The 288,358-nt window shown below is 38.1% G+C and overlaps 1 protein-coding gene across 1 annotated transcript; it reads left to right on the top strand.

Moving 5' to 3' along the window:
- The first annotated feature begins 51,373 nt into the window (after positions 1–51,373).
- Positions 51,374–205,169, top strand: LOC122738427 (thrombospondin type-1 domain-containing protein 4-like). The gene is given in 13 exon segments (XM_043980470.1): positions 51,374–51,424; positions 52,355–52,477; positions 52,479–52,560; positions 131,003–131,178; positions 134,383–134,479; positions 135,746–136,006; positions 147,253–147,382; positions 151,047–151,251; positions 155,280–155,453; positions 171,078–171,251; positions 193,594–193,773; positions 197,694–197,838; positions 199,688–205,169. Coding segments are annotated over 13 exon segments (1,941 nt in total). The 3' UTR covers positions 199,831–205,169.
- Positions 205,170–288,358: the final 83,189 nt, after the last annotated feature.

Raw genomic sequence — 288,358 nt, forward strand, 5'->3', positions numbered from 1 at the left:
CAGATGTTTGGAGGGCTGTCATGTTGAAAGAATTCTCTATAACTCCGGAGGACAAAATTGTGACCCAAGAATAGAAGTTACAGGGTGATAGATTTCTGTTCAACTGTTATGAAGAATTTTCTAATAATTAGAACTGTTCAATGATGGAATTGGGGCACTCTATGAAATAATGAGCTCTTAGTCACAGAAAACATTTGAAGACGATGCTAAATATCCATCTGTCTGGGCTCTTATAGAAATAGCTTTGACAGGTGGAAGGTTAAACTAAATGATTGTTGAGGTCCTTCTCTACTTGGAGATTCTATGAATCTATTAATTCACAGAGAGTTTGTGAAGCACATATTTTTGGAAATAAAGAACTTGATATAGCTCAGCTACCTCCAGACCTGCAAATTGATATTTGACTTAGTATTCTTATCAACAGTTTGGTGTCTGATGACTGAATTGTCACCTCTTCAATGCAGTGACAAGTCAATGGTTCCTCCACTGAGGAACAAGTTTCTTGCCATGCCAGAGGTGAACTCTCTTAATTTTAGTTCTTGGCAAAAAGAATCCATTGATCCATTCATTTAACAAACATCAATGAAATGCCTATTATATACTAAGTTGCAGATACTGCAGGAGATAAAAAAGACTCTATCTAAGCAATGGGCAGCTAGGTTGCACAGTGGATAGAGCAGCTTGGAGTCAGGAAGACATGAGTACAAATATGGCCACACAATTACTAGCTGTGTGACTCTGGGCAAGTCACTTAACCCTGTTTACTGCAGTTTTCTCATCTGTAAAATGAACTGGTGAAGGAAATGACAAACCACTCCAGTATCTCTGCCAAGAAAAGTCCAATAGGATCACTAAGAGTTGGCCATATTGATCAATAACATCTAAGCAATATTGGGAATTTTCATAGTTTTGTCAAAGACCCAAAATCTTTGTTTGGACAATTGAGAAGGAAATAAATATTGGGCTGCAAAATAGCCTGCATACAAAGAGAAAATATTTTGCAAGTGGCCAGTTCCCCTAGGATAGAAGTGATTTGAGTTCTTTTTTTAAAAAAACTCTAAGGTCTTAAAGAAGTTAGGTGAGGGCAGCTGGGTGGTGCAGTGGATAAAGCACCAGCTCTGGATTCAAGAGGATTCAAATCTGGCCTCAGACACTTGAAACTTACTAGCTGTGTGACCCTGGGCAAGTCTCTTAACCCTCCTTGCCCCCACAAAAACAAAAAAACAAAAAAACTGAGCTCAAGAAGTTAGGTGATCAGAGGCAAATGACCTCCAGATATGCAAAATGCAAATGGAAGAAGAGAGTTGGAAGGCCACTTTTTGGTGCTGCATTGCTACTTGTGCTTCTGAGGCATTTGCCAGTTCTTTAAACAGCTTCCTAGGAAATGAATCAGCTTCCTATCATGCACAGAGATTCCTATGATGCTCATGAGTAGCTCCTATACTTTGTCTGTGTAAGGTAGTGAAACTCAGTCTTAAAAAAATATAAAAAAGAAGGAATGATTATTGAGAACTTCCTGAGTGGAAGTGAGGTTAAGGGACAGAATGACAGTGATGGTCTGTCAGATGTAAGCCTGAAATTTCCTGACTCCAAGGCTGACCTTCTGTCCACTCTGTCACACATAAATAGCAGTAAAGAATAATATATTCTAGAGAATATGCACATTTAGAGCAATGTTTAAAATAAAATGAACCTAAGGTACAATTTGGTGAGATCAATTTATTTCAAACCTCATTTTATGCAAAAGCATTAATTATGATGTGCCTTCATAATTCTGCTATAAATTAGGATCATAATAGATCTAGCATGAGAAGATACCTTAGAGGCTACTTAATCTGATCCCCTTATTTTGTTGAAGAGGAGCTGAAGTCCAGGGAAGTTAAATGAATTCATTCACACTGGTCATAAGCACCAGAGCCAGCATTTGAATTCAGATTCCCCTAACTCCAGAGCCAGTGTTCTTTCTACTGTACTGCACCTGTTTGCAGCTCTAGGACCCTTCCTCATAGCGACCACTCTATCACATACAGAAGCAGAATCATCAAGAAATGTAACATCTCTGAGCATCTTTATGCCTTTATTAATTTACCATGGTATTGACAAGGATCCATAAGTGGCATTCACAGTCTTAGTGCATCCCAATTCTAATCTAGAATATGGGACATTCTATTCATTAAGTCTCAGCTTTTTAAACTGTGGGTTGAGACTCCATATGGGGGTCACGTAACTGAATGTCAGGGTCACGAAAAATTTGGCAGCAGTTAAATGTTATGTATCCCTATTTTATTTATCTACATACCTGGGGCCATGCAAAAATTTCTTGGTTGAAAAGGGGTTGTGAATAGAAAGAGTTTAGGAAGCCCTGAATTAAGTCATATTCCATCTTCCTCCCATCCCTATGACATATGCAGGTGTCATTCTTCTACTTTTTCCCATGTGTCGCTCAAGAAGCAATCCTGGATCACCTGCCTTAATTGCTGTTTACCCTCATTCTAAACATACACACACACACACACACAGGCACATATACATATACATATCATTATCATCATCATTACTCCTGCCCTTAGGTAAAACATAGTTCCACAAAGTCATAGATTTTAAATTTTAGAGGGATTTTAGAAGTCTTCAAGTCCATACCCCTCATTTTACAGATGAGGAAACTGAGATTAAATGATTTACCCAAGGTCACAAACTGGTTGGGTGTTTGTGATAGGACTCTAACAGTTCTTTGTGACTCTAAGATATTACTGTTTCCCTTCCACCTTCTCTAGTTTATCCCAAATCCCAGGTAACCAATCCTCTGAGTCCTAAGGACACAGTCCAAATAGCTACTTCTCCTACTGAGCAAGTGTTAGGGACAACAGAGCAATGTTCAAAAATGTTCTTAAACTTTCAAACAAATTATCAGACTTTACGTCCTTGAACCTGAGCTGATCCTGCCTAGTTAGTCAAATAGTATTTATTTAGTACCTACTAAGTGCAAGCCACTGTGTTAAATGTTAGGCCAACTAAACTCACTATTTTAAATCCACTGCCACCATAAAACTCTTCAGGGAATTCTTCCACAGATCCTGGGGCATATCGATGTTAAAAAATAAAATACAAAAGCCTTACCAGTATTTTTTTTTCTGAAAATGGAAGCTGATCCCTAAAGGGAATCATTTATATACATATTTTAATGTTTAACTTGATAGTAATGTATAACCTATATCAAATTGCTTGCTGGCCTCCGGAGTTGGGAGGGAAGGGAGAGTGGGAGAAAAATGTGGAACTCAAAAATATCTTTACATGTAATTGAGAAAAGTTTTTAAATTAAATTTTAAAAATAAATATTTTAGATTTTTTTTTCTTTAAATACCTTATTGTGTGTGTCACAGACTCCTTTGGAAGTCTACTGAGGGCTATGGACCTTTCTTAGAAGCAGGCTTTTAAATGCATAAAATAAAACAAAGGATTGAAAAGGAAACTATATTGATATTGAAATGTTTATTGAAATATATTTTTTAAAAACAGAAATTCACAAACTCCAAGCTAAGAATCCATGATTTAGAGTGTCCTCTCTCCCTAATATGATCTATTTCATACAAGAGGGTAGAATGTTTCATATAAGAGGATAGAATCTCATGATGTCTTCTACTTTCGAAATATTAAGTATGGGTCTTTTAGCTTGGCTTTCAATTGATTTTTTAAAACTATATAATTTGTGCTATTTAATCACTTTTGAGAATTCCTCTCCCCATCTTAAAAAAAATATCCTCAACCCTTTTGATCAGTACTTCTGTCTGATCATTAATTCTGAGAAGCACGTCTTCAGCAAATGGATACACACATGGATGTTTCCAGAGTGGAGCTGTTGAATTGGCACCGAACACAGCTCAGCCTCGGCACGGCATTGCCTTTGATCCTTAATTTGAGCCATTCTAGGCAGACCTCAGTGTGCTCTGAAAACACACTTTGGGATTAAAAATGTTTAGTGCATCAGCCAAAACATTTGTTTATGTTTTACCCCAAATTTCAATGATCTTGTTTCCTGTCATGCTTTGCTTGAGATGTAGTATTTATCTAATTAAGGGGGTGCAAAAGCTCTAGGCATAAATGTACTCCTAGGCTGGGTATGGCACAGTTCCCCATTTGCAGACAGAGATGTCTTTCTTCCAGCCTTTTTGCCCATGTACTGTGGCTCTGCATGACTATTTTTAAACCTTTCTGTTCCTTAGGCAGTGTGGCACAAAAGGCAGACATAGAAGTCCCTTAAGAATATAGCAATAGTCTTTTATTGCAATACCTTGGGAACTAAAGTTACTACCAAGCCAACTTTGCACTTCAAGGAAGAGGAGATATGAGCAGATGAGGCCACTGTGGGCTTCAAAGACCTCTATTTTGACACTTCTGATTCTTCATTCTCTTCTACCACCTGCATTTAAATCATTCACAAAGTTATGTTGTAGATGGAGCATTACATTTGGAGTCAGGAAGAATTGGGTTCAAATCCCACCTCTGATACTTAATAGCTGGGTAAAAATGAAATGGGTGTTGTATTTTTATCAAAAACATTTTTCTACATCTATTTATATAATCATATGACTTTAGTTATTTTGTTATTTATTTGATCAATTAATACTGATAGTTTTCCTAATGTTGAACCAGACCTACATTCCTGGTATAAATCCTAGCTGGTCATAGTCTATGATCTTGATAATTCATTGGTGTAATCTCCTGGTTTGTATTTGAAATTTTTACATCAAAATTCATTAAGGAAATTGACCTGTAATTTTCTTTCTCTGTTTTTGTTCACCCTGGTTTAGGTATCAAAAATGTGTCATAAAAGGAATTTGGCAGGACACTTTCTTAACCAATTCTTTCAAATAATTTGTATAGTATTTGTATTAATGGTTCCTTAAGTTTTTGGTAGAATTCACTTGTAAATCCATCTGATCCTGGTGGTGGTGGATTCTCTCAGGGCGTTCGTTTATAGGTTGTTAATTTTTTTTTTATAAAATAGGGTTAATTAAGTATTCTAGTTCCTCTTCTGTTAGTTAATCTGGGAAGTTTATATTTTTGTAAATATTAATCCATTTCACTCAGATTATCAGTTTTGCTGGCATGTAGTTGGGCAAAATAACCTAATTATTGCTTTAATTTCATCTTAATTGGTAGTGCAATCAACCTTTTCATTTTTTGTTTTGGTAACTTGGTTTTCTTATTTCTTTTTTAAAAAATAAAATTAACCAATGCTTTATCAATTTTATTTTTTCCCATAAATCCAGGTTCTAGTCTTACATATTAGTCTAATGATTATTTTTTTTACTTCTAATTTTATTAATTTTTCTTTTGATTCTTAGAATTTCCATTTTGGTGTTTTGTGGGGGATTTTTAATTTGATATTTTTCTAGGTTTTTTAGTTGTATACCTAATTCATTGTTCTGCTCTTTCTTTTATTGCTGTACAAGTATGGAGATAAAATTTTTTCCCTAACTACTGCTATAGCAATATCAAACAAGTTTTGACATGTTGTCTCATTGCTGTCATTTTCTTTAATGAAATTATTGGTTGCTTCTATTTGTTCTTTGACACACTCATTCTTTAGGATTAGATTATTTAGCATCCAATTAATATTTAATCTTTGTTTCTATGGTCATTTATTGAATGTAATTTTTTATCACATTATGGTCTGGAAAGGGTTGCCTTTAATATTTCTGCTTTTCTGCATTTAGTTGTGAGATGTTTATGCCCTAATACACAGTCAAAGTTATTTGTAGGGGAATGTTTGGGAGAGGTCATCTGAGTACTTCTTCTTGGCTCTGCTCCCAAGAAGTCCCAGTTTATTTTTTTTTACTCAGCAAAAATTCACCTTCTCACTCTCCCGCCCCAAACCCTGCCCCCCACAAATGAGAATAAAAGAAAGATAAAACCTCTATAACAAATGTGTATGTTTAAACAAAACCAATTTTCACATTGGCCATGTCCATAAAAACCAAAACTGACTCATTCTGCAGTCTCCATTTTGCACTTCTCTCTCAGGAGGTAGACAGCCTATTTCATCATTAGTCCTCTGAATTGTGTTTGGTCATTGTTCTGATCAGAGTTCCTAATTCTTTCATAGTTGTTCATTGTTACCATATTGTTATCATTATACAAATTATCTTGGTTCACTTCACTCTGCATTAGTTCATATAAGTCTTCTTATGTTTCTCTGAAAATATCCCCTTAATCATGTCTTCCACTACAGTAGTATTCTATCACATTCACATACCATAACTACTTTATCCATTCCCCCTATATATGAATACTCTTACAAATTCCATTTTTTGTCACTTCAAAAAGAGCTGTAAATATTTTTGTACATCTTTAGAGATTATTTTCTTTAGGAGTAATCTCTCCTTTGATCTACTCTCCTTCTAATCCTCCCTTTCTTCTAATCCACTTTCCTTATTTCCCTGTTAAGTAAAATGTATTTCTACATATAATTCTGTGTGTTTATTCTCACTTCTTTTGACCAGTTTAGATGAAAGTGAGGTTCAAGTATCAGCTGCTTTTCTATCCTCTCTACCTTATTTGTATAGATGTCTACTTTTGTGCCTTGATTTTGTGTGATAATTTTCCCTGACCATCCTATCCCTCCCTGTCCCCTCTCCCCCACCTCCAACCAACCTACAACCTCTTCCTTACAGAATTGAAGTACTTTCTAGATTTTTCTAATTATATGCCCTTTTTGACCCCTGATAGAGGTCAGGGAGGACATGTACCATTTCCCCTATTTGACTTTAAGCAGTTTGTCTTTATTTAGTCCTTATGATTATTTGTACATGCTTACTTTTTTTGTGTGAGGCAATTGGGGTTAAGTGACTTGCCCAGGGTCACACAGCTAGTAATTGTTAAGTCTCTGGGACCGGATTTGAACTCAGGTCCTCCTGAATCCAGGGCTAGTGCTCTATCTACTGTGCCACCTAACTGCCCCTACATGCTTACTTTTTAATGTTTCTATTTACTCCTGTGTTTGAATGTCAGAGTTTCTACTCAGCTCTGGTCTTTTTTTATCAGGTATGCTTAGAAATTCTCTATTTCATTAAAGATCCATTTCCCCTCTCCACCCTCCCAATAAGCTTATAATCCATTTTGCTGTAAGTTTACTGTAATTTTGTATAAGTTACTTGGGGCTATCAGCCTATATTCTTTGCCTTCTGGAATACTGTAGTCCAGGTTCTCCAATCCTTCATAATGGTGGCTACTAAAATAGGTGTAATTCTTACTATGGCTCCTTGATACTTAAATTCTTCCTTTCTGGCTGCTTACAGTATTTTTTTACTTTGACTTGTAAGCTCTAGATTTTGGCTATGATGCTTTTGAGGGTTTTCATTGGGAGCTTTTTCAGGAGGTGATTAGTGAATTCTATTTCTCCTTTTCCTCTGGTTTTAAGAGGTCTGAGCAATTTTCTTTTGGCATTACTTGAAAAAATGATGTTTAGATTATTTTTTTGATCATGGATTTCAAGTGGTCTAATAATTCTTAAAGTATCTCTTCTTGATTAGGCTTCTAGGTCAGTTAATTTTGCCAAGTGATACCTTACATTTTCTTCTATTTTTCCATCTTTTGACTTTATTTTTTCTGTTTCTCATTGTCTCATAGATTCATTGACTTCTATTTGATCCATTTTCATTTTCAGGAAGTTAGATGATTGACCAAGGTTTTGTACCTCTTGTAGGATTCCTTTTTGCTTGTTTGTTCGCTCATTTTCCCATTCTACTTATTCACTTTAGTTTTGTTAGGGTTAAGCTCTGCACACTTCAGGAGAAAAGGTATGGGCTGCTGATATTGCTATTTTCATGAAATTTTGGGTATTATATCAGTGATCTGCACTGAGGCAAAGTCTGATTGCTGCCCCTTGATCTAAGCTCTGCAAATTTTTGACATGGGCTTTTTGTTGTGGGCTTTGGGTCTAAGAAACAGTTTCTGGAATCAGCTACTATCAGCTACTTGGGGAATTCTGCTGGTTCAGAGTAATAGAACCGAAGGGTCCCCTTTGGTTTGGAATTGCTGGCATTGTTATCCATTTGTAGGCCTCAGACTGGGCTAGAAGTTGAAACTGGTATGCTGTCCTGCTCATTGGTTCTTAGACAGACCACTGCTTCTTGCTTCTGAATTAGTCTATGACCAATGACCACCAAAAAATGATACCCTTGAGTACAATTCTTATTTTCAATCCAGCATGGAATTGTGACCTGGAACTGAGTAGTATAAAACAAATCTGCGGACAGCTAGGTGGCACAGTGGATAAAACACTGGCCTTGGATTCAGGAGGACCTGAGTTCAAATCTGGCTTCAGAAACTTGACACTTACTGGATATGTGACCCTGGACAAGTCACTTAACCCTCATTGTCCCACAAAAAATAATAAATTAAAACAAATCTGCCAGTCATTAAAGTTGCATATGGTACCTGGAAGAGACCTGGAACCTTCTCTTGACCTGGTATACAGCCTCTGTCTATATGTCAAAGTGCTCCCCACCATCAGGCACTGTCCCCAGTGTTCACAGACCTTTGTCTCCCCATGCACACATGGGCTAGACAAATGATTGTCTGTGACTTTTTCTTGGATTTACCCATCAGGATTTAGTTTGCTACATTTTCGTTATTATCTATTTGGAGGATTTTTGTTATGGTCTGATTTGGAACAGTCTTTGCTCCCCAAAATTTATCCTCTTAATCCAGTGGTCTCATAACCATTCAGTCACTCTCCAGCAATGAGATCACAGAATTTCTGTGGGAAAGAATTTTCAAAGGTCTGAACAACCTATACCATTAAAAAGATCCCCTCTACAACAACTGACAACTAGTTATCTACTTTTTGGTTGAAGACTTCCACTGAAGAGATGAGGAATTTAGAGAAACATGGAAGACTTGTATGAATTGATGCAAAATGAAGTGAGCATAATTAGGAAGTCAGTGTTTGTAATGACTACAATCATGGAAATGAAGAGAATAATGAAGTGAAGATGAATTCTGTATTATTATAATGACCAATGTTGGCTTGGAAAAAAGCTCGAAATGTACCTTCTCCCTTTTGTTTTAATAGGGGGGCTATCAGTGAAAAAAAGAATTGCATATATTGTAACACATGGTCAATGTATAAGTTGGTTTTGCCTACTTGCTTAACTGGTTTTTGTTAACTGAGTTACAAAGTGAGGGTCACTAGGTGTGGTGTATATTTATAAATGATGATATAAACACAAAAGGCATCAACTTGGAAAATAAATTAAGTAAAATCAAGCACTGAGAGGGTGAAAAGTTCTCAAATAATGGGAAACCCACTATCTCCAATGGCAGACCAATCTACTTTTAAGTAGCATTAATTGCTAAGAAATATTTCCTTACCTTAAACCTAAATTTCCTCTGTAATTTTCATCTATTGCTGATAGTTCTGCCTCTAGTGCAAAGAAAATTAAGCATAATCACTCTTTTGATCATAGCCCTTCAAACATTTGAAGTCTCCATGTTTGACCAAATCAAGGGCATGAACTGGAAGACAGGTACCATCCCTACCCCTATCTCCTGTCCTTTAAGCCTATGTCCTTTAACTGATCCTCATAGAATAAGGTCAAGAGTCTTCACTGTCTTAGTTGACTTTCTCTTGTTGTGTTCCAGTATATGAAGAATCTCCCTAAAATGTGTCATCTCAAGGTATGATCTGAGCAGAATAAAATATGGTGGGAATATAACCTCCCTAGTTCTGGACTCTGTCTTTCCAAATGCAGCACAAAATGATTAGTTTTTTGGCTACCATGATAGATGTCATTTTTGGAGCTTCTTCTCTACTACAGTCTCAGAGAAGAGAAACAGTGAAGTATAGAAAGAAGAAATAATATTCACAGTGACCAACTATCATAGAGAAGGGTGCAATTAGAACTCTCTATTATTGATTGACTTGCTGCAGGAAAATGTTTCTGGAATTGATTTCTTCATTGCTTCAATTGGGACCACTTGTTCCTTCAGACTTTTGTTATGAATAAATCTTAACCTTTTATACAGTTATTTGGAGATATTTATTTTATCTTAAAAAAAATAACAAACTCCACCTTAACTGCTTTAATCACAGTATTTACCTTGATCCATAAAATTGTATTGAGGGTCACTTTGATATTCATACATAATGATTATATGTTTTTAAACTTGATCTCATGCGGCCATGCTGCTTTCTCTATTGCAATTATAACTCCAATCGCATATTTATCTTTATTGAAAAACATCAATTTAACAGTTGTTGGAGATTACTAAGATTCAATTATGGATTCCTCAGGGATTCAATTAAATTCACTTAAACCTTGGCAAGTCACTTAAATTCTCCAGGAATCTCCCTGCGTGAGACTTTAGTTGCTAAAATGATTAGGTTAGGCTAGATGAACTCTAAGGTTCTCTCCATCTTTAAAATTCTATGATTCTATGTTTAGAGTTTCCCCTTGTTAGTCCCCTGTTTTTTTTGAAGTGGAAGAAACCAAGGAAAATAGGCCTTTTAATGATAATTGACTCTTGGGCCTTTTCCTTCCACCTTCATAATCCTGGAGCAACCTCCCCCAACATCTCATTTGATTCTCATAATTTTAAGTTAAAGAAATTGAAGTTCAGAAAGTTTATGTGATTTGCTATTGAATGACAGCATTGGCACTTGAATCTAGACCTTCTGATTCTGAGATTAGACTTTCTACTACATCATGTTAAAATTATTTAGCATTCATGGCAGCATGGATTTTGAACAATTTCAATCCTGGTCTAGTAACCTATGTAGAGGCTTATTCTTTGAACATAGCCTCTTAGGCTGCCCAATGGAGCTGTCCAGCAATGATAATGCAAACTGGCAAAATCCACAGTTGTACTATAAGTGACTCAACCATGTCCTAACCTTGATATGTCTAGGGTTAAGCATCTATTCTGAATCAAGCTCTTATTTTAAAAATTGAGGAAGGGATTCTTTCCCAGTCACCAGGACAGAAAGTAAAGTCTCATACCTTTTTCCCAGCCTGATAACCCTATATACAAGAGAAAATAGGGTCACTTACTTGGCACATGGCAATATTCTATGTGCCATTTAAAGAAAAGGAAGAATTATAACATGGACAAAGCTATGAGGAAGCAGAGAAGAGATAAAGGACAAAAAGCATTTGATGATGAGAATTTTTCCCCCAATATGAGTGTTGTTAAGACTACTCTTGATAGTTTCATAGGCTTTAGGGATCAACTAATTCCCTTCTTTTTTACAGATCATCAAAAAAATAGTAGTCAAGGAAATATTGAGAATGCAAAGAAGAAAACAGTGTTTGTTGAAGGCGAATGGACAAAGGGTGAGAGGAAGAGAAAGATTAATGAACTGAGACAGAATGGAAGTGAGTTTACAAGAGTACAAAGCCCAGAAGGAAGAAGGTCAGTTGGGAGCTGCCATTTAAAGGAATCTCACAAGACTCCTTCCTCTGAAAAATACTGGCTGGGTGACAAGAGGATACCAGTGCTTGGACAATGTACTTAACTTCCCAGTGCTCCCCAGTCAACTCACTAAGTATGTGAGTTGCAGAGTAAGGGCTAATTTGACTTGGTAAAGGGAATTTTCACATAAGGATTTGCCTAATATAGTGAAATCTCTGGTCAAATACAAAACAACAATAACTAGATAGGATAATTTATAGGAAACCTTTTATTTCCTTACAAGAAATATGGTCAATGATTTTCAGTATTTAAGAAATGATTATCATAAATATAAATTCCTCACAGTCTGTGTTTCATAGTTTATTCATTTTTAGTCATGTCCAACTCTTCATGACCTCATTTGGAGTTTTCTTGGCAGAGATACTAGAGTGATTTGCCACTTCCTTCTCCATCTCATCTTACAGTGGAAGAAACTGAAACAAATCGGGTCAAGTGACTTGCCCAGAGTCACAGAGCTAGTTAATGTCTGAGGACAGATTTGAACTCAAGAAAGAAAGAAGGGAAACAAATTCTTTTTTTTTTAATCATAAGAAGGGAAAACAATTTCAAAGAATAATAGCTCACTTCAGCAAATGCCTACTGGGTACCCACTATGTGCAAAACTCTATGGTAGATGATTAAGAGATGAATATATTTTGAGATTTTAATCTCATTGGAACCAAAACAAAGTTTGTAGCCATCAAAGGAAGTAATGCCAGAGAAATGATCCAAGTATTCTGTCTTGGGGAATGCTAGATTTTAGGGTACAGAAAGAAGAAGAGGAGCCAATGAAGGAAACCAAGAAGGAGTTCTTAAAAAAGGTAAGAGGAGAATCAGAATACTAAAGTGGCCACAGGCCTGGGGAGGAGAGAATTCCTAAAGGAGATAGTAATCAGCCATGCCACAGACAGCAGAGAGATCACCTGATAAAGGCTTGAGTTCCATTGACCCATCTGCCAGAAACAAGTTACTGAATTTTGAATATCTTGTATACCCCAAAAGTTGACCAGTAGTTTCAAATGGAAGAATCCACCTAGCAAAAAGAACCAACTGCTTAACTGATCAGAACAGCAACATTCAAGGATTTGGTAACTAAGATGATACTGGGGAGCTAGAAGGGTCTGGCTTCCAGTAGATTTATGGAGCAGAAAGTTCTGCAGTATTTTTCATTTTTCTAAGACTTAACAGTGCTGATAGTTTACTGGAAATTCTGACTTCTTAATAGAAAAAAAATTATACATTCAACATTGTCTTTTGGAACCTGATTGATCACAGACTCTTCACCTACCTTTTGCACTTAAGTTTGTTTTTGTAGTGGCCTCTCACCCTTCATTCATTTTGCCACCCCCCACCCGCCATTTTGATTAGGGACTATTCAAGAGAGAATTTAAACACCACCACAACTAATAAACTGTATTTTAATGATTCTCAGCTGGGTCATGGTTAGATAGTTATTGTTTTTACACAAAAGCCTGATCCTATTAAGGCCCTCAGATATTTCCTGCTGCCTATGGACCTCATGCTTACAAACATTTGATGCTATTTAAAGTCCTCAGCAAATATGTCTTGGTCACATGTGTGCAGTACCATGAATTAATTACAGATTCGAAGCTCTCTCAACTGTCACTACCATTAGCTACAGTGAATACAAATCTGTATTTTTCCAAGAGATAATTTGGACATCAGAGAAAAGCCAAGTGGTGCTGGAATCCCTCTGGCATTTACCTAGACTTCCAGCAGTGTAATGAAAACAAAACTTAGACAAAAAGGGACAAAAAGACCCTTTCACAGAAGCTATCAACACTTTTTCCCCAGACAAGAGATTTATTGGGTGGGGACACATATCCACACACATGAACACACACACACACACATACACATGAACACACACACACAGGCTTTATTTGAGGCACATGGGAAAATGAAAATCTAGCTGGGAAAACTAATCATGTGCAAAGATGCCCTTAAAGATAGCAGCTTGTTTTTTCTGCAAGGAAAAATGAACTGATTTGCAACTGTAAATCCACAAAGGAGATTGAAAATAAGTATAGCATAATTTCTCTAGTATTCATTTATTCTTAGTTTATTAGAGAAAGAACATTGTTCATGAGTACAGTAACCTCTTTGCTATCTAGAGAGAAGACAGTATCTGCTGATTTAACAATCCTGGCTAACAGAGGCACCAAACTTAGCTTACCTAGATTGACAATTGTGACAAAATAGAGCCAGCAAAATCCACTTACCAACTCTTTGGGGGATTTTACATAATTCTGGTACTTTTCGCCTTCCCCTCTCTTTTTTCCCTCTACTCTTCAGCTTTTCTCCTTCAATTTCTTCCCTCTTTGTTGTAATAGATGGATGGGCAGGAATAGAAGAGAGAGCCTGGGTTGGATTCCCATCTCTGTCACTTTAAAACTGTGTGACCTTGAGTCACATGACCTTCACTAGCTTCCATTTTCTCATCTGTAAAATGATATGGTTGTACTAGATGGCTTCTGTGGTCCTTCCCAGTTCCTGAATAGCCTTTTCATCTCTTTTCTCCTCTTCTATGCTCTTTGGAAAGGTAAATTCAACATGGGGACTTCCATTTATGTGTCTGGCTCTTTTCAGGGGTTCCAGCTGATCTCTCTTGTCTCTAACTTTTTTCTTCCCTACTTCCCCATACACACTTGGAATTCTTGCACAAGGAAAGAATAGAAGTGCCAAGGAATAGAGTGCTCTTATTGTTTGCATAATAGGGAGCATTTCTCTATTTAAGATTATCTCATCTGACCTCAGAGATTAGCTATGGGTTAGCCAAGATTAGCCATGGGTTGGTTTACAGAGCAGTTAACACAAGGTTTAAAATATCACTACATCCCCCTGTCTCCTCTTAAATATCACACCCATGTTTGTTACTGACCACTGGGACCTTAGAAACTTCAGTGCCATATATGTAACTTATTTCACAGTTTTATATATATATATATCCCATAAAGAAAAGATTCCTGCCATGAAAATGCACTAATTCATTAAAAGTAATATATAAAGTATGGCCCTTGTAGCATTTCCCTAAATGTTATTCATGCCTTGGGCCAGTGTCATACCTTTTCTATTCCTGGTTCCCATTACTGACTGCATCTAAAATGGATCCAATCTACTTTAGAACAACTGGTTCTAAAGTGAAGAACTGAAGATGTCACATTGCATGTATCTCCTGCTATTTATCTGGCTGAGAACTACTTTTAAGATTTTAATTTGTGGCTTCAAGTAACCTGGATATGCCAGTCCTTGAACATTCTTTTGGGTTCTTGGAGAATGACTGACTCAAAGGAGGGAAAATGTAATAACCACACATTGGTCAATCATTTAATGAGTATTTAAGTCCCTATTAGGGCCCACACTGCTTTGCAAGATGGTATAAAAAGACAAAGCTGAAATAGTCCCCGCCCTTAAATTACTTAAATAAGAGGCACATCCTACCTGCTAATAACTCCACACAAAATAAACATGAAGTGATTTCAGGGGTGTGAAGTATGGCAGCTGAAGAATAGGAAAGGCTTCATACACATGGTGAGTTTGATCTGAACTTGGAAGTAAACAAGAGAGTTTAAGTGGTAGAGAAGAATATTGTATCCCAGGATGAGTAGGGGGGACCTGCCTATGCAAAAGCATAGAGGAAGAAAAAGTAGGATTGTATGTGAGGAACACCAAGAAGTTCAGACTATAGAATAGGGCTTCTTAAACTTTTTCCACTCATGACCCTTTTTCACCTAAGAAATTTTTATGTGACTTCAGGTATATAGGTATATAAAATTGGTATACATAACCATTTTCTGTTGCCAAATTTTTCATAACCTCCACATTCAGTTATGTGACCCCATGTGAGGTCATGACTGACTGTTTAAGAAGCTAGGCTATAGAGTGCCTGGAAAGAAAGGTTGGAGCCTGGCTGTGAACAATTTTCAGTGCTCAACAGAGGAGATGATATTTGGTCCTAGAGGTTTGGGGAATCCCTGAGATTTATTGAGCAAGGGAGAGAGGTGGTCAGACATACTTTAATAATGTCACTTTTAGGGGCCGCTAGGTGGTGAAGTAGATAGATGAAGATATTAGAAATAAGATAAGTGAACCAATAAATGCATTCAAGCATTTGAATAGCTGTCATGTGAAACAATTATTAGACTTCAAAGAATTATAGATTTAGGGCCGACAATGGACATATGAGGGTCATGGAGTCCAACTCCCTCATTTTACAGATAAGGAAACTGACCCAGAGAGGTTAAATAACTGGCCAAAAATCACCCAAGTTGTAAATGTCCGAATACTCCCACCCCCTCTGGTGACTCCTTGGTAGTACCTCCTGGCAGGAAGTAGATTTAGTGCTAGACTTAATCAGCAAAACTTAGGTTTGAATCCCACTTCAGATAGAGCTTCCATTGCTACATTCATAGCCCCTGCAGTAGCCCTGATGAAAAAGCTTATTACTTTTTTTGTCCATTGTTATGGTGATGAACCTTTCCAAACCTTGGTAAGCTGGTCCTTAGATGAAGGAAATTGACTCAAGGCTTTTCTACCTTGGTCAGACCTACTAGAGCTGGTCAGGACCTGCCCAGAACTTGTCATAGCTTTTGAGATATTCTGGGGCTCCTTCACACCACCTCTGATATTAGTATTATCTGCAAATTCTTTAAATGACATATGGTCCACATCTTAAGTGAAACTTTTCTAGTGTCTTCAGCCTAACGTACTTAACAGTTATGCCACAAGCAATTTTGTACTTGTTTCAGGCCATATTCTCTTAGAATCATATTTCTCCCTCAATCCTAACAAATTAGAATGTAAGTTCCTTAAATTTTGGGACCATTTTTTATATATGAGCCCAGCTCTCTATTTTGTACCTAGGCATGGAGTTGGATATAGTTCAGTGTTGGGGAGATCCTTCTTCTGAGAGGGTTGGGCTCCCTTTCTCACATTCCTTCATTTATTACATTTCCTATCTCAATACCCTTGGGATGACTTTACTTATACCTTGTTCTGCTTGTCTCAAGAAGACAAAAATTAGGAGTAATGGATGGTTGTTTAAGAGAAGCAAATTTATGTTTGATATCAAGGGGAAAAGTTCTAAGAATTAGAGCTATCCAGAAGTGAAATGGACTCTCTTGGGGAAAGTAATGGAGTCTTCCTCATTGGAGATCTCACAGAATCAGTTAGTCACATAAATATTTCATTAAGCACCTACTATGTTCCAGGCAATATGCTAAGCTCTGAGCATACAAAGAAAGACAAAAGACTATCCTCCACTCCCAAGGAGCTCACAGTCTAATAGGGAAAACAATATGAAACAATTATTCAAATCGATACACACACACGTGTGTGTCTATAAACATACCTATAATATATGCCAATTATACATACATATATATCTGTTATATGTATATATGCCATATATAATGTTATGTGTTTATATATATATGTGTATGTATACATGCATGCATATATTAATTGGGACATAATTAGCATAGGAAAGGTGCCAGAATTTAAGAGGGATCAGAAAGAATTCCTATAGAAAATGCAGTTTTAGCCAAGACTTTGAGGAAGCCAGGAGGCCTAAATACAGATGGAAAGAATTCAAGGCATGGGCGAATATAAATTGAAATAATCAAATATTCATGACAGTGAAAAAACCCAAAATTGGTGAGATGAAGTGTCTGTTTGAGGAAAAGCAAAGAAGACTAGTGTCCCTGGATCATAATATATGATGAGCTATAAGATCTAAGTAAGTATGGATAGGGAACAGATTATGAAGGTCTTTGATTGCCAAACAAGAATTTAGATTTAACCAGGAGGTGATAGGTAGATGCTGGAGTTTAATGAGTACGTCAGTTATCACTTTATTTGTTTGTTTTGTTTTTTTGTTTTTGTTTTGGCTTTGGTTTTGGTTTTTTTTGGGGGACTTTTTTGGTGAGGCATTTGGGGGTTAAGTGACTTGCCCAGGGTCTCACAGCCAGTAAATGTTAAGTGTCCAAGGCCAGATTTGAACTCACGTCCTCCTGACTCTAGGGCTGGTTCTCTATCCACTGCACCCACCTAGATGCCTCTTGAACTCAAGAATTCTAATTCCAAACCCAGCTGACTTTCCAAAGAGTCACTATATTATCTTGGCCATAAACTCATAGGTATCTTAAGTAGTATGTGAATACAATAACACAAATTCTATTTGTGTGTCCTAGGAGAATAATTTCACTGATGTGAAGTACAGGGTTTGAAAACATTTGCAGGACGGGAAAGCAAGAATAATGGTTTGTAGGGGCAGCCTAGGGTGCACAATGGATAGAGCACCGGCCTTGGAGTCAGGAGGACCTGAGTTCAAATCTGGCCTCAGACACTTAACACTTACTAGCTGTGTGACCCTGGGCAAGTCACTTAACCCCAATTGCCTCACTAAAAAAAAAATAATGGTTTGTACATGTGCAATTATGTAAAACATTTCCATATTAGTCATTTTGTAGAAGAGGAATTGAATAAAAGAAAAAAAATGAAGGTAAAAAAATAGCATACTTCAGACAATATATTCAACATATTCAGACAATATCAATTCTTTTTCTGGAGGCAGATAATATGCTTCATCACTAGTCCTTTGGGATTATCATAGATCATTGTATTGTTTGAATAGCTAAGTCATTCACAATTCTTCAATTCAACAATATTACTGTTGCTATGTACAATGTTTTCCTGGTTCTGTTCACTTCACTATGCATCAGTTCATGTAAGTCTTTCCAGGTTTTTTCTGATATCTGCCTGCTGGTCATTTCTTATAGCACCATATATTCCATCACCATCATTTACCATAGCTCGTTTAGCCATTCTCTAATTGATGGGCATCCTTTCAATTTCTAATTCTTAGCCACCACAAAGAGAGCTGCTATAAATATTTGTGTACAATGGGTCCTTTCCCCCCTTCTTTTGGATATGAGAATGATGTTTGACTTAGACATAGAATAAAATCTTCCTGACTTTTGCTTTGAAATTTCACACTTCTGTGGAAATCTAGGATGTTTATATTGCCTTAACTTGGATATTTGAAGAACAAATAATTTGTTCAGTGTAGATATCACTTCTAACACTGCAGTTCAGAGGTCTTTTGGATTGTGATAGACACTCTATCTTTGTGAGTGGCCATAACTGAAAAGTTTCTTAGTTCTTGGCCATCCTTGGGGTGATGAAGCTTCCTTACCTAGCTAGGCTGGTACTTAGATGAAAGATATTGATTGATGGGCCCATAGTCAAGGCTTTTCTGCACTGATAGGACTTGCTGGAGCTTGTCATGTCCTTTGAGAAATCTAGAGGTATCTCCATGCCACCTCTGATCCCTTTGTTGAATTTACAAAATTTTTTAATTCCATATGTTCCCATCTTCCATGAAAAACTTCATGATGACTTCTGCCTAATGTAATTCAGATTTATACCATACAAGTTTGTATTTGTTTCAGACCTTATCCTCCTAGTATTTTGCATTCCCCCCCTCCCACACACACACCTTCTAATAATTGGTATGTAAGTTCTTTGAAGATTGGGACTTTGCCTTTTACTCCTTTTGTACCTTTTCTTGAATCTAGCCCAAGCTGTGTACCAAATTGATAATGAATATTCATTGATTATAAATGTTTTAATGTTTATTTTACTCTGAAAAGTCTTTGAAAATGAATTTATATGCAAATTATATTCTGTCCATCCCACTGAACTACCACAAAATAACCTTTCTTCATAAACATGAGTAGTCCAGCAAAAATTTCCCCACATTTGCTGTGCCCCTAAATTATGTTTTTGCCTACTTTTAAGTTCAGCTCTAGTAGGTGGTAAGCAGCAAATTTTAACCTCAGTTTCTGAACTTGTGGTTTGTCACTGCATTGTTCTGGGCTCTAAAGTCTTGAAAGTTGTTTCCCTTCATAATGTTGTGATTGTATAAATTGTTCTTTCCAGTTTTGTTCACTCTACTCTGTGTTGCTTCACAGAGATGTCAGTTTTCTCTGAAGCTGTCCATTTCATCATTTCTTATGGCATCATAATATTTCATTACATCCATTTTATCAAAGTTGTTTAGCCACCTCTTTAGTTTCCAACTTGAGGCTATTATGGAAAAAAGCAATTATAAATATTTTTGTTTATTGTTTAATTTAAATGGATCTATTAAGTTATACTTTTTTTTAAGACTTCTTTTTTTTTTTTTGGTGAGGCAATTGGGGTTAAGTGACTTGCCCAGGGTCACACAGCTAGTAAGTGTTAAGTGTCTGAGGCTGGATTTGAACTCAGGTACTCCTGAATCCAGGGCCGAGTGCTTTATCCACTGCGCCATCTAGCTGCCCCCTTAAGTTATACTTTTTTGTCCATGTTGTTTTGTTTTGTTCATCGCAATACCATGATAGCGCTTAGGATACAAAGAAAAATTAAATTAAATTAAAAAACAAAATAACCAGTCATCCTCAACGAGTTTATAGTCTACAAGAATGACATAGATGTATGTAATGTATGTATATAATCTGAGGGGTAGATTAGAACACTATGAAGGTGGCTGAAGGAGGGTTGCCATCGAAGTACTTATAGCTTGATCAGACACTGACAATGCCAAGGTCATGCTCTTGTAAGGTCATCTGGGGGCATAGCAGCCATCCTGACTTTTATCTTGTTACTGGATTTCAGTGACTCTGGAAGAGAGAGTGAGGCTAAGGACTTTGTACAACTCTGCCTCACTTAAATCCAATTCACATGCAAGTCAAGACATCACTTGATGTCACTGGTCCTCTTCAAAAATGAAGGACAAATAACAAAAACAATGTACGTAATATATACCCATTGAATACAAGATATATTACAAATCAATACAATGTAATTTCAGGGGTAATTAGCTCTTGGTATCATTAGAAAAGGTCTTTTGAAGGATGAGATACTTGAAGTGAATCTTGAGGAGAGAGAGGGTTTCCAAGAGGTGAAGGGAGAGAATTGTATGTATGAGGAACAGCTTGTCCCCAGGCAAGGCATTAAGAGCTAGAGTTATGTCCAGAAAATAGCAAGTAAGCCATTGGGTTGGAATATACAGTGCTGTGAAGGGATAATATTTAATTACCCTGAAAAGATAGGTGGAAGCCAGCCTGTAAAAGTCATTATAAAAGCCAAATAGAGGAATTGCAATTTATCTTTGAGATAATTAGGGAGTCACTGAAGCTTCCTTGAATGAAGTCGCATTCATCTAATAAATACTTACTATATTCCAGATCCTATGCTAAGTGCTTTACTTGGTAAAAGTAAAATGATTGGACCTGTGCTTTCGGAATATAGTTTTGTTTGTGGAGGATAAGTGGGACAAGACAGAAGCATGGACGCTAAGGAGGAAATGGAAGTATTTCACTAAAAGGCGATGAGCTCCTGAGCTAAGGTGGTTGTGGTGTGATGAGATAATGAAATGGATAGGAGATGTGTGGGAGAGGTAAAAATCAACAAGTCTTTTAAAAAAATAAAAAAGTCTTGATGACAGGACATAGGGATGAGGGACCACTTCTGGATTATAAACCTGGGTGACTGAAATATAGAAGTTAGGAGGAGGAAAAGATTTGGTGGGGAAGGTACATTTCTCTTTGCATTTTTTGGTTTGAAGATGCCTATGAGAATTCTTGGAAAGTAGGCAGTGGTACAATAGATATGGGACTGGAGCTCAGGAGAAAGACTAGGGCTGGAAAGTAGGTTTTGGAGTTATTCACACAGAGATGATGAAATCATCAAGAAAGAGTAGAGGAAAATTAGAGGATAGACTTGCCATAGATCCATGGGGAATACCTCCAAACAGGGTAAGGAGACATGATTGACCTTGGGCAATCACTTAACCTTTCTGATACTTAGTTTCTTCATGTGTCTAATAAGGGGATTGGGAAAAAATTATTTCTGAGGTCTGTTCTAGTTCAAAGGAGATTGAAAAGGAAATATCCCTCAGATAGAGGAAGAACTGGAACAATATCCCAACAACCCAAGGAACAGTGAACATCCCAAAAGTCAAGTAGTGTCAACACCTGAACAGAGATCAAGAAGGAAGTAGAATGAGACAGACATTTGGATTTAGTGACCTTGGGAAGACAGTTTTTGTCAGTGATGAGGTTAGAAAGTCAGGTACCAAGGGGCTGAGAATTCAGTAGAACATGGAAAATGTAGTAGATAGAGTATTGTATTTGAAGTCAGGAAGTCCTGGATTTGAATCCCACCTCATATACTTGCTTACTAGCAGTGTGATCCTGACAAGTTTCTTAATCTCTCTTGGCATCAGTTTCCCTATCCTGTAAAATGAGTCAGAAAGACTCATCTTCATGAGTTCAAATCTAGCCTAGACACTTACTATCCTGTGTGATCCTGGACAAGTCACTTAACTCTGTTTGCCTCAGTTTCCTTATCTGTCAATGAGCTGGCACACAACTGTAGTATCTTTGCTAAGAAAAACCCAAATGCTGTCACAAGGAGTTGGACATGACTGAAACAACTTAGCAACAACAAACAAAAATGAGGCAGTTTAATTCAATGATTTCTAAGGAAGGCAATTTGTGTACTCTAAAACTATGATCTATGAGTGTAAAGTAGAAAAAAAGGGGGGGAGGGAGCATTAGCAGCTTTTCTAGGATTTGGCTGTAAAAGGAGAGTAGCTTGAGGTGATGGTACATTAAAGTGAAGGGGTTTGGGCGTGGGTTTTTTGTTTGTTTTTAGGATATCAAAGATCTAGGCATGTTTTGTCAGTAACAGGGAAAACACCACTGGATAATGATAGCTAAAAATTAAATGAGACATTGGAATGATTGAAGGGGCAAACTTTTCCCACTGCTACCCAAAGGGATGAAATAAAAAATACCCTGAAGAAAAGCCCATCCACTTCCAAAGACTGACTTTTACCACTCGTGTGCCCTTTGAATACTTCACATGTTAAGCTTTCTATGTTGTAGTAATTTAGTCTTTTTTTTAACCTTGCAGTATTTTTTGTTACATTAGAGTAATTCAATCTCTTTAAATAAGATGAGTGTGGTAAAGACTTTAAGAGGCCTTTTTTTAAGCCACGATTATCATGGAAAAACCTGACTGAAGCAGTAGACCAGTTCAACTGAGAAACATTTGTTTTGGTTTAAGCTCCCTGGTGCAGCAGTGAAGTGAATCCAGATACCTTAGCATTCAATGCAGAATCCTGGGGATGTACCTCCTCCAGAATGATTGCACCTCATAAACCTGACAGAGGAGGTATAAAAGTAGGAATGATGGGACCAAGAAGAAAGATGGGAAGGGGCTGTTTCTGGCAAATATTTCAAACCAGATGGAAAGTATTGAGGAGGAAGTGATGCAGATCAATCCAAGATGCTTAAGAGCAGGATGGGAATCTCTGGTTTTTTTAAGTTACAGGGCAACAGACTGTTGCTTAATAGAAACTAGGATCTCTATGGCTGTGGACAATATAGGACTAAGGCTTCATAAGGTAGTGAGCTTCCTTATCACTTGAACTATTCAAATAGGGGTTGTATGACCATTTAAGTGGTATGGTGTAGAGAGCTAAGAGTATTATGTCCTAGTTAGCAAACATATTCATTTTTAAGTCAGGAAATCGTGTTTTGTATCCTAGCTCTAACACTTAATAATTGTATGACCCTAGACAAATCCATCCCCCTCTGAGTTTCCATATCTTCATACTTACCTTACTGGTTGCTATGAGAAGATGATTCATAAACAATAGAGTCTTACATAAACGTGATTGTTGTTATTTTTATAATTATCTCATCCTTCTCATTTGCATTCAATGAAGTTACGATAGATAGGGTCTTGGGAGAAGTTGCTATCTTGCCATTATTCCTTCATCTTTAATGTCAAGTGGACTATTGCTCCTTTTATTCATGAATAAAGTGACTTCACTCTTTGTAATTGAACAAAAGCATTGAGTCAGTGAGTAATAAATACTTATTAGTCCTAGGCACTGTGCTAAACTCTGGGCATCCAAAAGGGGTAAAAGACAGTCCCTGCCATCAAAGAACTCACAGTCTAAAGGCATTGAGATGAAAATTCACTGGAATTCTCTTCAGAATAACTCTAGATGGGATGACAGGGATGATATATGCTACATTCTGTTCTGACAAGACTTTGTTTTGTTTTGTTTTTCCCATTAGATCTCTATATTTTGAAGGTTTTTCATTCCACATAGGTTGGAGATAATGAATATTTAGCAGGAGCTCATCAACAAGCATTTCCTTTGTGCAAGCTGCTTTCTGGGCTAAGTGCCAGGGATACAAAGCAAGGCAAAAAACAGTCCCTGCTCTCAAGAAGCTCACAATCTGATAGAGACAGCATGCAGACAACTATGAGTAGACAAGATCTATGCATAGGCTAAAAGGGAGATGGTCTTGGAGGAATAAATTATTAAATAAATCATTAAGAATGTTGTTCTTATATTTTTGTAGATCACTGTTATGTCTAGGTGATTGTGAGCAACAGTTCTATCTGGGATAATGCTCCAATTCCACTACAATTTTTTTGGTCAAATTGTCAAGGATATTTTTAGGTCTTTATCTATAGTACAAAAATTTATTTGTTGTTTTCTCAAAATAGTAAGTTTCAGAGGCTTAGTTTTGGCCACCTGGCTGTATCTTTCTAGGAATTTGTAGGTGCTAAATTTTTGCAACCTACAGTAATGTGCAATCAACACATGGTTATTATATCATTTCATTTATCTAAGGTTTTTTTTTGATGGAATTCAGATGGAGTGAGGACAAAGTGCTATGTTGTTTTCCATACGGTTGCATGTGTAGAGAAAGTGTCTGTTTTTTTGTCATTGAAAGAGTATTGATATAGAAACTCATCTTCTGAAAGCACAGTAGGGAACAGGACAAGACAAGGGGAATGACATGTCCCTTGTTCTATTCCCATCTGGTTTTAATGTCTTCTGCTAGGCTATTGTTGTTGTTGTTTTTATAGAGAGGAAGTTTGACTAGATGAGTTTTCTAGATTCCCTTTTAACACTAACATTATATTATTTTGTGATGCTATGTCTAGTGGAAAGACATGGGAGCCAACATAATTTTATTATGGAAAGCATTCCATTTGTTATATAATTTACTTATAAGAAACACAAACCAAACCTATCTTTGTGGGATAAAATTCCATAGAGAAGACAGCATACTTGTAAATCTGAAAGATCACTGTGCTTTGGCCAAGTCTTCTTCATTCCAACAATTGCAGTTTCCAGTGACTGTATGTAATGGGAAAATTGGATCTCTGACATCAAGAATATACATTAGTCTTTATTTAACCTTCGAGGTAAGGGATTGATGCAATTTACCAGCAGAATTGAAAGTCATTCGTGTGGAAACTTTCATCTCCCTGTCTTCCAGCCACAAAATGCTACTTTGGGTCCATGTACTCCATCAGTAAACAACATAGCAGGAATCTTCCAGATGAACCAGCAGGCCACAAGAAGACACTAGGATAAGCCATTGTAACATCTGTCTTGCAGGCTTATGTGATCAATCTAGAGATGAGTTTAGTTGTAGGATATTAATTTTCACAAGTCAATTATAATATTTTTGGTGTGTTTTTGTTTTTATCTTACTTTGGTTTTTTGCCTTTGAGCACAACTATACAATAATACAGGTCAGCCTAGTGAACTTCCTATAGATTCCAAACCCACAGAATGTTTGAATATAGTTGCCTGAGGTACATGGAAGTTAACTTACTTGTCAAGGTCATGAAGCTAGTTGGCATCTAAAGCTGAACTTGAATGAAGTTCTCCCTGCCTCCTAAATCCAGCTTTTTGTGTACTGACTCCTCTCTACCTATGGGAATTAGTCCCGGTGAATTTCCATTTCTAATCCTCCTTTTTAATTAAATTATGGTTTTGTGAAAGTCCCTGTATTTTTTTTGTCTTCCACACAGGAATTGAAAAATAATTTTTCTGTTAATTTTAAACAAATACCTCATAGAACAGATACCCATAGGTAGTTAATTGAGGGAGTGTTTGCAGGTAGGAATATCTATATGAGGAGAGATCAGCCTAAAGTGGAAGGATAGGAGAAAGGAGGCTATTATTAATTTTTAACTGAAGAAATATTAGGGAGGACTAAAATCTTCCAGTCAGGGTGTGGGTAACTGGGTATTCATTAAATTTTAGCTGGAGAAACATGAGTAAAATTAGAGAACAGACTTAGGAAGCTTAGTTTTATAAAACAAGGAAAAACATGAGTTATAAAGACAGTCATGTCATTTTAGTTGTTTATTTACATCTGTAATAAGGACAGGGGAAATTTTGATGGTAGAAAACTGAGAGAGAACTGTTATTTTATTTTTAATCCTGACTTCCTTTTTCTTCTTCTTCCTGGGGGGAAGGACAGAAGAAGAAAACAAGTTGGAACACAAAGGTAGAAATGAAGGAAGACTATCTATGAAAGTCAGACAACTTCCAGAAATAGGTGAGATTAGGAGTAGGAATACAGAAATTAGACCTTTCAGAAAATCAGATTCTTGGAATAGGAGAAATTGGCTCACTAAAATAAGAACTATGATAAATCAGTAAGAGATGGCCTCATGAACTGCTTTTCTCTTGCATAAATCTAGTATTCTTATATACCTTCAAAAGTTTTACACTGCTAAGAAGATACTACCTCAATCTTAATCATATCTCCAGTTTATTATACTAAAGACTTTGGGGGATTTCCCCTTGGGTAAGATTTGGGACTTTTTCTCTTTGAGCTGAGATATGTCACTCAGTGGGAGAGCTTATCCACTCTATTTACTCTCTGATATATTGTCATCTGTAAGCTTTTCTCTGATTTGCATTTGCTCTTGGTTTGGATAATGGGTTTATTGGCTATTTTCTAAATGTGATCTTTGTTGTAGCAAGCATTGGTGGAAAAGTCTTCTCTGTATCCTTTGGGGCATTCCTTCCCTATTATGGGACAGCAATCAAGGGTAGAGTTTGAAACAAAGCTTCCCTTAGATACCCACATCTGGGGAGGGAAGATGAATAAAGAAAAGTTCTTGCCTGATATGCCTCAGGAGAAACTGAGGAGAACAGACTACTCAACCTCTGGCTCCTATCTCCTTCTTCCCCTCCTAGAGGATTCAAAGTGTCTCTGGAAAAGAATAGGAAGAGGAGACACTAGAGATATCTATTCAAGCTTCTCTGAGAGCCACATGTAGCAGAGATTCATGTGAACACATCTAAACTATCTAGACAATACACAAACACACACACACACACCACACACACACTACACTTTTAGGGAACCTTGAGAAATGGGTTGAAGACCATGTTGAATGATCAGTTGTCAGGTATGATATAGAGGGGATTCTTCTGGCATATGAGTTGGACTAGATAACCTTTGGGGTCCCTTCCAACTCTGAAAATTTTATATTTTGTTGATTTGGGGATCAGTGCTATGAGTCAAGAAACCTGAAATTCAGTTATAGCTCTTCACGTCTAAATCAAGGAATAAAATAGGTCTAATTTAGAGAAATATTTATAACTCTAAGTGCTGAATAAAGTGGGTGACAAGACTATTGGGAGAATTTTGTGAGGTTTGAAGGAAGATTAAAGGTTCTATGAAGTATCTGTAAATAGTGGATAGCTGACAGTTTGATTTAGTTAATTTTTTTGTTATTTTAAACAGTTCTGGGGAACATGATAGGTGAGTTAGAAATACTGAATGTAAAGTGTAAACATGAAGGGAGATAGTGTTGCATAGCAGAAATAATTCTGTATTTGGTGTCAAAAAACCTAGAAGTAAATCCTAGATCTGTTATTTATTACCTATGTGGTATGATAGGCAATGTCACTTAACCTCTCTGGGCCTCAGTTTCCCCATGTGTAAAATGGAGAGGGGGCAGGTGAGCATTGTGTTCTATAAGGTCCTTAGAAGATAAAAACATATGTAAATAGAAACTAGGATATGGAAAGGCATTGAGGTCAACAACCTATCAAGATATTTTTACATATGAAGACTTACAGCTGATTCAAGAAATAATATTCAAATAATCTTTCAAAACAGTGGAATGATTTTGATTCTGACTTCAGCTATGAACAAAGATGTAGAATAGAAGTCATATGAGTGCTAAATAGTCATCCAAAGTTCCAACCAACCTATGTATAGTAAATTGTATTTAAATTAATGTTACTGGTTTATCATGCTATTAAGAATTGAAGGGAATTTCAGAGGTCATCTCGGATGATTCAGTTTCTTTGCATGGGTCTTCATCCTACCCTTCACTAGAGAAAACTCCAAAAATTGTCTACTTGAGGCAGCTAGCTTGTACCATTTGGGGATAGTATTAATTTTTTTTCAGGGCAAGGTTAAGTGACTTGCCCAGGGTCACACAACTAGAATGTGTCAAATGTCTGAGACTGGATTTGAAGTCAGGTACTCCTGAATCCAGGGCCAGTGCTTTATCCACTGTGCCACCTAGCTGCCCTGGATAGTGTTAATTGTTAGGAAACTTTTTCCTTATATGGAGCCTAAATCTGCCTGTCTTCATTTTTTTTTACCAGTTCTTTCTGGGCAGTTAGGTGGTGCATGGATAGAGCACTGGCCCTGGATTCAGGAGTACCTGACTTCAAATCTCACCCTAGATACTTACTAGCTATGTGACCCTGGGCAAGTAACTTAACCCAAATTGCCTTAAACATCTAGAGCTATGTCCAGCCGTCCTGATATATATTTTGCCACTGGACTCAGATGTGTCTGGAGGACAGAATAAGGTTGGTGACCTTTCACAACCCTCCCTCACTTAAGTCCAATTCAGTACAACTCATGACATCACCCCAATGTCATCTCCCTCTTCAAGAATAAAGGACAGCCATTTCTCTGTGGTTGAGACCCAGTCCCTGCTGGCACCATGGGCCGTCATACACCCGCTGTTATATGCACTGTAAAAATAAGCCATACCCAAAGTCCCATTTCTGCAGGGGAGTACCTGATGCCAAGATCTGGATCTTCGTTTCAGTAGAAAGAAAGCCAAAAACAAATGAATGAATGAATGAATAAAAATTTAATTTAATTAATTTTTTTAAAAAGGAAAAAAAGTACATGCCAAAGTGGATGAATTTCCACAGTGCGGGCCATATGGTGTTCAGATGAATATGAGCAGCTGTCATCAGAAGCCCTGGAGGCTGCTTGGATCTGTGCTAACAAGTACATGGTGAAGAGTTGTGGCAAGGATGGCTTTCATATCCATGAGCACTGCATCCTTTCATGTCATCTGCATCAATAAGATGGTATCATGTGCTGGGGCTGATAGGCTCCAGACTGGCAGTAGGGAACCTTGGGAAGCCCCAGGGCACTATAGTCCTTGCACACATTGGTCAAGTTATCATGTCAATGCAGAAACCTCTTGTTATACATCTCCCTTCAATCATGTCTTTCAAGGCTTAACATGCGATTTCCTCCAAATAATTATTTTATCTCGTGGTATCCCAGTATTTTCTCATCGTAGTTACTTTCTTCTGGATCCCTTCCATTTGTTAATGTTCCCTTGCTAATATGTAGCATTGATAAAGAACATAGTAAACCAGATTTGGTCTCTGAAAGGGCAGGTTGTAAGGAGGCTATCACTTCTCTTACTGGAAGAATCTTCTTCCATTATGAGAGCCTAAGGTTTTACCACATCACTTTCATTGAAACAAGATCTTTTTGCACATGAACGCCCACACCACTGTCCATCTGCTACATATGCAGATGACTTTTTAATCCTATGTTGATTTTTTTATATAACTTCTATTGCATTTCATTCTTAGATTCTCTTTGTATCCAATCAACCAACATCTTAGCTATCTTTTCCAACTTTATGTTGTCCACAAATTTAATAAGCATGTATAGCATATACACTGGGTTCATTCTCCCAATTCCACATTTGCACTAGAAGTTTGGGTCATCAGAAAGGATCTAGGTACTTCTCCTTTCAGGATTTTACTAGACTAAATGTGACGGGATTCTTAATGCAGTAGCTCACAAGCCCACTGGTATGCTTCTTCCATAAATTATTAGTTAATATCAGTTGAGCAGTTAGAATTAATTAGCTTTTAAAAAATGGGGATTTTCTGACATGGTGGCATAGGAAGAAACTAGAGCTGTACTCTCCTATAAGTACATATTAAGTCCAGGGGAATGTGGGCTCAAGTTTGGAGTATATGTGGAAAATGGGGTAACTCACAGATCCTGGAAGCCCTTTTTTCTCCTATTCGTGGGACTTTCATGTCAATTCCATTAGTCAGGGTATAGATTCTTCTGTTCTTCCTGTGTAGTACTAAAGCTTCATTAGGGAATCTAGTTTTTCTTCAGCTCCCAATACAGATACTCATTCTAGGGATGCTGCTAAGGTGCTGATGAAAAGTCCAAATCCTTTCAACTTTTTGAAGTTCACAAATTCATACTCTGGTCTAGGGGAAGGGAGGAGTATAATTCTTCCTGTCTCTTCCCCCAGTAGTTTAGTTGGAACCACCCTCTCCCTTAGGCTGGCCAGTCATTCAGATCCTAGGTTCCAAATTGGCTTGCTATTTTATACAAGCCTCACAGGGCATAATGTTGTCTCTTCAAGCAATCCCCATAAATTTTCTCTATTGTATCATTTCATTTCATCCAATGGTCTTTAATCCTTTGAAATTGACTAAAAACTTTTAACACCTAGATTAATGACATTGATTGATCTAACAGAGGTGTTCTCTAGTAAAGGCATTTAGGTATAGTATCTTTTTAGTTATTTTAAGTGTGGTGGTTATGATTTTATTTTCTATGAAGAATAGACCCTAGGATTCTAGCTGAGCAACTGGCCCAGAAGGGCTGATATGCTGGGAATAATTGGTGAGTGGAGCATTGTGAAGAATCCACAGGAGAAAAAAAAATATTTCAAAGCTTAGCACTACTGAAAATAAGAGTAGCTTTGGCTGCACATATTAATTTCATGTGTGCCTCACTGCTATTGTAGACTAAGTTTAATCCCACCTTCTAATATGTGCTATTTGCATTAGTGAGAGTATACTGCAGGTTTATGGAGAAAATGTAGGTACTGTTTTTACTATGCCACCTTAGTAATGTCTTTGCTAAGAACTTAGTGTGTCTACTGGTTGACTATTAAAGGGAAATACATCAGTGGGACCTTATAGGCTACAGTGTTACAAGTGGGTACCCATAGGGTACCCTAAAATCAAGAAGTAGCAGCAGCCCTCTGGGGATCTGACCTTATGAGTATGGGGACAAATTGGGGAAATAGTCCAGATTAGATGATAAATAAGAAAGAATAGAGGTTATAACACATAAAATAAAATATCTAGGCAGAACACCTTAGGAACACTCAACTTAGAAATGACCTGTTCAGACATATTCTACTTAATATGTTTGTTTGTTGGAAATTATCTTATTAGGGAAAATTATAGGGAACAATTTGTTCTGTAGGAGCAGTGTTATAAAAGTTATAAATAAGGAGGCAGCTAGGTGGTGCAGTGAATAAAGCACCGGGCTTGGATTCATGAGGACCTGAGTTTGAATTTGACCTGGACACTTGACACTTACTAGCTGTGTGACCCTGGGCAAGTCATTTAACCCTCATTTTCCCACCAAAAAAAATTATAAATAAGCAGAGAGCTATACAATGCTATAGCAAGATTTTGTGCCTTGAAGGAAGGGTGTGTGTGTGTGTGTATGTATATATATATATATAATATATGTGTGTGTATGTATATATATACACACATATACAAACATGTATATATTTTTTTAAAACTTTATTTTTCAAAAATAGTAAGGAAGGACAACTTTAAAAGGAGTTGGCCTGTACATAAGAAAAGCCCCTATATAATTATAAAATGTTATTGCAAAAAGAGACCTTTGAGATCAGTCTAATCCAGTGTTTTCCAAATGAATCTCTCCCAAAGATTGTAAAATATAAAAATTCCCTATTACAGACCACTCTGCCCTCCACAGCCTCTGTGTTCAAGGTGCAGAGACTGGGGAACATGGACACCAGAGGTGGAAAGAGCAGAGCACAAGGAGAACACAAAAGAGGAGTCCATTTTTGAAATCTATAGATTTTCTTTGGTAGTCAATGTCTTGCAGATGTGTAACCATTTGGACCTAACTAGCATTTGGTAGATACTAATCTAGTCCATCCCTACTCTAATCCAGTGTGGTTGGAGCTCTCTCCACCCCTGCTGTGGAAGTTGTCACCACAGCTTCTAGAGACCTTGACCCCAAAGCTTCTCATTCTTGCTTTAGGAACTGCAACAGATGTGTTCTTGGCATGCTAAGCTGGGACTGAGATGGCTTTTTCCCATGAAAACAATGCTGCACATAGTTCTTTGGTTCTATACCACTTGAAGTACTATAGTTCAGCTACAATATGAGTTAATAGGCTTTTGTGGGCTGACCTGGGAACTAAAGCACAATTTATGACCTTGTTTCTATGGGGAAAAATGCATTGTGAATTCCAAACAACCAACTTGCAAATGACCTTCTGGAACACAACCCATCAGTAAGTTGGGAACTGACTGCACTGTCTTTTCAGCTCATGTAGTGGTAAGAGCTGAAATAAATTTCTCAAAAGCTGTGAAATTTGACTGAGAAATATAGAGGCTGAGCAAATTCATGACAGAAGAAGGGGGAAAATTAAATGAGTTAAGAGGCATAGTCAAGGGCAGAGAAAATTTTCTTCTCTCCCAAGATGCCTATGAGTAGAAGGACATATAAATAGTGATTTGAGAAGGCTTTTAAGATCCAGGGAGTCTAATCCCAGTGAATACAGTGGTTAGTAGAAAATATAAATGGAAAAAGAAGGGTGAAAAAGTTGAAAGACTGTGAAATTAAAGGAGCAAATGAATGAAGTCTGTAAAAGAATCAAGGTGACAAGGAGGAAAGTGGAGACTCTTCGGAGACATGAGTATGTATGTAATGAGTATATACGGTGAGTACATATGTAATGAGCTCATCTTCCTAAAATCAGACTGGCAACATCTCCTTTCAGGGTTCTAGAGATAACCCTTAGGAGTTGGAGTGTCTCTTCTCTAATGTTTTTGACTGATACCCTCTTTTTGTGCCTCCTATTCCAATGATAGCCACGAATGCCTAAGGTCCTAGTTTAATTTAACTAAGTAACATCAATGAGTTTCTGCAAAGTGATATCAACATTGAAGATACAACAATAATGAAACAAAGATATTCTTCCCTAGGCTCACATTCCCATATCACCTTGGTCCCTGAAGAGACTAAGCTCATGTCTTAGCCAGGATTTATGTAGTATTGATCATACCAAGCTCACATCAAAATGTGCACTGATGAAGGATGAGTCCCTCATTTTGGCGTACTTCCACTGTCCTACAAGGTAGAGTACAAATGCTGTCCTCTAATGACATAGCTGGATATAGACTATATAGCTTCTATCAAAAGAGAACCTGGTATTTTCTTATCATTTACGTGGGAGGCATCCATGGAGGAGAACTATTTACTTCACCTTACCGAGTCAAATGCCATCCTGACCCTTTTTAACAAGCAAACAATAAAAATAAAGGGAATCTTGTTTTACTCTTGTTTTGACCCTTCTGGTATCTGTGTGTGCTCTATAGTAGAAAGAGCAGAATTCCAAAGGTCACTCCTCACTCCTTGGGCATAAATGCTGGAGGTAAAAAATCTGGCATGAACTGAACTAGGTTTGCAGACTTCAAGTGGCTTGTTCTCCTGACCTTTCAAAACTTAGAAGGTTGCATACTCCAGTCCTTTTATCTACAATGAAAGAGCAAACATTGAATCAGGCCAAGAGCTGAAGTCCTTATTCACAGTGACACATGTTGCCCACAGATGAGACAAAAATGCAAGGCCTCTCCCCTTTTAGTATCTGCTCTTATGATAGGTTGTCAACCAGAAAAAAAAGTTGGCTAAAGAAAAGAGACCAAGAAAGAGACTGAGTGTGGGCCATCTAAAGTCCTTTGAATGCCTCCAAATCTAGTCAAAGAAGCTCCTATTCACCTTGTGGTTAGTTAACCATAACCAATTATAGAATGAATGTCTACATAAACTCCCAAGCTTCTCCAAGGCATTTACATGACATGACACATGATAATGATTCTCCCAGACACAGACTTCCCCAAACTTTTTCACATAAAGAATTACATCAAGGGCACACTAAATGCAAGGGGCAGCTAGGTGGTGCAGTGGATAAAGTACTGGCCCTGGATTCAGGAGTTCCTGAGTTCAAATTCAGCCTCAGACACTTGACACTTACTCGCTGTGTGACCTTGGGCAAGTCATTTAACCCCCATTGCCCTGCAAAAAAAAAAATGCTCCTAGCAACTGTGACGTTTAAAATCTAAATTGTGGTCGCCTTAAATCAGAAGCTTCAGCTCCAGTCTAGCCTAGAGTTCCAGCCTGGTTGGGTTCTTCCTGAAGTCCTCCTCCAGGAGCCTGCTTTAATCAGGAACTCACTGGCAAGCTGTTTGTAGAGTGAGTGCCAATTTGTGGAAGCTTTTTATAGGTTTGGAACAGAGGTGGTCCTTAAACACTGCTTCAAGGTGATTGGTTGGCGTCATCCAAATCCATTGGCTTTGAAGGTGTTCTCAAATTGAGTTCACAGTCTAGTTTCTGAGAACAATACCTTCTTAAGGGATAGGCAGGTGTGATTACAATCCAATTAACTTGAAGTAGGCTTAATCAGCAGTCAATCACTCTCACTTGATTCAATCAGTATAGATTAATCTCCAGGTGGGTCTTTGAGTGTCTGCTAAATCCCATTATTTCATCACACAACTGAGTTCCTTGGGCAGTTACTTGTAAAAAGACAAAAAGATGGAGGAGAAGTATGACAAGGACTTGGAATCCTAAAGGAATAATATTGTAGACACATACTATAAGTTACCTTAGATACAATTTAACCCAACTTCCTTATTTTATGTATGAAGAAACTGAGGCTCTAAGAAGTTAAGTGACTTACCCAAGGTAATCCACATTGTAATAGAGGAGGGATTTGGACATAGAACATTAGATTCCATCCCAGTGGCTTTCCACACCCTGGTTCACACTGCTAACTGAATGAACATGGATAAGAAATAAAATATAAAAATAGATAAGATAATATGGTACCACAAAAGACCCTTGAAGAGAAGCTAAGGAAGCGTTAATATGTACTTCCCCTTCCAGAAATCTTCTTGTTGTTTAATGGTTTCAGTCATGTCCAATTCTTTATGACCCCATCTAGGATTTTCTTGGCAAATACTGAAGTGGTTTGCCATTTCCTTCTGCAGCTCATTTTACAGATGAAGAAACTGAGACAAATGGGGTTAAATTACTTGCCCAGGGTCACTCAACTACTAAGTGTCTGAGGCCAGATTTGAACTCAGGAAGATGAGTCTTCCTGACTTCAGGCCTGGCACTCTATCCACTGTGCCGCCTAGCTTCCCTCCAGAAACCTAGAAAGTTGCAAATTGAAGGGATAAAAAGTTATAGAATCATTGAACCTGAATCAGAAGGAACTCATAGGTCATACACCTATTTGACTAAGATTCTCTCTATAGCTTGCCTGGTAATGGTCATCTCAACTTCACAGGAAGACCTAAAGTGAAGGGGAACTTGTTACCAGTTTGGCAGAAATCTCATTCCACTCATCATTAGGAAGCTATTCTTTACATACAGCTATATGTCCCTCTACAGTTTCCACCCAGATTTCCCGGTTCTACCTTCCTAAACACAACAGATGTCAGATGAGTCTTCCTTAAAGGGCTTTTCAATGGCTACCTGTTGATGATCATGTTGTCTAAAAAACTGCTTGGCATTCAGAACTTTCTATCACCTTCCACTACCTTCTCCCTCACTTTTTTCCAATATGCAAACTCTCTTCTTACCAGACCATCTCTTCTGTCCCCCTATGATAGTCAATGACCTGTTAAGATGCTTCTAGTCCCAGGATTTTAACCCACTGATGCAGTTTTGAAGTCCTGCCTTGAAATTATGACAATAAAATATTTCAGATTCTTCATAGAATAGAAGAAAAAATGCATTCACCAACAAAATGCATAATCTAAAGAAATGATAATGACGTTAAGGTTCTTTAGTCTAGGGCTTAATGGGAAGTCCTTAAATGTAAGACTTTTTACTCTAAGAGTATACAATCTGTGAATCAAATCCTGAAACATTTATTTCTAATTGTCTTCAGGCATCTTTACTGCTCTTCCCAAAACAGTTGCTTAGCTGTTTGATTACCCCACTGATATAGAGTTTATAAGTGCCATCTTGTGAGAAACATATAAAGTCAGGGAGGTAGGGTGTGAGGAATTCTGGCATCTCTGGCAAGGCCTCTGCCAGGGGCTAGGATTCACCTCTAATCCTGTCACTTCCTCCTGGATGCAATTGCAGCTGTTAGGCCCTGGGCTATTCGGCATCCAAAAGACTGGATTAAACAAAGCAGAGAGCTAACAATTTCTGCCCTAGGATAAGAATTCAAATCTGCTTTTGAGAATCATTCCTTCTTGCTAACTTCCAGAACTCCCAGACTCTGCTGCCTTCTGGTCCTCCATGTACACATATAACCCTATTAGATCTACAATCTGGGTCTGTTCCTTACTGTTGAGATGCCCTACACAGACGTTTGCCTCTTACTGACTTAAACCTTTGGTAAAAAATGAGAGAATTGCTCACATATGGCAGTGTGCTATACTGGTATACTGCCTCTGATACTTGTCATTTCGCATATTAGAACCTAGATTTCTTCACCTGCAGTACTTGTAGCAACTTATCTCCTTGGGATCATTGTGAAAGTTAAAGGGGGGTAATAGATGTTGTTCAGTTGTTTTCAGTTGTGTTCAACTCTTCAAGACCCCATTTGGGGTTTTCTTGACAAAGATCTTGGAGTGGTTTGCCATTTCCTTCTCCAGTTCATTTTACAGATGAGGAAACTGAGGCAAAGAGGGTAAATTGACTTGCCCAAGGTCATACAGCTAGTAAGTATATGAAGCCAGATTTGAACTCATCCTGACTCCAAGGTCAGCACTCTATCCACTGCATCACCTCATTGTTGTGGGGACCAATTTTTAATTGGGGAATGTTAGCTAAGCAGCTCACCACAATATTGGGGCAAGGAAGGAGACAGTCTCCCTAAAAACAGAGCAGGATTTATTTAACAAGAATGAACTTAAAAAAAAACACAAACAGGATCAGTAGGATCAAGGGAAAGGAAATAAAATAGGGAAAGGGAAATTATACAACCTGAACAACACTTACCGCCCCAGGAATCAGCTGAGAACACACATCAACATCCTGTTGCCTTCCAGCTTCAAGCTAGAATGGCGGAAAACCCTCCCTTCTTCCCGGCAGAGCCCAGGCTGACCACACACAGCCCCCAGCCAATTGGCTGGCCACTCTGACAGTCACATGACTGCCCTCACTAGGTTTCCAATCATTTTAAGTTGTGCCAGGCTCATGTAGGCGTTGTCGAGTGGTGATAACGTGAGGTGCCAGCGCCATAGCAATTGCTACAACCAGTGGGTGGTGCACTGTGCGTGTTGCAGAGCCCCAGAGGCCAGTGCATAAGCAGAGGGTTTTTTTTTTTAATTCTAACCAAAGATGGGGTCATAAAACCTCAAATAACAATTCTTTCCACGGCCCTTAAGATCTATCTAGCTATCTATCTATCTATCTATCTATCTATCTATCTATCTAATCTACTCATCCATCCATCCATCTATCTAATATATAGAAATATTTACACACTGTTATGTCACATATTTTGTTACACTATGAGAAGAGCACAAATGCTGTACCCTACTGTCACAGCTAACATAGCTGACCATATAGCCTTTGTCAAAGAGAACCTGGTATGATCTTATCATTTTCTTGGGGGACACCAATGGAGGAGAAGCTATGATCTTGCTCTATCAAGTCAAATGTCATCCCCTCCCCCTTTTAATCAGCAAGTAATTAACATAAGGGAATCTCGTATTCCGATTGTGTGATATTTCTTTCATCTGCTATGCTCTACTGGTAGAAAGAGCATTGGATTTGGAGTAAAAGGACTTTTTTTCAAATCCCAGTTCTGCCTCTTTATATCTTAGTGACCTTGGACCCATCTCTTCTACCATGGGCCTCATTGTCATCATCTGTAAAATGAGGGTGGACTGGATAGTCTACAAAATCCCTTCTGGCCCCTCTGTAGTCCTATGTATGGTCCTAAAAAGTAGTTTTCTGGGGAAAATCACCTCTGAAAGCCTGCCTGGTTTATTCTCATCTTTTCTCTATGTTCTTTGACTCATCATCCCCATAAAGATTTTATAGAGATGAGAAAATAGCACATGGATCAGGCCAGTAACACCAACACAGAAAGTGAATATATTTAGTAAATTCCCTAAGGACTGATCAAGTCTCTTGATCTCCAGAAAGGAAATAAGTTTTTTGCCTGCTGGCCAATATATCAGTTCTTTTCCCGCTATGTATATAGCACAGTTCCTGGAACACAGTATAGTGCTTAATGATCTGTCTTATATCCTCTCTTCTTTCTATAAAACATTGGTGATTTTTTTGGTTTGGGTTTTTTTTTTTCCCTTTTTTCTGGACTAGGTGTCATTCATGTATATATAATATATTCCCCTCTCACCTTTCCTTTTCTTTTTTTTCAGCAGGGAAACCCACTCCTCTCCAGCTATTATAAAATTAATCTCACTTTCCTTAAGAAATTGTTATTAGTGTATTCATACATTCATTGGGGCTAGCTCTCCCCATCTCAGGAAAGCTAGAAGGAGAGCAGTCATTCTCAGGCCAGGTTCCAGTTCTAGGCTGGTTAACCACTCCTTAGGCATCCTGATGGCCTCCTGTTAGCTCACCTTATTGGTAGGAAACTTAGTGTGGACACCTGATTAGCTTTAACTTAACTTGGATTTAGAACCCATAAATTCAAGGGACCCACCAATCTCAGCTTCCCCCCAGCCACATGGATAACAGGTACATGCTGCCATTCCTGGTTCTCAGATTTATTTATAATGAATTTGAAAAATTCCCATTTCATAGGATTATGGAACTTTAGAGTTGGAAGGAACATTAGAGGCCATAGGATCACAGATTCATCATAGCTTTTTAGCCAGAAGGGATGTTAAGTCATCTTCTCCATCTCCCTCATTTTACAAATGAGGAAACTGAGGCCCATAGAGATTGAGTGACTTGCCAGAAGTTGCACAGGTGGCATGGAGCAGAGTTAAGACTCAAAGTCACATTCCATGACCTGAAATTCATTCTTCTTTCCATTGCATCACTTTTAAGGCCATCATTGGTAGATATTAATTATGCTTCATCATGATTGTTAGAACATTAGTTGAGTAGAGTGATTATTTGGCTTTTAGCATTTCTTCTATTTGGGGCAAAGGGGGAAGAGGCTGACACAAGAGTGTATTTGTGTGAAGAGAATGATGCTTAGTATAGGGAAAGATACAGGGACTTGATAAGACATTGGTTCCGGCCTGGGGGGAACTTAAAGTGTGTGGGGGTGTGAGTGTCACACATACAATTAAGTAATGCAAAGTAATACAGCATAAGTTCATAATATATAGTAACCAGAATGATACATGTAGTTCAAGTCAGGGAAATGTCATCATCTACTAGGAAATGGGGGTATTAGGGAAAACTTTTTGCTGAGCAGATGTTTACCTTGGACTTTTCAGGATGGATGGGAATTCAGTAGAGATCTGGATTAAGGAGTGAAAAGAGATTTGTACATAACTGTCTCCCAGGTTTGCAGCTAGCCAAGTTAAAGATCTTTTTGACTGTCTTGGATATTACATTCCCTTATCCTCTCTTTTTTCAGGGGTTTACAATACACACATCTATTTAAAAGTAACCCTCATTGATTTTTATTTACTCAAATGCTTGATTTCTAGTACAATTTCCAATGCTTAAGATCCCAATATCCAAGTAAAAGTGGAAACTTTGGCCCCCTGGCCTGAAATGGGCATCCTTGATTCATAATCCCTACTTTGGGAGATGAAGCTACCCTCTCCCTATACTATAAATGAAAAGTGTTTCTCTCCAAGGCCTTATTTGGTCAGATTTATCAACATTGCTGGAACAGTCTCACAGTCACAAGCTTTGGTTCTCACCCAACTTTATCCACATACAAAGGGCAACATTTTTCCAACAACCAAGTCATATAGCAAAGTGGCTTTCTCTCATGAAACAGAATGAGGTTTTGAGACCTCATTTGCGTAACTTGATTAAAACCAGACTGCTCGTTTTTATAGTTGCCTTCATTAAGGAACCAAACTTCTCTTCATCCTGTAGATCAGTTTTGTTCCTTAGATCAATAACTTTGTCACTTTAGTTCTCTTGGAGTGCTGTTTTCAATTTCATTTGTTGTAAGAAAAGCAAATCTTGGTGATTAACACAGATTTGTCTCCCACAAGATTCTTTATTCTAGGACTGTTGTGGTATGTACAAGCTGCATTTGAGTTCAAAGAATGCCTGCGGATCATTTTATAGATGGAAGATACTGGGGCACAGAGTGGCAAAGTGACTCATCACAAGTCACATAACCACTTAGCAGCAAAGCCAATCACTTGAGCCTCTATGTTTTGATTCTTTGCTTTATACAAGGCAACTCAACTTACATAGCAAATGTACCCATCAGTGCTATTTATTCAGACTGTAGTCAGATCTGTAGTCCCTGAGAAAGTTAATCTACTTAGCTTTGGAACTCCTACCCAAGGGCCGAGATGTCGTTTGGTCACTGAGTGAGTGCCAATTTGCCAGATCACTATATCAAGCCAATTCCACACCAGACCGTACTCTATTTTACATTCCATCCAGGTCATCTTAACATCTTCCTTACCACCATCGACATATCCTCTCCCTTTATCCACCTTTTGCTCAGGGTACAGGAATCAAACCAACAACATACATTTTAGAATGGGCATGCCAATTTACTGTCCTATAGATCAAGTCGTCCTCCCTGCGACTTCCTGAAACATAACTTCCTTCCCTAGCCATAATTTTCTTTTATCCCCCCCCCCGCCCGTCCCATTAGAACATAACTTCCTTAAGAGCAGAGATCATCTTACCTTTTGTATTTGTATCCCAGGGATTAGTACAATGATTGACCCTGGCTAGTACTTCATATTTTTTTAATTTATTCATTGCCAGTGGTGTCAGTTATTATTATATTCTACTTCATATAGTATAGAATAGGGCAGATATGAATAGATAAGAGTTCTTATAAAAAAGATTTGGAGATTCAGGGTAACTACAATTTCATTATGAATCTATAGTGTAATGTGGTAGTCAAAATGCTAATGTATAAATATGATCTCAATCTGCATTAGACAGTGTTCAGAATGAAGGAGGCGATAGTTTTCCTGACCCTCTACACTGTTCAGATCATATCCAGAATACTAATGCCTTCTGGGTACCATATTGTATATGACATTTATCATAATGGGGAGATGGAGTCTATACTATATAGGGATTAATTTAAGTTTCCTAATTTAATTAGTCTGGAGAAGATGTTGAAAGGAGCTATAGGGTCATAGATTTAGTGAGAAAAGAACATGCAGAAGCCATTTGGTCCAACTTTCTCATTCTATGAATGAAGAAATAGTGGCCCAGGCTGTTTGACTATCTGCTGTTAAGTTGTGGTTAGGTTGTTGTTACCTGTTAGTTTACTATCTATGGTCACACTTATAGTAAATATTAAGGGTGGAATTTGAACTCATGTCTTGTAACTCTAGAACCAGTGCTCTTTCTATTGTACTGTACTTTGGGGCTGTTATGCAGATCAGATTAAAATACCTCCCTTTCTTTATGGGCCAGTTGAGGGGCCATCTCTTCCAAGACAGCTTGTTCTGATTTCCCTATCTCAGTCTGATCTCTCCCTCCTCATATTTCTCACAGAATTTCATCCGGATGTTTCTTTCATCCTTTCCCCACTTTGCCTAGCTGTCTAGTTACTTGTTCAGATGTCTAACATAGCATGTATGAATGTCCCCATTAGACTGTAATCTCTTTGAGGGAAAGTGTTGTATATGACTTCATATTAGCATAATGCTTTTTACATAAGTTGATTAATGTATGTATCTATGTACGTGTGTATACACAAATACATAACTAATATATAATAGCTATGTTAGCATATATAATAGCTGTTAACAATAACATGTAATTATTAAGTATTGTGTATGAATTATTAATATAAGCTATTACATAAATTAATGTAAACTCTAATAAACTAACACTTACTGTGTGCCAAGCACTTTACAATTATTATCTTTCATTTGGTCCTCACAACAAGGGAGGTAGGTGCTATTATTATCCTCATTTTATAGTTGAAGAAACCGAGGCAAACAGGGATCATATAACTTGCCCAAGGCCACAGAGCTGGTAAGTATCTGAGGCTGGATCTGAATTCAGATCTTCCTGACTCTAGACTCCATCCACAGGGCCACCTAGCTGAACTTTCATGGATATTTTAAAGTTTTTTGCTTTGTTACTGTGGGAGGTTTCAGGGGAAATTATTTTATTTTTTTATTCTTGATTCAACTGTCTTAATAGAAACATTAGGGGGGAAAACATTACATTTTTAGCTCTAGTGGCTTATCTGGTTACTAGGTGAAAGATTTTAGTTTGGAATAATGCTGTAATTCTCAACATACCTGGTTGATAGATCAAAGGATTGTGGATTCAGAACCAGGATGAGCCTTAGAAGACATCTAGTCCAATTTCTGCATTTGACAGATGTGAAAACTAATACCCAGAGAATAAGGTGGTCCAGGATCACACAGGTGGTAAGTGACCAAGCTGGACTGTGAGCCCATGTCCAAATCCAGGAAGATCAAGGGTTTTAATATAGGGCCTATGCCAGCACGACCCAGTAGAAAGAATGCTGGAAATGCCAACAAATTACCTGGGGATTCAGATTCTAACTCTGCCCCTTACTACCTATGTGACCTGAAGCAAGTCTCTTTAGCTCTTGGGATAAAGTGGGCCTGTTTCTTCAACTCTAAAACAAGGGTATAGACTAGAACATCTCTGAAGTCCCCCAGCCAGCAATAGGTCTATGAGCCTATAATCTTTATGACCTGGAGAAATTTCATAGCATACATTAGATAACACTCAGTTGACTAGTTATCTCAGTAAAATTCAGAACCCCATTTTCCTAAGGTCTGATTCTGTACTTGTGAGTTTTTTTTTTTTTTTTCTTGTTTGTTTGTTTGGGGTTTTTTGTTTTAGATAACTGAATCTTATCACTCCAAGTATCAAGCTTTTTTTTTCTGCTTTTGGTGGAAATCTAAAATATATACTTCATGTTCTTCTCAAAGAAGATACAAAAAAAAAAATCTCACAAACATCCATTCTCTTTACTATAACAAACAACATTGTTGTATGGCTGCTTTGGGGGAGTTTTGTTTTGTTTTACTTTTTCTCTTTCACTTTCATGTGTCAGCTAAGAGTTCTGCTGTCCTTGAGTCTACCTCCAATAGGTTGTATCCCAGGAAAGAGAACCTAGTTATGAATTCTCATGGGTAGACTGCCAGGAAGCAGGCTTACGGGCTCTTTGCACCCTGCCTTCTGACAATTCCTTCATATTTGTTGCTTCTAATTTTCTGTGATCAGAGAAAACTGAAAACCCAACCAAAATCCTTAAGACTTTGAGTAAGAACCAAAGGACCTGCACATGTGTTAAATCTTTGGAACAGTTATTTATAAGGGGATGGGTGGTGGTGGCCACAGGGTTTTTTGCACTTGCCTCCAGGTTTCTCTGGAATCCTTTTCCAGAGGACTGAGCTTCCCAGAAATAAGACCTCCTGAATCATAGTTTCTTGTTATTCATAGAATCAAACATCAGATGATCAAATAGTATTTAGTTATTCCTCTTGTTGGAATTATCCTCGTAATTATCATCATTATGATAATGAGAATTATTCTTATTATTGTGTTCAATGAAGCACAAATAGAAATATTTCTGGTATAGCTATTCTGTATTCTTTTATGTTTAGAGATTGGTGAACCATTGCACTGGGTAAAGTGGATTTTGTAATTGTCTTCAGGACAATCTTATTAGTAGACAGGAACCACAGGGATGGTATGTGCGTCTTCCTGTTCACACATGGTTTTGATTTCTTCTGCTCAGTTTCGGTAGTTAACGAGCTTTTGCTCTACATAGTTTGGAGGTCATGAGCATTTGCTATGGCAACATCTATTAAAAATGCTGTTCTTAAATTCTTGTAAGTCAATATCGTCTCTGGTCAATTATGGGCAGTACTTTTATCTATGACTGGAGTCAGAGGACCTGGGTTCAAGACCTGCCTTTAGTGAAATTTTAAACTCAGTGCCTTCAGAAACATTACATATCCTCCCTTGGACTCTGTTTCCTCTTCTATAAAATGAAGTCGTTTGGACAAGACAGCCTCTATGGTATGTTCTTGGTCCTCTGACTCCATGGTTCCTGTAAAACATATTTGTTGGATTTATAAGGATATCTTGAAGTTTGTGTTTGTAGCATTGGGATTTGTCTATTGGTTAATGAAAAATAGCTTCTTGTGTATAACCATGGCCACTTGATCACAGTTTTCTAGATCTACTGTAGGACAATACAGTATATTGTCATCTGCAACAATATGTTGCATAATTTTTTTCCTTTTCAAATTTTGCACCTGTCCAAGCTCCAGAAGAATGGGTTCTATATTCTGACAGCAGAAATTAAAAGACCAGATTTGGCTATCTTGATGCCCTTAGTTTCTGTAAATAAATTAGCCTTACCTAGACATTTATTCACTGATTCTTTGTCAATATATTCTTTTTGTTTTGTTTTGTTTTGTTTTGTTTTTAGCAGGGCAATGAGGGGTTAAATGATTTGCCTAGGATCACACAGCTAGTAAGTGCCAAGTGTCTGAGCCCGGATTTGAACTCAGGTCCTCCTGAATCCACGGCCAGTGCTCTATCCACTGCACCACCTAGCTGCCTGCCCTGCCCTGCCCTGCCCTGCCCCCCCCCCTCCCCGTCAATATATTCTTAGTTGAGAATATGAGATCACCCACGGAGGCCATTTGGGTTCTATTCTTGAGTCTAAATGTTTCATATGTTCCATCAGGTAGTAATGCAATAAAAGTTGTGTTTGACAAGTCAAGGGATATAGATAGATAGACAGACAAATATATGCACATAAACACATATACATATAATAAGCCTTTAATATTGCTCTGAGATGTGATGATTATAATAACAAAATTATCATTACTGTTGTTGTTATTGTTGCTATTGAAGCCTTTGCCCACAAGCCCTATGTTCATCCCACTATTTCATGACATAGAGGCAGTATTAATTGCCCCCATTATAACTCTTACTCTTCCTTTACTTCTTTATACTTGGATAATCTCTCCAAAATGAAAGGATTGCTTTGGAGGGAATATTTAGGGCTAGTAGAGGGTGGCCTATGTTTGAGGTACTATAGATGGTTTAATTCCAAATGAAATTAAGATAATACATTTAGAAGAGATGCCAAGATCAGCCTTGTGAAATAAAAACTAAAGACTCTTATTATTATCATTATTATCATCAGTCATGATTTTCATCTTCTTCTTCATCATCATCGTCATATGTCATAGGTCCTAGACCTGTGATTTCACTAATAGAGGGAGCTCCTGGTGAGGAAATTCCCTTTGTAAGTGAAGATTCACAACTGTTTTGCAACTTACAGTCTTAGGGAGATGATTGGGGTAGACTAACAGGGTAAATGACTTATGTGGGATCACACAGCCAGCATATGTCAGAGACAGAATTTGAACTCAAGTCTTCTGATTCACAAAGTTGGCTCTCTATCTCTATGACATATTGCCTTTCTTTTTACTATTATTGCTATCAATACTCAGAGTCCTACCATACTCTTAGAAGAATTGTTCATATAAAATTTGTTAGGTTTCTTCCTGTTGTAATAGTAGCAGCAGCAGGCAGCAGTAGTAGTGGTGGTAGTGTTAGTAGTAGTGGTAGTAATAGTAGTAGTGGGTGGTGACGAGGTAGTAGTAGTAATAATATTTCTATGATGCTTTATAATAATCAAATACTATATGTAATTTTTTCATTTGGTCCAGGTAATTCTGTCAACTAGATAGCATGATTTTATTTTCCCTTTCATGCATATGAGAAAACTAAGTCTCAGAAAATAGAAATAATTTGCCACAGCTGCAGAACCAGATCATTTGACTCTAAACCCAGTGTTCTTCTTATTGGGCCATGTTGTTTCAGGCTGCCACAAATAAAATTTTCTGTATCTTTCCATAGTTCAACCAGTTAGGTACTAAAACATTTCAAAAGATCTGAATTTAATGAAAGGTGGGAAGGTATGTCCATTTATCTTGAGTAAAGAAAGTAGACACAGAAGAATAATATACACAATAATGTAAATGAAAACAACATTTTTTTAAAGGCAGCTATACTTAAATTAATTGTAACAAGCAGTCTTGGTCCTAGAAGACATATGATGAAATTGTCCTTTTCTCTCCTCACTAGTGAAGTGGGAGACCATAAAGGTAGGAGGTTGCATATGAGTTCAGGTATGGTAGCTATGTTGGTCAGTTTTGCTTAGTAGTTTTTTTTTTGTTTTAAGGTAGGGAAAGATATTGAGAAATCATTATGAGAAATTAATAAAGACCTTGATAAATATTTTTTAATTGCATTTCCTTGCTATGATTGCTACGATCATGTGGTATCAAAGATAAATTCCTTTACCTGTTTAGCCCATCACTCCTCTTGACTGGAGATTCTGAGTCTCATGTGTTTGTTTCAGCACTGAAACATTGACATCTGCTTTCCATTTGACTATTCATTGCTCTCCAAGCCTGGCATTGGACCCATTCTGCTGTATATACAGCTCTGAGTTCCTGCAAAGCTCACCACTGTATATTTCATCCAGATTGCTTCTCACTTCTCTCTGGAGAATTCATGGAAGTTAATTTTGGCACACAATTGGGTGTAATTCTTGCTCAATTTCTCCAGTGTTAACTTGCAACTTGTAAAGTTTTTCCCAAAGCATGTTGCAAAAATTATTGGAAGAATACTAAAGATCACTGGCTGATAGCCAGGCCTAGTCTGATAGACTTTATTTCAGACAGAAATTATTCTTTTGAACTGCTGTTGCATGATGATACCTGGGAAAGATGTTTTTCCTCTTTTTTTTTAACTGGGTATCTTAGAACTCTGGGGAAGGTAAGAATATGCAAGAGAATTTACCTGCAACTTTGCTGTGATAATAATAATAGCTTACATATGTGTTGAAAACTTCCCAGTATATGAAAGGCTTTTACACACATTGCATATGGTCCTCAGAACCATCCAGTGAGGTAGGAAGGGAAAGTATTCTATCCCTTCTAAGTATAATTGAAATAACTTACTCAAGGTGTCATAGTCGATACCAGAGCCAAGACTGGAACCTGTAGCTTTTCACTCCAAACTCAATATTCTTTCCACTACCTCATGATGGATAGGCAAGATTGCTTTCCTCCACTGTAACTTTTATCTTTTCTTTATTTCTATACATTTTGAGAATCTCTGCAAGATGGAAGAATCATTGCTGAGGAGAGGATAATTGGGGCAAGAGGAGAGTGGGTCGTGTTTGGAAGTATTATAAATAAATGGTTCAATTCCAAATTAAATTAATATACTTGGAAGTGATGCTAAGACCAGCCTCATGGAGTCAAATGAATCATTGCCTAACTTCTGGAATCTAAATCTATAAGTCAGGTATTCTAGAATCTGTGCCCAACTTGGCTCTACATAATTTGGTTAGAAATGACTTTAGGTTTGTTTTCAGATCCAGCCTTTGTTTCCCACTTTGAAATTATGAATAAGATTTTATAATGCATGCTATCTTGCCATCAAAGCTCCTGTGATGTTTAAAATCTAACTGTGATGTCTAAAAAATCTAATGTGTGGTCACCTTAAATTAGAAGCTTTAACACCAGTCTTTGGGCATTAAGCATTTATTAAAACATACTAGGTATTAGAAAAAAGAGAACAGTGGAGTTAAGAACATTAAGATAAGGGCTATCTAGCCTAGAGTTCCAAGCCTGGACTAGTTCTTCCTCAAATCCTCCACCACGAACCTGTTTCAATCATGAAGTCCCCAGCAAACTGAGTGTGGAAGCTTTTTATAGGTCCAGAGCATGGGTGGTCCTTACACACTACTTTAAGCTGGATTGGTTAATGTCATCCAAATCCATTGGTTCACTGGACTTGAAGGTGATCTCGAGTTGAGTTCAAAGGCCTTAGCTTCTGAGAACAATACCTTCTTAAGGGCTAGCCAGGTGTGGTTACAATCTAATTAACTTGAAGTAAGCTAATCAGCAGTCAATCATTCTCACTTAATTCAATCAGTTTAGATTAATCTCCAGGTGAGCCTTTGAGTATCTTCCAAATCCCATTATTTTCTCCCACTCCACAAGGTTGTGGTGGTGATGGTTTTCTCTGGTCTTTTTAGAGCTATTCAGTGACAGAACTGAGATAAGAATGAGGGTCTTCTGATGCCCAGTCCTGTGCTCTTAGCACTCTGCCTCACTGCTTCTCCTATCAGTTATTAGTTTTGCTGACCATATAAAGGATAAAGCTGCTTCTCAGGCATGGGGTAAATGGGTATAACTTGATTGAATAGACTATCTAAAAATAATATGTGAGAAGCACACACTTTTTTCTAATTTGTTATTATGTTGGGAAAAAGAAAGAAAACAAGCATTTATTAAGTGCCTATTATATGCTAGTCACTGTGCTAAGTGCTTTTACATTTGATCCTCACAACTACTCCGGGTGACAAGTGCTATTGTTATCCCCATTTTACAGTTGAAGAAACTTGGATAAACTGAAGTTAAGTGACTTACTCTCAGGGTTTAGTAAATACTTAGTAGAAAATAACATGTTAAAAAACAGAACTGGCCAAGTGGAAAAAGAGGTACAAAAGGGGCAGCTAGGTGGCCCAGTGGATAAAGCACCGGTCCTGGATTCAGGAGGACCTGAATTCAAATCAGGTCTCAAATACTTGACACTAACTAGCTGTGTGACCCTGGGCAAGTCACTTAACACTCATTGCCCTTCCCCTCTCCCCCCAAAAAAAGCTACAAAAGCTCATTGAAGAAAATAATTCCTTCAAAATTAGAATTGGGTGAGTAGAAGGTAAATGACTCCATGAGACATCAAGAAACAATAAAACAAAGTCAAAAGAATGAACAAAAAGAAGAAAATATGAAATATCTCATCAGAAAGGCTATTTGATAGTTGTTCAATTGATCAGTCATATCTGACTCTTCATAACCCCATATGGGGTTTTCTTGGCAAAGATACTAGAGTGCCATTTCCTTCTCCAGTGGATTAGGCAGAGATGAAGTGACTTGCCCAGGGACACACAGCTAGTGAGTGTCTGATAATAGATTTGAATTAAGGTCTTCTTGACTACTGGCCCAGCATTCTATCCATTAAGCCACCTAGATGACTCCATATGATAGTAGGAATTATGAATATGGACTCCGGAGTCAGAGGTCAGGGTTAAAATCCTACCTCTGACATCTGTTACCATGAACAAGTCACTTAGCCTCTCTGAGTCTCACTTTCTCATCTGGAAGATGAAGGGTTTGGACTAGATGATATCCGAGGTGCCTTCCAATTCTAGATGTATGATACTCTGATACCATGTGCACAGAAAGTCAACATGATGTTATGGGAAGAACACTTCCTTAGAACCTTAAGATCTTGGTTTAAATCCTTGGTCTCGCAATTAGTAAAATTGTATGAGCTTTTACTCTCTGAGCCCCTATTTCCATACCTATAAAATAGAGGTATGAGACTAGATGATTTCTCCTTTTCAACCTTCACCTTCTTTTAAATCCTAATTCCAGGGGCAGCTAGGTGGCACAGTGGATAGAGCACCGGGCCTAGATTCAGGTGTACCTGAGTTCAAATCCGGCCTCAGACACTTACCACTTACTAGCTGTGTGACCCTGGTCAAGTCACTTAACCCCAATTGCCTCAAAAAAACAATCCCAATCCCATGCTTGCTACCTACAACCTGGATTGACCATAGGTAAATCATGTAACCAATCTAATTCTCAATTTCCTTCTCTAGAAAATGTAATAATAATACTTGTACCACCTCTGCCTGTGGGGTTATTGAGAAGAAAGTGTATGCTGTAAAGCAGTTTCTAAACATGATTTATTGTTCTCAAGAGAAAGCAAAAGATCATAGGCTTTAAGCTGGAAGGGACTTTAGAATTCTTTTAATCTTCTCCTTTGATAGTGAAGCCATGAGTGGTTAAGTGACCTTCCTGTGGTCACAATGTTAGGAAGGCAGAACTTTCATTTGAACCACTGATTCCCAACTTATTAAACATTCTGTCCCCACCACATCATGTGATGGTAAAACATGTTCTCTCACTGACACTGTGATAATATTATGTAATGAACTTGGTGTTTATGGATTGAAAGCCAGTCTTTTTTGTTTCATACCTTCAGCTCACGAATTACCAAAGGATATCTTCTTGGTGTTATATGTCTCAGTTGTATCTTGTGCATAGGATGGAATAACCTGATTTTGGATCCTGAGATCCCATGCAACAGTAGAGATATTTACTTATCAATGAAGTATGCCTCATTCTGCATCACGAAGGAATCAACTTGGTTCTACTTCTACCTTGTACCACTCAGTGTTCGATTTCTTCTTCTGTTAGATTCTGAGACAGCACAGCATAGTAGGTTGATGAACTTGGGGTCAGGAAGACCTGGATTCCAATCCTGTGTCTGATTCTTACTGGCTAGGTAACCCTGGAAAAGTCATAGAACCTTGTCTAGCCTCAATTTCCTCCACTGTAAAATGGGTAACAATAATGCCTGGCAGTACTTCGTAAGGCTGTTGTGAATTTGAAATGAAATAATCTGTGTGAGTCGCTTAGCAAATCTTAAAGAGCAAGCAGTGCTTAAAATGATGAGAAAAGCATGAAGGTTGACACTTATTTACAGAAAATATCATTGCTTGTCTTCTCAAAATGTGCAGGGAGAAAGGGAGAAATATTTGAGAGAAAGGAAATACACAAGTAAATGTGTTCTTGTGGAAGAAAAAGTGAATGTGGGATGAACATATTGGTATGGAATGGTGGTGTTTCTATTTCTGTCAAAAATAATATTTTGCAGAGAGATTGTTAGGAAAGCTATCCTCGTTATCACTCGTGGACAAATGTCTGTTCACAAATGTGGAAGCAATAAGGATAGATGTGTTGGGCATATAAAAAATAAAGTAAATGAAACATTAGGCATGGAATAAAATACTGGATGCCTTTCTGCATGATGAAGCGGGAATTGCAGCCTCTGACACCTGAAACTCGAGATCCTCTATTGTTTAGTGGAATCAGAGAGCTCAGTTAGTTTGCTGAGTGCATTGCTGCTGAAATTTGATTTGAGAATGTTCTCAGACTTTGAAAAAGAGAGTACTTTATATGGTATTAGGCCAAGTCCCTGAAAAATGATTGATTTGAACAAAGGTCAGTGGGTTCTGATTCCAGAGCATAATGCTCTTGGTGTGGGATTATTTTTGGCCTGCTAAAATTGCATGAAAAGCAAGAGGGATGTGAAGGATAGAGAAAAGAAAAAAATATCTCTTTACCAGAATTAAGTGGCTAGAAATTTCATTAGGAAGGAGATGCAGGAAACTTCATGATTCTTCTTAAGTGCTAATTACAAGTCAGTACAGACTCAATTATTTAGGGCAGACAACTCTTTGTTTATTCAGAAACTGACTTTAGTCTATAGATTTATTCAAGTGGCCTGAAGGCATCTTGCTGTAGAAAGACCACTAGCTTTGGAATCAGATTACCTGGGTTTCCAATCTTGGCCCAAACCATAACTATGCTTCAGTGGGGGGGCTTTTCCTCCAGGAGTCAAAATTTATAGGGGTGTGACATACCATGGATCCTTCTGCAGGCCTAAGAACCAGAGTTATCACCTACTTATCAGTGGTGAGTAGTTAAAATTGAAATGCTAGGAATTACCTCTCAAGTGACCAGTCAACACTTAGCTGACCTCCTCCTTGGCCCAATTTTACCTTACCTCATGATTTCAGGACATTTATTGGGGATACATAAACTTCTAGTTTTAAATTCTGATCCTCCCTTTGCCACTTAGTTTTGGGTGTGACGCTAGCCAAGTCATTCATCTTTGTAAAATACAAATCAGACTAGCTGACCTTGTGTGTTATTTTGAGCTGTACACCTTTGTTTTCTATGCTTTTCTTTATTTACCCTCTTTCTTTGGAAAAGTGACTTGAACTTTTGTGTGGGCTGATCTTAGACATAAGAAGATCAGCTCTACAGACCAAACAGTTGCCAGAGTAATTCAAACCTCAAAACTTGATTGACTTTAATACTTTGAACAAGTAGAACCTAGCCTTTGTGAATGCCTTCGTCATTGTGTTTTCCTTAATACAATTAATTTATATGTATATATACATCCACATATACATGGATATATGTGTATACCTATGTCTATATATGTATTTTATTCACATACATATGTGTGTATACATACATATATATCAAAAATGTTCATATGTTAAATGTTCATTGCAAGGGGTTTGTTTTTAATAAAATTTAAAAAATTACCCACATTCCAATTCATTCCAGGGCTCATATCTGGTCCTATGGCAACCTGTGGTGAGAGGCAAATAAGAAGAGGCTTGAGAGAGATTGCCCACCGGGGATGCTGAAATGGATTGAGAGGATGATGGAGATTAAGGAGCACTGAGATTTAGCTGCCAATGAGAACTTTCCAATTCATTGGGTTTTCCAAGCCACATAATCTCCTTTCCTCCTCCCTCAATGACGAACTTGATATTGTGGGAAAGTATATACAATGACTATAGGTATCTTTCTTTCCCTTCCTCTTTGCAGACTATTGGCTGTGATGACTACCTAGGCTCTGACAAAGTCGTAGATAAATGCGGTATCTGTGGCGGAGACAACACAGGCTGTCAGATTGTGTCAGGAGTGTTTAAACACACCCTCACCAGCCTGGGGCTATCACCGTGTTGTTGAAATCCCACAAGGGGCCACAAAAATTAACATCACTGAGATGTACAAAAGCAACAATTACTTGGGTAAGTTTATTCTTTTTTTTTTTTTTCCCTCCAGGGGAAATGCTCTATTGCCTGATGTTTGTACCTATCCCAGAAGCACGAGAGGTATATAGTAGTATTCAAAGGAGACATGAGAAACACACTCATCTGTCTCAAATTCAGATGGATACTTTTTTCTTCCTGGGCAGCAAGCAGTAGCTTAGGAACTGTCACTTAACCATCTCCATCCTAAATCCTCCTCCTTAGAATTATACATTTGGATGGATGATGTTAAAAAAAAAAAAAGGAAGGAAAAAACTCATGTAGCAAGCATATGTGAAACATCTATATATTAAACCAGCCCTTCTTTGTTTTGAAAGACATAGTTAAGGCAATGAGTATCTGCATAAATCATTTCCCCACCCTGAGTAAGTAAGGGAAGCTGAAAAAACTAAGGAAACTTCTAGCCTGTTGGGTTTTGGGGTTGCGGGAGAACAGCTAATGGTCTTTTCCTTCATATCCTTGGGATCTGGAGAATGGATTGATTTTCTTCTTGTTATTTTCCTGCTTTGACTGCCTGTGACATCAGATCTTTGGGCAGAAGTCAACAAAACCACTGTAGAGCAAGTTTGGGAAATACCTCAAATGGTGAGAGGGTTACACTCACAGAATTACCTACAGATAAGATTTTTGCCTAATACTTCAGGGCATATGGACTAAAGAGTTTGAATGCAAACAAAGCAAAGCATACCCATAACAGAAAATATTTATCTGATTAACCATTCATGGGAATTTGTACATAATTATGAGCATAAATTATGAAATGCAACAACTCTCAAGCAACATCCTTAGAACTACTGGACAATCCTGTACACATAGCCCCTCTCTAATGGCTACTGGCTCATTTACTTATTCATCCTTTCATCAAAGATTCCAAGGCCAATCCAGGAATATGTTCTCCTTTTTATTAATAAAACTTTAAACATCACTCTCATTAATCAGTTAGTTAGCTTTGCACCCCCACTCAGTGTATTTCATATTACTTAAAAGTACTTATCTGAAGCAAGACATAATGGAAAGAGCAGTGGTTGAGAATTAGAAGATTTGACAAAAGCAACAAATGAAGGAAGGAATATCTGGATGAAAAGGTATTCATGCCCTTAGTTACTTTCTCTCCTCTGATGGGAGGGAGAAGCAATACATTTCTCCCAAAAGCCTTCCCTTGCAGAAGGCTTGGGATTTTTCCAAGTAGCATTCCATTTCCCATCAGCTGCTTTGATTGTTTTTGATTCTACTAACGTCAAGAACAGTTACCCCATGGTGTCTTCTTTGCCCCACGTTTCAGATTCCTTTCACATATTGTCGTCAACCATTAGATTGTAAGCTTCTTGAAGACAAGGACTATCTTTTTCTTATTTTTATCCCCAGCTCTTAGCACAGTGTGTGATACATAGTAGATACTTAATAAATATTTATTGACTGACTGACTGACAGTATAGTGTGGTAATAGTTGAGAAGATAACTAGGGTAAAAGTTCATGGTTTGTCTGAATCCAGGTAGATTAATGTGTTCTCACCTATCATGACAGTTTGGCCACAGAGTTTGGGGTTCCATAGGTCCTTCCTGTGGACCCAATCTATTCCTCTAGTGGAGGCTAAAACAGCTGTTTTTGGATACTTAGTAAATGACCAATCTGGCTCTGATACTTCCTAGGACTAACCAAATCTTTTGGCCTCAGGTATTTCTATCTATTAGATCAGGAAGTTGGAACAGCTAGGTCACATAGTAGATAGAGCACTGGGCTTGGAATCATGAAAAATTCATCTTCATGAGTTCAAATCTGGCCTCAGACACGTACTATCTCTGTAACCCTGGGCAAGTCACTTAACCCTGTTTGCCTCAGTTCCTCATCTATAAAAATGAGCTGGAGTGGGAATGGCAAAACCATCCAGTATATCTGCTAAGAAAAATGCCAAGGGCAGCTAGGTGTCACAGTGGATAAAGCACCTGCCCTGGATTCAGGGGGGACCTGAGTTCAAATCTGGCCTCAGATACTTGCCACTTAACCCTCATTGCCCCACCAAAAAAAAAAAAAAAGGCCAAAATGCAGTCATAAAGAGTCAAAACATGAGTAAAATTACTGAACAACAATAACAATAAATCTCTAGCATATCTTCCAACTCCATTATTTTGGGATTTTTGTGATAAAATGCTCATGTACTCTTTGATCATACTGAGTGTCACATTGAGACCTCCAAAAGCTCAGCAGTCACCCAAAGGAAACTAAGGCCCAGCAACAACTGGAGAGTCAGAGATGCTGCATCTCTAGGTGCCAGGGACCCATCAATATTTAATCCCTAGTCATGCTCAGTAGGCCTTGAGAGGCAGTGTGGATCAAGCACTAAACATGAAATCAGAAAGATATAGGTTCAAATCCTACCTCTGACATTATGTGCATGAATTAACAACTCTATGCCTCAACTTTTCCTTCACCTGTGAGAATGATGGGATTGTACCAGATAATCTCTAAATTCTCTTCTGGCTCTAAATCTGTGATATATACCATACCAGACAAAGAACCAGAAAAGATCTCATTTTCTCACATCAAAGGGGGTGGAAACCCTCATATGTTCCTGGGGAACAAATGGTCAGATTAAAATGGTGGGGTTCAACTTATTTTTGTTAACTTACAGGGCAACAAGTCTATTTTTCCTGGTTTGAATGTGATAACTGATTAAAGAAAATGTGTTTTTTTCCCTTTTTCTAAAAATATCTTCTTCCAATCCCCAAAATATATGTGATGATACATGATCAAATATTTATGAACATCCCATCTTCTGAGGAGGAAAATAAGTGGAGTGTAATTGTTTATAAAGATTTCACAAAACTAAGCAACCTCTTGGTAGGTTTGTGTAATTTTGGGGCAACATTTCCCTGGCAAGAAAGATTGGTTCTACCCTTTTATCAACTTCTAGCATTCATCGTCGTTTGAAAGCCAGAATTAATATTATGAGGTATCCATCTGGAGTAACATTTATTACAAGGTATGGTTCCCAAAAGAAACAGCCTTCCTTTCTCCTCTACCCCCTACTTTAAATTATTGTTTTGTTTTGTTTTTCCCCTGTATAACTGTTGCTACTTTCCTGAGTCTTGAAATGTCAGTGAGGGAAACGCTTAGTCCAACTACCCTTTTATCAGGTCTTAAGATATTTACCTTTAATGCTGTAAAGTCCCTGTAGATTTTAGGGTCATCACACATATTACTTATACTTGAAAGCTAATTTGGTCCCTTACTCATTCACACTATGGAGGATGATCAGGAAGCCAAAACCAAGTGGGCACTCTACTTCCTCCTCCTCCACTCAAGAAAGGATTCCCATTATATTCTGGGGGGTCTAAGAAAGTCCACTCACAACTTCTTTGGCCTCGTAGGAGTCTATCCATATAAGCTTTGTGTATACAAGAGTAGTGTAGACCTCTAGAGTTGCTCCTGAATGAGACATGGCTTCATTGATTTCCAAGGTTCATTTTCCTTAGTATATGAATATCATATGTTTTTCTCACTCTCCTTTTGATGTCCTGTTAGATTGTTCACTTATTACCTCAGCTCCTGAAGTGAACTAATCTTAAAAAAAAAAAAAACAACCAAGGGGGAAGCAGTGTGATACAGCAGAAAAAACCTAGATATCAAATGAGAGAACTGGATTTGAATTACTCAGGTCACTGATGACCTTGAACAAAGTCAATTCTCCTTTCTGGGTCTCAGTTTCCACAAAATCACAGTGTAATTTCTATTTACCTCTAAATCTCTGATCCTTTCTAAATATAGTGATAGGAGTGGTCTACACTAGAAAATCTTTAAGGGCAAGCTCAAGAATCTGAAAAACTCAGAAACTACTTTAGATGTTTACAAAGTTAGTACAAACCGGGTACAAATGAGGGGGGAACAAGGCTGCACAAGTCTATGGGAGCTTATTTGGTTTTATTATGCATATTGTCCAAGGTTTTTCTTTTTCCTTTATTGTTGTTGGGGATTTTTCCCTCCCAATGTGGGTGTGAAATGGATAGAGGGAGAGAAAATCAATGTTGTTATTATTTTTAAAAATTTAATCATGCCAACACCCCCACCAAGGCATTCAACTTCTCTTGGCCTCAGTTTCCACAATTGTAAAATTAGGATTGGTGAACTGGATGACCTTTAAGGTCCCTCTACCTCAAGATCTAGTGATCCTGTGATTGGCAGCCTGGTTGAGCCAGCTAGAAATGTTTAAGAAAATGCTATATTTTCACAAGCAATTTTGCTAGAAGATTGGTTTAGTTGTTTACATCCATAGGTAAAATAGCGCTTGCTATAATGAAAGCTTATCAGAAAAGCAATTGCAAGATTAGCACATCTTTCTTCCTCTTAAAATGTACCTCCTCAGAAATGAAGTTGAGATCGAATCCCATGACCTTCCAATAGCATTACTAGCTGTCCTTTTTCCTTAAGCAGGTTTAGTAACATTGCAGCAATGTATTTGACAGCATGAATTGGATTTACATCAAACACAATTTAAACCAGTAGTCAGAAGAGCTGCTTTAATCATTTTTGTTCCCTATAAAATGTTCATTCTTGCTCCTTGTTGTAAGCTATCTGCCTTTCTTCATACCTCAGGTTGAGTACATTTTATTTTTGTGAGGTGTAGACATGATCTGTTTTAGAACAGGGATTTATTTTGATGGAGGGGGAGGAGATTTTTTTAAAATCTGAACAATAATTTGCTTATTTAGTTATCAGTGCTTAATGGAGTCAGATTATCTCTGGAGAAGTAACATGACAGAATATAGCAATACACAGTTTCCTTTGTTGCCCAGGGCTATCAATCTTTGCAGTTGGGAAATCACAAGTAGAACTAGGTGATTTACATGTGCATGTGTGATTGTAGGTCCATACAATTTAGGACTAGAAGTTCCATACAGTTCATAGGATACCTTGCCTAGTGTGACCCAGCATATGCTTTGAGAGCCACTGTTAGTATGGATAGAGCACTGGACTCTCAGTTAGAAAGATGTGGGTTCGAGTCAAGTGTTTGACCCATACCTACTTTGACTAGTAGACAAGGCATGTGACTTTTCAGTATCTTCAGGAAACTTTCTAAAACTATAAATTTGTAGGTAGAAGTTACCTCTTAACAGGATTCTCTATTCCAATGCAGTTTAATTTGACAATCATTCATTAAGTTCCTCCTGAGTGCTAAGCATGTGTTATACTCTAGGGAATCAAAGATTCCCATGCCTTCAAGAAGTTTACAGGTTTGCACTTCCACCTAATTCAGTCCCCATGCCCCCAAAATCCTCCTCTAATAACCATTATGTCAAATCAGTAGGATCAAAAGAAAAAAATGAACCAGATACTTGTGAAGTCAGTAGGGAGATAGCCATTCTCGAAGTTTAAAAAATGCCCTCAAGGGTACGTAAATTTTTTCATTTTGTTTTGCATGCATGCACATCGATTTTACTTCTGTAGACAGACTTTATCAGAATAAGTTAGCACATCAGTTATCAGTAAGCATAGTGACCTTGGTACTCCTATAATCGGCCCTGCTATGACTAACCCCCAGTCACAAGCAGAAGTCAGGAAGGAGTATACTAAGAAGAGTAGCTATATATTCAAAGGCTGCCTATCGGAGATCTTTGGGCAAAGACAAAGATTCAAAAAGTCACTTTTTGAAGCAGATATGATAATTACAGTGTCATCAGCAGACACAGAGCAGGAGGTAGGAAAACACTGAACTAGTGAAGTCTACAGAAGTACAATAGAATCTTTATCTAAGAGATTCAGGTTGAGTTACTAAGTTAAATTTAACCCATTTACCTGTCATGCCTTGATGTGTGCCACCACTTTAGAGATGCAGTTATAAGGAAAGTATTTCAGTCTGTTTCCTGGAAGACACTATACCTACAATTAAGAGAATAGTACCTGTCTATGGCCTCATGGGCCAAATGACACAGACATAGATAAGTGAATCAAAGATCAGGTAGTCCAAGTTTTTTTGTAGTAGTTACCAAGCCCAACCTAACTCAGCTTCTGAGATCAGATGCAATTGAGGTACATTTAAATTGGTATAGTCATCTATCATTTTTGGGTTTTTTTATGAAAATATTTTTAATAGAATGAGAAGAAGAGATGTTAGTTAATGTTTAATTACAATTCTTTGACAAAAAGTATACACAAGTTAGAGTGTGATTTAAGGAAATAAAAACCCCCAAGTATTGTTAGGTATCTGTCCATATTCAATTTCAACTTTTAGGACGTCATTGTTTAATTCTAAGCTACCTTTCTCTACCAAAGATTTTTTTTTAAAAATCTTCAATCTTCCCTAAATCTTTATTGAGATTTGGAAGCCTTTTTAATATTATATATGACTCCAGCTCTGTAATTTTGGTGGACTTCAGATCATTGTTGGCATCAAAAGCACTTAACTACCTGCTTTTAAAATTTCACTGAGAAGCCATTAATTTTCCCTTTGAACACTTCCCATTTAGTCTTGACCGTCCTTATCATTGCTTCTTTCTCATTTTCTTTGCACAGAAAGAATTGTTGTTGTGTTTCTGGCAGTTTTTCATATAGTGCCATTTCAGCTAGAAGAAAAAGGTTACAGTGTTCATGATCAGCATCTCTCTCCTATGTAATGGCTTTTTTCTAGCCGGGAGATTTTACTCTACATATGCTATTCTTCTTAATTCTTTGCCCTTTGAAGCCAGTGTTTATATAAAAGTTAATTTGCATCAAAATTTCTTAAATTACTGATTAACTACCTTAACTTGCTTCCAGCAATTTCAGATCCTCTTTTCTATCAGAGTTGTCTTAAAAAAGCTATTTCTTTTTTCCCCCTTCCAAAATGTATATTTAAAACATGGTTCAACTGAATGCTTATCAAAAATATATCATCACAGCTTCTGTTATAGCCACATTCTGATTCCCTAAGGAACCTAATCATATCCCATCAGGCCAAAAGGAAAAAGTCTAAAGGACTTATCCACTAAGTCATAGAGAGGTTTCCGTTGGCCATTTTCCTTGAATTCTGTGAAATGTTTTCTTACAGCTACTGGTAATTGTGGTTATCTTTTCATTTATTATTTCCCCAAGCCTTCACTTGTGTTAGGTTGTGAGCATGGTTGCAAAAATACAGGGGAAGTTTAATAAAAAATAGTGCAGGTCTCAACTTGTTGGAAGCCCATGGTCATAAGAGTTCTTATTGTGGAAGAGCTATTGATAATCTGGACATTGTAAGTTTAATCAAGACTGCAGCTGAAAATGCAAACTAAGTTTACCAGAATATTCATTATACTCTAGAGTTACCATGAGTATCTCTAGAAAGAACAAACTTATTTTCATTTTTTCAATACAAGTGGTCAGAATGTGCTGCCTGGTAGAGGGAGAGGGGAGCACAATTATAGATGTTTAATAAAATTGCGTTATGGTCATTCCAGCGAGGGGAATCTTTCCAATATTCAGGGCCTATAATCTTAGTCATTTCTTCCTAGTCTCAGTTAAGTTATCATCCCCCCAAAAGGAAAACCTTAAACATGGGTTGTTGTTCAGTTGGATCCAACTCTCCATGAGCCCATTTGGGATTTTCTTGCAAAACTGCTCGATTGGTTTGCCATTTTCCTTCTCCAGCTTATTTTAGAGATAGTAAACTGTGGCAAACAGGGTTAAGTGATTTGTCCAGGGTCACACAGTTTGTGAATATCTTAGTCTGGATTTGAATTCAGGAAGATGAGTTTTCCTGACTCCAGGTCTGGCACTCTAGCTGCTTTGCCACCTAGCTGCCCCAAGCATGGGTACTTAGCTCTCACTTAGCGAAATTGTTCTTATCTTAGAGCTAGAAGTTTATTATCTCCTTAGAAATGTTTAGAGATCCTGGACCCTTCTAGAGTCCACTTAAAGAGGTATTAATCTCCTGACTAAGTTAATTCCTTATTCATAAGATTAACACAGATTTGGCCCTCCCTAACATTGCTGTTTCCCTCCTTGAAGTCAGGAAGAACTGACTTCAAATCCTGCCTTGGACAGGTATGACCATAGGCAGTCACTTCCATTCTCTCAGATGAAGGGATTGGATTCCTCAGCCTATGAGGTCCCATCCAATTCTAAATCTGCGATCCTATGATTTAGGGGACTTGTGGCAAAGCAAAGGATCTTGCTCTGCTTCAGTTTTCTAATCTGTAAAATGAAGGAGCTGGATTACATGACATCTAAGGCTTCTTTGAACCTGAGTCATTGATCCTATCAGTCTTTCAATTATACTGCTTGCAATTTAAAGGTCTTATCCCCTTCCCAGTTATCCCCACAGAACAAGGATAGACAATATAAGGACTTAAACTCAAATGCCATTTTGCAAAGATCTCATGTTAAAAAACTTGACCCAATAGTTTCTTCAATTTCCCAATAAGTAATGAATGTTTTTGAATATCTAACCTTGTGCTTTCCACTTAGAGAAATTTTTGATCTGAGTTCATCTTGGTTTATCTGCTTAAAAAAAATACAGAAGCAATTGAAGTTTTAATTAAAACCAGGATTGCTTTAATAGGTAGTTTCCAATTAAGATCCACATCTAGCTTCAGAGGCTTCTAAACAAACTTTATTTTTAAAAACTGCTGTGTTTCTCATCAAGTTCTCAATCTTCTTGTGTTCTAACTTTATCTGGGAGAATCAATCCTTTATTCAGGAAATTAACAAGTGGTTGTGTATTCAGAGGCTATGCTGGACCACAAAGTAGTATAAAAATGTTCCTGCTTCATAGAAATTAAAATCACAGTTTAAAAAGATAGTATTAATATGCATGGAACAATGATACTTGACATGAAAGTATATTCAGACTAAAAAAAAAATCACTGTAATAATATAGAGAGAGACCTCAATGTAGATTCAAGGAGTGAGGGAAGGTTTAGGGTGCTGAGTCTTAAAGATTGGGTAGGATTTGGACAAGCAAAGGGGCAATGAGGTATACTCTTTGTGGGAGGAATATTGTGAGTAAAGGCACAAAAGTGGAAATTAAGCTTGCATTGCTCACAAGAAATGTGAGAAGGCGGGGTCTGACTAGAACAGGGTTGGAGCACTGGGAAGCAATAGAAAATAGGAGTGGGTGTATAATGGTCTAGATATGGAGTGCTTTGAAAGCCAGGCAAGGGAATGTTGACTTGATGGGATAATTGAAAAGTGAGTCATTGAAGATATTTGAGAAAAAAGTGGACTTAGAGGAAAGCAGTGTTATGGAAGATCAGTCTGATAGCAGTATAGATTGCCAGTGTAGAAAGACTTGAATCAAGGAAGAAGTAGGAAGCTGTTGTAATTCAGCAATTCAATACAACAAGTGTTTACTAAGAATTACTATGAAATGAACAAGGCACAATGTCACAATCTTTTCTTGAGGAAACACACAGGTAAGATACAAACAAATCAATATTATATAAGATATAATAATAAAAAATATAAGGAAAGATCAACTGGAAATGTGAGGTTTCTGGGGTTCCATAATTCCTCTAGGTTGGGTTTCATATAAAAAAATGATTAAGGTTGAGTAGAATTTTGGCTGTGGACAAATAGAGGAAGGAATATGTGTGAAGAATATATTTTGAAAGAAATTTAATGTAGGACATTTAGTAAAACATGAAAGAGGGATAGAGACGGATGAATCAAAGATGAATTCAAGTCTTTCAAGTGTAGAAGTATAGAGATCCCATTGATCAAGACAAGGAAATTGAGAGGGTAAAACTTTATTTTGAAGGGAAGTTGATGAATTCTTTTCAGACATATTGAATTTTAGGTGCCAAGGTATACAAGTTGGGCTGTTTAGTAGAAAAGTAAACGGGATGTAGTCCAGGAACTTTTTCTATTTTCTAAAAGTCTAGTGCAAGAATTCCTCCACCTATCAATAAACTCCTCTGTTATTCTGTCTCTGCCACTCAAATATGTTAGCTTGAATCACTTTTGGGGGGGGTGTGTAGATTTTAATGGATTTAATTAATCAAATTGATCATAAGGTGTCCCAAAGAATTACAAGACTCAGTGACTCGGTTTCTCAAGTTTTATTGAAAGACTGCTGACCACAGGGAGAACACCATGGTGTCTCAAATAGGGGGAAGAAAGATGGTTATAGTTATAGTGAGAAAAAGTAGGTTCTCACTTCATTATTTTAACCTCCTCCTTAGGAGAGGTTCATGGGAGGTCTTATCCTAATTTGGACTTCCTGGGATACGAAGACAAACTCTGAGGCAGTTGCCTTTTCCCTTGGAGGTGTGTTTTTGGGGTTTACACATTATAATGTGAACCTAAGGACAAATTTGGTCCTTTCTGTACATGTTCCTAAAGACATGCTTAACTTGTCAGACCCAGAGGGTCCTCTGTGTTAATGGTATCTCTTTACTTAAGATCTAGTTTCTAGGTGTCCTGTCATCTAGGAATATTAATGACTATTCATGGTTAATGGTCCCTAGTTACTGTCTTCTGGTGAGAGTAAGGGTCGATAGGGACTGAACCCTCTTGGTTACTGTAAGAACACAAACTTCAGTTTCTCTATTAACCCTTTTAGCTACTATTGATAGGTTATCTGTTAACCTTTTTTTAGCCTCCTCCATCAACTGACAGTTCTCATTGTGACCTGTATACTCATTGTGTACTCATTGGATGTTGGATATCAAATCCCTCTGGCAACTCCTTTGCAGCGGCACTGGATGCCAAACTGTATTGGCTCTGCCTCTCCTTTGGGTCTACCAATGTTGCAGAGAGGGAAAGAGCCTCTGCATGGACAACAGCCTTGTTTTCCATATTGATCAGCCCAAGCCAGCGCCTAACCCCCATGTCATTAACTATTAAGGTTTACAAGGCATTTTACATAATGTTATCTTATTTGTTTTCCACCCTATCAAGCAGGTGCTATTTTTAACTCCATTTCACAAATAAGGAAATTGAGCCTAAGAGTCTTTAAGTAAGTTGCCCATAGTTCTATGTGTCTGAGTTGGGATTCAATCTGAAATTTTCTTACTTCAAGTCAAGTTTTCTACAGATTACATCATGCTACTTTCTTAGGGAATGTTTTAAGGCCCCCTTTTTAAAAAGAGGTTTATATGTTTAACTTGATTATATTAACAGAATCTGAGCAGTTAGAATGATCATTCCAGATTAAATATTGAATTTTGCTTTAATGTTGTCAATTGAATTGCTTAACTTTACAGTATAACTAAAAAAAAAAGGAGGCATAAAACATACTTAGCAATGATTACCTCATATTTGCCACTTATCAGTCAACACTTCACTTCAAAAGATCTAGGAGTTCACTGATAAAGTATAAATTAGCAACAACACTTTCCCTTTGGGCATGCATTATCCTTAAAGTGTTTTTTTAAGAAGGAAAATGATAATGATCAGTTATTTAAAAGGTCAAATAACAGAGATTATAATTTGCAAGGCTTTTACATTAATGTTCTTCTAATTTTCTTTCTTGGGAAGATTATAATCTTCAAGATTGGAGGCTTCTTGGTATCAGGTACTCCTTGAGTATTTTTCATTATGATTACCACCCTGCCAGGCACATTTAAATTAAGCAGAAAGAGACAATGATTCTAGGAAAACATTTCGTGCTGTGACCCCAAAATACAATATTGAAGTATACAAAATTTATAATTACAAGGCATTGTACTCCGTAATTTTATTTTGATCTTCACAATAGTCCTGTGAGCTTGGAAGTGCAAATATAATTTCTATTAGAAGAGAAGACTCATGCAATACACATAGGCAAGCTGTACCTTTTACAATCCCCAAAACAGCTGTGAAAATAACTTTTTCATTTCTAATATTGTCTTTAGGTTTCATCTTAATCTCCTTATTTTTTACTCATTTAACCCAATATTACATCTCAGTTTTATCAGAGTCTAAGACAAAGCTGTCAAACAAATACCCCACAATACACCAGAATGACCCCACTCAACAGATTTAAAATATAATTGTGAAATATTTAAGAAAATAAATAGAAATACAGTAAAACACTTAGGACCATCATCATGTTCGTTGATAGACTTGATATTTAGGTCAAAGTTTCTCAACTATGGGAAACACTTGTACTTGAGCCCTTAGAGGCATGACTGACCTCACTTGAAGTTTCTAAGAGTATTTCCTTAATCATTTTCCTCATTAATGGAATTCATTGATATATTAATTCATAATTTTTGGTACATTTTTAAAGTTTACCATCAATATTCAGTCACTTAATGTGGTACAATGGAAAGGCTATAGAGTTAGGAAACTACGTTCACAATCCCATCCTTAACTACTTTCCATTGATGTGGCCCTAGGTTCCCTGAACCCTCAGTTTCTCATCTGTAAAAGTTAGGAGTTTGGATAAATGACCTCTGAATATCTTCTAGTTCTGGATCAATTATGCTATTTTTAAAGCTTCCATGTGGCCTACGAGGATAGTTACAAAAGTTAGAGGCAGTTTAGGTGACATAGTGGATATGGGGAGGCCTGATGAACTATGATACTCATCCTCACTGAGCAGATTTAGGTTTGTAAAGATAGCTAATAGACAGGAGGCATGCTGGAGCAGCTCATAACTGGCTCTCAAAAAAACAAATTGTTTAATTGTCATTGTGAGCATTTACACCTTGGAATCAGCATATGCTGCTGATCAAGGCTTGAATTATTGTTTTCTTCATTATCTAGACTTAGAAAAGTGATGGAGAAAAAAAGAAATAATGCAGAATAAACTTAAAAGTGTCATATATATTCTTTCTTTCTTTCTTTCTTTGGTGAGCCAGTTTTCAAATATTTTACCAGCACGCCCTGTCTATAGCTGCCAATTAATTCTCCTATGAATTATTGGTAGGGTATCCCAAGCATTTGCCAGGTATGACTAGTCAAGTACTCAAAGCATTCAGCATGTTACCTAGACAAGAAATAATAATTTGGGGTCATAGAGGCAGCTAGTGGACATAGTGCTGCACCAAAATCAAAAAGACCTGAACTTTACTGCTAGCTGTGGTGATATTGGGCAAGTCATGTAACGTCTCCATGGCACAGTTTTCTCATTTGTAACGTGGGAATAATAGGACCTACCTCATAGGATTCCAGTGAGGACCAAATGATATATACTATATGTAAAGTACTTTGGGTACCCCTAAAGAACTATTCAAATGCCAGCTGTGAGATTTAGAAGATGCTCTGGAGGTCATCTAGTTCATCCACTAAAATAGTCCCAAATAATTGGCCAAGCCTCTGCTTGAAGACCTACAAGAATATGAAACTTGCTAACTCCCAGAGTCAGGTTATTCTACTTTAAAAAAAAAAAAAAAAGCTCCAATTGTTTTAATTCAGTTAAACAAGCGTTTTTTTACAGTGCCACTACATGCAGGGCCACTATGCTGAGTAGTAGAGGCTTGAAAAAGACAAAACGAAACAAAATAACCCCCTCCCTTAAGAAGCTTATATTATGCGTGCAGGCTAGGTGATGCAGTGGGATTAGAGCACCAGCCCTGGATTCAGGAGGACCTGAGTTCAAATACACTTGACACTTATTAGCTGTGTGACCCTGGGCACGTCACTTAGCCCTCAGTGCCCTGCCCCCCCCCAATTTTTTTTAATTGACTGGATTGATGTTTGACAGAACAGAGGTAAAAAACGAGAGTCTGTGACTTTTCTAACCATGCAGTTGTAAGGGAAAAATGGATTTCTTTGAGCAGGGAAATTAGGTCAAAAAATGTAACCTAAGTCAAATCACATTTGGGTGGAAGACAAGACAAAAGGGATGTCTGAGGGGGAAAGGAGCCCTGTTTCCCCAGAGTATGAAAAGGACTTTTAAGAAGGAACTTGAAACAAACTTTCACAGAAGGAAAGGAGCAGTGGTAAGGGTTTGAAGAGTAGAATGGATGTGCAGAGTGAAGAGCCCACTAATAGGAAACATGGATAGGAGAAATAATAAACAAGGAAGCAGACAGCCACAGGGCAAGAATCCTGGCTGTACCACTACTTATTTGTGTGCCTTTTCAGCAAGTCACATGACCTTCCTAAAACTCACTTCACTAATCTTGTAGACTGAGAGGGTTGTAATCAATGATTTTTCAGATTCCTTCCAGCACCAAAGATCTATAACTCTTCCTCTAAATCCATCTAAATGAGTAAAGTATTCACTAGTAAAATTAAGAAATGAGGGGAAAATAATAAAAAATGATGATGAGGATAGTACTTAACACTTTAGGTTTGCAAAGAACTCTACAAATAACTCTTTTTATCCTCATAATAACTATATTGGTAGGTGCTATTATCATTCCTATTTTACAAATGAGGAAAGTGAGATAGAAGTTAAGTGACTTGCCTAGGGTCAGTCACACAGGAAGTAAGTATCTGAGGCAGGATTTGAGCTCAGGTTTGCCTGACTCAGGGTACTTGCTATATATGCACTGTCCCACCCTCTCCAGTGCCTTTAGCACTAGGTTGAAGATGTTAGCCAACTGATGGAAAGGAATCTCCTAGAGGCCTTAGGGCCATGGTATCAAATTCAAATAGAAAAGGGGGTCCAATAAATTATACACAAGCATTTCCTTTGTCCATAGGTTGACTTAGAGAAAACCACACGTTAACATTATATATGTTTTACTGTATTTCTATTTATTTTCTTAAATATTTCACAATTATATTTTAATCTGTTGAGTGGGGTCATTCAGGAGTATTGTGGGGTATTTGTTTGACAGCTTTGTCTTAGACTATGTAAAACTGAGATGGTAATATTGGGTTTAATGAGTAAAAAATAAGGAGATTAAGATGAAACCTAAAGACAATTTAGAAATGAAAAAGTTATTTTCAAAGCTGTTTTGGGGATTGTAAAAGGTACAGCTTGCCTATGTGTATGTGCATGATACTTTAATACTCCACAAATCTTCTTCTGGTCCCTCATTGGGTTCCCAAAAGATCTTGGAGTATCAGCTCTACTGAGTTCTGCCAAACTGGACAGGCTTTTAAAGTCCTATACCACTTACAGACTGTCTGCTATCTGAGAATCAGCCTAGCAAGGTCAAGAGAGGATAATTACCAAGGTGGCTCCCGGTCATGATTTTCTTGGAGTGGGGTGGAGCCAGGGAGGGGGTACAGTCAAATACCCACGAAACAAAATAAGATGCAATTTGTGGTTAAAGGGCATCTAGGTGGCTCAGTGGATAGAGTGCCAGGCCTGGAGTCAGGAAGACCTGAGTTCAAATATGACCTCAGATGCTTACTAGCTGTGATGACCCTGGTGCAAGTCATTTAACTCCATTTGCCTCAGTTTCTTGGAGAAAGAAATGGCAAACCAAACATGTATCTTTGCAACAACAATATGAGATCCACAAAGAGTTGGACAAGGCTGAAAACAACTGGAACATGGGTGTAGTATAAACAGCATGGTGTCCTGTGGGATGCTGGATTTAGTGTGATAGGACTCTTATTTGAATCCCAGTTTTGCTCCTTAGCAACTACAGGACCTTAACCAAAATAATTTCCTCTCTCTAGGTCTGTTTCCTCTTCTGTAGAAATGAGGTCTTTGACCTAGATCAAGGGTTCTTAATTTGGGATTCATATGGACTTAAAAAAAAAATTGGTAACTATTTCAATACAGTTGTTTTCTTTGTAATCCTGTGTCTCACATTTTGTGCATTTAAAGAGAATTATTCTGAGAAGGAGCCAAAAGGGTCTGTGACCCAAGAACCCCTAAACTAAGTGACCTTAAAGGTGGTTTCCAGCTGAGTTCCTAGAAGGATGACTTTCCATAGAGTATCTCATTTGATCCCCGAAGCATCCACATAAGGTAGGCAGGACAGGCTTGCTAATTTTCATCTGGTAAATTTACAAACTCAGAAAAATGAAGGGACTTGTTGGGGTGCACACTTTCCACCACATTACCCTTCCTTAATAATAAGTATTCAACAAATATTTTTTGATGGATTATTTCATTGATTGATGAGAAGTGCTTCTTAGTTCAGTGGTCTTTAACTTGATTCCAGTATTTAAGGATTACTTGAGCAGTAGGTGCTTGTGTAAATAGATAAAATTCCAGATGACATGGAGATGGAAAATTGTGTGGGGTGGGGAAGAGTTGGTACTTTGAGGAATTTGAGAAAGTATAGAACACTAACAGAATAGGCCTAGGAAAGAATAGCTTATAAGCTTAGATCATAAAGCTTAGGAAAGTATAGATCATGTGTGTGTTTTTTTAAGATTAATATAAAGTGCTAAATGTCAGGCATAGTGCTCAAATATAAGGATATCAGAAATATCTTCTCTCTTTGACAACCAGACTTATTGGGATAGAGTAAGCAAAGGGGTCAAGGTTTTCTAGAGTGTGGATGTGCTGGGTTAATTTTCACAATTCAGATTCTGAGGCTCTAGATATGAATGGTGAATAATCTAGAAGGTCTGAGTAGAAGGGGCATCCAAGGTTATCTAGTCCAGAATCCTACTGGAAACAGGAATCCTTTCTACAAAAATCCCTGGTAATAGCATTCAGCCTTTACTTGGGTTTTCTCTTGTTACCCCTGAGCTCTTAGAGTGATAGAGCTGGAAGTGAATAGGAAGGAGGGAAGGGGGGAAGAGAGATCAGAAATGAGGGCAGGTAGGGCTATCTTTTAAAGGACTTTGATGACCACAATAACAATAGCAAACAATAACAATAGTAATTGACATTTGAATGCAGAGTTCTTTATACACCTGATTCAAAACCTCATTTGAATTGCACACAACCAGATTGTGAGTTAGGTCATACTCTAGGTATTATCACCTCCATTTCTCAGATGAGGAAATTGAGATTCAGAGAAGTTAAATACCTTACCAGTGGTCACACATCTAAGAAGGCTGAATTTGAACTCAAGTCTCCCAGACTCTAAATCTAACACTCTATCCACTTTCTACTCTGGCTTTCCAATCACAGAATTATAGAATTCAAGAGTTGAAATGGATCTCCATAGCCACCTACTCTGTTTTACAAATGAAGGGAATTCCTGCCTTATCCTATGTACTCAAAGGCCCCATGGTACAATGAGGAGATCTGTGACTCAGGAGTCAGAGGACCTGGGTTCCAATTCTAACTTTGAAGCTTATCATCTTAATGTGAACTTGGGCAAGTCATTTTAACTCCGTAGGTCTTAATTTTAGTTGTAAAATGAGGGGATTGGACTAGATAGCCTTTGATGTCCTCTCCATTCTAATTCTTATTCTATGATCCTATGAAATACTTAATCTTTACAAAAACCAAACCTAAAATTCCCTCCTCCCCTATGCCCTTCGTGACTGCAAAACCAAACACCCAGGGAAAGAATACAGCTACACATCCTCTCCACTGGTGGTCTAAATTCTCTTAGGCAGAAGTTCTTAACCAGGGTTGCATGAGCTGTTTGTAAAAATATTTTGATACTTAAATTTCATTATAATTGGTTTCTTTCATCATTCTGTGCATTTCATTTTATGCACTGAAAAACATTCTGAGGAATCTATAAGCTTCACTGGCCTGCCAAAGGGGTCCACATCACAAAAGAGGCCTCAGCCTCTTGTCTTAGGGAGACTTGGCTAAGTTAGCAGTGCCTTCCCCATCCTCACTCTGCCACCTAGCTGCCCTCAATGTGTGATTTTAGTTGAGACTTAAAGGAAGCAAGGAAGGTCAGTATAGCATGCTAGATTTGTATTAGGAAAACCTGAGTTCAAATTTTCCGGAAGGTATTGATGTTTCAGGATGTTAGCTATAATCTAGCTTCCAGCTTCTTAAACTACAGGTAACTGAATGTGGGAATCTCAAAAAATTGGTAAAAGTAAAAGGTTATGTATTCTTCTTTTATATACCCTATATGTCCTAGATCTTGTAAAAATTGCTTGAGCAAAAAGGGGTCCGAGTGTGAGAAATTTTAAGAAGCCCCTGGTCTAGCTTCACTATCAAGACCTATATTATATTTCTATGTGTTTGTTGTTGTTTAGTCATTTTTTTTGGGCATATCTGACTCTTCATGACTCCATTGAGGATTTTCTTGGCACAGATGCTCAAGTAATGTACCATTTCCTCTCCAGCTCATTTTATTAGATGAAGAAACTGAGGCAAACAGGTCAGACTATGTAAAACTGAGATAGTAATATTGGGTTTTAATGAGTAAAAAATAAGGAAATTAGATGAAACCTAAAGACAATTTAGAAACTTGCCCAGGGTCACATGGCTACTAACTCAGGAAGATGAGTTTTCCTGGTTTCCACCCCATGTGCCACCAACATTTAAGAACAGATATAATACTGCTGGCCTCTTGCTGCACTCGCTACAGTGAAGAGATGACATTGAAGACCAAATTTGTGGATAAGAACTATACAATCCAACACTTGATTTAGCAGCACTCTACCCCCTCTACCACCTAGTGATGTGTAAGTCATTCCCAAATCTTTATCTCCATCCATGAGCTCTATTCTGCATTCCCAATTACCCATTGCTCACTTCTACCTGGATGGCCCACTATCAACAAAAGCAAAACTCAGCAACTTCTCCCCTCTTCAAACTAGCCTTCCTCTGTAGTTCTTTACCATTAAGTGCTATGATTTCTGTCAGCCCTTCTATCTTACTAACCTAGGAAGTTTAAGGCAATACCTTGCAAGCACTCACAATGTTTTTAGGGATGGTGTTAGTGTTTGCTTTACAGCTCCTGGACTTAATTTTGTATTACATAATTTCCACCTGGTGTCTGACAGTATGTTTTCTTTCTACTTAGAAAAGCTCTAAGATGTCCTTAAATCTGTTTACACTGGTTTTGCCTTTTCTTTAATATCCACTCTGGCTGCTCCAAAAAGCTTTTAGATACACTGGAGCTAAATAAAATTAACTCCCCCTCCTTATTGTTTTAAACTGTTCATGTATATGGTTTAGTGCTAGTTACGGTGGAAAATGTGAACTGTAGCACAGATTGTCTAAATGTTTGTCCATTTTTAATAACTTTTTTGTTTTTGAGGAAATATATAACCTGTGGCTTTAAAATAAAGTTATATAATCCAGTTTAGATAAATGTCAAACATTCAGAGCTTTTGTGAAAGTTGGAATTTTCAATTTTCTTTAATAGGATGTTTCTCTGAAATTTGGGAAACCAGTGTGGAACTAGTTAGGCATTAGTGTTTTATAAAAGTCACTTCATTTGTCACTGAAATAGTTTGTAAATCACCTTTATCACTTTATAAGTTTATTTCTGTATTGATTTGTTGTCACTTGGTAGTGATAGGTGATAAACCACCAGGCTTAAGTCACAGTCATAACTAAGAGGGAGATTAGCAAAGCTTTTTACTCACTATTCTTTATTTTTTTCTATTTCTCCTGTTATTTGATTTCGATGACATTCTTTATTCATTTCCCCCTAAATATTCATAGTGAAGAATGTGGCTTTTTGTTTAAATTTTACAAAAATCAATGTATGAAAAAACAATTTCACCTGATTCTCTGATTTTTATGGTGTAGGAAATTACCACCATTAATGCAGCTCAATAACCATGCTAGTTACTTTGTGATCTGTAGAGTTGCATTTCTGAAAATAATTATTATAAATATTATTATTGAATTTTTATAATTTATAAATAAAACATCTATTTTATAAATTGAATATTTAAACTATTATTATTGAATAATAACAAACAATTACATAGCTCTTTAATGTTTACAAAGCTTTTTTACATGCTATCTGACTTGATTTTGATGACAACTTTCTTATGTAGGTGCTAACTGTTATCCCTATTTTACTAATGAGGAAACTGAGGCTGGGAGAGGTGAGTGACTGGTCAGGGTCACACAACTAGTAAGTGTCTGAGGTAGGCTTTTGAACTCAGGTCTTTCTGACTCTAAGTCTAAGCAATTGTATTGAACATAAGTAGACGCTACTCTATATGAGTTTAAAAGATAAGGAAAACTGTAAACTTTTAAAGGAAGCAAAGGCTAAGGTGTGAATTTGGGACTTTTCTAATTATTAATTCAATATTCAATACGTCATTTCTTAATCTTAACAAGTGTTAGCCCAGACTTCATCATTAGTAACAACAACAACAACAACAAAACCATTTATTGAGTAGCTACTTTATGGAGACACCTATGGTAGCCCTTGGAGAAACAAGTCACTCTGGTGTAGTAGAAAGAATACTGGGTTTTGTGTTCAGAGAGATTTGGATTCAATCCCAGAGCTATAGAAATTGTGTGTCTTTGTGCTTCTCTTTGCCTTATAAACCCAAGGGAATGGGACTAGGTGTTAATATAACAAGCTACGATTTCAATAGACTCTCTCAAGATTGCCAAAGCACTTTACATGCACTATTTCATTTGATCTTCACAACAACCCTGTGAGGGATGGTACTACAGGTATAATTATCCCTCTTTTATAGATGAATAGGCTGAGTCTCAGAGAAGTTAAGTGATTTACCTATAGCCACATGGCTAGTAAGTGTTAGAGGGAGAGTTCAACCTAGGTCTGACTCCTAGTTCAATAGGATTCACCTGTATTGAATTGAAATGATTATAATGGAGAAAGACCGCAAGGAAAGAGAGAAGTTGGAAAAAGCTAATCACAATGATCTAGCTATGAGATGATGAGGATAAAGATTGGAATTATGGCAAGTACTAGTGGAAAGGAAAAAAGGAATGGAAGTGATATCACAATGGAAGAAAAAAAACAGTGTTTGATGACTGATTGGATCAGAGGTTAGGGTGAGAGAGGAGTCAAAATGACTCTGTGATAATGAGCCTAAGTGATTAGAAAAATGAAGTCATCTTTGATAGAAATATGGAGGCCGTATGTGGAAGGCATTGGAGAAGGGAAGTGATGTTTGGTTTTAGACATGTGGAGCTTGAGGAGATAGTGACATATACAAGTGGAAATGGTCATGGCATGGTTGCAGGTATAATATTGGAGTTTGAGACAGAACAAAACTAAATATAACACTTTGGAAACCATCTGCAAGGAGGTAATAGCTTACACTATACATGAACATGAGACCTCTAGGAGAATGTCAAGAGAAAAGAGGAAAAGTGCTAATGGTGGGACTTAAGAGTACATTCAAATCTAGGAAAAAGGAGAAGAAAATGAAGTCAATTAAGAAAACAAGCAATCTGAAGGGTAGAGGTCAAATAATAGAAGGACTCAAAATAGCCATGTGATCTGGCAATCTATAAGTAGAAAAAAACTTTGAATAAAGAGTTTTAATTGAATGGTGAGAAGGGAAGATAGAAGCAACGACTAAGCAGTACATAGGTCAGTCAATCAGTCAATAAGCATTTATTAGGCATCTACTATACTCCAGGCACTGTGTTAAGTCCTGAAATACAAAAAGGAAGCTTAAAAGTGGAAAGAGAGAGAAAGGGTACATCGATGGAGAGGGAAGAGGGAGAAAAAGGAGGATGCTGAGGCTGGGGAGGGGGCATGATGAAGCCCTGCAAACATTTGGGAAATAATGGAGGTGTGAGTTTCAGACTAAATTTGATCTTGCAGGAAGTTGAATTTCTGGAGACAATGGACAAGTCCAATGAAAGAGTCATGTGGGAGGTGATGAAGTATCTGTCTGGATCCCTTCCTTAAAGAGGGGATCTGGAAGGTGCTCTCTCATGATATCCACCATCTACCCTCTCTAATCCGAAAGAGGGAAGGGTTGGAGAGGCAGGGGATACTGAAGAAGTATAAGTTTCAGAGCTGATTTGATCTTGCAGGTGGATGAAAAAAGTATGACAGAGGGGACAAACTACTTTTTGGACAATTCTGGATTCTGAAGGAGAGAAAGAGATAAGATGGCAGCAAATAGAAGATTTAGGGCAAATGGAGGCTTTTTGTTGTTATTTTTAGTCATGACACATAGGCATTGTCTATAGATTAAGTAGAAGTCAAGATTCCAAAAGAGAGAATGATGGAGGAATTATATTGTAGCTTATCTATAAAAAGGTGACGGCCAATTTAAGTGCCAGAAGTAGACTTGTCATGTATGTTTATTAAGGAGAGATTAGAATAACATTTGGAATAGGCTAAGAGTAGAATTAAGCCATTAACTGAGGAATTATGTGCCCTGAGTTCATTCTTGAATATCCTAATAAAAACTGACAGTCATTTGCCTTCCCAAAATAGACTAAAGTATGTTTCTTTATTGTGTGTTTTAATATAGTCACAACCCTTTTTAATGATGCTTTTGGGGAATAAAATAGACATTTGCCTTAAATAGCAACCAATGTATCAACAAATTAGATTTTCAACTCTATGTAGCTTTCTTTTCAAGAGATCTGTGATGTAAAATGTCAATTAGAAGATGTGATTTCAATTCTCACCTCCCACAAAAATTAGTGTGTAAATCTGGGAAATGTATTTAGTCTCTCAGCCTCATTTTCTTCATCTGATGATAATATATGAGCCAGTTATCTCACAGTGTTATTGTGACAAAAACAGTTTCTAAAACTTAGAGAATTATAAATATTTTTTTATTATTTTATCTAGACATATGATTCTATAGGTGTAGGGAACTCCACCCATTAATGCAGATCAGCAATTTGTCAGTAACTTTATTAGAGCACCCAAGTGGCTCCGTGGCAAGGAAGCAGAGAGTATATGTCAGAAGCATGACCTGAACCCAGTTTTTCCCAACTCTAGTGGAAACTCTCCATCCATTTATCCATACCGCTTCTCTGTGTAATGATTTGACATGTGTCAGTAGTGTGCTAAAATTTGCCTGGATCATCTGTGTTTGTCAAGCCCTGAATATGGGATCTATGGGATCTATATTTCTAGTAATGTAGCTTAGTTTTGCCTTACCTTTTCTTTCTTTTTCTCTTAAGCAGATATTTCATATGGTTGGCTTATTGTGAACCAGTGGTTAACAAGCCCTGTTTCTATGTCACCTGCATACAAACTTCTGTTAAATCCAGTTTTCTTCCATCCTGCACTTGTGCAAATGATTTTTTTAGGCATCTATTTCCATTTAATTTCAAACTTATCTGAAATCCTAGAACTTTGTGAACAAGTCTAAGGAGTGTTCTGATACTGTGATAAGGATTTGAGGTGACTGGGGGAAAAAATTCTATTCAGGGTTGTTTTAAAACAAAAAACAAACAAAAACAATTGAAGCAACACAAAAGGCCCATGTCTTCTAGGAAAAGTTACAATCATTCTCATGTTTCTGACCTGGATTATAGCTCAGAATCTAAGAGTTTAAATTATTTTTGCCCAAACACATTATCTTATAGCTTGTCTACCCTGAGGCTCATTTGGACATTCCGTCTTCCAAATCAACAAACTCCTTCTGGAGATGTGTTGTATTATTGAACTACTAAATCGAATTAAATTTAGCCCCAGAGGGAAGCATCTAAAATTTTTAAAAGAACATTAAATAAATACAGTTAACTGACTAAAGGAAAATGGAACCTGAGCCACAAACATCAACCTGTTCCAAGACTATCTAAAGCAGCCAAGAGCAGAAAATCATAGGCAGAAATTTGATATCAGCTCAAGTGCCCCATGCCCAAATCATATAGACTTTCTGAAAGATTGTATATACTTTTTGAAAATCTGTTTCACTACCTGTAATAAAGTAGATCTATAGAAACAAGAGATGTCACCCCTTAATCATCCCCTTCTTTTTGCATTTATCTTCTAGGTTGAAAACTTATTTGTTGTCTGCCCTCCTTTTACCCCTTGACCCAAATCCAAGTAGTATTTCCCTTCCAGAGTATTCTCAAATTTTAACTTTCACCAGATAAATCCCCAAATATGTGTTTTGAATGTTAACTTTAGTAGAAGAATGTAGGGATGCTTTAAATCTGGGTTGCTTTTCCCCATCTGTTTTAGAAAGGCAATAACATCTCTTTGTTTAGGCAACAATTCTTAGAACAGATGTCAGCATCTCTGAAGTCTGCAACCCCCTCATCCTCACCCCAATGCTGCTCTTCTGATTACTGACAATGTCAGAAGGGCCAATGTACCCTTTTCTGGCTGAATTCTAAGACTTTTAGAAGCTGGATTCTTCTTCCTTGGAAAAACGGAAAATAATGTTGCCAAAAAAAAAAAAAAGGAAGAAGAAAAGAAACAAAGAGGGTTACTGAAGCATTTTTTTCAATTCTGAGAAAAAAAAGAAGTTTCCAGGGAAACGCAGATATACAGGACAGCTTTGAAAGTAACATGTTTATGTGATAGACTAGATTCTTCTCACTAATACAATGGTACAAGAAAGTCCCAAAGGACTCATGATGGAAAAGGCTCTCCAAATCCAGAAGAAAAAAAATAAGAACTGTGGAATATGGATGCTGATTGAACCATATTATTTCTTTTGTTTTGGGTGTTGGTGTTTTTCTTTTTTGAGGTTTTTCTTTTTTATTCTGATTCTTCTCTTATAACATGACTAATGCAGAAATATGTTTATATATATATATATCCTATATCAAATTACCTGCTGTCTAGGGGAGGGAGGAAGGGAGGGGAGGGAGGGAGAAAAATTTGAAATTTGAAATCTTATAAAAGCAAATGTTGAAAACTCTCTCTACATGTAACTGGAAAATAATAAAATACTTTTATTTTTAAAAAAGAAAGTAACATGTTTAGTATATTGAATACTTTTAGAAAAGCAAAATATATGTGACAGATACTTGAAGTTTCACATGTAATCTTATTTCCTGTTATACTTTGTAAGTTGAATTTTGCTTAGTGTTTCCTAACTTGACAATTTTAAAATATTTTAAAATACTCATGGATTAATTTGGTTGATTTACCTGGGGTAAGGAAGGGGGGAAGTGGTTGAAGATACTAAGAAACTCTGAGGAGTCAAAAAAAAAAAGTTGAGAAATCTTTTGCGGGGTGGTTTTAGTCTTAATAAAGGAGGAATAGGGGTGGGTGGGGATGGGAGTGTATTTGGGAGCTGGAAGAAACAAGCTTGGATGGCATAGTGGAGAGGTTGTCTCAGTTCTCACCTTTGCCACTATTTAGTCTTGCATCCTTAGTCTTAATCTCTTTGATTTTCATTTTCCTCATCTGTAAAATGAGGGGTTGGAATTCAGATAGAAGGTATTAGAGTTTAGCTATAGTCAATTCTAGCTGTGGCATGAGTATAACAGAAGTTTAGAATTAAGCTTCAAAATATAGCCTTAAGTATGGATTTCAGAGAAACCTGGAAGGACTTAAATGAACTGATGAGTTGAGTGAGATGAGCAGGACCAGGAGAACATTGTACATGGTATCATCAACATTGTGTGTCGATCAACTGTGATAGACTTGACTCTCCTCAGCAATACAATGGCCTAAGATAGTGCCAAAGGACTCATGATGAAAATGTTCTCTAAATCCAGAAAAAAATAACTGTGGAATCTAGATGCAGATTGAACCATACTATTTCTACTTTTTTTTGTTTTGTTTTGTTTTTTGAGGTTTTTCCCTTTTGTTCTGATTCTTCTTTCACAGCATGACTAATGCAGAAATATGTTTAATGTGATTGTACATATATAACATAATGGTTTACTTGCTGTCTTGGGGAGGGGGGAGGAAGTGAAGGGAGGGAGAAAAATTTGGAACTAAAAATCTTATAGAAACAAATGTTGAAAACTATCTCTACATGTAACTAGAAAATTAAAAAATACTTTCATGATTCTAAATAAATAAACAAATAAATGAATGAATGGATAAATTAATTGATTAATTAATTAATTAATAGACTAATAAGCAAACAAATAAGTTGAACTTAGCAAAGTATAGCCTAAATGAAATGATCAACCCTCCTCTCCCTAGCTCATTTTTCTTGCCCATTATTATCCCATGTTCTAAGGAAATCAAGGGGAATCCTTTAATATTTCCTTATTAATTACTAAACTTTTTTACCCTAATCAATTACTCTGAACCACAGAGATGTTTATTTCCATAAGGTTTTGCTCATCACCCTCTAATTTCCTAAGCTTAAAAAAAATCAAAGTTGCTGACTATGCACTTTATTAATAATGTAAGCAATAATAAAATAAAGAAAAAATTATAATAACCATTTTATCAATTATGGGAACAATCATAAAAACTTCTGTCTTTTCCTTAGTTTTGAAAACACAGTTCTACCATTCAATTCTTTTTTTTGTTTTGTTTTGGTTTTTTGGGGGGGTTTTGGGGGGTTTATTTTGGTGGGGCAATGGGGGTTAAGTGACTTGCCCAGGGTCACACAGCTAGTAAGTGTCAAGTGTCTGAGGCCAGATTTGAACTCAGGTACTCCTGAATCCAGGGCCGGTGCTTTATCCACTGTGTTATCTAGCTGCCCCCCTACCATTCAATTCTATAAAAAGTTCTCTTCATGTTTTTCACAGTGTTCTATCAGGAAATGAGTTCTCTTAGTCCATTTTCCTTGTTGTCTTTTAAGTTACCACAACTAACAGTTTCTCCAGAACAACCATTAAGTTTCCAGTCCCCTCACAGACTCCTATAGAATGACAATTAAATCATAACTGTCCAACATTCCATTCCTCCTTAAAGTTGGAGTAAGAGTAGCTATTTCACCTGTGGGAAATATTATTGAGGGTCTTATTCCATGTGGATGAAAACGTAAAGTAATATGAGTCTCCTTCTCAAATGACCCTAAGGCTAGACCTTGAGAGAAATGAGAGGAGAGAGTATAGGATTCCTTGATGGGTGCTACCATATGTATTAGAAAGTTAAATGGGATCATCTAACTAGGGACCTTAGTATGCATCTGGTTCAACTCCTACATTTTGCGAATGAGGAAACCAGGTCCCAGAGATATGAAGTAACTTCCTTAAATCACGCAAGTGGTAAGTGCTAGAGCTAAGAGTTCAAGACAAATTTGTTTATTCCACGTCAACTGCTCTCTCCGCTTAGTATAAAAACCTCACTGCCTGTTCTGTTTAAATGTTGCTTTAAAATGGTAGGCACTTTTGGCAAGTCATTTCAGAAATCCTAAGCAGGCCTATGATTTTTGTAACCTCAAGGTTGTTACACAAAACAGTTTATGTCAGAATGTAGGGCTGTGAAGGTAGCTGTTGCTATAGGAACATAAAATGCACATGCCAATTCATTCCAGGCCCATCTAAATGGATTGTGGGGGGAGGTGGAAAGGTGAAATCTAAATAGATTACCCTTAATAGAGATTAAATGCAGAAAGGTATTTAAGTGGAAAGTTGTTGTTTTTGTTTTGCTTCCCCTGCCCCCACCTTTTCCCCCCTGATAGGACATGTTTCTCTCTGGCAAATATAGAAATTCAGGTAGGTTGGTGGAGGGTGTGAAAAGATCAGGGAACATTTTTAAATACAAAATCACAGATGTTAGAAATCTTACAGCTGGAAGAACAGTAAGAAGGGGGCGGGGGTGGGAGAGATGCCTACCCTTTGTAAATAGCCAAGTTACAGACTTTTGCAAGAGAAATAATCCAAGGCAGAGGCTTTTGATGACATTAGAGCCTTAGATATACTAGGTAAGGTACTTTGATGCTAAAATGTAGATTCAAAGTTAAAGGAAGACATATTCAAGTTTGGGGAAACAACTGGGATCATACAAAGCAATGGTCTATAATGGTTGAGTAAATAAGGTACCTAATTATAGGAAGGTGTTTGATTCACTTAAAAATTTGTTCTTTAGGATTTTGTTATCCTAACTGCCTTAACAGAGATTGTTTTTCTGTCTTTAACAAAGAAAACTGAGTGGAAATGCCTAGAAATCTGTCTCTGCTATCCAAGGGAAGACTGGTTCCTTGAGCAATCAGACTACAATCTGATGGCAGAGCATCCTAAATCTAGGCAAAATACTTTAGAAGAAATATATAATCTCTTGAGTGCTCATCCTATGAAATGAACACTCTAAAACACAGGGATGTCACAAAGTTCAATCAGTTAATGAACATTTATTAAGCACCTTCTATGTGTCAGGCACTGTGCTAAGCACCAGGACTACAAAGAAAAGTAGAAGACACCCCCTGCTCTAAGAGAACTCATGGTCTAATGTGGGGAGAGGGGCAGCACAAAGCATGCAAAAATTATGTACAAACAATATATTCAGGATAAATTTGAAATAAATGGAGTAAAGGCACTCGACTTAATAAACAAGTTTTTGTTAAGCTTCTCCTATGGTCTGGACATAATGGTTATCAATGTTTCCAACACGTCAATATGTATAAGACATACTGGTATTTCTTAGGTTTTTCTTATTATGCTATAATCTCTTCGAGAACATGAAATGTACTTCCTCATTCCTATATATGTCCCCATAAGTGCAAATATATAGCACTTGATGGAGAATATTCAAATAACACATGCTATTTATTTACCATAGAATTGAATGCCCTTCACTGGCAGACTCTCTGCCTTAACCCTTTCCAAAATTCCTTATCTTAATCTGACAATTCCCATAAATTAAGTAGTCATGATACCTTTACTGTGTTTAAGGTTTTTTGTAGGGTTACTGGCCCTAGAACCCAGACTTTACCTTAACAATGACTGTATTTCCATGTCTAAATGAAGTAATCATGTCATAATAATCCTAATTTTTAAATAGTAACTTTTAAAACTCTGAACTGCCTTTAATTCATAAGATTGAAAGGTGAAATGCTAATGTAACAAAATGTTGTTTCAGATAATGGAATATTTTAAAATAATTTCCAAGGTTTTCATAATCAGTTCCAGCTCAGTTGACAAGCCCATTAAACAGAAATAATTGAGAAAAAGAAGAAAAAAGGTCATAATTGAGAAGATTAACTCTCCTGTTAAGAGTTCCCAACTTAATAACCTTAGGGATTTTTTTTTATGAGTTGATTTGTAACTTTTTTAACCGATTTTTTTTTCTCGGAAAATGTTAACATCTTGAAATAATCTCCTGCTTCAAGCTCTATTCTTTTCAGTTTTTCATTTTGACATTTCTATTCCTAATTGGAAGAATTATTACATCTATCCCAGAAGATTTGTGCACACTTACTCTTCTGTAGACTCTTGTAAAGAGAAAGAGAATATTTAACATCTCTCTCCCTGTCCTATCCATGAAAAGGTAGCACATTAGAAATCTTTCCCCCTTTATTTTCCCATTGGTCAGATTTTGATATTGGTGCAATTATTTTTCAAATAAGGAATGGTGCCACTTGGAAGAATTTCATGCAGCCAAGAAGCAAAGGAACCAGGGGAATAGCAAGAATAACCACAGTTGATTGGGTTCTTGATTTGGGTAGGGCTTAAACAAGATTTTCCTAAATTTCTTCTAGCTCTAAAGTTATTATTCTCTAAGTTCCATATATTAATCTTATACATTTTGATTGAACCTTTCTAGGTATATTGATTTTTTTCTAGGTATATTTAAATGGACTTAATTTGTTTTTCTTCATTCCTGCTTGCTACAATTTAATGCAATACATATTCATTTAGAGCATGCTACATTCAACCTGTTTTCATAAAGTTCCTATTATGTATTTAACAATGTGTTAGTTGCTATTGATCTTTTCTCATGGTGGGGGAGGGAAGAGCTTCCATCAGATCCTGTGCATTCTGATTTCAGTTATGTTTTAAATTCACTTGGTTACCTGGATTTTTGGGCTGCAGAAAAAGAGAAGGGAACGAGGGTGCTAGAGGCAGACACAAGGACATGGCATAAGATTTGGCATCCTTGCATATGGTATCTGACAGCCTACTATTGATGGAGAAAAAGTTATTTTTTTAAAAGGCCTATGGAGCCATTTGTTCTAGGGACAGGAGGAAATCCAAGTGTCCAGTTTGGTGTAGTTAAAAGACCTCCTCTGGATTTGGAGTAAAAAGCCCCTGGGTTCAAATCCTGCTTCTGTTGTTTGTATGAAGTAGGGTGAGTCACCACCTTTAGAGACCATTTCCCCCATCTGCTAAATGAGAAGATTCTACTAAATGATGAGTCTTTTGAAGTTCTTTTCCAACTCTAAACTATGATCTTATGATCCTGTTATTAACAATAAGACCCACTGACCTAGGCAGGTTAGGATTACCCTCTCCAAATAAAAGACACTTTATCTCTGTGCCCATACTGCTATCAAGTTTAGTCCTAGGGGAACCTGACCTCTAAGAAAGGTTCTTTAACTTTCTGGCTCTTTGAGTCTTCAACCTAGAGGCCTGGGGAAAAAATCACTTAAAGCTAAACTATCATTCATCTCTAGGATCTTCCCAAAAGATAGTTGAGGTCCTCAATGTTTTTCAGGTATGGGACAGCTACTTACTTCCTCCATACAAAAGACATTCGTCAAACAAAAGACTCATGTGTCCATTGACAAAGACATGGCAAACATGAACTAGTAGTCTATGACTCCTCTTAATACTCTCCTGGGAACTTAAAACATCAAACGCATGAAACAATACATAGGACTGCTGAATAGGTACTTCACTTTTACCTTGGCTTCACATTGTCCAATCAAATCGCCTCAAAGTCTGTGGCTTCTGTCAAGACAAGTCAGGGATTGAGCTCATCTTTCTGTCATTGCTCATCTCCAAAGAGTGTGTAGCTTTAGAAAACTGTTGCCAATGAGCTCTGACTGAGAGATTCAGGAGCTCTAGGTAGAGATAACTTATGCGTTTACCCCCCAAGTTTGAAGATGTCCATATTGGGATACCTTTTTGGCCAAAATGAAGGAAACATCAAGCAAAAGAGATAGCCAGAGTTGTAGGATCACAACTCAGGCTCACATAGGTGAGCTGCCATGGGTAATCAGTTGCCATAGATGCAGGGATGGGAGGAGACATGCCCCTCTGTCCCCATTTGAAGTCCATGAGAGAGCCTTACAGAATCCATTCTCAGAAACTTGAAAGAGAGAACAAAAGTAGATGTTACCTCACCCCTTAAAGTCAGTTCACCAAGTAGGTAGCTGGCTATTCCTTGATCTTTTGATACATCTAACTCTCCTTGCTGCTGTCACAAGGAGAAGATGACTGCATCAACTCAAACTACCAAGTCCTTCAGCACTGAGCAAGAGTATATCCAGACCTCCAGAGGGTCAGCTCCACACATGCTCCATCATAGGGTGGAAGTTGTTTCATAACTACTTTCCTTATATTGGGAATCACTAGACAAGGGTTAGTCATAGAATTTTATAGCCAGAATGGAGCTAGATAGGTAAAAGGCTTGAGAAAGCCACAGTAAATCTATGTAGGACAGCTAGGTGTCTCAATTGATAGAGTTATGACCCTGGAGTCAGCAGGACCTGAGTTCAAATGCAACTTCCAATAATTACTAGTTGTGTGACCCTGGACAAGTCATTCAACTGTTTGCTTCAGTTCCTCATCCGTAAAATGAGCTAGAGAAAGGAAATGGCAAACCATTCTAGTATCTTTACCAAGAAAACCTCAAATGGAATCATGAAGAGTCAGACACAACTGAAGTGATTCAATAATAATAACAACAACAAAATCTATGATTTGGGTACCCATACATTATCTGTCTATGCAAAAAGTTTTACTCCTCTGGACCTCATTTTCTCTATCTGAAGATCTTGCCAGGGTAGAATGATAGGCCAAATCTAATAAGATAGAATTTAATGGACAAAAGAGCAAAATCCAACACTTTGGTTCACAATAACAACAAACAGAAAATGAGGGAGGTATAATAACAACAATTCACATGAAAATGAGCTGGATGGGTTGTGAATCAGCAGTGTGAAATGACATCTACAAAGATTAGTGTGGTATTAGTATTCATTAAGAGAAGCATAGTATCCAAAACAAGGTAAGGTGTTGGTTTCACTATTAGAAAACTGTCTTCAGTTCTAGGCATAACATTCTAGGAAGGATATTCAAAAGCTGGCAAAGATCTAGATGAAGGCAACCAGGATCATCACTGGGACCTTGAGACAGGTACTATACAAGGATAGGTCAAAGCACCTGGGGTTATTTATTCTGGAGAAGAGAAGATTTGGGGGAAGATGAGAGCTGTCTTTCAAGTATTTAAAGGGTGAGCATGTAGAAAGACAAATTAGGTGTATTTTACATGGCTCCAAAGGGCCAAACTAAGAATGGGTTAATAGCTACAAAGAGGCAGATTTAGGTTTGATATAAGAGTGGAAAGTTCCTAACTTTTAGACTTGTCCTAAAATGGATTGGGCTGCCGTGGAAGACAATGAGTTACCTTTCACTAAGTGTTAAGTGAAGACTGGGAGAGCACTTCTGAGTATATTGTTGATGAGATTCTTGGTCAGGTCTCAATTGATCTAGATAACCTCTGTGATCTCTTCTGAGAACAATGTTTTGTGATTCTGTGACTCGGCAGCCATCCAATTTCTGATACCATAATCCCATGATTTTCTGATTTGAGTCAGTGTTCTTTCCAGTGTACCACGCTAGAATTCAGTGCCTCCTCAAGGCAGCCCATTCTACCTTTGGGTGACTGTGATTGTTAGGAAGTCTTTTCCTAATTCGAGTTAAATTTCTCTCTGTAACTTTCCCTCATTGTCCCCAGCTCTGCTTGTAATGGGCTATTGAGGAAAGGGAAAGGGATTTAGAGTCAGATGACTTTGTTCAAAAATTTTCCTCTATTACTGCCTGCGTGATCTTGGTCAAGTCACCTAACTTCTCTCAACCTGTTTTCTCATCTGTAAAATGAAATGGTTGGACCCCCTATGGCTATAAATATGTGATTCTATGATCCTGTTTTCTATGGTCCTAAATAAAATATCCACAGTCGCATGGCTACCTAGTGGAAGAACTTCAATCTGAGCACAGGTCTTCTACCTACAATGCCTATGTTCTTACCACTACAGTGTACTGCCTCCTAATTGTGGGAACTTCAACATATCACTTTGTTCCTCAGTTTCCTCACCTGTCCAATGTTAGAATGGAACTAAATACTCTGTAAGATCCCTTCCAACTTTAATAATTTGGGATGTTGGTCTAATTACTCTATGCTAAATTAAAATTAATCATTTAAGTATTGGATGATTATGGCTTAATGTATGATTCTTACCAAAGATGATTATTTTTTTAAAAAGGACATGGGGATGATTCACTATTCCCTTTCTTGAGGGGAGGATTCACCTGGGTATCCCCAGCTAGAGCCATTGATGATGAGCTCTGATCATCTCCCTACCCAGGAAGAATAAGTGAAAGTCAATTATACCATTTCTGAAAGGTTTCTAATCCCGGGTCAGACACAGAACTAGGTTCCTTAACTATCCGGAATAATGAACCATTAGCACACAATACAGTGTGGCAATTCTGATATTTTCTACTATGGGAGAAAGTATAAGTATCAAAATCCTAGCTAGGAAAAAAAAACAACTCCTAAACTTACAAGGAAATGGTTGGGTGTATACCATGTTCAAGGAACCATAACAGTATCTGAGATCAGCCAGTTTCCCAACTAATTAGTTTAAGGGTCTGCCTGTGATCAAATTCCAGGACAAGAAATATTCACACAAGGGTGTTCCAAAACATTAAAGTCTCGATTGACAAAGGATACGTGGGTGTGGGTATAAGTGAACATTTGAGTTTAATTTCTATTATTCTGTTCTATTCTATTACTTGGTGTCTGTTATTCTAACTTAATAGTTACTGTGCATTTCATCTGTGGAGACCGTAAGGTCATTTTATTGGAATTCTGGTTCTAGTCCATCCTTCAAAACATTTCAGGACATTCTTTGTCTTATATGGAAAAAACGGGACCATATTAAAAACTGCATTGCCCAGCACCTGACAACCAAAAAATATTTTAGATATCAGAATTCTAGGTATTCTTGGAAGACAATCTTCCTTGCTTGGGGTCAATAATTCAGCTAGAAGAACCAAAACTAGAGCTTTCCAGAATCTACAAGGATCCACCTCATCCTAATGGAAAGAGTATTGGAACGGGTCTCAGTTTGAGCACTGCCATTTAATAGATGCATCACATTTGACAAATTTTATCACTCAGTGATCTCTGAGGTTCCTTATATAATATACAGGGCAGCTAGGTAGCCCAGTAGATGGAATGTTGGAGACCCAGGGAAGCCTGAGTTCAAATCCTAATTAAAACTCTTATTAGCTGTTTGACTCTGGGCAAATCATTTAACTTCTCTAAGGCCAGTTTCTGAGGATAATAGCGACTACCTGATTGTTGTGAAAGTTAAACAAGATAATATAGGGTATCCTGAAAATCTTAGCATTTTTAAACTGTAGCTTAAAAAAAAGTTCAACTTTAAGCTGCAGCTTAAACATTTACTAAGTTTTTGGGGATACCCTATATATGTAAAGTGCTTTGCAAACCTTAAAGTACTACATAAAGGGTTTGGGGGAGGCTGAAGGGAACAAGCATTTATTAAGCGACACACTGTGCCAAATGTTTTACAAATTTGCTTTCATTTGACAAATGTTCTTATCATCATCATCATCATTGTTAAAGTTGCAGATAGTAGGGGAGGGAGTTAATTTGGAGTTACAATAACTAGGTTCAAATTCTACGTTTGTCAATTATTACCCGTGTGGCCCTGTGTAAGTGATTGCACCTCTCTAGCCTCAGTCTAATAATTTGTAAAATGCAGAAGCTTGGACTAAATGGACTGAGGTCCCAGCTCTAAGTATAAGATCCTATTATTCTGTCAGGATGACAAAAGGATAGTATCCCCAAAAGAAAGATAGGAATGCTTACAACAAGGGATGCCCACTTGAGACAAATATCTTCAACAGTCTATTTCTCCTTTCGGCCAGAATTTGAGGCAGGCACAAAATTCTCAGCCAAGGGAAAGTCTACTTTTTATGGGCCCAGATCCAGTTTATCTCAGAAATGGTGCTTGAAACATGATATTTAGGTGGGATCTGCCCCAGGGATCTGTTTTTGTCCCTGTGATATTTAACATTTTTAATCAATGATTTGGGGGAGGGTAAAAATGGCATGCTTATCATGTTTGCAGATGATGCAAAATGGAGAGAAAAAGAAAGCAAACATGCTATATGACAGAATCTGTCTCCAAAAAAAAAAGATATTGGTAGTCCAGAATAAGAAGTCAAATCTAATGAAATAAAATTGAATAGAGAAAAATGCAGTCTTAAGCTTAGGTTCAAAAATCAATGTTACAAGTTTAAGACAGTGGAGGCGAGGTAGATAGCAGCATATCTGAAAGATATTTGGAGATTGTCACAGACTGCAAGCTCAGTTGGAGTTTAGTTTGAGTGTGGTATGATCATCAAAAAAGCTAATACAGTCTTTGGTTATGTTAAGAGAGGAACATATAGCATCCAGATCTAGGGAGATGATGACCCTACTGTGCTGTATGCTAGTCAGACCACATTGGGAATACTGTGTTCAGTTCTGAACACCTCAGATTAAGGAGGGCACTGTTAGGCTAAAGAGTGTCCAGTGGAAGACAACCAGGAAGATGAAAGGCTTTACCATCTGCAGATCATTTGAGGGAACCAGGGATGTTTATCCTGGAGAAGAGGGGACTCAAGTGTGACATGATAGCTGCCTTTAAATATCTGAAGGGCTATCGAGGAGAAGAGGGATTCGATTAATTCTGTTTAGCCCCAGAGAAAAGAACCAGGAACAGTGGGAAGAAGCTGCAAAGTGGCCGGTTTAGGTTTGACATAAGAAATGTTTCTAAATATCAGAGCCTTCCAGAAATAGAAGGGGTTACCTGAGGTAGGAGTGGTTGTTGTTCCCCCCCCCAACTCCTCAGGTATCTACAAGCAGAGGATGGATGACCATTTACTGGGCACGTTGTAGGGAGAAATCTTTTTCAGATATAGGTTGGACTGACAGCCTCTTAGTTTCCCTCTAACTTGGAGATTCTGTGATTCTGGGGCCTTAATGTACCTTGTCTTTAGGCTTCTGGGGCTTTAGGACCCTTGTTGCTGCTGCTTCTTTTTTTTTTTTTTTGGTGGGGAAATGAGGGTTAAGTGACTTGCCCAGGGTCACACAGCTAGTAAGTGTCAAGTGTCTGAGGTTGGATTTGAACTCAGGTCTCCCTGAATCCAGGACTGGTGCTCTATCCACTGTGTCACCTAGCTGCCCCTGACCCTAGTTACTTCTAGACAGTGTCAATAATACCTAACTACAGCCACTATTACTTTTTTTCTTTGTTCTGCCAGGAAAACACTAGGCCATCTCAGGATGAGGTAACTCCTGAAGAAGGAGGTGATATAAGTAGCTTCCTGGTCCCCCCCCACTTTTTGGTTCAGCCAGTACATCTACTGGTTTCATTTCCTCCTCCATCTCAGTTGGAGGTACAGGTAATAGTGGTAGCCAAGGAGGAAAAGGTGGCCCCCAAATCAGAACAAAATGCCTTAGAAAGATATCCTATGACAAGTGCTCAATGAATTGCTAATCCCTTCCCTAGGCGAAGCTTTCACAGAACACTATGGGAGGCCAGAGCTGACACAGTTTTCCTTTTGATTTCATAAGAGAGATGTATCATTTCTTAATCCTTTGCTTTAAATTAAAAAGTGAAAGATTTAATTTATTTCCTGGGGGAAGGAGACATTTATTATTCCTATACTTAAAAAAAAAAAATTGTACCTGATGTCTTTGGAACACTATGCCTGTGATGCATTTAAAAAAAAAATCATTCTCATTGAAATGAATATCAAATCCACTCCTTGTATGTAGTGCACCTGGAACACCCAACAGCAATATAAATGGAGAAAAGTTACTGCGCTGCCTATGAATTTATGATAGCAACGAGCAGGCATTCCTCTAAACTGTTTGGCCTACATATGTGAAAGATGAGTGAAAATACAAAAGGAAAAAAATCTTGTGAAGGAAACACCTGATTACCATTTGAAAGTATGACTGGAATAATACATAATTGCATTTTCAGCTACAGCCTACTAGATATTGTAAAAAATCCCTTCAGCAACCTAGAGCTACCCTTCCATTCCGTAGTGAATGTGTGCCTTTCTACTACCTGAAAGTATGACTTCTTTGTAGGCAGATTCCATATATGTGAGAAGGGGCCACTTTTGGAGGAATGACTACATATTAGATGGATCCCTTCCTACAGACTAGCCTTTTGCTCCCATTTGTATTGGCTAGCAGGTGGACAATGTTGGGAGGTCTCATTTGCCCTCTTGAGAGAGAGGCAAAGAAAAAGAGTGTATTTTTCAAAACCAGTTTCTTATTTGACAGATTTTAGAATAGCAGCAGTGGTTCCAAGGGTCCCAGACTGAAATATTGTTATTTGTCCTTTGTTCTCAAAAAGGACATGATATCAGGGTTATGTCATGATTTGTGCTGAATTGGATTTAAGGGAGGGAGGAGGGCTGTGCAAGGTTACCAATCTCACTGTCTCCTCCAGAACCATCTGAGTCCAATGGCAAGATATGTATCAGAATGACTGGAGATGGCCCTGGATGTTTAAGGCAATTGGAGTTAAGTGACTTGCCCAAGGTCACAGAGCTAGTAAGTATCTGAGGTGAGATTTGAACTCAGGGCCTCTTGACTCCAGGGCCAGTGCTCTATCCACTGTGCCATCTAGTTGCCCCTGGAGTAGCACCTGTGCTAAAATCCTCTCCAGGGCATGGAGATGAAAAGGGGATGAAATCTCCAATTGCCGGGACTTTTATGAAAAACTGGGGAAGTGATCTCCTGCCTCTGGGGCGCGTGCTTTTCATTACACTCATTACTAATTTTAGTGCTATTAGGAATTTTGCACAGGCAATATAAAATGGTTTTTCTTCAGTTGGAATCACTTCAGTGCCTTGATGAACATAAAAGGGCGATTCCCATTTTCATCATCATTAAAAGCAATGTCTGCATATTGTAGGGCAGAATAAATGAATTAGATGGCAGCTTTAGTCTCTAGGAGTTTCTGGTCTATGAATTCACATAACATGAAGTCCTTGGACTTTTGGGGCAGCTGTGCCTTCTCTCTCCTTTCATCTTCATCCTGGAATCCCCACTTTCATTGAAGGCTCTGATCCAATTTTATTTCCAATAGGAAGCCTTTCTGAGTCCTCCTAGTACAGTAGTTCCCAACTTTGTTTCATTCAAAAAAATGAAATAATAACAATAATTGACATTTATATAGCACCTTAGGGTATGCAAAGCACTTTACAAATATTTTATTATTTTATCCTCACAACAACTCAGTGAGGTAGGTCCTAATGTTATCCCCCTTTTTGTTTTTTTGTTTTTTGGGGATTTTTTTGCAAGTCAATGAGGGTTAAGTGACTTGCCCAGGGTAACACTGAGACTGACTGAATTTGAAATCAGATCTTCTTGACTCCAGGTCCAGTGCTGTATCCACTGCAACACATAGTTGTCTCACATACTTAAAGTTGAGAACTCAAAACATCCAGAGAAAGTAATATGGAATCGGAATACAGATTGAGGCATACTACTTTCACTTTGTTTTTTGGGTTTTTTTCTTTCTCATGGTTTTTCCCTTTTCTTCTAATTCTTCTTTTAAAACATGACTAATGTGGAAATATGTTTAACATTATTACACATGTATAAACTATATCAGATTGCCTACTGTGTTGGGAAAGGGGAGGGAAAAAGAGAAGGGAGGGATGAAAATTTGGAGCTCAAAATAATACAAAAAAAATTTCAGAAACTATCTTTTCATGTAATTGCAAAAAAATACTATTAAGTGCAAAAAAAGAAAATTAAAGAAAAAATAAACAATGTTGAAAAATCCATTAAATTAATAAAAAAAAGTTGAGAATTCCTGGGATAATTTTATATAGTACTCATAATATTCTTTAGAATTATTTACTGCTTAAAGTGCCATCATAGAATTTTTAGGATGAACCCCTTGGGTCAGTTTTATGAACCTCCAAAGGGTTCAAGAAGCACTAAATAGAACCATTGCTCCAGTGGTTAGCATTCTCTTTATCCAAAATAATTACTATGTATTTGCTTTGTATATATTGACATATGTACATTTACAAAGACTATGCATGTTGTATCTTCCCAATAGAATGTAAGCTACTTGAGGGTATGGACTGTTACATTTTTATCTGTATTCCCCATACTTAGCCCAATATCTGGTACCTAGGAGGTGCTAATTGGCAAATTGAATTAAGTATAATATCGATGTTCAGATGAGGGAACTACGGCACAGAAATAAATGACTTATTTATATCCACAAAAAAGTGGAATTGGACCCCATCAAAAAGAAAAATAAAGTAGAATTAGACTTTAAAACCTGCCTGATTTCCAAGCTCTGGTTTAATCACTGGTCAAAATATGACCTTTGGATACTGATAATTTGTCCTTACTTCTTGGGGTAGAGAACTCTATTTTGCAGGTAATATCCAGGTCTACTTTCCACAGTACCCTATATAAGACACAGCCATAATACTAACTTTTACCTCCAAATCACTGTTTAAACAACTGGTATCCCTCATGCTTGTTTATTGACAATCATAATCGTATCCTCCCTTCGCTTCCTACCAAGAACCCAAGGGTCTAATGATGCAAGACTGAGTCAAAATATACTTGTATTTCCCCTACTTCTTGACATGTCATAGGATTAAAGAATTTAGAGCTGGAAGGAACCTTGGAGATCATCTAGCCCATTAATTTATCATTGTCCAGACTGAGTTCTATAGAGGTGAAATCACCTACTCAAGATTATATAGGTAGCTAGAAGCAGAGGCAGAACTTCAAATCTAAGACATCTGATTTCAAATCCATTTCTCTTTGCCCATGTAATTCATCTCATCTCCCATGTTTAAAATAGTGGTGGTATCACCTCCCTTTTGATGTAGTTTGAGATCAGAATTAAAATTAGTCAAGAAATTTCAAATTGTCTTTGGGACCATTGCCTAATAATGACTCCTTAGGGAAAATGTAAGCAAAATATATTTTCAGATTATCCAAAAACAGAACAGAATTTTGTGGGCTACTGAGGCTTTTTAATTTCCTAAAATATTACTTTCTAAGATGCTATTACATGTAAGTTGATTCATTCAATTTTTTTTTAGTATTATCAGACTTCAACTCTTGGATCAACCCCACTGAAATAACAACTATACATACACAAACCCCCACCCCATTTCTATACCATTGTTTTCAAGAAAATTAGTTCACTTCACTGCTACCTACTAGAGTTACAAAATCCACTGGGGCAAAGGAGTTGTTTATTTAGATGAAGGGAGAGTCCTTTCACTTCTAATTTCTTTCCTTTGTTTTCAGTGTAAGGGTGTTCACTTGGAACTGAGACCCAAAGGATAATATTTACTCCATTCTGTTCCATAAATTTGGCCTTGGGATGAAATAGTTCTGTCCATATAGCAATCTGTTAAGAGAGCGTCTTATGTTCTGCATCCTTCTTTCCTGTGACAACCCATTGCAGGCTGCCAGGAATTGAGCTTCTTGCAGAAGCCTTGATATATGGATCAATCGAATCACCCCATCATGAGAAAGTATATTCCTTTTCTTTGCCTGCAGCCAAATACTAGGGAGTATCTCTAAAAATTTAAACATTTAAAGACAAAGCCCCATTTTTCTGCATTTGTTTTTCTTTTCTCGAAATGAAGGACAGGTGAAAAAGCTTTTGGGTAATGGAAAAAGTTAGTCTAAGTTGAATTTCTTTTCTTTTTTTTTTCTTATGTAGTAGAAAGTCATTGAGTTGACTGACCAAGCTCAGGTTGCTTGGTTCTAAAGTGAATAATACATTTTAGAAACATCTTTTAATCTGCTACATAAAAAGCTCTATGGAGATGTAGTTAGTATTCATTTGAGGCCAGACAAGCCAAGGAGAGTGGAAGAAACATAGGGTTTCACATTTCTTAAATATGTGATAGAAGTAAAAAAAAAAAAAAAAACTCCACCTATTCCACAGACACATGATATATCCCATTTCTTTCAATAGAAGAACTGACAATTACCCACATTCCTCAAATAATTCTATCTATATTAATTCTTCTCCCTGCCTTTTATGTTTGAATGTCTTACTCACTGCCTCCATTTCCTCTTCTTTCCTTCACTCCTCAACCCTTTGAAATCTGACTTCTGACCTCATCAGTCAAATAAAACTGCTCTCTCCAAAAGTTACTAAGGATTTCTTAATTGGCAAATCTGATGGTCTTCTCTTAGTCTTCAGCCTTCTTGACATCTGTTACATTTGATACTGCTGACCACTCTTCCCTCCCGACTATTGTCCCCTTTCTCCATTTTCATGATATTATACTCTCCAGGTTCTCTTCCGAGCTGTGTGACCACACTTCTGTCTCCTTTGATGGCTCTTTCTGGCTTCAGCCATATCATGCCCTCTCTCACTAGCTAATTTGTATTTATCAATTAACAAGAATTTCACATGAAGAGCTTGATATGTGCCAGACACTATTCTAAGTACTGAGATTACAAAGAAAAAGCAACACTACTCCTTGACCACAAGGAGCTTACATTCCAGTGGGGAAGACAACATATATAAATCAGAACAGAACACTTCTCTAAGGTTCCCTCACATCTACTCTATACTTATTTGACTCTGTAGGAGAGAATTAGGCTGATGACTTTGTACAACCCTGCCTCACTTAAATCTAATTCACATATAAGTCAAGACATCATTCTCCTGATGTCACTGGTCTTTGAGAATGAAGGACGAACAACAACAAAAACTTGTCTCTCATTAAAATATAAATTTTTTGAGAATAGGATTTTTTAATTCTTTGTAATTATACCTTCAACACAGTGCCTGGCACATAGTAGGTACTTCATAAATGCTTGTTGGTTCACTGATGGATAACATCACCTGGATTCAACGTATCCAAAACTTAATTTATTATCATTGCCATGAAAACAAGCACTTTCTCAATTCCTCACTTCTCTTCATGGCACCACCATTTTCTTACTTTTTCAAGCTTGAGACCCTGACATTATCTCTAATTCCCCAGTCAATCAGTAAGAATTTATGCTCTTAGCACCTTAAGAGACAGGAGAAGCAGATGTGCCTCGAGTTGATGACTGTCCTTCACTGTTCAAATCCAATCCATTGCCAAGTCCCTAAGATTCTGCCTTTGCAGTGTCTCTCCATTGATTTTTCTCTTCCTATTCCCATTACCCTTGCTGCTGCTTCCCCTTAGCTACTTCCACCCAGAGAAGACAATCACCTGGCTAGAACATCGTAACATTTTTTCTGAAATCCAAAATATGTAACATAAGATCAGTGAAGAGACACAGTCGATTTTCTCATCTCTTATTTCAGAAGGACTTTTCATGTTCTGGGGTCTGGCTGACTATGTAATCCCAGCTATGTTAAGATCCTTAACAAAGAATGATTAACATGTCTATAATCCAAAACAGAAGTGAGCACCAAGAGACTACCATCTCTCTTCTTTCAGATGTCTGAAAGATAACATATTCAGCACTAGTACCATGTCTCTAATATTATGGCACCCTTGTTGTTTTTGTTTTTGTTTTTGTGGGGTAGTTTGGGTCACATAGCTAGTGTCAATTGTCTGAGGCTGGATTTGAACTCAGGTCCTCCTGAATCCAGGGCAGGTGCTTTATCCACTGCACCACCTTGCTGCCCCCCCTTGTTGTTCTTAATTAAAACAAGTGTTATGGGTTTTTTTTTTGCAAGTCTTACAACCTAGGTATGTAATTATTACTTTATAAATATGGCCTTCGTTCTTACTATCCCTTCTCCCAAACTGAGACCTTTGCCGACATTCATCAACTTAGATAAATTATAAAGATTTATTTTTGTTTCAGAGGTGAAAAATGTGCCTTCTCATGCATCTTCAGCTCTTCTTCTAGAAGGTTTAGTTACTCAATGTTGCCTAGGATTCTCCCTCCAGCACCTTTCTGATACCCAGTGCCAGCCCAAGGCAAAGTCTGCATGAATGATTACTTGTAAGGAGAGGGACAGGAACACCCTAGAGCCATTCTTCCCAACTGACCCCCTGTAAAGTTACTTTGTATCTGCAGTGGCAATTTCATTCATAAATAAATACATACATACATACACAAACATATATATGTATATTTATACATATGTGTGTGTAATTGCTGTACACAAGTTAATAGGGTTTGGGGTTTTTTTTGTTTTGGGGTTTTTTTTTGGGGGGGGGTATGAAGCTTACTGCCTTTACAGTAAGACTTATAAAAATTGTTAACTTTATTTAGTAATTTCAGTGGCTGTCAGTTTCTAATATCTTTTTTTCCTTTTAAATATCACTAATACCCCCTTTTTTTTATTATAACAATCACTTTACTTTCCTCCAAAAGGTCATCAAAAACAGTTTCTCAGGGGCACCTAGGTGGCACAGTGGATAGAGCACTGGTCCTGGAGTCAGGAGGACCTGAGTTCAAATTTGGCCTCAGACACTTGACACTTACTTGCTGTGTGACCTTGGGCAAGTCACTTAACCCTCATTGCCCAACCAAAAACCAAGAAAAAAATACCAAACAAACAAACAACAACAACAACAACAAAACCCAGTTTCTCACAAGAAAACCTTGGAAGCCCTGGAAAACTTAGCAATGACACCTACTGCCCCCAGATTGCTTCCTCTTTTCAGTAACATGACTCATTGCTCACTTCTCAAGAGATGAGGTGTGCTCCTAAATCATCCAATTCTTTATCCCTTCACGGGAATCCTGGCAGTTGCTCACGTCCTCACTTCTCATTCTGTCTCTCTCCTGGCCCCTGAGACACTTCTGTTATCTCTAGCTACTCATTCCATACAGTCTTATTCTAGGTATTTTTGGCTCTTAAGCCTGACACCTTCTTTTCTCATTGCACATTCTAAGATGTCTTTAGGCTAGGACTTTCTGTCTTACATAATCTTCTTTTTCTTCACTTATCATCTTGAATCTATTCATCTACACAGCCTTCATTTGGCTTTTTCCTCTCACTGTTTCTGCCCCAATGTCTTTCCTTATGGATTTTCTACTTAGGCTTTGTTTGGATGTTGCGCATCTACAGATGGGAACATTTATGTTGCATCTCTTATGTTCGCTTCTTCCCTCAAGACATTTGTCTTAAAGACATTTTTTTGTATGCCCTACTACTTACTTACTGGCCGGCATCTTAAAAGAGAAGGACTTCCTTACTCCCTTGATAATTCTTCTTACCATATTTTATTGTCTTCCTGTTCTAACAGCTATTTGCTCAATTCCACATGCCTCCACCACATTTCCTGGATTTGGGGAAATTAATGTCAGCTCTTCCTATCTTTTCCCATTCTACAAATAGTTATCTCCTACACTATGTCACTACCTCTCATCACTGAGCATTCAGAAAATCAGTCCACCTAGTTCAATGAGTATATAACCTGCATTAGTGAGGAGCAGACTGGGAGTTCAAATAAGCATCTTTCAGCACTGTACTATGTCAGCTGCCAGCTCTAAATCTTTCACTTTATGGGCCATTTTGTGTACTATCTTCTTTTCCTGAAACATGATTGACTACTCTCTGAGTTCTAATGCCCTCGTTCTGCAACCCTGCCCTCCATGGCTCCTCCTGGTTTACCCCCAGCCCCACCTCATGGCCACCATCGTTTTTTTCTATTGTACAAGGGGGAGGTATCATGTCTTTAAATTATTTTCACTTATGTATATCTTTGGGGAGAACATTCATTCATTCATTAATTCCTTAAATATCTACCATGTGCCAGGCAATGTGCTAACTGCTAAGAATACAAAACAGCCCTTATCCTCAAGCAGTCTACTACTGAGCATTCTATTGAGGGAAGCAGCACATATGCAGATGAGTAAATATAAAATATAAAACAAAATGGGCAGCTGGGTGGCACAGTAGAGTGCTGGGCCTAGAGTCAGGAAGGTGTGAGTTCAAATCTGGCCTCAGACGCTATCTGTGTGACCCTGGGCAAGTCACTTCACTGTGTTTGCCTCAGTCTCCTCATCTGTAAAATGAGCCGGAGAAGTAAATGACAAACCAGTCCAGTACCTTTACCAAGAAAACCCCAAATGGAGTCACAAAGACTCAGATAGGACTAAAACGATCAACAACAACAAAAGGGTTTGGTATTTGGGGTTGGTAGAAGGCACTAGCAACCGGTGAAAATTTGTATAAGACTCATGTGGGCTCTAACACTGGGGCTAAACCTTAAAGAAAGTACATCTATGAGGTAAAGGTAAAAAAGAAGTGCTTTCCAAGTACAAGAGATATTTTTCCTTATGCATGTACTTGGGGAGAGCATAAAGGTTCAGAAAGCTTATCTTTTCTTTCCCTTGTCTCTCATCTATGTACATCATTCCTTCTAGATATATTTATGTATATGTAAATATGTATGTATATGTGGATGTATCCATACATATATATTAGAATATCCTCACTGTTTTTTTAAATTGAATAGAATTTTATTTTTCAAAACATATGTAAAAACAGATTTTAACATCAATTTTTTAAAAACTTCGTGTTCCAACTTCTCTTCCTCCTCCATTCCTACCCCCCACCCACTAAAATTCAAGCATTTCAAAATAAGTTATACATGAGTAGTCATGGAAAACATTCCTACATTAGCTAGGTTGTGAGAGAAAACAGTCAAAAAAACCCCCAAACTTCAGATTGAGGAATTGTCAAAGAGGAGGAAAAAAAAAATGTGTTTCCATCTGTTTTCAGATACTATCAGTTCTTTCTCTCTAGATGGGTTGCCATTTTCATAAGTCCTTCAGGGTTATATTGGATCATTGCCTTGCTGAAAATAACCACATGCTTCCCAGCAGATCATCTTATACTATTGCTCTTATTTTGTATACAGTACATTTCACTCTGCTTCAGTTCATGTAGGTCTTTCCAGGTTTTTCTGATAGTATCCTGTTCATCATAACCTGTATATAGTACCTTAAACTTGACAGAGAATTTTCTTCATAATAGCCCAGCAAGGTAGTTTCCATATGTTTTGCCATTATAATCAATCATCATAACGGATTTCCCTCTAACCTATTCCCTTCCCATGATATTTACTCTATTTTCTATCTTCTTTTAACCTATTCCCCCTCAAAATTGTTTTACTTCTAACTGTCCCCTCCCCCACTCTTCACTCCCTTTTTGTCACCCTTCCTTCCTTATCCTCTTCCCCTCCTACTTTCCTGTAGGGTTAAATAGATTACTCCTCCCAATTGGGTGTGAATGTTATTCCCTCCATGAGCCCACTCTGATGAGATTAATCCCTTCTACCTCAACATAACTGCTGATCAGAAGGAGATTTAGTCTCTTCACATCCATAATGCTTCTCTTTGTGTTTAGCCTCAGTTCTTGGATGAAAATCTTGCTGATTTGTCCTTTCCTTAAGGTCCTGGTGGCTAAATAGCTAGCTTTTGGTGTTTTCAGGTTACTTGTATTACACATTCCAACATCCATCTGTGCTTTGCCTGTTTTTGTTTGTTTCTTTATTTGTTTGGGGGGGAGGTCCCACTTTGGTTCAGACCTGTGATTTCATTGTAGGAAACATCCATTGAAGGAACTCTCCCAATGCAGATCTGCAGCTGCTTTTCTGCTTATAGTCTTAGAACATGTTGCTTGGGACACTGAGAAGTTAAACAGCCTGCCTAGGGTCACATGATGAATTGTATCAGAGGCAGGATGGGAACTGGGGTCTACCCTACTCTAAGATAGGTTTCTTTATGCACCATACCATACTACCTCAATTATCTACTATACTGGTCCAAACATAGACAGCCATTATCCCCCAGATCCAAAGGTTGAATGTGGGCTGAATTTTTAAGAGTGGTGAGTGACTTCTTCAGTGTTATTGTTCCCCCCACCAACTCAGATCACAGAAGCCCTTCCACACTTTAATAGATGACATCAAGGGTACACATAGCAAATTAGATAGATAGATGGATGGATGGATGGATGGAGAGATGGATGAGAGATAGATAATATATAATTATAATTTAATCAATAATATACAATAACATATAGTTAGTTATACGTAATACTATATAATTATATTACATAATATCTTTCTACCTACCTGCCTACCTATGTATCTATCTATCTATCTATCTAAAGTCTGATTGCCTTTCTATGATGAGACACCTTGCAATTAGGTATGCTGCTACTTTTATTATAGTCAATTTCTGGGTCCATACTCAGAGTCTTTATACTTTAGTAGGACATGTCAGACATACTTTTCTGCGTGTAGAGTCCTTCACACCATGGTGACACAGATTATGAGGACAGCCTGTAATTGGGATTCGTCTCGTAGTGTATACCCATTATACATTTTACCAATCAAAGAGAGTTGATTTTAGTAGTGTAGCCTCTCTTCAGATTAGCCTATTTTTAGGGGCCCAACTATTTTTATAACTGTTACACTCACTTCAATGAATCAACGTAACTTCTTTCAAACTATCCTCCCCTGCCCCCACTCCCCTGCTTTGAAGAATATTCATAGGTTCTCCATGTGTCCCAGGCCAGGATCTCACAGTCCAACCCATCACACCCTCATCAACACTTGGAGTGGTAGTAACATGGAACCTCGTAAAGGGTGGGCATGGAGAGAGCTAACATTTCCAACCTTTCTTAATTTGACTGAAGTTCCCCTGGTGGTGCAATCTCTCCTCTCTCTCACTCTCTCTCTCTCTCTCTCTCTCTCTCTCTCTCTCTCTCCTCTCTCTCTCTTCTCGGTTGTTTGTTTTTTAAATTCCCTATGGCCCATTTCTGACTTCATAAAAAGGTTTGCTGAAGGAAAGGAAGGAGGGAGAGTCCTCATTGCAGCTGATCCTTGAGAAAGGCAGCAGCTGCCCTGACTAGAAACACATGGAAAATAAGACCTGACAAAGATCACAAAGTGCTATGGCCCCTAAGTCAAATATGGAAATTATCTTCAGATCAGCTGCAGCTCTGCCAAGCTGCTCAGAATCCCCATCTGGGCTAATCAGGCCCCTTTCTACTCAAATACTCCTTGTCCTCAAATTGCTCATGATATGCTCATTCATTTTGTTTTTTGTGGTTGGGCCTTGCTATTAGATAGCTTTTCATGCTGCTCTGAATTCTGATACCTTCTGGAGCCCTTACTCTCACAGAAATGTAGCATTGGAAAGGGGACCTCAGAGGTCATCTAGTCCAACCTCCTGCCTCATTGGTGAACCTCCTCCAACAGTATCAATGACAAGTGGCCATCCAGTCTCTTCTAAATACCTCCAGTGACAGAGAAACTTGCTGCTTCCTAAGATATCCCTATTGAATTTGGCATTTGGGGTGCAGTGGCATCTATAATTGTTAAGAAATTCTCCATTATGCATTATCAGAATCTGTCTCTTCTCTAATGTCTAGTCCATTGGTCCTAGTTTTTCCATCTGAAGCAAAGTAGGATATATCTAATTCCTCTTCCATATGTCAAGCATTCAAATACTTAAAGATGGTGATCATGCCCCTCCCAAGTATTCACTTATTCAAGCTAAATAGCCTTAGTTCCTTCAGCCAATCTGTATGCTGTTTTAAGTCCCCCATCAACCTATATATACCATTCACTTAGTTGCTTATTACTTATATAATGCCTTATGCCATCATTTTATTGCTTTTTGAATTGGTATCCTAGATCTCCAACTAGATTGTAGCCTGTTGAAGGCAATTCATGTATTTTATACTCCTTTTGTACTTCTATGCAACAATCAATACTGTGCTGAGCACATTGTAACTATCAAATACCAGAAAAAGGCAGTCACCTAGAAGGAAAAGAAATAGAGCCAGCTGAACTAAACATTCTTTGGCATTTGTAATATTGATTAGCACCCCCTGGTAATAGGAGCAGACATGACAGGATTACTGTCATCCCAGAATGACACTTCATGATTGTGTATCCCTGATGTCAATTTCTCTGGAAAATGTGGATTCCTCATAGGGTTACAGTGCAGAAAATGCTTTGTAAACCATAATGTGCTACATAAATGTGAGTTATTATAATTACCAATTCACAATAATAGCTCTATTCTGAAATGACCTCAAACCAACATATCATACCCCAGTCTTGATGGGATGTTCCAAGGACCTGTTGTCAGGAATGAGGAAGATCATTCTTCAAATCAAAGACATAGGTACTTTTAAAAAACAGACATTGACATGACAATCTAGAAAGTTAAAATGAAGGTGAGTTGAGCTAAAATCAAAAAGAGGACATAGCCTTTCTGTATGGAAATTATGGTAATGTATGAAATGTAAATTTTTCATAAAGGTTGTACTTATTGCATAAATTAGTTTTTTGATCCACTAAGATAAATGACCAGACCTGAATTATAAGGAAATAGCACTCCTCAAGTCATAGTAGAAAACTATATCAACTTCTTCACTAGTTATCATCACCTCATATAAGCCTTCTTATGAGAGAAGCCATCACAAATAAATCCACAAATTCTTTTACATTATAGGGTCTGATGTTTAGCTTTAGGGAAAGCCTATTATGCATCACTGGGAAACTTCTGAGAACACTTGATTAAATTGTTTCAAGTCACTTTTTTTTTTGGAGGGGCAATGAGGGTTAAGTGACTTGTCAGGATCACACAGCTAGTAAGTGTCAAGTGTCTGAGGTCAGATTTGAACTCAGGTCCTCCTGAGTCTAGGGCACTGCTTTATTCACTGCGCTACTTAGCTGCCCCCCAAGTCCCTTTAAAAACAACACTAGCGGTGTCACAGAGCAAAGAAATTGTGATTTGTCTATTTACAGGTTCTGCCATAATTTTTGCCTTTTTTAAAAAAATTGTTCTTTTCCTAATCCAAATCCATACGAGGAAACGGATCTTTTCAACTTTTCCTAACACAAATCCTTCCTGATCATTTGTGTAAAAGGACTTACCATAAATAATAGTTGAAAGAAGACGTTTTCTGTTATTTAAATATCCAGGGTGTCCTTATATATAGGTATTTGTTGTTGAAGAGGGGTACAAAAGAAGTATAAGATATAGTATGTGCCTTCAAGAAGCTTACAGTCTACTTGGAGAGATCACAGATTACCTATTCAAGAAGAATTTATTAACTATTGTTATATGCCAGATTGGTAATAACATTGAGTTCAAAATCAAGATCTTAATTCTGTTTTTTGAAGATTAAATACATATAAAACACTATAATAGCACAAGGTATTATTTATTATTAGTCATAAAAATATTAAATTGTGGCCTATAGAACTACTATTTCCTTCTTGGAACTTAAATACCAGTTAGATCTTTTTTTTTTAAACAGGGCAATGGAGGTTCAGTGACTTGCCTAGGGTCACACAGCTAGTAAGTGTCAAGCATCTGAGATCGGATTTGAACTCAGGTCCTCCTGAATCCAGGGCCAGTGCTTATCCACTGCACAACCTAGGTGCCCCCTTGGTTAGCATCATTTTAAGAATGACCATCCAGGGCTGCTAGGTGGCACAGTGGATGGCCCTGGAGTCAGGAGGATCTGAGTTCAAATCTGCCTTCAGACCCTTGACACTTACTAGATGTGTGACCCTGGGGAAGTCACTTAACCCCAATTGCCTCACCAAAAAAAAAAAAAAAAGAATGACTACCCCAACTTGTAGCCTATGTGGGGAGATTGTGCCTCACTTTAACTGCTATTGGCTCAATAAATATTTTAATATTCCTCTATTATATAAATCTGAAAGTATTTAATTCTTCTCCCTCTAAAATGGGAGCTAAATGTAAACTTTGTCCCTCTGTTAATTATATAAGAAAGGGATTGAGGTTTAGTCTTATGGGTCTATAGTACTGCAGAAACTTTCTGTTCAATGGCATGGTTTTACATTAATCAAGAATAATTACCAGCTGCTATGCAGCTCCTATTCTATCAATTATTATTTTAATCCTCTTCAAATCATGTGTAGGTAACTTTGAAGCCTAGTACAAAAGTCCTTGCCTGTATTGCTTTTTAAAAACTTGGATCTTACCTAAGCCCAGGTATCATTGAAGGTGGTACTGTAGGGTAGCTAAAATCCCTGGCAACCAATCTTCACTGCTTTTCCAGGATAAAGGTGACTATTAATTAGGTTCAATTCCCCTTCTGATTTACATGCTAGGATTCATAAATATCATTAGGATTCCTTGGACAATTTAGTGAATACATATATTTTTAAAAGTCTGTTCTTAAGGCAGGTTACAGATGCAAAATTGACTGACATATATAGTGCTTTTCGGTTATAAAGCATTTCATATGTATCATTTCTTTGATCCTCTCACAACAACTTTGTTTATTATCATCCTGTTTCACAGATAAGAAAACTGAAGTTCAGTGAGGTCTCTTCATCTCTGAAATGAAGAGAACTAGATTAGGTGACTTCTAAGGTCATTTCCCACCTGTTTTCTGCTCGTCTAACTTGTCTGTATTAAATTTCAGAGATGAAATTTAAACAAAGGTGTAGGCTGACTGCAAATCAAGAGCTTTTCCCACTGTATCATACTAGAGATATACCAGAATTTGGAACTAAAATAATTTGAGAGATTCAGTTTCATTTATGGAGGTGCCATCCCTTTAGAGCTCTGAGTTTTTTTCAGTGAGCTCAGATCCAAGTACAAAGACCCATTACCATCATCAAGTCTGTAAGGGAACAGATCAAAACTGATTTACCAAAAATGTCTATGAAAAAAATCATTTCGTGTATTTATGTGTTATATCCCAGAAAGAGGCCCTGACATATAGTTTGGAATTTGCATTAAAAAGAGAGTTAATATGTAACATATCAGAACTGAGAAATTTAAAACACAACAATAAGGAGACAAATTACATCAAACTGATTTAGGGATGCTCATATTGAGATTGCAGTGAGGGAAGGGGGACCATCAGATTATATTCCAATTGTGCACAGCCTGCATTGTCTCCATTGAAAAGTGAGAGATAATGCTTTCACAGAACAGAGTTATTCAGGATTCAAATCACATATTATCATTCATAATTCCAGTACAAGGTCATGTTGACAGAGGCATTAAAAAGTATTCAGAGAGAAAAGAGAAATAAATAAACTGCAAAGGCCCACTTTTTTATTGCATCGCATGTAGGCAGGGAGGGTTTAATAAATGTTGAATTGTAAAACAATTAGTAGCTTTCAAACATACCTAGAGGAGATTTGTTCAGTCAAATATTTAGTAAGTGTTTATTAGATATATAGTAATGTAAGATAAAATGATCTGTAAGATATGATCTCAGGCTTCATGACACTTATGTTGTTCTCAAAGTAATTTGACTAATAGTCTATTATTTAGTATTCTTTCCCTTAATGCCACACAATAATTTTTTAAGCATTCCCGGAATTTTACATTGAAAGTTCCAAAATACCTCCATTTTTTTTTCTGGGCAATGAGGGTTAAGTGACTTGCCCAGGGTCACACAGGTAGTAAGTGTCAAGTGTCTGAGGTTGGATTTGAACTCAGATCCTCCTGAATCCAGGACCAGTGCTTTATCCACTGCGCCACCTAGCTGCCTTAATACATCCATATTTTCAAATTTATTTATATTATATTAAAAATACCTTGCTCATATGATGCTTTATCATTTCCAATGTTCTTTCATTTATATAACCTTCAAAACTGTAGTTTACATCTTAATTTTGAACTCATGCTCATTTTAACTCCCAAGACAGTACTGGAACACAAGAATTTCTATAACAATTTCATCAGTAACTATTTACTGGGGGTGTTGTTTTTCTATCACTGTAGGGTAAATATATTAAGTACCTACCAGGGATACAAAGAAAGACAAAAACAAAACAGTCCCAGCTCTCAAAGAGATCCAGCTAATGGAGGAGATAGCTTACAAACAATTATGTACCAACCAGCTATATGCAGGATCAATTGGAGATAACCAGAAAAAGGCCTTTTGTAGAAGATAGAATTTTAGCTGAAACATCAGGGACATCAGAGGGTGGAGATGAGGAGGACAAATATTCCAGTCATGAGACAAGAGCCAGTCAAGATACATTGAGTCTGGAGATGAATTGTCTTGTATAAAGAACAGCAAGGAGCACAATGGCACTTGAATAAAGTATACTTGGGGAATGGGAATGTAAGGTATAAGAAGACTGGAGAAGTAGAAGTGGGGTGGTTTATTCAGTTATATTTATACTTGTTTAGAGGAAAAAAATCTTACTTTTAGTCATTTGATCTAAAAAGCTAGACATGTCAGAGTTGGGTGAACTGCCAAAGAAAATAAGCCCTGCTTTCCTATTCAATTATACTTTTTTACAACAATAAAAGTATGAAAATGACTTAGCAGAGCAAGACAAGGTAGAGATAAAGGGCAAGATTTTTCAAGAAAACACTAAGGTATGATTTGTTACCTTTTCCACTCCTTCCCTCAGTACTTCAGGAATCTCTAATTTAAATTGGCTTGTAGATTCTCTCCTCCAATGTAGATGAGAGTAACTAACATTATTGCAATCATTATATAACAACCTACCATTTATTAATTCTATAGACTTCATAAGTTGCTGTGGCCAGAAATATTCATAGCTTGGTAACTAGCCTTCTGGCAGGTACCTTTCAAAATATATCAAGATTGCTAGGTGTGGTGGCATAGATATATGCTCTCAGGTACCAAGAAGGCCAAGAATGGCAGGGATCTTGTAGTCTGAAGTTCTCAACTATGGTGGGCTAAGCCAATAGAAGTGCCCTTACCTAACTTTGGCATTAATATGATAAGCCCCTGAGAATCTGAGGAAAAGTAGTGAAATTGACCTGTGAGTAGTCCTTATGCTTTCAGCTAGGGCAGGAAACCCAGTCTTTATTTTATTTTTTTAAAGTATTTTATTATTTTCCAGTTACATATGAGGATAGTTTTCAAAATTTGTTTTCATGAACCCAGTCTTCAACATCTAGGCTTATCCTTAAACAAATGAGATACTGTCCATTGTTACACCTATTTGAAAAACTTCCAAAATTTTGTCAGCCCTGCCCAAATGTGCTCTACGCTGGCGTAGTCCAAAGACCCAGAGTCATCACACCATAATAAGTCTTTGGATCAGGATTTTAATGGAGGCTTGCTAATCCTTTACTGTTATCAATTTATTACAATTTGTAATCTTATTCACATATTTTAGTGAATACTCTAGGATTTCAAGGTAGCTTAGAAAAGCCTTTTCAATTTTGCTATCTACATCTGCCAAATGCTTCCTTCAGTCACAAACTGTCAACGGTCTGTTTACTTTGTTTGACCATTGGAGTTAATTGAAAGAATGGCCTTGCAATCCCCCTCTGGCTTTCCACTTTTGTTTCTTTCCCTGGAAAACAGGAAAGACAGTAAGAGAAATATTACAGTCCCATGGTGTTTTTTACCAACTACATGAAGCCTTTAATGTTTATTTTTTTTCCAATCAGAAAGGAGTATTTTTTTCTTATTCAAAGAGAGAGGAATTCTCCTCTTTTCCTACACCACCCATTGCCCAAGAGAAATCTCTACACAATTATTGTGTATGCTGATTCAATGAAATATAGCTACCCCCTTAAGCAACCAGCAATCTTATAATTTGCCTGATAGGGATCAAGAAATCTCAGCTCATACTAAAAACTCTTTTCTAAAAGTGCTCTCTCAGGAAACAGGCACACGCACACATTTTGTTCTATTCTGAATGGGAAAAACAGCCCGAGACATTGGGGACCAGAGAGATGTTCACTCAGTCCAAATCAGAGTGGGTAATAGTTGCAGCCAGAATTTAAAAGAGAAACTTGCTTGGACAATTAGGAGTAAAAACAGTGTGAATTAAATAACCAGAATTAGGCTAAGAATTTGGTTATTTCATGGGTTTTTATTGTTTGATTTTTGAGTCATGGACTCCTTTGGCAGCATGGTGAATCCTATGGAAGCCATCTCAGAATATTCTTCTTAATTATAATTGAAGGATATTATAAATTTCAGTAGAGGTTGGTGAAAATAAAGATGTAATTTTCCCCTGTCCCAGTTTATATCCCTGTCCCTGAAATATATTCATGGACCCGAGGTTAATAATCTTTAGATTAAAGGGACAGAATTGAGGATGTGATCAAGAAGAAAAAGGAGCTGGGGGTAGGGTGGTGGGGAGTAACCAGGGTGGGAGGGTGTAAGTCAGCACCAAGGAGAGCTCTCAGTGACTTAGTTAATGATGCAAATGTTGCTCTTGTATTCCTGGCAACTCAAATTTTATCCTCTTAACCTAGCTCCTAAAATGGATCCTTCAATGGCCTCAAAAGTGTCCTGTATCTGTTAGCACACATACTAATCCCTGATGTGAGAGGTTAAGTCCTTTTCCACCTAGGACCTTTGGATGTTTTCCTGATAGCAGGACTATCTGTTCTGAATGGATTTGTGTTTCAAATGTGAGATTTAAAATTGGATATTAGATCATAAATCTCTCCTACTTAACCTTTCCCTTAATTTATCTCCCAGACTAGTAAATGGAAGAAGCTTTTGGTTTTCTAGATAGACCTTTTATTGTTATGGTAGTCACAAGGTGATGTTGATTAGAAGGATAGGAAAGTAGAAACACAATACAAATCGTCTTAAGTCTAAGCTTAGTCTATATTCCTTATAAAAACTCACCAAAACCGAAGGCCACCTTTGGAGAGAGAGAGACCGTCTGTGCAGCGTAGTCAGGAGACCTGCAGAGCAGGAAAAAGCCTCACTTCCGTTCTCTCCTTGTCTTTTAAGCTCGCACCCCGGAAGTCGAGTGCATAGCAGGCAGTCTGACATGCGCAGCAGGCGCACTGGCGTGCGTAGCTCATGCCATTGGTCTCCTCCCCGAAAGGGTGGTCCTTCAAAAAAACTGGTGTCTTTCAGTTATCCTAACTGACTGTTAAAAACTTTCATTTTTTTTTTTACCACATTTCCCCCCTTTGCTTCCTCAAGAAACGGAATGTTTCCTTGAAACTACACCATTTGGATGTTTCTCACAAATGAGGCTTTCTGGTATTTCATGTCCTTGACAGGGAAATGTTCCTTGGGGAACTCAAGTTTTTGTGCCTCAAAGATCCTTTTGTTCCATGACCCAGCCCTTCCTTAGAGCTTGGACAAAGGTCCTAGCAGTGGGATGGAGAAACATATAAGGTGGAGGATAGAGGCCTATATTAATATTTACACATTTAAAAACTTTGATAGAGTTTTAAAGTAGAGTTATAAAGTGACTACCACAATGAGAGTACAGTCATGATCAACATAGTGAAGACTGACATGAGTCAGTATGTATGTAATTCAGTGATAAATTATGTGATTAAGTGTAATGGAACCTGTGAAGGGAAGGATCCGTGTAAACTAGAATAGTTAGACAAGACTTTGTTGGGAAGGTGGGATTTGAGCTGGGCTTTAAGGAATGCAGTAGGACATGATAGACATTGAATGACAAGAAAAGGGAAGGCATTCCAGGTAGAGGGACTAGCATTAGCAAAGACAATGGGAACATGTAATGTTAGGAAAATAAGGGTACTGACCTGACTAGAACAGAAAATTTGTGTTTAAAAGTATGAAGTAATGAGGAAGTACCAAATTGTGGAAGAGCTAAATGCCAGGATCACAACAGGACCTGATTCCCTAAACAAGAAGAGGCCATCCCATGTTAAGCAAGAGAGTGAACAGAGTTGAAAGGGCTTTGAAATCATCAAGCCTGATCTACATCTAACCATATTTCCCCATATTTCCTGGTATGTTTAAAGTGATATTTTGTTAATAGCCATCTGGCATTATGGTATAGTAGGAATAGAAATTAATTTGGAGCCAAAGGACTTGGGTTTGAATTCTGGGTGTGTTACTTAATACTTGTGTGAACTTTTGTCAGTCATTTCATCAGAAGCATTTGTTGCACATCTGTGATGTGCCAGACACTGCACTCTATGCATAAGAGCAACAAAGACAAAGATGAAGTGTTATTTGCTTTCAAGAAGCTTTCATTCTTCCATGGAAACCCCATGATCACATAGTGAGCCTCATTTTCCTCATCTATAAAATGGAGGGGTTGGATTAGATGATCTTTATGGGTCCCTTCCTACTTTAAAATTGATGGGTTTTTTGTTTGTTTGTTTGGATGTTTTTTTTTGTTTTTTGGGGTTTTTTTGTGGGGCAATGAGGGTTAAGAGACTTGCCCAGGGTCACACAGCTAGTAAGTGTCAAGTGTCTGAGGCTAGATTTGAACTCAGGTCCTCCTGAATCCAGGGCTGGTGCTTTATCCACTGAACCACCTAGCTGCCCCCAAAATTGATGGTTGTTTTTTTTTTTTCATGCAGGGTAGATTAGAGGGAGAAACTGGAAGCATGGGAACAAACTAATTGGTTATTGCAGTAAACTGGGCATTGAGGGACTGGACTGAAATGGTGGCAGCAAAAATTAAGAAGAAGAGATAGATTCTGTAGACATGTTAAAGGAAGACTCAGCAGTTCATGTTGAATGAACTGAGAAATGAAGAAATGGAGATGTCAAAGATAATTGTGGATTCCAGTCCAGAGGACTGTGGGAATAATAGTGGAACTGACAGAAATGGGGATGTGAGTAATGAACCTGTTATGGGGAAAGATCATGAGTTCAGTTTAGACATACATCAGCTCAACAATTAATAAGTGTGTACTGAGTACAGAGGACTGTTCTAGGTCCTGGAGAAATAAACATTTCAGATAACCATGGTTCTTCTCCTCATAGAATTTACAGTCTAGCAGGATGGAAAACATATGCAGAAACTACATTACAAAATATTACATGAAAGTTGTATATATATTGAATATGTTGTATTTGAGGTGAGAGATCTCTATCAAAGGAGAGACTTTTAAGTATTCAGAAGGAATAATTCTGAAGTATAAGTGATGTCCTGAAGTGATTATTTCACCCAGTCTATATGTAGAGAAAACAATGGAGAGACTAGGTCTAGGACTTTGTAGCTACCTGAAATTACATGAAGGGAGGAAAATGAGGATCCATGATAGGGACAGAGAAGGAATAGTTAAAGAGGGACTTAAAGGGGTGAGTTAGTGAGTACCAAGAGAGAAGTAAAAGAGAGAGCAAAAGCAAAGAAAGAACATCAACAAAACATTTAGAAGATATATGGAAGGAAACAAAAGCAAATGGCAATTTAGTTACCGTATTCAATTTAATAAATTCTTATAAAAGCTATATAATGGAATTTCATAGTTTCATATGTAACCTTACATTTATATACTGAAATGTTTGTGTTTATTGATGACTAAGTTCATAACAAGAAAGAATTTTTTTTTTTTATAGAAAGGTAATAGGAAATCAAGAAGGAGAGCAAAATCACCAAAGTCATGAGACAGAGGAGTGGTTAACAATGTCCAAAACTGAACAGAGGTCAAGGAAAATGAGGACAGAGAAAAGCTTTTGAGTTTCAGTCAAAGCCAGAAAGATAAAGTATCAGTTGAATCGCACATCACATTAGTAACTACACTGTTTGCTTCATAGCTTACTTTTTAATTTTTTATTGAATCAATATGTAGCTATTGAGAACTTCAAAAGTACAAGTTGTGTGATTCCATGCAACTAAGAGCTTTTTTTTTCCCCCTTTGGAGCAAGTCCTCATTATCCCCCAATCTAAGTATAAGCATTACCAGAACTGTACCATCAGGATCCTGGATTTAAAACCACAACTTTTTTCTCAAGGCTTTGCTTCTTATCTTTTAGGCTGTTTTGAAAGGAACAGTTATCAGATTAACCTTCAGTTCACTGGCCCAACATTGAATAGTAATCCCCCCCCCTGAATCAAACTTGCAAGAGTGTTCGAGCCAAAATACCAGGCTGGGTTTAAGCAATAAATACTATAATTGTCTTCTAACTAAGCAAGCTAACTATTTGCTTGGAGAAAGCAGCATTTTACCCAAACAAATGTCTCTCAAATAAAAACAATTTCATGCCCTCATGTTCCAGCATGATATTTTCCAGTCCTCGGGATAAGCCAACACATCTTACAAAAGTAGATTCTTGGAATCGGTCTTTATAGAATTGTTCTCTCATTTTCAGGTACTGGCATAGTAAACTGCACCTTCATTTTAGAATTAGAGAATATCAGGGTTGGAGGGGAACTCATACATCATTGAATCCCAGGGTTCTTAACTTTAAAAAAAAACAGTTAGCCATGAGAATAAGGTTTTTAAATCAGTAAAACAAAATACAAAGGAAACTTTTGTAAAACAAAATACATGGGAATACAAAGGGATATAATTATATTGAAACACAATTGCTGCTTTTTTTAAACCAAGTTCATGGCCCTTGGGTTGAAAATCCCTGATTTCAACCATCTTCCTCATTTGGTACATTAAACAATTGCAGCCCAGGAAAGGAAATGATTTACCCAGCATCACATAGTACTTAATGACAAAACTGGGGTCATAACCCCAGTATCCTGCCTCTTAGTCTATAGCTTCTCCCACATATCAAATAGATGTCATGATATATTATTTCTGCCACACCCTACATGATTAATGTGTTAAGGAATTTGGGGGCAATTATGCCTGATTTTCAATCTCTGGTACTGTGTGCAATTTCCCCTCCACTAAAGCAGATCACAATCCAGCTGTAATTAATTGTTTTTAAAGAGTTCCTTGTGATTGCAGTTACACAGCCAGTAAGTGTCTGGGATGGGATTTGAACAGGAATCTTCCTGACTCTTAAGTCCAGGACTCTATTTATTACAACAGGCTGTCTATCAAATTATGGTTATTGAAACAGTAACTGTAGTAGGTTTACATAACTTAGCAAGCTTTCTCTTCTCCTTTCCTTCAGTGAACATGTAGGCAGAGAGAGCAAGGGGCCTGCAAGCACCAGACATAGTCCTGTCCTTTGTGAAAATGTCATCTGTTTGGAATGTTCACAATTATTTCCGTTTTCTCCATGTTAAGAGGAAGAAAGGCTTTGTCAGTGGTGAAATGTTATATAGGTGGGAGACCACAGAGAAAGCGAGGTCTGTTTTATTTTTTGTCCACGGTGCCTGACACATAGTAAGTGCTTAATAAATGCTTGTTTGATTGATTGGGCATAGATTTAGAGCTAGCAGGGTCCTTAAAGATCAATTTATCCAACTCACATTCTTTATATATGAGAAAACCTAGGGCCAGAGAGGAAGTGACTTGCCTGAGGTTATACCAGGTTGTCTAACTTCAAATTCATGATTATTATTTTTTAATAATACAAAGTAATTAAGAATTTAAAGAAAGGAAAGTGGCAATTCTCCAGGTCTGAATTCTATATTCATTAATTATGACCACTGATATTATAATGAATAGATTAATATTAATAATAGCTTTAAATAATGCTTAAAGTTACAAAGTGCTTTATAGATATTATCTCATTTTATCCTTACAACAACCTGGGAGGTAGATACTATTATTATTTTCATTCTTTTTACAGTTGAGAAACCTGAGGCCTAGAGAGAGATTAAGTGACTTGCCCAGGGTCACATAGCTAATAAGTATCTGAGGTCCCCTTGGAACTCAAGAAGTCCTTTACTCCAGACCCAGCACTTAATTCATTGTGCCACCTAGCTTTCTTTTAGGAAGAGGAGTGCTTTTCATCCAGTATGCCCACAGGTTCTACCTTATCAGGTACCATGTTCATCCTGCGTTTCTACTCTTCCCCTAATGGCCTGGAAACCTCTGAAATACATGACTCCCATACCAATGTGAAGTGAGAAAGAGAGTTGTCAAGGTCTTTTGGCATATAATTAATGCCAGTTGACACGAGCAAATTAGTAATATACTTTTCTTGACACATCTATTCTGAATCTTAGGGTTAGTCTGTTAATTAGGGTTGCTGTCTCTCTTTTAAAACTATCCCATCAAAAGGGTATGAAACTACACAGCACTACTTGAGAACAAAAGAATGTTTACACTGCAGTAATTACAGCTTTGTCAGGCTCAATAAACACAGTTTTGTTGTACACACCAGCCTCTGAAGAAGACAGCAGCCATCCCTTAAGGGAAAAAACCATTCCGTTGAAAGCAAAAGTGCCAGTGCTGACAGCTGCAACATTTTAAAAGTACAGTCATTATTCTGAAAAATAGAAATAAGCCTGAGTAGGTGAGTAGTGATTATAGCCCATGTTCTTGGAATACAGAGGATACCTTAGAGTGAGAATATGTATATAAGTTCAGAATCCTTCCTGCCCTTTGCTTAATAGAAAACTGAGTTGAGGTTTTCAGTCTTGTTTTCTCACTAGGTCAGAGTTATTTCCAAGTGCTTGTTGCCAAGTCCTGGAGAGAGAAAATGAGCCAGCTCTTTAATCCAGCTCTCATATCTCTCCTGAGCTCTAGTCCCACATTTCCAGCTGCCTGTTAGTCATCTGTACTTCGATGTCCTGTAGGATTTCAAACTCAACAGGTCCCAAACAGAGTTCATTTCTCTTTCCTTCTAAACCCACCCTTCCTCCTAACTTCCCTATTTCTTTGCAGCTTTACAACCTAAGAGCCATTCTTAATTCCTCACTGTCACATAATAGCTCTGCCCCAAATCTAATCAGTTACCAATCCTATTGATTCCATATCAGCTTTTTCTAATAGAACTCTTTCTTACCACCATAATCACCCTAATTTAGGCCCTTGTCACCTCTTACCTGGATTATTGCAATAAATATTCCTCTGATTTTCTCCTTGCTTGCAGTCTGCCCTTTCTAATTCATACTTCACAAAGGTACCAAATTTATATTTCTCTTAAAAAATAAACATTTATTGATATGTTTTGATTTTTTATTACCCTATTTTTTCCCTATGTTCCTACTCTTCCCCCCTCCCAGAGGGCCATCTTAAATAATAAATAATATTTTAAGAAAAAGAAGAGAAAATAATAGTAAAACCAAACAATACATGAAAGGGATTGGGTTTTTTTTTAATACTATATTTCACACTCATGGACCTCCCCCCCTGCAAAGGAGAAGAGTGGGGGTGCCTTATCATCTATTCTTTGGCATATTCTTGGTTTTTATAATAATGAGACATTCACTTTCCCTTTTTTTGTAGTTGTCCTTTTTATTTACATTGTTGGGGTCATTGTATATATTGTTTTCTCGGCTCTGCTTACTTCCCTCTACATCAGACTATGTAAGTCTTGCCATGCTTCTCTATATTCACCATATTTGTCATTTCCTGGTACACAATTGCATTGTATTACATATATGCATGACAGTTTATTTAAATTTTCCCCAAACAATGAGCATCTATTTTGTTCCCAGTTCTAAGATATCACAAAAAGTACTGCCATAAATATGTTAGTGTGTATCAGGACTTCCCTTTATCAATGAGCTCTCTAAGGCATAACCCTAGTAATTGGATCTGTGGGTCAAAAGGCCTGGATATCTTAGTTACTTTATGTGCATGGTTCCAAATTGTTTTCAAAAGTGGTTATACTGATTCTCAGCTATACCAACAATGCACTAGTGTGCTTATCTTCCCTCAACTTCTCAAACCTTGACTATCCCCATATTTTGTCATCTTTGTAAATTTCTTGGGTATGATATGAAACCTCAGAGGTTTTTTATTTGCATTTCTCTTATTAGTAGATTTGGAACATTCTTTCATATGTTGTTAACAGTTTGCAGTTCTTTTGAAAATAGTTTGTTCATATCCTTTGGTCAATTATCTACTGAGGAATGGTTCTTGCCAAATTGCACAGGTCACACCACATCACTCCCTTGCTCAAGAAGCTGGAGTAACCTCTTGATGCTTTTAAGATAAAATACAGAGTTCTATGGCATTTAAAAAGCTTCACAATCTGTCTCAAATATCTCTATTTTCAGGTTAATTACATGTTACTTCCCTTTATGCACTCTACATGCCAACCAAACTGGCCCACAATATTTCATTTCATGCCTTTATGCCTTTCTGCAGGCTGTCTCCAATTCATGGGATCCCACACACACACCTTGGTGCCTCTCCTATGAACACTCTAGTTCCCTTGGAAGTTTGGTGCGAACTTTTTCAGTTGTAGCACCTCCCCAAACCAAGCACTATGTTTTATTGCATATTTCTTTATTATTTACTTCTCTGTTAACCTGTTGCCTGCCCCAATAGCAAATATGTTACCTGAGAACAGGAACCATTTTGCTTTTGTCTTTTAGTTTTTCCTCTTACTCTCTTCCCTTTTCTCCTCAGTGCCTGAACAACATAGGCACTTACTAAATGTTTATTGATTGACTGACCTCCTGGAGGTAGGTTTAAAAAGACTAAAGATTATACATTAGGATTCCATTGGGAATGTTAATGTTTTCCTAACCAGTTAAAGAATTAACATAAGAATCATTTGAAAACCTAATACACCTTACACATTATAATCTACAACCTGTAAGATTGTTGTTACTGTGCTTCTGAGAAGACCGATGACATCAAGAGTTTGACTTGCTGATGAATTGGATTTAAGGAGATTTAGAATTGGAAGGAACCTCGAAGACCAAAAAAGGGTGAGGGAACTGAGGCCCAGATAATCTTCCTTCCAGAATCTGCTAGTTGATCCCTCATGCCACCATCCTCCACCCCCACATACTCCTCAGCTCAGCAAGCAGATGCCATTTTCCTAGTCTCACATGCATGGGCAAAGCTAGCCATGGGAACAGATTTATTCCTGCTTCTGCAAGATCTAGATTTGAGGCAGACAGTTAAGAGTGTTTTTCAAGGCCATTTTCCCCAATGGCCTCTTGGATCTTTCCTCCTGCCTCTGCTTTGATCCTTCTCCTTGGTCATAGCTGTGGTGCATCTAAACTGGCCCCTACTAATGCTGCAGAGAGATGTGTGAAGAGAATGCCAGGAGCAAACTGAGGGAAGTGGCTTTGTCATCCAGCAGGGATGGCCTGGGAAACCTCAGAATTTTCCCCTCCATATGCATCTGTGTACTACTAGTCATATTATTTCTGGAAGAGGCAACCAGGAATTCTAGAGGTGCTTGTGTTCTTTGAGTTATCTAGAGAAAATGGTGACTGTGCAGAATCTATCAATCATATCCTTGTATGTGTGTTCCTTAATAATAACCTCAGATTCAGCAGAGTTTTATATCTGAATATATTAGTTAATATTCTTCCCCTGTCCCTAGGAAATGTGGCTGAGGCACAGAGTCATGATCTTGCCATCCTTTTCCCTGCAATACAAGCATCCCCTGATGAATGCTCAGAGCCTCACTATTCTTCTCATCTACTCACCTAGGTTGCTATATGATTTGGTGAATAGGGCACTGTACTTGGAGTCAGGAAGACCTGAGTCTGAACTTGACCTTGGATACTTGCTGGCTTTAAGACTTTGAGCAAGTCACTTACCCTTTCGCAGTCTTAGTCCCCTCATCTTTAAAATGTATAATGTATAGGACCTACCTCACAGGATTGTTGTGAGGGTCAAATAAGATGAAGTGTGGTATAATGGAAAGATCACTGGCTCTAGAATCAGATGATCCGAGTTCAAATTCTGCTACCTGTGTGACCTCGGACAAGTCACATAACCTCCTAGACCTCAGTTTCCTCAAGTCTAAAATGAGAAGGCTGGATTAGACAACTCCTAAAGTCCCTTCCATCTCCACATCTATAATCCAATGAGCCTTTATAAAGCAGTTTGAAAACCTTAAAATACTAAATGAACATCAGTTACTGAATTAGTTATTATTACCTGTGTTGTGACTTTGCCTTGCCTACTTTATGGTGACTGATTTACAGCACCTACACACACACACACACACATACACACATAGTTCATCTTTTGTGGGACTTCCTTCTTTGACTATTATGCCTCCCCCACTCATAAATAAAGTCCCTTTCCTGCAGTCCCAGTCCCTGCTTTCAGAATTCCTGGCTCTTTTCTTAACTATCTGAAATTAACCTCTTTTTATATTTTGCTGCTAGGGTTCAGCCATAAAATGATTCTCAAGAAAACTCTCTTAGACATCACACCACCCATGTGGTATTCTAAGAAACTGCAAATGTTTCTGGGCTTAACAACAAGATGGGAATAATATGTGCATAGAAGTAAGGGTGTGATAATTATATTTACATTAACTATCAAGATCACTGACTTCTCCTCCTTCTGAAACCATTGCCCATATTGGACACTAAGTAAATATTTACTGAAAAAAGAAAGAGATGAGAAAATGGGTAAGGTCTTCTTTTGAGTTTAGGGCAGCTGTGAAAATAAGCTAATCACTTCATCCAGATAGGTAAACCCTGTCAAATCCAAGGTTGTATTAAGTACATAGAGGAAAAGTGAGGAAAAATGGAATGGGTAAATCTTTGCCACTCAATCTCTTAGCAAATGTTAGGGAGATTTTCTTTGCCTCTGTACTCTGAGGTACACACTGTGTCAGCACAGGTGGATACTGCATACCAAATACTGACAATGGCCCTTGCAACCCCTGCCAACTTGAGCTGAGGCTTCTACACAGGTGTGGAATTTGAGTTCAGCCAAGCCCCCAGGAATCTAATCCTCACTATGTTTTTTTTTTTAATTTTGTTTTGCATTGTTTCTTCCAGCAGTTGAGCTCATAACTATGAGATCCTGAGTATCTCTGGGCAAAGACAGGAAGGGCTGGTCCTGATTCCATAGTTAGTTAATGAAGGACTCCAATAGATGGGCACACCCATCAGCTAGCCATTTCCCATTCCATGAAGGAATTTCATGATTCTCTGCTCCTATTTCCCCTTCCCCATGATTCAGAATCAGTATCTAATGAGGCAGAAATCTTCTCCCCCTTTCCATCTCTCCTAGTCATCTCGTCCCTATCCCCAGCAGCCCTGCACAGCTCCTCCCTTTTCCATTGAATCCTCTGGGACCTTAGATTGTTGTTATATTCCCCTTTAATCTCTTCATGTCATACTTTATATCTTCTCGCCATAATCAAAACACAATTCTTCCCAAAAGGTATTGCAAGGAAGGCCACCATCTCCAGTACCTAATGCACCATTTTTCACATCCCCCTACAGGAATGGGCTAAGAATAGTAATACTCCTTGTTTTTCATTCCCACTTCCAGACTGCCCTACTACAAGCAACCCTCAGCAACCTGTCTTCTCTTGACGTTCATTCACTTCATACATAATCATCAACTGGTCCAATTCTATGTTGCAGTCATCTATCTATAGACCTTCATATCATTTCCCCTCCTTTTTGACAAGGAGCTCAGTACCTAGATACAGTTTCCCTTCTACTCCAAAGCCTGCTCTTAGACTAAGAACTTAAATATGCACATCCATGTCCCTTGGATGCCCTGGCCTCCCAGTTCATTAGCTTCCTGAAACCACATGGCATTTATCCTTACTCTGTATCAGTCACACATAGGGATGGTCATAAGCTTGATCTGATCATCACTCCTAATCGCTTCTTGTCCATGATCCAGAATGATGAAATTCCTCTCTGACTATAATCACCTGTCTTTCAATATTTCCCTCAATTTCCTTCCTCCTAAACCTATTCTTTGTCCTCACTGTGATCTCTAGTCCCTCTAGGGTTCTTTGATTTCCCAGTCTATAGTCTATCACCCCTGATACTTCCTCATTTCTATTTTGTTGGTCTTGACCTTGTGATTAATGAGGTTTACTGTATATTGTCCTCTACCCTGAAATTCCTTGACCCCTTGTCTTCAATAGTGCTTTGGCTAAAACCCAGTCTTTGGTTATCCCCCCATCTGCCTTTTCTTTTCCTACTCACTAGCTACTGAATGATCTTGGAGCTGTCATGCAATTGTGGTGAGTGGGTTCACTACAAATTTGTTCTCTAATCTCAGCTGGGCCCTCAGTGATGCATGACAATCCTTTTCTTTTTTTTGCCTTATTGATTTCGTATCACATTCTCCACAGTGGCTATTCCAACCTTTCCTCTCTTCCAACAACTCCTGCCCACTTTTTAGCAAAGGACTTTACTTCTATTTTACCGAGAGCCTTTCTTTTTTCTCACCTTTAGTGTCTCTGTCTCTTCTTCCCTGCTACCTAAAAATATGACCAGGTCTCTTTCATATTTCAAATACCTTCATATGATTCTCCGAACTTTTTAAGCTCTCATTTTATGTCTCTTCCCTCTTTCAAATTAAACTCCTAGAAAGGGGTATTTATACTTCTTACCTCCATTGCCTCACTTCCCAATCGTTTGCAAGCTCCCTTCTGTGTCTTTGCACAGGAAGTTTCTCATGTCTGGAAACTGGAAGAAACTCCCTTCTCACCTGCCTCTTGAAATTCCAAGTTCCCTTCATGACACAACTCAGGAGCTACTTTCTATGAAGTTTTCCATAATCTCCCATTGCTTACCTCAATTTCTCTTGGCCTGTTTCTTCATCTGTGTAATGACAACCACCTAACACAAGAGGGTGCTATGAATATGAGCCAAGCTACCTGTTCCTTTGTATTGGGCTCTTGGGATCGATGATTGCCATTCATCCTCTTAGTTTCACCCTTTGCATGGGTTATGTTGTATTCTTACATCTGTGTCTACACTATGTTTGTGCATCAGCTAAACAAATCATTCAGTTTGGGTCCCCAACAACTAGCTCTTCCCCTTCCAGTCCTTTAATTTGTGTCCAATTGAATCAGTTTTCACAAGGGTCGTTACTTTGTAAAGTATTTAATCAATTATAAAGAAACACACAAAGATGTTTATATCGAAGTATTAACTACTGGAACTTTCATCCAATTGCCATGACAATCCCCAAGTGGGCAAAAAAACCCCAAAAAAACAAAAAACAATTGGCTATGATGCATTTCTCTACCCCCACACAGAGCCTCCTAGATCAAAGTTTCAGTAATGGAATGGTAGGAATTCATATTTGGTTATAAACATTCCAGCTTCCAGTAAAATTGGAAATGTATACTCATATTTAACCTATGTCTCATTTAGAAAGCACCATAGAATCATAGATGTCTCTCTTGCTCACAATTGTATGAGCAAACAAGACTATACAATGTTCTAAGTTCTCAAGAATACCCTTTTCTAGTATCCAAGATTTTGCAGGGCTTAAGTATATCTTTGAAACTCCTGTACTGAAACAGGATGCTAATGTAATGCTACAGGGCCACACCCACATAGCATAGCCTGATATAGCTCTAGTATCCTTAGAGGCAAGCAGAGAGGCATCATTCTGGGTACCATCAAGTCACTGTCTCATCTTCCAAAGACTTGGAGACCACCTTGCCATCTACCCTGCCACAGCACCCTTAGGACTTCCAGAATTATCCACCAGCCCTGTCGTTGAATTCTTTTATGTTTTGTCTCCCCCAATCAGAGTGTAAGCTCTTTGAGAGCAAAAATGGACCTTTTTCTCTTTCTGTTTCTACCCCATTGCTTAGCAAAATTCTTGGCACATGGTAAGCACTTAATAGATAGTTGTTTTTTTCTTTCCTTCAGCTTCTATCAGCTGTCCCTCCAAAGACCATGTCTCTTGAATCTTGGGAGGCAAATTGGGCAATTAAAGCCATATCAGAATATTAGTGTCCTGGGAGGGGTCTAAATGCCCATTTACATCTATAAATAAGGTTGGATTAGACCAAGGTCTTTTAAACTTTTAGGGGTCATGTTCCTCTCTGAAGCCCATGGATTCCTTCTCAGAATAATATTTTTCAATGGATCAAATGAGATTACAAATGAAACTAATTATATTGAAATACAGAGACAATTTTTTGGGGGTGGGGCAATGAGGGTTAAATGACTTGCCCAGGGTCACACAGCTAGTAAGTGTCAAGGGTCTGAGGCTGGATCTGAACTCAGGTCCTCCTGACTCCAGGGCTGGTACTCTATCCACTGCACCACCTAGCTGCCCCACATAGACAAATTTTTTAAAATAAGTTCACAAACTCCAGTTTAAGAAGGTGTTTACTAGATGATCTATGAAGTCCCTTCCAACTTTAAACCCAAGATCCTAATTACCTCGTGCTTTAGACAAGCTGATCATCCTCACTGTTCTCCACACCCACCATATTCTCATTTCTTCCACATGCCCTTTACTCCCATTGTATGTCCTATGTGAAATGTTGTTCATCACCCCAATCCCCAACAGCTCTTCTACAAATCCTGCCTGTGCATCAAGGGGCCATTGCTTGCCTGTTCTTGTCTTCCTTCCCTGCCCAGCCCACTATAGTTTATTCTTCCTCTGAAAACCCATGGAACTTGCCTTTTCTACTCATTTGGCAGTCTACGTTGCTTTACATTCCTTCTTACCTTTTCAAATGGCTATGTCTTGTATCCCCACCCTAGACTGCTACTTCCTAGAGGGCCCTCATGTGATATTTCTTCATCTATGCCACACGGCTTAGCACAATATATGCTCGATAAATATTTGTTGAGTTAATAAGGGAAATGAAAATCAGAAAGAACAAGAAAGTTGGAATGAATACTTTTTGTTTAATAAAAAATGTGAGACTTAAAGTAGGGGAAGCCTTTGATCTGATTACTAAAAAAAACTCAAAAGGATTTTTTTCATACACAGCCTTATAAGTTACAAGTCTTTTATTTCTTTATTAATATATTCCCCAGTGAATGAAATGAAAGCAACTGGGATAAGGACAAAGTGTAGGAAGGGGGAAATTATGGCTTTTAAAAATGTAGGTTATTCACCATATAACTATGGTATTAATTAGCTTTTTCAAGAGAGCAAGTAAGAAAAAGAGCCAGCTTGGCATAGTGGATAGAGAGCTGACATTTTAGAAACAAGAAAAATCTGGGTTCAAGTCTTGCCTTTAGCTGCATGACCAGAGGCAAGCCCCTTAACCTCAGCCTCTCAGGTAACTCACCAAGTCTGTAAGCTAAAGAGGAATTGCTGTTCTGTATCCATGGAGGAAATTTCCACATCAGGAATTCCCCTGCACTGATGATAGCATTGGTCCAAAACAAACAACAAAAGTGAAAACTCAGCAAGGAACTCCTGTCTACTCTAGGTCAGAACATGAATAATTTAAATTGATACATAATGCAAAAAGCTCACTTTAGTCTTGCATTTTTTTAGCTCTCCTACAAAACCTTGGTATGCCATTTAGCACTTTGTTCTATAACTAATAAACTCATTATCTATTGTTGTGTATCATATGTACCTGGATGTGTTTCCATACTAGACTGCAATGTCCATGAGGGCAGGAATTATATCTCATCTAAAATGTCTTTCTTTCCCCAAGACATCAAAGCATTAGTTCATATATTAGGTGTCTAATCTATTCCTTAGATAAGCATTTATCAAGACCACATGATATGGTAGATGGTGTACTATTCCCTGGGGAAATAAAGAAAAAAAAATCAAACATTCCCCACCCTCAAAACACATTCTATTGAATGTTAAATTAACTAAATATAAGCCTAGAGATTTTTGGTTAATCTAATCAATGTTTGTTGAATTGAAATCTTTTTAATCAAAGCTATTTCCTGAAGCTACCTAATGGTGGTATAATTTCAAGAGTTCAGGACTTGGAATCATGACCTGGATTTAAACGCTTGAGCCAGAATTTGTTGGCACAGTGGACAGAATAACAGACTGGGATTCAGGAAGATTCATCTTCCTGAGTTCAAATCGAACCTTAGACCCTTACTCCCTGTGTGACCCTCGGCAAAATCCTTAACCTTGTTTGCCTCGATTTGCTCATCTGTAAAATGAGCCAGAGAAGGAAATGACAAACCCCTCCAGTCTCTTTGCCAAAAACAAAATGCATATAGGGTCAGGAAGAGTCAGACATAACTTAAAAACAACTGAACAACAACAACCAGAACTTGTTTGCTGTGAGACCATGGATGGGCAAGCTATTTTACTTTTCCAAGTCTCTTCAATCTTCTATAAAATGGCATAAGTATTGCTTGTACCAACCATCTTTTAGGCTTGTTGTTAGTACACAGCCATATAAATCTTAAAGCTCTATGTAAATGAAAGCTATTAGTCATTTTACTTCCCAAGCTTTCTTCTATAAACTGGTGGCCAGTAGTAAAGTAATCAAAGATAGCAGAAGGAAAGAAGACTAAAAGGAGGAAGACAAGGAAAAAGAGGAGGAACAAACCAAAAATAAAATCCACACAATAGTGTTATAGCATAAGGGCAAGAAAACTGGATTGAATTTAAACATCTGGTTCTAACATTGACTACCTATATGATGCTGAAAAAGTTATTTCATCTTCCCAGGTTTGTGTCCTCAATCTGACAAATAAGGGGTGTAAAAAATATTAACTAGCTGCTTCTTAATTTGTTAACTCAAATTAGCTGGCTATCTGACTGCTTTTAATTTAATATGGGAAGAGCCAATTGGGAGGCTCCCCTCCCCCACTGCCTCCCAGACTGATAAGCAAAAGCCTTTTTTTCAATATCACAAAACAGGATTTATTTATGAAAATAAATTTAAAGATAAGGATAAATCAAGAAATATGACCTGTGAACTTCAGTACCCAGACTCTGCTGCCACCTATCCCGCTATGGGTCTCTCTCCTGCTGCCATGAACTCTCAGTTGCTCCCTCTCTGTGGATGTGGCTGGCCTACTGCCACCTATGCTCCCCTTCACTCTAGCTCCCTCTTGCTCTGTAGCTGCTTGCCCTGTAGCTGCCTCTTTTCTTTATCCTCTCCCCAGTCCTTCCTAGCTGTCTCCTTTCTCCATAGCATCTCCTCTCCTTTCATTGCTCTGCTCCTTTCTCCATCTGTCTCTGTAGCATCCCCCTCCCTGTCTAACTTCCCTGGTATATAAAAGACCTCTCTCATTAGGAACCTTGAGCCAACCCCCCACACACACACACCAAGCTAATTGGCTGGCACCCCCAGGCCTCACAGAGCCCTTGTGTAGGGTGCGCCCAGAGCAGGGCTCCACAGAGGAAGCTGGGGCATTCCTGAGGCCCTTAGTGAACATCCCTGCTGAGCAGGGCATGGGCTGGGTGTGGCATTTGAGGCTTCTTAGGTACCTGGGGTGGTTTCAGGGAGAGCAGACCTGCTGAGGGAGGGGAAGCCCATTGGGGCACCCGAGGCTAATTTTAGCATCTTAACAGTGGGTTGGACCAGATTGATGAATCTCTAAGGTCCTTTCAAACTTTAGTAATCCTTCATTACTTTGGCCTATAGAACCTACACTGTTTCGTACTCAGTCCAATGCTAAGTCAGTCTGGTTAGGTTGTAGCCAAGGTGGAGTGATACAGAGGTAACCAGAATTTTGTGATGTCCTTCTTGCAGTACTTTTTAATTCCTGAGCATTTCTTGAAACTAGGATATAGTCCGAACCTAGAGTGGCTCATCAAATATGGATCCTGGAAAGTCTTAGAGTCCTATGGGCTCAAAAGGTTTCTTGAGCTCCAAGCTGTGCACTGGGTAACAGAAGGAGTTGTGGGAAATAAATGACTATTCAAGAGTTGGTGGGTATTTGCAGAACATTCCTTCTTCTCTGAAATCATGATTCCATCATTGAGGCCAAACCGTTGGGCTGTCAGAGCAGACAAGCAGTAGCAGATACCAATAGCCTAAATATGTCTAAAATTTATTAGTTCTTTAAGGTTTTCAAGATGTTTTAAATACATTTTTAAAGAAAGATTACTGATAGCTGTTGTTTTTATATTACCTTCATTCCCCCAAATATCCTCTTTTTCCCACACCAAAGAAATTACAAGGGGGGAGGGTGAAAAGCAGTTCAGTTCCTCAATTGATAAATGGTCAAAGGATTTGAACAGACAGTTTTCAGACAAAGAAATCAAAGCTATCAATAATCATATGAAAAAATGCTCTAGATCATTATTGATTAGAGAAATGCAAATTTAAAAAACTCTGAGGCATCACCTTACACCTTTCAGAGTGGAAAATATAACCAAAAAAAAAAGAAAATGAAAATATTGGTTGTTGAAGGGGATGTGGGAAAGTTGGGACACTATTCCAATTTTGGTGGAGTTGTGAAAAGATCCAATCATTCTGGAGAGCAAATTTTGGAATTATGCTCAAAGGGCTATAGAATTGTGCATACCCTTTGATCCAGCAGTACCACTACTAGGTTTATATCCCAAAGACATCCTGATAAGGAGAAAAAGACCTATTTGTACAATAATATTTATAGCAGCTTTTTTGTGGTGGCTGAGAATTAGAAATCAAAAGAATGCCCAACAACTGGGGAATGGCTAAACAAACTGTGGTATATGATGGTGATGGAATACTATTGTGCAATAAGAAATGACAAGCAGGATGACTACCCTATTTTGGCAAACAAAATTCTGGGTTAAGAACTGGGAGGATTGGGGCAGCTAGGTGGCACAGTGGATAGAGTACCAGCCCTGGAGTCAGTAGTACCTGAGTTCAAATATGGCCTCGGACACTTAACACTTACTAGCTGTGTGACCCTGGGCAAGTCACTTAATCCCAATTGCCTCACTAAAAAAAATAGTAAAAAAGTTTGAAATATTGAAAGAATTACCAAAACATGACACAGAGATATGATGTAAGCACATGCTGTTGGAAAAAATGGAGCTGATAGACATGCTTGATGCAGGGTTTCCACAAACTTTTCATTTGCAAAAAATGCAATATCTATGAAGTGCAATAAAGCTATATATGACTATATTTGAGAGAGGAGAAGAAATATAATAGAGAGGATAGCAATAAGTGGTAGCACCCCATTTGGAAAGGAAATCTTTGCCTTATTATTCCTTTTCTTTTCCCACTCTGCAATAAATTGAAACTGGTCAAGGAGGGAGGGTGAGGTAGGAAGAAGAAAGCAAAGGCTTAGGTGGAGATAATTATTTTCTGATACCCAGCTTTTCACCTTTTAACCTAATTTAGTGATGAATGAGTCAAATAAGGTTAAATGTATTGTATTTTTAGAGGCTGAGTTGAGAGAATAAGGCTAGAAGAAAAGAGAGATCATCAGTTACAAGAGAAATAAAATCTATCATTTCAGCAGGTAATGTTGATTAAAAAAAGATCAATAGAAAACCAGGAGGCAACAATAGGATGTAACCTGGGCTCTTATAAGCAGAGGAACCTGGCCAAGTTGGAGGTGGGAAGTTGAAAATAAAGTTAGAGATGTTTAGAGCAAAGACTGAAAATGTGTCCCCTTTTCCACATTATAGAAACATGTCAGCCTATGTCTATGAATCTCTTGAGCGTATACATTGAACTGAAAATGTTAATGATGTTAGACTATTTTTCTTAGAACAGGGCATTTCTTGGCAAATACTACAACTGCTGAACATTTGCTCCAAGCTAAGATCAGGGAAGTCAAAAGCTCACAGTCCTTTTTCTGAAAGGGAAAAATCACTCTTTTCCAGTTCCCACTCTGCTTATACCTCAACTAAGTATTATTTGCCTGTCTCTAGTTTCAATCCTCCCTTCTTCCTCTCCCTTTGTTTTGTTCCCCTCTCATCCTTCTCTTTTTTTCTCTCTCCTTCCCTTCTTTCTTTCCTTCTCCTCTGCCCTTCCCTTATTTTCAAGGTATTCCAAAACTTTTGGATTGTACACACTTACCATTTTCATCCATATTTAGCCTCATATTTCAGATTCAGGATTCATCCCCTCTGATCCTCAAAAATGAGATGTAAATAGTAAATTATTGTGTCCATTTGATAGGTAAACAACAACAACAACAACAACAACAAAGGCTCTAAGAGGTCAGGAAGAGCTGAGTTCCAATCCAGCCTTAGTACTGTACTTAGTATTTATTTAGTAGCTGTACAACCCTGGGCAAGTCACTTAACCTCTGCCTTCCTCAGTTTCTTCAACTGGAAGATGGAGATGATAATAGCACCTACCTCCCAGAATTGTTGTGAGGATCCAATGAGAGAATATTTGTAAAGTTCTTACTTAGCACAATGCCTGGCACATAGTAGGTGTTTAGTAAATACTTGTTCTCTTCCCCCTACCCAATGTCACACAGCTAGTAAGTGGTAAAACCAGGACTCAAATCCAGGTAATTTGGCTCAAAATTCAGTAGGTTGTTGTTTGGTTATTTTAAGCCAATCCTGTGTTACCTTCCTAATGAAGGCACTGCACTAGAATAGAGCAAAGGTCTTTTCTAGCTCTGAAATTCTATGATTCATACTGAGTTTGTGGGAAACATTTGGTCATTTGTCAATCTACATCCACTTGACTTTCATTGTACTGAAGCATGCAACACACTTGAAGTAATAGATGGGAAAGGGAATTTTCAAAATAGTAAAAACCTTGCAAATGTAAGGTGGTGTATCATGAACCCAAATTGCATGTACGTTTAGTCATACAGAATTATAGGTCAACTGCCCTGCACAATGTAGGATAATAAAGTGTGTATGACTCACTGTTGAAAAAAGTATGTTTTATATTTATAAAGAATGTTGTTAGGGAGGCCGTTTTTTTAAAATACTTAACCAAATTTAGGAAGGTACATGTTTCTTTAAAAGCCTTACCAAATATAGCGTGGAGGGGCTCAGGACCAATTTGTGTATTGTTAGCGTCACCAGACATGGTTAGCAGCTAAAGGATACACAAAATTGGAGGATGGGTAAAGGTGTCATATTTATCCTTTGCACAAATATATCTTCTAATAGGTTTCCGGTACCCATACAGAATCCCTCAGTTCCAGTCCTATTGTTGAGCCAGTGAGTTTATTAACATATCAAGTGGGAACAAGGAATGGATCACAGAAGCATTGAGTATAAGGGCAGTGTTCCTGGACTGATTATTTTCCTTCATCCTTATTTTGTCTCCTGGTCTATTGTTGCCTAAATTACCAGACTGAGTGTTTCCTATTTGTATTGAAGAATAATAGTTATGGTATTAACATAAATTTTTATTTTCATTTATTGATACCTTAAGGTTTACAAAGTGATTTCTATTTGTAATACCATTTGAGCCTCATGGCAATCTATAAGCTAGGATATACAAATACTATTATCTTTCTATTACAGATGAGGAAACTGAGACCCTAAGAGGTCTTAGCTATGGTTTTGCAACTTATAAATATCAGAGGCAGGATTTGAATCCAGGTATCTCTTAGGGGCAAGTCTAATACTCTCCCTACTACAAAAGAGACATGTTCATTGGTTTTACATAAAATTCTTAATAGCATCCATAATGATTTCCAAGTTAGGCTCTTTCTAACGATGATATAATAAAAGATTTCTGAGACTGATCATGTAAGAAATGGACCATTATCATAAGCAACAGAATAACAGAATGTATCATTCCATTGAGTTTGGGATTGTTCTGCTGTTTTTGTTTTGTTTTGTTTTTCCCCAATCATACTGGGATCATCTCAGAGTAGACTCAAAGTAGGACTCTGCTAGAATGGAGAGGCAAGTACAATGTCCCCTTCTCCAGCACCATAGCTTTGAGAGACCACTTACATTTTGTGCCAGCCAGTCTTTAGCTATTGCTACCACTACTTCTCTTAGCTTTCTGGTGTTCCCTAAATTCTAAGATGATGGCTTATGGCAGTGCAGAGAAGTGAGTTAGGGCTTGTGGTTAGTACACCTACACTTTAAAAGAATGCTGCTCTACATAAATAAATCACATGAGACAAAAACCATTATCTCACCAATATCCACTGTTTTCCCTTATAGGGTGTTCACCCTAAAAGATCCTGTCTTGAGACCTCTCCATCATGTCAACCCATTCTCTTTCTACTAAATATTGCCCCAGTCTTCTACCTACCTGCTCTATTCCTGGTTGAAATAATGTGTCCCCTAGCTGTTTCTGTCCCCATAATGTCCCATGTGCCTAGAATATAAATTATAGCCATAAAAAATCTCCACTTGAGGAGCAGTCAGGTGGTGCAGTGGATAAAACACCGGCCCTGGAGTCAGGAGTACCTGAGTTCAAATCCGGCCTCAAACCCTTAACACTTACTAGCTGCGTGGCCCTGGGCAAGTCACTTAACACCAATTGCCTCACCAAAAAAAAAAAAAAATCTCCCCTTGAATGTATATAATTTCATCATGAATCTCATGCATAAAAGCAATATGTCTAAAAAATTTTGTTGTTGCTGACATTGCAGCTCTTTTTATTTTCCCCAAAATGAGGCTTCCTCTGGCAAATAGACAGACAGACAGATAGATGCTGGCACTACGGATAAGGACTTTGCCCAGGGGATATTGTCTAGGCACAATAAATTTCCTTTTTATAGAGGTGTTGAGGTGTAGAATGAAGGAAGAAATCAAAAGCATAGTGAATATCTTATTTGTCAGGAAGTTTAGGCATCTGAGAGGGGTCAGGGGTCTTCCATTTCAAAATACCCACATAACATTGCATATTCTTTTAAACTTGGTTGCAGTGTCACAGTTTGCTGGACTATTTTTCTTCTTTATTATGAAAGATGACTCTCTTGGGAGGGGAGAGAAGGAGGAATAAATTTGTAAATATAAGTGATGTAAAAACAAAAGATAACAATACTTTCTAAGGATAAAAAGTACCACATCTCAGAGTGTATGACATCCAAAGCAGCCTTTTTCTATTGATATTTTGCCCCAAGGTCCCTATACCTCTACATAAAAGGATAGCTGGACACCGAGAGATTAAGAACATAGTCTTTTTTTTTTTTCTTTTTGCGGGGCAATGAGGGTTAAGTGACTTGCCCAGGGTCACACAGCTAGTAAGTGTTAAGTGTCTGAGGCCATATTTAAACTCAGGTATTCCTGAATCCAGGGCTGGTGCTTTATCAACTGTGCCACCTAGCTGCCCCCCAGGACATAGTCTTTTAGCCATTTAGAATCACACACAATCTGGTTTTGAACAGTTTTAGGGTTTGTTTTTGGTTTTCTTTTTTGTTTTTTTTGTTTTTTGGTGAGGCAATTCGGGTTAAGTAACTTGCCCAGGGTCACACAGCTAGTAATTGTTAAGTGTCTGAGGCCAGATTTGAACTCAGGTCCTCCTGAATCCAGGGCCGGTGCTCTATCCACTGCACCACCTAGCTGCCCTTGAAGGGTTTTTATGAATAAATTTCCTGTCTGGGATCTATTTCAAGCCAATCTCATTTGAGTCCTCTCTCTGCTTAGTCTGTAGCTGAAATAAATTGCCTAGGAGGTGATTCAACCACTAAAAACACATGGCCTTTTTAATTTTAAAAATTAATAAGTACTTAGAGGTATCTTTTTAATAAAAAAGGAAAGAAATGTTCTAATTAAAACATATAATGAGAATTATCCATACTTAATTGGATATAATTTGGCACAGAAGAAAAAAATAGAATATTGCCATTTTCTTTGCACTGTGAATGTCTCTCCAGGAGCTGGGATCACATAGTCCTAGAGGGAAAGCCAGTCAATCTCCTTTCTCTGATGTTCTCCTATTCCCAGTCCAGATCTATTACATCATATTTGAGAAATTTAAACAAGTTTGAGTTCATCCAGATCCAGGATGCCAGACAGAACCTGAGCTATAAACTTGCCTTGACTCTTATGGATGAGTGTGCGAGTGTGTGTGTGTGTGTGTGTGTGTGTGTGTGTGTGTGAGTGGTTTCAAACAGATATTTCTTGATGTAAAGCCTTCCTAACAAACAGTCCTGATTAGTAATAAACAAACAATATGATGTATTTCCTGAGGAGGTGGTGGGTTCCTCAATTATCAGATATCTTCAGGGAGAGGTTAGGGGCAAGGCGATGACTTTCTGGGATGAAATAAAAGGGATTTCTGAATTCCACAATTCACCATGGGTTTATTAAGGACCTACTATGTAAAAGGCACCGTACTAAGAATAAAGATGAAAAACAATGAGAGATTCAAATAACTGTTTCCTTTTGTTTCTCTTTTCCTTTTTCCCTTTTGTCCTGCCCAACTGCAGAGAAGAATCATTGTGGTTTTTTACTGGAGCACTAGACTTACATCTGTGTACCCTCTCTCTCTCTTTAACAGCCCTTCGAAGCCGATCGGGTCGTTCCATCATCAATGGAAACTGGGCAATTGATCGGCCTGGTAAATATGAAGGCGGAGGGACAATGTTCACCTACAAGCGCCCAAACGAAATCTCTAGCACAGCAGGAGAGTCGTTCTTAGCTGAGGGTCCCACTAATGAGATCCTAGATGTCTATGTGAGTTTGGACCACTTCTTTCTATCACATTCTTTGTTTTCCAGCATGATGAAAAATGCCACCATCTACTTTCTCTTTTAACCATAGCCTCTTTAAGGTGCCCATTTAAGTACCCATATACTTTTGGCCATTTACCTCTGAATTTGCCAAACTTACAAGAACTCTAAACTGTACCAGATGCTTATTACCCTCCAAGTTTATGGGCCCAGTAAAACCAATTTTACTTGTTGAACCAAATGAGAGGTAAAACCCTAGCCTTTATTTCATGGGAGCTGGATTTCCTCCAAGTCCTTTCCTCCTCATTCTAATTTGGCATGTTCTAGTTTTATAGCAGACCAAAGCAAATGTCCTGGGCAAGGCAAGCCTTCTCATAGCTTTGAGCCTTCTTGATACCATATTAAAGTGAGGGCAGAAATCAAAGCCCCAGTGTGCACCAGATGAACCAATAAACTTCCTTGTTACAGGAGAGGTTTATTAGGAGTTCCCTGTTTCACAAGGGATGTAGCTTTGGTTTTCTTTACTTGAAGGTGCAACACTGACTTTCTCAGGAGGGGGAAAAAAGCCCACATGCCTTATTTTTTTAATTAAAGCAAGAAAACCACCAGCATCTGTTTCCCAAAGGATTGTAAAAGAAAAGGTAACAATCACGATACTTTTTAGTAGAGTAACACAGAATACTTCACTGTCATACACTTAATGGATTCTACCCAAAGTGAATTGAAATATACCATTACCTAGAGAAACATTTTTGAGCCCAAAGACAGGCTTTTTGCAATTTTCAGTATATTCGAGTTTAACATGTGTAATTAGAATCATCATCACCATTATCATTACTAACACACAGTCACTTTTACTCTGTTAATTGGTCCATGGACTAAAAACTGCCTTTGTGATGAAGTCTTCTTACATTTCACTTTGGGGATTTTCTTATAGACTAATAAGCAAGTGTAGTTATTTAAATTTGAGTAAATTTCTTGATGCATTAGAAATAAAAATAGCCAAACTCATGTGGCTCAAGATTCATGATGGGTGGTCTGGCAGAGTAGAAGCCAATAATTCTATAAATATTAAAAGGGTCACATTGGCAAAATATGTTCTATGCAAAAGAGAAGTGGGTGTTCTGTGATGGAGACAGGTGAACAAAACAATGTGGGAAGAGCCCAGGATTTGGTTTGAGAGGGTTTAAAGTGGAATCCCTCTTCTATAGCTTGCTTACTTTGTGAACTGGGGAGAGTCACTTCTTCCTGAGCCCTCAGCTTCCTCTTTTGTCAGATAAGGGGGATAGGCTAGGCAACATGGTCAGCATAGTTAGCAGCAGAGATGAGTCTAGAATGGGGGACTCCTAATCCAAGTTGTAACTAACAATTCTGGCATATATCAAGCTGGAGAGTGGGGTCAGTGTGGAAAGGGACTTCTAGGAGAGACACAAGGTCTCATCAGGAGGAGGATAGAGACCCTGAGGCTACTGCTAGGTAAACTGCCCTTAGGGGGAGGAGGATGGTGGGTCTTAGCTTGGAAGGAGTTCATCTGAGGTGCAGTAGGTTTAGTGAGAGGAGATAGTGGTCAAGAACAGAATGAAGTTGCAGAGAGACAGTCCCACTAAGAATGTAGGGGCAGTGGCCTGGGACCTACAACATAAAAAGGAGACCTACCAGAGAAAAGAATCATGTCAACAGATGTGCAGTGCCCTGGGAAGAAGCCCCAGTTGCTCTACCCTGGTAGAGATCCTTGCCTGAGTCCTAGTCCTGTGTTCATTCCATTATACTAGACTGCCTTTCAGTTAGAAAAAATATAGTTACCTTATTGCTTGAAAGTCTGCAGGGAGTAAATTATTCAACTGAAACAAACTGAGTTTTAATTTAATTTCCTCCTATGCTCTGTTTTCTGCATCCATTTTTCTCAGTCCAGGGAAACAGCATGTAAGTATAGTGGAAAGATCACTAGTTTTGGAGTAAGCAGACGTGGTTTTGGACTCTGACTCTGACACATCCTATGGGACCCTGAGCAAGGCATTTAACCTTCCTGGTCCTCAATTTCCTCATCTGTAGAATGGGAAGGGGGGTTGGACTATATAGCATCTGAGGTCCTTTCCATATCTAGATAAATAGATGATAGATGATAATGATATATAGGTGGGTGGATGGATGGATGGATGGATGGATGGATGGATGGATGGATGGATGGATGGATGGATGGATGATAGATTGATCTGGAATTAGACTTGGGAGATTTGTTCCCTGTTCCCCACCTCCAGAACATCTCTCATATTTGATTTTGTTATGATTCGATAGCAAATTAGATGGGTGAGGGGCTACCAAAGCAGAAGCCAGACATTGTAGAAGCTGAATTTTGTCTCCTTTACATTTTCCCCAAGTCTAGAGCTAGTTCTTCACATCAGGTTGATATACTTTCAAATAAACCGACAGATTTCTGGTTGGCTCTTAAATACAGACCTAGACACTAGTCCTAAATCTTCCTATTTACTGTTTGTATAACACTGGCCAAGTCACTTTACTTCTCTTGTCCTCAGTATCCTCATCTGTAAAATGAGGGGATCAGGTTCCATAATTGCTAAAGTCCCTTCCGAGTCCTAAACTGTTTTGCACTTCTCTCACACACGAATCTCTCTCGCCACCTAGTGTCCAGTTAAATGGATTTTTCTACTGAGTGACATCTATCATTTTGACCCCGTTTGACTGGGAAAGCCAAGTGGTGCCTGAAGGCAGCTAGGAAAAACCCACACACACCTTCACAGTTCACCGTTTTCCTCTTTTTGCTAAGTCGTATAAGTTTTTTCCTGTTGTTTTTTTCCCCTCTCAACAAACCAAATTCCTGACCCCTACCTACACAGTGCAAGTAAAAACCATTTAATGACTGTAAGTCATAACTGTAATAGTGAGCTAATACTCACTGTCTCCCCTATATACAGATGCTTATAATTATGGATAGACTAGATCAGTAATGTAATTGCTATAGGGATCTCCCAGGTGTGGCAACTCCCTCTTAAATGCACACTGGCACCTTCTTTTTATGTAGAAGGTTATCTAGAGAGCTGAGATCATTTGACTAGCCCACAGCCACACACCTGCTTGTGTCAGAGGGGCCAGCTCTCTATCCACTATATCCATGATGCTGAAATATAAACAATGATCATAATATGTACAGCTATAATGAATAAGATAATATCAGTCTTTGTTTTCTTAGATGATACACCAGCAACCCAACCCAGGTGTCCACTATGAGTATGTTATCTCAGGAACTAACGCCATTAGCCCACAGCTGCCACCTCATAGGAGACCAGGTAAATCCTATTGGGTTCTAGGGGGGTGGGAAGTGGGGTATATCTGTCTATTGGTTATAAAGTCTCATTATTTTCTTGTTCTTGCTCCCTCAAATGACCAACAAGGAGAAAATCTACAGTAATATATTTCCAAATCAAATAGACTTGCTGTAGGGTAATCTTGTGTCTGAATAATCAGTGTTATGAAGTTCCATTTGTCTAGTGCAATAAGGAAATGATATTTTATATCTACACTTTACTAATTTGAAATGTCTTTTCTATTTTGCCTCAGTTTCAGAAAAATCCAATTTTAACCTGTGAAAACAGAACCAGTTAAATCTGAAATAAATATCAGATCTTACCAGCCTTCTGGGCTGTCCCTGTACATAGGCAAAAGTAAGCCCAGATGGTGATTTGAAGGGTGGTACGAGGGTCCTCTTGCCACACTAGGTGGTCACTAGCTGTCCATGGTGCTACTTTCTATGTCCTTGTCCATCATGCTGACCTATTATTTTACCATTTGTTTCAGTCTCTTAGTTTATATAGCCAAGTCTATGGTCCTCTAAATAAAAAAGAATTTACCTTAATGGGGAGGATTGTAAGGTCCCCTCCAGGTTTTCCCTTTAGCTTAGGAGTTCTTCAGATTTGTTAAGTGTCAGGGACAAATCTTGGTGATGACATGGGGAGAGTAGACCTAGGCAAGATACCCCAGGGGTTCCCTTGGACGTTCAAGGAACATACAGCTGTGCCCATTGTACCCTCATATGGGAGAAATGTTTCAGGGGTTAGTTAATAGGGAGTCCCCAAAATAAGATTCATCTACCTCACAACTTTGCCTGACAGATGTATGTACTCCTCTTCTTCTCCTTTGTCTCTGCTCATCCAATTAACTCTTTTTAACTATGAAGTAATACAGACTAGTTCAGTAGAGAACTTGTGAATATTCACTATTTACTTATTTTTAAAATATTGTTTATTTGTGAATAAGTAGGCTGGAAAGAAGGCAAGGATGAGAGTCCATGATTAAAGGGGCTAAAATAAACAAAACAACTCTTTCTGAAAATCGTTTGTAATATCAACTGGAGGTTACTGGCTGACTTTTAAATATCTCTGTATTTATCGCACATTGACACCATTCTACTCTATGGCAGAATCTCTAATGTTGAAGGTTATTTTTGGCCACTGCTTGGCCTAGCTGGTTGTACACCTCATTCTTAAATAGGTTGTCAGATTTTTGGAGCATTCCCTCCATTCCCTTGGTTTGTTCTTGTACTTGCCTTTCCCTAGGAGAGCCTTTCAATGGACAGCTAGCAGTGCCAGATGGAAGGAATCCAGAGGGAGGAGAAGAGAAAAAGGAGAAATTTCCCAGTGGGGAGATGGAAATATTTACTGAAGACACTGCCCACACCTTTCCAGTGAGACAGCCTGAAAGATTCCCCCCCCACCAGCCAGACAATTTGGTCCCAGTTCTTCAACCACCACGGAGAAGCAGAGACCACAACTGGAAGCAGGTTGGGACAACAGAGTGCTCAGCTACCTGTGGAAAAGGTGAGACATGAATGTGGCCTGTGAAAAAAGAAAAAAATCTAGTCCTCCCAATTCTTTTTTTTTTTTTTTTAGTGAGGCAATTGGGGTTAAGTGACTTGCCCAGGGTCACACAGCTAGTAAGTGTTAAGTGTCTGAGGCCAGATTTGAACTCAGGTACTCCTGACTCCAGGGCCGGTGCTCTATCCACTGCACCACCTAGCTGCTCCAATCCTCCCAATTCTTAACCCAGAATTTTGTTTGCCAAAATAGGGTATGGGATTTTAGGTGTACTAGTATTTCAAATCCTGTATTGCTCATTAGGGAAGGGAAGAAGTATAAGCATTTATTAATTGTCTACAATGTGCCAGGCACTACACTAAGAACATTACAAATATTACCTTATTTAATAACCCTGTGAGATAAGTAGTATCATTTACCCCCATTTTTCATTTGAAGAAACTGAGGCAGATAGAGGTAAAGTGACTTGCCCAGGGTCACATAGCTAGTGTCTAAAGTTGGATTTAAACTCATGTCTTCTTGACTCCATGGGCCAACTAGGTGGGTAGAGCACCAGGCCTGGAGTCAGTAAAACTCACTTCCCACCCCAATCTTAATAGTATTTTATTTTTTTGTCCAGTTACATGTAAAGGTAGTTTTCAAAATTCATTTTTATTAGATTTTGAGTTCCAAATTTTTCTCCTTCCCTCTCTTCCCTCCCCCTTCCCCAAGACAGAAAGCAATCTGATATAGGTTATATATGTATAATCACATTAAACATATTTCCACATTAGTCATGTTGCAAAAGAAGAATCAGAACAAAAGGGAAAAACCTCAAAAAACAAAAACAAAAACAAAAAAAGTAAAAATAGAATGGTTCAATCTTCATTCAGATTCCACAGTTCTTTTTCTGGATGTGGAGAGCACTTTACATCATAAGTCCTTTGTAATTTTCTTGGATCGTTGTATTGCTGAGAAGAGCTAAGTCTATCACAGTTGGTCATCACACCATGTTGCTATTATTGTGTATAATGTTCTTCTGGTTCCGTTCACTTCACTCAGCATCAGTCCACTTAAGTGTTTCCAGGTTTTTCTGAAATCTGTCTGATCATCATTTCTTAAAGCACAATTCTTTGCCACCACAAAAAGAACTACTAGAAATATTTGGGTACATTTGGGTCCCTTTCCCTTTTTTGCGGGGCAATAAGGGTTAAGTGACTTGCTCAGGGTCACACAGCTAGTAAGTATCAAGCATCTGAGCCCAGATTTGAACTCAGGTCCTACTGAATCCAGGGCCAGTGCTTTATCCACTGTGCCACCTAGCTGCCCCCTTTCCTTTTTTATGTCCCCTTTGGGATACAGATCTAGTAGTGATATTGCTCGAAATAAGGGTATGCACAACTCTTTGGACATAGTCAAGAAGACTCATCTTAACCCTGCCACATAGCCCTGTTTGTCTCAGTTTCCTCATAAAATGATCAGGAGAAGGAAATGGCAAACCCACTCAAATATCTTTACCAAGAAAACTACCTAAGGAGTCATCTGTCCAATCTACTTGTTTGATAGATGAGAAAAAGGAAGCCCAGGGGTGTTAAATGATTTGCCAAGGTAACAAGAAAAAAAAGCATAGATTTTGAAACCATCTCCTTCATACTTTCCAACGTACTTTCCACTACACCACAGCTTGGACACAAAGATCAGTGCCTTCTTATTGTTGTTTGTCCTCCGTTCTTGAAAAGGACCATGGCATCAGGAGGTGATGCCATGACTTGTAGTGAATTGGATGGAAGAGAGGGAGGGTTGTGCAAGGTCACCAGCCTCACTCTCTCCTCCAGAGCATCTGGGTCCAGTGGCAAGATACATAATTGGGATGACTAGAGATGCATCGCCCCAGATGCAATGGGAGACCTTGACCTTTTTAAGCTAAGTTATTTCCCAGGTCTCAATTTGCCTGAGCAAGGCCCATTCAGTGGTTAAGGCTGGGTAAGAAATGAGGCAAAGAATGGCCTCTTCTACTTAGCCATAAATAAATAAATATTAGGAACAATGGGTAAAAATTGTGGAAAGGCAAATTTAGGTTTAATGACAGGAATTCCCCCCAATAATTAGAGCTGTCCAAAACTGGCATAGGGTGCCTTGAGAAATGGTCATATCCCTATGACTGAAATATATTAGTGAATAGGTTCCTTTTAGATACAGGTTGTACTAGGTAATAGCTGGGGTCCCTTCCAACTCTCAGATTCCATGAAGATCCAAGTTGGAGGGAAATAAAGGTCTCTAGAGGAGTGTCCTAGAGACCTTTCTTTGGCCCTATGTTGTTCAACATTTTTATCAATGACATGGCTTTAGGCATAGAAGATATGCTTATCAAATTTGGAAATGACACAATGCTGAGAGGGATTGTTAGCATGTTGGATAATAGAGTAAAGATTCAAAATATTTTGGCAGGCTGTGGTGGTGAGCTGAATCTAATGAGATGAAATTTAGTAGAAATAAACAGTAAACCTCACAAGTATATAGGATAAGCATGAGTAGACAGTTTGTATGCGAAAATATGTCAGGTTTTTAATAATAGTAGCTGGTGTTTATAAATTTTCTGAAATGTTTTGTGGATTTTTATCTTGTTTGAGCCTCATACCTGGTCTGTGAGATGGGTAACAGAGGTATTATCACTCACATGTTACATCTGAGGAAACAGACTCAGAAGAATTAAGTAACTTGCCCAGAGTCATGAAGTGTCAGAGGTGGGATTCAGACCCATGTCTTTCCTGAGTTCCACTCTCTTTTCAATACACCAGCCTGCAAAATATGAATGTTTGACCAGTACCAAATTTGGTCTACATAAAGATAGGCCTAGTGTTCAGAAGAGGTAGGTGTAGCCCCTTTTGTTGAACTCTACTCTTATCCAGGGGAGTATTGTGTCCAGTTCTGGCCTTTACAATTTAGAAAGGGCACTGGCAAGTTGGCGGAAATCAAGATGAAAGTGACTAAAATGGTAATAAACTTCAAGACCATGATATCTGAGGATTATCTAAAGGACCTTGGTATACCTAGATTGGAAAAGGCAAGAATTGGGGGGTATGTGGTAACTATGCAAATATTTAAAGGGTCATCATGTTGGGCAGCTGTTTCCTCCCTATAAAATGAGAGGATTAGAAGAAGCATTACTCTCAGTACTCAGAGACAAAGAGACATCGAGCTCTAAATATGTGACTCTATGTCACCAGATGAAAGAAATAAGATTTATTCTACTTGTCCTCAAAGGGTAGAATTAGGAAAACATGATTCATAGAATTACAGAGAAGCCAATTTAGGGTCAATTTAAGTCAAAAGTTCCTCAAAATTAGAACTTCCCCAAATCATAATGAGAAAAGAGAGAGAGAGAAAGACTGATTTTTTTTCCCTCATTGAAAATCTTTAAATGAAGGTTAGATGACTCCTTGTCAGGGATGTTGTATAGAGAATTACTGTACAAGCATGGGTGACTGGTAGCAGATGATACTTATCTTGAAGGATCTAATTCAGTGGTTGGTACAAATGCACTGATACCTTCTGTGCATCTGTTTTAAATGACCTTGTAGTTAAGTTACATATTTCTTGATACTGATTATATTTAACTTAACAGCTTACAAGAATCATAGAATGTCATAGTTGGAAAATAATTTTAAGATTATCTCCTACAGTTTATTCATTTTATAGACAAGGAAATGGCCAGTCAGAGATATGGAGTGACTTAACTAACATCACACAGTTCATTTGGAATACTTTAAATGTTGGGTTTGGAAACTGTGACTGATATGCTGTTAAATTAGGAACAGTCTTGGTTTTGGGGGGTGCCTTTTACCCTACAGTCACAATCCTTTTCTTAACCCTGTGTCATTTTTTCCCAGGTTGTAATGTGTTCTCCCTACCATCCCTTAAAATTGAGTGCAGGGGGGCAGCTAGATGGCGCAGTGGATAGAGCACCGGCCCTGGAGTCAGGAGTACCTGAGTTCAAATCCGGCCTCAGACACTTAACACTTACTAGCTGTGTGACCCTGGGCAAGTCACTTAACCCCAATTGCCTCACTTAAAAAAAAAAATTGAGTGCAGGGATTTTCTGTCTTGTTGGTCTGTGAGGAAGCTAGGCCTCATAAAGAAGTTAGAGGTTTCAGTATTCACTTTGCAGCTTTAAGAAGGCCTAAACAGGAGAAAATTAGCCTGAGGGAGCAATGCCATTAGGCTCCATTGTATGGATTAATTGCTTCTAACAAGGTTGTGAGCTTTCTTAACTCAAGGAACATATCCCAGTTTTTCATCTCAAAATCACTATCGTGGTGCCAACCACATAGCAAATGTTTAAGACTAACAGGATAGGATTTCAATTGGAAGGGTACATCTTATCCAAGGGCAGCTAGGTAATGAAATGGTTAGAGCACTGGACTCATCTTGGTGAGTTCTAATCTGGCCTCAGACACTTACTATTTGTGTGACTCTGGGCAAGTCACTTAACCCTGTTCGCCTCAGTTTCCTCATCAGTAAAGTGAGCTGAAGAAGGAAATGGCAAACCACTCCAGTATCTCTGCCAAGAAAACCCCAAATGGGGTCATGAAAAATCAGACATGACTGAAAAACAACACATCTTCTTCAACTCTTCCCCTCATTTACAGATAAGAAAATTGAGACAGGTTATTTCCATTTCTGGAGTCACGTAGCTAGTAAGTGGCTGAATTGAGACTCAATCATCATTCTTTCCCCTATATCTAAGACTATTTGGGGTTGTTCTAATAGAATGGATTAACTTAAGGAAAGAATATAAAGTATCATCAGAATTTGGACATCAGATGAAATTGGTTGAAGAAACTAAGGATGTTTAGCCTGGGGAAGAGAAGATGCTCTTTTCAAGTATGTGGAGGGATTTGTGCATGTGTTCCTACATCCTAAATGTTAGACCCATCCCAAAGTGTAATGGGCTTCCTGGAAAGGCTCACTTACAAGCTGTGAATGAAGAGTGGATACCCATTTGCAAACTGCTATGAAGGAGATCATTTTTCAAGTGTAGGTTGGTTGTTATAGCTTCCAGAGCCCCTTCTAATTTTGAAATTTCACTTTTCTCTGGAGTCTGTTTTGTGGACAGCCAAAGGACAGGATCAGTTTGGACTAAAACTAGAACATTCTGCTTAGGTCACTAAAAAAGGGCATATCAGACTGGACCAAAAATATAATGTAAGTGGAAAGAGAATACTGACTTTTTAAGGAACCAGATAATGACCCTACTGTACCCAGGAATGGACTGAGATGAAGACTTCTTTTTTTTTTCTTTTTCTGGGGCAATGATGGTTAAGTGGCTTGCCCAGGGTCACACAGCTAGTGAATGTCAAGTGTCTGAGGCCGGATTTGAACTCAGGTCCTCCTGAATCCAGGGCTAGTACTTTATCCACTGCGCCACCTAGCTGCCCCGAGATGAAGACTTCTTAACCAAGAGAACAAAGTAAGACTTAACTCTTAGACTGAAGAAAACTGAGTCCTAAAGGCATTCCCTGTCTTGGTTATTGCCAGCGTATACACAGTTTGTGTCCTCAAGACTACAGCAAAAATGTTCTGTTATATTTAAAAGGATTAGCTTGAGGGTATGTTATAGTAGTCATTTTAGGGAAAAAAAAAAACGCTTATTAAAAGTTTAGGGTAAAGGTGATAATGGAGCTATAAATAAGAGTCCTAACCCTCCAGGCAGTTATATCCAATGCAATAAAAAAGAAAGAAAACAGCAATACTTACTGGACATCTCCAAGTCATGCTGCCTGAACTCTTACTTCCTTCTCCTCCTTCAATCCAGACTCTCACTCTCATGGCCCTGGACTCTGAATGGTTTTCACCTTCTCTTACCAGGTCCAGGCCCACCATGCCATTTGCCAACCATCCCAAAGCCATCCCAAAGCTCATACTCTCCTCCCCTTTCCTTCTTTCCAATTCCATCTTCCCTAGATATATCTTCATTATTTGAAGGTAAACTCCTCTGTAGAATGAGGCCAAAATACTTGGGCTTAGTTACTCACAAGATGATCATGAGAAAACCGCTTTTGCAACCATAGAAGAGTATATAAATGCAAGTTCTCATTATAAGAAAATCTCATTCCAGAGGCAAATACTGGAGAAACAGAGGAAATACTAGTATGTTCTTTCAAGAAAGAAAAGTTCTCTATAACAAAAAAAAAGTATATAACCGAATAAAAAGTAACTTCACCAAGATTTTTCCTTTTGATATATTTTCTATTCAATCAACATCACATTTTTTGCCTAGCCTGTGGTAGACTTTAATTGGAACATTATTTTATCTGACATAATAGTGTTGCCTTCTATTGCGAACCTTTATTGCAAGAGCAATTTACGCAAATAGCCTTCTCAGCTTCAAACACAGCCTTACAAGTAGCTGTCAAGTTTTATAAAAATAAAAGCATTGTGCTCTGGCCTAGCAGGTTGTCTGAGATATGTCAGTTGAAGAAAACGGTATGAAATGGTCCTTGCTAAGGAAACATTCAGACATTTGCCTTGACAGCGATCCCTTGAGTTGCAATTGCAATTATAAGGAGCTAGAGGTGTAGGAGAGAATAATAGTAATAGTGATGATGGCAATGGTGATTATGGTGATTAATTTTTATATAGCACCTAATATGTTTCAGTTACTATACTAAGCACTTTACAAGTATTATGCCATTTGATCCTCATGATCCTGGGAGGTAGGTGCTCTTATTACCCCCATTTTACAGATGAGAAAACTGAGGCAAACAGAAGTGAAGGGATTTGCCATGGGTCACCCAGCTGGTAAATGTCTGAGGGATAGACTTGAAACTCAGACCTTCCTCACTCCAGGTCTTGCATTCTATCTACTGCACTACCTAGCCAAGGAGAAAAGAGTTAACCTAACAAAGACTAGAAGTGTCTTATGAATGAAATTGCCAGTTCCCTCCATAGGAGGAAGGCAGCAGCTTGCAGTTTGGTAGTGGGCAACTATCGCCAACCTGCTCCTTCTTGTAACAATTGCATTGCAGCTTTAGCATCTTAAAGGATAGTATCTTTCACTTAGAAACTGTCGCTTTGATATCTGCAATATAAAAGTAGAGGTCAAAATGTATCATATAGGTGGTGATCCCTTTGGCTCCCATGGGTTTAGTTATCATCTCTATGCACATGATTCCCAGATCCATGTGACCAGCCCCATTACCTCTCCTAAGCTCCAGTCTCTCATTGCCAACTGGCTACTGGACATTGTTCACTGGATCCCACTGGCATCTCAAACACAACATGTCCAAGATTCCTTCTTTCTGTCATCATCCTTCCTATCACCTAGGTTCTTATATAATATCAGTCTTCTCTTGGACTTCTCCCTCTCCAGCCCTCCCTGAGTCCCACATCCAGTCCTAGTAAAGCTACATCCATAACGGCTTGCATACACCTGTTTCCTCTTTTCTAATCACACACAGGACAACCACCTTGGTCCAGACCTTCATCATCTGTCACTGGAACTACTGTAATAGCTTCCTAAGTAGTCTCTCTGGCTTAAGTTTCCACCTGCCAATTTATCCTTTATATATATTTGCTATAGTGAGATTCTTAAAGTACAGGTCTAATCATGTCACTCTCCTGGCAGTGAGGTGGTAAAGTGGATAGTGTGCTAAGTCTGGAGTCAGGAAGTCCTGAGTTCAAATCTAAACTCAGAAACTTGGTAGCTGTGCCACCCTGGGAAATTCATTTACCCTTTCTCAACCTCAACTTCCTCATCTGTAAAATGGGGATAATAATAGCATTTATTTTCTGGAATTGTTGTGAGGTTCTTTTTTAAAATGGTATATAAATGCAGCTAGGTGGTGCTGTGGATGAAGCAAAGAACTGAATTCAAATCCTGCCTCAGACACTTACTAGCTGTGTGACCCTAGGCAAATCACTTAACCCCTATTTGCATCAGATCCTCATCTGTAAAATGGGGAAACACTAGAGAAGGAAATGGTAAACCACTCCAGTATCTTTGCCAAGAAAACCCCATGGACCAAACCAAAGTCAGTTGGGATCATGTAGAGTCAGATATGATGTGGATGAATAGCCGAAGAATAACATAAATACTCACTATTGGTGGTGGTGGTGGTGGTGTTCATCTCCAGTAGCTCCCAGTCTCTCTAAACTTTTTTTTTTTTTTTTTAGTGAGGCAATTGGGGTTAAGTCACTTGCCCAGGGTCACACAGCTAGTAAGTGTTAAGTGTCTGAGGTCGGATTTGAACTCAGGTCCTCCTGACTCCAGGGCTGGTGCTCTATCCACTGCACCACCTAGCTGCCCCTCTCTAAACTCTTAAAAACAATAAAAATAGAAAATGTACTCTCTTACTTATCCCTGCCTCGTTGAATCCTAGCTTCATTCAAGGCTTAGCTCAAATGTCATCTCTGATAGGAAGCCTGTCCTTATCCCCCCAGGTGCTAATGCCCCCCCCCTTTGAGATTCCTTCATATTTACTTTGTGTGTATGTGTATATTATATTTATATTTACATACATATATATTATATCCTTCCTCACCCCCATTAAAAATGCAAATTCTTTGAAAGCAATGATAGAAAGACTGTTTTTGTCTTTGTCTCTTCAATGCCTGCCACGGGGGCTGATGTATAGAAGACCCTTATATTAGGCTTGCTGATTAATGATTGACGAGATCAGGAAACTCCAAAGCACAAATTCTACCCTTATATCAAAATAGTCCTCTTTATTAAACCAACATAACTCAATTTTTAAAAAAACTTTAAGTCTGACAGCCTTTTAAGGTAACAAAACTAAATATTATTTCTCAGATAAATTGGCATCTTTTCTTGATAGCCTCTTCCTGATTTCATCCTATTCATTTCAAAATGTGTCCAAAGTTTTAAAGAGAAAGACTCCCTTTTGTCTAAATTCTCCTAAACTTAACTTTTTCTTGAATCATCTCTCTCCATCTGAGGGCAATGATTCTCTTTCAGGGAAAGAAAACCTGGCTTCTCTGCCTCTTTCGCACTTCTCTCCCTTTAGGTGATCTATGAAACTTGATGAACTAAAATATCACCTGTTTAAAATTTCCAAACATAATTGGGATTTCCATGAATTTTAAAATCCCCCCACCCCACAAAAAGTCTTCTTTCTGTTTCATTAAATATTTAAAGTCTTTAGCTTCTCTTTAAATCTGAACAGGATTTCAAGAAGTGGAGAAGTAAAAGAAACATGTTCTAAGAAGGGAGTGGGGATGAAACTGGTAAATGAAGAGACATGGAAAGGCAGGATGATAATAGGTAATGAATGACATAGCTGGAGGATAGACTGAAAATTATATGAAGGAGAATCGTGTGAAGGGCCTCAATATCCTGCCATATGAGATTCATTTGAAAGAACTGCCGATATTTAGCATGGAGAAAAGAAGACTTAGATGGGACACCATTACTGCTTAAATTATTTGCAGGATTCTCACATAGCACAGGGATTAGTATTGTAAGGTTTGATCACAGAAAACCAAATGGGTAGAAGTTTCAGAGAAACTGATTTAAGTGGTATTTAAGCAAAATTTTCTTCTTAATTAGAACTAGACCAAAGTATTGTGGACTGTCTTAGAAAAGAGCCTCATCTGATAAGTGGAGATAAAATTAATAATAATAGCTAACATTTACACAGCACTTTAAGGTATGTGAAATGCCTTACATATACAGGCTGGGACAAAATTCATGATGTTTTAATAACTTTTTGGAAATTATTTTTCATTATTTCTTGCCATTTATGAGATTTGATTTTTTCACACATAATATAAATTTATTTCCTGCACACTGTATATGATGCTATGGCATTGTAAATTAAAAACAAAAAAGGAGTTATTAAATATCGTGGCTTTTGGTATGCCCTGCACATTAACTCATTTGATTTTCATAATCCAGTGTGCTGAATATTATTATTAGTCCCATTTTACAGATGAAAAAACTGAAGCTGAGAGAGGTTAAACAACTTGACCAGGGTTACACAGCTAATAATGTCTAAGTCAGGATTCAAACTCATTAAGTTCAGTGCTCTTGCCTCAAGAGTCATCTCTTTGATGTTGGGGACTATGTTTTATCATTTTTTAATCTCCATATAATCAGTCCCTGCCTCAGAGTAGGTGTTTAACAAATATTTGTTGAAGCCATATTTAAATTTATACTTCTCCATTCCTCACAGCCCCCAACATAGTAGACTTCTACATTCAGTTCATATTTTTTTCCCTTTTTAAGAAAACATTTTTAATTTATGGAATAAAACAAGTATTTCCATAACATAGTACAATAAAAAAGATGATCACATATGAAACAGTAAATCTACTATGTACAACTTGCTATTTCTTTCAAACATACAGCACAATTATCATATAAATTTATTTTTTTCTTCCCTTCTCTCTCATCTTGGATATGGCTACAATTAAACACAAATAGGGGGGCAGCTAGGTGGTGCAGTGGATAGAGCACCAGCCCTGGATTCAGGAGGACCTGAGTTCAAATCCGGCCTCAGACACTTAACACTTACTAGCTTGTGTGACCCTAGGCAAGTCACTTAACCCCAATTGCCTCACCAAAAATAATAATTAATTAAAAAAACACAAGTAGGTGTGTGTGTATGTATGTATGTATATATGTATATATGTACATACATATGCACATATGTATGTAAAATTAATCTATACATACTTCTATTTATCAGTCCTTTCTCTGGATGCAGATAGCATCTTTCTTCATATGTCCTTTATAGTTATTTAATAACTTACTCAAAGTCATTCTTTTGGCGGGGGGAGCAATGGGGGTTAAGTGACTTGCCCAGGGTCACACAGTTAATAAGTGTCAAGGGTCTGAGGCCACATTTGAACTCAGGTCCTCCTGAATCCAGGGTCAGAGCTTTATCTACTGCGCCACCTAGCAGCCCTCTCAAAGTCATTCTTAAAACAATATTGCTATTACTGTCTAGGATGTTCTCTTGCTTCTGCTCATTTCACTCTCCATTATTTCATGCAAGTCTTTCCATGTTTTTCTAAAATCATTGAACTCATCATTTCTTATAGCACGGTAATATTCCATCACACCCATCTATGGAGACCTTTCTCACCTCTTCATCTCCCTGCCTCGATTTGCACTCAAAAAAATGTTTATCTTTTGTGGTTCTAGGAGGCAGAGACTTTGAGGGGATTATTTTTTTAAAAAATACCACCATTGTTCAATTATTTGTGTGTTTATTTCTAATGGTCAAACCTTCCTGTTGTCATTTCAGGATCACAATACCCAATCTTTCACTGTGTGAGTAGAAGTTCTCATGAAGAAGTTCCTGAAAGCTACTGTGATCCCAGCACCAAACCTACTCCTGAGGAAGAAGCCTGCAATATTTTCCCTTGCCCAGCCTTGTAAGACATCCGAATGATTCTTCTTTTTAGTTTGCCTTTTTATATCAACTTTGGCTTATACACTTTGGTTAATTCCTAGTCCGGGAATTTGGATTGCTAATATTGTACATCAGTATGTCAAGGACCTGTGATTTCATTAGTGACCTTCCAATATGGTAACTCCCTCCATTGATATGCATTACAAAAGGTCTATAACTTAAAGTCTTAGAAAGTTGGCTGGGGCTCAAAATGGTTATGTGACTTGCCTATGAACAAACAGCTACTCAGTGTCAAAATCGGGATTTGAACCCAGGTCTTCCTTATGCCAAATTCACCACTTTATCTACTATGTGATGAGATTTCTCCAGACTATTTAACAACTTTAAAAAGGGGGCAACACTGGAATAATGGTTAGAAAACTGACCTCAAAGCCAGGAATACCTACCCTAAAGTTCTGCTTCTGACTGCAAGTCACTTAACCAATCCCTTTATGCACTAGGCAACTCTCTGAAACCACAAGTTACAAAGTGTTGACCTGTATTGGAAGAGGGAGTTTCCTCATGTGAGAGATTCTGATGCCAAAACAACCACAGATCCAGTTCCTATGAAAGGAAGGAAGAGAGGGAAGGAGGCAAGGAAATATAAGAAAGAAGAAAGGAAGGGGGAAAGAGGAAAAAAGGAGAGATGGAGGGAAGGAGGAGGGAGAAAGGGAAGGAGAAAATGGAAGAGGATAGAGGAAGGAGGAAGAGGAAGACCACCTGTGTACAACATTAATGTCGTAATTATCAATTATAAATTCAGGCTACGGGCTATGCATTAAACTGTCTGGAGCAAACATTCCTGTCATCCAGGATTAAGAAGAGAGTTCTATTAGCTACAAAGCAGCTTAGTGTGCTCCCATGAGCTCTTTCCCCTGCCTCTTCTTGGTAAATTGAAATGAAATGACTATTTCATATGTGTTTTCTGGCAAAATACATGAGCTACTGAAATCACAATAGAACAATAAGTCCTGGGGCAGCTAGATGGCACAGTGGATAGAGCACCGGCTCTGGAGTCAGGAGGTCCTGAGTTCAAATCCAGCCTCAGACACTTAACACTTACTAGCTGTGTGACCCTGGGCAAGTCACTTAACCCCAATTGCCTCACAAAAAAAAAAAAAAAGAACTATAAGTCCTGGTTACACATATTCCCAGAATGGTATGGTCTGTCTATGCAAAACACTGGAAGGGGTATCATCAGTATCATGGATGGTTAGAAAAGAACTTACAGGTCAGCCAGACCATCCCCTGCAATTTTCAGATGAGCAAACTGGAGTTTAGAAAAAAGAAATGACTTGCCCAAGGTCACAAATATATTTCGAAGCAGAGCCAAGACTCAAATCCACATCCTTTGGCTCAGAGTTCAAGGCTCTTTCCATTAATTGTTGAATTGGATGACATCATATCATCATCACTGTAGTAATAGTGACAATAGCAATCCCATAAACTACTAATAATACAATATTATTGTTAAAGTAGGGGTTGCTGGCTACTCACTCCTTAGTATGAATTAAAGATACATCTGCTCTATTGGAAAGAGTACTGGATTTGGGTCAGGAAGACCAACATTCATATCTTGCCTCTAAAACTTAATAACAACAACAATAATAATAGCTATGATTTATATAATGCTTTGAGTTTTGCAAAGTGTTTTACAACGATTCTCATTTGATCTTCAAAACAATCCTTGGAGGGTGGGGCTATTATTACCCCAATTACAGATGAGGAAACTAAGGTACACGGAGGTTAAATGACCTGCTCAGGGCCACACACCAAGTAAGTGTGTTACACAGGATTTAAACTTATTTTCCTCATGCCAGGCCAAGTGCTCTATCCACTGCACCACCTAGCACCCCTAACTTAATAGTTAAATGATTCAGGGCACATGATTTATCCTCTGTACCACAGTCAAAGCCTTATTACTCATCTATTAGGTAGGGAGGAGCATGTGACAGTAGAAAGAGTCCTGGATTTGGAGCCTGAAGCCCTGAGTTATTCCAATTCCATCATGATACCTCTATGAATTTCAACAATTAACTTCATCCCTCTAAGCCTCAGTTTTTTCAGTGGTGAGCAAATTGTTTGCAGATCAAAATCTATTATCTTTTGATCTTAAGCCATAGAGGGATGGGGATCTTTAGAGATGGAGGGAATTTCCATCCACAGAAAACCACTGATCCTTCTTATATTTTCACATTTGTTTTTCGGGTTTTTTTTTGGTAAGGCAATTGGGGTTAAGTGACTTGCCCAGGGTCACACAGCTAGTAAGTGTTAAGTGTCTGAGGCCGGATTTGAACTCAGGTACTCCTGAATCCAGGGCCTGTGCTTTATCCACTGCGCCACCTAGCTGCCCCGTATTTTCACATTTGAATGATGAATTAGGGCAAATATCTTCCTCTGAGTGACAAGTAGTTGAGAGTTGGTTTTGTAAGAAGGGAATGTGGAAACAGGTTTTAGAAAATGGATGAGTCCTACCTGGTGGCAACATGAAGAGGAAAAGTCCCAGAATAAGGGAGAAGGTACAAAGAGGGTGAAGGAGGACACTGGAAAAGGAAATTAAGCCTCCAAAGAAGAATAGGGACAACTCTGCACACAAGAACAGAGACCTGCTCACAGAATCATAGGCTCTGATACATTGTAGAAAGCAAATCTTCCTTGTGTCATGGATCCCTTGAGCAACTGGTGAAGCTCATGCACCTCTTCTCAGATGTTTTTTGTTTTTTTTTTTAATGTAGCTTAATTTATTTAAAAACTGGTGAAGGAGGTGGGCAGCTAGGTGGTGCAGTAGATAAAGCACCGGCCCAGGATTCAGGAGGACCTGAGTTCAAATCCAGTCTCAGACACTTGACACTTACTAGCTGTGTGACCCTGGGCAAATCACGGAACCCTCATTGCCTGCCCCCCCCCCAAAAAAAAACCAAAAAACCCCAAAAAACTGGTTAAGGAATATTTTTTTCTCAGAATATTCTTAAATGCATAAAATAAAATATATAGAATTATAAAAGAAGCCAATTATTTTGAAATAAAGCTGTTGGTTTTTTTTTTTCCATTCCAAGTTCACCACCTGCTAAAAATCTATCTACAGAGACTCCTTATGGTTCCATGGACCCCAGGTTAAAAACCCCTGCAATAGACCAAAACACTATTCATGTTGGTGAAGTCAGCTTCCAGTAGTCTTCTATGGCTACATTCCTCTGAGAGCAATTTTCTCAGCTGAACAAAAAAGTTCCAAAAGCCAACAAAACCATCCTGCAAAAACGTTCCCTCTCACATACCACCACACTCATGCTTAGGAATGTCACAGGAAGGCACATAGAAAATTACTTCTCTTTCTTTTGGCTTTTTTAAAAAAAGGTTCCCGTTGGGTGGGTTCCTAATCATTTGACCTAACTCTGTAAGATAATTATGCTCCTGTGAACACCCCTCATAGAGAGCCATGTCTACATCATTAGTCAATTTGTGAGTAAGAACATTCAAATGACTATTCAAAAGTGCTCACCTTCCAAAGGTCTATAAAGAGGAAAGTCAGCTTCTCCAACATTATGAATTCAATGAGTTTTCTTTCATCCCACTGCCCCTTTCCCTAATGTTTAAGGGTAGGTAACCATTTGTCTCTCTGTGTCTTTTGTGTCTGTCTCATTGGTTAGCTGGGACATAGGGGAATGGTCTGAATGCAGTAAAACCTGTGGCCTTGGAATGCAGCACCGCCAAGTCCTCTGCCGCCAGATGTATGCCAACAGGACCCTAACTGTACAACCATACCGCTGCCAGCACCTGGAGAAACCAGAGACCACCAGTACTTGCCAGCTGAAGATCTGCAGCGAGTGGCAAATCCGGACCGAATGGACCTCGGTAAATCAGAATAGTTTGCTTTATTAACTGAAATTGGAGGACTAACTTCACTCTCCTTCCCCTTTATGGGGAAAATATCTTTTTAAAAAGGGGGACATGATGGGTCACCTTGTTCATAAATTATACATGAATGTAGGATAGCTAGGTGATACAGTGGATAGAGGGCTGGTCCTAGAGCCAGGAAAACCCTAGTTCAGATCTGACCTCAGACACTTACTAGCTGCATGACCCTGGGTAAGTCACTTAACCCTGTTTGCCTCAGTTTCCTCATCTGTAAAATGAGATGGAGAAGAAAATGGCAAATCAGTGTATTTGCCAAGAAAACTCTAAGTGGAGTCAGAAAGAGTCAGACACCACTGAAATGACTGTGCAATAGCAATTCTAGAAGCAGACTTTTTTAGATTCCAAGATATGCTGAGCCCTTGGGCTGAAAGCAACCTTTTACATATTTATTCAGTTCATTCATTCACAGATCAGTCACTCAGGAAGATATAGCCTATGTCACTCAGAATTGGACCTTGGTCAGCAGTAGGGATAGGCTAGATGAGGAATGCCTTTTACCTAGGGACCAGAGCCAAGGCAGGGGAAACAGAAAGTATAGACATTTGATAGGCATCACTGAGGAGGTACAGGATGAAGAAATAGGTAGATATCTTAGCAGGTAGGTGGAACATGATAGCAGGGGGTGGGGGAGGGAGGAAGAATATTCTGCCAGCAGAAAATAGGCAGAAATCAGGATCTGCAAAGTGTGGAAACAGATTTCAGGTACTCTGCCATGATTATTGAAGAGTCCCATCTTTTGCCAAGACTAAGGGATGGGATATAAGATAGGACCTTCATCCTATAAGTGCTAGGATGCCAGGCAGGCAACTAAGACAAAGCCCAGTTCCTACTAGGATACAAGGCAGAAGCTTTGAGTAAATGACTGAAATAGCTGTGGCTTTTGATCTGCTGTCTTGTTGTCTAAGACAAGGCTTGAAGTCCAAACTGGTTTTGCATGCATTTCAGTCAAAAGGGAAAGTCAAAACTCAATCTCAATTTCTAGAAAAGAGGTACAAAGTCAGATTAACCAGTAATAAGATTAATTTAATGCCATCCTCCTGACCTGGGATTCCTTAACTTCTCCCTACCTTCGGACAGAATTTGTCCCAGAGTTTAGAGCATGAGAATGTGTTAGTGAGGATTACATAGCCTTAAAAGCAAAGGTTAAGGGACTCTAGGTGCAAGGGGCCAGAATAGTCAGTACAGTGCTTTCAACCAGTCTCTTAGTCTTTCTTTTCAAGCATTTGACTTTCTAATACTGCAGACCATTAGTTTGAGTGAGATGCCTATGCCTTCCCATAGCAACTCAAGGCAGTTATCAATGACACCCAATCAACAAGCATTTATCAAGTGCTTATTATGGGGCAACTAGATAGCACAGTGGATAGAGCATTGCCCCTGAAGTTGGGAGAACCTGAGTTCAAATCTCACCTCAGTCACCTACTAGCTATGTGACCCTGGGCAAGTCACTTAACCCAATTGCCTTAAATATCCAGGGCCATCTCCAGTTGTCCTGATCTACATCTTGCCATTGGACCCAACTGGCTCTGGAGGAGAGAGTGAGGTTGGTCATCTTACACCACCCTCTAAGGTCTCTTCCAGCTCTAAACCCATGATACTGTGGTTCATTCTTTTTCATTCAAAGACATATAGATGTTGGGGGCAGCTAGGTGGCACAGCGGATAAAGCACTGGCCCTGCATCCAGGAGGACCTGAGTTCAAATCCAGCCTCAGACACTTGACACTTACTAGCTGTATGACCCTGGGCAAGACACTTAACCCTCGTTGCCTCACCAAAAAAAAAGACATATAGATGTCTGTATTTACCATGGCAAAGCAGAGAATAGGGATTTAGAGGAATGCCCCTGGAAAAAAGTTTGATAGTGGGTTGTACTATATACATGCTGATAGGGAAGGGAAATAATGAGCCTTTAAAAAGCTCAACTAAAATAAGAAAGGAAGAACAAGATGGGGATAAGGGAAATTAAAAAAAGACAGTGAGTCAAAGAGAAGATTAAGGGGGAAAAGAGGAAAAATGGAAACAGAAGCAAAGTGTAGGAAGAAACAGGCATGCTATTTATTAATTTTAATACTATTTATTAATAAATGCAGAGTACTTGTTAATACTCTGTAAATTAGTTCCATCCATGTTCTCACCTAGACTTGTACCAGAGCTCACTCTGCTACTCTGAAATCTTCCTGCTTGTCTCCACTGCCCTTGCACCCAGCCACATGATCTTTCTCCATGAACTAAAAATTTATGCCAAGCGAAATAGAAAATAATGCAGATCTGATTTATTTTTACTACTGTCTGGAGGGAGGTAGGATAAGTTAAAATGTTTGCCAGTTAGTTAGTATCTAATTTGTGTTTATTTGCAAGTCTGCTTTTAAAGTCTGCAAAGGACTCAAAAATTTCAAAGCAGACGTGAAAGTGGCCAAGATGTTATCCTGATACTGTGTGAACTTTCAAAGCCCAACAAAAAACTCAGCCCTTATGAAATCCAAAGAGTGGGAAAATATTCCTATGGAATGAAAGAACTCCCCCCCCCAAATTGATTATGGGATAAGGGAGCACACTTAGGTCAAACAGCAGATTGGGGGAAATGAGGAAGATGTGAGCTGTGCGAGGGATCTGAAAATTCTGCAGACAAATCACCTTCTAATCCATTCTGTTCTCTCATGTCTAAGACCAGCTTGGAAGTTTAGGTTGATTTTGCACACAGCTGAACAAATCATGTCACCTCTTGAGGCCTCCATTTCCTCATGTAAAATGAGAGGACTGGACCAAGTGATCTTTGAGGTCTCAGCTAACATTCTGTTGACTTTTTCTCCCTGGGAAGTCCCAAGTCATAGAATATTTAAAACATGGGAATAACAACATTTTTACTGCCAAATGGCAAAGCTCAAAATATCAAAATACCTTCCCCCCGCCCCCTGTCCGTCCGTCCTGATCCTCCCTATCTTTATATGAATGGCATCTTCCCAGCTGCTAAGTATTTGGTCTGTAATAATAGAAAAGAATATGGCTAATAGGCATAGAGTCACTAGGTTGGTGAGAAGGGCATTGAAAGTAGGCCACCAGAGGGAGTTTTTCATGGACAAAACTCTTAGGATCGTGGTGATCTCTGATGTGCAACTGGAGGAGATTTTGTTGTTGTTCAGACGTTTGTCAGTTGTGTCTGACTCTTTGTGATGCCATTTGTTTATTCTTGGCAGAGATACTAAATTGGTTTGCCATTTCCTTCTCCAGTTCATTTTACAGGTGAGAAAACTGAGTCAAACAGGGTTAAGTGACCTGCCCAGGGTCATACAGCTAGTAAGTGTTTATGAATGGATTTAAACTCAGGAAAATAAATCTTCCTGACTCCAGTCCTGGAGCTCTATCCACTGTGCTACTTAACTACCCAGAAGAAACTTTAGGGATCATCTAAGCCAACACCTTCATTTTTAAAATGGGGACCTGGGGGTATAGAGGTTAAACGACTTGAACCCAGGAATTTTGACTCCAAATCCAGCATTCTTTCTGCTAAACCATACTACCTCTCTAGCTCATCAGATTTTCCAAAAGGAGTCCACCATGAAATAGGGGAGTGGTCTGTACTGGTCATATTCTTCTACAGCATTTAACAAAGAAATGATGACTTGAAACTGACAACACAATTCATGAGTCTTTCTCAAAAGGTAGCATGGAGGACAGGGTGGAGAGAGTGATGGACTTAGCAGTCAGGAAGGTCAGAGTTCATATCCTAGTTCTTACACTTATTACCTGTGTGATTACAGACAAGTCACTCATTCTTTTAATCTATAAAAATAAAAGAGATTAATAAGACTTATAGCATGTACCTCTCTCAGCGTCACAAGGCTCAAATGAAATAATACAAAAAAGTGCTTTAAAAACTTCAAGGTATTGTGCATCAGTTAGTATTGTCATTTTTCTGTGTAATAAAGCCTGATATTTCCCTGACCTGAAGGATATTTCTTTTTAGTGTTCGGTACCATGTGGTGTGGGACAAAGGACCCGAGATGTGAAGTGTGTCAGCAACATTGGAGATGTGGTGGACGATGAAGAATGTAACATGAAGCTCCGGCCAAATGATATTGAAAACTGTGATATGGGGCCCTGTGCCAAGAGCTGGTTCCTGACAGAATGGAGTGAAAGGGTAAGACTCAGTGGAGTAGCACTTGCTTTCTGAGTATAAGTCATCCTGCTGTTAAAGTCCTCCACCACCAATCCCTGCAGAAACATACACAACATATACCACTGGAAGGAACACACAATGGAAAAGCTGTAATAACACACCCAACATTTAGCTAGCTATCTGAATTATATAAGCTGAGATTGCTACCATCTCTTACCCCTAAAGAGAAAGATGCTTGTCAGGCAGTGGACATCCTAATGAAAGAATGGGCAGGATTCTCATGGACAAGAGATTGGCAGAGAGAGCAATCCACGTGGAAGAGATGACATGAGTAAAGACACAGAGATAGAAAAGAATACAGCATGATTAGGGAATGATTTGGTTAGAGCATAAAGTATAGGGAAGTAGTGGGAGATAATCCTATTAGTTTTCATTTTCTGAATGTAACTCATTTTATTCTTTGTAAAAACAATCTCATTGGGACCAGTCTTCTAGGAACTTATTGGTTTTGGCCTCCTTGTTCATTGTCTGCAGATGTACAACTCATGTGGTTTGTGCCTGGCTTCCAAATCATCAGTCATGTAAATGTGGATCCATGAGGCAGCCCCTGGAGCATTAGTGTGACTTTTAAGGAGCCAAGCCTCGGGCTAGAGAGAGCAAATGGAACATACTGAGGCAATAGGGGTTTGCTGAAAACCTAGGAATAGGTCTTATTCTAACCTGAGCACTACTGATCCATGCTCCTAATTCTAACTACACATTTAAAAATCAGGATTGTTTTGAGCTATGGCACATAGTCACGCAGTTGTTTCTGCTTTCCTAAGAGGCAGAATATCCAAGAGACATTGTGGATGTGCCAGAATTTGAAAACAAAATTATTGACTAGCCACCCTGGTCAATATGGACCAATTTGGGGCCACCTCTAATTGAAGAAAGGTATACTTATTGGATCATATATTTGGAGCTAGAAGAGACCTTAGGTCATATAGTCCAATCCCCTCATTTTACACATGAGGAACAAAGCCCCAGAAAGGTTCGGAACTTGCCCTTAGTTACATGGACTGTAAGGGACAGAACCAGGATCCAAGCTAACTCTGACTCCAAGTTTGGTGTGCACGTGGTGACCTTGCATTTGTTGTTTATTTGTCAAGTCCTTTTTGTGAGGAACAAGTCCATGACTCAATACTTGACATTCCATCAGACTCCGAATGTCATTGATACTTAGAAGACCCACTGTATAAATAACTTAGTGTACCTAGTCCAAGCCATTTCATATGCTTATTTTCAATGGTGTCATTCTACCAGAAAAGATATTCAAGGTTCATTTTACTTATACTAAAGCTAGTTTTCCTTTAATGGTAAGATATCACTTCTCCACTCCCCCTCCTGCCACCACTCCGAAGTAAATTTGCTTTCATTTTGATGTGTTCCCTTGCTAGATCAAACACTTAATTTGAAATCCTTATTTAGAGCCAGGCATGGATGGATACATCTACCTCTCCCTTCATCGAAGGAGATATTTTTGTAATTAGTATTTTTTTCCTTAAAAAGATTTTTCAGCCACGAAAGTTGAAAGCTGAAAAAACAAATTGAAGTCATGTTTCTTTTTTTTTGCTCTACATCATAAATGAATTTGTTATTTTGACATGTGTCAGAATAGTTTTTCTTTCTTTTGCTCTGAAAAATCTATTCTTCCATTAAAATATTAAGGATTAGAATCGAGAGTCACCATAATAGATCATATGCTCTAAATATTTCCCTCATTTGATAGTGACTAGTAGAACCAATAACTTTGTTGACCAAAGTGGTCCAAAACTTCAATATTTTGTAGTTAAATTGGTTTTGCAATTGACCAAGGATTGACTCATTTATACAATGAAACTTCTTTTTAATAAGGAAACCCTTCTATAGGATCTAAGAACCTGAACCTCTCCTTTAGGGATATACATTATATTGATTAATGTTGTTCTTTTTGTTTGTTTTTGTGGGGCAGTGAAGGTTAAGTGACTTGACCAGGGTCACACAGCTAGTAATTGTCAAATGTCTGAGACAAGATTTGAACTCAGGTGTTCCTGAATCCAGGGCCGGTGCTTTATCTACTGTGCCACCTAGCTGCCCCTAATCTTATTCTTATTCCTTATTTCAGAGATTCACATGACATGAAGATCCAAGTACTATATAAAGGGATGTTGTCATCATTTTGGCTCATAGCCCCTAACTAGGAAAGATATATTAACTTAAGTCAATAAAGATTTTTAAAGTATCTATCATGTGCCTGATAATGAGCTAACTGTTAGAGATACAAGAAAGGCAAAAGACATTGCCTGCCTTCAAGGAGCTCAAAGTCTAATGAGAGAGACAACATGTAGACGGCTATGTTCAAAGAAGCTACATCCAGGATAAATGAGGGCTCATCTAGTATACATGGTTTTTGTTTTTTGTTTTGTTTTGTTCAGTCTCTACCAATTACCAGCCCCACTCATCAACATGCTTGCCTTCAGAGGAAAACATTTATATTTCCCAGACTCACAAAGGAGAGAGAACACTGGAAAGTGAAAAGATTCCAACATATCTCATATATCTCAGAAGAAATTTTTAAAAACATGATATTTTATTATCCACAAATTTTTGGTCTGGTTTCAAAGCTATCAACCATAATGCCAAACTATACCTGATGACTAACTGGAGCAAACCTAAAGAAGGGGAAAAAAAAATCTCCTAAATGACAGGTAGAAACAAAACATCAGAAATCCAAGAGAAATGATGGATTTTTTAAAAAGTAAAGTTTTATTAGAGGGGTAGGTAAGAAACTTGGAAGCATTTCTAAAAAAAAAAATCAATGGGGCAATTGGAAGGAACTAAACTTTAGAGAGGAAGTAATCAATCTATCAAACCTTAAGTTGTAGAATAAACTTAGATTGACTGTGTATAAGATTTGTTGTCACTGAAAATCATTAGAATTAGGGAACTCTTAGGGAACCCTATTCATCCCTCTAGTTTGTACTGTGTATTTTGTATTGTAGCTATATGTGTGCATTTTTTTACCTTTCTCTACTGACTCTTCAAAGGGCCAATCCTTATTTATCCTAGTATTCCCCTAACCTAACCTAGTAAGAAAAGTGTTTGAATGAATGAATGTTCCCTAAAGGCTAGTTAGGGCCTTTGAGTGCTGTGTACATAGATCCCTCTTGAGCTCTGCATTTTAGCTGGCTTCCATCAAATAACAATCATGCCTGGGACAGACACAAGCTTTACAAATTGCTCTTCCCCTCAGGTGTGACCAGTTATATCCCAAAGCATATACTTCTATGCTTAGATATGCATTTTTCTTCTCTATTAAAATATGAACAAAATGAAGCAATGAATCACTGTTGGAAATGTATAAATAAAGAGAGAGATACCATGAAAAACAAGATGTAAAGATATTACAAACAGTTCAGCCCCACATGGTATTCTCATGACCTGTTTAGATTTACAAATTCACCCTGAACTTTGTTCACCCGAGAGTTCCCTGTATAATTGATTGAATCCTTATTCCTATCTCTATGGATACAGGGATACACTGCTTAATTGTATTAATCAGATCTCTGAAAATATGATATTAAAGTGAACAACTTTTTTAAAAGTAAGCTAGTGACACAGGAGCAAAGTTATAAATGGACAATACGCCAAATGACATTAGAGAAAGATTATGCAATTTTATGATGATAGTACATTGTAATTTATAAACATAATTTAAAATGATGACTGACACAACCTCATAGGGGGGCATGACTGTTTTTCATTATAAAAATATACTCTGTTGGAATAAGAAAGAGGTGATAAAAAAAAGATGTTTAAATTTCAAAAGATGGGACACAAAATTAAATTTAAAGGAAAGTGATTGTATGTTTACCATCCTCCCGGGATCAATTCAACTATTCTAGCATGTAAATAAAGCTGGAATAAAAAAGGAAGCCATTTCCAGAGGGTTATTTACGAATTAACTAGTATTCCCCCAAAGCTCCCTATGTCTGTGCTGCTTAATCTCAGAGATTTAACTCATAATCAAATCATATCCCTGCAGCTGATATGGCTTAAATGTGCTTGGTCGCTACTTCCAGACATTTATCAAGGGTATTCAACAGAATCAGCATCTCATCAGTGAAATGGGGCTGCTTTCCATGTCTTTCTAATATAGATCTTATGTGTACTATGGAATTTTATTTTGTATGTATAAAAACGATATTACTATCAACACATCACAGGCTCTGCAATTTCATCAATGTGTGGATGCTCCCTTCTCTCCACTTGCAGATTGCTAAACTCCTTCATTCCTGAGCTAATTGAGAAAAAAATATCAACTGATTCTAGTTGCCCAATTTATAATAGAATTTTTCTTCCCTCACTGGAACAGACAATATGCTGAACATTGTTTCATTGTTCCACTTCACACTTGGTCTTTTGGTCATTGCTGCTTGTTTTCCACACAGTGCCTATGCATCCTGAATAAATCATAATTATTCTATATCTTCTGATTCAATATGGATATATGGCTAGCAATCCTGTTTCATTTTATACTTCTGATACAACCCTTAGCATTCTACATCCTTATAAAAAGTTATTTCCATTAAATTACCTCCAGTAAAGTTCTCTCCTGGCATAGAAGTAAATCTGGCTTCTGGAAGGCAACCAGTCCAGAAAGTCTTAAAACAAGCCCAGGGACTAGATGTCAACTGTTGAAAAATCAACTTAGCTAACTACAACCAGGACCCATTAATACATTTTTCTTCATTAGCCCAAGAATGTAGAAGTGTAGCAACTGGGCAATGGAGAGAAAGAAATAGTCGCACTGATGGAATCAGAGTCTGTGGTGTGTTGATGGCAATATCACCATACATACAAAATATGATTCAATAGTTGTGTTTTTTTTTATGTGACCTGTGGTTTGTATGCCTTATCTTTATAATTCATGCCCTAGGTGATCAGCAAGACTTCAGTGCTTACTGCAGATTTAAACTTATTGGAAAATTTCAACTTTTCTCATCATTTCGCCAAGCTTTACTGTCAGGCACCCTACTCTGGCAACTTCTGTCACCTAGCTCAATCTAACAAGAACCAATTTGGTTTCGCTTATTTTGTTTGTTTTATTATAAGGAATAAAATCAATTTAAAATTTAAGTTAAATGCAATTTTAATTAAAATTTCAATGTACAATTATTTGATAACCAAAGTAATTCGCTACGGGAATTTAGATAACTGAAACTGACAAATTCTCTCACTTTGGACAGATAACTCAGTGCCATTTTAGGATAAAACAAATACTAGAAGGTTCCTGCTCTATTACTCCCCTAGAAAATGAAGTGGAAAAAAGATCTTTCCAATTGGTTAGAGGGGTATTTTTTTACATCTCTGTGATAAGATCCTAGCTGCTGGTTGTGTGTCTGATGAGCACATGTCAAGCTTAGAAGAAAGCTGCCAAAGGACAGAGTTCATAGCTAGGGAATGAAAAAGAGAGTGAGAGAAATAGCAAAGAAATGTTGAAATGAGACAGAATCTTGACACAGAAAGCAGCCAAGAAGAAAATTTTCAAAGGGAAATAAGTAGTCTAATAAGTAGTATAGAAACTATTAGGACTTTGAAAGTCTTAAAATAGTGAAGCATGTACAAGCATCCTAGGAATGGCAAGCAGGAGAGTAAAGAGCCAGAGGTTGAGATAAAATTAGGCAGCCGAATAAAAAGAACTTTCTTTGAGGATACCTCCAACTATTTCTTCATAGAAGCGGGGAATCATGCGTGTACATTAATATTTCATTACATTCATATACCACAATTTGGTTAGCCATTCCCCAGTGGGAGAACATCCCCTTAGTTTCCAATTTTGGACTACCACAAAAAGAGCTCTTATAAATATTTTTGTATGTGTAGATCCTTTTCCTCTTCCTTTGATTTCTTGGAGGTATAAGCCTAATGGTGGTATAGCTGGATCAAAGGGTATGCAGAGTTTGAGTACTCTCTGGGCATTGTTCCATACTTATTTCAAGAATCCTCGCCCTTTTTCTTCTCCATGAGTCACCTAGACCCCACCATGTCCTCTGAAGCATAGCACACTCAGTCCAATCAAGTGCATCTTTAAAAAATAGTAACAACCACCACCATAAATTCTAAGGATATCATAGAGTAACAATAATTACATACAGTAGTGATATTGTTAGATCAAAGGGTACACACACTTTTATAGCCCTTTGAGCATGGTTCCAAATTGTTCTCTAGAAGGGTTGGACCAGTTCACAAATCCACAACAATTAATTAGTGTACCTATTTTCCCTCATCCCTTCCAGCATTTGTCATTTCTGATGGTTGTGAGGTGGTCCCTTGGAGTTATTTTAATTTACATTTCTCTAATCAGTAGTGATTTAGAGCATTTTTTTCATATGGCTACAGATAGCTTTGATTTCTTCTTCTGGAAACTGCCTGTTAATATCCTTTGACCATTTATCAATTGGAGAATGGCTCTTATTTTTATAAATTTCACTCAATTCCCTATGTGTTTGAGAAACAAGGATTTTATCAAAGAAACTTACTGTAAAAAATTATGATATTATTTTTCCATCTATCTTTCTAGGGATATCTTTATTTATTCATGAATGGCCAAACCCTATCAATTATCAGTGTATGAAGCTACCAGAGAACATCTACCAGACAGAGGCATGGATGTTCAGATATGCCTGAGTGTCCAGACCAATATTAGAGCATAAGCACACATATCTAGGCATTTGTTCCATGCCTTTCTATGCACATATGTGTATATAGTTGGTCCAGGTGTATGGTTTGATGCGTGTAGGAAACTCCCAGTGTGAAAACTCTCTTCACTGGTACAAATCAATAATTCCCATGTAAGGTATAGTCTTTTATGGGGGGGGGCGGGGCAGTGGGGGTTAAGTGACTTGCCCAGGGTCACAAAGCTAGGAAGTGTCAAGTGTCTGAGATCAGATTTGAACTCAGGTCCTCCTGAATCCAGGGCTGGTGCTTTATCTACTGCACCACCTAGCTGTCCTCAAGGTATAGTCTTTTAAAAGAGTTTTCTGAAACACTAACAGTTTCTGTGTCTTTCAATGGTCATTGCTTGCTAGTTCATGTGTTAGAAGCATAACTCAAGCCTAGTTCCTCCTGAGTCCAAGGCTGGTCCTCTGTCCACTATACCACACAGCCTTCCTAGTTTGTTTTTCCAGATTACATTTGATATATCATCAAATACTAGGTATTGGTGAACTCTTGGAAATGAAAGTTAAGAACTTGAGCACCCCGATAAAATCTGTGATGATAGCTACCCCTATGGAAAAGCTGGCCTACATTATGCATTATTTATTTTTTATATTTCCCTGTTTCATTGTCCAGGGATCCCAGTGGTCTAAGAATATACAGAAGGACTCTCACACAGGAGGCAGGGGGAGACGGGGAGGGGAGGGAGCTAATTGGACCATCAGTAAGGCAAAAGCTTTGCAGATTCAGGTTTGTTATGAAAAGTCCTCTGTGGTTAACGTACTGAAAACGTGATCTGACCGCACTCAGCAGATGAATGTTTGTGTGCTTTCTTCTTTGGCACTAACCTGGTTATTTGATGCTCTAGTTCAGGCCCTACATCATAATTTCAGATTGGCCCTGGGAAGACATGTAGAAGCTTTCATGGAGATCTTGAGCTTGCCCTGGGAAGAAAAAAAATTAAATTAGATATTCAAATGAAAATTACCTGGAAAGAATTATTTGCAGGATAAAATCTCTCACTGAAAGTGTCTTCATGATTGAATGATATCCTAGGATGTAATGTGATGCAGATGTAGGACAAACCCTTAACTTTCCAGACTGAGGTATGATTATTTGGATTTTAAAATATGAGATAGGTCACTATTTGTAGGAGGAAGGAAATGACTTTAATTCCTCCAGTCTGGCAGGCTGAGTTAATTGGGATTTGATCTACCTCATCATCCTTTAGCATAATTTAGGTATCTTACTTTTCAAAGCTGGAAGAGGCAGCAGACAGTCCAGGCCAAAAAAACTTTTAGCCTGAGATATTCATATAATTGGAGCAAAAGAATTTCTTTTTGTTTAAATTCTCTGATTCATTGGCTTCCATTCTGTAATTCATTCAGCTTCAAATAATGATTCATATTTGCTGAGAACCTTCAAGTTTGAAGATTGCTCTTCCACCTGTGAAGCAGATAATGCAATTTTTGTTCTCATTTTACACATGAGGTAAATGAAGTACATAAAATTGAAGTTATTTGTCCAGGGTCATACAAAAACTCAGGTCTTCTGACTGTAAGATCAGTGTTCTTTCTAGCACATTGATTGTAGGGTCATAGATTTAAAGCCAGAAGGGACCCTAGAGGCTAACATGTCCAACCTCCTTAGTTTTACAAATGAGGAAACTGAGACATGGAGAGGTTAAGTGACTCATCCGGGGTCACAAAGCTCCTTCTTTGTATGGCTATGCATCTAAGACCATATCAAATGGTTGAGGGTAGGAGGGTGATAAATGAAACCCAGGTATCCTAGGTGAGTGAAGGCATTCATTGTTTACTCTCAGGAAGTTTTTTTGTTTTGTGTTGTTTCTGTTTTCATAGAATAGCCTGTCACACAACTTCGCATGAGATTACTCAAAAGCCTAATCAGTGATGATTTAGTTTCCCATGAATTTATGTTGATTTGAAACATGCAGCCTGCTCTCAACCAGGATACTAACTAGCCATGTGTTCATTGGCAAGTCTCTTAACCTCTCTGGGCCTTGTTTCTTCAGGTGTAAAATCAAAGGGTCCAGCTTTGTCCTTTCTAGATCTGTCATCCTATGATCTGAATTTAAATAAGCAACTTACATCCAACTCAATAACAACAACAATAACAATATAAGAAGCACAGCATAATGGCTAGAAAGCAAAAAATATATTACAGAATAGTTGTAGCTCAGCACTGGTAGGAGTTTCTTTATTGGAAGCGTCTTTGACTTCCCAACACACACACACACACACACACACACACTCTTGCTTTTAAAAAAAGCGGTAATTAAAATGGAGTTACTTGGAAGGAGCTGTTTTTGTGCCATATTGGCAGATTCTTGTTACAGTTCAGTCATTTCAGTAGTGCCTGACCTCCATAACCCCATTTGGGGTTTTCTTGGCAAACATTCCAGAGTGGTTTTTTGCCATTTCTTTCTCTGGCTCATTTGACAAGTGAGAAAACTGAGGCAAACAGGGTTAAGTGATTTGCCCAGGATCACACAGCTAGTAAGAATCTGTGGCTAATTTTGAACTCAGGTCTTCCTGACTCTAAGCCGAGAGCTCTATCCACTGTACCACCTTGCTGTCCTTGGCAGACTCTTGGAGGATCATTTTTCAATAATTTAATAATCCATAATACCAAAGAAAGAATCATGAAGTATTGCATATGTGATGCAAATCTGCATTATAACTAAAGGATATGCATTGTTCAAAAATACTTTTTCATGAAGGGAGATAATATTCAGAACTCTAAACTCCTGAAGAAGGAAGTATGACAGAGAGTATTTGGATAAAATTAAAAGGATATAGCAATAGTAGTGATGATGTTTGGGGAATATATCATAGATGATCATGAAATGGGTATGGATAATGCTATCTTAACTCAATATAAAACCCTACCTTAAATCAAACAGGTTATGTTAATCACAATAGTAATGCTGGACCTGAGTTCAAATCCAGCCTCAGATACTTAACACTTACTAGCTGTGTGACCCTTGGCGAGTCACTTAACCCTCATTTCCCCGGGGCAAAAAATAGAAAATACCCTGAGACATGACAACATATATCGCACCTAAATTTGGACAAATATGGTATTGTTATCCAATTGACTAGGCATCTAAGTGATTTAGTGCAGGGCTTCTTAAACTTTTTCTACTCACGACCCCTTTTAGTGCAAGAAAATTTTAATTTATGACCCCAGATATATAGGCATATAAAATAGTTATCCTTAACCTTTTATTGTTGCCAAATTTTTTCCTATCCCCACATTCAGTTACATGAGCCCTATGGGGTTGCCACCCACAATTTAAGAAGCTAGAGTATAGTGGATATTGTTAGACTTAGAGTCAGGAAAACCCGAGTTCAAATGCTTCCTCAGATTCTTATTTGCTATGTAGAATAGTAGTCAACTATTCTGATATGTATTGGAATTCTCATTTGAAATCTGATCACTTTTAAACAAGACTGACTCATAGATTCTCCTCTCAGAAATCAGAAAAACCCCCAAATTAGAACATATATTTAGTATTTAATTCTTATTCACAGGGAAGAACTATTTAGTGATGTGAGAGTAACAGGAATCTTGGGAGAAAATGTTCAAGTGTTTTGCAATTCAAATTATCAAGAAAAAGGAACACTGGACATACTCAAGCAAGCACCCAAGACTTAAGGTTCAGACATCACAGAACATTTCTCTGGACTGCAATTTTAAACATGAAGCTAATTTATGAAAGATGAGAAATTATAAAAATGAAACTATGACCATATTATCATGAAAAAGCCTAAGCAAAAAGAAAGAGAGAGGACATCCAAAAGAAATTAATGTGATTGCATAGGGAGTGCACTGATGAGTTTGGCCTTTAAAAGGACATATACAAAAGACAGAAGAAACAGCATATGATGAACAAATAGACTAGATAGTCACAAGCATGTAAGAATACTAGTAGTAAGGCTGTGATGTATGGTCACTTTATAGATATATAACTTTCACTCATTCTCTATGACTCTGTAAGTCCAAAGATCATGAATTTGTATATCGTTTATCAGTATTACGAATAGGTGATATTTGTATCTTTGGTAACCCTTACAAGAGAAGTATTTTCCTTTAGAAAAATTTTATTAGAGATAGATCAAATCAAGGCCCGTTTTTAACCAAATCAACTTTTCATCTATACAAATAAATGAATTGAATTTAATTATTATATTATATTAATAACATTAATAAGGAATAATATTAATAGAAAATAATAGATTAATAATGAATATAATAAATCACTTTTAAGTGACACAAGTTCAATGTATTACTATTTTTATAACTAGTACTTAATGTAGAATGTTATACATGACAAAATCATTTGTATGAGTTAAACTACTAAATTATAGTAATTCCTCCGACCAAGCCATGTGATGGTCACTCCAAATTGTATTATGACTTACAATGGCCAATTTCTATAGACTAGGCTTTCACAGAGTTAACCTTGCTAAGGTGTCTACTCCATCATTTTGGTATTTGCTAACCATTGTAACTAGACCTACAAATATGCTTTTATAAAAAGTTTTATTGAGCCTCTTTAAAGAAAAACTCCTCACTGTCCTGTGACTCTCCCCCTTTGCCTCCATCAACCCCTGTTTCAAAAGACCCTACCCTTGTAACAAATAAGTAGTGCCAAGAAAAAATAGTTAAAACACTGACCATTTCTGAAAAGAGTTTAAGAGATTTACTCAAGATCCCTCATGTTTGTGGCAAAGCCAATATTAGAATACCTATGTCCTTTGACTTAACCTGTGGTGTTTTCCAAATCAATCATTATTTTTTTTAATAGCTTAAGCAATAACAACCTCAAGATACTTCTATAAACAGCTCAGCAGATAGAGAACTGGACCTGGAACCAGGAAGACCTGAATACAAATCATACTTCAGTCACATAGGAAGTGTATGACCCTGGGCAAATCACTTAATAATTGCCTGCCTCAGTTTTATTTTAAAGATGAGGAAACTAACAATAGGATACATATCTCAGGGTTGTTGGAGGGATAAAATGAGATAATATTTTTCAAGTTTGCAAATCTTCAAGTGCTATAAACCTTCCAGCTATAAATGCTAGCTGCTATTAGCTAAATGTTGCCCCACAAAAACATTTCATAAGTTGATCAAGATTGAATTTAGAATAGCTTATTGACCATTAGGATTGGCATCTAGCTCATGGAGAAACTGAGGCATTGATTCAACAAACCTTTATTGAACAATTACCAAGGGGGGTAGGCACCATAGGTAACATAAAAATATGAGGCACATTTCCTTCTCTCAGGGCACATACTCTAATTAGTAGATAGAATAAAATTGCTATCAGAAGTCTCCAATTTCCTTTTCTTTCTGATTTCCAGAGAAGTTGTCTTGAGTAGAATTTCTTTTTCCTCTTTCCTGGACTGCCAACTCTTTTTGTCATTTGAAACTCCTAGTCATGGCCTTCTCTGACTTTTCCGTCATTATCAGTGATCTTTTTTTTCACCCAAAGGTCACCCAAGTCTGCAGAGTTTACCTAACAATCTTAAAATAGAATCTAATTTGTTCATACTCTTGTTAGTGTACTGCCAACAGAAACATTTTAGGTCATATGTGTGATCCAAGAAAAGGTTTACTGTGCCCAGAATAGTAAGAAGAATCAGTTATAGCTGGGGGAAAAATGTATCGCATTCACTGTGCAACTGGAAAAAAATGTACTGTATTCACAGTGCCTGCCCCAGCTCAATAGACACAGATGCATTTTATAGCCTCTTCTCTCATCATATAATCTTAAACATCTGGGAAACCTCTGGCCTCAAATCTTGATTTTATTCCAGTCCATAAGAACATAGTATTCTGTCCATCTCTGTTGCACTTCAGAGAATAATTTGCTCCTTACTGGGCTACTGTAACTATTCCATTCAGAGAAGGTACCTAAGGATTTTGTGGACAAGAGTAGTTGAAAGACAGTAAACGTCAGTTATTCAGATAATAAAAAAGTCAATGTATAAAGGTAATAGTAGTTAACTTGCATTTAAGCTCAAGTGAACAATAAGCTCTACCAAACAATATATCTGTATACTACTCATCTGGGCACCTGCTGACAGGTGCTATTTATTTTTATTTATTTATATTTCTTTGTGCTATTTATATATTTCTTGTGCCCTCATCTACATTATCTCAGCTTCACTTTATCATCGAGAGAGAGAGAGAGAGAGACAGAGAGAGACAGAGAGAGAAAGAGAGGGGGGAGGGGAGGAAGGGGGGAGAGGGAGGAGGGAGACTATTGGATTTGGAGCCCGCATTAGGTTTGAATGCTGGCTCTGAGATTCAGCATAGAAGATGGGATAGACTGAGTGCTCATTTTAGAATGAGATAGACCCAAATTATTCATATTCCACCTCTCAAAGGGTATATCTCTGTGTGTTCATATACATATATATGAATTTAATGTATAAATATAGATATAGTCCTTCTTCCCCCAACTTTTCTTTCTCTTCTTGTTGTGATAATGTGGAATTTCATGATATTTATGAAATAAAGTCTATTGTCTTCCATTCTTAATCTCCAAAACAGATGCATTGGATGTGGTAGGTCATGACAGACTGCCACTGAAATAAATTTCAACTCATGCACACATTCTCATCCTATCCCTTTCTTGTCTATATAGATTTAGAAATAGAAGAGATGATAGAAATCATTTAGTCTAATCCCCTCATTTCACAGATTTGTAAATGGAGTCCAATAGAGTTCAAATTACTTTCCCAGAGTCACACAGTAAGAAAATAGTCATCATTTATAAAGTGCTTTAAGGTTTGCAAAATACTTTACATGCATTATTCCACTTGAGCATTATAGCAACCCTATGAAAAATAGTGATGGTATCATCATCTCTGCTTTACAGATGAGGAAACTGAGGCTGAGAGCTATTATGCAGCTAGTGTCAGAGTTTTGACCAGAACACATCTTTTTTCCTCCAAATCCTGTGGCATACTGCCTTTCCTAGAGAAATTAGTGGATGGATACTAGTGAAACACACATTCTGTTTATATGTTATTCCTTTCTCTTATCACATGACCATCCTCTCTTTATTTTTCAGAAAAGACTCTATGGAGTTTGAGGTAAATGACTATATCACACTAGTCAGGTGATGATAGTACAAGATCACACTTTTAAAAATGTTCTAAGTGACAGGCAATGGAGAGCTCTTGACTGGGGATCTAGGGTGAAGTTTAGGGGGTGGGTTGATTCTGCTATAAACTAGGTATATGACCTAGGGCAAACCACTTCTCTCAAGACCTCAGTTTCTTTACCCATCATTTCATGAGGTTGAACTAGATCATTATAAGGTCCCTATAATTTTGAGTTGAATCACTTGGGGATTGAGACCATTCCATGTGACAACAGCAGTGATTAGTGTTAGAGGAGACCAAGCTCAACCCTCATACTTTCCCAGAAAAGCAGACTCTAGTTGCCCTTCATTCCTAGGGTGCTTAATGCCTAGAGGACATGAATTGTTACTGCATAGCATGTAATGGCAAGAGTTTTAAAAATGAACACTGAAAAGTGTATAGAAAATGGGGAGAAAATGGTATAAACCACTCTCTTCTGCCAAGGGATTAGAAACTTGGAGCTTTCTTTTCCTCTCTTGCCAAGGCCAGATGTTAGAAGATTAATGTTATCTATACTAATGTGGACCAGGGTTCTCATCATTCTTACTGATGTCTTTATTATAGACTTATTCAAGCCCCTGCTCTCATACTTTGACCTTCTTTCCTTATATAAACATGTGCCTAATTTCCCTTTGCTCATTGACATCCAAAATCCTGATCGACTCTATGAAATTTGGGAAATAATAATGATAATAATCATAATAATGATGGAGGAGGCTAAAAGGGTTAACAGATAACCTATGAATAGTACCTAAAAGGGTTAACAGAGAAACTAAGGTTTGTGTTCTAATCAACAATAATGTAACCATCAACAGAAACAGTAACTAGGGACCATTTGCCATTAATAGCCATTAATATTCCTAGATAACAGGACACCTAGAAACCAGACCTTAAAGAGATATCATAAACACAGAGACCCTCTGGGTCTGACAAGTTTATGCATGTCTTTAGGAGCATGCACAGAAAGGGCAAAATGTGTCCTTAGGTTCACCTTATGATGTGTAAACCCCCAAAACACACCTCCAAGGAAAAAGATACCCACCTCAGAGATTGTCTTAGGACCCTAAGAAGTCCAAATTAGGATAAGACCTTCCATGAACCTCCCACAATGAGGAGACTACTTTTTTCTCACTATAAATATAACTGTTCTTCTTCCCCCTATTTGAGGCTATGAGTACTTAAGTGACTTGCCCAAATTCCCACAGCTAATAAGTAACTGAGACAGGAGTCCATCTCTGATCTCCCTAACTCTAAGTTCAGTACTCATTTTAACTCTGCCACTTGGCTGCTGATATTCATTCATTCATTCATTCATTCATTCATTCATTCATTCATTCATTCATTTACTTATTCACTTATTTATGTGTTTGTTTATTTATTTATTAACTTATTCATTCATTCATTTATTTGTTTATTTTTGTGGAGAAGTTGGGGATAAGTGACTTGCCCAGGGTCACACAGCGTACTAGTGTCAAGTGTCTGAATCCGGATTTGAACTCAGGTCCTCCTGACTCCAGGGCCAGTTCTCTATCCACTGCACCACCTTTTTGTCCCTTGGCTGCGATATTTAAAGGATTCTTGTGAAGTCGTCATAGTTCCCTGGGGAAAAATTGCCTGTGAATCGAAGATGTTGTATTTTCTTGTGTTTGGTTTTTTTGAGCATTCCTTAAGAGCAGATCTAGAATTACTTTCACTTTGTTTGTTCCCTGCCTTATAGTGCTCTGCAGAATGCGGTGTTGGAGTGAGAACACGTTCAGTGGTGTGCATGACCAACCATGTCAGCAGCCTGCCCTTGGAGGGCTGTGGCAATAACAGACCAGCGGAAGTGACGCCTTGTGACAACGGACCCTGTGCTGGCAAAGTAGAATGGTTTGCTGGGAGCTGGAGTCAGGTGAGTGCGCACTTCTGGTATCTTATTTGCCATTATTTCAAAAGCCACTCCTGTCCACATAGACCAGTCCACATCAGAAGTAAAGAGAGAAAAACCTGATGCCATTTTGTTGAAAAGAACAAAAATCCCTGAGAAAATACTAGTATAATCATTCAGTAAGTCCTTAGTATGTACTGGAAAAGGAATTTATTCTTGTGTTATTAGGATCCTTATTATCAATTAAAGTTCTTAGAAACACGGATGACAAATGTCAGGAGGGGGCAACAAAACCTACTTTGAGGTGACAGAGTTGGAGGGTGGGAATATGTTTAATTGTGAATAAGAAGACAAGAGAAATATCACCACTTGTCTTTCTAGGAGCCAGACAAATTTTTAAAATGTTCTTTGGGATCAATGAAAAATTAAAAGAAATTTTGGTGTTGCTGTTAACCTAAGATACTGGGGGTTCTGGAGGGGGAGCAGGTAAAGAATAGAGTAAATGGAAAAGTGATTATTAGAAAACATTTCACTCACCATTGAGGAAGAATAAGGCTATATTTCAACTCCATCACCAAATAGAATCGGCTCTACCATTAGCAAAAAAGTAGGGGAAAGTCTCAATAGTACCATTTAATAGGGCAAGGAGCCCCTGGCTAGCATCTCTGTGGCTCTTATGTCTAGGAAAAATAACCAGGAAATTCCAAGTGAGTGGCAGCAACTAAGAAGGGGAGATGGAGTCTTCTTGACTAAAATATGCAAGGAGTTTTTAAAAGGTGGAAGAGAGGGGGAAAGAGAGAGAAGAGAAGGGAAGGGGAAGAAAAGAGGCAGGGAGAGAAGAAAAAGTGGAGAAAAGGAGGGAGAAAAACATCATCCCAAATCTTACAGCTTCTGGAATTACCAGGAGGATGGAGCTCCCTCATTCTGAGCAGCTCTCCATGCCTCTTTCTCCTCCTTCTTCCTTGAATATGGTTCTTAACTAGATAATCATGTCTACATCTCACAATAGTTGGAATTGAATGTGTGGAAGACAGTGCCCCTAGAACATTCCAGGAATTAGGAAAGACAGACACTAGCTGTGTGACCCTGTGCAGGTCACTTAACCCTCATTGTCCCCCACCCCACAGACAAAAAGACAGAGATGCCCTAAAAGCTTTCACCAGTCAAGAGATGCCTTACCAAGCACCATTCTGAACTGAAGTCCTTGACTTACCCAAGTAGTAGATGCATTTTAGAGAATAATAATAATAATGATCCAACATAAATATATCCATCAGCTTATTTATAGCACCAAGAAATGATCCAATAGGCTTCAAGCATTATAGCAAAGAGAAGCATTGAAGACTGACCAATCACAGCAGGGAACTTAAGTCCTATAATATCTGGATTTCATCAACACTAAGAGAAGGAAGCCCAAGAATGCAAAGTGGATCCAGCGATGAAACAATTCAAAACCAGTCTGTCAGCAAACAGGTTTCATGGACCTCCCTCCTGGGCCTACGCTGGCTAAATCCCTTGGACAGCTTACTGTCATCATCTATGCCTCTCTATCATCTCCCTCCTCCGCTACCTCTGTTCCCAACTAGTACATTCAGGAGGAAAAACACATCAAATCAGCAATGTTTCATAGAATGAATTGATACCATCCTCTCACCTTTACTCTTCTTTGCAAATATCCCTAGCTTCTATGGAGATTCAATAAAAAACAGGAGGTTAGGATTAGACAAAGAGATTTGGGACAGAGAAAAGCAAAGAGGTTTAGCATAGCACCAATGAAAAATCAATCCAGTAATTTGGAGGGTTTCCTATATTTAAATGAATGAACAATTATTTATTGTTTAATTAACTTATTGCTTGTATCGCTCATTTTAACACTTCCATACTGCCTTTCCAGCCTTATTATATATTACTCTTCTCAATTCACTCCACAATACGGTTGAACTGACCTCTCTGTTGTTCCTCACACAACAAGTAATACCTTTCCCATTTTGGCTCCTTTGCACCAGCTTCCCCTATGAATGGAATGCAATCTCCTTATCATCTCCATCTATTAGAATTCCTAATTAACTTCAAAACTCAGCTCAAACATCACCTTCTATATGAAACTCTCCTGATTTTCCCCCTCCCCAGTTTCTAGTGCTTTCCCCTCAAAAACTATATAATACTTATTTTGAACATACTTTTATATATATATATATGTATATAAGTATATTCAAAATGAGTGTTACTTTATTATTTATAAGTATTATTTATATATTATATTTATTTATAAACAGTATATATTTATTTTTATGGGTTGTAGTATGTATGTGTATGTTTGTATACCCCAATAGAATTTAAGCCCCTTGAGAGTGAAGACTATTTCCTTTTTACTTTTGTATACTCAATGATTCACCATGTTCCTGCGGCCAATAAAGCTGATGGCAAAGCTCCTAATGATGCATGTCTGAGAGCTCAGCTTGTGCAGCCCGAGGACTCACAGATGCAGAGCTCATCGTTGAGTCTTCCCTCAAAGCCTTTCCAGGTTGGCAGACCCTGCTAGAACTGACCCTCTTCTAGGGAAGCCTTTGAGGATGCAGAGTCACTTCCACACCCCAATAAGGCATCAGAGTTTAAGGGTAGAGACACTGTAGATCATCACCAAATGGTTGTGGCGTGAAATGAATAAGTGGAACTTCTGAGTTCACGAGGGTTTTCCAGGACAGTAACAAGTAAATACTATTAAGAGAAGCCATTGTCTTTGCTCAATTAGATTTCCTTCAGAAACACCAGCAGTAAAAGTAATCTGATTCTGAACTCCACAGTCCTCTTCATACTGTTCCAAGCAAACCTGAAGTTAAGTAAAAGTAATTATCTTCAACAAAGGAATATCCCATCAGGACCAACATCCATTTGCAGAAACCTTTTGAAAGAAAGGAATGCATGATGAAATGTGGCATTTATCTTCCTCAACCTGAGCCATTCAGAAATGCTCCCTTAAGTGAAAGGGACAAGCCTCAAATAGCTTTTTATTCTATTGAAAATCAACATCAGGGAGCAGCAGCCACAGACATTCAGCTCAAATGTACATCTTCAGAAGCATAAATGAGACACGGCATCATCTAGGAGCCATAAATGGTTCTGTTTATTGCCAGGGTAGCCCAGGGCATAATAGTAAGGTCACTGAAGTTTACCTCAGACATGCCTCATCTGTCCATTCCTCACCCTTCTTCTTTCTCCCTCCTTCAAGGGACCATTGCCCTCAGCCCAAACTGCCTCTCCCAGTTGGGAAGAATCCAATAAACACAGTGATTTAATGTGCCACCTTTCCCAGGAGTACTTGCATCTTAAATTAGAATACCTGAAGACTGCAGTATTTGGACCAAAGGAATGACTTTTCAATGGTGGAATTTCAAGGCAGTGACAATCAAGAAGTTTAGATATTGGTGGTGAGAGTGATAATCAAATGTGGAATGCAAATCACAAAACAAAAGCAAATGTATTTACTGCTAAAGCAAAAGCCATTTATAGATTGCTTAAAAAGCCGACATAAGCTTTCACTTAAGCATGGTGAAAGTCACACCCAGGAACTATATTTTTCAATGGGTGGGAGAGGACAACAGGGACAAAATATTTCCATTTCCATTTTCTCCAAGAACTTTATTACTTCAAAAATGGGACTGCATGAACTATCTATCTATCTATCTTTCTATTTATCTCTATGGCAGCTCAGTGGTTCAGTGGATAGAGCAATGAACTTAGAATCAAGAAGACATGAGTTCAAATCTAGCCTCTCAGACTCTGAATCAACTGTGTGATCATGGGCAAGTCATTTAGTTCTTCTGTCTCTGTTTCTTCACCTGTAAAGTGTGTGTGTGTGTGTGGGGGGGGGGTAATGATAGCACTTTCTTCCCAGGGTTGTTGTCAGAATAAAAATGAAATAATATTTGTAAGGTGCTTTGCAAGTCTTAAAGCACTATATAAATTCTAGATATTATTATTATTATTATTATTTTAGAATAATGAATAAAGTGACAAGGTATTTAGTATTTAAAATTTAAAAATTTTTAATTTAGGGAATAAAACAAGCATTTCCATATCATAGTATAATAGAAAAGATTGCATATGAAACGTTTCATACATTACAACCCAGAGAGCAATGGTGTTTCTGTATTTTGGCCTCCAAGAGACACTGCCATTTTCACAAAAAGTGGAAGAAGGAGTCAAGTACTTTCTTTGATTATAGGCTGCTTCTCTTTTGTCTTTTTAATCTTGTAATTAGTGAATGGGTATCCATCCTTCTGAATCATCTGCAAAGGACTAAAAGTTATATTGGACATCGCCTCTTGCACCCAGTGTCAGCTGTAGTAGCACATTGTCACAAGTGATGCAAATCACAATCGAATTCCTTCTAATCCAGTATTGTGTGGCAAAACCCAGTTTATGTGATGAGATTGGTTTAATAGGGCCAGAATGCTTTTGACAAGTTATTTCCAAAGGGATTTCATCATGGAATCAATACCTAAGATGGTTGGATATGTTGGCTGCTTGAAGCACACTTCTCTTCCCACCCTGCCTTGAGAGCATCATTTAGCACACGGAAGCATTTCTACACTGCAGCTTATTTAGGGGAGGGGACATAAGGGACCCATATTTGCACAAATATGCTTGTCTCCAAGTGAAGCTAAGGTAATTAAAATGTCTTGGTGTGCCAGAAATTTCCTGAAGACTTAAAAAATTCATGATCCACAGAGTGCAAGCAGTTCTGTGCAGTCCAAGAGGGTTCCTTCATCGGTTGCTGTTGGCCTAACATCATCATCATCATCATAAAAGACTTCCCAAGAAACTACCTCAAGTGACCATGTATTGCTAGAAACTGCATGAAAAAAGGAAGAAAAATTTCCACTAGCATAACCTTTAGGCTAAGTGATACCATAAAGTCAGGAAAAAGGAGACCAAATTCTTGTGAAAACAGCTTCTGGCATACCATTGTTGATGAGAGAAAACAAATATCAATAAAAAAGATTTTGAAATAAGTGTCATCTGTTCACCAGACATTCCCTTAGCAAGACTCCCCTGGAGACAAAAGGTGAATGAGAAGTGGCATCTATTCAAAATAGAATTGACATAATACTATGGCATGTACCTCTTGGAGAGAGATGGACAGATATCCATGGAGGAAGGACTCATTGAGTCACTGAGTTTGTTATTATACTACATCAACCATGTTTTCAGGGTTTATTCTTTCATAACCATCAGGTACCTGATGAGTAAGGACAGGCATTGGCCCTGTGATTTCATTAGGACAAGGAACATTCCGGTCAGGAAATTCCCTCTATCAATAAAGGTCATCATTTCTGCAGTTTATAGTCTTAGACTGTTGTCTAATAACAGGAGTTGGCAAACTCATGCCCAGTGACTGTTTTTTGTACATCCCACAAGCTAAGAATTTTTTTAATTTAATTTAATGTAAAATCTCTTCTTATCTCACATACCATACAAAAAGGAGTAGTAGACATGAGTTTGCCAACTCCTGGTGTAGAGCACTGAGCACTTAAGTCACTAGATCAAAGTTGCATAGTCAAGTTTGGGTCTTGAACCCCTGTCTCCCTGGTGTAAGGTTCACTATCCCTTTTTTTTAACTGAGGCAATTGGGGTTAAGTGACTTGCCCAGGGTCACACGGCTAGTAAGTGTTAAGTTTCTGAGGCCAGATTTGAACTCAGGTACCCCTGACCCAAGGGCTAGTGCTCTATCCACTGCGCCACCTAGCTGCCCTCACTATCCCTTTTAAGGTCCTTTTCATATGGACCAGTTTAATGATGAAACAACAGAAAAGGTGCTTTTGTGTAAAGGAAAGATCATATGTAAATTTTCAAATGATGTAAGATACTGCCATTGCTATAGATGAACACATTGATAACTAAAAGGAATTTTTAAAAGAGAGCTTTTAAAATATATACTGCTAATATATCTGTATAAAATATAACTTTCAGGCAAGATTTAGAAAGATTTGAAGAGAAAAAGATATGTTGTATAAAATATTTACAGACAAATCTCTGTGAATGCTGTAGAATGATGTCTTGCTTGTGTCAGAACAGTTTAATTCATAAAGGGAAAGAGAAGATGCTCTTATTTATGAAAAAACTAGAGATATATGAGTGCAAAGAAACAGTTTCAAGGGCACCAGAGACAGACAACCATGTTGATGACTTCAAAGCTGCAAAGCAATATATTACACCAACTAATTTTCATATTCATGTTTTATGACTAAAAAATGAGAAGTCATATAAACATCTAGAGACTAAGGCATGATTTACAAAGGGCTATCAATGTGATAGAGAAAACGTGTAAAGCTGTAACTTTTTAAGTGAAAATCACTGAGAATCGGAAGGCTCTTATTTAAGACATTGAAGAATTAGAACTGGTAAAGGAATTGGGTATGGGAATCTGAGAGAATAAAAAGACATGAGCTTGGTTGGGGTGGGTGACTGAAAAGTTGCTCTGTTGAGTTTATTAGAAACAGTCAGCTAATACAAGGTTTCAGCTGAGCGATTCCCCATTCATTAGAGAGAGAATTTACATCATTGGTCAAGGGCTATAGTCATGGCTATTGCCCTACTGCACCAAGCAGAGTTGGAGAGAAATTTTTACTTAGGAATTATGTCTGCTACCTCTGGCTTAAGAAAGAAGATTGTGCATGGGGAGGGGGACATGGAGGAGAGAGCGCCCCTTTCAACTGCTTTGGTATCTTGGTGAGCTGGCTTAAATGATCATCCTGAACTGTGTTTCTATGAACTCCATTCTGAATAGACAACCCAGAATTTGGGTGAGTGAATAATAGATTGGTATCATCTAGATAGTCCAGAGAACCAGTCCTCTAGCTTAAATACAACTGTGATTCACATTGAAAGCCACCACTGTCTAAAAAAGCCCCTTTAAGGGTGATATGGATGGCAAGTATGGTAAACTGAAAGAACCTGTAAATGCTATATTTGAGGGAGGAAGAGAGGAAGATTTCTACAGCTGAAGAATAGTGATGAGCAACAGTCAAGCAATGAGCAAAAAGCAGTTTTGCATGGCACAGTTGTTCTTTGATGAACCAGTAACACATAAGCCTGTAGTCCAAGGTTGTGAGCTACTTTTCAAAAACGAGTTTTCCTCTCTCATGTGCCTCCCTGTCAGACTCTTGTCAATGTGGCTCCACTGTTCCTAACAGAGACTGAGGGCAGTGGTGGGAGAATGCGATCGAATTTTATGAGCATGTATTTATGTGTTATGTATATACTGTAGTTTATTATCTATGAATTTTCTTTGATATAGTAGTATCTATAATATTTATTTTGCTTTTTGTTAAGCAAATGATAATGTTTAAGTTTTAAAAGCATTATTATTGTAAGTGGCTGGTTAGATAAATTCTGTTCACTGTGTACATGCAATATTTTGTAAGCGGCCAGTTGGGTAGATTGTATTTTATTTGTGCATTTGCTTGAATATATCAGTATCTATTTTATTTAGTCTTTATTAGCAGCTATAATATTATTTCTTTTGCTTTTTGTTAAGCAAATATTAACATTTAAGATCTAAAAATGTCATTATTGTAAGTGGCTGGTTAGGTAAATATCACTCACTGTGTACATACATTATTTTGTGAATGGACAGTTGAGTAATTAGAAAGGAGATTGGAAGAAAACTCTAGAGTAATAATGGTGAGGAGGTAAAGTAAAATTTTCCCCAACAGGATTATTCCTAAGGCCTTGAAAAAATTAAAATGTAGCTGCATGGTGATGGTATAGCTCTGCTATACCTGCACTGTGAAATTAGACTGGACTGAGGGACCCAACCCAGAGAAAAAGTGAAATCCTTATGTGCATCATGAAAGGAGTGATTCAGATGTGTCAGTGGCACTGCATATTGTCACAGATCTTACCACTACACAATAATCCCTGTTCATATTCAAAGCTGTGGGTGGGTGTTATATAGAGCTTCCCTACAGTACCATTTACCATGTTGTGGCCATCTATTGATCCATTATACCTTGCTGCCTCTCACCTACACAGTACAGGAGTTTTCAAATATATTATAGCAAAGGGCCAAGCACAGACCACTAGAAAAATAGGGAATATGCATCTTATTGGAAAGAATTTAAGTGATTTGATCCCAATCATATAGGTAGTAAGTGATAGATCTGGGAATCAAATGCAGATATAATGATGCATTTCATGACACAAATATAGTCCTAATAACTAAACCAGGGAAGAATAAAGCAAAGCAAGAGAACCATAGGGCAAGGTCACTAATGCTATCCATTCAAAAATTGTAAGTAAAATCTTAGCAAAAAGTTAACAGCAACATAGTCAAACAATTATTCATTATGATCAAGTTGGATTTATACCAAGGTTGAAAGACTGGTTTGACATTAGAAGAAACAATTAGTAAAGTTAAGAACACTAAAGAAACATCCCCAAACCATATGATTATATGAACCAGATGCAGGGATTGGGAGAAGCCTTTGACAAAATACAGTACTCAATGATGCTAGAAACCCCACAAAGCACAGGCATATTAGCACAGTTTTCCTATAAGTCTATGTCTAACCAAAAGGTAACATTTTAGTATTCCATCCTCTATGATATGCTATCCATATAAAATTTGTGAAGATGATTTTTAAAAAAACTATCACAGGGCAGCTAGGTGGTACAGTGGATAAAGCACTGGCCCTGGATTCAGGAGTACCTGAGTTCAAATACGGCCTCAGACACTTGACACTTCCTAGCTGGGCAAGTCACTTAACCCCCATTGCCCTGCAAAAACAAAACAAAACAAAACAAAACAAAAAACCCCTATCACAGTAAGGAAAAAAGTGCTAATAGAGAAAAGTCAGAAAATGAAATTAAGCAGAACAAGAACCCCAGGGGAAAAGGTTCTCTTTTTTAGCTTCATTTACGAAAATACGTTCTTTTTATATCTGCCTGGAATTCCTAATAAGTTTGGGGTGGGGGGCATCACATTCCTTGTTTTCTCTAACAATGATAACTTCTCAAAAAAAAAACCAATGATAACTTCTCCTATTCTCATATTTTGCTGTCTCACAAATTGGCAGAAGCCTGGAGATAGTTGTTAGATTCTTTAACATTGAGTAATACTGCTATTTTTAACATTACTTCTTTTTATTAGAAATTTTTTAAAGGAAGTTAAATTTTTATTATTAAGTAAAGTATATATTAAACAGATATGCCAGTTGTTAAGGGCTAAAATTCTAGCTAAACTGTCTAAAATATCTAATGAGTGGTCGCCAATAAATTATAAGCTTTAGCAAGAGTTAGACTTTTAAGCATTTATTAAGGAGAATAAGAATTTGGTAAAGAGAGAGAGAAAGGCCTAGATTTCTATCTATTAAAGGGAGAGAGCATTTCTAGCTCCACTCTCCACCAGCGTCCTCAGGAAAGAGAGCGAGACTGAGTGCCAGTCTCTTCCTTCCTCCTCCCACTAGCCCGCGTCACTTCCTTTTCCAAAGAAAAGACTCCTGGTCTTGCCCTCAAAGACCTTCGCTTCATGGGTGGAACTCTTCTACAGTAAGTCTCCAGCAGGTGGCGTCATTCCAATTGTTACACAGTAGAGTTAAACACAATACATTTTTCAATGTTCTTTACTTAAGTGACTTTAGATCTTTAAAAAAGCACAAAAACAGTAGGTCCTTTAGGGAGACCTGCTTAGAAAAAAGGCAGGATGGTATAATGGACAGCACAGTGGGTAGGAATAAAGAAGGTCTCACTTCTAGTGCTACTTATAGCACTAACAAGCTGTTTGACCTTATGCAGGTCACTGCCCCTTCCTGAGGTTTAGTTTTCTCATCAAGACTGATGTGATCTGACATTGGGTTACAGCTGGAAGGGAACTTAGAGGCTGTCTAGTCCAATCCCTTCATTTTATAGAAGAGTAACTGAGTAAAACAGGTTATAACATTCAGAATTAGAGACCTACAAACAAAGATGCAGGTCATTATATCCAGATTTACTGTCAGTGTTTCTTTTGGTATGCATACCTTTGTCCATATTCCCTGAGCTTAGAATATTCTTTCTATTTTTTGAATACTTACTAATTCTTTAAAGCCCAGCTCAATAGTCCCCTTCTCTATGAAGCTTTTTTTGAGCCTTCCTGTTATTGGTGATCCACTAACTCTACTCACTCCTTAAACTTCATACACTTCCCTGCCATCTCCCATTGTGATTACAGCTCTCTGTGCATGTTTCATGAGAGCCAACATGGCACCAATCCTACTACCATCATAACACTATGAACCACCTTAGAATCAGGAAGAAATTATTTTACATCCTGCCTTTAACATGTACTAGCTGTGTGACTCTGGGCAAGTCACTTAACTTTTCAGGGCCCCCAGATAACTCTTTAAATACTGTAACTAAAAGAAAAATTGTGGATCTTCATGGTTAGGAGTTTCCATATTGTGACTTCCCTGTGTGGATGTAATCACAGAGGCAGACTCCACCCTCTCTCCCCCTTCCACCCCCCCCCCAAAGTGCATTTCAGATCATATTATACTGTAAGTTCTATTTGGTCAGGGACTACATTTTTCTAAACCTTATGTCACTTGCCCACCATCTGTTACAGTGCTCTCCATACCCATAGGGGTTTCATGAGTGTGTATCATAGATTTGGAGTTGAAAGAGAACTCGGGGATCTCCTAGTCCAGCCTTCCTCACTTTATAGATGAGGAATATGTTGAAAGGGAGAGAAGAGGAAAAAGGTTTCTGCGTGAGATTCTCCTGTGTTGCATTAGCACCTAACTCAGGTTGACATTCCCTTTTGGATGTCAAATAATAACACACTTGTGTTGTTGCTCTTTTAAGTGTTTTGGCATTGTCTGCACATCACCACTAACTTCTATTGCCTTTCAAAAACAGATCCTTTCCAGCTTTAAACCCTGTGTTCCTACATTTTTTCTCCCCAGTGCTTTTGGGAGTTAGTAGCCTTGGTCAGACTAAACCTCATTTGACCTGAGCTGAGGCCAAAGGGAGGCTAGGGGAAATGAAAATGAGCCTGCCACACTTTACACTCCATGGCCTAAGTTAACTCAAAGCCACCTGGTACTGAGGAGCCAAACCTCTTCCCCCACACCCCTCCTCTTCTCTTGTTGGCTGCCTAATTGTGCAACAGTTAAACATAGTAAGTACAGTACATCATTGCTCATGATGCTTGTAATATATTGCCTTTGTCCAAACTCCCCATTCTGAGCACACAGCTGGAATTTCTGCTGTGACACACTCAAGTGAATTCTCTAATTACTTAAGCCAGAAAAGCCACCTGGGTTGTTTGTCTACATTGCCAAGAGCAGGTGGAAAATTGTCCCTTCCTTTCTGCTGACTGCCCCTTTCTCAGAGAGTCTCACAGGCCTAGTATGTGTTTTCCACTATGCTGTTTGTTTGGCACCTCTGCCAGCAACACTGAATCCTACCACCCCTTTAACAGCAGCAGCTTGAACCAGTTCTTGCCCATCTGACCCCCCTGTAATTCTCCATCCCAGCCAAGAATCATCCTGGCTAGAAAAGGCTTCAAATACCAGTCAGGGCCAGTCTGCTAATTTGCTTAGGGAATGGTGTTTGCTCCAATTGGGCTCAAATTTTGCTCCTTCCTCTAGGGTCATAAGGAGGAGAGAAGAACTGCTGGTCTATGTATATCTGTAAGCTGAGCATATACTTGAAAGTTTTCCATTCTGATAGTATTTATCAGAGCATATACTTCTCTTGTATAACTTTTAAGGATGTAGGGTCACCTCCAAACCACAAGGAGGCAGAGTTAGAAGGAAAAACAGAACAAGTGCTTATTAAATGCCTACTGTATGCTAAGCACCGTGCTTAGCGCTATTCATAAATATTATCTTCCACCCCAGAGTCTCAGTTTCCATCTCTGTAAATTGTAAGATTAGAATCAGATGATCTCTAAATTCTATTCCAGCTCTAAGATTCAATGACTGAAATTAGTGACAAATCTACTCTAAATTGGACTTCTCATATGAATGAAAAAAGAAAATAGGTGTGTGCATAGGATGACTGTCCCCAGAAGTTTTATAATAGGCAATGATGAAAATTGATATATCCCTATCATGTTATTTATGACATTTTACTTCTTTGCTCTCTCCCCCAAATGAACACATGGAATAATCTATTGAAGACCTATTGAACTATTCTGTATTATTGTTGACATTCCCATATATCGTCTATAGTACTGTGTGAGATCTTGAGTCATTAGTCATGCTAATAACTAGGCTTCACTCATACCATCCTGTCTAAATTATGTCAAGTGACATTGAGCAATGACTGGATTTTCAATCATTCAATGAGCTCTGGAATACAGAAGAATGACCATTTTAGCCATTTATGGAAACCAGACTTTACATGTAAGTGGAAAACAATAAAATACTTTTATGATTTAAAAAAATGTTCCCTGCCCTCAAGAGACTTACATTCTAATGGCAGAGAAAGCCTATAAACAATTAGGTAGATACATGCTATATACTGATTATTCAGAAGACATTCAGAAAAGAAAGGCCATTAGCGGCTAGAGTGGGAGATGGGGAGAAGACTGGGAAAGGCCTCCTAAAATAAATGGAATTTGAGTCTTGAATAAAGTCAGAAAAATGAAGAGAAAATGTTAGGAGATGGAGCATTGTAGACATAAAGGACAGCTAGTACAAAGGCTTGGAGACCAGAGATGGAATGTCATCAGAGAAAGCAAATGGTGCTGGGTAAAGTAGTAGATAGAATGCCGGATTACAAATCCTGCCTCAGATACTTGCCAGCTGTATGACCTTGGACATGTCATTTAAACTCTCAGTCTCAGTTTCCACATCTGTAAAATGGGAACAGTAACTATAGAACCTCCCTCACAGTGTTGTTGTGAGGATCAAAGAAGTTAATATTTATAAAGTGCTTTACAAACATTAAAGCAGTCTAAATGTAAATGATTATTGTTAGCATTACTATTGACAGGAAATGGATGACAGTAGAACAAAGGGGCAAGAAATTCAAGAATAGAATACTGTTTTGTCGAACTGCTCAGCTTTAGATGAGCTCATGACTCTGGAGGAAGAAAGGTGATGTCAGAGGAGGAATGGTAGACTGAGAGAGCATGGATATCTCAATCTATGGCTTCTCCCATAGGCTAGTCCAGTCCAAATTTCTTCTACCTTATGTAGCTGCTAAAGGTTTACTGATTAACTTGTTTCTAAATCCTGAAGAACTGGCACTTTTACGAACAACTGTTGGTACCTTGTAGTGTTTATAGTCTTGTCTCTGATGCATATAGAAGTTTTTTTAAGGCATTGTGCCCTTTTCCACAGGACATAACTTTTTAAATGCATTTAAACAGATCATAACAAGAGTTATAAATAGAGATGTAAGGTCATTTCTCCACTTGGTCATTTCTCAATATTTTATTAAACACAGTTGCCAGAATTTACTTAAGTAGCTCTTAAGAGCCTTATAAAATTCAGCTGTGAAAGCAATCTCCTGTGTACTTTTCTGCTTGGGCTTGTTCATATTGTCTAAATCTTGGATTGTTATGTTTATTCCCAAATCATTTCTTTCTTTTGGATCATACAATCTGGGACCGGAAGGAACGTTACATGTCATCTAGTTTAAGGTTTCAAACTTGCACCTATTGCCTGCTATGCTCCTGGAACCAGATTAAAATGTAATTAGGAAATGTTTAACAAAATAAATACTGCAATACAACATACATTATGTTGATTTGTAGTTTTCTAAGCCAAAATTCTGGGACAGCTAGGTGACTCATTGAAAAGAGCACTTGACTTAGAATCAGGAAGATCTGAGTTACTCACTGTGTGACCCTGGACAAGTCACTTAACCCCTATTTGACTCAGTTCCTCATCTGTAACACAGGGACATATGGGGAAAGGAAATGGAAAACCACTCCAGTTATCCTTGCCAAGAAAACCCCAAAGTCAAAATCAGTGGAGTCACAAAGAGTTGAAGACAATTGAATGAACATCAAGCCAATGTGCAGCCTGCTGGGATCTATTTCTATTTAAGTTTGACACCACTGATTCTAGTCCAACTCCATCATTTTACAAAATGATCCGAGGATCAGAGATGTTAATCAACTTGTCTGAGATTACACTGCTGGGAAGCAGAAGACCTAGGATATGTACTCCAAGCCCTTTGCTTTTCTCAATGTACTACCCAAGTAAGACTTTTAATACACGTCTACAATTTCTACATGCCTCTTAGCTCTCCAAATAATCCTCCTCCCCCTATATCTATATTTTCTTTCATAAAAACTGTACAATCTTCCTCATACTGCAGAATTACTTTTTAGTCTGAGAAAAAAATAGATGGGGTAAGCAGCCTTTGAAAACTTCTCAGGGATAGCTATTTCAATCTACATAATTACAGTATCATCTAGTTGACACTTTTTAATCATATCCATAAGGAAATCTAAGAGAGACATTCCAGTGTAATGGAAAGAGTGAGTGTTGTACTTCAGGTCAAAAAAGACCCATATTCAAATATGACCTTTGATTTTTATCAACTTCATGATCATGGAAAAGTCAACGTCCCTGAGCCTCAATTTCTTCATTTCTAATATGGGGATAAATTGAGGATAAAAAAACCTCACAGTGTTCTTATAAGGATCAAATGAAACTGTCCAATGCCATATTAAAATTGGGTCATACTATTTCTAAAACACTCCAATGACAAACCAGTCTATTAATCCTATTTTTAAAGAATGGAACATGAAAATGAGTTTATTTTGGCCTGACCTATTCTTAGTGATTCCATAATAATTCTTAGGCATTGCCCAACTCTTTTTTTCTTAATCTCTCATAAATGCTATCTTTTATAATTCATTTTGAAATTTTCCCGAGAAATCATATCAAAGCAAGAACTATTCTTTCTGAAATTTCCTCTCCCCCTCTCCCATTTAAAAATATTTGTAATACATAGTTGTTGTTTCTAGACACTATACTCTCTTTAGTTTTCTGTCACTTAACACCTTCTCCATTCTATCTTAAGGTATGTGAACACCCATTCTGAAATCAAATCTCCACTTTCTTTAGTACCAAGGGATAGAATTGATCTGGGACCAGAGTCTGGAATTCATTTAAAGAATCTCCTGTAGCTGCTCTTACTATCTCTTTCATTTTGAGCTTCGATTCTCTTTTTATCATATTTATTTCATTTTCATCACTAAAATATTCTTCTTGATAGAAAAAGCAGCACCAAAATGAAATAGTTTTGCCTTCTTCCTTGTCATCCATCTACCCTAAGCAATGGGCCCATCCATCGTTCTTCATCTTGTGTCTAGTATACATTTACAAAGCCATTGACTTTTTTGCAAGTGTCATCACTTTTCTGAGTTTCAGTCTTTGGTATACATTTAAAAAAAGGTTCATGACAGCCTTAGGATCTTCCTTAATTACTTTAACTTCTACCTAATATCAGTTCATCAGAGAACTCCCTGTGCAGCTACAATGAAACCTTTTTTTTAATTTTTTAGATTAAATCTAAATTTTACTCAACAATGAGGAAATGGCCAAGTATTAGGATATGGATAGGGACCATACTGTGATTATGTGATTATTATTATAAAGGAGAATCCCTGGTGAGGAAATTCTCTTTACCAATGAAAATCAGCACTTCCTCCCCAACTTGCAGATTTAGAACAGGTGTGCTTGAATGGGGGGGGGGCATAAACTTAATAAAAAACATTTTTGATGATTCCATTTAATATAATTGGCTTCTTTGTACTCCTATGAATTTTATTTTAAGCATTTTACAACTTATTCTGAGGTGTCAATGGAATTCAGTAGACTGTCAGACGGTCTCATGATAAAAAAAAAAATATTAAGAGTCCCTACTTGCAGTGGTGTCAAATTCAAATAGAAAGATTCCTGCCACATATTGACTTAGAAACCCAAAAGTTAACATTATCTCTGTTTCAATGTATTTTATCTTGTTAAACATTTTAATCATTTTAATCTGGTTCAAGCTGCACTCCAGAGTTTTACAGGTGCTTTGGGCCTTTGGGCCTCAAGTTTCATTACTCTGGCCTAGAGCACTGAGGTTTTAAGTGGTGTGCCCAAGATGATATAACCAGTGTCAGGGGCAGGTCTGAAACCTACTTCTTCCTAGCTGTCTAGCCAGTAGTCCATGTTGCTATGGATGTTAACAAGATGGAATACTGACTGCATAAGTATTTAACTGGGGGGGCAGGAAATGTATGAAAGTCAATATATAGAAATGACATTAAGTTTAAAAGTAGATGCAAATGTGTTTATAACTATGACTACATGTACATACGTACATTAACAAAGATCAGAAGGAATTTAGAGTGATATAAGATGTAATATTTATTAGGTTCCTTTTTCTTTTTAGCAATCCATAAATTTATAATGGAAAAATATATATGTTTTTTAAAAAAGAAAGATCTGCTTTCCTGAAAATTAACGATACATATTTGACTTTGCCAGAATTCTTCTCCTTTGCTGTCATGAATTCTAAAATGATATATGGTCACTTTTTCCCAGGGTCCCTGTCACTTCATATCATCACACATAAGAAAAGTCTCTTGATGTTTCTACCATGTTGGGCAAAATTAAAAGCATAGTAGAAATTCCTCTGTTTTCTCTACCTTCCATAAGAGGAAACTATCAGCAAGGCAAGTCAAGAATTCATCACCTTATCTACTTTTACCACAAGTTAAGGATAAGACAGTAATGATCTAGATAGCTTTGGCCCCCATGACTCTTACCTCTCACCTTTGTGACAGTTTTGTAATTAGTAGTGAGAAAGGCTTCATCCACATTCTTATGCCCACAGCAGGGCAATTTTAAGCATATTCCATAAAGATATGCACTCTGTTTCAATCTTTCTTACCCCCATACACTTCACTGTAAAGTTTTCCTCACATTCATGGATTTAGTTATAGGTGTATACACCAATGTATCTGTGATGTTATCTATTTGGCTGTTCTATCCAATGGTGTGTGTCACGATACATTCTTGTCCATATCCTCTCATAAGTTTACCAACAAAAAGTCCACTCAACATACTGTAAACTGTTCTTCATTTCTCCTAATGCATGCAAAGAGACCAGTGAAACACTTGCTATTTATTTGTAATCCCTTGCCTCATGACCAGCCCATCATCTCTTTCTAGCATGCATTTTTATGATAATATCTTATATTTTAATCCAGGAATATGCCCTTTTAAAATATTCTATGCTAGTCTCCAAACATTTTGACTAGAATTATATCCTTCCATTATCCTGCCAAGTCTTAAATGATATCTGTGTGTTAAAATTTCAGATTCACTTTTGTTATCCATATTCTATTCATTGATACTAATCTAAGGCTATATCTACTATTCCCTATAGTCTTCCTTGTTACTCTTTCCTGAAAAATACTTACCTTCTCTTCCATTGTTGCTATTCCTTCCTTGTTACATGAATTGTCCAGTGACTTTCCAGGATCACACAGCTAGTAAATGTCAAATGTCTGGGTCTGGATTTGAACTCAGGTCCTCCTGAATCCAGGGCTGGTGCTTTATCCACTGAGCCACCTAGCTGCCCCCTTTGCTACTACTATCACACCAGAAATATTTCCCCTCATTGTATAATGTGATTGAATACTTTTGTGAAACCCATCTGTTCAATAGGCATTTTTATATTACTTATCCTAGCTAAAATCCTTCTCTGGATCTAGACAGAATATACCTAGAAGGTGTTTGATATTGTCCTCTCTCTCCAGTTGAATCCCACCCTTTTATTTCTCAATCTCAACTACTCCCTTCCCCATTGCTGGTAGTGCCATTTTCAATAATGTCATAACATCTCCAGTGACCACTGTTTTTCATCCCTACATATAATGAAAAGCTTTTTTAAAATAAGTTCATTAAGTTCTAGATGTAAATAAGGGAAGTCCTTTCTGCCCTCAAGGAGCTTATACTCTTATATTCTTGAAGGGAGAGAGAATACTTACCTAGAAAATAAAACATGAAATTTATGCAAAGTAATATCTGGAAAGAATTTGGGCCCAATGTCAAAAGCAATTTAACAATAGAAAGAGAGCACCCCAGGCCACAGTATAAAGGCAGGGTGGCATGGGTTTGTGAAAAGGAAAGTTAACATTGGGCTGACATGAATAGGAATGAGAAAAGAGTGAGAGATGGACAAAAATTACCAAATGTATTGTTTTCTACTCCATCCTGCTTCAACCACCTTCTCCTCTACTGTATTTTTTTTTGGAGACAATTGGGGTTAAATGACTTGCCCAGGTTCACAAAGCTATTAAATGTCTGAGACCAGATTTAAACTTGAATCCTCCTGACTCCAAGGCCTGTGCTCTATCCACTGTGCCACCTAGCTGCTTCTCTACCTCATTCTTAGAGCTGAGAGCTTCCCCTCATACCTTACTGAGAAATAGAGACCATCTGCTATCAGCTCCCTTTCCTTTCCTTCCGTACATCTCAAAAGTCCCTGAAATCATCCCCCATTCTCTCCTCCTTTCCTCCAGGCAGACATTGAGGAAGTGCTTCTTACCTTGATTCTATCACCTCCTGTCTTCTCTGACAGATTGCTCCTCAATCATCCCTTTTCTCCCCCTAATCTCATTTTAACTAATGGCTCCTTCTCTGCGGCCTACAAATATGCCCAAGGCTCCCATGTCATTAAAAGACTTTTATTCTACCTTTCCATCTCATCAAGCTATTGTCCTTACCTTTAACTATCTCCTATGTTTTTCACAGCTTTCACCTGGTAAAAGAGGCCATTCCCTGCCTCTTTTCTTAGGAGTCTTAATGACAGAATGGGCATTGCCTCAAGCAAACTGAGACATGGGAAAGACCTTAGCTTAAAAAGGCCAAGGTCTCCTACTCCATATGGGACAAGGCATCTCCAGTCATCCTGATAATGTATCTTGACACTGGACCCAGATGCTCTGGAGGAGAGAATGAGGCTGGTGACTTTGCACAGTGTCGCCTCACTTAAATCTGATTCACTGCAAGTCATGACATCACCTCTCAATGTCATGGTCTGCTTTGAGAAAGGACACACAACCTTCCAAAGCTAAATTCCTCATCACCTCTTCCTTGCTCTCTTCTCACTTGTTAATCCTTTGCGACCTAAGTTCCAACCTCCTCACTCAACTGAAAATGTTTTCTCAAAAATTACAAGTTATCTTTTAACTGACGAATGTAACGGTCTTTTTTTCATTCCGCAACCTTCTTTATCTCTTTGAAGCACTGTGGCTGGTGACCTCACCTTCTCTAGACACTCTCTCTTCTCTTGGTTTCCATCATAATGATCTTTATTCTCTTACCTTTTTGAACACTCCTTCTCATCTTCTTTATATCAGTTCCCTAACTGTGGATATACCCTCAATGCTCTGTCCTGGGACCTCTTCTCTTCTCTTTCCATATCTTCTTTAAGAGGCTTCACCAGTTCCTGTGGATTCAATTTTGATCTCGATATGATTCCCAAATCTCTGTATCCAGCCTTAGTGTCTCTCCTGTCCTCCAGTCCTGCTTTAAATTACTTATTAGACATTGTGAAGTGTTGTCTCATGGGCATTTCAAACCCAAAATGTCCAAAACAAATTTCATTATCTTTCCTCCCTCCTCCCAAATCCACCCTCTTCCAAACTTCCCCTCTTTTCTGTCAGCACCATCACCATCCTTTCAGTCCCCTTGATTCATAGCCTTGGCTTCACTCTGTACTCTTCATGTTCATTCATCCCACATGTGATAAAAAGTGAAAGTTTTTAACAGTCGGTTAGCGATAATGGAAAGACGCCAGTTTTTTTGAAGGACCACCCTTTCAGGGAGGAGACCATGACGAACTGCCAGGTCCGTCTGCTAAGCACTTCACTTCCGGGGTGCGAGCTTAAAAGGCAAGGAGAGAATGGAAGTGAGAGCTCTTTCCACTCTCCTAGTCCGCTGGGTGCCCTGCACACACAGATGCTGACTGAGGTTCTACTCAGCCCAGTTCGCCGTTAACAGCACGTGCTTGATGCGGCTCTCAGCTTCAGAGGTGGTCTTGGGTTTTTTGGTGATTCCTATACGGTTTTTGGTGAGTTTTATTCAGAATATAGACTAAGCTTAGATTTAAGACTATTTGTTTATATTTCTACTTTCCTATCTCTCTAATCAACATCACCTTGTAATTTCCAAACAATAAAAGCACTAACTAGAGACCAGAGGCTTCTTTAACTTACTGATCTGGGAGATAAATAAGGGAAAGGTTAAAGGGGAGTTTAATGCTCTTGTATCCAATTTTAAATCTCACACACATATCTAGCCAGTTGCCAAATGTTGTCATTTCTTCCTCCATAAAATTTCTCTCATCCCTTTCCTCATTCAGATTCCCATAACTCCTAGTCTGGACTATTCTTATAGGCTCCTAATTGTTCTTCCTGCCTCAAATCTCTCCCTACTACAAACCACCCTCTATATGAAGCCTGTCCAAACCCCGCCCCCTGCTGCCCATGGGTCCCCCCTCCCTTCCAATTATAGAAGCCCTGTAAAATTCCTTTAAGGGTCCTAACCTTTTTTCTTTCTGTCCTTCAAAAATTGATCCAAACATATCAAAATCTTCATTGCCTGAAAACTAGATAGTTATACATATAGTTTGGGCTTCATTCCATTTAATTGATAATAAATGTCACCAGTATATCATTCTTGCTGGACCATTATGTCGATTCCTTATGACAGAGATCAATGAGTAATTTTCATATAAAGCCTAGAAGAGGAACTTTAGGCTATGTGATAGATTGGGCCCTCAACTTAATTTATTTCAGAGTAATTAAATGAAGTCATGGGTCCAGTGTTCAAGTGATCCCAAGTGAGATCCTTAGTGAGGGATTAGGAGTCAGAGAGCCCAAGTTAAAATCCTGACTGCAACATTTATTTTATATGTGACCTTGGTCAAGTCACCTAACTTTCTTGGTCATCAGTTTCCTCATCTATAAAATGAGGGAGTTGGACTTGATAACCTTTTAGGTCCATTACAGTTAAAAATCTATTATTCTTTGATCCCAAGTACCAAGAATTGGTATCTAAATGTGTATCTATAGACACTGTCTGTTGAAAGTTTCTCAAAAGGCTTAAAGTGAAGGTGCTAATTCATATTAATCTTCCTCTATGTCTCTTGGTATGGTTATTTTTTTGTCCATGTTTCTATGTCTCTGCCCTGGCCTCTCTGTGCATCTGATTATTCATTTCTTTTTGTCTCTTTCCTGCTTCAGTTTTTGCTTCCCTCCTCTCTCTCTTAATTCCCAAATCAAAATATAAATGTTAACCATAACTTTTCCATTATTTGTTGTATTGATTAAATGGTGTTTTATGTTCCCTGTTTTTAATTTAAAGTGTGGATCAATGGAGAGTGTTTTGTTTAGAATCATGTTATTATCTCTAAATTAAAAATGTTTAAACACGCAAAAAATTGGATGAGCTCTCCAGAGCTCTACAGTTATGATCTCCATCACTAGGCTGGCTTGTGCTAAAAGATAGACCCTTCTTCCCCATCAGGTTCCTCACTCTCCTCTGCCCACTCCTTGCTTTCTTTGGCTCACTTCCTACCTCTAGGGCTGTCTGCCTGAAATGAAGAAATTTCCACAGCTTCTTACTCCACTCCTCTTCCCTAGTAGTGGCTGTCCTGCCTGCATTCCAGCTTGCATTCCTCATGCACACAGGTGAAGGAACTTCCATCATCTCCTTGGAATAACCAACTCTGATCTTCAATAGTTATCTTGGTAGGAACTTGTTCCCTATTCTAAACCAGCTCCAGATTTAGATAGGTGATGCAGTGGATAGCTCACTGGACAGTAAAACTTGAGTTCAAATACAGCCTCAGATACTTACTAGGTGTACAACGCCAGGGAAATAACTTCTGCCTGCCTCAGTTTCTTCATCTGAAAAAGGGGATAATGATAGCACCTATCTCCTAGAGTTATGAGGATAAATTCAGATGATATTTGTTAAGCGCTTTGGAAATTTTAAGGTGTTATATAAATGCTATAGGTGATATGGATGGTGCTGATGAAAAAGATAAAGATGATTCAGTTTGGGGCAGCTAGGTGGCACAGTGGATAGAGCACTGGCCCTGGATTCAGAAGGACCTGAGTTCAAATCCGACCTCAGACACTTAACACTTACTAGCTGTGTGACCCTGGGCAAGTCACTTAACCCTAACTGCCTCTCAAAAAAACCAAAAAAACCAAACAAAAAAGATGATTCAGTTTAAGCCTCTTCCTCTTATGCAGCCTTTGATGGAAAAGCTTTAACCCTCTGCAAATTATATATTCCTTATGATCTTACCCAGTGCTTCTCATTCTATGGTACTCATTCTTTTGTAGTGCTCAATTGAATGTGGAAGAGGAACACAGCAGAGGGAAGTGATTTGTATTAGGAAGAATCCAGATACCTTTGATGTGTTGGATCCACATGAATGTTCTTTTTTAGAAAGACCTCCCAGTCAGCAATCCTGCTACCTCAAACCCTGTGGTGCTAAGTGGTTTAGTACAGAGTGGAGCGTGGTAAGTTGTTGTCTTTTTAATGCTATTTATACTTTTAACAATTAAGTATTTTCCTGCCTCCCCATGTTACATAGCTCCCCTTGAAGAATCTGTGTTGTATTAGTGCCCCAGATCAGTCAGTTGTAGAGGCCAGAGGTATGATTTGATCCCAATTTCTGAAATCTTGAAACCATAGTGTAGACTGCTATTTAAATGGGATCCAGGGGAAAATGCTAATTTAAGAAAACATTGAGTCACATCATTGGTGCAGATGGAGCAATAAATTTTCAAACACTTTATCCAGACATCCACCCACCTTAAGGAAATATACCACATAGACATGGATCGGGTCTTGGAAAAGTCAACTTGCCCAGCACAGAAAAAATATTCAGATATTTGGTCTGTGAAGTTATCAAAACAGAACTCTGCCAGCCAAAGGATTTATAATCAATGAGGTCAATCTCAGGGCTTCTCAGGGAACTTTTGTAACATACTGGAAAAGCTTCTGAGAAGCCAATTGCCAGACACTGCATTTGTCCCACTCGATAAAAATCCTTCAAGTATTTAACACACCAGCCCAGAAGCAGACTGGAAGCCATGTGTGTGATGCAAGGGACATTTTCTCTCCTTCTGAGAAATGGAATTTGATGAGGTTAATATTTGCAAGGCGCTTTAAGGAAGCAGAAACAACACTGTTGTTCAACCATCTGGTTGACAGAGAACAGAATGAGACAAACTTGGGAGGTCTGAGCGAATGGAGATAAAAACTTCAGGAAGAGCTGGTCCAAGCTGTGTGCGTGGCACCCAAAAGACAGGGCCTCAGTACAGGGAAATGTAAGCACTTTGGTGATGATACTCCAAGCTATACTTTTAAAATGATGGGCTCAGAGAGATCAGTTATAATCTAGGAAAAAGAATGACCTGATGGATGTTTTTAAAATGCTGTGGTAGCAAATCAAACATTTTGGATTATCAGAAAGGTTGTTTTGAACAAAGCGGAAAGTATTAGCAACATTGAACACAGTAGGGCTGTAACTAAGATGGGGATACTCAGGCTTTACCCCAAGGCACTAAAATTCATAAGATGCTGAAAACATTTCTACTTCTCCAGCTAGTAGAAGTGATTAAGCTTAGCCGTAGTTAGCAAAAATAATTGCTCAAAAACCAGAAAGTCATCAGCTCACATACTTTCCCCCAGCAATCATATCTCAGGTGATTTCCTACCCATTCTGACCCTAGTTTGCTCTTCTCCCAGCAGTAGACTTGAACAATGCCACAGAGTCTTCCACTGTGAAACTTAACGCATCTGGATCTTTCAGCCAAGAGATTTATAATAAATTAGGTCAATCTTTGCCCTTCTCATATGTTGGAGTTTGAGGCCTCTCCCCGTGGTTTTCTCTACCCTGCCACCCCATATCACATTTTTGCAGATATTTTATATTCTGCTTACCCTAGGTACCAGAATGTCTAATGTAGGATTTAGTGCACATGCAGACATTTGCAGGCACACACATTCTTGTGAGGTACTTATATGCAGATACTACATGCAGTTTTGGTCCTTAGACTTTAAGAAAGAGACATATTAGAACTGGAGAGAATTTGGAGGAAAGGGAACACAAAGGGAATGGGGGCTGTACCAAATGAATGTGTACTTAAATAATTAGAAATCTTCAGTCTGGAAAGACAAAGACAAAGAAGATATGTGATCATTCCCTTCTTTTAAAAAATGGATCAAGTAAACAGAGATTATTTTTCCTTAAAATAAACCCCAGGATACCAGAAGTGTTTGGTACCCTTTGAAATTTAGAGAAAGATAAGTTTAGGGCAAAATAAACGGAAGGGTTACTTTTCCATAAGATTAATAAACTTAATGTGGCTCCATATTCTGATGAGTTAATAGAAGCCAAAAATATAAACAGGTTCCCAAATGATTCAAATGCATTCATGATTGACAGATCTGCAGTGCAGTGTTAAGGAAAGCAAGGATGTGTTGAGGTGCCGAAACTGAAGTTGGCAGCAGTCCCCATCCACACACAATGGGCATTAGCCTGAGGGGCCTTCGATATGATATGTGCAGCCATCCTCAATTCCTATGTTGACAGACTGTGCAGGGAATTAGAGCTGAGAAGACCTCAGAGGACATGTAGTCCAACTCCTTAGAGAAATCCAGAGAAGTTAAATAACTTGGGCAACTGGGTAACAAAGCTGATAGAGTTCTGATATTGAAGTCAATAACACCCGAGTTCAAATCTCATACTGTTGTAAAATTTTGTTGTTTCTTCATCTGCAAAAAAGGAGGATAAAAATCTCACAGCATTGTTGTGAGGATCGAATGAGATAACATGTAAAGTGTTTCATAATCCCTAAAGATTATTATTATTAATAATAGAAATAATAGTAGCAATAATCATAGTAATAATAATCATGTCCAAGCTAAGTAGCAGGAACGAGCATCAAACTCAGGTCTCCAATTCCAATGTTTTCTCAACATGGGTTCCATAATTCTTATAGGATAGATAAATCTAAGTCATTTAAACACCCCTACCTTGTGGAATCTATCTGTATAGTTGTTGTTTTCAGTAATTTAATTCTTTTTGCTAAAACAGTGACATGAGCTCAACAGCACCAAAGAAGTACACTGATGGATTTTCTTATTGGCTGAATTGGATGAGCCATGATTTAATAACCATAAGAAGTGATATTGGCTTGTGTTTAAAAAAATGTGTGGTAATCCCAACACTTTCTTAGTAAGTCCTACTAAATGGAGCTAATTTCTTTTGAACCTTTCCATTTAATATGGGTTTCTGATGCTGGTCAGAATGGTCTCATGGAAAGAGGACTGGATTTGAAGCTATAAGATCTGTGTTCAAATTTCTGCTGTTCCTTTTGCCTGTATCATCTTGGCTAATTCATTTCCCTTCTCTGGGACTCAATTTCCTCTTCCATAAGCTGAGATAGTTGACTTACATCTTGAAGGTCCCTTGCAACTCTAAATTGTGTTATCTGTTTGACCTCTGGGAAAAGCCATGCTGCAGATATATACTGAACTGTTTCTAACTATACAGAGTAGGGGTTCTTTACCTAAAATCAATAGCTGGGGTCTTTAGATAGATTTCCCAGGTCCATAGGCTTCATCAGACCGACAAAGAGGTTCCTGGGCCCACAAAAAGGATAAGAACATCTTCTTTGGGGGCTCTTTCCTGCCAACTACAATGTCTGCAATTTGAACAAGTGGCCACTGGGTGGGGAGTGGTGTTTTGGCCCTGAGTATTTGATGTGATTTTTTTTTTTTTTTTTGTGGGGCAATGGGGGTTAAGTGACTTGCCCAGGGTCACACAGCTAGTAAGTGTCAAGTGTCTGAGGCCGGATTTGAACTCAGGAACTCCTGAATCCAGGGCCGGTGCTTTATCCACTGTGCCACCTAGCTGCCCCGATCTGAATTTTTAAAAAGGGGAAAAAAAAGAGTTTCCCATAAGCACAAATCAATGAGGATATAAATAGGGTGGTTTTCCCATATACATTTTTCCTGTGAAAATAGAAATATAAGTTGTATAGGGACAAGGATAAGATGAGGAACATGGATTTTCTCCTTGTAATAGCTACCTAAGGTCCTATGAAACCACAGAGGTAGCAAACTATGTTTATCTACATAAGCATGACGCCATGGAAACATTTTAATTATGAATGTACTTTGTTTTTGATATTTCTTAGAGCTGCATGTGTGTGCAAACACACATGCACATTCAAGTCCACAATTTAATTTGACAGTTATTAAGCACCTTTTGTGTCCAAAGTACTATGAGATTAAAAATAAAAAAGCAGTTCCTACCCCCACACACAGTATGAAAAAGGCTATAAACCAGCTATCCCCACCCCAAACCCCCAAGAATTCTAGAGACAATGAACGATTTAAAACTAGGTCCCTCCTTCATTCTTTTCAGTGTTCCAAAAGCTGCCAAGGTGGTTTCCGGGTACGAGAGGTACGATGTCTATCAGACGACATGACACCAAGTAACCACTGTGACCCTCAGTATAAGCCAGAAGAGAAAGAATCTTGCAATCCTCAAGACTGTGTCCCGGAAATTGGTAAGTTGGAAATCTTCGAGTTTGAACCCTAATTTTCCATCTAGAGGAGAAAGTATTCAGGTACCTTCTATGAAGAAGAGTGAGGAAAGCTGGGTAGTAACAAAGTATATCCAGGTGTCACAGCCCTGAACCTGTATATAAACCTAGGAAAAGAGGGTCTAAACGGGCCTTCCTAAGGCATAGGTTCACATTTTAATTGAAGCCTTCTGGAGACAATGCCTTTTTTTTTGATGCCCTCCAGTGATGGAAACCCCAAGTCACAAGTAAGCTGGTAGGGAGATAATGTTTAGTTAATATCACCTACATCTGCTCCCTAGATTTGCCCTGTCTAGCCATTCTTCTGAAGGCAAAAATACCAAAAGACAGATTAAGATTTCTCTGCATGGCAGTTTATCATTTTTCTTCATATTAAGTGAACAATGTTAAATGAGCTGTGACCAGCCCAGTTTCATTTCTTTATTCCACCTTTTCTTTTGCCTCTTTAATATGTCCTTCACTTAGCTCACAAACACATCACTACCAATTTGAATCTCCTTTTCCAAAATTCTGTATTTTAGTGTTCCCATATATCTTTTTATATAAATGACCAACACACACACTGAATTCATTAAAGTCATTCCTACTTTTCTTATACCTTATCATGGAGTAGAAGGAACCTTGGGCTCTCAAATGCCTACATAATGGATATTTAATAAATACTTTTTTGTTCATTCATTCGTTCATTCATTCAAATGTCAGTAGACCTTGAAAGACCTTACTAAGCTGGAAAGTCTTGAGTACAGTCCAGTGTGTCTGTCGAAGAAAAATGACCTTGCTGAATTCAGAGGCATGTCACTAGAAGCTTAATTTCTTTCATTGCAGCAATTCCTGAAGAGTATATGTGAAACTCTAGAGGGCTTTGCTATCTCTATGAATGGAGATATTACTAACAACAGAATCACAAATACTTCAAGGTATAGAGAGATAAAGAAGGCTGGCCTAGAGGACAGAGAGCCCTGGGTTTATATTCTGCCTCTAACAAACACTTGGTAACCATAGACCAATCTCTTCATCTTTCAGTAACAAGGGCAATGTTCTAACAAATAGATGAATTTCTGATCTGTTTATATAGATATATACAAATATATGTATAATATGCATACATGTAGATATATAAAAATATATGCATATATATATATGGATACATATACAAATGTATGCATCTGTAATATACACACAGAAATATATACATGTCTTCATATACACACATACACATATCACAACTAGTATGTATTAGGGGCAGGACTTGAACACAGGCCCTCTTAAAATACCATTCTCATAGGGCATGTTGTATACATTATACAAATTCACATAATTTAACCTAAATATGCAGGAGATTTTTCAGACATCACACTTGACTAACTAAAGTCATTCCTAGGACAAGAGATTGCAATATTTTTACCTCATTAAGTTTCTAGTGTGTTGCCCTATGCCTAAAGTCTCATTCAATTGCTGTTGATACACCCACCCCCTTTAACTAAAAAGAATATATTTTCAGGACTCTGAGCCCACCTACCTGAAGTACAAACAAAGCAGTGGGGTTCACACCCTCTTCTACACTGTCTCATTGATTTGGAAGGCAAAGTTGATGGTCCTCCAGAAAACATTAGCGTCCTTTTCCCCAAGGATATAACAGGGAACATACCCTTTCCCTGTGGTCACAGCTCACTGCATTTAACTACCATACCATTATTTTGAAGGTCCAGGTATGCATAGAAAGTTCTAGCATTTCAACCAAAGCACAGCTACCAGAAAGGCACAGAAATCTGGGAAGAGGGTATTTATTGAAACTTTTTCTCTCTCACCCCAGATGAAAACTGCAAAGACAAATATTACAACTGCAACGTGGTGGTCCAGGCCCGGCTCTGTGTGTACACCTATTACAAGACTGCATGCTGTGCATCCTGTACAAGAGTGGCCAACAGGCAGTCAAGTTTTTCAGGGCGCAGATAATGCTCTTTCCAGTCACTGTGAGATTGGACAGATGTAAGCAGTGTTGTTGTGGGGGCCTCTCAGCAGGCTCTGCCTGGCTCAGGGGACTCACAAATACAATTTAATCATATCCCTTCAGTTAGGTATAATGGGAAAGGGGTATCTGGGAGTATGTTAGAGTTGGGAAAAGGATGCTCTCAAGTGATGCCTCATGCTTCAAACATTCCCATTGGTTAATCCTATCCTGTGTGCCCAGCATCAGCCAAAGGTCCTCATGAGAAATGTGCAGCCAAGCTGTTATCCCAACACATTCCAAACAGACAGTGCTGTTGACAAAGTGTTTCGTGGCTCTTGGTGTTTGTGGAATTTCTAATAATTAATGGACTATAGATAGGACCTGGGAGAAATCATTTTGTATCTATCAGCCTCATTAAGCTTTACTGAGTGACACATATCCTTTTATTTCTGTTATCTCAGCTTACCCATGTCTACTTTCCGTCCTACTTCACCAAGGATCACATGCCCTCCCCAGGTCAGCAGATGGCCAAAATGCTGTATAGTCTGATACCTTTTCACCAGGATATAAAACACTAAATGCCCATGAGATTTCCAACTTATAATATGAGCATATGAGTAGAAGCTAAAAATTCTCTCCCAAATTCTTCATTCCCTGATACTTTGTCTTCAAAAATTGATTTGTCCATGTTCTCTTCCCCCACCCCACAGGAATATACACAAATCGTACCTATGTGGCTCTCTTAAGTCTTTTCCAATGAAGTAATATTAGGTAGGGCCGAGAAGTTAGTGATTTGATTGGCGGAAATTTTCACTCTCATGTTATCTATCTACATATTCCCTCCTCCCCCATAGGAATTTTTCTTCTGTGTCCCACTGACTAATGGCACAATTTTATTTTGTGCTCAAAAATAGGTTCTAGAACTTAGGGGAATCTTAGAACCCAACTCTTCCACCCTTTTCTTCTTGCAGATAAGGGAACCTTAGTCCAGGAGGTGAAGTAATTCCCCTGAGGACATGTAGCTGGTAGAATTGCCAAGGCAGAATTTGAACCTACATTGACCAACTCTGAATTTAAGCCTCTTTCCCTTACTCTACTTTGTGGAGCACCTTACAGTTTATAGAGTACATTCTTCAAAACCCTCCTATGACAACACAACCATAATTGACTCCATTTTATACATGAGGAAGCAGAGACTCAGGGAGGTAAGGTGGAAATCCTGCTCCTGTCACTTTGACCTCTCTGGCCTCAGTTTACCCAGCTATAAATCTATGATCCTGTGACCATATGAACGAAGTCAAAATAAAGTCAGCAAGGATTTATTAAGCACTTACTATGTTCCAGGTTAAGTAAGTATAGGATATACAGAGAAAAGCAAAGAAAATCTCTACCCTCAGGGAGATCTTATTCAGTGATTAGACACATGGCATATACAGCATGCATGGTAAAGGACTGGGAACTATGGGGAATGGCAAAAAGCCTTCTATAAAAGATAAGATTTGAACTGAATGTTGAAAGCAACTAGAGAAAAGAAAAGGTGCATGGGGTTCAGAGAACAGAACATTCCAGGCATGGACGACTTGCTTCTCATCACAGGGATGGATGGTCAATAGTGAAGACAAGCATTCATGCCCAGGTCTTTGAGACCAAGTGCAGTATGTTTTTCAGTGCAAAATTAAAAGCAAATTACTAAATAGCAAAAGCCTGATCCTGAACATTGTTGTTGTTAAGTCAACTAGTCATGTCTTCATGACCCCATTTAGGATTACTCCCCATCTTATGCCCCTAGATTGACCTCTTTGACCAAGGGGGTGAGCTTGTGACAGCTTCCCTAAGGAACCATCTGTTTTCAAATGCGAAAGACTTCTCCCTCATTATGACTTCTCTGGGGTCTTTCCGGAGTGCTTTCTCTCTCTCCACGTCTCCCCTAACCCTCTCCTCACAGGTCTACATGTATGCAAATAATCTAAAAGGGGCAATAGATTCAAGCCCTTCTAGCCTCAATTTCTCCTTTTATTCAGAAATTCACTTGTCTTCTTCCTCCAGTCTAAGACTTGCCAGAGTGAGGCAGGCTCAGGGTGAACTCTCTGAAAATTCTATAATCCAGTATTTTCCAAAGAGATTTTCTCCCCCTGTTGAAAAGAATTTGAAGCTAAATCAGTTTAATCATAGAGGAAGTTTATCCTATTGATAGCCAAGGGGTCTGAGTATATTTCCATTTTCTGGGGAGAAAAAAGATTCTTACAGCCAAACCTATCCCACTGGTTCCCAATAACCTGAAAATCCTTTTAATGGAATTTAGTTGCAGCTTAAAGGAAATGACAGCATGGTTTATGATTGACAGCATCCAGTGCTCTCAGGCTGCTTCGAAAAGAGGCTACCCAGCTACTCCTTAGTCTGCCAAGCTGCTCTTCAGCTGATATGATGCATGCAATGGCCTTCAGTCACCCTTGTCAGACTCCCCAACCTATCCCCATGTCTACTGGCCCATAGCAAGCTTGTGGTCCCATATATAAAGGCAGTCACCTAATGGAATGCTCCTACCCATAGTTTGCTTAGATGGATGTGCTGCTCTAGTGTTTCTCGCAGTCTTAGGAGTTGTAGTCCCCATATGCTGTTAGTAAGATTAGTTTTCTATTACCCATAATAGAACAAAAAGCTTACTGCAAAGGCTCGATATGAGTCAGCAATATGATGTGGCAGCCGCAAAAGCTAATGTAGTTCCAGGCTGCAGTAAGACAATTATAGAGCCCAGAGCAAAGAAGTTCACAAGATCATGGGGATACAGCTGGAAGGGACACTCAGAAGTCATCTAATCAAACCTTCTTCTTTTAAAGATCAAGAAACTGAGGCCTAGAATGGTTAAATTGCCAAAGTCAAACATGCAATAAGAATTAGAGGCAGGATTTGAACCCAAAGCCTTTAGCTCCAAATCTAGCAAGTTTTCCATTGGTGTACTTTCTCAGACTAGATCTGGAGTACTTTGATTCTTGACAGCATACCACGTTTTTATTTCATTTTTACATTTATATTGGTATCTTTTGTTTTCATGTCACCTTCATTTCCACATAAATCCCTATGCCCTTTCATCCAGAGTCATCCCTTATAATAAGGAATAAAAAACAAAAGGGGAAGGCAGCGAAGCAGTTCAGCAGAACTAACCAAAAAGATAATCAAATTTGATAGTCTATGTAGTGTTCCACACCCATAGAACCCCACCTCTGCAAAAAAGGGAAGGAGGTTGATCACATTTTAGAAGAGACACAGACAAGCTGAAATGGGAACATCTATACAATTGGCATAGCTAATCAAATTCAAGATAGATGATTGAAAGAGCTGGACATGTTCTCCCTTCAGAACAAAGGACTATGGTGGGAAGAAGGGAAGAAAGCTAGCTGTATATGCAGGTATTTAAAGGATTTTTAAACAAAGGCTTGTTGTCTTTGGTTCCTAGAAGGCAAAAGGGGAAAACAATACAAGTTATAGTTCAACATAAGGAAAAACTTCTTAACAATGAGAGCTGTCCAAGAGTGGAATGAGCCGGTTTGGGCTTAGTGAGCTCTCTGTAACTGGCTGCATATTGTAAATTGGATTCATGACTTGGGCAGGGATTGGATTGGATTCTAAGTCTATGATTCTATGGCTCATACTGGACAGCAATAGACCTGCCAACAACAGGCTGGAGCCCAGAAGTCTGCACATCATGAAACTTTACATGCTGTAAAAGAGATTAAGCTACAGTCACCATTGGCTTAGCCTGGTTAGAGAAACATCTGGGTTGTTCAAGGGGATCATAAGCTATTCCTACCAGAGGCAAAACAGTAGAATTATGAGCTCTCTTGGGAATACCAGCCGAGAAGCCTCTGTGAACAAAGGAGGAGAGAGCTGATATGAGCCATCTGAAAAGTATATTCGAAGGAAGATGGTGAGCAGTTAATTCCTGCTTCCCTGGTGGTTAGAGTAAGAGAAGATAGAGTTTAAATGGTAGCAAGGAATATTTAGGCTAAGAAGTAAGCCTAAAGAAGTATTTCCTGGTTTTTGAGCCCTGGAGGAGACTACTAATTGAATTTATGATAATGTGAAGAATAAGACTCATATTTGTTTTTTAGATGCACTCTTGCAAAGAAGTAAAGAAGTCTGAAATGAGTCATCATCAATCTCTCTTATTGATAAGCTTGGTAGTAGAGAAATCCTAGGGTAATAGATTTAGAGCTGAAGGACATCTAGCCTACCCCAAACTCCCATTTTACAGAAGGGAAAACTGAAACCCAAAGAGGCCCAATAATGTTCTCATGGTCACCCATGTGGTTCATGGCAGACTGAGCAGAAAATCTCAAGTATTCTTCAGAACCCAATATATTCACTGCACCACACTGCCTTTCTTTCCAAGAGCAGCAAATCAAAGAGTAAAGAAGTTGCATCATAGGACTGAGAGCTGGAAGAGAACTTAGAGGTCCTCTAGGTCAACATTCTCATTTTATAGATCAAGAAACTGAGGTATAGAGAGAAGGGACTTTAGCAAGATTTAAATCTGTGAACCAATACACTCCAAAATGTACTTGTGTGATACCTTTAATTTTCTTTTCTTTTTTTTAAAGAGTTGCTAACATCAAGATTAGATAAGATACCACTTACTAGGGTTCTCCCCCACCCCAGGGGTCAAAGATCCCTGTCTTCCATATAACTCTGGGGAAAGAACTTTCAAAATTCCTTATCAAGCAAAACAATTAGCATTTCTGGCTTCCTTGAGACTTCTTAAGTCATAGGAGACAGGAAAAAATCATTTAATGAGAAGAAATCCAGTTATAAATATCCCATTAAGTCAGATTTTTTTTGATGCGACTATTACTTTAGCATCAAAATATCAAAAGATGTGGTTTATCTAGAAGATGATAAAACTATTTAACTGTAAGTAATGAAAACAAGCTTACCTTCTTCAGGGACTGCTGGTACATAGTTCATAAGGCCTACCTTGTGCCCTGACTCCCCAAGGATATTCCAGTGCATTATAATTACACTCTTTCTATCTTTGGGCTAGAAAAAAAGCCCTTGGAAATAATAAAACATACCCTCTCCCCCAAAAGATAAGGAAACAGAGGCAGAGAAGGAAAGTAACTTGGCCAAGGGTACACAGCTAGTTGATGGCAGAACTGGGACTGAGCTTAGGTTAGATGACCTAGGTGCCATTGTTATTTTCTCCTGAAGCTCACTACTGCTGTCATAGATATACTATGTCTTTATTGCAGGAAAATGACTCCACACTGATCTAGGAAATGTGCCAGTTTCCACAGTGGGCCACAGTAGGAATTCCCATTTTCTCTCCCCTTCTTCCTGTTTGCTCCTTCCTTCTCCCTCCCTCCCTCCCTCTCTCTCTCTCTCTCTCTCTCTCTCTCTCTCTCTCTCTCTCTCTCTCTCTCTCTCTCATTCTCTCTCTCTCTCCCCTCTTTCTCTTCCTCCTCTCTCTCCCCTTTCTCTCCCTCTCTCCTTACATTCTTTCTTCCTTCCCTCCCTCCCTCCCTCCTCCCCTTCTTCCCCCCTCTCTCTTTCTCATTTTAGAAAAAAAAATGATTACATGTGAGATGTGACCATGAAATTTGTATATCAGTTGCTTGCTTGGATAATCACAATCATAGATTTTATTTGATTAGTGTTTTGCAATTTAAAAAGAACTTTCCCCCAGAACAGCCCAGTGAGATAGATAGTACAAATATTGTAATCATCATTTTACCAGCTAGGCAACTGAAATTCTATAAAGTGACTTACCCAAGGTCACACAGCTAGTAAGTAAGCAGAAACTCAAAGCCAGGGCATCAGATTTCAAATTCAATGCTTTCTCCCATGATCTCACATTTCTTCTCTTAGAAAAATTCAATATGTCCAATAATGGTGAATCACTCTAGCCAATTTTCTCAGGTCGATACAAATTCATTTTTCAGAGTATTAGCTCTCTACATAAATGATATAATTAAAATGCCTTCCACAAACAGATTTCCATTTGACCTCATATACAAATCCATCATCATCCAGTTTGGCAGAAGGAAATACTTTGTGATAAGTTATTATTTTGTTATCTGTAAATAGAAGATGTTTATAGGAAATATGTATTCGGAGCTATGTCTACAGAACAGGCCTCTGCACCAAAATAGTTTATTATTTAGAATATGCTAATTTTAAAAAGGGACCTAACAGGTATTTATTTACATATACAATCTACATTTGCATAAAATTGTTTTATCATATACTAATCCAGCTTCCTTGAATGTTACAGTTTATATATGTCATACTGTAAATCCATAGCTACCATTGTCTAACTTTCTCATTAGCCAATCTCTTTGAATGGATTGAAAACAGAGTATATGTTATTGTGCTTTGTGACTGAGCTCAGGGACTTTTATCCCTAGCTTTATAGCTAAACAACATCTGAAATTCTACCCTTTTCATCTTGCATATCATGTTTACTCACTGACGTGATTCCCCCTTCCCCTCATGCCATCCATGTCTCCGTCCCCTCCCTCCCTCTTTCTCTCTCTCATACACACACACACACACACACACACACACACACACACACACACAATTTGTAGTGGGAAATATATGATCTTTCCCCACCTCTGCATTATTTCTTCCTGGGGTAATCGGGGGTTAAGAGGAATGGAGGAGAACTGCTGCTTTGGAAGGAACATCAACAGAAGTTACTCTAAAGGCTTGGGCAGAGTAGGAAGGGTGCCTAAAGAGATGCCACCATGTTAATTGTTATGACCAATTCTTCAGAACCTCCAACTGGGAAGAAATTATGCTCTTGGCAGCAACAACTGAAGTCTTAGAGTTCATCCGTCATAACTGGGAGTAATTTTCTCAAATAAATCTACAAGTACCCTTCAAACCACCTGTTTTAGTAAAATTATATATATTTTAAAAAGAAAGGGGGTTTTTTGAAGGGGGAAGAATTATGTGAGTAAATACAGTAATTTTCTATGTGGTAAAAATTAACTATTTTTGTTTATGACTAATTTATTTTTATTATTATGAAAAATAAATAATTAAAATATCAGCTTTGATCAATGTGTTTGTTCTTTTCCCTCTGGCACAGTACAAGTTTAGTTTGTTACTTTGAATAATACACTTAAAAGAGGGATTGATCCCTAAAGGGGCCAGTCTTGTTGAAGGATTGATTTTCAGTTTTCCAAAACAGATTGTCACATACCTTCACAAACTAGAGATGAACAAAAGATAAATAGTTTTCAGATAAGAACTAGAGTTCGGTATCACCAGAATTAAGTATACCTTTCATATTATCCTGAGATTTCAGTCTAATCTAGATGTTAGCAAAGTATTTGACAAAGTCAAAGAGCAGATCATTGGGGCTGGAAGCATGAACTATGACCTGAGAACTAGAAAAGTGGTTTCACAGTTGGTTGAATAATGCTACTCAAAGAAGATTGATTAATGACTCTGTCAACCTGGAAGATAGAGTCCTAACCAGCAATTTTGGCACCAGGGGCAAAATATTCTCAAATCAAATTTTAAAAACAAATTCATTTCAGGAGCTGTTGGAAAGACTTCAGGACTATAATTCCACTTCTGGGAAGTCTAGAGGGGTCACGGTAGAAAGAATTCATCTGGGGTATAGCCATCATCAGGGAGATGAAGCATGCCTGCTGGTTGCTTCCAATTTTAAGTATTTATTCTGAGGTCACTAAGTGCTTAGCTCAGTTGTTTCTGTGTTGCTAAAGTAATTTAAATGTCAGTGCCCTCAGAATTTCAGTGCCCTAAAGCAAGTGTTCACCCCCTCCCTAGTTGTAGCTCTGCTGGAAGAGAATATGCTAGGTTCTTTTACCCCATCTTGTTCAACAATTTGTCAATGACTTGGATGGAGACATGCTTATCAAATTTATGGATAAGAAACCCAAGAGGAATGCCTAATGAAAGAATCAGGATTCAAAGCTATCTTGATAAGTTGTAATGCTAGGCTAAAACCAGCAAGATAAAAGTTAATATAAAATCCTATATCTAGATTTTTAAAACTCAAACTCACTCAAAAGGACAGTGTTCTCCCTCCCACTCATTGTTTTTTTTTTAATTTTTAACAAGCTTTTGCTTTCTCTCCAGCTTTCTCCTTACCACAACACACTCACTGAACAAGAAAAGATAAAGAATTCCCTTGTAACAAATATACAGAGTGAAGCAAAACAAAGTCAGAAATTGGTCTCATCTAAAAATTTATGTTTTATTCTGTATCTTAAGTCCATGATCTCTCTAAGGGGAGGCGGGGAGCATATGTCATCTTTGGTCCTCTGAAGTTATGTTTGCCATCTCATTAATCAGGTTTCAAGTATTTCAAAGCTGTTTTTCTTTATAATGTTCTTATTGGTGTATACATTGTCTACATTAGTGTATACACAAATAAATCTTATTAGTGCATAAATGTATACATTAGTGTATACACACACACACACCTTATTAGTGTATACATCTATACATTAGTGTATACTTCAACTCACTTCACTCTGCATCAATTCATATGGGTCTTCCCAGTTTTCTCTGAAACCATCCAGCTCATCATGTCTTATGGTATAACAGTATTCTAATGCATCTTATACAATAATGTATTTGGCTATTCTCCAGTTGATGAGCAACCCCGTGACTTGTGCCATCATAAAAAATGTTGTTATGCATATTTTGTGTTTTTGTTGATATTTTTAGATTATAGACCTAGTAGTGGCATAGCTGAGTCAAACAGTATTCATACTTTAGTAATCTGGAGGATATAGTTCTAAATTTCTATCCAGACTGATTGGACAAATTCAGAGCTCCACTAAAGTGTATTAGTAATCCTGTTTTCTTGCAGTCCCATCAATGGTCATTTTCCATTTTAAAAAAAAATCATCTTTGCCAATCTGATGGGTTTGAAGTGGAAACTAAAACGTGTTTATTTTATATTTCTCTAATTATTAGTGATTTAGGAGCATTTCTTCATATGGATATTGGTAGCTTGGGTATCCTTCTTTGAAAATTGCATGTTCATATACTCTGATTACTTTTTTAATGTACTGGGTTTTCTTCTTACAAATTTGAATACACAAAAAGTTATCAAACAGTATATGCCCTTTGATACAGCTATGCCACTGCCAGATCTATACATATCCCAGAGATCAAAGAAATAAGAAAAAGTTCTTATATAGAAAAATATTTATAGTGATTCTTTTTTCAGTAGTAAAAAAAAACTAGGAAAATAAGATAATGTCCATCAGTTGGGGAGTGGCTGAACCAATTATGTTAATATGAAAGTGATAGAATACTAATGTACTTTAAGAAATGCAGAAACATATGATTTCAAAGACACATGGAAAGACATACAAAGTAATAGAGTAGAATAAGCTGAACCAGAAAAACAATTTAAAATTTAGCAAAATATTTGAAAGATGAATGACATGCAAAGAACCAGGAAGATAATTTATTCAATGACAACAACATTGTAAAGACAAATAACTTGGAAAGCTATGAAAACTACCATAGATACAGTGCCCATCCATTGTTCCAGAATACCAATGATGAGGCACCTCCTGACAGGGAGCTAAGGGAATCAGGGTGAAGAATGAGAGATATTGTTTTCTATCATCACCAATGAGGAAATTTGTTTCACTTGATTTAGTACATATGTTACAAGGAATTTGTTTTCTCTTTTCCTTTTCAATGGAATGAGGGATAAGGAGAGAGAACAGCTTTCTATTTAAAAAAAAAAAAACTACTTTCAAAAAACAGTGCAACATTCTATTTGACTATAGTGACTCAATAATAACCTAATAATAGTTCAGATTTGTACAATGCTTTAAGTTTTGTAATGGCTTTACATTAATTATCTTGTTCGACCCTTAGCAAATCTGTGAAGTAGGTGCTGTTGTTTTCTCCAGATGAGAGACCAAGTGGCTCTCCCAGATCCCACTAAGGAGACTAAGGAGAGATCTGAACTGAGTTCTTTTTGACTCCAGGTCTGGATTTCTATCCACTATACTATACTTTAAATTAAAGAGATGAGTCAAAACAAATTTTGTTTCTCAAATATTTTTCTAAAGGAATAACACAATACAAATGCAGAGATTCAGAATCACACTTAAGGTTCTAGTCTCCTAAGTGAAACTCTTTCTGCCATACTATAAATTATGTTCTAAATTGCAAGAAAAACTGACCATAACTTATTAAACTGTACCCCCACTCCCTTCTCAAGGGGTTATTAGAGATTTGAGACTGAAAAATAGGGCAATAGTTTCAGAACTCCTTTGAAGAAGGGTATTGACTGACAGAGTTGAAGTAAAGGTCAGTTATGGAGGTAACTGGATGAATAGATTTGATACCTACAGCTACAAAACAGGAAATTACGACAGTAACCTATGATTAAAGTAAAAACTTGATTTGCCATATGTTTATTGACTTTGCTGTCTTTTTTTATCTTCTTCAACCTTTTAAAAAAAAAATCTCCATTATAGGGGCAGCTAGGTGGCGCAGTAGATAAAGCACCGACCCTGGATTCAGGAGTACCTAAGTTCAAATCCAGCCTCAGACACTTGACACTTACTAGCTGTGTGACCTTGGGCAAGTCACTTCACCCCCATTGCCCCCCCCAAAAAAAATCTCCATTATAAGGGATAGCTCATGGAAAGGGGAAAGAGGAAAGACATAGGGGAAATTGAGGTAATATAAGTACAAAAGATATAAATAAAACCCTAAAAATTAAAAATATATAATAAATACATGTTCTAAAAAGCACAAAATTAAGAACCCAGGTACATTTTTTAAATATTAGAAGACTAGGTACACAATATACAGTACATAATGACCATAAAAATCTAGTATTTGATAAACAAAAAGATCCAGCTTTTGGAACAAGAACTCACTATTTGACAAAAACTGCTGAGAAAACTGAAAAACAGTTTGGCAGAAACTAAGCATAGATCAATATTTCATACCATATACCAAGATAATGACAAAATGACAACATGATTTAGATATGAAGGGTGGTACCATAAGCAGATTCATGGAGTATGGAATAGTTCACTTGTTGGATCTATGGGTAAGGATGACAAACAAGAGATAGCATTACAAAATGTAAAATGGATAGTTTTGATTATATTAAATTAAGAAAGGTTTATGTAAACAAAATCAATGCAGCCAAGATCAGAAGAAAAGCAGAAAACAGGGGAGTAGGGGAGTTTTACAAGTTTCTCTGATAAAGGCCTCATTTTTCAAATATATAGAGAACTACATTAAACTAATAAGAATGAGTCATTAACCAATTGATAAATGGTCAAATGAAAAAAGGCAGTTTTCAGATGAAGAATTCAAAGCTATCTATTGTCATGTAAAATACTCAAAATCACTATTGATTAGAGAAATGCAAATTAAAACAACTCTGAGGTACCACCTCACACCTATCAAATTGGCTAATATGACAGAAAAAAGAAAAAGACAAATGTTGGATGGGATATGGGAAAATTGGGACACTAATGAACTACTTGGTGGAATTGTAAAATGATTCAACCACTCTGGAGAACAATTTGGAACTATGCACAAAGGGCTATAAAAACTGTGCATACCCTTTGACCTAGCAATAACACTGCTAGATTTGTATTCCAAAGAAGTGAAAAAAGGGGGAAAAAGGAAATGAACTATATGTACAAAAATATTTATAGTAGCTCTTTTGTGGTGGCAAATAATTGGAAATTGAGGGGATGTCCATCAATTGGGGAATGGCTGAACAAGATGTGGTATATGATTGTGATGGAATTCTATTGTTCTATAAGAGATGATGAGCTGAATATTCTCAGAAAAGCCTGGAAAGGATTGCATGGACTGATACAAAGTGAAGCGAGCAAAATCAGGAGAACATTGTATTCAGTACAGCAATATCATACAATGACCTAGCTGTTCTCAGCAATATAATGATCAAACACAATTCCAAAGAACTTATGAAAAATGATATCTACCTCCAGAAAAATAACTGAGTCTGAATGTAGATAGTTTTTAAAAAATATTTTCTTAAGGTGTTTTTTTGGGGGAGGGGGGTTCTTTTACAAGATGGCTAATATGGAAATATGTTTTGCATGACTGCACATATAAAACATATCAAATCACTTGCTTTCTCAATGAGGTGGGAAGGGAGGAAGAGAAAGAGAATTTGGAACTCAAATTTTTTGTTTGTTTGGTTTTGGTTTTGTTTTTGGTGCGGCAATGGGGGTTAAGTGGCCCAGGGTCACACAGCTAGTATGTGTCAAGTGTCTGAGGCTGGATCTGAACTCAGGTACTCCTAAATCCAGGGCTGGTGCTCCATCCACTGCGCCACCTAGCTGCACCACTCAAATTTTTTTAAATGTTAAAATTCTTTGTACATATAATTGAAAAAAAAATATTTTTTTAAAAAGAGAAAAGTATTGCAACTCATTGAACATGCAATAATACCAAATGTGCCCAAATTAGGCCATCACCTCTAAGATGAAATTTCTTTAAAAAGGAAAAAAAAAGAGTAAAAACTCCAATTGTAAAATACCTTCAGGTTATGGGAGAATGTGATCTATATTCAGAATACATAAAAGTTTTATTTTTATACCATTCTATGTATCATCTCGTTTTAATTCCCCCAAAACTATATGAGTTAGTATGGCCAATGTAATCATGCCCATTTTGCAGATGAGGAAACTAAGACTCAGAAAGGGCATGTTGCCTCAAATTATAAAACTAATAACCAGGAGGGTCAGTACTTGAACCCAGGTGACCACAAATCCATCACTTTTTTGTCATTCCAACAACGCTGACAACACTGGCCAAAAATTCAATACTACCTGGAGACTCTGACAAAGATAAATGAGCCACCACTAAATACTTTTTAAAAGGATAAAAGAAACAATGATTGCAAATAAGAAAGAAGCCAGGACACTACAAGACAGGATTAAACTTGGAAACACTATAGAGGAGCTGAAAACATCAAGGGAGGCCATAATTGATGCAGCAGGACACAGAGCAGCTATGCTGAAGATATGAGAAACTGAATCAGTGCTAAATCACACAAACAGATGTTAATAATGTAAAAGAAACTGACAGACCTAGAAAAGAGATCAAAGAGATCTAGTCTGTGAATCTTAGGGCTGCCAGAGGAAACAGAAAAGGCCAACAAGTTGAAGACTGTAATCAGGAAAATATCTCATATTTGGTCCTTTAAGATTTACAAAATGCTTTCCTAATCATAATCCTGTGTGGGATTTAGTGCACGTATGTTACCATTCCTGTTTTACAGATTAAGAAACTGAGACTCGGAGAAGTCTTCTCTTTCTTGGGGTCATAAGGCTACCTAAATAGGAGAGCCAGAATTTAGACTGAGGTCTCCTGGGTCTAAGCTCAAGACTCCTTCTTTCCTGTGTACAATGCTGTCATTCTATAATTCAATAAGAAATTTAACTGAATAATCTTGGCATGAATATGAAGTGGGATCATCAAGTCCCACCATTCAGGAAATCCTCCAAGAACCTGAGACACCTATTGGTCAAATGTTTCAACTTTAAAGATGAATGGTAGATTTGATCTGCTGCCAAAAAGAAGGAAGAAAGGAAATTAAAAGATGGGAGGATAAGCATATCTTCAAACCTTCCCCCTCAAACTTTGGAGAAGGGGAGATTCAGGAGAAAACAATTCATTTTTTAAAATTAAATTGTATTTAATTAACAGAAATTGATTTTTTTTCTCCCTCCCATCACCAGTCAGATTAGGAAAAGAAAAAGAAAAGCAAATACGCATAGTTAAACAAAACAAAACCGCACACTGTGTCCAAAAAATGTATGTCCTGGAATTCATCATCTCTCTGTCTATACTGGGCTACCCCGTTAACAGACTGGATTTCCTGGAAACTAAGGAAATTCAACTTAAACAACATCTATTAGAAGACAACCCAGTACATTATAGTGGACAGAAGGTTGCATAAGGGGAAGAAAAACCTGGGTTCAAGTCTTAAGTCTGACATATAATAGCTCTGTGTGACCATGGGCAAGTCATTAACTTTTTCATTGCCCCAGGGTGTCTAAAGCCTTGAAATCAATTCATTCTAATCACTAAATGAATGAAAGAATGAATGAATGGATAAATAAACAGATAAATAAATAAATGGATAAATAAATAAAAAGCACTCATCTTGTTCAAGTGCTATGCTTATGGGTGAAACAATCCTCTCTCTCAGGTCTATCATGCCTTGCTCATAATGGTTGCTATCAGAGCTGAGGAGAACCCAGATCTATGATTGTATCAGTATAGAGAAATCTAGGTCTACGAACCCTGTTATTTAAATCCAGTTAGGAATTTTTCTGAAACTAATGATTTTTAGAGAGGAATAAGAGTTTCTGAGAGAATGAGTGACTATTACTGTTAGGTGTCTCTGTAGCCAAAACCACAATAAAATTAAAACCTCTTTAAAATACCCTGAGAGGGCAGCTAGATGGCAGTGGATAAAGCACCAGTCCTGGATTCAAGAGGACCTGAGTTCAAATCCAGACTCAGGGGTCAGCTAGGTGGCACAGTGGATAGAGCACTGGCCCTGGAGTCAGGAGGACCTGAGTTCAAATCCAGCCTCAGACACTTAACACTTATTAGCTGTGTAACCCTGGGCAAGTCACTTAACACCAATTGCCTCACCAAAAAAAAAAAAAAAATCCAGACTCAGCCACTTGACACACTTACTAGCTGTGTGACCCTTGGCGAGTCACTTAACCCTCATTTCCCCGGGGCAAAAAATAGAAAATACCCTGAGACATGACAACATATATCGCACCTAAATTTGGACAAATATGGTATTGTTATCCAATTGACTAGGCATCTAAGTGATTTAGTGCAGGGCTTCTTAAACTTTTTCTACTCACGACCCCTTTTAGTGCAAGAAAATTTTAATTTATGACCCCAGATATATAGGCATATAAAATAGTTATCCTTAACCTTTTATTGTTGCCAAATTTTTTCCTATCCCCACATTCAGTTACATGAGCCCTATGGGGTTGCCACCCACAATTTAAGAAGCTAGAGTATAGTGGATATTGTTAGACTTAGAGTCAGGAAAACCTGAGTTCAAATGCTTCCTCAGATTCTTATTTGCTATGTGACCTAGTGCAAGTCACTTACCCTCTCTTAACCTCAGTCTCCTCATCTATGAAATGGAGATAATAATAGCACCTACCTTATGGGATTGGTGTAAGGATTCAATTAGACAACATCTAAAAACCTTTGAAAACATTAATATACTATATTAAATTTGTTGTTGTTGTCCTGGTTCTTTCCTTCCAATTGGTGGTATAGTTTTTTAAAATGTATCCAGGGTATTAGTTTTGGTTTAGCTTTTTAAAGAATTATTCAGAAAGTCTGCCATATGGAAAAGAAATTTGACTTGTTCTCCTTAACCCGAGAGAACAGAATTAGGCCAATTCCCAGAAAGGTAGACTTTGACTAGATAGGTGGGAAAAGCTTCTTAACAATTAAAGTCCTTCAAAAGCGCAGTGGGCTGCCTCAGTTGGGGATGAGGGGGGGGTATACCTTCCCTGTAAATCATTAAAAACAAGGTAGATGACCATTTGTTGAGGATGCTATAGAGAGGGATTTTTTTTTCAGATTGGGATTCAATTAGATGACCTCATGCCCCTTCCAACTCTGTTTTCCTGTAATTATGTGGCAAAGTAAGAATATCACAGTGGGGAAAGAAACCACTATTTAATAAATATTGGGTCAATTACATAACTACATGAAGACAAGTTAACTTGGATCTCTACTTTATACTATATACTGCTATAAGTTCTAAATGGGACAAAGCACTATTTTTAAGATTATGGTTAAAAACTTAAAAACAGAATGGTGTATTTATGCTAGCTGCAAAGAATAGGAATACTTCTGACAACTGAAGAATGGAGGATTTTATCTGAGACAAAATGGATATGTTGAAATACATAATAAGAGCAATCCTTAACACAATACAAATTGATAAAATAAATTTTAAAAATGAAAACAAGCAGAATGAAGGAAAATGTACCAAACATACAAAACAAAGGCAAGTAATAAAAACATTTCATCCACGGGCAGCTAGGTGGCGCAGTGGATAAAGCACTGGCCCTGGAGTCAGGAGTACCTGAGTTCAAATCCAGCCTCAGACACTTAACACTTACTAGCTGTGTGACCCTGGGCAAGTCACTTAACCCCAATTGCCTCACTAAAAAAAACAAAAACAAAAACAAAAACATACCATCCAGGATAAGTAAAGAATGGACACAAATATCAATCTCATATTCCACTAAGTAGCCAAAGGAAATTAATGCATAATTTATACTGAAGGAATATTACCAGCAGTTTTTAAAATGTACATTTAAGGTATAATGAAACATTTAGTAATCTAAGGAAAAATTAGTATATATGAAAAAGACATTGTGGAGCTATGGAAAATATTGGATATCAATTTAATTGTCCAAGAGAACAGTCTATCAATTTGTAGTGAAACAATACTATTCATATCCCTGGACCCAATAATTCCAATTTTCAAAATATATAACAAATATTAACCCAAAAGAAAAACCATTCATTCAGAAATGTTCATAGTAGCACTACACTACTTGTAATACTGAAAAACCAACATGTTCTACAACAGGGAAATGACTCAACAAACTATAGTATTGTAGCATAGTTGAAGTATGGCACTGACCACCATTTCTCTCCAGTATCATTCTCTTCCTAGGCTTGGTCTGATTCACTTACCCCAACTGCACTCACTTCAGTAGGTCAGGGTATCCTTAGAGGAAAATCTGTATGTCTCAAACTATCACAAAATTCTAAGTGTAACCCTGCATGTGGTTGTTGTGGTTGTTGTTGGGGGTGGTGGTAGTAGTGGTGGTTGGTGGTGGTTGTTGTTGTGTTTGTTGTTGTTGTTATGCGGAGAAGGGTAAGGGAAGAAGTGGTAGATACATTCCAAGTACTCATTACTTTATCTCCTGGGACCTTACCTGTGTACTTCCCATATATTAAAAAAAAAAAAAACAGTAACAATAGCACTATCAATTTTTAAACATGAAATGTTTACTAAATAGGAAGGCAAAACCAAGAACAATCAAAGTATATCAAAGTTTAGTAGTCTGTCCATAAATCTGGGCCACACTCTCCCACTAATGAATACAATGTGAGAATGGGTACACACAAAACCTAGTCGGGGAGGCAGCACAATGCCTGTCTTTGGATGTCAGGTCTTGATGTCATTGGACTGTTTATAGAATAGTCTATGCCTATAGGTCATCTGCTGGGCAAAACTTCTCTGCTACATTTTCCCCTTCTTGTCATCACAGCCTTCCTACTGGGTAAAGCCTCTTCTCTAATACTCTCTGACTGCTAAAACAATGTCACTCTTTTAGCACATGGCTAACCTTAACAGGATGCTGAAGTAGTGTTAAGCTATTTAAGGGATAAGCAGTTTCCTCAAACCAAACTGTGAAGTTACTCAGATCTGATGAGATAGTCATTGAGTCATGCTTTCATACAGCCATGTATCCTTTCTCCAGCTATGCTTTCAAATAGCTGGTAATTTTGTTTCCTCAATCAGCTTTCAACAAAGTTACACCTCTCTTCTTTTTTTTGTTTGTTTTGTTTTTTTTGTTTGTTTGTTTGTTTTGTTTTTAGTGAGGCAATTGGGGTTAAGTGACTTGCCCAGGGTCACACAACTAGTAAGTGTTAAGTGTCTGAGGCCGGATTTGAACTCAGGTATTCCTGACTCCAGGGCCGGTGCTCTATCCACTGCGCCATCTAGCTGCCCCTACACCTCTCTTCTAATCAACATAACTCATTACAAATAGACATGAAACCTTCCCCATATCCTCTGTTTCTCCCTCTAAAAATAAAAGGTAATTGAAAGGTAATAGAAGTGTGCCCTTGAGAGGTTTCTCCTCTCAATTTATAGATAATGCCAGAGGACAATGCCACCTTTCTCCAATCAATCATCTCTCATTGAAGCATTGCTTCTCTTCCAATCAGCATGGCTTCCAGCAAAACTGCTGCCTAAGATTAACTCCTATTAGCTTCCATATTGTGTTACTTGTAAGTACCTTCTTCACCTGCCTTCTCTTCCCAATTATTTCTACACTGGACTTTCTCTCCTGCTTCTATCATCATCTAGTCATCTCCTATCTTCTCTTCTAATATCTTAGATCAGGGTCTCTTCACACTGACCTGTCTCTAACTTATGATGGCAAACTCTGAAAGTTCACCTTTCTCTCAGACATGATTCCAAGAGACATGATCTAATCACTCAATATTTGCTTGACAGTTATTTGTTTTATAGTTTATTAGCTAAAGCCTTAAAATCTCTGAAAACAGTCATATGAAAATGAGCTGATGGACCACAATCCTCTGTGGTCCCCTTCCCCTCAGATAATCCTTTGCTTTTAAACATATCCTCTAAGTACATTTATCTGAGAGGCAGTTTTCTCTCCATTCTCCAGAGTAGACTCTGTCTCTCCTAAAACAATCTTATCTGAAAGGCTGTTTCTTCTCAAACTGATTTTATCTGTATTCCCAAAACAAAAGTTTTTTTCAATCCCTCTGGGCACTCAAAATGATCACATAGCAAGAGGGCAGACAGTACCTTACACTAGGATCATGAACTACTGCATAGCTATTAAAATGACAATTCAGGAACTACAGTGATGAGTGGAGAATGTTTAGAAAATCATGTTGATGGGGAAAAAAGAGAATCTTTAAAGAAGGTAAAGTGTACAGATTACAACTATGTTATAACATCTAGGTGCATATTAGCCCCAATTTGACTCTTCTTTCTCTCCTCTAACATGTTTGACTCCCTCATGAAAGCATAGGATCATTGTAATCAAGGTTAGCCTCTCTAATGAACAAAGATTTGACAGAATCTTAGGGTTGATGGTCTTCCAGTTCTGCCTTCCTGTTATCTCAAATTCTAGCTAACTCTGGAATCTACCCTCATCTTTTGAAAACCTTTGTCCTTTTAAAATAGATGTTGGGGGCAGCTAGGTGGCACAGTGGATAAAGCACCGACCCTGGATTCAGGAGGACCCGAGTTCAAATTTGACCTCAGACACTTGACACTTACTAGCTGTGTGACCCTGGGCAAGTCACTTAAACCTCATTGCCCAGCCTAAATTAATTAATTAATTAAAATAAAATGAAATAAAATAAAATAGATGTCAACATTTCACTCAGATCTCATAATAAAGCAAAAAAAACCTAAATTAGAATATATATGGTGACATCAAACTGTTGCAGACACCATCCTCTTTGCAAGGTCAGGTTTATAAGGAATGAAAGGGGAAGCAAATAATTTATCTGCCTGCTTATAAATTATTCTCTTCCATCCTTTCACATTAACCACAAATAACAAGTCCCTTCCTCCACACTGCCCCCTCAGTGAAAACTGATTTTTTTCTACTTGTTTCCCTGCTTTTCCAAAGGAAGAGACAATTCAGGAAGTTTTCTAATTTTGTAAACTTGTCTCCCACCATAATAGGAGAGCAAATTATCTCATTTACAGCAGGGTGGTAGCACAGAAACTTGGGTGCATTGTATAAATGTTGGTAATTCTCCTGTTCATAACAACTAGGTATTTGCAACATTAGGATCTACTCTTGAAATACTTTCTTCTATAGTCCTAGAAACTCTAACTCAGCACACTCTCAGCTCAAGCCTTCCCAGTACAGAAGGCAGAAATCTCATAGTGTCTCAATAGTATAAGCAAGGAAGGTGGTAGAGCCAAGATGGCACAGTAGCAAGAAAAGTACAGCCTAGCTTCCCTGAAAATATCCTCCACAAAAACCTATAAAATGCATCAGATTGAACTATGACTGAGAAAACTAAAGGAAAACCATAGGTTTTTAACTTGCATTTCTCAAATTATTAGTAATTTAGAGCATTTTCCCTAGGTAAAGAGATGTCTATAGACACTGGGGATTGGGTCTAGCCAGGAACTCACTAAAAGGAACTTTCTAGTGCCCAGGGACTGAAAGAGAACTTAGGCTATGCACTGAAGCAGGAAGAGATCCCATGGGGGTCCCTGAAGTAGTACAGAGGGCAGAAGGGGTACTACATGGCAGCTCTGTCTCATGCTATTTAATTCTTTATCACAGGTCCAGGATGGACTCATGTGGAGATCTATGCCTAGAGGTGGCAGAGATGAGTAGTCATAGATATGGGTCCTATCTGTGTAATAAGGAACAAGTTGAGAAATTAATGGTAGCTATGTGGCTCTGACCTCAGGAGTTCAACTGATACTCAGTTCTAGCCTACAGGGAAGGCTGAAGTCTACAATACAATAAGCAGGGCAGGAAACTCAGGCCAAAGGAAAACTTGAATTTAATCACTCTGAATCTTCAAAACCTCCCAAAAGAAATATAATGGCTGAGTCCAGAAGCACTCTATTTGAATTTCCAACCAGGAACAAGCCATTAGAGGCTTGTCACCTACCCAGATCCAGGAGAGGAATTTGCAGAGCTTAAATCGGCAGGCAGTGATCAGACTTTAGCCACATCAGATTTTTTTGGAAGCACTATAAATCTGCAGGTCCCCAGCCTAAGATGTCCCTGTTGATGTTGTTTATCCTTCATTCTGGAAAAGGACCATGACACTGGGGTGATGTCATGACTTGCAGTGAATTGGACTTAAGTGAGGTAGGGCTGTGCAAAGTCACCAGCTTCACTCTCTCCTCCAGATACATCTGGGTCCAGTGGCAAAATTTACATCAGGATGACTGGAGATGACCCTGGATGTTTAAAGCAATTGAGATTAAATAACTTGCCCAGAATCACATAGCTAGTAAGTGTCAAGGGTGAGATATGAACTCAAGTCCCCTTGACTCCATGGCCAGTGCTCTATACACTGCACTGCACCTATATACCCCAAAATGTCCCTGAAATCCTACACTTAATACACCAAGGAAAAAGCAGAAGAATCCAAAGGATGAAAGATCAACTGACATTCCAGAAATAGAGTCTACCATTAAAATAAAGTCCAAAGTCAAGAAGTAAGCTAAAAGAATTAACAAAGAAGAAAAAAAGAATTCCAACACAAAGAGCTATTTTGGTCACAGGGAAGCTCAAGCTACAAACCCAAAAGAAGAGAACAATTCCAAAACATCTATAAGCAAAACCTTAAAGTAATAAGTATTATCTCTGTTTTAAAAAAAATAATCTCTGTAATGGGGACAAAATAAGAGACCTTTTCAATAAAATTAAGTGGTAAAGCAATAGTGTCCATTATTGCTATTCAACAAAGTGTTAGAAATGCTAGCTGAAGAAATAAGACAAGAAAAAGAAATTTTTAAAATAAGCATATAAAAACCAAAATTATCACTTTTTGCAGATGAGAATTTACTAAGAGAATCTTAGAGTCACCTGAAAAAGCTAATTAAAATGATTAAGAACTTCAGCAAGGTTATAGGATATTAAATAAACCCACAAAATTATTGTCAGTATTTCTGTACATCACCAACAAAATCTAGCAGGAAGACATAGAAAGTGAAATTCTATTTAAAATAACTATAGATAATATAAAATACTTGGAGTTCTACCTACTAAGACACAAAATTACAAGAACACAATTATAAAATCTCTTTAAACAAAGATAAATATAAGTAATTAGAGAAATATTAATTGCTCATGGATAGGCTGAGCCAATAGAACAAAAATGATAATACTACCTTATTTAGAGCCCTATAAATCAGACTAGCAAAGGACTGATTTACTGAACTAGAAAAACAAGAACAAAATAAATCTGGGGAAACAAAAGGTCAAAAATAACGTGGGAATTTATTTTTAAAAGGTGATTAGAGAGTCTAGCAAAACAAGATCTCTGACTATACCACAAAGCTACAATCCTCAGAACAATTTGGTCCTGAGCAAGAAATAAAGAGGTTGATCAGTGGAACATATTAGGTACACAATATACAAAATCAAATGAGCACAGTAGTCCAATATTTGATAAACCCAAAGATTCTGGTTATTAGAGCAAGAACTTACTCTGGAGGAAAAAATAAACCTTCAAAAAATTGGGAAATGATTTCACAGAAACTAAGTACAGATCCACATGTCACATCATATATCAAGCTAAGCTCAAAATAGATACCTGATTTAGACATAAAGGGTGATATCATAAACAAATTATAGGAGAAAGGAAGAAAAGATCTGTCAGATCTATGGCTAGAGGAAGAGTTCACAACCAAATAAGTGAGAGAGGTGTTCACAGGAGATAAAATGGACAGTTTTAATAGCATAAAATTTCAAAGTTTCTATACAAAGAAAACAAACTCAGCTAAAATTAGAAAATATATAGGAAATTTGGAAAACTGTTTGAAGCAAGTTTCTTTAATAAAAGTCTAAGATATATAGAGAAATGATTTAAATTTATATGAATAAGCGATTCCCCGGTTGATAAATGGGCAAAGGGTATGAATAGGCAGTTTTCAGAGGAAGAAATCCAAGCTAGAAAAGAATGCCCTAAATTACTAATAATTAGAATAATACAAATTAAAACAACACTGAAGTACCTCCTCATACTCATCACATCATTAAAGTTGACAAAAAAGGAAAATGACAAACGCTGAATGGACTGTGGAAAACCAGGTACACTAATTTGCTATTCATGGAACTACAAAGTGGTCTAATATTTTCACAAACAAATTTGGAACTCTGGCCCCAAAACTATTAAACTATGGCTACCCATCACCCAGCTATAGCACTAAAAGGTCTATGCTCCAAAGAGATCAAAGATAGAAGAAAAAGACCCATCCATGTGTCTATCAGTCCTTTTGTAATGGTAAAGACTTGGAAACTGAGGGTGTGCCCCTCGATTGTTTGATGGTTACACAAATCATGGTATATAAATGTGATAGAATATTACTGTTCTATAAGAAATGAGAAAACTTGACCTAAAGGTGAAATGAGCAGAACCAAAACAATTTATATAATAATAATAATATCATAAAGACAAACTGCTTTAAAAGATAACACAATGGGGGCAGCTAGGTGGCACAGTGGTTAGGGCACCAACCCTGGATTCAGGGAGACCCGAGTTTAAGTCCTGCCTCATAAACTTGACACTTACTAGCCATGTGACCCTAGGCAAGTCATTTAACTCCCATTGTGCCAAAAAAAACCCCAAAAAAAACAACCACAATGGCCATCCATATTGCCAGAGGACTCATGAAGAAGCATGCTACCCACCTTCAAATAGAGGGGAGATGAATTCATAGTAGAGACTAAGGCATTTTTATACTTGTACATGTACACATATGTATACACATACAAATTTTATTTGTGTATATATACACACATACACATATATATAATGTGTGTATTATATGATCAGTGTAGGAATTTCTATTGATTGATTTTATTATACACACTCATATTTAACGGGTTTTGTTTTTCTTGCTTTCTCAATGATTGGGAAAAGGGGGAGGTGAAAGGGAAATAATATGGACATGAAAACAATATAAAATAGAAGAAAAATGCAAGAGAAGCAGAAGAGGACCCTTAATATTTTCAAAGCCAGGTCAAAGAGGTCATGGTCAGTATGAGTTATCATTTCATGGTCATTATCTGTCTTCTCTCCCTTCCTCCTCTTCCATTTTCTTTCTCCTTCCTCCCCCATTTCTCTTCCCTCCTACCCCTTTCTCTCTTTCTCTTCTCTTTCTTTTCCCTCCCCCCACCCCAGCTTTGCCAAATTAAGCCTAGAGCCTGGCTCCCTGTGTTCCTGTCATCATTTCCTCTGGCCTCTGCCCAGTGAATCATCCCAGACAATGTTGGTACTGAAACTGAATGGAAAGTGGGAGTCACGGAGGAGATGACACCTAAAGATTCTGAGTCACATCTAAACAACCCCACCTACGCAGATGCAGAATTTGAGGATCAGAGATGTTAGATGAGTTGCCCATCAAACTTATAATGGGAAGATACTACTTTTTTCCAAGATCAATCCAATTCAATTAAATTTCACAGACATCTGTTGTGAGCTGGACCTTGATGAAAAATGGCATAAATCCCTGCCTTCAAAGACCTTACAATCAAGTATTTTGGTTGAGGCATGCATATGAATAATTATAATACAAGTTGGACTGTGAAGAGTACATAGCAGTCAAACTTTTAAGGATGAAAGATTGGAGAAGGAAACTATCACTTCGAGTGGAAAGAAGAAATCAGGGAAGGCTTTGTGAAGAAAATAATATTTAAGGTAGCAGCTAGGTGGCACAGTGGAGAAAGCACCAGCCCTGGATTCAGGAAGACCTGAGTTCAAATCTGACCTCTGACACTTGACACTTACTAACCATGTGACCTGGGCAAGTCACTTAACCCTCATTGCCCCCACAAAAAATTTGGTAGTAGTAGTAGTAGTAGTTAAAGTGGGACTTGAAGGAAGTTGGTAGTGTCTCCTACCTGGAATTATATTATATTTACTTATTGTATTTGTTTAAAAGTTGTATCCCCCATATGGAATATAAACTCCTTAAGGGAAGGAACAGTTTCATTACTATCTTTATATATGTAGTCTCTAAGACAGTATTTTACACATAGAAGGTGCTTAATAAATGTTTGCTGAATTGAATCCATAAGAAGAAACCACTCCAGGCATGTGGGGAATATGAAGGCATGGTGGAATAAGAAAGTGGGATAGAATTGGGGAATGGCTTGTCCAAAGCAATTCAGTTTGATTATAGTGTAGATTACATGAAGAGGAGTAGGCAGAAAGCATAACTTGAAAAGTAGGTTGGAACCAAGATGTGAAAGGATTTATTTGAATGCTATGCTACTGAGGTTTATATTTTATTATATGGGCCATGAAGAACTACACCATCATTAAATGCTGCTGGATTAGAGCAACAATAAGAACAAAGACTCCAACTCACATTTCTGTGGTACTTAAACGTTAACAAAGTACCTCCTTCACAATGCCTCCAAAGACTTTCAAGCAAAGGAAGAATATGATCAGAACTGTGCCATAGGAAAAATGACTTTAGCAGTTGTATGAGAGAATAGATTTCAGCAGGCAGACCAATTAGGAGGCTTCAGCAATAGTTCATGTCAGAGATTGTGAGGGCCTGAAATAGGGCAATGATGTGGGCAGGATGCAGACAATGTTATTGAAGCAAAATTGATAGGAAAGGCAGCCTGGTACGGTGTCTGAAAAGCCAGCCTCAGAACCAGGAACACCTTGATTCAAGTCCTACCCCTGACATACAGTTATATGACCATAGGCAAGTCATTTAACCTCAGTGCTCTAGAGTGTCAAATTCATATAGAAACAATTCTTCTTAGCCATATATTGACTTAGAAAACCACAAATTGACATTATTTTTGTTGCATTGTTTTTTTTTATTTATTTTGTTACACATTTCCCAATTGCATTTTAATCTGGTGTGGACCCCACCCAAACTCACTTTTGCTGGTAATGAGTTTAACATTTCTGTTCCAGGCAACTCTCTGATCCTATAAAAGTTGCAGAGAAGGTGCCAACCTGCATCGGTAGAGGGAGTTACTTGCTCAAGACTTCCCTATAGTAATGAAACCCCAAATCTAATCACTATCCCTAAACTAGACAGAACTTGGCAATATATTGCATGTCAAAGGTTGGGCAAAAAGAAGAAAATCCAAAGATAACTCCAAAGTTATGAACCAGAAAGATTATAGCATCATCAAAAGAAAGAGACAAGTCAGGATAAAGGGCAGGCTTAGGGAGGAACATGTTGTGCTTTGGACATGTTGAATTTGAGGCACCAGATGGAAATGCCAAGTAGGCAGTAGGAAATACCCCCTCTTAAGATGTATTGACTGTCTTCTTGGCTTTCTTTCTACTTGAGGACAGATCCCTGGATCCTTCTACTTTCTGGATAGCTTCCTTTACTCTTAGGAATGGATCCCATTTCCTGTAATGTATTTGGACACCTTTGCCCCACTTTTTCTGATGGTGAGTGATCACCCTACTAATGACCTTTGACACAGAGTGTATAGAGCAAAAAATTTATATTAATCAATCAATAAAACATGAATACAAATTAATGCAAACATGAATTAAGTATTTATTATGTTCCAGGCACTCTATGAAGAGCTAGGGATACAAAAAAACCCCAAAACACAAACATTTATTGTCCTCAAGAAGCTTGATTCCAATGGTTGGGGGGAGGGAGACAGCATGTAAATAAATAAGTGCATACATGATACATACAGATTAGAAGAAAGGTGATGTAGAGGGGGAAGCTCAAGTGTTTGGTGAACTAGGAAAAGTTTCCTGTAGAAAATGGGGTTCAAGCTGAGTCTCGAAAGAAGCCAGGGATATCAAGAAATGAAGGGGAGGAGGACGAGCATTCTGAATGTAGAATATAACCACTGAAGAGGCCCAAAGACAAGAGGAGTGTCACATGTAAGAAACAGCAAGTAGAGCAGTATCAGTTGATCACAGAATGGGTGGAAGGGAATAAAGTTTGAGAAAATTGCGGGGGGGGGGCGGGGCGGCGGAGACAGGAATGATCCAAGTTGTGGAAAGGCATAAATACTGAAGAGAACACTACCCTGTAGATAACAGGAACCACAGGGAGGTTGATGGAGCCCTCATTAGGAATAGGGAATTTCAAGAACTCAGGTTTACAAGGAGGAAGTGTTTGACATGTTGAGTTTGGTATGCCTATGAGACAGTCCATTCAAAATGTCTAATAGTCAACAACAGACAGTTGGAGATGCAGGATGGGAGATCAGATGAAATTAAGGTTATAAAATGAACATAAGAGCACTTACCTCCCAGTAAGTGAGGATAAAATGAGATAATATTTGTAAAGCGCTTCACAAATTTTAAAGTGCTCTGTAGATGCTAGCAATTCATATTAATATTGCTGTCCTTATTGTTGTAGGCTGCATGGAAGGATCCAGGAGATAGGGAGAGATTGAAGATTAGAGAGAGAATGGAGATGATTATTGAGACAATCTGATGGAAAATATGAGAGGCAATAGAATTGAGGTTGTACATAGAGAGGTTACCATTGGCAGAGAGAAGGGCATCTCTTCTTCAGAGGTAGGGGTCAAGGAGGAGATAATGGGGGATGACATCAGAGGCAGATGATTTGAGGAAGCAGGGAGAAGAATAAACTATAGATTGTCTCTATTATTTTTCAGCGAAGTATGAGGCAAAGTCCTCAGCTGAGAGGGTGATAGGAGAAGGTGCTGTGGGAGGTTTGAGCTTTATTAAATTGATTTGCTGCTAAAATAAACATGCTAATATAATAAGATTAACAAAGCTAAAATGGAAAAAATATTTCTTAGGGAGAGGAATATTTATTGATTTGACAAAAGTTGAGAAAAATTTATTGAGCTGAGGAAAGAAAGGGAGAAGGTAAGGAGAGCATGTTTAGAGATCCAAAGCGCCTGAGATCAGTGAAAGGAGACGGGGAGAGGAATAGAAAAACAGACAGCGAGAAAGGAATAGAGAAATAGACTGTTGCTAAAAAGAGATCAACAACCCAGAAGTAGAAGGGATACAATAACTCTTGTCAAAGAGGCAGTCATGAGCTCCTATATAAAATTTCATCTCATGCTCCAGAGTCATTGCTATAGTTTTATTGACCTCTCACATGATAGCTATGATTTCTTTAGCATTTCAAAGGTTTGTAAAGCACTTTACATCTTATTAGATCCACACAACAACTCTATGAAGTAGGTGTTTTTATTATCTCCATTTAGCAGATAAGGAAACTGAAGCTAAAAGGTCTTCTGACTGCCCCAGGGTTACACTGCTAGTGTCTGCAATAGGATATGAACTCAGTTCTTCCTGGCACCAATTCCAAAGCTCTATCCACTAGTCTCTGTCAGCAGTCATCAATAAATTATCTGCCATGGAGCCCTTGTATACCATGTGACCCTTTTCCAGAAGATTCTGTTCTCACTCCCCCTCCCTGGCAAAGACATCTAGGAGTTGGGGAGAAGGAGTCTACCTAACTCCCCCTTAATCTAGTCAATTGCAGACTCCTCCAGATCAAAAGAACCAAATATTTTTCATGAAAATTCTTTGTACAACAGACTTAGGCTCCCTATAACAAAGTGAATTTATAGGAGGAAAGATCCTAATGTACATTAAAATTGTTTACAGTTAGAATTATCAAAGAGGAAAAATATCACCTTCCCAAACACAAAATGTAGAAGACCACTTTGTTTGGCAACCATTTGTGATCACAGGCCCAGCAGGAACCAACAATATGGAAGGGTAGCTAGAAAAGCTAAAGCATTTTTTCTAGTCAGTCATTGAGCATTTCTTAAGTTCCTATTATCTGACAGCCACTGTTCTAAGTGCCAGGGATACAAAGCAAGGCAAAAGACAGTTCCTGCCCTGAAGGAGCATGAGGTGTTGAGTACAGGGCAGTGACAGTATTGGAGAAGAGAAGGGGGTATACTCAAGAGGTATTGCAAAGGTAACATCAACAAGCCTTAGCAAAAGGTTGGATATGGGGGAATGAGAGATAGTGAGGAATCCAGGATGACTTCTAGATCATGAACCTTAGAGGCTGGGAAGATGACGTTGCCTTCTACAGTAATAGAGAAGTTAAGAGTGGCTGGGAAGAGGTTTAGGGTAAGATATAATGAATTCCATTTTGGATATATTGAGTTTAAGATGTCTACTGCAATCCAGTTTGAAATATCTAAAAGGCAGTTGGAGATGCAAGATTGGAGGTGAGCAGAGAGGTTGGGACAAGATAGGTAGTTTTGAGATTTGTCAGCACAAAGATGGTAATTAAAACCAAGGGAACTGATAACATCACTGACAGGGACAATAGAGGAGAGCCCAGACAGGACTCTGGGGAGATACCTACAGTATGATCTGAATGAGGATCCAGCAAAGGAGACTAAGAAGGAGTGGTTAGGTAGCTAGCAGATTCCATCCTGGTTCCCCTAGAAGGAATGCATGAAGGTATTTGGAGATGTCTAGTTAGGAAAGGAGGAGACTAAGGAGAAACATGGCAGCTAGCTGCTTTTAGACATCTGAAGTGCCATCCTAAAAAAGAGGGAATATAAATCAACTAGCACCTATTAAGCACCTGTCTGTGTTGCTTCAAAGGGAAGGACTAAAAACAGGAATTCGAGATAAAGGGAGATAGAATGTGACTAAATGTGATTAGGCAATTTCTAACAGAAGCTATTTAATAACAAAAGAGGCTCCCTCCACAGGGAGTGAGTTTCTTGTGACTGGGAGATCTTCTAACAGAGGATGGAATATTATAAGGACCACTCAATAAATGGGGATTAGGCTATATTGAAGATAACTATACCATCTGAAGTTAAGTTTTTATAGTTTTTGTTTTTGTAAAGTGTGTATACAGTGTGCAGGTGGGTTAAAGCTCCAATTATTTTGGCCAAGATATTCCACACCTCACCAGAGCGTTCTATCCATACTTCTCCATGGAATCATAAATCTTGGTCTGTTCCTTGCTGCAGTTGCTTTATTCCTTCTTTTTCTCTCCTGAAGCTCCCCTAGTTATACCAGTTACTGCTTCAGATCTTGAACCCTTTCCCAGAATAACAACAACAATAATAATGATAAATCAATATATGAGAGAGTGTGTGTGCATTTCCATGGAACTTGCCAAGTGCAATTGTTAACCCATTTTATCCTCATAACAAACCCTAGGAGGTAGATGCTATTATCATCTCCAATCAAGAGATGAGGAAACTGAGACAGAAATTAAATAACTTGCCCAGAAACACACAGCTATTAAGTATAAGGTCACATTTGCACTCAGGTCTTTCTGACTACAAGTCCAGTGTTCTAACCACTATGTCATCTAGCTATCTAATTAACTCTTATGAACTATATGTAGAATGAAGAAGATACATATTGGGGGAGGGGATTCACTTTGGCCTCTCCTTTCCAGACAAGTGCTATGAGGTTTAAGGGGGATAAAATGCATCTCTTGTTTAAAAGGCTCAGATGACTAGCTCAATCTATTATCTACCCTCTTCTCTTCCTTTTAGGATAGAGAAAAAAGGGAAAAAAACACCTATGTATATTGCCAAAGCTAGATACCACACAAAATAGATACAATGAAGGGGAAATAGCCATTTAAACACCCAGAAATTCATAGAAGATAAAACTCCAAAAAAGAACTAGTAGCGAAAACTCCTGCCTCAACTACTCACAGTTTAGGCAAAGAGTAAAAGGAACTCTAAATCTGAAACCAAGGGGAAAATTTTGACTTCCTGGGTTACTGAGACTTGGTGGGATGAAATCCATGATTGGAATATGACTTAAAAAGGCTATGATTTATTTCAAAGAAGCAATACAGATGGGGGATGGCATTGTATATTAAGTAGAAATGTTTACTCTAGAAAATCTATAACCTAAGGAGGAAGGCATGGTAGATCAATAGATAAAACCAGAAGTGATTTTCTCATCAGTGAATACTACATACCAACTGAATAAAAAGAAAAAATGGTTGGAGAGTTTGGGAAACATATCACAAGCTTGTCACCGAGATATTTAGTAGTAACGAAGGGCTTCAATTATCTAGACATCTGCTAGAGCTCTTTGCCAAAACTTCTTGACTTGTCTTAATGTCCTTCAAAAGGCAGATGAATCAACAAGAGAAAATTGTTTTCTGGATCTGATTCTCACTAATAGGGAGAAAACAGCTGTTTAGATGGGAATGGGGGAAAGTGGAAGATAGACATGGCTCTGAGTAGTTATAGAGTGATTCCTCTGTTGGGGAGGGAAGAAGAATGGATTACCTATTCCCATCCCCATCAATATGGAGCCTAGCATTGGCATTTTCCCAGAAAAAGAACATATATTGAAAAATTGGAAAATTGGGAGGAGAGAGTCTGAGGATCACTTGAAGAAGCAAACACATATACTCCAGACAGGCATGGATACAGAGAGATAATCATTGAGGGAGCAAGCTTCAAGGAGCATGACTCAGAGAAGAACTGATTATGGATTCAAGAAAGCAGCAGCCTTACCATCAGAGAGTTGGACTACATAGAGGATAAAAGGAAAGGATTTCTTGGCATTCCAGTTTTGAAGTAATTAGTTGCCTTGGCCCATGTGTTTCCTAAATGTTTTCCTCTTTATTTCTTTTTCAGGCATTTCGGTTCTATGAACTCTTCTTGACCCCATTTAGGATTTTTTTGCCAAATATATTGGAGTGGTTTGTCATGTCCTTCTCCAGCTCATTTTACAGATGAGAAAACTTAGCCAAATGGGGTTAAGTGACTTGCCCAGGGTCATACTACTAGTAAGTGTCTGAGGCCAGATTTAAACTCAGGAAGATGAGTCTTCTTGACTGTAGACTCAGCACCCTATCCACTTCACCACCTAGTTAGCTTTTTTTACCATTGCACTATAAGTTTACTCCTACTCCTTCCACAGAAGCGTTATGTTTTGGTAGGTGAATACACCCCTTTTTGGGGGGAGGGAGTAGAATGTTTGGAAACTATTGTTCTAACTATGATATTTCAATAAATACCTTTGCAAAGAGCTAGTTGTAAATACTTGTTGACAGTTAATGGAAAGTACACCAGTGGGAGCTCTTGAACTAAAACAGGAGTGCAGTCCCATAGTTAGGCTTCTGGAAGCCAAAGTAGTCATCCCCCTGGGGCCCAACATGCAAACATCTGAGCATGATTTGAGGAGCAATCCTGAAAATGTTACTATGACAACAAAGGGAAGGAAGAGCTACTCTATTCTGAGCATTTTACTTTACTTTTCTCTGCCAAGGAAAATGACCTTTATGCCAGAAATGACAAAAGTGAGTAATTGATGGTATTGAAAGCTATATTCATGGATATGTACTAATAAACATATCTGATATTAAGTTTTAAAGTTAATAACTGGTTTTTGTTAACTTAAGGTAAGTAAGGAAATAATAATGGAGGACCTAGTTACCTCTGATGAATTCAACTCACCTGACCCTAATGGAGAATCCTAAGGATCTGTTCTTGCCTTCATATTGTTTAAGCTTCTTATCTATAACTTAGACAAAGGCATAGATGGCATGCTCATAAAAATCTGAAACTAATATTAGGTCGAGAGAGATAAGAACCACACTGGATGATAGAGTCAAGACCCAAAAAGACCTTTACAGGCTAGAAAATTGGAATGAATCAAAAAAGTTAAAACTAATGTGGAGAAATGTAAAGTTTTATACTTAGGTACAAAAATCTAAGCAAGGACGAGATGGAGAAGTCAAGTCTAAAGAGTTGTTTGTCTGAAAAAAAAATTTTAGGGGTCAGTGGACTACAAGCTCAATTTAAGACAGTAGTGTAACATGGCAGCCTAAAGAGCTCCTGTGATCTTTGGCTGCACAGAAAGAGACATTACTTCCAGGAATAAAGAGAAAATAGTCTCCTGATATTTTCCTCCCCTCAGACCCCATCTGCTGTATTGTATTTAGCTCCTGGAACCACAGTTTAAGAAGGATCGTGGAAAAAAATGTTTTTGAAAACTCCAAAGAAAGATAGTGATAACCTGGGATGGTTCAAAGCATAGCAATCAGGATGATGAAGGGCTTCAAGTTTATGTTATATAAGTATTGGTTGGAATAATTTGGGGAGATTTTAATCTAGAGAAGACACAGGTGATATATAAGATGTAGAGTCAAGTATTTGAAGGGTTGTCATATGGATTATTGGTTGGACTTAGTCTGTTTAGCCCCAGAGGGCAGAATCGAGAGCAAGAGAAGACATTATAATGAAGCAAAACGTTTTTTAAATCAACTAGAGTGTTGCAGAAGAGCCTTAAGATGTGGAAAGTTCCTTTTTTTCTTGAAGCAATTTAAAGAGAGGCTGGGTAGTTACATGTCAGATTTGTTACAACCAGGGGTATGCTAGTAAATGTTTAGCAATCAGTTCTCCATGAAAAATAATAAATTGTATGTATGATATGCTTTTAAGTTTAATCTGCATCAACATTTTTCATCATTTTCTTAAGTCTAGACAATCAACAACAAAATAAATCCCTTATTTGTAACATTTGCCAATTTCCAAGGTGTAAATGATTACAATAAAAATTTTACAATTGGATCTCCTGAGCCAGTGGGAGCCAACTTCTCACACCACTGCTTATGATGGATTTCAGGTATGGGTTAGAATAGATAACCATTAAAGTCCTTTCCAACTTTTATTTTCTGTTATTTTTATCTTTCCCTCCTCTGATTCCATCAAAGTTAATAGTGTCTCAAGGTTAGTGGTAATAGCCAGTGGCTCCTGGAACTAGAACCAGTTCTTTCCCACTTACTACCCCACTTACCCAACCTTCCTCAATTCGACTCTTAGTCATTGGTATATGGACGATTATCTTCCAAGGAGACTTTAAGAGGAAATCCCCACAATAAATAAGAGTTTGAGCTCTATGAAATCTAACGTCCTTTTCAACACTAAGATTACATCATTTTCAGAAACTCTACTTCCTTGAGGATTTACCTAGTAGAGAAAACCCCTCACTATCAGAGAAAGAGGCAGGGTCAAGTCATAATAACATGCACAGTCAGCTATCAGTTTTGCATCATTGTGTCTTAAGGGTAAGTAACTGAATTTGCATTTCTCTATTTTCTAAAATATAATAAAATATAATTTGCAGTAGTCTGCCTATTCCTTTTTCAAATTTTCATGAGAAATGAAAAACGCCTTTGATCCATTCATGGATTATTCTAATAAAGATTTTGTAAAGATGAGAAAGTAGGAAAGTAGTCATTGGTTGCTATTGCTTTTTATTAACCTTTGGGGAGGCAGGTTAATAAAAAACCATCCCTGATTACTTCCAAACATTTTTATGTCTCTCCTCTTTTAGATCTCTTGAGAGTTGATCCCTTAATGCCCTCAAAACTATACTGCCTCCAGCACAGACTTCACTATATTCTAGTTATAATCCAACTGCTTCTTCCTATCTTTGTCTTCTTAAATGTTATTTCTACTTCCTCTTGTAGCACTTTGGGGATTGTGATATTAAGAGTCCAGATATAATAGCTTCACCATCATTGATGAATAAAAAATTGTTGCAGAATCTTTGAGAGTTTTCCCCACGCTTTTCATCTTTTTTTTTCAGCTTCATCCTGAAATAGTCCTGGCCAATCTGGCTTACTTGGACCCCTTTCCAACTTTATGTAAAGTTTTCAACTCTACTGTTTCTCACCATTTTACAAGGTAGTCCTACATAGAATCTTCTACTATAATACTCTAAGATTTCATAAATTTCTATTCTAAAACAGCATTGCTCTTACATGCAATTTCTTTCATCTTAGCCAAAAGAGGGAGGTGTTTCTGCTTGTAGTTTTTTTTCTTTTTCTTTTTTTGGGGGGTGGGGGTGGGGAATGAGGGTTAAGTGACTTGCCCAAGGTCACACAGCTAGTAAGTGTCAAGTGTCTGAGGCCAGATTTGAACTCAGGTCCTCCTGAATCCAGGGCCAGTGCACCACCTAGCTGCCCCTGCTTGTAGTGTTTTTGTGGTTCTTTCAGTCTCCCTGACTCATGACTCCTCACTCTACGCCATCCTCCACTTAGTTGCCCAAGTCATCTTTCTAAAGTGCAGGTTTGACCATGTCACTAAATCCCATTCAATTAACTCCAGTCATTCCCTATCACCTCCAAAATCAAATATAAGATCCTCTGTTTGGCTTTTAAAGCCCTTTATAACCTGACATCTTCCTACCCTTCCAGTCTTCCTACACATTACATCCCTTCATATACCCTGTGATTGAGTGACGCTGGCTTTCCTGCAGTTTCTCAGACAAAACACTCCATGATCCAACTCTGAGCCTTTTCACCAGTTGTTGTGCCCCCTCCCCCATCCTCACCTATGTCTGGACCTTTCTCCTTCCTTGTCTGTCTCCTGGCTCCTTGGGCTACCTTCAGGTCTCATTAAAGTCTTACCTTGTACACAAAGATTTACCCAGTCTTACTTAATCCTAACTCCTTTGCTGCTGTATATATCTTTTTATACATAGTTGCTTGCATGTGGTCTCCCTATTAGACTGTAGTTTCATTGTATCTCAGCAGTTAGCACTGTGCCTGACACATAGTAGGCAATTAACAAATGCTTGTTGATGGATTAAGAAAGCATGAAGGGAAAGAAACCTGTTTATACATTCTTATTTGCTTGCCTTAGCACCTCTAGAAACTATATCTGCTATGTCATGTCTATTTCCCGTCCCTGCTTCTCAACCTTCCCAAGTCAGTCATGCTCAGGAATTGTCTCCTATCAGAGTAAAGGGAGAAAAAAAGAAGGCAGCTAGACCCGAGGTAGCAAATCACTTCAGTTGGCAAATATTTCTTGAGCCTGATTCTGTGTTTCTGTCCTGTTGCTGTCATTTATACATTTATAATATCTTTCTTACATATGTCCCTTTCCATTTATCTTCATCTCCTATCACCTGAACTACTACAACAGCAATATTGATCTCTGCCTGCTGTTTCTCTCCACTCCAATCTATCTTCCACTGAGGTGCTAAAGTGATTTTCCTAGAGGACGGGTCTGACCATATCCTACCCTCCCCAATAAACTTCTGTGACTCCCTCTATCAGAGGACTAAAGTTCTTCACAATCCATTAACAGAGCAGGAGGAAAACTGTTTCAGCATAGGGAAGAGTATGAGCATAGGCACAAAAGGAGGGAAGCACAGAATGTCTACATATGACAAAGAGGCGCCCAGTTTATTAGTTGTTTGTTTTTCTAGGTCACATCATTTATCTTGTTATTACAATTAGTATACATCCTAGTTTAGAATGACCTGCCTAGTTATATATCCTTGTTGTTTTTCAGTCATTCAATCATATCTAACTCTTCAGGACCCCATGGACCATACTGTTCATGGGTTTGTCTTGGCAAAGATACTGGAATGGTTTGCCATTCCCTACTCGAGTGGAGTGAGACAAACAGAATGTAAGCAACTTGCCCAAGGTTACACATATAGTAAGTGTCTGAAGCTTGATTTGAATCCAGGTATTTCTGACTCCAGGCTCAGTGCTCTATCCACAGAGCAACCTAGTTGCTACCCTGCCCTTGGCCTAAACCTCAGCCTTGGAATTTTAGGCATAATTAGTAAAGGAGTAGAATCATTGTGTCTCCTGATCACTTCTTCCTAACTCTTGTAACTTGCGGATGACAGTGTTTGTAGACATGGCCTTTCCCCAAATCATCTAGTACCCTAAATGCCCATGTCAAAATAAGATTCATTTGGACCCCTACTCTATTCCAATCTGCATAGGGATAATGAGATACGATGTATCCTTATAATGGGTTTTAAACTTCAATGTAATGTTCACTACTAGTTTACCAGTTATGAAGCTCACTTGCACAATCACAAGAATACTGACAAATATATGTCCATCCTATTTTACTCAAATTTCACATCCAAACCTAGCATGGATGGGATGCTTTGATTCTTTGGAAAGTCCCCCAACTTATTTTTGTACCTCTGGACCACTTTCCCTTGTCCAGCATAAGTAGGTGACCATCTTATGACAAACTTTAGGCAATTAATTTAGAACAAGGTCTATCAACCAATGCAATTCTGTACTTTGCCATGCCTCTTTTTCATATTTAGTTATGAAGCCCTATAAAAATAAGGTCTTGGGGAACAGGGTCATCTCAGTTCATGAGGATATCTGAGGTCTACTTCAAGAGAGGGTACCATGGACCCTTTAATAAAATGCCATTGGCTCAAAGCTCTGCCTCAGTTTTTTTTATGTTAAATTGGACATGTGAAAACTCATGTGTGTGGGCAGCTAGGTGGTGCAGTGGATAAAGCACTGGCCCTGGAGTCAGGAGTACCTGAGTTCAAATCTGGCCTCAGACACTTGACACTTACTAGCTGTGTGACCCTGGGCAAGTCACTTAACCCTCATTGCCCCACCAAAAAAAATTAAAAAAAAAAAAGAAAACTCATGTGTGTGTATATATACACACATACATACATATATATAAGCATATTTTTGTATACATATATATGTATATGATAGATTCATAGATGGATTGATGATATAGTTGAATGACATGGTACAGTGGATAGGGAACTGGTTTTGCAGCCTGGTAGACCTGAGTTAAAGTCTTGCTTCTGACATATACTGGCTGTGTGAAAAGTCACTTAATCTCTCAGTGTCCCTTAGCAACTCTTTAAAACTAGAAGCTTCAGATTAGCTTTGGTGGAGAAAGTTTTCTCTTGGGGAGTTCTCCACACTGAGGAAATCATGTCTGGTGAAATAAAAAAGAAAGAAAGAAAGAAAGAAAGAAAGAAAGAAAGAAAGAAAGAAAGAAAGAAAGAAAGAAAGAAAGAAAGAAAGAAAGAAAGAAAGAAAGAAAGAAAGAAAGAAAGAAAGAAAGAAAGAAAGAAAGAAAGAAAGAAAGAAAGAAAGAAAGAAAGAAAGAAAGAAAGAAAGAAAGGGAAAGAAGGAAGGAAGGAAGGAAGAAAAGAGAGAGAGAAAGAGAGGGGGGGAGGAAGATGGAGACGGAAAGGGAGAGGGAGAGGGAGGGGATAGTGGTAAATAAAAAGCATGGAATCTTGTAGTACCCACCTGATAGTGCTGATATAAAGATCAAAGCAGTAACATAAGTAATTTCTTGTCCAGACCTGTGATTTTACTGAGATATGGAAATCCAGGTACATAGACTCATTCTGATAATACAGATTCACTACTCTTCTACAATTTATAATCTTAAGGAGTTGACTGAACAAGTGTACAAAGTTAAGTGCCTTGCCCAGGGTCATATAACAAGGATTCATCAAAGGTGGGACTCGAACCCATTTCTGCATGACTCTCAGGCACACAGCCCCCCAACCACTATACTACCCTTCCTCTTCATGTAAGCAAAGGATTTTTAAATACTTACAATAGCATATAAATGTCAGGCACTGTTGCTATTAGTATTATTAATTACAAAAATAGCTATATAATGCAGCCAGAAGCTTGGCTTGTCATGGATCATCAGCTTTGCTTGAATTATTTAAGCCCTAAACACCCATTTCCTTCAGTATAAACAATGACAAGCACATAAGAAGAGCTGTTGTGTGAAACAATCATGAATCCCTATTCCAAAGACAATAATCACACCTATGAATGTCCAAAAGAATCAGTTCTGAGGTGTACTGGCTAATGATTGAATCCCAGAGGAGACAATTATGAACCCAGTATTTTCATCTGCATGACCATTATTACCACTAAGCTTTGACCCAGAACATAAGTGACTGAAACCTCTCTGTAATTATAAGTTGAAAACCATTGAGATCCCAACTGAATATCTGATGTAAGGTTGCACTTTATATAATTCCATTGACATTTGGATTTTTTTTTACTTGCAATTTGAATGCAAGAAGAAGTAGAATATATTATCAGGGAATAGGCTTCAGGCAATAACACAGAAACCTTCAGAAGGAAGCCCTTGAGGAGCTAACGACAAATTCTTGGAGGAGGACCAAGAAAAAACCACATTGGCTAGAAGGTCTGGCAGTTTTCCCTATGCCATCTACTTTAGTAAAGGGAATCTAAGTGAGATCCAAATGCAATTGAAATATTTCTTCAATCAATTGGTCTGACCCTAAAAGAGATTGGTTCATAGAAATTCACTACTTGTAGAGGCCAAAAAGGTCAACTCAATGCTCTAGGACAGGACCCGAAGAATTCATCTCCAGAAATATTGCTATATTGCCTTTTCCCCCTTCAAAAAAAAATATTAAATTCTAATCTCACTAGAAAAAGTGAATGCAATGATTATAAAGATTGTTTTATTTAATAATGGATATGATTTGGTATTCTTAAAGAGTTTGGGCAGCTAGGTGGCATAGTATATAGAATGTTGGGCCTAGAGTCAGGAAGACTCATCTCCCTGAGTTCAAATCTGGCCTCATATCCTTACTAGCTATGTGACTCTGGGCAAGTCACTTAATCCTGCTTGCCTCAGTTTTCTCAGGGGTAAAATGATCTGGAGAAGTAAATTACAATTCACTCCAGTATCTTTGCCAAGAAAACCCCAAATGGCATCACAAAGAGTTAGGTATGACTGGAAAATTACTGAACTAAATTCTTAGAGTTCACAGTTTAAGAGAATAACAACATGCATACAACTCTGTACAAACAAGATATATGCAGAATAAAGTACAGCTAATCAATAGATGGAAGGCATTAGCATTATAGGGGATCAGAAAAGGCTTCTTATAAAAGATAAGATTTTATCTGGGACCTAAAGGAAGGCAGGGAGGTCCAGAAGGGAGAGAATTTTAGGCATAACAGACAGTGAGTGAAAATGCCTGCAGTAGGAGAGCAGAGCCAAGATGGTAGAGCAAGACAGGAACTTGCCTTAATTCTCCCAAATTCATCTCCAAACAACTATAAAATAGCACCTCAAAATGAATTCTGAAGTGGCAGAAGGGCAAGGAGAAATAATTTTCTAGCCCAAGACAACGTAGAAGGTTGACAGGACAGGTCTATCTCATTAGGTCAAAGACGAAGCATAGTCTAGTACAGGATATGTTCAAGAGAACACTAATAATAGTGAGGCCACATGTGTGCTCCCTCCACTCCAGGAGTGGAACCTAACTTTGACATAAAGTTAAAAGTCATGAAATAAGCTGAAAAAGGAGCAAAACAAATAAACAAAGAACCTGACCATAGAAAGATACTATGATGACAGGGAAGATCAAACCACAAACTCAGAAGAGGGGAACAATGTCAAAATGGCTACAAGTGAAGCCTCAAAGAAAAGTGTGAATAGGTCTCAGGCCCCAAAAGAACTCCTAAAAGAGCTCAAAAATGGTTTTTAAAATCAAGTAAGAGGTAGAAGAAGAAATGAGAAAAGAAATGAGAGAGGAGCAACTGTGTGGTCCAGTAAAGGACCTGAGTTCAAATCCAGACTCAGACACTTGACACTTACTAGCTGTGTGACCCTGGACAAGTCACTTAACCCTCACTGCCCCACCAAAAAAAAGTTAAAAGAAACATACAGAAAAGAAATGAGAGATTTGAGAAAATCATGAAAAGTCAATAGCTTAAAGGAACCAAAAAATGGAAAAGGAAATACAAAAATTCACTGAAGAAAACAGCTCCTTAAAAATTAAAATTGGCCAAATGGAAAAGGAAGTATAAAAGCTCACTGAAGAAAATAATTCCTTAACAATTAGAACTGGTAGAAAATAGTGTACTTGGGTCTTGACACCTTCTAGCTCTAAGACTAGTGTTCTTTTCATCATAGCATATTGTCTACACTGCTCCAGGGGAACTTCATTTTCCACAGAATATATTTAACATCACATAGGTCCAAAGTTCCATATGTTAAGATGTTTTCCTGAAATAGTCATAAATATTCTCTGAGAACATCATGTAGTTTTCTTGTCCATAAATAGTCAATGCGTCCACACCTGCAAAGTTGGCAAACAGAGTTGGTTGTGGGTTTTGTTTTTGTTTTTGTTTTTGTTTTTGCTGGAAATATAGCATTTAGCTAGAGTAACTTTACATCTGATGAAAAAAAAGTGGAATTTTGGTTATTTGCTTCTTTTAGTTATAAAGATCAAAATAGGATGATAGAAAAAAATAGAACTGGGCAAGTAGAAACTAATGACTCCATAAGACATCAAGAAATAATAAAACAAAATCAGAAGAATGAAAAATAGAAGAAAATGTAAAATATTTCTTTGGAAAAACAACTGACCTGGAAAACAGATTGAACAAATAAAAGGTAAGATAATTTAAGAATTATTGGATTACCTGAAAGTCATGATGGAAAAAAAAAGGCTGAACATCACATTTCAAAAATTATCAAGGACAATTGCCCTGAAAATGCCTGGAGTAGAAAGATGGAATGTCTAATTGGAGGAACATCAAGGAAGCCAGCATTATGGTATCAAAATTAATGTAGGGAAATAAGGTAGAAGACTGGAAAGTTAGGTGGTCAGGTTATGAAGGGCTTTAAAAGTCAAACAGAGGTGTTTATGGTTGATCCTAGAGGTGATAGGGAACCAATGGGAGGAAAGAGACATGGTCAAATCTGTCCTTTAGAAAGTATACTGAGGGGCAGCTAGGTGGCACAGTGGATAGAGCACTGGCCCTGGAGTCAGGAGTACCTGAGTTCAAATCCGGCCTCAGACACTTAACACTTACTAGCTGTGTGACCCTGGGCAAGTCACTTAACCCCAATTGCCTCACAAAAAAACAAAACAAACAAACAAACAAAAAAAACAGAAAGTAGACTGAAGAAAGTATTGGAGTGAGGAGACACTTATACAGGGAGATCAGAGATAGCTTTCTCTCCAACTTTTAGTCTTGTAGAGTAACCTAGGACATTGGGAAGTTGAGTGACTTATCTAGGATCACACAGTCAGTATGTGTTAGTTTTGACAATTAAACTCATCTTGCTGACTCAGAGGCCAGTTTTCTATCTGCTCTTTCATGCTGTCTTTCATAACTATTATTATAGAGCTGACAATAGTTTTTCCCGAGTTTCTACTTATTCTTTTTTAATTGGGAAGACACAGACTTGATCATGTGGGGAATAACCTCTATTTTGAGAAATATGATGTTCCCTTTGCTAAACTTTATCTTTCCCCAATTCCTTTTATTCCATGCATTGGGGAATATGATAAAGAAGCAAAAGACTTGGAATTTATATTGCTATGTGAATGAAAGAAACCATTTTTAATTCTTCAGGAAGATCAAAGACTCTCTTGCTTTAATAATCCCACATTTTCCATTAGATAAGAATGACTAATTTCCAATTATTTTGTTCTCCTTTAAGTCTCCCCCCCCCCAATCATTCAACTGACATTCCTTGAGGACTTAGTATGCTAAGTACTTTGGGAAGATATAGATGAGGTCTCTTTCTCCAGAAATAGACATATGCATATGAAAGGATAAATGAACAGCACCAAGGGAACACTCACAGAGAGCCAAATGAGAGAAACAGACAGGTCTCTAGGTGTGAGGAGGAAAGATCTGAGAACTAGGGTTAGCAGGTTAGGTTTCCAGATGAGGTGGTTGAGACATGAACTGAGCATTGACATATGGGTAGGATTTGAATAGAAAAAGGTGAAAGGTGTCATTTCAGGTAGAAAACCCCAGTTGAGGGAAGATGTATTGGTAGAATTAAACATAGGATATTCAGGTTGTGAGGAGAACAACCTAGTTAAAGCACAGGGTTCATGTGAGTATTCTAAGGAGACTGGCCATTAAGGGCCCAGTCCAAGGGAATATAGTTGCACTAGTTCCTTCTGGTGGGTTATAAAGAGCATATACTCTTGCTAAGTGGCTGGCCCACTTTTTCCCAGTCATACATTTCTCCAGTGACATTCTTTCCTGGCATGCTGTATAGCTGCAAGTCATGAAATACTACAGTCTCCAAAGAATTGAGGTTGAATTATCCTCAAAGGACACAAAGTGCATTACTTACCCATAGCACATTAAAGATGAGGAATTATCCAGGAAAAATAGCATAAAAGGTAACAGCAAAGATATGTATGGCTGTATAAAAGATGGACTGGTCACTTCATAAGAATGAAGGATAATAACAGATAGCCCACATGCTCCATATATGATTACAGAGGAATTGCAAGAAATGACTCCACCAAGTTGGGTGGATCCTTTTTGGCAAATTTATGAGAAGGAACAAACAACAATCACATGAGAGGGACGGGTAGGGAGTGGTTGCAATCTGAGTCAGTGGACAGAATATCTATATCATTGAGATCGTAGTTTGATTGGATTTTATTCTTGCTAACTAGAGAAAGCTAGGTGGTACAAGATGCACAAAACTTACAAAAGTAATATGTAAATGCTAGTAACAATTTATATGGTTATTACTATTTTCTTGACCCATTTATAATGTGTGCAATAATATATAGAGAAGTCTTTGTTGCCAATAAAACTGTATCCTGTGTATAAGGGGGAAAAAAGGATTAAGAATTAAGAATCCTAGGGGAGGCTAGGTGGTGCAGTGGATAAAGCACTGGCCCTGGATTCAGGAGTTCCTGAGTTCAAATGCGGCCTCAGACACTTGACACTTACTAGCTGTGTGACCTTGGGCAAGTCACTTAACCCCCATTGCCCCGCAAAAAAAAAAAAAAAGAATTAAGAATCCTTTGGTAAGAGCACTGGGCCCAGAATAAGAAAGACCTGGGTTCAAATCCAGTCTCAAATACCTATTAGCTGTATGACCCTGGAAAAGTCACTTAACCTCTATTTGCCTCAGTCTTTTTTCAATTGTAACATTGGGATAATAATAGTATCTACTTCACAGGGCTGTTGTGAGCAGAAAATCAGATAATAGTTGTAAAAAGTGCCTACTAGAGTACTTGACATAATAGGCACTAAATACTTATTCCTTCCCCTCTCAACTAGGAGCTAAGTTCAGTTGTTTCTAGCCACTAAAATGGTATAAGCCCTAACAGGACTCCTAAGATTTTGCTTGTCTGGGACAAAACCCCAGGTTTCCTAACTAGTTATAACTTTTCCTTAAAGGAAAGACTAGGGTTGAATTAGGGTAGAGTGAAGTAAATGGGGGAACAGACTCACCTCACATATATATATATATATATATATACACATATATATATATATATAGAGAGAGAGAGAGAGAGAGAAGGGGGGGAGGTATAATGTCTATTAACAACCTCAGGTCACCTAATTGTAGGTGGATTGGAGACCAGTATCTTATATATAGGATGTATAAGATAGCTCCTGAGGGTTTTTGCCAAATCTGGAGTTCTATTATTCTATGATTCAATTTAGCAAAAAACTTTAGGATTGTTCATTTTTTTCTTTGTAGTATAGCAAGTTACATACTAGGAAAAAGATGTGAGAAAGAGCCTGAGAGTACCCTTAGAAGACTCATTGCCATATGCTTACCTAGAGATTTCTTTGGTTGATTTGATGCAATTAGCACAGCCAGACTCATCTTGAGATTTCCCCTCTGTGGGCTTCTCAATAAATCACAGCAGTTTTAAAGTACAGAAAGCCACCACACCCAGTTCTGTAGCTCAACAAACTCATAAAGGTATGGCCAACTTTGAGAATATTCAGAGAATACCAATGAAAGTGGCTAATTGAAAGACTAGAAAACAGAACTTATAGGGAAGTGGAGAGATCAAAGGAGTTAGAGCAAGGATAAATCATCTAATCTAATCCCTCTCATTTTACATGTGGAAACAGGCTTAAAGAAGAGAAATGGCTTTCCCAAAGTCAGTAAGCAGTAGACTCAAAACCCAAAAGTCTTTCCATTACATGCCAGAGCCTTCTCTATACAAAACCTTATGATTGTTTAGTTTGGAGCAGAGAAGACTGAACTGAGATTTAAAGATAGATGGTTCTTTTATGGAGAAAGTGATGCTAACTACTTTTTTCTCATTCAAGACAAGTAAAAAAAAAGTGAGATTTTATTTTATTTTATTTTAGTGAGGCAATTGGGGTTAAGTGACTTGCCCAGGGTCACACAGCTAGTAAGTGTTAAGTGTCTGAGGCTGGATTTGAACTCAGGTACTCCTGACTCCAGGGCTGGTGCTCTATCCACTGTGCCACCTAGCTGCCCCATAAAGTGAGCTTTTATTGAAAGATGAGCAATTAGGTGAAATAAAAGGTTGTTTCTAGTTACAAGTGTTGTTAAATGTTATGTCATAAAGACCCTCGTGAAAGGTCTTTTAAAAGGACATAGATAGCCATGACAATAGACAGATGTATGGCTGTAACTGTTTATCAATGTCTATCAGTTTAAATGGAATCACTAAATTCCTACTCATGTACCTTCAGTTTCCTGATGGCACCACTAGATGGCGTTCCTGAATCTCCTGTAGCTTTAAGTAAAATACTTTTCTTCTGGTAGGATTTATGGGACAGTCAGTCCCCCTATACTTGATTGACAGAACATGACTTAAAATTTTACACAACTGGTTCTTGATAAGTATGAGGCATATGTCTATAGCTTAGAAAAGTCTCTTTTTGTTTTGTTTTGTTGTGTTTTCAATAAGGCAATTAGGGTTAAGTGACTTGCCCAGGTCACACAGCTAGTAAGTGTTAAGTGTCTGAGGCCGGATTTGAACTCAGGTCCTCCTGACTCCAGGGTCGGTGCTTTATCCACTGTGCCACCTAGCTGTCCTGAAAAGTCTCTTTTTGAAGAAATATAAAATCCTGTGTTCAAAATGGGAGTAATGACCTTTCGAATGTTCTTTCCACAGATCTCTGGTTTTCTTTCACATATCTAGTGGTACTTAAAGTCACCCTCTTCTGTTGATCAGCACTGGGAACACCCCTTTGCCCGATGTGTCTGCTCTTGACCAGCTGAGGAGGCATGGACAGCTTGCCCTAAAGCCAGCCTAGCTTCTAGAATCCCAAACTAGTCATTCATTTGGCTAATTAACTACTTAGTTTCAGTAGAAAGGAGGAATTAGTGATTAATTAGTCCCACTGTGTAGTCGGTAACAGCCAAGGCCAGGGCTGGCCAGAGAGCAAAACAGACAAGAAATGACATCTGAGGGCCACAACCTGGAGGACCCCAAGAGGGGCTGAACAGTCCTTAGCTGAGTTTAAGATAAGTTTACACTGCAGTCTTGGGGAGAGCTGAAGGGCATGCTTACTGGTAGAACCAAGCTGCACTATAAGCAGCATTTTTTGTACCTGGCATAAATGACACAAAATGTGCCTGGGGCTGGTTGAGGGAGGACTGATGGAATAGGGAAAAAAGCAACATCTGGTAACTTCACAGCTGACCTCATTCTTGCTAAAGTGGTGCTAAGCCCCAATTTTCTCATCATTAAAGAACCATGAATGTTGTCCAAATCCTCAAAATTTTGAGTTCTTAAGACAAACTATTCCCATCCTAGTAATAGTTCTGACTTCAGCATCTATGAGTGGAGACATCTCATTTAAAATAACTACCATAAATGTTTGTCTGGAAATCAATTAACTTGTTCAAAACAGAAAATCCCTTCACAAAAATATAAACAGCCTAACCTTCTGAGCAGATAAATAATCTAGTTTCCTTGACAGGTAGTTTTCTGTAATAAAATATGTGATGAATCAAATGGATCTGTTGAACAACTTTGAAAGATACAATGATAAATGTAAGAGGTCATGGTAAATCTCATGGCTACAATTCTGGCACTAACTGCATTATGTGATTCTCTGGTATGGAATCAATTTGTGGCTTGACAAGGGCCTCTAAAATCCTCATGTAATGATCTGTGTATTGATTTTACAATGAAGTCATGTGGGAAACAACCAACTGCAGAGTTACTCTTATTGATGATGCTGGGCATGCAAGAGATACTCAGCCAATACTTGTTGATTGATTGATTGCAAAGCAACCATGGTCGACAATGACAGCATTCAGAGAGTGGAGTCAGGAATTAGAAATTAAGGGGAGGTGCTTTATTGCTAGGACAGACTCTTATCTGCCTCCTGCCACTCTCTTGATGGGAATTTCACTGCAGGATCTTACATTTCCATCAAACTATTCTCATATCCTTAGCTGTCAATGTCTACTTTGGAACCAGAGGTTCCTTTGGGACATAGTAAAGAAATAGATTCATCATTGCATCAATTCAACATGCATGTATCTCCGCCCTTCTAGGAGAAGGGAAGTAGCTGAAAGAGAAAGAGGTTTTGCAGCTCATCAGAGATATCTTCAGGGGACAAAAATATGCAACTATAGGTGAAATTTTTTTCAGTGATTTTATTATTCTTCTTAGCTCTGCCATCCTATATTCAATGGAACTTAGATACAAACAGTCCTTGGTGAAGTCAGTATCCACAAATGAGATAATATATGTAAAGCACTAAAACACCATATAAATGTTAGCTATTATTATTACAATAGTTCTTTTATGTTTATTGTTCAGTGGCCTATTGTGCAGATGGATAAAATTATTGCTTTTTGTAATTTAATAAGTCTTAGGATGTAAGCTCATCTTCCGTAGGCTCATATAAAGCAGATTCAGGGCAACTCCAACAGCAAATAAGATGATGGAAATGACATGCACTACATTCTGTTCCCACATTATTCTATTTGTTTTCTTCTGAGTCTCTCTATATATTGAAAGCTTTTCATTCTGATGTAATTTTGGTGCCCAGTATTCATTATTGTAATACCTATTTAAAATGTTGTTTTTGGTTTTTATGGATCAGCATTATGTCTGGGTAATTATGGCCAATAGTTTTTGTCAGCCATGATGTTCTCATTCTTATGGTTCATTTGTTGAATTCTCAAGGATACTGGGGATTTATATTTGTAATACTGGGATCTGCCATCTATTAGTTTATGAAGTATATAGCATACTTCTGATGTATAATTTTGGTCACTTGATCATGTCTTGGCATGTGTTTTATAGGTGCTAAATTTTTGCAAAATGTAGTAATATGCCACATCATTTCAACCACTTCTTGAACAAAAAATTTTTATATCAATCAATTAGTCCAGGCTCCTTCAGCGTGACCCTTCTGTAATTTCTGATGGCAATGGTCTGGTCTTTTAGCACTATAATAAACTCCATTTTGCGAAACAAATCCTCCTTTTTCAGTTATTTATTTAATGCTTTTCTGTCAATAAGCTCTTTGAGACTATTGGGATGTTGACCATGAGAAATTTTTTGGTTTCTTTTTTAGATATTAGCCATTTCATAGAGTCCATCCAGAGATAAATAAATATCAGTCACATTCAAAAAGTCTTATGTTGTTATTATGATGGTATGATTAGATGATATATAAAGCATTTTATAAATCTTAAAGCACTCTTATGAATACTAGCTATTATTATCATTAATACTATTATTTGAGGGCAGCTAGATGGCACAGTGGATAGAATGATGGACCTGGACTTAGGAGTACCTGAGTTCAAATCTGGCCTCAGACACTTAGAAGCTGTATGACCTTGGACAAGTCACTTTACTCTATTTGCCTCAGTTTCCTCATCTATAACAGGAACTGGAGAAGGAAATGGTATACCTCTCTAGTATCTTTGGCAAGAAAAATCCCAAATGGGGTCATTCAGTTGGAAACAACTAAAACTACTGAAAAAATAATGTATTATCTAATTATTCTCATCTTATCTGATGGGGTTCATCTAGAAAGTCCTGGGACAAGTATCCTGACTTTTTTTGTTTGCGGGGCAATGAGGGTTAAGTGATTTCCCCAGGGTCACACAGCTAGTAAGTGTCAAATGTCCAAGTATCTGAGGTTGGATTTCAACTCAGGTCCTCCTGAATCCAGGGCCGGTGCTTTATCCACTGCACCACCTAGCTGCCCCCCATTATTCTTTTATATTTACTTTTCTATAGACTATTCCACAAGTGGATGGAATAACTGTTTCCTAGTAGAATAAAAATATTAGGATATCGTGTGTGCATTGTAGGTTCACTAAACACATCCTCAATACAATTCCAGTTACAGATGGGACAGTTAGGAAGATACTCACCGCTTCCTCTTCCCACAGGCTTTTGATCTCCTGAGATAGATCTCTATACAGTGGTGCCTTCCAGAAGGCACAACGAGTGGAAAAAATGATGACTACAAAACAAATTTCTCGGGGGCAGCTAGGTGGTGCAGTGGATAGAGCACCAGCCCTGGAGTCAGGAGTACCTGAGTTCAAATCCGGCCTCAACACTTAACACACACTTATTAGCTGTGTGACCCTGGGCAAGTCACTTAACCCCAATTGCCTCACTAAAAAACAAAACAAAACAAACACACACACACACACACACACACACACACACAAAACAAATTTCTCCCATAAGGTGTAATGTAAATATAATCTGTTTCTGAACCCCAGAAATTTCACATTTTACTAGGCAATTTATTGATGTTGATTTTTTAATACAAAACCTTAAAACTAGACAAACATAAACAAAACCCAATAATTAGATAAAATAAAATAAAATTTAACTTCACTTTACCAATCTTGTCACTATTAAAGAATTGGGAAACCCTCAGCCTCTACATAGTCTCAAAACAAAAACAAAAACAAAATTTTCGTCAGCTTCTTTGTTGGCACTTGCTGCCTCTCTAGGCCTCACCATACTATGAATGCCAGTTCTCTTTTTAAATTTATTAAACTATCCATTACTGACTTTAAACACTTCTCTGCTCTCATCATTTATTCTAGGCTTGTCTTTTAACGGATTGGAATGCAATTGTTTTGCTTTCTCACAAAATATTACGTTGGAAATACTATCACCCACTGTTTTTCATTAATCCAAAGGTACAACAATTTCTCCACTTCTTCCAATATCTGTGACCTTTGCTTAGTCACAGTCTTCACACCTCTAGGAACATTGGCTTCTTTAATAGTTTCCTTATTTTTTTTTATTTTTTTTTTTTGCGGGGCAATGGGGGTTAAGTGACTTGCCCAGGGTCACACAGCTAGTAAGTGTTAAGTGTCTGAGGCCGGATTTGAACTCAGGTCCTCCTGAATCCAGGGCCGGTGCTTTATCCACTGTGCCACCTAGCTGCCCCTCTTTATTTTTTTTTACCGTCATAGAGATCATTATTCTAGGCATTTTGTACTCAACAGTGAGATAAGACAGGTGGCTACCATGCTCATATTTAGCTATTATCTCTTTTTTTGTCTGTTCTGTCATGGTCCTCATGAATTTACTTTTTTGCTTAGTAGTATCACTAACCTTCTTTGAACTTACGATGACTTGTAAGAACAAAAAAAGAAACACAAAAGAAGCTCGATAGGAAAAAAGCACAAGAAAGTACACAGTGAAACATGTGAGGTTCTGTACTGAGTAGGGGCTACTTTGAGACTAACACATTGGTTTTTGTTTCTTATGAAAGACAGGATGTGGGGTGGTGTCTTGACTCACACAACTTATAGGAAGTATGAGGAGTGCTGAGCAAGTGTCAAGTGCTGAAGCAGTCATCAATGAAGGAAAGAATGGTGAGGTATGACTGTACTTTTGTTTTGTTTTGTTTTTTTGAGGCAATGGGGGTTAAGTGACTTGCCCAGGGTCACACAGCTAGTAAGTGTCAAGTGTCTGAGGCCGGATTTGAACTCAGGTCCTCCTGAATCCAGGGCCAGCGCTTTAACCACTTCACCATCTAGCTGCCCCCATTTTTTTTTGTTTTGGGGTTTTTTTGTTGTTTATGACTGTACTTTTGAAGCTTTTATTACATTTGGTTGGAAATTATGCACATTTAGAATGGTGACATCTATTAAAACCTTTTTATATTCACTTCTGCATTAGCATTAACCTTTCTCCCTCTCCTTTGCTTCCTTTCAAGAGATCATCGCATCTTAGAGTCTAAAGAAACCTTGGAAATCACATACATCTATATTCCTTTCTGATCTTCAAAGAGTATTTTCTGGATTTGGAGTTAGAGACTCCAAATCAAACTCTGATGTTGCCAATTACTACCCACTTTCCTTGTGACCTTGGAAAAGTCATTTTGCTTCTCTGTGCCTCAGTTTACTCATCTATAAAATAAGGGATGTAAACTAGTTTATATCCAAGGTCCTTTCCAGTTCCAGGTTTATACCTTGTGATCCTAGGTGAAGTGACTAACCTAAATTCATAAATAGCACAGCAGGAATGGGGACTCAAATTCTCTAACTCCAAGTCTGATGTACTTTCCATTCTGCATCCTTTGTTGGTCTTCAATAATGTCACACCCACTAAACCTGGGTGCCTCCCAAACCTCAGTCCCAGGGCCTCTTTTCTTTTTGCTCTATACTATCCTCTTTAGTAGTCTCCTTACCTCTTATGGGTTCAATGATCATCTCTAGAAAGATTACTTCCATGTTTCTGTACCCAGCTCTGATCTCCTCAGCTACAGTCACACCTTACCTTTTGTACTGGATTTTCCAAAGGCATCTCCAACTCAGGTATCCCAAACAGAACTCATGTATCTTCCTTCCCCTCCTCTACTCCATGTCCCTGGTCATCTCCTCTTCTAAACTTCCCTATTAAAGTTGAGGACACAACCATCACTTGGAACATAGAGGCTCACAACCTCAATGTCGTTCTCAGCTCCTTACTCTCACTCACTTCATATATCCAATCCATTGCCAAATCTCATCATTTCCACCTTCTGAACACCTCTTCTATATGCCTACTTCTCTCTACTCACATAGCCATGAACCTAGCTCAGGCCCTCATCACCCTTTGCCTGGACTATTCCAAAAGCCATCTAAGTGGTCTCTCTCCCATTCAAATACATCCTCCATTCAGTTGCCAAAATCACTTTTCCTAAAACATAGGTCTGACCAAGTTACACTGTTATTGCTAGGATCAACTATAAAGTCCTCTGTTTGCCTTTAACACTCTCCAGATCTTGACCCCGTCCTCCATTCCAGTCCTCATATACTTAACACTTTCCATGCACTCAACAAACCAGCTATACTGGTTTACTTTCCATTCCTCACACACAATGCCTGATCTCCCATCTCTGTGCCTCTGTACTAGATGTCCTTGAGCCTAGAATGCTCTGGCCCCCCTCACTTCTACCACTTGGTTGACCTGGTTTCCATTAAAATTCAAGGGCCATCTTCTTCAAGAAACATGTTCCAGGGGCAGCTAGATGGCACAGTGGTTAAAGTGCTGGCCCTGGATTCAGGAGTACCTGAGTTCAAATCCAGCCTCAGACACTTAACACTTACTAGCTGTGTGACCCTGGGCAAGTCACTTAACCCCCATTGCCCTGTGCAAAAAAAAAAAAAATGTTCCAGTCCCACCAGCTTCTATCGTCTTTTCCTCTAAAGTCATCCTCTACCTACTCTGTATATCTCTTATATTTATGAGTTATTTATATGTTGCCTCCTCTGTGTCTTTCCTCAAGGGCAAAGGCTGGTTTTGTTTGTTTGTTTGTTTTTCTTTTTGTTGGTGTTTTTTTTTTTTTGCCTTTCTTTATATTCCTTAGCACTTTGCACAGTAAGTGCTTAATAATAAGTGATCATTAACTAACGGATGACAGCACATTGCAGCAGTTATTAAACTGACAAGTGACTATTCCATACTGATTAAAAATCATTTTAAATAAACTATATTTTCTTTGGTTCCACTAAATGGGGAAAAAATCATTTGAATATCTCTTTTCAGTGCCTGTTTTCCTACCTTCCAGGAGGTGGCGCGATTGCATTCTCAAATATACCCTTCTGTGATCAGGGGCTTCTTATGCCTATCCCCTGATTTATTTTTATTTTCCTTTGGCTTTTCCTGCTCATAAATGATGTAGTCAGGAGAGAAGATTAGCTTGTCAAAAGAAAACAAAAAGAAATCATTCAAGACCACTTCCTTTCCTTGAAATCTGTCCCTTTTATTTGTATAGCCAGTGTTTTCCCCTCCATTATCTCATTGGAGTCTCTCAACAGCTCTGAGTGGTAGGCATAGAAGTTGTCATTATCCCCATTTTATAGATGAGAAAACTGAGATACAGAGAGCTTGATTAAGTGATTTGTCCACAATCATATAACTAGCAATGGACAGAACCTGGACTTGGAATCAGGTCATCTGATTAGAGGTCCACAAAAGGTTTCTACTACACTAGGGTGCTTTGCTTCCTTAACAGGGATCTGGGGGTACTGGAGGCAGTGAGAGGAAAGGAACACTAGTCTAGGTGAGTTTATATTCATTGACATCACATTTCAATAGAAGTCTCCATGTTGGTTTTTGGGTTTTTTTTGGTGTTTTTGTTTTTTTTGTTTTTTTTTTTTTAGTGAGGCAATTGGGGTTAAGTGACTTGCCCAGGTCACACAGCTAGTAACTGTTAAGTGTCTGAGGCCAGATTTGAACTCAGGTACTCCTGATTCCAAGGCCGGTGTTCTATCCACTGCACCACCTAGCTGCCCCTCCATGTTGTTTTAAAGTTTCATTTTAAGATTTTGTTCCGAGAGTGACAAAACTTCCATTTACTAAGAAAAAAAAACCTATTGTCTGTACACACTTACATATACATATATATTCATACACAGTAAATATAAAAGATGGGCAGCTAGGTGGCACAATGGATGGAGCACTGGGCCTGGAGTCAGGAAGACCAGAGTTCAAATCTGCCCTCAGAAACTTACTAGCTTTGTGACCTTGGCCAATTTAACCCTCTTTGCCTCAGTTTCCTCATCTGTAAAATGAGCTGGAGAAGGAAATGCCAAACCATTCCAGTATCTTTGCCAAGAAAACCCCAAAGCAGTCATCGAGAGTCAGACATGACTGAAACAAGTGAACAACAGAACATAAAATCTTCTATTTCAAGCAAGAAGGGACCTTAGAGATCATCATTATCAACCTCTAATTTTATAAAGGAGCAAACTGAGGCCCAGAGAAGTCAAATAACTTACTCAGGGTCACACAATTAGTAAGGATCTGAGTTAGGATTCAAACTCAGGTCTTTCTGACTTTGAGCACAATAGTATCTACTCTACCAGCCATGTCAAACTCAAATAGAAACAGGGGTAACTAAACCATAGACAGCACATACACATCCCTATGGGCTGAATATTGACTTGAAAAAAACATGTGTGTGTGTATGTGTGTATGTGTATATATATGTATGTGTATATATATTTTAATTTATGTATAAATACATTAAATCAAGTAGGAACGACAAGTTTTTCTGGTTTGGGCCACTCTTGGAAGTGTGCTGGACCATATACAGTCTTTTATGTTTGACATCTCTGCATGACACCATCCTACCTCTTCTACTCTTGCCACCTTAGGTCATAGCCATGGTCCCGTTACCCACTGTTGTTCCAAGGGACATGTTGTTCCCGTAAGCATCACAGGTATCGCTTGGTTTCTTATATTACCTATTCATGCCTGTATTATTCCACAAAGCTGTCCAAAGTCTTTTAGAATCTATTCATTTTTCCTCTACCACTCCTTCTAGAGAAGTTTCATAAATATAGATGAGAAAGATATTTCCAAAAGTCTTGGTCAAGTTTTAAGCTATGAAAGCATCTATGTATATACTGATGCCTAGGTAAATGTGCATATTTGTATACATATATAATACACAAAGGGCATTGTACATATGTGCATATGAATAAATACATATACACACACATATGCACATGTTTCTGTGAACACTCACAGGTATCCTAGGACTTTCAGAATACCTTCTATATTTTAGAACTTTATAATAAGTACTTTCTTTTATCTGTCTTAGACTTAACCTTGTTCAAATACTTGTTAAGATATTTCAGCCCCTGGCAAACAAATCCCTGCTCACTTTATCCATAACCCTCATTATTCTCTGATGCTATCCCCTTTCAGTATTTGCCTTTCATATCAAAGAATCCTCATTTTATCCTGTTCTCACTTGACTGTCTAATTGCCTTTCTCTAGTTCTATTATTACTTTTCTGAAGTATAGAGACCAGAGATGTATGTAATATTCCAGGTGTAGATATAACAGAGTTTCATATAAGGTTATGGTGATTTTTTCTGGTTTTTGTTACTCAATTCTCTGCTTGATGTGGCACAGTTTTGTTTTGGTTTTGGTTTTTGACCTTTGCTGCTGTCCCCAGTAAACAATCAATATACAATGACTCCACGTTGTTTTTCTGGATCATGATATAAAGACCTTCATTTTAAACATATTGAGTTTGGTTTGTTTTGATTTTTTTAATCCTGAATTGTCTTACCAGGAAGTTGCCTTTTTAAAAAGACATCTGTTCCTTTTCTGATCACTTGCACAGATTACCAAGATTGTTCTATTTCTATCAACTTGATTCTTCACTGCCTTCAACAGGGCATAGCAGGGTCTAAAAGAGGACTGGATTTTCATGTCGGTGAGGGCTGAGTAAGAGTCTAATTGGATACCAGGCTAACTCCTTCTACAAATAAGACAAGTACTCTCACCCCAAAATGGATGAGAAAATCAGCTCTCTGAGAGACAGTCTAGTGGTACCTACCCTGTATGCTCTCCTGTGTTCAGTGGAATGCCTTACTCCTGCTATTATGGCTAGCAGCACTTGATCTCAATTCAAGATTAGGGTCAGGTACTTGATCAGCAATGACCACTGGTGGTTTTATGGGAAATTTTTCTCTTATTAAGATAAACTCCAACTCCTCTTATTTTTCACCCACTGATAATAGTTCTGCAGCATTTGCAGCTGTTAGAAACAACAGGTCTCCTCCATTTTTTTTTGTATGGAAGTCATCTAAGCATTTGAAGATGGCTATCGAATCCCCCTTTAGTCTTCTCTTTTCCCAGATTTAAATGGAATACTCTCACGTCTCATCATCATTCTAGTTCCCCTTCCCTCTTTGAATGTCTTCTAGTTTGTCAGCAACTTTTTTTAAGGGTGGCATCCAAAATATAAGCTAAATACTACAGATGTGGTCTGAACATTGTCAGGTAGAATGGGAATACCATCACAGTCTGAACACTATACCTCTCTTGATGCAGCCTAAGATTATGTTAGTATTTCTAGCAGTAGTACCACATTGCTGGTTTGTATAGATCTTGTGGTCAATTAAAACCCTCAGATCTTTTGCTCATGGAATGCTGTCAAGCCAGGTTACTCTTGCTCTATACTTACCATGTTAATTTTTTCTTTTTGGTGAGGCTATTGGGGTTAAGTGACTTGCCCAGGGTCACACAGCTAGTACATGTCAAGTGTCTGAGGCCGGATTTGAACTCAGATCCTCCTGAATCCAGGGCCGGTGCTTTATCCACTGTGCCACCTAGCTGCCCCAATTATTTTAACCCAAATACAAGACTTTATCTTCCTCTGTTAAACTTTATTCTGTTGACTTCAACATGTCAACATCCTTTTGCAACATTCTGATATCTATAATATTTGCTACCTCTTCCCACTTTTGTTGTTCAGTTGTTTTTCAGTTGTGTTTGATTCTCTGTGACCCCTTTTGGAGTTTCCTTGGCAAAAGATACTGGAGTGGGTTTGCCATTTCCATTTCCATTCCCAGCTCATTTTACAGAAGAGGAAATTGAGGTAAAATGACTTGCCCAGGGTCCAACAGTTAGTAAGTGTCTGAGGCTACATTTGAACTTAGGAAGAGAAGTTTTCTTGACTTCAGGCTTGTCACTATCCACTACTCCAACTAGCTTCCCAGTTTAGGTTATCCAAAATGTTGGTAAGTATGCCTTCAATGACCTCAGGCATTGAGATATATATATATATATATATTTTAAACTGAATAGCCAAAGACCACATATTGAGTCCTATGGGATTACACTAGAGTGCTTCTAGTTTGATACAAATCCATTAATCAGCCCTATTTGGCTACAGTTATTCACTTACTGGAATATAGTTTCCAAAATTTAACCTTGCATTTTTGAAAAATCAAGACATTTGCTACTCTCCAGGCTCCCGGAACACCTTCAATTTGCCACGATTTCTCAGTAGTTCAAAACATCACTGTCTAATGATGGGCTTTTCCATAATTAGCTAACCTGGTTCTTAAAAAATAGATGCTATCACCAAAGCTGCATTTAAAACTTTTCCGTCCTTGTAGCATGCACCACCAGAACCTGAGTTGTGTTGCCATAGTCTTTGAGAACTCCGTATTAGGGGCAGCTAGGTGGTGCAGTGGATAGAGCACCAGCCCTGGAGTCAGGAGGACCTGAGTTCAAATCCAACCTCAGACACTTGACACTTACTAGCTGTGTGACCCTGGGCAAGGCACTTAACCCCAACTGCCTCACTAAAATAATAATAATAATAATAATAATAATAATAATAATAATGAGTATTTTTAAAAAGAACTCCATATTGCAATTAAAGAGGTTTGACCTATTCAGAAATCATGAACAGTGACTCTGAGATACCATCTTCCAGTTCCCTTAATAGCCTTTGATGATATTTTCTGGGCTTGGATAATTGAACTCATTGAAAATGACTACATGTTCTCTTATTTCTTCATTCAGCTTTCATTGCATTTACCTTTATGTTGTCTGTTCTACCTGTCAGGGCAGTTCTAAGCCTCAGAAAGCTCATTGGCAGCTGTGTCTATAGTTGTGGGTATATGCAAATGTACATACATGTGGTGATGGGTTTGGAATCAAGAAGACCCAGGTTCAAATCCTGCCTCAGCCATTTTCTAGCTATGTGATGGACAGGTTAATCTCTGCTTCCCCATTGGTAAAATGGAACAATAATAGCAATTTACCTCACAGGGTAGTAGTAAGGATTAAATGAGATAATATTTCCAAAGTGCTTTGCAAACCTTAAAACAACAGCTATCATTATATGTATGTGTATATATGTATGTATAAATACATACATATATAAATATACATATATTGTTGTTCAGTCATTTCAGTTTTATGTGACTCTTCATGTCCCCAATTTTTTTGGGGGGGTGGCTCTTGACAAACTAGAATAGTTTGCCATTTCTTCCTCCAGCTCATTTTACAGATGAGGAAACTGAGGCAAATGGGGTGAAGTGATTTGCCCAGGGTCACACAGCTAGTAAGTATCTAAGACCAGATTTGAACTTGGGAAGATAAGACTTTTTTTTTTTTTTTGCCTTTTTAGCACAGTATTTCCAAGCCCACCACACTATCCACCATGGCGCCACCTAGGGGCTATATATATATATATATATATATATATCTGTACCTAAACATGTTACCTATTATGTGTATATATATATATATATATATATATTATGTTTATGATAATAGTAATAGCTCACATTTTGTATTCTTACCATGTGCTAGGTGCTGTGCTAAGTGTTTTGCAACTATTATGTCATTTGATCCTCACAACAACCCTACAATTGATCTTCCTAAAAAGCAGGTCTCATCATATCAATAACCTACTCAATAAAATCCAATGGTTCCCTATTACCTTCAGAACGAAATATAAATGCCACCCTTTCAAAACCTTGTTCCTTTCTTCCTCTCCTGAATTCCACATTACTTCCCTCCACAAGCTCGGGTGAGATAGGCCTTCTTGCTCTTCTTCTCACACAACACTCCTCCTCCCTATGGCCTTTCTCACTGGCTCTCCCTGAAGCCCAGAATGTGCTCCTTCCTTGTCTCTGCTGCCTAGATTACTAGACTTCCCTCAAATCTCTGATAAGCTCCCACTTTCTGCAAGGAACTTTTCCCAGTCTTCCTCAGTTCTAGTTGTCCTCGCTCTTAGATTATTCCCAATGTACCCCAAATGTATTTTATTTACTCATGATTATATGCATGTTTTCTCCCCCATTAGATTGTGAGCTTCTTCAAGGCAGACTTTTTTTTTTTGTCTTTTTAGCACTTAGCACAGCACATGACATCTACTAGGAACTTAATAAATGCAAGTTGACTGACTAACTGAGCCCAAGGCCAGCAGACTAATTTCTGGTAAGGGACCTCAGGCTCAGTATGGTACCTTCCAACAGCAACTATGAAAGACCATCAGAGAGAAATACCTATCATAAGCTACGTACCTCACCCACATGTCTAGCAAAGTATATAGGCCCAGCAGAGATCACACATTATGCAAGATTAATAGGCGACAGGCCCAGTGGGAATGGTATGATATCACCATTACATTAGCAGACTGCTACATCAGAGATATGATTTGCCCATCTGTGTCTGTACCCTGATCATGTATGTATCTACTTGTGTGCCTCTCTACAGGCATTTTCCCTTATGAAAAGGTACAATCTTCCAATTGAAAGTGAATATATTTATGCAAAAACAACTTCTAATATTCTACTATGACTTTTCTGACAATCCCTTTTCTTCCAACCAATTATATCGTCCACCAGAGAGAGTTGGTAGCTCAGTGAAAAGAGCACTGGGCCTAGAGTCAGGAAGACCCAAGTTCAAATCCAGCCCCAGAAACTTACTGTGTGACCCTGGGTAAGTCACTTCACCTCTATTTGTCTCAATTGCCTCAACTGTAAAATGAGGATAATAATGGTCCCTACTTTCAAGGGTTGTTTGAAGGATCAAATGAGAAAATATTTGAAAATGCTTGGCACAGCACTAGGCATATAGTAGGTGCTATATAAATGCCTATCCCCTCCCTCCCCAGACTAATAAAGGTAAACACTTTGGTAGAACTTATGAATCATAGTTTCTCATTTCATATCAATTTCATATCGACCCATATGAGCCTGAACCTAAGGTAATTTTTCTTGAAGTTTCACATATAAGTGCAGGGGGCATGAGTATGAGAGGGAGTGTCCAAGATGCTTTATACCCTTTCCAGTTTGAAGACTATCCTCCTTTTTGGAATTAGGCAAAATATTAGTGGTATGCTTTTGCCTGATCTCTGCCCAATTTTAATACCATTCCATTTATCTCCAAACAGTAAGTCTTTCCCCTCCTTTTTGACCTTATTTTGAACATAGCTAGACAACTTTTTGTTGTCTCGATCACTTTTCTTGACCTTCAACTTATTCTGGAGTTTAGGCTTTCTGACATTATTAGATTTAGCACTTTGTGCTAATCTTTTGTTTTCATTGTTGTTTGTGTGTCTCTTACTCTTTATTCTCTAAAAACTGAGCTCATTGGGGAGCTCACAGGCATATTTTTTAGAAACCTTTCGTTTTTTTCTTTCTCATCAAGACTGTTTGTATAGTCAGAATTTTATTCTCTAGAATTTCCCATCTCTTGCAAGAAACATTCTCTTTTAGAGCATCCATCTGGTCATGGTAGAATATCTGTTTTCTCTGGCCTATTTAAAATCTTCCTTCAAGTGCATATCCAACTATGCCCAATATTTGCTTTTCTCCCAAGGGGTCTGTTATTTTTTCCTAGCCAATAATCTCTTTCAACAAATTCATCAGAATTAAGTCAAGAGTAGAAATTACCCTCACTGTGTCCTCCATTATCTGAGAGGTGAAATTTTCAGCAAGTCAAGAAATTATCAGGTACTCTAGTTTTAAAATAATGAGTCTTCCAACAGACATCAAGATGGTTGGAATCCCCTATCACTACCATAACTTTACTCTGTAGCTTTGTAATCTTCAGTAGAAAAACACCAGGCTTGTCTTCCATCTGCTTTTGATAAACAATCTGGTTTGGCTTGCTGTTGCCTCATTGTTTCAGCCTGTTTCTTAATTTATCCATCTGAGACTTGAGATTTCTAAAACTATACCTTTGCTAAAAAATAAATTCAACTCCCAAGGAATAGCCACAAGTATAACAATTATTCAAATATTCCCAGTTCCAGTTTCTGGATCACCCTATCCTGTGATGATTTCTTCCTTTTCTTTAATCCTATATTATTTTCTGTACTTCGACTATAATATATAACTGGTAAAAATATCTCTTATGTTGTTCAACTTGACTGTTGTTTACTTTATTCTGCTACTTAAACTTTTCATGTGTGTATGACTCTGTCTCATACCCCCTTTCATCCCCCAGATACACTGGTATCTTCTCCTTACTTCTCTTAGAAATGGTCCCCAATAGTCATGGATCATGGATTGAGCAGGTGGCATTCTGAACATTAGTAGGGCAAGATATCCTTAATTTAAAACAGTATTGCTTGAATTGAGGCTGCAGCATTCTATTATGAGTATGGTCAGACTACCTTGATTCTGACCTTGTGGAATTCTTAAGTCATCACAAGATTTGGGGATACTGTATCTACACCATATTCTTTTCTCAGGCATGTAGTCTGGACAAGATTCAGGCCTGAGTGAACTTTGTCTCTAACAAAAGGGAGTAATCTCTTCTCACAATCATTGGTTTATTATGTTCCCCACATTAATATTCAGGGATAATTTTACTTGTAGCTTTCATCCAGTGCCTCCCCCAAAAGATGAGTGGAGTAAAAAGTCATCACTGTACAATATGCATAAAATATGGAATAGGCAGTTTATTCCTATATACAAAACATATGTCAAATATGAAACCCAAAACATTCATTAACAGAAAGACAAAGGATTCAGTAACAATATACAATTACTGTTGGGAGCTTGATATTTGAATTTAATCAGAACACAAAGCAGTTTGCAGGACCTATGTTTAATAATTTTATATTTTGGGGGCAGTTAGGTGGCACAGTAGATAAAGTACTGGCCCTAGATTCAGGAGGACCTGACTTCAAATGCAGCCTCAGACACTTGACACTAGCTGTGTGACCCTGGGCAAGTCACAACCCTTATTGCCCCGTCAAAAAAAATTAAAAAGAAAAGAAAAGAATTTTGTATTTCGCTCACCTTGGCCTGTCACTGTCCAAACAAATGGTATATGTCTACTGATAAAACTTCTAAACTTGAGCCAATCCTTTTATAGGTAGCCATTCTTTCTGATACAGAAGCTTTCCTTACCACTAGTCTAATTCCTGCTACTACAACAATGAATTGCTCTCTTATTGGACCCTGGATCCCTCAAATTCACATCACCTCCAAGCCTGGGCTTGTCTACTGCAAGATACTTATTTTCCTAAGATCAGGAAAAAACAAATGCAAAAGGATGGATCGCAAACTGTAATGATTGGAATGACGCCACCTACTAGAGACTTGCTGTGGAAAAGCTCCACCATGAGGAAAATGCCTCAGAGGCATTGTGGCTTTTCCTTGGCGTCAGGAAATGATGTTTGCTCATGGGTGCTGTCTATCAAAGCTACCAGCCAATCAACTTGAGGAGCCTCCTATGGTCTGGGAGGAGACAGGAAGGAGGAAAAGGAGCCTGCGCAGAGAGCGCTGGCCCTTTTGGCTTTCGGACTTGATGGTGGTGGCGGCAGAGGACTTCACAGGAAATTTGAGGAAAGATAGGAATGCCAGGCTGTTAGAATTCTGTTCTCAATCTTTTTCTTTCTATTTTCCAATAAACCCTTAAAAACCTAAACTCGTTTTATCAGTGATTTTTAGTCAGTTTCCCCCAAACTGGGGGAACAGATTAGAATCCACATTTAGAATCTTAAATTACACAAAACCCAGGCTCAGGCTTGCCCAGGTAGTAAACATGCTTTAAATGCTGTGTCATCATAGCCACATGGAGGCTGGAATGAAGGAATGGAGCCAGTTCAAAACAGTCCTGTATGATAAGTTGTTGGAAAGGAAGGAAGAGAGGTAGCCAGATGGTCCTTTTTGTACATTCATGGAGTCATCAGGACCTCTGGCTCCATAGTTAATAAGTGAACTCTTTGATATTTCACAAGGTAAGCCATTAGTCACACATGGCTAAAACTGGGCTGCCCAGCAAAGTTTCTAAATGTTCCCAATTAAAATCTGACTTCTTCTTTGGAATTCAGGGAACAAGAACAACATTCCATGTAGTAAAGAGGGTAAAGCTAAAAAGTGTTCTTGGCTCCTAAGAAGAGATTGTATGATTTAGAACATGACCTCCTTTGGCCAGAAGTAATAGGCAGGGCTTAGGAAAGGCCTCCTGGAGTCTTTACTCTTCACCTTCATCTGTCTTCCCTCCTAGTAAAGCAAGAGAAACTCTGTTCTGCCTTCCTTTTTTATGCAACAGAGCAGTGGGGAACACAAAAGTTCCTCAACTTCTCATACAGAGAGAGCTAAACAGTTATGTTTCTGTTGGGCAGAGGAACAACTACTTGTCTTTTTATTTCCTTTTTGTTTCTTCCCCTCTCTTTTCATTTTAGGAATTGAACCAAATAGAGGAATGAATTGCCATTCTCTTTTCAGGGATAACTGCATGTTCTATGTTTTAGTTTTACCATTAAGAATTCTATTTTCATTACTTGTGAGTCATTTTTTATAGATTTATATGTTTACACTGAGCTAGGAATTTCCCCTGGTAATCTATGTGCTTCATATGCCTCTACTTTGTATAGTATTATTGGTGTATATGTTTGTTACTGAGCTAGTAATTTCTCCTAATAATCCATGTACTTGATAATTCCCATTAAATTTCCCTCCATCTAGAGCAAAAACATATTTTATTTTGTGAATTTCAGCTTCCAAACACTCAAATGTCTAAAAATCTAGAAAGTTCTAAGAGTACTGGCCCCCAAAGGACTTGGAATACCAGCAGATTCAATGAGTGGCAGAGGATACAGAGAGTATCTCTCCTAATTTTTTTCCCTCTATACCTGTTAACATCTAAGATGCCCAGGGAGAACTGCGGATGCCACAGTAGGCTGAGAGAAAACACTCTCTAGTAGACAACATTTGACAGGAAGCCAAAAGAGCAAGAAATATCACCTCCAAGCATACTGGCATAGAAAGAATGCTAAACAGACCACATCAGTACAATGATTCAGAAACACATATGTTCAAGAAACATTCAGAAAGAACAAGTTTGAGCAGATGTGTGATACAGGCTTAGTTTCAGAGTCATAGAGACAAGAAAAACATCAACCTTAATGAGTCATCTACTACTCCAGTGACAGCATGGAGACTTCATGGCTCTCTCCTGCCACATTAGAAGAAATGGTTTATTTGCATATGTACCCCAAGATGGAACAATGTTAACTGCACTTCTGAGTTATATGACTGTTCATTTACCAGTAGCTCTTGGACTGCAGCCCCTGTGATTGTTTTGATAGCACAACTGCCAAAAATCTCTACCTAATTCACTATTTTTCTCAGGGCTATAAATTCTTAAGAATGTAATCTAAAGTCATTGATTATGTATTAAATATCACTGAAAGGTATTTATGTTCATGTTTGTATTCATGTCTAAAGAGCATCTTTGAGATAAGATAATTTTTTAGCTACACTGATATGTTTGTGTGCAGACACGCATACAGACAGACATGTATCTGACAAGACAATTTTGCCAGTTCTTTCATTCATTTTTGTACATGTTTACAAGAAGTGAAATCAAACTCTGTTTTGTGTAGTCTGGAAACAATTCTCTCTAGCTGTATAGCCATTAATTTATTCGCCATCAAAAGAGCACTTTACCTAAAAGACAAGATGAACAAGCATGCAAGATGTTTGCAATTCTTTGTGAAATTGTAATTTATCATCCATTTCTATCTGAAAGTTATTGTTATAAAATATTACATGCATTTTTTGCATCACATACAACTTATCCTTATGAATCTTATAGCTGTGAATTTGCTACTAAAACTTAGGCTGAGTTGCTTTCCCCGCCCCCCTCACTGGTTGTGAGAAATAAGGACATACAAACAAAGGGAAAGGATGAAACAGATGATAGGATGGTAGACTGAAAGCTGGAAGGAACTTCAGAGGTCACCTAGTCCAACCCCTTCATTTTACAGATGAGGAAACTGAGGCATGAGGAAGTTAAGTGACTTGCCCCAGGTCACCCTCAGAGTAAGTGGAAGAGGCAAGATGAACTCTGGTCTTTTGCCTAGAGCCAGTGCATTTTCCACTATAATGCTATAATGAGGAACAGCTTATGAATGACCTCCTCTCCATGAAAAAAAAATCCTTATTTAAGACTAATTAAGTGACATCAGGGAATTGCCACTGTGACATAATGAACATCAGTGGAACTTTGAGTCATTTGTTTAATTTGTTTAATATTTTTCAAGAAAATGTTTCCTTCTGTTCCTTTGCGGTCTACATGCTTTTAGAGGGTGGAACAATGAAGAGATTTCCTCCAATTTCTGAGTGGGAACTTAGCTTCTGGATGGACACTCCAGCCAAGAGAAATGTGAAAACTCCAGAAAGTGGTCTGGGTCACACAGGTAGTAAGTGCCAGAGGGAGAATTCAAACTCTAAGGATGAAAAACCATGGACCCTGACCATAGGTGCCACAGGGGGAAACTGAGGCAAGACATGGTGCCTGCTAACTGAAAAAAGAAAATGGAAAAAAAAATGTGGAACCTCTGAGAGAATCATGCTTCCTCTCCACTAGAAGACTTTCAAATTACTCCTTGTTAGAGGCAGGTTAGCACCATAGATGGACTTGGAGTCAGGAAGATCTGGGTTCAAATACTGACTTAGATATTCACTACTTGTATAGTTAATCTTGTACAAGTCACTTAAACTCTCAGGGTCTCAGAGTTAGAATGGACAACCAAGACGTGGATTCAAGTCTCACCTTTCAAATATACAAGCTGTGTATTGGGCAATTTGCCCAACCCTAGGGCAATCACTTAATCTCTCAATTGGTTGCAAAGAGATTGGTATAATGGAAAGAACACTCAATTTTGAACCAGAAGAAATCCCATCTCTAGTACTTAGTACCTGTGGGACCATCAGCAAACCTTCTAACTTCTTTGGGTCTCAATCCCTCATCTATAAAATGATGAATTTAAACTCAGTGACTGCCAAGATCCCTTCCAGCTCTAAATATATGATCATATGAAATTCCTGCCCAGAAATTTTCCACAGTGATGTAATCACAGGTCTGGTAAAAATAAATGAATGAACAAACAAACAAATAAAAAAAAGCAACTTTCCTAAAACATACAAATTAAAGCAATCTTGAGATTTCATTTTATACCCATCAGATTCGGGAAAAATGACCAAAAAAGGCAAAATGACAAATAATAGAGGAGCTGTGGGGAAAATAACACATTGATGCACACTGTTATATTGTAAATGGGTACAAAATTGAAATGCAAGTTGTGATTATACGCAAAAAGTCATTTACAATGCATACCTTTTGAGTCAGTGCTAGATTGGTCACTGCTAGGCCTATACCCAGAAGAGACCAAAATAAAGGAAAAGTCATATATACAAATACATATTATAGCAGCTCTTTTTGTGATGGAAAACATACCCCCAAAACCAAAAAACTGTAAACTAAAGAGATGCCCATCATTTAAGGAATAGTTGAGACAATTGCAATATATAAATGTGATTAAGTATGTATATGAATGTGATGTGTTATGCTGGAAGAAAGGAGGAAACAGATGATTAAAAATGGACATGGAATGATTCATAAAAAAGAACGAAAAATATTTTATGCTATAATATCAATATTATAAAAACAAAGCTTTTAAAACTTTTATAACCTCATAAAGAATGAAATTATCAGAACCAGGAGAACAATTTATATAATTAATAACACTGACTTTGAAAACTGTAAGACCTATGATCATCCATGATTCAAGAGAATTAATTATCAAACATGCTATCCACCCCTCCTGTTGGAAAGGTGATGGACTCAAGGTACAGAATATGAAAAAAAATTTTTTTCGAACAGGGCAAATAAGGAAAACTGTTTTGTTTGATTATGGATATTTATAACAATGAATTTGCCTTTTTCTTTTTCTAATGGGCTAGCGAGTGGAGGAGGAGGAGAGAGAATAGATTTCTGTTAATTAAAAAATAAAACTTTCATTAAAAAAGTAATTTATACAAATATGATTTGGTTAGTTCATTCAGTAGTAGTTGCCATTTATCTAGCACATTAAGGTTTCAAAATCATATCATGTGGGGCAGCTAGGTGGCACAGTGGATAAAGCACTGGCCCTGGATTCAGGAGGACCCGAGTTAAAATCTGGCCTCGGACACTTAATATGTACTAGCTGTGTGACCCTGGGTAAGTCACTTAACCCTCACTGCCCTGTAAAAACAAACCAAAAAAAAAAAAAATCACATTATGCATGGTATCTCATTTGATGAAAGGCAGTCTGACTTAGTGGAAAGAGGTTTGTTGGCCTTAGAATCAAGAAGACCTGGATTCGAGTCTCACTTTTCAAATATACAAGCTGTGTATAGGGTAATTTGCCCAACCCTAGGGCAATCACTTAACCTCTCAATGAACCCACAATCTTCTAAAACTAGAAGTTACTGACAAGTTGCTGACCTGAAAGAAAATTACTATGCCAAGAGTTTCCTGGCTTGATATGACACTATGTATATATACACAAAGATACCATAGATATATGTGTGTGTGTGCATGTGCACATGTACATATATTTTACTACCAACAACAACTGAGATATTGGTACTATAGGTATTATCCACATTTTACAAATGAGCAATGAGTCCCCTTCCTTCAAGGTCTTCAAGCAGACACTTGAATGATCACTCATTGGATATTTTATACTCTGGATTAATTTTGTATATGAACTGAACCACACAGTCACTGAAGTCCCTTCCAAATATCAAATTCTGTAACTCTATCAGTTATCCATGATCACATGGCTAACAGTCAGAGGGAAGATTCAAGCCCAAGTACTCCCAGGTTCAAGTCCAACCTTCTTCCAATCCTGCCTCAGATATCTTCTTAATTGTAGAACTCTGGATAAGTCACTTAACCTCTCAGCCTTAGTTTCCCTCAGTTGTGGGTATGAAATGAGGTAACATGTACAGCACTTTACTAACTTTGAAATGATCTATAATTGTTAGTTAATCTATTTTTGTTTTGTTTTGTTTGGGGGGGGTGGGGCAATGAGGGTTAAGTGACTTGCCCCGGGTCACACAGCTAGTAAGTGTCTGAGGGCAAATTTGAACTCAGGTCCTCCTGAATCCATGGCTGGTGCTTTATCCACTTCACAACCTAGATGCCCCAATTTTTAGTTATTCTTATTTTATATTATATCAGGGTTTAATCATTTCTGTCATGGACCTTTTGAGCAGTCTGGTGAAGTATATGGACCCCTTCTCAGAACAATGTCTTTAAATGCATAAAACTCATAGTATTACAAAAGAAACCAATTATATTGAAATACAGTTATCAAAATCTTCTAAAAAGCAAGTTCATGGACCCCAAGTTAGAACTCCTTAAATAATTGTTTCTCATTTTACTCATCAAATAAGATATTATTTGTAAAACACTTAGCACAGTGGTTGACATATGGTGGGCACTTAATAAATGTTTACTCCCTTTTTTCCTTCCCTTATTCATTCATCCAAGTTATTCAGTACCTAATATATTCTGTGCTGGCTTCAAGGGGATACAAAGATGAGTAAGGCACATCCCTATACTTGAGGAGTTTGAAGTAAAGTTGGAAAGAGAAGGCATGTGAGTGTGCAACTACTATGGAAGGAAATGTAATTTACTGGCCATAGGAGAGGCACAAAGTGCTGATGTTTGTAGGGAGTAAAAATAACTTTGCTATTGTTTGCATAAGTCAGAAGGGGATGTGAATTTGTGTCACATTGTTCTTCCCAAAGGAAGCATTCTGTCAAGGCCATCTTCATGGGCAGGTGGTGAGAGGTATGGCTTTTGTCATTTTGTTTGAGGAAGGCCAACCTGAGACATAGCTGTGAAGTCAGAATTAATCATTGCTCTCTCCAGCCTTCCTTATGAATCGTTTCCCACCTTCATTGTTTCTCCTCTCCTATCTCCTCATCCTTCTTATAGACAAGCCTCTAATGTTCCTTTATCAGGAAGATAAGATGTAGCCCGATCAGACCCTCTGCTCCAAAATTTCCTCTTTGGAGAATTTGCCACATTTGTCAGAAAAGCCACCCTTAGGGAGTCATCCATTCCTTTGACTTACTACATTTATCACTAGTAAGAAAACCACCACAGAATTTAGAATAGAAGGAGCATTAGAGATTACCAAGTTCAGAGCTCTCATTTTAAAGATGAGACAAATAAGTCTCAGGAAGAAGAATTGATTTGTCCATGTCACGCACAGGTGGCAATCTATCAGCAGGTGTTTAATGAGCACCGACTATGTACTAAGCACTGTTCCAGGAAAAAAAGACTAAAATGGAATGGCCTTTGCCCTCCAAGATGCTTACAGTCTATAAGGAGAGACAATATATACATAAAATAAATGCATAACAGAATAGATACACACATATGTGTATACAGTATGAATTATATAGAGCCTTCTCAAATATTCCCTGACTACATGTATGATAACATTTGGGCAACCAGAGTTGATGACAAACTTCCCGACTATTTCTGGCCCTGTAGTAACCCCATGATATTTTGATAGGATTTGGCAAGTCCTGATGGCTCTATGATCCTTCCCCTGTTCTATGCCAGTAGCATGGAAGCATTTTGCTACATCATTTAAAAGGAAAGGTAGCTTCCAGGTCTCCTCATTCTTTCAACATTGCAGGTAGCACCATAAAACACTAAAATGCCCAGTGAGGGGTATGGGAGGGTGACCACTCCCACCTGGCAGCCAGAGTTAGGAACTCCACTAAACAAGCTTGTACCTGGGTTCTTTGCTGCCTTTTCCATATTGTGTTGTCTTTCTTAAATGCATTATCCTCAACGTGCATATGGTCTTAGAGGTGGCCTTGTGGGTTCAAGAGGTCTGAGGGCCCAAAAATGACCCACTAAATTGGAGCAAGGGGCAAGGTTTGTTGGAGAGAATGACCATCAACAAGAGAATGACAAAGAGGTATTTGGATAGTAAAGAGCCAAAGTAAAATTTGGCAATGCCTAGTCAGTGATCACAAACTGCTCTATGCTGATGAGTTTAATTGACAGCTTCCCAGGAGACCTTGTAAGTTAAATTCCTGAATCTTGTTTTAAGTGTAAGAGTAAAATTCCATCCCTGCACCAATAAATGTAATCCCAGAAGGCCCAGAAAACTGTTATGAACTGATACTAAATAAAAACAAAGTATAAATAAATTATTAAATGATTTGAAAGGATTAAAATGCTTGACCATTGGACAAAAGCAAATGATGCCACAAAGGAAATATCTTGTAACTGACTTGAAAGGATCAGATACACTTCTGGGGCAGTGTATGAAAATAACAGTCAGTGGAAGCAGTGAATAAGTCTAGTGGTAGAGGAGTTCGAGTTCAAAAGGATTCTAGTTAGAGAATGAATGAATTGCTCTTGGTCAATCCCATTCACCATGTCATCAGAAAGAACAGCCTTGTAGTAGGCAGTGCATCTAGCCAGGATCACAGAGACTAGACCAGCAGGAGATGCCACATCAAGCCAAGAATGTTTGTAATTCAGGGAAAAACAGCTTTAGAAAGCAGGACTATCTTAGTAAAGAGAAGTGCTATGGACTATCTATAAAAGAATTAATCCTCAAAGTTCAGAAGGAAGCTACACCTAACGGGAAATTAATAATCTACAAAGAGAAAAAGACTTCTGGCAACAAGGAGTTGTGAATTATTCTTTTGCCACATGTCGTTTTCTACAAATGAACTTCACAAACCTTTGTACTTTGTGTTGGTAACCCATTCTTCCCACTGAATCTTTCTGTATTTGTGGGATAGAGTGCCCCAGACTTTTAGTGGAGATGATTTTGTAATGACTATTCTTGCTATACCAACTTAGTAAACATTTTTCCTAACAAAAACTTATTAGTTGTATCTGATTGTTAGTGAGAAGCATAACAGTGGGGGTTCGTGAGTAATGGTACTAGATAGAGATTTAATCCCCTCTTATTCAGAAAGGAGTAGCAAGTTGCCTTCTGGGTACCCCGTCTGCCAATATAAGTTGGAGTTGAGGAAGTAGCTCCAGAATGAGTCCTACATAAGTTGATTTGTCAATGTCTTCTGTGAGTTTTGTGTTTTGGTATTTCTGTTTCATGTAGGAAATAGAGAGTTTTCCTATAGTTGATTCATACTGTACAATGAGTTTTTTTCTAACCCCTTAAAGAAGGGCCTAGACATGAAACAGAATCTAAATTTTAAATAACTTGGGTGTCAGGTTGAGGGTTTAATGTGTTCATCAATGTGAGAAAAGGTAGCCTCTCCTTTTCTTAGAGGCCAGGCTCCTACAGGACTGAGCATGGTCCTGTAGGACCAACACTAGCTTGTTTCCAGAAGAGAATGGGAACCCTTGGGGAGAGAGAATAAGTACAGTATCCCAGACTCCTGGTATCAACATGTGTTCCCCCGTATAAGATATGCACTCTAAATATATATATATTTTAGCAGAGAGCACTAGGAGCTGAGGGAAGAGAGAGTGATATATCTTTTTTTTTCCTTTTGTTTGTTTTTGTGGGGCAATGAAAGTTAAGTGACTTGCCCAGGGTCACACAGCTAGTGTCAAGTGCCTGAGCCTGGATTTGAACTCAGGTCCTTCTGAATCTAGGGCCAGTGCTTTATCCACTGTGCCACCTAGCTGCCCCCAAGAGGGTGATATATCAAAAAAAAAAGTCTTTATCTAAGATTCAAGCCCAAATTCTCTGACTTCAAATCCAGAGTTCTTTCTTCTACCCTGTATATCCCACATGCCTCTCTTGCCTGAGAGGATAAAACATTAAACCAATTACCTATTAACAATGTAGTGTGAATGCCTTTAACAGAATACTTTTCCCTATAGGAAAGGGTAGTCTAAAACACAGGAAACTGAAGAAATTCAGGTTGAAGTGAGAGCACTGGGCATCAAGGGTACAACCAATGAGGGGAATCTTGGAATAGGAAAAAGGCATTGGTAGGAAAAAAGGCAAAAGGCCAGCAAAGACAAACTTAGCCAATGTTGTGGTTTTGCTAAAGACCAGCCCAACATTCTACAAATGGAAAGCAAAACGTGCTTATGTTTCTTACCTACATTTGTACTGGTTGTGGGATCGGAAGAGACTATGGTGATGTGGTAGCATCATATTTCAACTATAATCCCCTCCACAAATTCAGCCAGTCGGATGTCTGACACCTCAGGTGTGAAATGTAGCCTGGTAGAATAACACACTGGGAGATCTGTTCTTACCTGCTTGGGTGAATCTTCAGTTAAGAAGACATTCTAAATTGAGGCATCCCTTCTGCACATCTCTCCACTGTTTGAGTTACCTACAGGATTGAGAGACATGGAAAGAAGAAGAGGAGAATGGTCAATGTATATCCCATACATCTGTCATGGTGACGCAATCACTCCCTTAAGATTTAAGCCTCTTTTTCTCTACCCCTTCATTTCCAGACCTCTAGAAGTAGTCATCCACCCTCAAAATACCCTCCATCCGCTTCCTCTCCATCCATTTACTCCTAAACTTCTGGCAATCTAGACTCCTTTCCCTGTGCTCTATTCGAACTGCTTTCTCTAAGGTCACTAATGACCCACTTATTGCTAAATCGAATGTCATTTTTTCAGTGTTCATCTTCCTCTCTGAAGCATTTGACATTATTGATCACTCTCCCTCCTGACACTTATGCTTCCCTTGGCATGTGTGAATCTGAACTCTTGCAGTAACTCTCCTGCCTCTCCAAGTGCCCCATCATTGTTTTCTTATTGCCTCCTCATCTTTCTCTTGCCCTCCTAAAAAATGAATGTGCTCATTTTAAGTGTTCTTGTATTCTCTTTCATAGCTCTCTTACATCCCCTGTGTATATTCTTAAGTGTATGACTCCTAGTTCTATTTCTCCAGTTCTAGTCCCTGGCCAAATCTCTATTCATATTTCCAACTGCCTTTGGGATATCTCCACCTGGATAAATTTCTGCAACTTGGGTCGAGAGCTATTAAACCTTCTTGTTTATACCTGCCCAGACCATTGGGAACCCTTCTCCCTAGGCAGATAAGTATGATCTATTGCGGGAATAGAAGCCTTGACATAGCCCTCAGCATGAGGAGGGGGAGAGTATTATCTATTATAATTATGATTCTTCAGTTTGGGAAAAGGGAACATACAATCCAGGAACACATGTGTAATATAGCCAAAAATGCTATTTAGGCATTTCCCAAACAAAAAAAAATAATATTAGAGTTAACAAAATCAAAATTAGTACAACTTTAAGAGAAATTAATAAAAATGAAAATTGATATGACATGCAAGTGAAATAAATCAGTCCTGGCCTATTTAAATAAATTACTGCTAAAGAAAATTGGGCAATAAAAACAATGGCCAGAGACACTGAGCAAGATAATTTCACATTCAGAAGTTTAACTTCTATAAATTATCACCAATACAAGGAAAACAAAAGAACTTAAAAATAGCCTTAGTCTATTTTTAAGAATAATTTAACTGGTCAAAGCATATGATCAGGTAGTTTTCAGATGAAGAAATCAAAGCTATCTATTGCCATATGAAAAAATGCTCTAAATCACTATTGATTAGAGAAATGCAAATTAAAACAACTCTGAGGTACCACCTCACACCTATCAGATTGACCAATATGACAAAAAAAGAAAAATAATAAATTTCGGAGAAACTGTGGAAAAATTGGAACACTAATGCATTGTTGGTACAGTTGTGAACTGATCCAACCATTCTGGAGAGCAATTTGGAACTATGCCCAAACGGATATGGGACTGTTCATATCCTCTGACCCAGTAATACTGATTACTAGGTCTGCATGCCAAAGAAATCGTAGAAAACAAAAAAGGACCCAAGTGTACAAAAATATTTATAGCAGCTCTCTTTGTGGTGGCAAAGAATTGGAAATCAAGGGAATGCCCATCATTTGGGAATGGCTGGACAAGTTGTGGTATATGAATGTAATAGAATACTATTGTATTATAAGAAATGATAAACAGGCAGATTTCAGAAAAACCTGGAAAGACTTAAGTGGACTGATGCTGAGTAAAGTGAACAGAACCAGGAGAACATTGTGCACAGTAACAGAAACATTTTGTGATGATCAACTGTGATAGATTTGGCTCTTCTCAGCAGTGCAATGATCCAAGACAATTCCAAAGAATTCATGATGGAAAATGTTCTCCACATTCAGAAAAAAAAGAACTGTGAATTCTGAACACAGATTGAACCATACTGTTTCTACTTTTGGGGTGTTTTTTTTTCTTTTTTGAGGTTTTCCATTGTGTTCTGATTGTTCTTTCACAACATGACTAATGCAGAAATATGTTTAATGTGATTGTACACATAAAACCTATATCAGATTGCTTTCTGTCTTAGGGAGGGGGGAAGGGAAGGGAGAAAGGGAGAAAAAAAATGGAATTAAAAATCTTATGAAAATGAATGTTGAAAGCTATCTTTACTTGTAATGGGAAAATAATAAAATAGTTTTATGATTAAAAAAAGAAAATAAAAAGCCAAACCACCAAAAAAAGATTAATTTAACACTATTTAATTAAAAGAATGAATTTCAAAATTCATTATTTTTGAGATTTAATCCCATTTTAATCATAATTTCATAACATTTAAGTTAAATAATATTAAAATTATTTTTAGAATTTTAATTTTAAAAAATTAATTTTATTTTAATACATTTAATGATAATCACCATCATCATTTATATAGCATTTTAAAATTTGTAAACCACTTTACAAATATTATTTCATTTCATCCTTATAACAACCCTAGGAGGAAGATGTTATTATTCCAATTTTACAGTTGAGAAAATTGAGGGAGAAAGACATTAAGTGATTTACCCATGGTCACATAGCTAATGAGTATCTGAGGCTGGATTTGAACTCAGGTCTCCCTGACTCCAAGTCCAGCATTTATAAACTGACTCCTATGTTCTAGACACTTGAGGCTTAAGCATCCCATTTTCACTTGGTGGCAGTACTAATTGACAAAGACTTGCCTGACAGATGACTACCACAGAGGAAGACATCAGGGCTGGGGCAGTGGGGAAACCTTGTCATGAGCCCTGGTACAAGACATGCTTACTGGAATGTCTAGGAATCATGTTGATTTATTCCTAGAAAGATTGATGTTTGTATTGTCAGATAACTGAATGCTATAGATTAATAAAAGGTTATTGCATACATTGATGAATGTAAGCCTGATTTAGTGTTTCTATCAGAGTAATCAGCATAAGTAACAGTAAATTGGTTTAACAAGTACAGGAAATGCTATATTTGACATATATGCCTAGCAAAGAGAGAAGGCAGTCAAAGCTAACACTTTGTTAGGAAAGACATTCATTCATAAAATCTTAGAGAAAAACAATGGAAGATTATGAGCAGAATTATTTTACAAAACCCAGACAAGTAGTGGAGGATAAAAAAAAATAGTCCAACAAAGGCTTGGTAAGGGATCCACTAAGCACACCTATGCACATATGTGTATATATGTGTATATACATATATATATAATTTTACATTACACACATATGTATTTTGTTTGTGTGCTTTGTATATACACATATATATGCACACACTTCAACATCTATATCTATAAACAAGTAGCATGGAGTTGCAAGTAGTGATCTAACCTCAGTCAGACTTGGGTTCAAATCAAGTCCTGCATCTGATACATAAATGACTGTGTTACCCTGGATGAATCACTTAACCTCTCAACACTCCAGTAAGCAGCTAGGCAGAGCAGTAGATAAAGAACCAACTCTAGAGTCAGAAGGACCTGAGTTCAAATCTTACTTCAGACACTTACTAACTGTGTGACCCTGGGCAAGTTACAACCCTAATTGCCTTAAACATCCAGGGCCATTTTTAGTCTTCCTGATATATATCTTGCCACTGGACTCAGATGGCACATCACTCCCTCACTTAAATCTAATTCACTGCAAATCATAACATCACCCTGATGCCATGGTCCTCTTTGAGAATGAGGGACAAACAATAATAATATTGCTCCAGGAAATTCTCTAAAACTAAAATGTATAGGGCAATTGCTGGTCTAGATTGATAATTTCTTCATTAGTGAGCTTCCTACATAAATGCAATCATTTTTTTTTAAATCTAGCCTAGGTCTGCAAGAAAACACCCAAACAGGCTTTTGAAATTATTTGTCTGGATGTTCCTTAGTAGACTACCTGGCAAATAGTAGGTACTTAATAAATGTTAGTTGACTGACTTCCAAAGATGAAGCTCATAACCCATTCATTGCCTGCCCATCCTATGAAACTCTTGTCCATGCCTTCCCATGAATTCGCTACAAAGGATTTTCCCAACATGTTGAAAACCTTTATTTCTCTTGATGTCACAAGTATGCATTACTTGAACTGTCCACTTATCAGCTTTCACTCTTGCCACAATACTATCTTCTTTTCCTATCACACATTTGTGTGATATCTTTCGCTCTTGGTTTTCAAAGTTCTTCATTGATTACATATATCAGTCTGCTTATACCAACCCTGTACCTTTTCATAACCTTCTGAGTAACATTTATTTTATTTTGTTGATTGATAAGATTTCTATACACCTGTATTGTGGTCTTCAAATAGCTCCTTTCCTCTTCCTCCTAAGTATTCTTTTCCACTCATTTCTTCAGAATTTCTTTCTTGAAAGTTTTTCATCCCTTTTGGGATGACTTCCCTCATTCCTATTCTTATTCAAGACATTTGAAATTTATTCAAGAGTGAATGTCAAAGTATGCCTACACGGAGTCATCTCTAAATTTCCTTCCAGCTCTAAATCTACAATCTTGAATGACTACTTGAACTCTACCTGCTTTGAATCATTTATGTCCAACAACAAGCTTCAGTTAGTTTGATTATGCCCTAGAAAAAGTAAAAAGGTTTCATTCTTTCCCTCTTTGGGCTCTGGTTGTATGTTCACCATTATAGACAGGAGAGATTTCTTCCATCCTGTGCTCAAATATTAGTTTACATGTTTGCTCGTTGGTTTGTTGGATTTTTCCCCCCCTTGAGGCCTCTTAAGACAAAATTGTAGAAGGCAAGAAAATCTCATCTCACCCGATTCATTTCATTTCAAGGAGTACTGTGAACATCCTAATATCACAAAACCAAAAAAATTCAGAGTTGAAAGAAGTCTTGTTGGCCATTTGGACTAACCTACGTGAACAATAATAACCTGGATAATATTTAACAAACTCGCTTCCATTCCTATTGAAGACTTTGTAGAATTGTAGCAATAGACAACCCATTAACATCATAAGTACACCATTCCACCCTTGGAGGGCTCTAGTTGTTATGAAGTTTGTTCCACCTAATATCAAACCTAAATTGAAACATTCTCCCCTTCCTCCTATTTCTGTCCTTTGACAAGCCTAATCTTTTTTTCCCATGTGATGATCCCTTATCTATAGGAAGATCACATCCACTATAAGACCCATCCTAGATGCTCTCCTCTTAGCTTATCAATGTCCACCCCAAAACGTGTTGCTCACAATTGAGCACAATATGCCAGGTGTGACTGAGCAGGATAAAGTGTGATGAGGCTATCCCCCCCACACTTCTTCTTAGATGTTAGGTCTCCTTTAAAGGACCCTAGGTTCATACTAATTTTCTTGGCTGTTCTCTCCCACTCTCATACTGAGCCTACAGATCACTAAAATACTTAGATCTTTTCCAGATGAAATGCTTTTCTAGTCTAGTCTACCTCATATTTGTACAGTTGATTTTTTCCAAAATCATTATGTAAGCCTTTACAACTTTACCTCTATTAAGATTATTCTTTTTGTGTGTGGCCCAGTAGTCTAGTGAGATATTTTTGAATTCTGATTCTGATATCCATTCTATTGAGTGTCCCTCTCAACTATGTGTCACCTAAAAATGTAATAAACGTGGCTAGAAGTCTATGATTTTAGCCAAATCACTGGTAACAGAGTTAAATAGGACAAGCCTAAGCACAGATCCCTAAAGCATTCCACTGGAGACCTCATTCTAATTTTGGCATTAATGTATTTTTAAGCTTTCAGAGGAGTTGTTATATAATAACAATTATACAAACAATTTAGTCTTCTGGCTCCCTCAGTCTTAGCAAGTTCCCATTTTGATCTCCCCAGTCTTTCTTTTGAAAGATATTGCTTCGGGGCTGCTAGGTGGCGCAGTGGATAGAGCACCGGCCCTGGAGTCAGGAGTACCTGAGTTCAAATCCGACCTTGGACACTTAACACTTACTAGCTGTGTGACCCTGGGCAAGTCACTTAACCCCAATTGCCTCACTAAAAAAAAAAAAAAAAAGAAAGAAAGATATTGCTTCAAAATTGCACTATAAAGGCATATAAAACAAAAGTCTAAAGACCTGGAGTTTATTGGAATCTCTCTGTAATGCTTAGAGCATTGGCTTTTGCCAAAGGGAAGACAAAACTGCCTTCTGAAGCCCAAATGTTCTCTCCCTGTAATTCTGGGCTATTAGTTGTACTTTTTCTCTCTATTGCTTGCTAACAATTATCCAATTAAAGCACTGACCTTTGAAGAGACAATAGACCCTACCTAGAAGAGTGCTTTGAATATAGCAGGTACTTAATAAATTTTCATTGAATTACTAAGCAAGGCATAATGGAAAGACCACTGGATTCTTTTCCCAATTCTGCCACAAGCTAGTTGTGTGATCTTGGCCAAGGTCAAGCCAAAACCAGCTATTACCAGCTCAAGAACCAATTGTTAAACTTTCTTTCCTTTTTTTTTTTTTTTGGTGGGACAATAAGAGTTAAGTGACTTCCCCAGAGTCACACAGCTAGTGTCAAGTGTCTGAGGTCAGATTTGAACTCAGGTCCTCCTGAATCCAGGGCTCGTGCCTTATGCATTGCACCACCTAGCTGCCTGCAATTGTTAAACTTTCAATGTGAGCATTTACACCTTGTAAATTGGCAAATGCTACAAATCAAGGTTTGATTGGTTTTTTTAATTGTCTAGATTTAAGAAAGTGATGGATAAATTATTAATAATATTAAAGTTAAAAATGTGTCCTGCATACCTTTTCCCCCCAGAAAGCTGATTGTAAAGCATTTATGAGCACATCACTTGATTTTGGTAAAGTCAATATCCCTTTCCAGGCCACATTTTCCTAATCTTCAAAATAAGGATGTTGAATAAATTATCTCATAAGATCTCTTCCAGTTTTACTAGTCAGTGTTTTCACTGGTCAATGGGGAAGGACAGTGACCAAAAAAATGCATGTTTTGTTTTACTGACATGACTAAAAAGTCAGAAGATCTGGTTTCTAGCTCAGACTCTGCCACTCTCTAATGGTGCAATCTGGATTATTTTTCAATTTCCCAGTCTGTAAAATGGGGTGAGAGAGTCAATGTTATGTGAGCGTAGATTGAGAGCTGGAAGGAGCATGAGAGACCATCTCATCCGATCCTCTCATTTTATTAGTAAGGAAATTAAGGCCCAAAACAATGAAGTGATTTACCCCAGATCACCTAAATAGCTAGTGGCAGGAGTGGGATTCCAATCTTGGTCTTACATCTCCAATCCTACTAAAAAATAAAATGAACGCCTCTCCTTGAACACTGGTTGGGGGTGGGGGGAGGAGGGGGGAAAGGTACTATTTAGATAGATTTATATCACAGGTGACACCCCCCCTTACCTGCCCCCCATCCCTGTGCTCTCCCCCTCCTAAATTTTAATATTTTTTCCAGAAAACTTGTCATGGTGAAGTCACCTAGAAATTCAGTACTAATTGTTCAGGAATTAGGGAACATTTCAATTCATTTCTCAATTATTTCTCAAAATGGGGTATCAAAACTCTAGTTCTTTAAGGATATGAGATTTCATCAAAACAACAACTATTTCCACTGATAAAGAGACTTCCTTAGAGATCTGAGGAATAAGAAGATAACATGGAAGCTCTGGGGTGAGGAGATACAGGAAATAATAGCTAGTAGCTGACATTTTAGAATTTGCAAAGCACCTAACCTATGATTTCATTTGATCCGTTTGGTTTACAACCATTTCCTATTTACAGCTGATTAATCTGAAGCTGAGAGGTTATATAGCACGGCTGTTTAAGTCTGGGGAATTCCAAAGAAGTTACATCCATGTTTGTTGTTGGTCATCCTTTGGTCTTGAAGAGGACCAATGGCATCAGGAGGATGATGTCTTGATTTGCAAGTAAACTGGATTTCAGAGACACAAAGCTGTGAAAAGTTATCAGCTTCACTCTCTTCCCCATAGTCATTGGAATACGGTAGCAAGACACAGTCAAGATGACTGGTGGTGGAACCAACTGGTGATGTAGTCGAGACTTTGGCTTTTTTAAGCTAAGGTCTTTCCCAGATCTCAGTTTGTCTGAGGCAATACCCATTCAGTAATTAAAGGCTAGGTAAGAATGAAGGCCAAAAATGGCCTAGTTTGCTTTCACAAAACAATCTGGGAGGGGAAGACCTTGGGTCTATATATATAGATACCTGCTCTCACAATCTATGGGCTGCACCAAAACTGGAGTTTCATCTCAACATCACTGAAAGCACATTTAGGTGAAATTGAAATCACATAAAGACAATGGATATGGCACAATTTTCCCTGACAAATGAGAACCAGTTTCCATGAGACATTTCCAGCTGCCATTTAATTTTTAAAGTAAAACACCTAATGAGCTCATAGCACATAACAGTTAAGGCAAACGAGCAATGAATTAGCTCCAAGCAGAGCCCAGTGATTTGTAGCTATTTCTTTCTCTAAGCCAGCTATTGAATTTTCAAAATGGCCCCATGATTTGATGATGTCACAGCACGGGAAATAGAGAGGCTCTTTACTTTTAATTACAGTTTCAGATACATCCCAAGATGCTTTTTTTATAAAATAGGATTTGATAGTGACATTTATCAATCGTAGAGGAAGCCTGGAACATGTGTTCCAACATATAAATGTACTTTGGAGGCTTGAAGCCCAGTGCTTCTCAGAAAAAGTACAGTTAAACCTGATAGTTCAGTCGGTAACCAGACCACAAAACAAACAATTAGTTATTTGACAATTTTTAATCCAAATTTGTCCAAATCTATGTATGGCATGTTGCTTCTTATAATGGACCCCAAAACCAAGGATTCTTGATACAGAGTCCACAAAAGAGTCCATGGATCAATTTCAAGGAGTTTGTGAACTTGGGAGGGGGTAGAAATCACATCTTCATTTTTACTGACCTAACTGAAATTTTCCATTTCTTTCCCTGTTGAATGTAGGCAACAAAATATTGTGAGAAAAAGATCTATAGGTTTCATCAGATCTATGACATAAAAATATTAAGAACCCCAACCTAAAATATATTATGTTAGAACAGTGGTCTCCAAACCTTTTTTGATCATACACCCTATCAGAAAAAAAAACATGCACCCCAAAATAGTATTGTTTATATATTTTTTCTTTTCTCTTTTTTTTTTTGAGGGGCAATGAGAGTTAAGTGACTTGCCCAGGGTCACACACAGCTAGTAAGTGTCAAGTGTCTGAGGCCAGCTTTGAACTCAGGTCCTCCTGAATCCAGGGCCACTGCTTTATCCACTGCACCACCTAGCTACCCCATTGTTTATAAATAATATAGATTTCAAACTATACAAGTAATGACATACCTTATAAAATTTACAAAAAACAATAGTTATGTTTGATCCTAGAGGCTACAAGGAGCCATTGGATCTTAGTGATTAGGGAGTGACATGGTCAGACCTGCCTATTAGGATAATCACTTTGGTAGTTAGGAGAGGATGGGTGAGAAAAGGGAGAGAAACTTGAAGTAGGAAGACCAGTATTAGGAGAATATTGCAACAAGTTCAGGTGGGAGGTGACATCTTCCTAAATTAGGACTGTGGTGGCAGGAATAAAGAGAAGAGAACAGATCAGAGAGAGAGAGATGTGGAAATAAAAACAAAAAGGCTTGGCAATTGGTTAGATATGAGGGGTGAAAGAGTGAGAAGACAACTATGACATTGAGGTTGTAAGCCTCTGGGTAACTGGACATATGGTGGTGCCCTCTACTGAGGGTAGACATTTAGAAGGTAATATAATGTAATATCTTTTGAGGAAATAAAGTGTAATGATATTTATGATACAGCTAACAATCTATCCACTATCATTAATCCTGTGTGACTCCCTTTATCCCTCTCCAAATCACTAATGATTGATTTACAACCATAGTGTCTGCCTTCCAAAGGCTGCCTGCCAAAGGTACAAGCAATTTGGGGTATAGGGATTGAATTTACCCAGTATTGCCTGCCCTACTTCTTTAGGTAGTTGCCCTGAGGGTCCCCCATCAGCTTCACAAAAGAAGAATATGGAAGCTTGTGTAGCATAAAGAGGGAGTAAAATAGGGGATGGGGACAAAGTACAGAAAGATAGGGTAGGTGTGGCTATGTCAGAGGTAAGACCCATCATGGAGACCCTTATTTTGGAGAACATTGCTCTACAACATTGATTCTGTAAGGGGGAAATGGAATTCCCACTTCTTTTCCACTCCTAGTAATAAGAACTATTCTTCCCCTGCATCCAAGCAATGGGAGCCTGGAATCCTCCAGAAATATGCCACTGCACTGGGTTTTAGCAGAGCAGTGTAAGGGTTAGAGCACAACAACAACAATCCTCGTAAGTAAGGGTTAGAAGGGAACCATGAGAAATGGTAATGGTTTCATGTGGTGGAATTTTCTCAGAATAGCTTGATACATGGGGAAATTTTCTCAAGGGAAGCATGCCTGTATAGAGAACAGCAGATAATATTATCTGGTGAATTACATCAACTCAAGAAAGAGAAAAGTAAGTTTTTCAGGGCTAGAGATAGAAACCAGTTTGAGCTGACTCTCACTGGTGTCCTAGAGAAAGTAGGTAAAAGATTAACCCTAGTCTCTACTGCACTTGCTTAATAGACTTATTAATATTAACTTCCCTTCCCCTGTCTAAAATCTCCACCCCATTTTCCATCATGGGTCAAATTCTGAAGGTGTATGTATATGGGAGGGATAACTTATCAAGGAGCATTTAGCTAGAACTCTTCCAGGAAGATTGTGAACTTGTGCCTGGCAACCTATGGTGGTTCAGGGGAGGGACTGATTGTGGCAAGGTGTAAATATGAGATGCTTGCTTTCGGCACTGGCACTAACTGATTGGCTTTACTGTAGGTCCCCCATTCCCATGAGAATGCAATAAAGGCTTTTGTCATACCAAAACTGCCTCTGAAAGAACTTATTTTGAGGAAGTGGTCTGTACCTGTTTCTCACAGGAACCATAGGGGATTACGAGGTAAGAAACTGATATGTGAGTTCCAGGGGGAATGGAGATGAGGAAAGTAGGCTGTGAGATGGGGCGGGGTTTGAGGTAAGGCCTGCATAGAGAAGGGTTGGGGGAGGAAAAGAAGAACAAAGATAGGATATTTATCTTCTTATTGGCCAGTTAGAAATTTCAGTTAAGCCTAAAGCCACTGACAGAAGTGTATGGTTGGGGAAGCTAGGTAGCACAATGGATAGAGCTCCAGCCCTGAAGTCAGGAGCACCTGAGTTCAAATCCAGCCTGAGACACTTGACACTTGCTAGCTGTGTGACCCTGGGCAAGTCACTTAACCCCAATTGCCTCACAAAAAAAAACATGTATGGTTTTTGTTTGAGAGGAGCTAAATATGAGATTGAGATTAGCTGGAGGTGAGTTCAAGTCTGAGAAACTTTACTAGAACCCTTCTCTTTCTGCCTCTGCTTTCTCACCTCTTCTCCCTCACCACTGCCACTGATTTTTTTGAGTCATCACAAACCCATCAAACTGTCCAATTTGAATTTTGCATTATACAAATACACACACATTTATATGACAATAATATATAATAATGAGAGAAAGAGAATAAGTATAAAACCAACTACTGTAATATATTAGTAGTCACCAAAATATTAGATTTGTTAGCACAGCTTCTCTTAAAATCATCTTGCTAATGTGATTGTCTAAAAACCCAGGTCTGACCCTTTATTCAATAAACTTCAGTAGCATTCTATTACCTCTGGATAAAATATAATCTCCTTTGTGTAACACTTATAGCTTTTTACAACCTGGCCCTAACCTACTTTTATAGTCTTAACATGACTCCCCTCTAACTCACCCATGGGTTTGGGGCCTGTTGGTTACCCTCAACCTGGTTTAGCCCATCTGCTGAGAGTTTTATTGGGATGTGACTGCTGCACATACTCCAGCTTTTTGGAGCCCTAAATGAGAGACAGGTGAGAAGTGGACACCAAAGGTGGATGAGCAGGCCTGAAAAGTATTAAGCAAGCCCTCAGACCAGAGGTGCTAATCCTCCTGAACACCCCATACACTAGAAATAGAGAAGAACTAGAAATAAAGAAGGCACTATGGCCATTGAAGAGCCAAAAGCTCAACAAATCATTATATAGAAATGAGATGGAAAATCATGGAGAATTCAGAGAACCATGGAAACACATATTAATTGAGGTAGCATGAAGTAAGCAGCAGAACCAGGAAAAAAATGCATAATAACTTCCACCATGTAAATAGAGAGAACAATAAAATGAAACTCAATGCCATATAGGTAAAATGTCCAAGCTTGACTTTGAAAAAAAATAACAAAATGGATTCTATCTTTTTTTTTCTTTTTCTTTCTTTCTTTTATTTTTAAGAGAGGTGGGGTGGGGCAGCTAGGTGACACAGTGGATAGAGCACTGGCCCTGGATTCAGGAGGACCTGAGTTCAAATCCAGCCTCAGACACTTGACGCTTACTAGCTGTGTGACCCTGGGCAAGTCACTTAACCCTCATTGCCCTACCCCCCAAAAGAGAGAGAGAGAGAGAGAGAGAGAGAGAGAGAGAGAGAGAGAGAGAGAGAGAGACGGAGGTGGGGGACTATGGCTGTGGAATGTTACATATTTTGTCAAACACAATATGTTGGCTGGTTCTGCAGAACTTTTTTTTTTTCAAGTTTTTATAAGGTAAGATTTGCTGGATAAGGAAGGGGCATATTAAAAAATGCATGCATTATAAAAGCAAAAGCCATAATAAAACTTTCTCAAAGTGAAAAATAACATTTAAAAATAGCAAGCTTAGGAGATTTGGTACCTCTGAGCCATGTGCTTTATGCCAAATCTCCCCATGAAAAGTCCAAGGATTTCTTTCATGGTTTCCCTTCCCTCACCCTTCCCTTCCCTTGCTCCTCAATAAACTATCACCTTATTCTAACTACGTTTTGTGTGCAAGAGGGTGTAATTCTTTAAAGAGGAATTCCCAAGAACCCCAACCCGTACCCCATTTTCCCACTATATCATCTGGCGCCCAAACGTTGTAGGGACGTGGGATTTTCCTCTTTCCTCTTAGCACACAAAACTGGGGGGGGGTGGGAACCTCCCTTCTGGGTTTCCTTTCTCCCTCTCCCGCCTGACTCAACCTCCCGTTTGAGTCACAGAGAGGTAGAGAGAGGGTCAGCTTTCGCACGCGACAGTGGAGGGCAGCCTGAGTCTCCCTCCCTCGCTGAAAGCTCAAACAGACGTCTGGACCACGCTTGGCACAGAACCTGGAGGCAAGACCATACCTTCTGGGTTTCTCTTCTCCCTCTCCCACTGGACTCAACCTCCCGTTTGAGTCACAGAGAGGTAGAGACGGTCAGCGTCTGCACTACAGCAGAGAGCAGCCTGGGACTCCTAGATGTCCGAACCACGCTCGGACTCTCAGACTACACGTTTCTGGGTAAGAACATTTATACTTATGTGTCTATCCCTTACCAGCTCTCTGCTCTTGGTTCAGACTATTCTCCTTAGACAGTAGTTATGGGACAGAAAGGGAGTGTTCCGAAAAATTCACCTCTGGGGTGCATCCTAAGAGATTGGACTAAATTGGAACTTAAAAACCTGAGAAAGAGGTGCATGATACATTTTTGTAACAATTTATGGCCACATTATCCTCTAGGAAGTGAAGGAAATTGGCCTGTACACGGCACCCTTAATTATAATACCATCTTGCAATTGGACAAGTTTTGCAAGCGTGAAGGGAGATGGACAGAGATTCCATACATATCGGCTTTTATGAGTTTGAGCCAGAAGTCAAAGGGAAAGGATGAGGTCCCCTTGCCGGTTGAGAATCACCACAAGCCCAAGCAATTCGCTAACTCTTCGGGCACCTACTCTGAGACCTCAGCCTCCCCTCCTCCTCAAACTCATTCCCTACCTGTTTCTCGTTCCACTCCTTCTCCGCCTGCTTCCATACCTATGGGTCAACCACAGTCATATCACTCTATGACCGAGACCTCTCCTTGCCCACCAGCTGATCTCAGAACCAATTCCCTGTGCCACACGGGGAGTGGATATCAGTCTCCTTCTATCCTGCTCTACCCCATTTACAATCTGGGGGAACTCCAATATGTTCCCATTTCTCCTGTTTTTAACATTCAGCAGCCGACCCCATCTGCTTTACCTAATCTGCAGTCACCTACAGCTATCTCCCTTTCCCCATCTCCACCCATGCCAAAGACTGTTTCCCCTTCCCCACCTACTCCACAGCCAAAGGCTGTCACCCCTCCCCCACTGGGCCCTGCGCCCAATCCTCTGTCTCCACCTGAGCTATCTCCCCAACCCAGGTCCTTACCAGCGTCTCCCACTACTTCCCTGCTTCCATTAAGGGAATTTCCCATTGGGAAGGGCACAACAGTAAGGCATGCCCCTTTTTCTATAAGCAGGTTATCTCAGATTAAAGAGAAATTGGGGAGCTACTCAGAGAACCCCACAAAGTTCATAGATGGCTTTAAGTCTGTGACACTGGAGTTTGACCTTTCCTGGACTGATTTGCAAATTATTCTTGCCAGCTGTTGTACCCCTGATGAGAAAAAACAGATTTGGGACCTGGCAGTACAAGTTGGGGATGAACACTCGCAGGTTGGAAATTGGGTTGGGGTCCCTGGATTTACAGCTGTCCCGGTCGTAGAACCGAGATGGAACTATGATAACAGGGAAGACAGAGCTCATAGAAATCACATGATCACCTGCCTAGTTGAGGGAATGAGAAGGGGGGTTAAGAAACAAGTCAATTATGGAAAGGTGAGGGAGATAACACAGGGGTCTGATGAAAATCCTGCTGTCTTCATGAGCCGCTTAGCAGACTCTCTGAAGAAATATACTAACCTAGACCCCCAAAGAGATGTAGGAATTACTGTCCTCAATATTCATTTTATCAGCCAGTCTGCTCCTGACATTAGGAGAGAACTCCAGAAGTTAGACTGGGATCCCCAGATCCCATCCTCACAACTCCTTGACATTGCTTTTAAGATTTTTAATAACAGGGACCTTGCAGTAGCCAAAGAGAGAGAAAAGATGGCTCATGCCCGCTCCATAGACCAAGCTTCTATAATAGCAGCAGCCATCACCACATCTGCTACCAGCAGAACTCTGGCTGGCCGAGATTCTGGCAGTTGCAGTAAACTGGAACACAGAAGTGGGGGATGCCGCACGAAGGTGAGGTCTGCCCTCCTACCTCTTTGTCCCCAGGGCAGCACCCAAGAGAACGGCTTAGCAAAAATCCAGGGCTCTGCAGCTTGCTCTCCTGACCAGCATCCTGTTAGGCCTATGGCCAAGCTGGACATAGGAGGCAAGCCTAGGAATGGTTTTGGGGCGACCTCTGTCTTACTCTCTGGTTCAGGTCCTAGCATGCAATCAAGGCACAAAATAGGGATGGGATAAAAGGGACCCTTAATGTAGACAGACACTGCCTATCACAGAATTAGGCTTGAACTCCCTCCTGTAAAGCAGGCCACACCCTGTCCTGCAAAAAGGTCCCACTTGACTCCTGATCTGATAAAGTCTCTTTTCCTTTTGGCTCTGGTCAGTTTTAATTTTTTGTTTAAGTCTGTTCCATCTAGGCTCAAGGATTCATGACACTGTGCCTACGTGTTGCCTCTGGACTCTCTGGGCCCCTCACAACTCCGAGCATTCCAGGCCTTCTCCACTTCTCTCCCCTCCCCCTCCCTTGCGCCGTGATTCTTCGACCCCCAGTCAGCATGAAGCAGTTTCAGAAGAATCTTCGTCCCCTTTCCTTATATATAGAGAAGTGGGGAATGTCATGGGGCGCAGAGCACTCCAGAATTTCTCTGGGGCACACCGAGGAATCTTCTCCTTGAGAAACTAAACCAGAGGACAGATAATGCCTAGAGGAACCAAATCGGACTGAGCTAGCTTGGGATTCCTACCCTTCATTCTGGTCTCCCTTACCCTGGGGAGATAAGTTTGGGTGTGGCTACGGCCTTTGTGTCCTGAAGAGGGATCTGTAGCCACCCCTCACCCAATTCCTCTAGTCACTACCAGTGGGGGATGGTCCTCCACTCCTCACCCAATTCCCCCAGCTACCACCAGTGGGGGATGGTCCTCTCTCACTAAAGGAACTTTTCACGGGCAGATGGTCCACCCCCATCAGTCATCTATAAAAGTACCTTCCGGTCTCCTGGTCGGGGAGATTTGGTACCTCTGAGCCATGTGCTTTATGCCAAATCTCCCCATGAAAAGTCCAAGGATTTCTTTCATGGTTTCCCTTCCCTCACCCTTCCCTTCCCTTGCTCCTCAATAAACTATCACCTTATTCTAACTAAAAAAAAAAAATAGCAAGCTTCAAGATAGTAGTCTTCCCTCCCCTAAAAGCCACATTTTATGTGAGTTTCTCCCTTTCCTTGCCCTGCTCCCTCCTCATATGATAGCCTCCCCAGGAGCATCTATCTCTAAGATGTCCTACTGCCTCAAGAACACCTCCACAGGGCCTTGTCTCCCCTGAGGTCTTTCACTCCTCCACTCAATTTAATTAATTCACCTTAAACAGTGGATATGAAGATGTATTGCTTGACTTGACTGCTGTGGCACAGTAGTTAGAGCACTGGACCTAGAGCCAGGAAGACCCAAGTTCAAATCCAGAGTCAGATACTTACTAGCAGTGGGACCCTAGGCTAGTCTCTTAATCCCATTTGCATCAGTTTCCTCATCTGTAAAATGAGCTAGAGAAGGAAATGGTAAACTACTCCAGTATCTTGACCAAGAAAACCCCCAACTGACCAACAACAACAACTTGACTGAATGCCCCCATCATAATAGTTAGTAAGTTCAGCAACTCAGATACTAAACAGTAAGCTTCAGCAAGGTCATATCCTTTCTTTGAGTTTCAATTTCCTCATCTACAAAACAAGTGGATTGGCCTAGGTAATCCTTAAGGTCCTTTCTGCATTCCATTCAATAGATTGCATTATCTCCCCAGACTTCACATTAAAATACCTTATTTATTGAAACACAAACTTGTCTGCTTTTTACCCCCCCAGAGGATACATTTTTAATGTACAGGATAATGAAGTTAGGGAGACGAGTAGTACCAAGGTGGCATTGCCATTGCAATCTGATGTAACATCATGGAAGGAAAA

Source organism: Dromiciops gliroides, chromosome 2, assembly GCF_019393635.1.
Source record: "Dromiciops gliroides isolate mDroGli1 chromosome 2, mDroGli1.pri, whole genome shotgun sequence".
NCBI classification, from domain to species: domain Eukaryota; kingdom Metazoa; phylum Chordata; class Mammalia; order Microbiotheria; family Microbiotheriidae; genus Dromiciops; species Dromiciops gliroides.